This window comes from Nesoenas mayeri, assembly GCF_963082525.1.
Source record: "Nesoenas mayeri genome assembly, chromosome: 15".
NCBI lineage: Eukaryota > Metazoa > Chordata > Aves > Columbiformes > Columbidae > Nesoenas > Nesoenas mayeri.
This window is the reverse complement of record NC_137559.1, coordinates 6,584,575-6,800,601: the sequence shown is the minus strand read 5'-3', so window position 1 is coordinate 6,800,601 and position 216,027 is coordinate 6,584,575. Positions and strand designations below refer to the sequence as shown.

General features: G+C 50.8%; 3 protein-coding genes across 11 annotated transcripts; all 3 read right to left on the bottom strand.

Moving 5' to 3' along the window:
* Nucleotides 1–30,946: 30,946 nt before the first annotated feature.
* On the bottom strand, nt 30,947–59,318 carry RBBP6 (RB binding protein 6, ubiquitin ligase). Of its 8 annotated transcripts, none has more exons than XM_080354199.1 (18): nt 58,699–59,318; nt 52,732–52,831; nt 50,806–50,844; nt 50,109–50,145; nt 45,535–45,579; nt 43,165–43,253; nt 42,949–43,045; nt 42,426–42,565; nt 42,108–42,280; nt 41,249–41,352; nt 40,469–40,827; nt 39,424–39,520; nt 39,265–39,343; nt 39,112–39,169; nt 37,739–38,101; nt 37,282–37,383; nt 34,148–35,893; nt 30,947–33,018 (listed from the first exon to the last, which is right to left on the bottom strand). In XM_080354199.1, exons 1-18 carry the CDS (start codon nt 58,862–58,864, stop codon nt 31,371–31,373), a joined length of 5,442 nt encoding a protein of 1,813 aa, XP_080210325.1. In that variant the 5' UTR covers nt 58,865–59,318; the 3' UTR covers nt 30,947–31,370. The 8 variants fall into 8 exon arrangements, with proteins under 8 accessions (XP_080210325.1, XP_080210328.1, XP_080210329.1 ...); XM_080354202.1 differs by having other exon boundaries at nt 39,424–39,442; XM_080354203.1 differs by having other exon boundaries at nt 39,424–39,439.
* Nucleotides 59,319–76,715: 17,397 nt separating this feature from the next.
* CACNG3 (calcium voltage-gated channel auxiliary subunit gamma 3) lies at nt 76,716–101,298 on the bottom strand (the record flags this gene model as incomplete). Its single annotated transcript, XM_080354276.1, has 4 exons — nt 76,716–77,227; nt 78,417–78,557; nt 79,713–79,796; nt 101,088–101,298. The coding sequence occupies 4 exons, from the start codon at nt 101,296–101,298 to the stop codon at nt 76,716–76,718; spliced, it is 948 nt and encodes a 315-aa protein (XP_080210402.1).
* An 8,740-nt stretch (nt 101,299–110,038) lies between these two features.
* PRKCB (protein kinase C beta) lies at nt 110,039–213,717 on the bottom strand (the record flags this gene model as incomplete). 2 transcript variants are annotated; one of them, XM_080354082.1, is made up of 17 exons in its annotated part: nt 110,039–110,191; nt 122,276–122,416; nt 126,240–126,347; nt 126,613–126,693; nt 129,811–129,949; nt 131,710–131,772; nt 132,388–132,479; nt 136,171–136,344; nt 140,661–140,807; nt 145,262–145,358; nt 146,861–146,995; nt 147,380–147,536; nt 158,297–158,425; nt 159,538–159,649; nt 169,251–169,333; nt 213,283–213,314; nt 213,548–213,717. In XM_080354082.1, 17 exons carry the CDS (start codon nt 213,715–213,717, stop codon nt 110,039–110,041), a joined length of 2,013 nt encoding a protein of 670 aa, XP_080210208.1. The 2 variants fall into 2 exon arrangements, with proteins under 2 accessions (XP_080210208.1, XP_080210207.1); XM_080354081.1 differs by lacking the exon at nt 110,039–110,191 and adding an exon at nt 115,024–115,182.
* Between the last annotated feature and the right edge of the window lie 2,310 nt (nt 213,718–216,027).

The following is a 216,027-nucleotide window of genomic DNA, read 5'->3' as shown; positions in this document are numbered from 1 at the left end:
ACATCTCCACCGTCCCTGGCTGCAGGTGTGCAGTGCGTGAATCTCATTCATTGCAAATCTGTGTTGAGCTGACAAAAATTGCAGGGTATATCCCAAGTGTTGAATTAATTTTTGTCTATTTTTAGTTATATCTCTTGCAAAAGGTACTTTTTTTTTCTTTTTTTGCTTGGGCTTTTTTTTATAATCACTGGCTGGGTGCTCCTGGTTGCTCCTCTGGATCCTCCCAGGGCTGGAAACCTTCCTGCTCCTGCTGCCAGATAAATTCCCCACAGCCGCCGTCAGGACTGCCCAGCTCCTGCTGTCCAAGGACACCTTTATCAGAGGATGGGCTGCTCCTGGAGATACCTTAGTTCTGGACAAAGCTGAGACACAGAGCTTCTGCTTCTACCCTTAACAAAGTCTTCACCCCTCTCCACACCCTTTCCTTTCTCATCCTGCCTCACCTTATGCTCTGGGGAGCGCCAGGACTTCAGCAGGGACACACCACTGCCCTCCTTTGTGTCCCCTTTGGTGTCCCCACTCCGGGGAAGGACCTCTGAGGAACCTGAGCTGAGGAACACAGCACCTGGGAGCCAGGGTCTCCACTAAACCTGCATCAATGCACCTACACCCCCACACTGGTGTTTATCTGTGCACACTGGGCAGATGTGTAATATCAACCCATCTTCTCAGCCCTGATCTCTCCTGGCAACAAAGCTGGAAACTGCAACCACCACTCAGCCCCTGCAGCAGGGACAGAGCTGCCGGCAGGATACTGCCCTTGAGCTCATCCTGTGCTCCAAGCAGCTTTCTCCCCTGCCCAGGGACTGGGGTCTCAGCCACTGAGCTTTGCAGTTCAGGAAATCCACCCTGGGGACAGGGTTGCTCTGAAAATGACACATCTGACTGCGAAAGAAAATTTCAGATCTGCCCAGGTAGTGGGAGAGAGAAAGAAAATGTCTCCCCCTGCTTGCTCCTGCCCGTCTGACACAGCACAGCGTGCGCAGCCCCGTGTCTGCCCGCTCTTGGCAAGGGGATGTGCTGCCTGCAGGGTGCAGGTTACAGCTCTGCCCAGCGATGGCATCTTGGCTGGGGGGAAGAAGAAAAGCAAAGAAATGCTGTTCTCTCCCTGCTTAAACCCCGTGTATTTCTGACCAGCTATTTCACCAATAAAACAAAGGCTGCTTTGAAATGGATGCCTGGCCTGGCCGGCTGCCAGCTCCGAGCAGGAGACAAAGGCTGGGAATACAAATGCGGTGCTGGAAGTGGCAGCCGAGGATGCTGCAGCAGGGCAAGCGCGTTGCCATGGAGACACGGCAGCCAAACTGGGGGACGAAAGGACCCACACTGGGAGCCACTGGAGCCATGAAGCAGGGTCAGTGGTCCCTTGGGTGCCCAGCTGAGGGGCTGTACCTGGCAGGCAGGACGAGATGCAGCTCCTTGTCATGCTGGTGCCTCAGACCTGGGCTGTCCTGGGGGGCGAGGACAGGGAAGGGGTTTCTCGGGAAGCACATGTGCTTTAAACAGACAAGTGGAGACTTGGGTGTTCTTGTACCCAAGCACTGGGTTGGCTCCGTGAGACTCCCCACCACAGCCCTCATCAGTGCTCCCTGGACCAGGGACGGGCATGAGAACAGGGTGGCTGGTCTATGAATGGGTCAGTTATACAAGGTTGACAGCAGCTCTCACCCGGGCAGGACAAAGCCAGATCTCAACTCAGAGGAAAAGTGCTTCCTCCAAACTCTCCGCAGCTCTTGGGGCTGTGATGAGCTCTGAGTTTTATACAGTTAGATCATTAGCAAGGCAGGTTTAGTCTCCATTGTAGTGTGGGTCAGGTTGTTATTCGCTTCCCCCACTGCCCACCACTGTACAAACACACCCTGTGGCTGGGCACGTGGGTACCACGGGCAGGAGGACAAGGGCAGCATCCTCATGGACTCATGGAGGGAGAGCTGCCCAAGGATAACGGTTCAAGTAGCAGAAAGTCTTTAAAGTGAGACAGATACGCTATGGAGGACTTCCTAGAGTTGAGAAATGAACTTTTCCAAAAACTCCTTGAGCTCCCTGACCAGGTCTGCCGGGGATGGAGGAGGATGCTGTGACAGGCGCTGCTGGGCGTCCTGCGAAGGAGCCTCAGTGGCAAAATCTGTGTCTCACTCGGACGTGGCAGAATTTGTCAGTGCTGCCTTCATCTACCAAGGAGAGCTTTCTGCTGCCTCAGCAGATGGTAACCAGGCTGTGCGGGTGGATGTGTGCGCACCTGCAGCTCCCACAGCTCCGGGGGATTGCTGGCCCGAGGAGAGGACAAGCAAAATGAACGGCATCCCCCAAGCAGACAGTGAACATGAGGGGGGGATCCAAGGAGGAAAACTCTTCTCTGCTCACTTCATCACTGCAAAAGCTGTCTGTAGGAGGGAGGAATTGCCCTAATGGGTTAGTGTGGCTGGCACAAACCCAGGCAGAGGTACAGCCTGAGCTCGGCACATCCAGCCCCTGCAGAGCGCTCAAATTCCCTGAAAAAGGCATTCCAGTCACTGCTCAGAATTATTTCAACAAACTTTGACGGGATGCCGGGGCCAACTGAGGTCTCCGCTCCGCAGCAGCACCCCAGCCTGCAACAGCAGTGTCCCAGCTAGGGGAGCTCCTGGGGTTCCCCCTCTGCTGCGGGGACCGGTGGGTGGACCCTGCACCGCTGGTGACTCAGAAGTGAATGGGAAAATAAATCCCATGCACTTTTCATAAATCCTGAAGCCCTCACCGGCTTCGCAGAGCAGGGAAGGGAGTGGGAAGCAAAACATCATTTTTTAAGCCCTGGGAAGCTCTCAGGTGATGCGGTGATGAGGGCTGGAAAGACAGATTAGACAGAACAGAGGACACTGTCAGCACACGACAAATAATAAACGAAGGATAAGAATCCCCGGGGATGCACTTTTCTAATAAATGACATTTTGATCTATAGCTTTAACAACTCGTCCCAAGCCATCATGTACTGAATTAGGAAACGCAAAGCCGTAACCTGCCCTGTCAGTCCTGAAGAGGGTCAGAGAGGCATAAATATAGCTGTGGGGAAGGTAATGAGGACATTTACTGCACTCGCAGAGTGCCCATTCCGCCAGAATTCCTTGTCAGCTTTACCACTTATAAAAATAACCAGCTAGTTTTCTATTTTCAATATTGTTCTGCAGATGCTCCTGAGCCGGGCCTGTGGAGGAGCCTCCTCAGCCCTGCAGTCCCTGCGACACGTGGCAGAACTGGAGCAAGAGCACCCAGAGCATCCTCACAGTTCAGGTGCCATTACCCCCTCCTGGCAGGCTCAAATCTCGGGGTGCGTATCTCTCCATTTAAGTCAAGTCTGTGCTATCTCTGCAAATGTGCTGGAAGTTGTCAGGGTTTGCAGGGGGGTGATAAACCAGGCTGGGATTGTGATGGCTCTGAGGGCCAAAGAGCCCTGTCCTCGCTAAATCAATTAGCAAACACCTTCTCCCGGGCTTCTCAATGGCAGCCTGTGATTGGCCATCTCTGGGACTCATTTATTCTCTTGTAGCAACAAAAACTTAATTTATCTTATTTTAATTAAAGCTAAAAAATTCAGTAGCCTTCGATTTCTCTCATTGCTTTGCAGCAGGAAAAAAAAAGCCAGGAGAATAAAGTGGCAGGATGGAAAGAAAGACCTCTGAAATAAACACGTGCGGGTTCTGTTGGCTTTTGTTTAATGTGTAGCCCTTTTCTTAAAAGAAATAATTATGTTTCAATACCTCCTTTCCCTGTTCAGAGAGCTGCCTCTTTCCACATTAATGCTATTTGCATGCGCCATCTCCTCCTACCCTTCAATAATTTAAAGCTTCATTTTTTATTCACTCAGTTGTCAGATTCATTTACATATCATATATCTATATTTAACTCTGAGTTCACTCGCCTTCTTTTTTTTTCCTCTTTAAACAGGAAATAGATTTCACTTCTAATTTAACAACATCTCGGGGCATGGCTGGCTGCGCAGGGATCTTCACTTACATTGGTGCCCGTTAGCAGAGATGCCAAGTGCCCGTTTGCTGGGCGCAGAAGCGCTGACGGGGGCTCGGCAGCCTTCTCCTTCTCCTTGCAGCTCTGCCCAAACCACGGCCCCTCTCTGAGATAGATGACAAGCCAAAATCCCCATCTCCACCCTCCCCAGCCTTGCTCTGGCCTGACCAGGAGAACATTGTGGCCCCTTGGGCAGCATCCCTGTGGTACAGGACACAAAACGTGCAGCAGTGGCGCGGCTGTCCCGTGGGTACCACGGAGCAAAGGGTTGTGTTCCACATGGACAGGCTTAAGACCTAGGGAAAATAAACAATATTAAAGGCAATTTGAAAGAGAGGACATGAATAAGAAAGGGGTAAATCAAAGAGTCGGTCACAGAGGAGAGGCTCAGATCCCCCTCTCTCATTTTCCACATTACTAGAAAAAACAGTGAACTGGTATCAGACAAATGAGCCCTCTGGACCCAATTTTTCAAGTTAATGAGCTCCCCTCGCAGCTCTTCCACAGCACAGAGACTCCCAGCACCTACCCTTTGCCACAGCCTCTAATGAGCAAAGCCACCATCATCTGTCTCAATATCTGCAGAGGAGATGGCTCCCGGCTGGCGCAGGATTTACACCCACCTCACCACAGCAGGACGCACAGGGGAGAGATGCCCTGGCCCCGTCCCAGGACAGGCAGGGCAGGCAGGGCAGGCAGGCACAGCCGGGCTCTGCAGCCTTATAGAATCATAGAATCATAGAGAGACCCGCAGCATCTCCCGCTGGGATGCGCAGTGACATCTCTCCCAGCACATCCCTGCCTCTCCCTGGCTTCCAGCATCAACCTTCAGCTGCATCGCTGTGTTTGCCCAGTTCAAAATAACCTCTTGTTTCAGGAGGAAATTGCTTTTCATGCCCCCAGGAACCTCTTTGCAGAATTGGTTGGGAGATTTCAAATGGACTTCAGTGTATTATTAAAATTCTCCCTCGTAATTGCCCTTTGCAAGGCTGTGAAGAGGGAGGAGCAGGAGCTGCAGGACAGGGATCCCACACTCGCATCGCTCTCCTACTATTATGCTTAAATTAACAGGGATTTTTTTGTAAATTGAAGACTAATTTTCTTCTGGGAATAGATCATTAAATTACAGAATACTAATGAAAATTTACAGCATCTGGAGAGAGGGCAGGGGAGGGGCAGAGGGAGCATTTTGCATGTTGTTGTGGTTTTTCTCCTTTTTTTCCTGGCTCCACTGGCCACGGCCGCAGCCGGGGAGCTGCCGCGTCCGAGCCCTGGAGCAGAGGAGCCGGGAGAGGAGACGGACACGTCCAGGGGGGTTGGAGCATGGGACCAACAACCCCCCGGAGAAACATGGGGGGACATGTGAAGGGGCTGGGGTTGCCGTTCTGCAGAACCTGAGAAAGGCGGCGGTGGGGGATGAGACCCCTCCATCCCTCAGTGCCGCAGTCGCAGCTCAGTGGGCTCCTGCCACCCTCCAGAGCTTTGCTGCTGGTGCAGGCAGCATGCAGGCAACATGCAGGCAGCATGCAGGCAGCACAGGGGGCTCCTGCGCCCTGCACTGTGCCCATCACCCTCCCCAGGCCTGCCCTGCGGCCGCCATGGCCATGGCCCTGGCAACAGCGCTGCCGGAGCCGCGATGCATCGCCAAGTTATTAAGGAATAGTGACTGCGCTTGGCGGCCGTATTTTTCCAGTCGAACTCAATTTCTTTGGAGCAACGAGGCTCCATAGATCTTGGAGCGTGGAAGTGAGGAGCTGCCTTTTGGGGAGGGGACGCTTAGGAGCATAATGTCTGGGGGGGTCCGAGTGAGGAAATGCAGATTTTTTTATTGCTTTGATCATATATAATTTAAATATTCAAACTACTCTGGAATTCTTGAATTATACATGAATTGCACAGGCAGCATTTTTGTAACTCCTGAAAGGCTTGAAATATTTTTTCCTCTCCCTTCAAAACCTTGTCTAACCTTAGAATTTTTTTTAAAAATTTGTTAGAATTCCAATCAGCTGCATCCCAAATCACCTTGAGAATGGTGCCCATGCCAGCCAGTAATTCCACTAAATTAGTGAGTGATTTGGTGATCATGGTTTGCCATTGGCTGTAGGTGAATGCATCTCACAGAACCCGCCCAGCGTCCCCTCTGGCAGGTGCTCCAGCCCTGCTGATCCCCCAGCCACACCAACAGAAAAAACATGGCTGTCTGGCAGTAACGGAGGCCAGAAGCATTGGGGATGGGCTCACAGAGGTGCTGTGGCTCTGGCAGGTTCTTCACAGTGCAAAGAGAGCCAGGAATGGACCCAGAATGTTGCGGCTGCCCCAGCTCGCTGCTGCTGCCCGGGCGGGAGGGGAAGGTGCAGCCCCGCTGCTGCGAGCTGGGGGAACCGAGAGACTGGGACAGCAGAGTGGCAGAGCCACCCTGCTCCTCCCTGCACACACCAGCCCTGTCGCCTGCTCCCATTTGCCATGGTGCTGTAAACCAGGAATGCATGTCTACCCTTGGCTGGCAGCTCCTATCTGCCAGCTGGCCAAGCAGCCAGATGTTTCGGGGCGGGAAGAAACCCCACCAGATGTTGCTCTGCAGATTGCTGTGAATGCTCCACATGGCGATGGCAGGGGCACGGCTAAGTGCTGCTGGCAGGCAGCCCTGACCGTGAGCAGGCAGGGAGGATGTAGGGCTGGGGGAGCCTCGGGGTCCCGCCAGCCCCTGGTCCTGTCCTGCTGCTTCTCCTCCAGCCAGTGCCGGATCCACTCACGTGAAAGCAGCAATGCTGCTCTGGAAACCAGGACTGCAGAGACTCCCAGGGGGTGCTGACCCATGAATGCTGGACCAGACATCACTTCTCTTCTGCACCTTCTTCTTCTTTCACAGGTCCCACCTGGACCATCGTGTCACTGTGCAGCTGCGTCCCGGGAGAGTCTCATGGGACGTGGCCACAGGTCCTGTTCAGCTGGGACTGAACTGGGATGTGTGTTCACTGGCCAGGAAAACACAAGGTTTATGGTACAACCAGCTAAACCTACCCTGTCTCTACTGGTTTAAGATGTGTTGATTAAAGCCTGAATGAGAAATGCTTTCCCTCCCGGGCTGCACTGTGAGCATAACCTCTTTTTTCCATCAGACCCAGCAAAGAACCTCCCAGGTGGGGGTGAAGCCAGGTGGTGCTTCTGTGGCCGCAGCATCACCATTTCCAGCGAGAACACCTTCCAGCCTGCCAAAGCTTTCTGGGGAGCAGGCGAGAGCCTGGAAGAGCAGCAGGGATAAGCACAGCCCTGTTCGCATCTCTCCCTAGTTAGCTCACTCTTCATTATCCTCCTCTACCCTTTTAATTTCTCTCTAAACTCAACCAGCTATTGCTGTTCAAACTGAAATAATTAATTGGAACAAAATTGCCACTGTAGGAGAAAAGAATGATTAAACCCATCCAGCGGACAATGGGGCAATCATAGTCTAAGCATCTAATTACAGGGTTAGAGAGTGTGGATGCGGGGATAATAACAGAGCCTTTTGTAAACTGGGGCTGGATGAGCTGGGAGGAGGGTCTGTGCTTGACTTCACTCCAGGTTTAGTGCATGATTCCTGGAGTAAAGATACAAATGCAAGGATAAAAGATCATTTGGGAGTGAATACCCACAAAGGTCTGCTGGAGAAAAAAGAGCAGCAGGAAGCACAACCATCGCCCTGCGCAGCTCCACCTCTGCCGTATGCTGTTTGCTGCTCAAGGTGTGAACCATTGCGGGATGCCTGCAGAGATCGCTCACCAAGACTCATATTTGTAGGAACACAAATAACAGAATGTTTAACCGAGTGAATTGTCAAAGCACATTGCACACGTGTGCTCACAGGTACCTGGTTTGGGAGCAGTACCAGCACGGCAGGTCCCAGCCAGAGGCGAGGTACAGTGGCACCTGGGGATGCTCTGACACGTAAAGACAGTGAAAAACAACCGAGTGCTCTGGGTGTTCTCTGCTGTCCTGCAGCAAAGGTGCCACTTGGTCAGGGACACCCCTGCAGAGCAGCTGGTTGTGTACCGGGGCAGGGGACAGGAGCGAGTGTTACAGTGGGACTAAGGTGGATTTATGGACAAGGAACAAACAGCCACAAAAGAAGGAGACGGGAAAAGCTGTGATATTGCATGGGTGGTGAGATGCACACCTAAGTACTGGCCTGTGGGACAGCTGAGCCCTGCACTGTCCCCAGCACCCCCATGTGTCACAACTCTGCACTGTCCCCAGCATCCCCATGTCACAGCTCTGCGCTGAACCCCGTGGGGGTCACGTCCCCCGACTCCTACAGAACTGCGGGGCCATGGAGGCTTCACAGCCCACCTGGCTGGCCCAAAGTAAATGCCACCAACCACCTCGAGCTGCTCCAAGCAGCAGGAAAACCAAAGATAAACCCTTTGTGTGGAGTTGCTGTGCTCTGCCAGCTCCCCTGGGAGCTCGGTGACCCCCGTGTCCCCCCGCACCCTTCCTGCCCTCCACACTCACGTTAGAACACACTCAGCAGCCAATCAGGGACCTGTGACTTCCTTTAATAAAGACATTTTTCATCTCCCCAATCTCAATGAGAGTGAGTTTAAAGTGGTGTGAAATTGCAAACGGTCACGGTGTGCTAGTGGCGGCAGCTTCCCCAGGTATCCCAGCAAATGGAGCTCCAGCTGCCCAAAGCATATAAATCTTGAGCAACTCCCAGTCACTTTGAGTAATAGTTCATTTTCTGATTAATTTTGACTGTGACCAGAGCTTCTAAAAGGCATTTTCAGCAATGGGCTTGTCCCAGGGAGGAGTCAATCCCAAGAACTAAATGTAGAATAAAGGAGGCTCCTCCCTGGTTTATGGGTGAATCCCTGGGCAGGACCAGAAGGTTTCACTTCATGCTGAGCTCCCCGGTGCTTTCCAGGCAGAGCTGGAGAGAAGGTCGGGGGGATGATCTTCACCCTGACCTGAGCACCGTGCTCTGACACAGCGCAGGGCGCACCCGTCCATCCAGACTCAGCTGGCAGAGCCTCTGCCCGCCTCCCAGCGCGATCAGTGATCCCAGCCAATGCACAGTTTTACCGGTACAGCACCCTGCACCAGCGGAGGTGATGAGCTGCCTCTGCACACTGGGCAGAGCTGATTGCACGGCCTGAATGAGGGCTGCAGACAGACAGACAGCGCTTCTGGACATCCCTGGTAGTGACCTGGCAGTGATTGCACGCGTCAGGCTGGGTGCCAAGTGCAACCATGAGCATAATTCAGTGAAGGTCCCGCACAGCCAAACAGCCACAGCTGACCTGCTGTCTGTGCCGCTCTCTGCCTTTGGATGGACCCGTCCAGCAAATCGTTTCCTTGCTGCCACTCCAGTGTTGAGCCAGCCCTGCACAGGGCCAGGGGGCTCTGCCTCCCCCAGCCCCACCAGAGCACCGCAAAAGCTTTGGCTCTCAAGCAAAGGAGTAAGAAGAGTGCTCTGAAAATGTCAGAGACTTGAACAGAGTCACAGAGCTGCTTCTCTCTGCAGGCAGAGATGGCAAAGGAGCGCCTGGAGCAGCTCCTGCCCACCTTAGTGACATGGGGTTTGACCCTGTGCCCTGCCAGCTCGCTGTCCTCTGTCCCCCGAGGGGCACAAGTCACCCCCCTCCAGTGAGACAGTAAAGCCACCCAGAAATGGGGTCCCCCCCGGCTGCTGGCTGACACCACCCTGACCTCCAGATGGGTGCTACAGGACTCTATGGAGCTGCGGTTCAGAGACAGCTCCAGGTGCCACCAGAGGGGTCCCAGAGGCTCCAGAGAAGCCAGGACTATCCCCGCTCCCCGGTCCCTGCCATCCCCACTGAATGAATAATATGATGGAAAAACTGCAACTCAAGCATCACTGGGAAAACAGGACAACATCCCGTCACCGACATGACTGTTTATGTTAGACTGCTAGGGATAAATTACATGAAAAAGCAAAGAAACAAACCCTTGCAATCGAACTCTTGACAAGAAGGAAAAAAAACCAGCCAGAGTAAAATCAGTGTACATGCAATCATGCAGCAACCGTTTGGGAAGAAAAAGCAGCTGCCTTACTGTTCAAAGTCTTCTTGCACGGGAGGGTGGAAGGCCTCTTCTTGGCATTTAAAAGATGGTGACTCTTCTTTGACCTTTATGGGAACAAAAAGCAGAAGAGGGTTCAGCTCCGCTGTGGTGCTGGGAGCGGAGGTCTGGGTGCAAGAGCAGGACACCAGGCACAGTTCCCCCAGCCCGGGGAGCCTGGCACAGCCCTGCACTTTGCCGAGGTTTGGTGATGCTGAGCAGGGCGACCACAGACTTGCCAGGTCCCAGTCCTGGCTGTGACACAGCAAGGGACACAGGCCACAGACTGCCAGGGAGGCTGAAGCCCTGACACCATGCAAATGCACCCGGGAAGCTGGGAAGAATGCTGCTTTTGTCAAAAATCTTCTTTTCTGTGAATATTTTCACACTGCAAAAAAAGCTGCAGACTCTTTGTCCCGTCTTTGCACTGTGCAGACTGACAACAGCTTATCAGGCTCTCGCCTGTGACAGGTTAAAACCACCTTGTGAACCCAAACCCCGCAGGTGTCGTAAGCCAGTGGCACAGAACCACACTGAGCACAGCTTGGATCCAGCACTTTGAGCTTGTAAAGGGAAAATAAAAATGAGTTACAGGAACGACTTCACTGACACACTTTTTAAGAAGTTCAGTGAGAGCAGATGAGTCTCTGATTTATTTTAAATGCCGTTCATTCTCACAGTGCTACAAGCGAGGCCCGTGCTGTGCTCTGGCTTGTGGCAGGAGCCACCCCAGGTGGCAGGACCCCGGCTGCCCCGGGCAGGATTCCCCCTCCTGCCAGTTCAGTATCTCCCTGCTCATTCTGCTGCCACCAAGTGTCCTTCAGGTCCCCGGGAGCTGACACCCAGTCTGGCAGTGGCTCCGGGCAGTGTCTGGGGTGCAGGAGCAGGCAGAGGAGCCCTGGCAGCCCCAACCCTCCTGGCACCTGCTGCCCTGCTGCCCCTGTCCCGCTGCCCCTGCCCCATCACCTCCCTGGCACCACAAATGCAGCCCATGGAGTTGTATTTTCCCCTGAACACTCTGAAAGAGAAGGAACGAGATCGAGTCCAAGGTACAGATTTTGCTGCCTGTTCTCTGCGCCAACCACCTCCATCCAAGAACAAACACAGCAACAGAACAGGCCTGCAACTGTAATATATACAGCCTAATTAATCACATTACTCATGAAAATATATTGGTATAATTAATAACACAAGGCATCTATATTGGCCTCTGTGGCGCAGCAAATTATGAGGCAGTAATACTTGGACGTGTTGACCTGTATTTCATACATAATCCATCAAGCCATTCCCGCCAGATCGGGTCTCCAGAGATGTGAACAACATGAAAACGATAGTTAAACAAACACAAGATGGACAGCAATACTGTCACATTAATCACTGCCAACACTGTGGGGAAGGGATGAGACACCCTGATTTTGTCCCATGTATTCTTCCACTTTTCTCTGTGCATGTTTTCCTGTTTCGTAGGCCTAGAAGGGGACCTCTTGCTGTTCACAGTGCGTAAGGACAGATGACAGTTTGGTGAGTGACAGCACATGGCAGTGGTGTTAAACAGGAGCAGCTGGGAGAGGCTGCAGCTTCCACAGGGATTCAGGGAACCGGCAACATGTTCCCGAGGTCCCCAGGGGAGCCAGGACAGGAGTGAGCTGCTGCCAGCTGACTATGCAGAGAACGCAAGAGAACACCCGAGCGGGGAGGTGATGGGGACAGGCCAGGGCAAAGACACCCAGTCAAGCACTTAGATCCAGCTTTTTACAAGTATCTCATAAACTGTAGCTATTTTGCCCCTCCAGACCTGGCGCAATAAGCAGCACGGTGAGCTGGAGCATGGGAAAGCTCCACAGCTGCCCCTGGCCACAACCGGAGGAAATCTCAGAGTCGATCGAGTGGAACCTGAATTCAAACCCCATCATCGTCTTGGTCTGTCAGACGTGTCTTCCCTTCCCTCACATCAGCTTTGCAAGACTTTTGCTCTGCCAGGAAATTACCTGAGGGGGAGGAAGAGCTTGTACCCCAAAACTGCATCACAGTGGTAAGTGCTACAGAACAGACCTGGTGCCACGGAACAGAGCCAAGATGCACCTGGTACCACAGCTTTACTGCTGAATGCATCCTCTTTGGAGAGTTCCTCAGACACATTTCACTGACTTCATACTTCATTACTGTTATCAGTTCTTGAAAGACAAATGTATGTGCAGAGGGAACCCTTTGATGAGAGGTATTGGATAAGATATGAGGGATGTAGCTGGCTATTAAGTGAATCTGGATTTAGTAACCCATTAGTGAGATTATATTTGGCAGTGCTAAGTAAAAGGTTTGCAGAAAATAGACAAAAATGTTTTCAATGAAAAAAGGGAATCCTCTGGTAAAAACAAAACAGAAATTAACCAGTTTGCTTAATTCAAGCACTGCAGCAAGAAGGTCTGCATGTGCAGCATGAGTGCATGGTCCCCCAGGGCTACACCTGGGCTTGGGAGGGCTCCCATCAAAGCTTCACCTATGAAATTAGTTTAACCATGTCTGTCATTAGTCATCCTTGTTCGAGCCCTCATTTGGAGGCCATTTAAAGGGGATTAAAGAAAATCTCCTCTCTATTCCCATACAATAGTGATTAATTCTCAGGACTCACAAGACATTTTCATATTGATGGAAAGAAGCAAAATGAACTCACAACCACAAAAGCTGTCGCCCTCCACCATGAACTAGGACTCAAAGCCAGCACGAGAAGAGGAATGACTGGGATGATGCCTGGGGTGCTGATTTATGCAGTGGGGGCTGCCAACACAGGGTACAGATCAGCGGTCTCGGGGAGGTGCCGGGGCAGTTCACGAGGTTGTGACGCTGGGCATTAGGTACTCCAAAATCCATCAAACACTTTGAATTACACAGATTAAAGCCTTTCACTGGAGATGCAATTTTTGGTTTGCCAACAAGTGGGAAGTTCTGCAGAGGAATCCTTTCCCCAAGGAGTGACTCGGCTCACCAGAGGCTTCCGTGGGCACACAGAGCACTGAGTAAATATTTTCTATGAAAAACCAATTCAAAACAACAAGTAATTCAAAATGTTCAGAAGCAAATCAAGTACTCGGATAGTCAGCAGGCCATCAGGACAGGGACACTATGAGCAAGAGGCATTTTTATCAGGCTGGTTCTTTTTCTCGCCCTTGGGTTCTGCTCAGTTGAGCCGTGCCAGCTGGCAGCTGCCCCCGAGTGACCCGCGCCTGGCCGGCATCCCCTTAACCACGGAAACATCGCTGACGCAAACAGCCTTTTAACATTGTTTACAGAACCACTATCATAAAGTGTATTTGCCCCTTTGCCCCCCTCCCTGGGGCTCTCAGGACCCCCCCGGCCCCGCTGAACTCGTGCCAGCATCACCAGCATGGCAGAGCCCCGCTGCGGCACGGCAACCCCATCCTCCGGCACAGAGGGATGTACAGCGCTGCAAACAGCCCAGCGCACAGAAGGCACCCTTGTTTAGGAAGCTCATTAATCTTTAACAGAGCGTTTGGGTTAATTTGAAAGGTCACTCACCCGTTAGCGTGAAGGGATCCCAACGGGCACGCTCCTTCCGCAAGCGCCGCAGCCTCAGTGGGACAGAGACATGGCCGAGTGAAACCTCCACTGTGCCACTTGCATCCTGTGCCCCAAGATGGGGAGTGGCCGTGGCACTCCCAGCACACCAGGCAGGGAACATCCTGCCATCCTGCAGCCAGACCCTGACCAACCCCCCCCGGCTTTGTTACCCCCTCCGGGGCACAATACCCACCTTGCTGTGGGTGCAGCGCAGGGCTTCAGGTGCATGGCGGGGGCTCAGGGGCGACGAGTGCTCGCTCAGCGATGTTGCTGTGGGCGATTCCCCACCAACACGCAGCCAGCGGTGACGGGGCTCCCCGGTAGTGCCGCGGCATCCTGGGCTGCTGGTGGCAGCTCTGCCGGCTCCCTGCCTGCCCCAGCCCTCGCCATCGCACAGCCCAGTCAGCCACGATCAACCCATCTTAAATAAAAGCCACCACCCGTGCCTGCATTGGAGCCGCTTTTCTGACTTCAGTGACTGCTCCGGTTTTGGATTTAGCATCTAGTGAGACAAGTCCTCGGTGCATTCTGTGTTAAATAACTAAGGTTAATTTGATTTGATGCACCACTTCATTATCATAAACAGCTCACAGTATGTCAGTCCTCTGTAATTACAGCTTCCTACAGCCAGCATCTTGTTCATTTTCTGTCACTGATCGTGCTTCCCTATGATCACCTCACAGCCAAGCACCTCTGCGTGAACTTCCCCCAATGGTTAATTAGGTATCATTTATTCTGTAGCTGACGGTTACACTAATTTACAAAAATAGGGGCAAGGATATTAAATTTACTTTTCATTACAGCCACATTTGCCTCTGATGATTGGGATGAGGCTGCGTGTGCAGGAGGGCAGGCGAGGAGGAGGAGGGATGTTGGGAAGGATGGTTCTGGTGAGGGGACACGGGTGCCCAGCAGCCCCAGTGCTGGTAGCTGGGCTCAGCAGCCCCTGCAGAGCAGCAGAGGACAAAGCACAGTCCAGTCACCACACTGATCCCTTTTCCAAAACAGGGCTGTTTCCTCACTGTCTCAGATTTAATTATGCCCTCGTACTGGAGGAGCAGCACTGGAGATGTTTGCCATTGATTTTACTTGACAAATTACTCTGGTGTTCAGTATCTTCCATATTTGCAGCTACAGAAACACAACCACGTTGGGCTATCCCACAGACACCGCAAAGTGGTTGATGGGACAAATCCCGCAGCACCACGCAATTAAAACAACATTGACCTGCTGAGATGCAGCCGAGTTTTGTTAAGTTTGAATTAACAGCACAAAAAATTTTAAAAGAAACACACTATGGCTATGGGTAGTGTTGCAGATGCCATGAACTGCCTGGCCCCCATGATGGCAAAGGTTAGAAAACCTCATAAGGAAGTAGCTGCCCACCCCAGGCTGAGCAGAGTTGCTCCGGTGCTGGCCCTGGGATGCACTGCACGGTGTGCAAGGGGAACCCCCAGCACAGGGCAGGGGTGCCCAGTGCACATGAGGAACACCCTGTAAACAACTGGAACAGCCCGTACACACACAAGAGACCAGATGGACGGAACTCCGTCCCCATCCCCGGGCTGGGCCCCATCCGGGTGTGTTCACGAAGCCACCCCAGCCCGCTGCACCGGGACACTCCGCATGCAGGTCCCCATCCCCAGACAGGAAACATAGCGCTCACCTGCAAAAGTCTCCCTGGGTTATCGTTTCTGGGGTTTCTTAACTGAAATAGCCACAGAGCTGAACTGAGGGTGTTTGCACTGGCTGCTGAATTAGCAGGGCACTAGACTGTAACAATATAAAATAGATATTGTTAAAAGCCACTTAAGACTTTCTCTGGCAGCGTTTGCTGAACCTTTGAACAAGAACCCAGGGGACAACCCTTTATTACCACTGTGACCAGGTCAATTACTCTAGAACTGAGCAAATTATTTATGAGGTGGTCAGCCTATTAAAACATTAACACATCCATCACTTAGCTGCTGATCTGGCTCCTGTCTTTATTGCACTGGTGTTGGGCTTGGGAATTTACTGGCATTTTATTTGGTTCAAAGCTATATTCATAAGGAAAAAAAACCCAACCACCCACAGCTTACTTCACAGAGCCTGAGTTACAGAGGGACCCTCTGCCACCTCCACACTCATGTGAGTTATATTTCATTTTGCTTTTTGTCTTTGTTCCTGTTGTCTTGTTGCATGGTCTAAACAAAGGCACAAATTGCAGGTCTTTAATTTGCAGAGATACTTCAGACTGTCAAAAATCAAATTTAGTTATTACCATCAGAATCTTTATCTGCCCTTTAAGTGCAAGTGCTTGCAGTGGGAATGCATGATGAGCTGGCCGAGTCGCCCCTTTGAAAGTGATAAAGCATCAAATCTTGAGAATAAATGGGCTGTGGGCACCCTGTGGTTCCAGTACAGCAAGAAGAGGCCGATAGTGCTTCACAGGAAGAGGGAGCATTTATTTCTGTCTGTCAAGACATGGGAAGATGGAGGACATACAAGGGATGGGAATTAGTGTCCTAATCTCCTGCGTCTACACTCTTCCCTTTTTCAAATGCCTTTTGGTTAGTCATTTTCCTGCATCTGATATTTTATTATCACATATATATATGTGATATATCACATATCACGTAATCTTTTATGACATTTCCAGATACTTATTAAATCAAGACAGAGAGCACTGCTTCATGTGCCAGCTGTTGGATGGGAACCCAGAGAGCAGGCAGACAGGGACACCTGCAGATGAGTGTCGGGGGGACAGGGACCCTCCTCTAATGGGACCAGGGATGGGCTTTGCCCACCTGGGTTTAAATCCATTCCTACACTATGTGGCACTGCATCTTGGAAAGAAATGGATTCCCAGGCTTTAGTCTATCACAGGAGAAGCTGAACATCAACATGACCAAGCAGAAGCAAACAGCCCACAGAGACAATCCCGTGTAGTGTGCCCAGCCTGGGCTCTACAAGGCCCAGCTTAGCAGGGCTGGGGCTGGAGCAGATGCCCCACAGAGCCCTGTCCAGGCTCCCTGGCCCCTCCACCAGCTTCCCGGGGGGCCACACACAGCAAACCCTCCGTTTGCTGGCAGCCTTCTTAATTACCAACCATTTGTTAACAGCCTTTGATGAATTCATTCTGAATTCCTCTGCTCTCGGGTGGTTCCTGCCACTCCAGGCACTGCACAGCATCACTCAGGGTTTGCGAGGGCTGGGACACTGCGGGGACATGTACATGTTGTGACCCCACCATGGGGCTGCAGTCATCCCAGCCCTGGCATAGGGCTCCCCGTGGCTGGAGCCCAGGGACAAACCCACTCTCAGACCCCTTGTAGATTAAAATCCAGCAGAACACAACTTCCCAGGTCCTGTCCCTCTGTGGGGCTGGTGGCAGCACCCTCCTGGTCCTCGCAGCCCGGGCTGTTTCCCTGAGGACGTGAGTGTGCACAGCTGATTGCAGCCCAGGTGCTGGCACCTCCAGCCCGGCCGTGCCACGCTCACCTGTGCCCATGCAGCCGACAGGGATCAATTGTCCTCATTACTTGTCTCCTTCATACCACAGAGGAACATTCACATGGGCGGGTTTTGATGGGAGCAGAATTGCTTGCCACAAAACTATTACAAAGCCAATTAAACTGAATAAAAATACAGGGTGTGAGCAAAGGGCTCCGGGGAGAGCTGCAGCAATGAGCCGGGGACGGCGCGGCAGGGCCTGGGTCACTTGTTTGTTCAAGGGCTCGTTCGCAGGGAGAGCCAGCTACAACTCAAAAAAATCTGTACAAGCAGCAGAGAAAAATTATTCACGAGCAGCGACACCATGGAAGTTGCTTCATTGCAATCAAATTAAAAAAGAGTTAGACTTGGGAGAGCCAGCAAACGTGCGAAAGGGGCAGGGCAGACATTTGTGCCAATTAAATCTTGCCCAGCTCATTCCCCTAGACGGCAAATCCTGACTACAAACATGAGCTCGTATTTACTGAAGCTGCCGCCGCCGCCTCGCGTTCCAGGCAAGCACAAGGGAGCCGGTGCGGGATGCCGGGTGATTGGCAGCCTCATTCAGCAACACACAGAAATCCCTTTTTTTGTTGTTTCTGCAAGCATCTTTAAAGATGTTTCTGAAACATATGGCTTCCTTCAGCGGCACAAAGGGGCTAATGATCGCCCGGGAATGCCCGGAGTATTAAATATGGAATCGCTACAGTTACAATGCCACACCAGAACAGCAATTCACATTCAGTGTCAGCTCAAAAGAGCTTTTGTGGATAATTAGTTCAAGGACAAAAAAAAAAATTGTTACCGATACTTAAAACTGTGTTGGCTGCGTTGGCGTGGTGGGATCTGCGAGCGGGCCAGGCCCATTGTCTGCCCTGCACCGCGGCTGCGCCCGAGCCGCTTCGCTTTTCTCTCCTGTTTCCTTCTGACAATGTGCGGGGAACAAAGGCCGGTGCTGGAACAGGGCGGTAATTCATCTGCAGCTGCCCCTTCCCAGCGCGGCCGCCAGCCCCACCAGACAGCGGGTCCCCAGTGCTCGTTTCCCAGGGTCTCCAGGGAGATGGCCGTGGACCTGCATCCTAATGACGGGCATCGCTGCGCCGGCTCCTGCGGCCCCGCGGCTGGGCTGCGCCGGCACCCACCCCGCCGGCATTATGGATTCAACCCTCGTTCCCCTCGCAGGGGAGAGTGAGCGGCCCCACCATGGTGAGGACATGGCTGGGGAGCACCGAGGCACCGGCCGAGCGCCAAAATAAACCCCACGTTGTCTGAGAGCCGCCACTTGGGGATTGGCAACCCAGCGTCACAGGTGGGCACGGATCTCCAGGACTACGAGCACCCGGCACCAGCTGCCAATTGGAAGGGAACCAGCCCCCCTAAAGCCACCCCACTGGGGACATGTTCCTGTTCCCATCCTGGCATGGAGGCAGCAGCACCAGCAGCTGCCCAGACCCCACCCGCGGGAGCCCTTGTGCAGCATCGCGATGTCCGCACAGCAGGGACACAGCAGCACTGACACGCACTGGAGACCCCTGCGCACCCCAATGTGACCCCTCGAGGACAGTGCCCTGCTCCCCAGGGCCGGCTGGTGGCTCCTGCAGCGCGAGGCTGCACGCAGCGGAGCGCCCGCCCGCGCCCGGCATGCTAATGAGCAGAGCCGTGCCAATTAATTGCTGGAAGGATCTGTTAACTCACCAAATGGGGAGCCGTGGTGCCAACGGGAGGGCAGGGCTTGGCGGCGGCACGGAGCTCCCCGCGCCCGCCAGTCCCCGGGCATCAGGTACGGCTCAACCACCACCGGGCAGGTGACGGCAGGAGACAGACCTGCTTGTATTTTTGTATTTAAATTTCTTTTCTTTTTTTTTCTTTGAGCTCACGTAGCATTTAGAGTCACATGCTGCCGTGAGCATCGGTCGGCACCGTCACGTGCCCGGGGTCAGGGCTCACGTGACGAGCAAACCTGATGAAGTGCCACTACGACCCATTTTGTGTCAACCCTAAAAAACTTACTTGTAAAAATCTAATTTATAACGGGTTAATGAATTAATTAATTTTTGAAGTAGGCTTCTAACCTTTAGAACCAAATAATTTCGGGGCGGGGGGGGGGTGGGGAGGGGGCAGGAGAGTGAGAGACGGGAACGAAATGCCAAGATTTCGATGAATATTTAATACACCCTCCGCGCTCCTCATAAGCTCCTGCGCCTTGGAGCCGTGCCAGCGCCATTTGAATCCCATCCTTTGTTAATAACTAAATTGACGCCTCTGTCGCTATTCGGCGTTTGTGGCTCCATCAAGCTGTGATCTGTCACAGCAGATCCAGGGGGAAGCACAACTCAATGAGGCCCGGCTCCCCGCCTCACAAAGCCAGGGCTGGTCCCGCAGCGGCACCGCGGGGCACTCCCCACCCTACAGAAACCCTCAGCTATGTATATATATAGGTATATATAAAAATACACAGATATATTTATTTTTTGGCCAGACTTAGGAGCAGAACCCTTCAGAAAGGTTGTTCCTGCTGTATTAAGTGCAGAATTTTGCAGTATTTGAAATATTCATAATTTTAAGCAGAAAGTAATAGCACGCGTACGTTTCCGTGATTCCACAAATAAACCTCTCTTCCCCCTCTGCCTGACAAGACCTCCCCGTGTCGCCTATGGAACCAGAGGGGCTGATCCTGCTGCTGGCAATGACAGTGACAGGACATGGGGACCACGACCCCTTGGGGGTCAGACCCACTGAGGGGGGATGTGATATTGGGGAAAAGGACTCAGTTACAAACCAGCCACAGCTCTGCTGGGCATCGACAGCTTGAAATTAAAAATCTAGTTCTGTGTGCACACAGACGTACAAATCAGATAAACAAATAACAAAATTTTCCCTATGAAAGTCAAGCGGTACAGCTCGGTGCCTTTCCTGCAGCGGGGCTGGGGTTGAGTGGTGACGGGGACACCACGGCTGCTGTGGGACGCCGTGTCCCTGGTAGCCCTCCTTACTTTGCAATTAGTTTAACTAATTGGGCAACAGCTTCAGCATAATTCACTTGATTCCTCTAAACCATTAATTATTCTGCATTCAGGACAAACACGCTCTGCAGTTCGCTGCGTGCCGGCAGCTTCATTGGCATTCCCGGCACACGGCGGCCGCTGGAAGCGAGTGTCTGCTGCTGTGCCGGCTCTAACGAAGCGCGGCGAGGGAACACTCCATTGGCCACACGCCGCAGGAATGGGGGAAAAAAAAAGGAGAAAAACAAACCCAATTTTCATTTTGTATTAAATCAGCTGCGTGCATGGCAGGGAAACGGCGGCTCCTGCACGGGGTGCCGGTGGCTGCAGCTCCTGGTCCCGGCACCGGGGTGAGGGCAGAGCACCCGCCGTGCCAGCCCCTCGCTGGGCACGGGGAACAAGGGGCTGGGGTCTTGTTCCCATCAGCGGGACATGCCCCGTGCTCTTGGTGAATTTGGCGAGAGCTGGTGCTGTAACAGGCGCTCCCTGAGCTTCCCAGAGCACCAGGAGAGCTCAAGGCTGGTGCAAGAGGTAGCGGCTCAGCGGATGGAGAGGGGGATCAATGCCAGCACTGTCCCGCTCTGGAGAGCCAAAACAGGTGGAAAATCACTGGGATCAGGCAACTTGCAGCTCTTGGCACCTGCAGACCAGCCCTGTGGTGCCAGCCTGGCACATTGTCTGATGGTGGGTCCCTCCCCAAGACACTTATGTCACTGTGGCCACAGCTCCCACCTGCAAGCAGCTCATGCCCTCCTGTTCCCATCCCCATGTCCTCATCTCCCCGCTGGTTCCAGTGGCCAATACACGGAGAAAACTCATCTGAGCAACGACATCACAGGCACCAGGCCATGTGTCAAACAGCCGGTGTCACGGCCACCCCACTCTCCTGGGTGGGAAGGACGTTCACCACAGCTCCCTCCAGTGCCCCAAGAACCCCCGGCATCCGGACCTGAGCGCAGCACAAGCGCAGCAAAGTGCTTCTCTGGTCACCCCCAAAACCACTAACTGTGCCTCATGCTGCCATCCGTCGGGGTCACCATGAGTGTCCCCTTGGTGCCTGAAGGCCCAGGAGAGCAGGATTTAACACCACTGGCGCTGTCAGCGTGGGTGTCAGTCAGTATGGGGTTCAGAGCCCATGGCACAGGGTCCCCAGGTGCTGCCACCTCCCTGCACAGCTGCGGATCACAGAATCACAGAACATCCTGAGTCAGAAGGACCCACAAAGATCATCAAGTCCAGCTGCCATCCCTGCATGTGACAGCCCCAAAATTCACACCACATGGCTGGAGCGGGGGCTCCTGCGCCGGGCAGGTTGCAGTCCCTCTCCCCGTGTGGCTGCTGGGATGCCCAGGATGGGGCAGACACCACAGGAAACAAACCCATGGGCTCTGCGCAGCCCCCGCCTTGGTCCAGGGCAGCCCTGCCAGCCCCCCCTGCCCAGCACTGGCACCACCAAACACAGGCCAGGGCGGGAGGATGTGGGATGGGCTGGGCACGCAGTGACATGGTGGGGACACGTCACCTACCTGCTCTGCCGGCGGGAGGGGACGTTGTGGAGTGTGGGGACCCCGCGTGCTCGGCCGGCGCTGCCCCGCACGACGCAAGCCGGGCGGCCGCCGGGTCCCAGCTCATTCGCGGAGGCGAAAGGGAGCGGCCGGCGGGAGACCCGGCATTTTCAGGAGCTTTTTTTCCCTCTTGGCAGAGATGACGGAGCGCCCCGGCTTCATCTGTCACTCCAGCGCTGCCGCACCGAGCCGTAGGCGCCGTGTTATGTCCTTCAGACACAGCTCGATGCCATCTGGGCAAAATGCCATGAGGTCCCTGGAGAGCGGGGAGGATCGCGCTGCCTCCGAGAGCCGCGCCGAGTGCCGAGTACGCCGCGATCAACAGCGATTAACCGCTTTGTGGCTGGGGCGCAGCGCAGAGCGGGGCGCGAAGGGGACGCTCGGCAGGGACACGTGGGGCTGGCACAACGTTAACCCCGTGTCAGACGTCCCGTAGTGAGGGCAGGGCCATGGGCAGGTCACGGTGGGGCTGGCAGGACATGGAGCACCGATGCACCTGGAGGCTACGGGACACGGGTGCTCAGAGGCCCCTGTTGCTGCCTCGGTGCCAGCAGCACAGTGGGTGCTGTGTCCTGGGGGGTCCAGCTGCCCCCCCTCCCCACAGCCACGGGACCACCAGGCGGGGATGTCACCCAAGGGATTTGTGCACCTGTCATGTTGTCACAAGGGGAATCAAACACCCCGACCTGCCCAGGTGAGAGCAGGAGCAAAGGGGCACCCAGAGGTTTGTCCCCACGGGGGGTTGTCCCCGGGCCTTGGGGAGCAGTCGAAGGGCCGGTTCCCACCCCTGCTCCCCCTCGCCTTCGCCTGGTGAAGCTTTTAGAGGCTGCACAGCACTTACTCTCAAGAACAGCTCTGGAGCTGGGAGTTTCCTTTCCCTAGATCAGCACAGTAAATCCCAACATTATGTGCTAAAACAGAAAAAATGAAACATTAAGAACAGCTCAAAGGACAGGGACACGGACCTGGGAGCTGCCAGGGGATGGGGCAGCACCAACGCAGGGGGGATGGGCACAGGGTCCCCTCTCTTGTCCTCACAGCCAGGCTGCACGGAGATGTCCGTCTGTCTGGCCAGAGACCCGCTGTCCTGCTCCCCCAGCCCTGCCGGCGCTGTGAGTCGGACACAGGGGGGATTTGCTGCAGCCCGGGAAAGCACCACTGCATGTAATTAAATTGTACATCCAGTTAATTACTGATAATAATGTATTTCCTTCTCCAACACAGGCTTCTAGTAAAGCTTTTGCTGACGACAGCAAAGCAAAACGTGTTGTTTCCGTTAGTTTTTTAAAATGAAAAAGCCTAATTTGTCTTAACATGACACCAAAATGTTCTCTGGCTCCAGCCTGCACTCACTAACAATCTTCGCAGTCACATACCAAGGAGATTCAATTATCTGGCAGAACATGTCCCAAAGGCATTCGGATAATTACAAACATGAGTGCAAAATCTGCCACTAATTATTAAAGAAATACCAAATAAGGAGACCAAATGATAGGAAAGTAGCGTTACAGGGTGCAAAAATCCTTCCCACGTGCAGGATGGGACGGTGTTTTCAGCGGGACAGTCACTGCGATGCTGGAGCCCCTGCAGGGGGAGGCACCGCTGCAGCCCCCCCAGAGCGGGACAACACTCACCGCAGGGAGCAGGTCCGGCCGCCCTCGTCCCGCACAAACCACCTGAGCTGGGCAAATCAGGACACAATGGGCCAAGGGACAATGTGAGGGGTGGGGGAGGAGGCTCCCAGCACCACAGTGAAATGCACCTTTGGGTGACCCCCATCCCCTGGCACAGGGCTCCTCCACGTGCCGAGCATCGTGGTGGGATTTATCTCACCTGACACTATCAGATTTGCTTTGTATTTTCTTTAGACCTACACAGTCTTTGCATCAAGGTTTGGGGCAGCGGGAGCTCCTGGGGGAAGCTCGGGAGCAGGGAGACGCTGGCGAAGCGGCTGGAGGTGACATCGGTGCTGCCGAACCCCCTCCCCAATTCCCTCCAGCACAACCAGTGCAGAGAGAACCGCGTCCTGTGGTATTCACACTGACATTGCCGCTGCCAGCCCTGCAATAACAGCAATTACGCTGAATATAGGTCACAAATTATTTCTGTTGAATATTCAGCAGCTTGGATCAGAGAACGGTCCCGTACAAATGGATGTTTTTTCCTGTCTCCTGCGTGTGGCAGCTACAGATCTCTGGGCAGCCAGAGCAGCTCGCGAGATGCTCGTGACACCATCACACTCAGCAGAGCCGCAGTGCGATCGGAGCGGGAGGGAAGTGCTGCTGGCTGCCCGCGCACCCACACCAGGCTCCAGTTTGCCTTGCAGCTTCTCAATGAATGGCTGTTTCAGTGGCCAACGTAGGGCTGCTGGGCTCAGCCCTTTGGGATTCCTGGTCCCTTCCCACCGGACCCTTCCTCCCAGCCTCCCCGGGACAGCCCAGGGCCCGGGGACATGAGCCGACCCATGGAAAGGGCCCCATTGCCAAGGCGGGATCCCAAATGTAACCCTGGCCCCCTGACCTCAGGAATGGAGCAGCAGCAGATTTCCACACTCTCCGTCCGTCTGTCCGTCCGTCCTGCCTGCAGCACAGGGGGAGTCCCCGGAGCCCAGCAGAGTCTCTGCTCGCCCAGCCCGGGGCTGGGGACACTGGATCCGGGTCTCTGTGGAATGTCACCTGCCTGGCTCTGTCCCCAGATGTGAGATGGCAAGATGGTGGTAGATAAAAAGTCGCAGCAGTCCAGAGCTGGTATTTCAAACTCCAAGGACAATGTGGAAGCTGTTTAACTGTAGTTTACCAAAACAAAACAAAAACAACCCACGAAAAACCCACCCACAAAAACAAACACCTTACCCCCCCCCCCCCCCCCCCCCGCAAATAAAAAGAGAAACAAGAAAAAAATAAAGGAATGAAAACCAACCCCACACTGTGATTTGAAATGAGAAGGTGTCTGCTTGTAACTCAGTTCACCTGCTGGTTCTTGTTGCCGTCTGTAGTTACAGGTGGCTTTTCATCCCGGGAGGTTCATGTCCTGTCCGATGCCCCGTGGTCTGTTCTCCCGGGGCTCTGAGCAGGACAGCGCAGCCCAGAGCTCCAGCCCTGCTGGCTCCAACCAGACACGCTCAAGGCGCATTTGGAAACAGCACAAAGCTCCCGGCCGGGGCAGCGGCAGCACCAGCCGTGATGCTCCTGCCCGCCAAGCCCGGGGCTTGGAAGGGAGCCCGTGTTTGAGGGCTCCCAAGGGGAAAGCGGCTTCTCCGTGACAGCGTTTTGGCAAAACCAGAGTTATTTAAATACAACAGCTTCTTCAGTCAAAGTAAATAATAATTAAGTAAACTCAATTAAAATCAGGAATGCTCCAAAATAGTCTCAGAAGTGTCTGAGCGTTTGACTCAGTTCCTCATGGGAGGAGAGCGGGCTCGTTCCAGAGCTGGAGACTCACTGTGCAGGGGACGTGGCCGGTGACAGCTGAGCACTGGGACACGGGGACCAGCGGCTGAGGCTGCAAGCGGGAGGGGAGTGATGTGAGGGACGGGACAGGGGTGTCTCTGCCTCCTCCCCACCTCGGGGCTGCCACGTGTCCCCATCTCAGCCCCAGCGGGGTTTGCTCGGGGCCCTCAGGGTCAGAGACACAAACTCTCATCACGGGCAGCCTGGACGTACCCAGCAGACGAGCAGCTCTGGGGTGCAGCCCAGCTCAGCGCCTGTGTTCAGGGCACCCCGTCCATGGGGCAGAGCGGGAGCTGCCCTGGGCATCCCCCCGGGGCCGGAGGGGTCCCCCCACTGCCCTGTGCCCAGGGCACCCCGTCCATGGGGCAGAGCGGGAGCTGCCCTGGGCATCCCCCTGGGGCTGGAGGGGTCCCCCCACTGCCCTGTGCCCTGGATGCTGGGAGACACTCACAGGAATCCCCCAGACACCCCAGGAGGAACCCCCAGCGTGGCTGAAAACAACCTGCACACGTCCCCTCCGCCGGGCTCGGGCAGGGGAAGAGCCACACGGCCACGGGGCACGTATGGCCGAGCAGAATGTATGTCAAACAGAACATAATTATATCTCTGCAGTGACTATTTTTTCCACCACGTCCTCATTTCCATGCTGTCCTTAAAACAATGCAGAGTGTTTTCATCTGCGACACAGAGTACATCATTTGCTCAGGCATCCTTTTGTCAAAAAGGCTCTGTCCTTTCATCAGCCTAATAATAATTAAAAAATAATGAAATCAAGCTCTTTTTGAGGATGTCCTTAGAAAGCCCAGGCATTCTGGAGAGATGCCAAGGTGCCTCCTAAGCTGCAGCGGGGAAGGATGGTTTAGTCTGTGCTTTGGTTCTCAGCTTGCAGAAAATTGATGAAGGCTGCTGATTTGGAACTGCAAACGTCAGATACGTATGCAGGCATCTATCTTGGTTTTCCTGTGAAAACATCACGATCTGTCTGCACCGATGGCAACGCCGAAAACAAACCAGGAGGAGTCCCAGCTCCAGCAGAGCCCAGCGCCGGGACCACCGAGGGCACGGGCTGAGCCCCGGCCAACACAGATTGGGTTCAACCCTCGCCTGGCCTCGTCTTACCAATCAACAGTCAGCGAGCATGACAAATTATTGTTTGCAGATGTCATTAGCTGAAAACAAGGCAAATCTGCATATGCTTAATCTTAATTAGGGAGACTTGGCAAGGAGCCCTTGCTCGTTGCTACCAAACAACCATTTTGCTCACAAAAAGGCGACAGAAGCCCAGGCGTGTGCTAACACGCACGAGATGTGGATGAAAAAACCGCCTGCAAAAGCCTCATCCTGCCCCATTTGCAGGGGGTGAGGGGCGGGAGGGGACCCGGCCAGGGCTGCCGGGGGGGTCACACCAGAGCAGAGCTGGTATAAGCTAAAGCTGAGGAATTTCACCACCAAATGCATGGTTGCTAATTATTCAACTAGCGTTTACCTCTCGAGGGAGCGGGTGTTGATGGACCTGGCGGAGGCGTCTCCACTGGAGCAGGAGGGGATGTGTGGACAGGTCGGGCTCTGCCACGGCCGATCAGGGTGTGACCGCAATTGGAGCCCCCGCCACCCACAGAGGGCAACCTGGGTCACAGACTTGGCTGTGACCGTGTCGGCCCCAGAGACATCAGCTGGGCAGGGGCAGCACCGGCACCCACACCCCCTGCAGTCCACCAGCCAAAGTCCTGGAATCCTCCTGGCAACCTGTCCTCCACACAGCATCTTCCTCATCACCACCCTCCTCCTCCAAAACCCTCCCGCCGTCTCCCCTGCCTAGAGCAGCCTGGTACAACCCAATGGGGCATTATCTGCTGTTGCACAGACGACGAACATGGTGCAGTGGGTCTGGAAAGGTGCCGTCACCCCACACATGCTGCGGAGCTGGGACCATTTCCAAGGGCACCGCGGTTCCCCGGGCATCCACGCTGCCGGCACCGCATGTCCATGGCCGGGTGCTGCCAGCTTGCCCACGGCACACATGGAGCCGGGAGCAAGAAACCCACTGACATTCCAGTTCACCTTTCCTGAGCGGGAAGCGGGTGCCCACATCATGGAGCCACCGCCTTGTTCACTGTGTGTCTGGGTTTGGTTTGTACCCAGAAAAGCCAACGGGGCCGCACGTTGCCAGAGACACGGTGCAACGCCAGGATGGGCTGCAGGTAAACGCTTTGAGAACCACCAGATATTTAGCAAAAATAGGCCAACAAGGTGGATTTTGGACAAAAGCAAGCCTGTCATTTTATAAGCTGGTGCCCCCCTGGCCAAGGCAGCGAGAAGCGCCTGCGCTGACTTTCCAATACTTAATTTTATGCTTTATCAAATTTACAGCATATTTTACACTAAGGGGAATTAAAAGAAGGCTGGGAATCATCCAAACATTTCACTTGCAATTGAAATTGACTCCAAGATGATACGCTAGGGGGGCCAAATGAAAGACATTCCACCCAAGCAAACTGCTCTACCTGCTGTCTTTAGAAACGCCAGTGCCCGCTCTGGGCAGAGCGCTCAGACCCCCCAAAAGCCTCGCAAACAGATTTAGCTCAGCAAAAAGCACAGAGGTTGGAATGTTTGAAGCAGCAACATCCCAGTGTAACTGTAATTAACGGATTCAACACCAGCGGTGGCAGAAACTAAGAAGCGACAGATAAAGAGGAGCCCATGGCTTCCTGTTTGGCATCCAGAGAGCGCAAAATCCATCTGCAGACATTTAAAACATTAAATGTGTTTTGGAAGAGACGACTGCTGTATTATTTGATTCTGCCCTCATATGTGGTGTGTTTTTCAGCTAGAGATGAACAGATGAAGATAACTACAGGTTTCAGGGGTAAGAGCACACTGAACCCCGAGCAGGACCCAGCCCCGCTCCCCGTCCCGGTGAGACCCCCGCAGCTCCGGGGGACCCTCATCCCAGAGCCAGCAGAGCCCTGACAGTGTCACCAGCGCCGACAGTGTCACCACCGCCCCGATTCCAGAGCCTCCTTCCCCAGAATGGCGCGCTCCCCCCAGCTCACCCGGCATCCCCCAGCCCAGTGGGACTCCTGAGAGCTTCAGGCCTTGATTAGCTCTTCCTTTTAATTAGTCTCATTTAGAAGTGTTGCCTCCTTCAACCTTGGGCTGCCTTTGCCTTCTCCGCCTGACCTGTTAATGGCTGCCCCATGAGGAGGGGATATTCCTACCAGGTTCCCTCCCCACCAGCCCCCCCAGGTGACACCACAGCCCAGAGCCGGCTGGTTCCCCATGCTGTGACACCCCGAGCTGCCCCTCACCAGCGCCACGTCCCCTCGGCTGCAGACAGGGCAGCTCTGTGGCTGCTGTGGTCACGCAGGATCCATCCGCATGGAGAGCTGAGCTTGCCACACCATTAACTTATATTAAAAACCTTCCTGTGGAACCCAGTTCCAGGGCAACAACGCGAAACACAAATCTCAGTTTACCCGGTTTCAGTACAAAACCCAGCCTCTAAAGAACGAGCACCTCAGCTTGCGAGGCAAGAATACAGAAAACAGCTTGGCCCCAGCCGTTTCTTTCCAAGCTGCACTTCTGCCTGGCATTGCAGTTCGGAACTTCAGAACGTTCAGTAACGAACACTGCAGCTTTGGGACAGCGAGCTGCATACAGAAGCGAGATCATCTCTGTTTCCCTCCTTCCACAAACCCCAACATCTGGTGGAAGGGGATGAGCAGGGTGAGGGGCTGGGGTGACGGCAGACAGGACACTACAGAATGCACAATGGTGCCTTTACCCATGGGGACCTACCTGTGGGTGACATGTCCCAGGGGACTGAGGGACATCAAATCCCAGAGAGCAGATGCCCCAGGCACGTGTCTCCATCCTCTGTGCTCCCACAGCATCTCCCCAGCCCGCCAGCACCGGTTCCCATCAGACAGCACAACCCTCGCCAACAACCCACAAACCCACCACCCGCTCACCATCACACCCACAAACCTCTTTAGAACCAGGAAAGGCAGCTGGCAGAAGCTGTCAGAAATTGAGCTCACACGTTGTTCAACGTACTCTTTTTTCCTTAGCCTGGGAGCCTTGTATTTTACTAAACTAAATCTCCCCAAAGCTGGGGGAGATGAGGCAAATGCATTTCCTGCTGCGTGGAGTTCAAAAACTGCCCTGGAAAACTTCTCAACACAACTGTAAGTCAGAGTTACCTGCGTGGGCCAGAGAATCACTGCATTCTGGGTGTCTATTGCTCAAACAACTTGGAGAAAAGTAATCCTAGGAAACTCCACGTACAGAGTAAATTAAATTCATAGGAGACGGAGAAATCAGTAATGCCGCTCAGTGCTCCAAGAACAGGGGATTTAACTGAGCGCCAAGGCAAGCATGGACAGTAGCATTCGACAAGCTTTCAGCACAAACTTATGTAAAATACACAATTTTACCTGGTTTTATGGAGCTATTCCATAAAGAAACGTCCAAAATCTCACTTCCACGCAAGTTTACTAATTATTCTGAACCTTGGTAATAAAGCATAATTAACGCACCCCAGCTCCAGGAAGAATCCCATGTCACCCAGTCCTGCATTGTCTGTGTCATGAGGCCAATGAACCAGAGCCCGGTGCAAAAGGCACCATCCCTGCTCCCCAGGAGGGGACAGTCCCATCTGCCCGTGGCCACCTTGGGGACACGAGTCCCTGGACGAGCACACGGAACGACCACGACAGACCTGGGCTTGCTGGTGCTGGGAAATAAAAATCTGAGTGGCTTATTGGCAAGTCTGCGTCACCTTGTGCAGAAACACTGGGAATCCACCCAGAATGCCTTGGCACAAAAACGTACAAACCCCTGGCAGGGGAATCCGGTACTAATTCTGGTTTGTTCCTATTTTCACCATTGGAAACACGGGATGCTCAGTTCCTAACCCAATATTTCAATGTGACAGCCGCCCCACTGCAAAGCAAGATGAGTTATTATTTTACTATTTCTGTACTGCTCAATACCCCAGTACCGGTACCTACAAACAGTGACACTTGTTGAACAAAATAGTCTTCGCAAGCAGGAAGCCCTGAAATGCTGCTTTAATTAACAGAACTTTCCAACAGAACTCTTGGGGCAAATCCCAAACAGCTGAGGGCTTTCGCTACTGAATTCAATTGTTACCGGGACATTTTGCCCTTAATGCATAACAAGAGATTTTTAGCACGCTGCCTTTCTGAGTGGAGCAACACCCACCGCTGCCTTTTTAAAAATTATGTCTGTCTTGAAATTCTCAAGCTAATTAAATGACATTTACTCACAGCAGAAACCTGCTGGGCTGGGGGGCTTGCTGCTGCCAAACCCCACTGAACAGGAGGGGTAGTTGGTACCAAGTGGCACCACCGTATGAAAAGACTAATAATAAAGCTTCTGTTTAAAAACACTAACATCCTGCTGATCAGCACTGTCAAGAGAAAACACAGATTACAGGGCATCTTAAAAATCCGTGTCAGTGTTTGCTGGCGAATGCCAACAGCTTTCTGAACGAGCTGGAACGACGTTGACGTGTGACAGCTTCACATTTAAGGTTATTTTGAGACAGTCCGTACCAGCCATTACTAGTGGCTGTATTTTGGGGCCATACACTGCCTTTTACAATATCAAACCAAGTCTACTTGGCACATGAAGAAGTGGTGCACTAGGCAGTACCTCCCCACATGGCATCACTTCAGATTTACGGTCTGGCCAGGCTTTTGCAGATTAAACCCACTGTGAAGTTCTTTAAAGGTACTTTTTTTTGTCACTCCTCTCTCTGCTAACGTTCAGCTATCACTGGAAACCTCATCACATTGGATAGTTTACTGAAAACTTTTTATTGTAATCAAAAAGTGACATAACAGGGCTGTAATGTATTCTGCAAATCATTCTGCTGGTATTTTATAACTGATACCAGCTTCTTCTGCCAGGCAATTAAAAAAAAAACTCAAATGTGAAAATCTTCACAGTACAGTAAACTCCACCCAAACTAATTAACGGTGGTTAAAAAGAAGATGCCCCAGCAAAACCTTTCATGTTACATGGTCACAACTCACAATTCTGTACAAAATGTTCACTTTTATAAAGCTCTGATGTAAAAATCAAATAATCAAGCAGCAATATTTTAAGTGCAGCACAGGGTCTTTCATGTCATTATTTACAACGCTTGAATTCGTTTACATTTTAACAAAATTTAATACAGATGACTTAGGAATTAAGTCATTTTGTTATTATCTGTCGTTCTATGTAGGGACAGATTTCACTTTTTGGTCATCTTTCTCTTTATCTTTGCTCTTCTTCGACTTTTTCTTCTTGTGTTTGTGTTTTTGGCTCTTTTCCAATTCCGTTTCATTTCCAAGGTGTTTCTTATGCTTCTTGTGTTTCTTATGCTTCTTGTGCTTCTTCTTCTCTTTTTTCTTCTTCTTCTTCTTGCTGTCCTGGCTGTCCCCGGAGCTGGCGCTGCTGCTGTGGCTGCGGGTCTGGCTCTCGGACGGGCTGTGGCTGCGGCTGCGACTCACGCTGGGGCTGCTCTGGCTCTGACTCACCTCGGGCTGCTCGGCGGCCGCAGCCGCTACCGGCTCCTCCTTCGCCTTTTCAACCACCTTTTCTTTCGGCTCTTTAGGATTTTTCCCCGGAGCTTCTTCCTCTTTTGCAGATACGTTGCTCTCACTGTCACTCTCGTTGTAGTCGGGCACAAAGGCAGCCTCGTCGGTCTCTCGCGTCAGGTCGGAAGAGAGGCGTGAGGAGCTGCTTACCTGAGGCTTGGGCTTGATCACGCTCTTATCGTTCTGTGCACTCACGTTCTCTTTCTCAGATTTTACATCTGGGGATTCTTGTTTCAAAGGTGGTTTAGTAGCAGCTGGCTCTTTCTCTTTTTCTTTTTCTTTCTCTTTCTCTTTTTCTTTCTCTTTTTCTTTTTCTTTATTGCTCTTCATTTCTGGTACGTGCTTCTCTTTCTCCTTCTCCTTTTCTTTCTCCTTCTCCTTCTCTTTGTCTTTTCCTGAATTTTTATCCGCAGGTTTGTGTTCCTCCACTGGACGCTTGGACTCGTGAGCAGCTTTGTGCTCAGCCTGTTTCCGCTCGCGCGGGGGGCTGTAGCTGCTCCGCTTGGCTTCTCCAGGGCCCTTTTTGGACGGCTCCGCTCGCTCCTCTCTGGGTTTACTTTTCTGGACTGACGCAGATTCCCTGGTTCGAGAGGGGGAGTCTTTCCTCCTTGCAAATTCACCCTTCTCATCTCTGCGCTTGGAACTAGAATGATCTCTGCTGCCATCATGATCAGACTTCTTGTCTCGGTTAGGAGTGAAGTCTTTAGCAGTGGATCCACGGCCAGTGTCGTGTTTCTCTGAAGATCGGCTGTCTTTGGAAGATTGAGAAATATTTTTGCCATTTCCTTGCTCAGCTGCACGTTCCGAGTGGTCTTTCTCGGGCTGAACAGTGCTCTTTCTCTTCTCAGAAGTGTCCTTATCTGACAACGAATGATCCCGGTCTTTGGTTTTTCCTTTTTCATTCGAGACAGAACTTTTTGAACTTTTTGCGTCGTGCTGGGAGCTTTCATAACTTGCCTCTTTTGTAGTTTTCTGTGTTTTCTCCAAAGGCTCCGTCTCTTTTTCGTTGTGTTTTACAGGGTTTGGTGGCTTAGCGCTCACATTTTTTATAACACTAGCAGGTTTGCTGATGTTTGTGGGCACCTGGGTGGATTTAACGTCTTCCTCCTCAGACTCAAAGTCATCTTTATCCCACTTGGACTGTGGGACCTGGATCATAATGATGACATCTTCAGCAGGGGCAGTTATATCATTATTATACTCCTCCATGGTCTTAATGACAGTTCGTTTTGTATCTGTCTTTTCTTCTGTCTTTCTAACGGGGCTTCCTCCAGTAGAACTAGTGCTAAGAGGAAAAAAAAAGGTACGTTAATAATGATACACACACTGTCATCTCTTGTAACATTTTATAAAATGGCTTTTGCTTCAATCCTAAATTTTCAGTATTTTTTTCAAAAGATGTTCAATTAAGGGAACAGACAAGAGAAAGGATGAGTCCACCAGCTGAGATTATGAGCAAGCAATTCATTCAGTATCTTCCTACTATACATTTAATTAACAAAGACACAAGATTATCAGATTGGGGACTGTCTGATCTGCTAATTCCTTCATGTCCTATTTCTACCAATGGCACATAAACTAGATATACATTCTTGTTTCAACATGTAAGCAAGCAGTTATGGAGAGGTATACACAACCAAAGTTTTACTCTCATGTCTCAGCATTTGTTAGAAAAATGTACATTTAAAAGCTTTTCAGAATATCAGGACACTATCTTAAGTCTCCAGTGATGTCCTAAATGTTTTGACTTTGCTTTGTCCTGTTTCTTTAGATGCTGAAATGTAATAACAGCTCCACAACAGATCACTGTGTCTGGTTGTTTCTTTATCCCCACACGTCACACGATGGGCTGTAGCAGAGCCAGTGCCAAGGGAAGAGCCCAAGCAGCTGTGCTGAGCTGGGAGCAGCGCAGCTGTGTCAGTGTGAGCGGCGCCACAGCCGCCAGCACGGCGGCAGATTGGGAGCCAGGCTGCCATTTCTCAAGGTACAATTTCATGCCATCCTGACAAAAGCACATCATTACAGTACCCTGCAACTTTTAAAACACTTCAAATATTTTAAAATATTGGATGGTATAGACCTGTCAGTTATCCTTGCCTCTAGCTGTAAGCTGGACTTGAAGGAAGACATACAGGGACACCTCAAAGAGTCAACATGTAATGAGCGAGGAGAAAATAGTCACACAAGTAAAGGTCAAACACGTCACCAACAAAATTAACCTTATCAGCTTTCTGTGCAGCACAGACTGCTCGTTTTGTTCAATGCAATTTGATTTTGACACAAGTACAGTTTAGCAGCAAAGATCACAGGTTATTCACTCGTTTGGCATGGAGCTGTTCAGCAGTCACCATAAAGAATTGTACATTGTGGCAGGGGTCGGGGGAGAAAGACTAAGAAAAGAAACAAAGAGGTACCTGGTGTAATCTACCAGAGTTGAACTAGACCCATCAGCTGCTGCTACTTTTCTTCTCACTTTTCCCTTCACTTTTTCTTGTTTCACTTTGCTGCTGCTCGGCTCAGGTTTCTCAACAGGCTCTTTACCGGGTGGCACATTTTCTCCACTCACAATCTTTTTGCCAGTTTCTCGGTTCAGTTTAATCTTCTTTGCAGGGTTGTTAAAAGCAGATTTATCCTTTTCTGGAGTTCGCTCTCCTTTTTCACCATCAGGCTCAGTCTTCCCCTTTGGTGATGTTTTCGATTCAGCAGTTTCTGGCTTAGAGGCCTTTGTGGAAGTGGCTTCGTGGTCTTTATCAGCCTTTTCATCTACTTTTCTTTTTCTTTTTTCAGGTTTTGCATCGGAAGGTTTGCTTTTTTCAGCAGGCTTTTTTGACTTGTCCTCTTTGTTAGAGGGCTTCTCTGACTTGGTTTCTTTTGGATGGTCTTTCTTTGCCTTTTCCTCCTTGGCTGGTCTGGTTTCTGGATGATCTTTTGTTGCTTTTGGGTGAACTTTCCGTGGGGTACCAAGAGCCTTCTCATCCTTTTGAGAGGAAGACGCTTTAACACTGTCTGTCTTTGGCAACTCCTCCTTCGCTTTTTTCACGGGAGGTTCTGTTCGAGGAGATTTTTCCCGGTCGGTGTCTGCCTTCTCTTGGGAAGCTTTAGCTGGTTTTACCACGTTGTCTTTCTTTGGAGCAGCAGTCACTTCCACCTTCCGCTTTGTTTTGTCAACTTTTGCTTTTGGCTTGTCCTTTTCTTTTTTCTCCTTTTCAGACACGGGTTTGAAAGCAATCGAATCCGCTTCCATGGGCTCATCTCTCACAGGGGTGGCATCATCTCTGCTCGGGACCATGAACAGAGAGTCCGTTTTAACGTCTTCTGCTGTAACTGGCTCTCTTGGTTTTCTTGCACCTTCTAACAACTCAGCATTGGGAAATCCTTCATTCTCATCCCCTTTTCTTCTCTTCCGGTGTTTTTTATGTTTATTTCCTTTGCCATCTCCCAGGGGATTTTCCACTTCCTTCTCTTTTGATTTTGTGGGATCCTTGATGCTGTGGCTCTCCCTGCCAGAAGGTTTTTCAGGGTAATTTCCAGCTATATTACGATTCCTGTGGCTCTGCCCACCAGGATACTCCTCCCTACGTCCCCGCGCATACGGTGAATTCTCTCGCCTGGTCCCAGGAGGACCAAACCTCTCTGGAGAAAAGTTCTCTCTGTTGACTGGAGGCCGAGGCTGAGCGCCAACGGCATAGCCCTTGTAAAACTTTTCGTACCATTCTCTATAGTTCCTTTCCCACTCTCTGTATCTTTCCTTTTCGAAGGGATCTCTGAAGTCCACAGATCTGCCATAGTACGCTTTCATGTCGTAGGGGGGGACTTCCCTGTATCTGTTAAAATACTCCCTCTCTCCTTCCCCTTGAGGGATTGTCCGTTTAGTGGGAGACTGGCCTCTAAACACTGGAGACCTTGACCGCGAATGGTATCTTCTGTACGGGGGTGACCTTGACCTTGAGCGGTGATACCCATGTGACCTTGACCTAGAACGATAGTTACGACTCTTCCCTTTGCCTCGTCTTGGATACGGCGGCGATCGCGAGTAGGAACGCGAATGGGAACGACTAAACGATCGAGAGTAGGAGCGAGAGCGAGAGGAACCCGACCGTGACTTGGAGTAGGTATACGAGCTTCTAGAGTAAGATGAAGCACTATAGGGAGACTTGGACCTTAAAAAGAACACAGCACAAAAAAAAATAGATGAAGTTAATTCAAAACAGTCACTCTCCCCAGTTTTTTCCTCCTATTTTTTTTTCTCTCCATATGCTTATGTCAAAGCTGCTTTCAGCTGCTGACATAACACTACTGCAAACTGAAAAACTTGATAACATGTAAAAGTTTCTGCTTACAAGACAGACCAGCTGCTGCTTTGTTAGTGTAAAAACATACAGAAGGGTAAGTCTATTTCCACTCACTCCTATTACACAAACTACCACAGCTAGTGATTGATTTAAGGCAGTGCACACTGGCCTCTACTGGTACACGAACGTGCATGTTTTTCACTACTCGGCAACTACATGCAGTGCAAATCATTTTTTGTTGCAGTAAGATGCAAAAAGAGCCAGTTTTAACAGCTACAGTGCAGTATCAAACATCAAGAAAACGTAATTTAGCCTGAAGACAGTAAAGTTCAATTTTAAAATGCCAGCTTAGTCTATTTAACTTCACTCCTTATTCGGCAATTCATGCATGATGCAAATTACTTGTACTGCAATAAAGTGGTATTTAACTCAACGCTTCTAGCCAGATGTCCTAGCAAAAATCTGCGCATTCCTCTAGCTCAAACCAAGGCTAGTGACCACAATTCCAAAAAAATCATATCTAAAAGCTTCTAAACTCAGCCGCTAGTAACAGGACTCAATGGCATCACTCCAGGGAAGATCCTGACAGCGTTACTGCCAGAGCTATCCAGACTCCTGCCCAAGGGAGTTTTTGGGATAGGAAGGATCAGCTACCCTCACTTTTTTTCTTCACAATTTTTTTATTATGTTTTAAAGAACTAATTCACATTATTCTGCTTATGTTCATTAGCATCGTTCCTTCTCTCAAAGTCTTTCACCAATTTAAGATTTCTTTAAAAACAAGTCTGATACTGTAATTCCTAAAAAAAATGTAACAATGTTAACAAAACACTAGCAAAAGCTACCAGTCTGCAGTCCAGGTGAAAATCTCTCCACATATCTGTATGAGGCAACCAGAAGAGGAGAGGAAGCCAATTTCTCACACATCTCCTCTGGAGCGCTCTGAGGTAATGGGTACAATCACAAGGGAGATGCAAAACTCCAGAACTCCCCCTGTGCAGCTTTTCGCCTGCTCCGGGCTGTGGGGATGTGAAGGGTGTTACTGCAGAGCAGCTTGAATAAAAACCACCTGTTCTTTAATACTGCTGCCCAACTGGAGCTCTCAGTCCCCTGCACTCTCTGCCATGTTTGAGCCAGTACCCTACATACAGAACTCCCTCGAATCATCCGATCCAGCTAACGACAGAGGCGGAGTGAACTCCTCCTGATTCTTCTAGACAATCTGCTTCTCCATTACGGACATGTAAAGCAGTTACCTGGAAAACGAACGCCTACGCTCCTTTTGAATCTTTTTATATTCCATCAATTCCTTAGCAAAATCATTTGTAAACTCATCAAGTTTGGACTTTTTCTTTTCCCTGTTAAAATAAGTTTGACCTTTATTACAATTATAGTTCGACCTTTATTACAAAAAGACATCAAGAAACAAAACATGGCCAATATGAGAAAATGTATATTGCATGCAAATGCAAAAGGTGAACATCCTATTTAAGCAAAAACAAATAGAATTCCTACAAGTTTTAGGGGAAGTTTTAGAATTACATTTGTTTTGGTTTAAGTTTTGCATGTTTACCATCTGCAATGAAAAAGTATATTGGCAAAAAAACTGTCATTTTTGCTTATGTCAGATGAACTTCAGTGTAACTGCAGTCTGATATGCTATCAAAATACAAACATGAAAAACAACACAACGCCACTGAGCCAAATACTTACTCCTCCTTCAGTCTCCGTTGCTCTCTGTAAAACTCCTCCCTAGACAAAGGAGGCGCCTGCGTGGTCGGGATGGCGTTGGAATGCGCCGCTGGCACTGCGGTGGGTACCCAGGCCGATGACAGGTTGGCAGGAGCTGGGGGGTATCCCGGTGGGGGGACCCCGTACCCTGCGGACGGGGGCTGCCCCGGTGGGAACTGCGGCGGGAACTGCGGTGGCGGCACCCCCGGCGGCAGCGGCAGCGCGTGGGGTGGCGGGGGGTACAGCGGCGGCGGGGGCACGGGCACGAATACAGGCGCGGATGCTGGGAGCGACGGGGTCTGAGTCCTCTGGGCACGGTCACTGTGTGGGCGGCCTCGGTTTGCACTAAAGAAACCCAAAACCACGTGTCACTGTTTGTCACGCTCTGCCCTGATTTTAAAGAGGAAAGCGGATGAAGCGGAAGCGCATTGGCAAGAGCTTCTTCTCAACTTCAGCACTTCCCTCCCTGCTTTCTTGTTCATTCCAGCCCAAGCTCAGCGCTGCATCCTCCTCCTTGCCCTCCCCAGCCAGCGCAGCAGCCGCTCTGCGCCCTGAGCCGTGCTCAGCACCCTCTGTTGCATCCCCACTGTTCAGCCCCAAAGCACCGCACAGGATTAGCTCAGCTCTCCACTGCTTTTTGCTTCTCCCACATACACTTCCTGTGCTGCTGACTCCTGGTCTTGTTCCTGAATTGTTAATCTCTTGCTTACTGAATTTGAGATTTTAGATAATCTGTGAGATGGTTCCTGGTTTTTGTTTCAATAAACACACCCTTGCAATCTAATGTAACAAATACATAGCAAGATGAAAGGCAAATTTGACACTGCAGTAACAGATAAAGCAGATTTCTCTCTCTCCAAGAGAAAGCAGCTTGACTGGTTGAGATGACTAAATTGAAGACACTGTTGTAAAATAACAGTGTTGACTTTTCCAACAATTTGCTCAATCAGTATGAACTGAGTTGTTAAAGAATGTTGGAGGCTGATTTCTATTGGGAAATCAATTCTTTCAGCCTCGTTCCGCCAGTAATCAAAAGGGTAGCTTCCCGTCTGATCTTTTAATTATGTTTAGGTTTTATATGTAATTATGGTTTCCTCAAAAATTGTTCGTTTTTCAGAGTCCTCTTTTCAATTATGTGCTGAAGTTTTATTTTAAATAATCTGACTGCAAGCGCAGATCCCCTTTGCTAAAGCTAATTCAAATTGAGCCATTTAAAAATTAATTATCACTTGTACTCTCCACAACTATCTGTGTATAATTACTTCAATACAAATCAGCTGTTGTATAAGTTATTGTTATAGCATAATTTAACTGGTTACAAGTAGTAATACACTGAATTTCTGTAGAATACTTACAGTTCCCAGCCTGGTCTGCCACCTGCTGAGCGAATGGCACCGGCTCTCAATGGGTGACCTTTGGAGTGGGGAGAGGAAAAAGGAAAAACAAAGAACATTCAGTTTATCTGAAGATGATTTTTCAAAGGAAATTCTAAAGTTACAGTTACTTACCAGTTGTGGGTATTGATTGTCCTTGGGGGCCCAGAAGACTCGGCAATGCCGGTTGTCTTAGTACAGGAACCTGATAGCCCTTGTGAATAAATACAATCAGTTAGAAACTAATCTCTACTAAAATACCAGAAGCATCGTATATGTTGAAATAAAATTTACCTTCTCTTCCAACAAACTGCTGATGGCCAGAGAGGAAGATTTAGAAAGTTCAGCGGCAGTCACCAGAGCAGCGGGAGGTAAAACAGAATCAGGGTCACTACAAAAAAATCCAAATTCCTATTATTCAAAGTCTTCTGAAGCGCTACTTGAAACGTAAAGCTCAAGGTGAGAAAAGACTGACTGCTGTAAATGGAAGTGAAAAATAAAACTAGCTGCACATGAAAGGATTAGAGAACCTATCACCCACACACGGAATCTCAGCTTTGGAAGAGGCAAGAAAATCTCTTAGGAAATGTTTGTGCTAATTCAGAGGCTGCCTCAGAATTGTGCTCCTTTGTATCCAAGGGTACCTCTCAGCCTGACAGTCCTCTGGACAGAGCTGCTATCGGCCTTCAAGGCATAAAGCTGAGAGGATATAAGCCCTAAACAGCAGCACAGATTTTAAATGTATTTTCATATGACTTCACTGAGTTGCAAACTTATGGCTCTCATGTTTGTAAGTACTTCAAATTTACAGTGTTTCAATGTTTATTATGCACCACTGACGACACTGTGTTACTGAGGATGACTCTGACTTATCATAATATTGATTATAGAAACACTGTTGAAAAAAGTACCGTGAAAACACAAAACACCTGGTCAATTTTACCTATAATTGTGCTTTTACGCTTCTCATGGAAATATTCCCACAGTGCTAGAGAAATTAAGGCACTCAAGAAGGTCTGACCTCACTAAATGGTCACTTCAGGAACTGCAGCCACTTAAATCAAAGGGTCCTGGGGACAAAAAGTTCCTCTTTAGCGTAAACCTGTGTGGAGTGACTGAAAGGGAACCCAACAGGGAATGCTGCTGAGAAAAGTCTTGCATGGGGCACACTTCCAGCTTAAAGCGTCCTCATTCAAAGGGAAAACAAACCCCACAACTTCCACCATTATCTGCAACTGTCACTAACAATATATAAATCGCTAGCTGAGAAGCTCAGGAAGAATCTAACTTACGCATTTTGACATCTTGTATATTCATGCTGATCCACAGACTGACTTACCGAAAAGGCCCATCTGGCTTTTCCCCGCGGAGAGACAGTGACACGGCTGGGGGCAGATCAGAGACAACCAGTGATGGGTTGACCGGCAGCCCAGCTGCCTGCCCGGGCACCAGCGACGGCAGCGCGGCCGAACGCGAGGCCAGCGACGCCAGCGGGATCATGAGCGGGTCCTGCTGCCGGGCCAGTGCCGGCCGGAGCAGCGGCTGCAGCGGCCGCGTGATGGTCTGTCTCATCAGTGGTGGGGGATGTGGTGCTGGCGGCGGCGGTGGCGGCGGCTGCTGCTGTTGTTGCTGCTGCTGCTGAACCTGCTTACGGAGCCTTTTTGTGTAACCCGTCTCATTCTTGAAGTTGTTCACAGCCTGGAGGCAGAAAAACATTCACAAGAAGGTAACATGAAATTTCAGTAGATAAATGAACAAAAGCCTCCACGGAGTAAAATCACTTGTGTATTCCTCTAAGTGCTAATAATCCTAAAATAAATCAACATATAGCTGTATGAACACATCACATCAAACACTTACGTTAATGATTAGTAACTCAGTATCTGTATTTGAAGTCCTTCGGTGCTAACACTGGATTTGAAAGTGAGGCAATCATGCTAAACAAAAGTGTGAATCTGCCAGACTGTCTACAGTTGTAAGAGAATGCATTTGAAAACTAAATTTAGCCTTAGTCAATTTTGCCTTGCTTAAGGAGAGGTAAATTATTAATTTCTTCCCATTCAGCTTTTTACAAATAGACTTTTCTTACAAATGGTTTACGTAAAAGTCATAATGTTACCTGGCGCAGGAACTTGTTGGCAATTAAAGCATCAGGAGAAACATCTGTCTGATGACATGTTGGGCACGTATGCTCCTCAGATTCCAGTAACGCTGTCCTAATACCTGTGAGTAATGACAACCATCCAAACAGATTTTAGCCAAACTAAGGAATGGTTTGGCGTTCTAACGAATTATAAAAACGTGTATATGATTAATGGGCGGATATGCTCTTGAAACAGAGCATGAAGCTATAAATGCTTAAGAGTGTAAAAAATTTCTAGGATGTAGCAAATAACCCTACAGTTGATACTTCACTCCTGTAACACTGACGGTGCAGAGTGGGCTGTGTCTGGATGTCTCCCCTGGACTTTTTTTCCCACTACCCAGTACAGTGAGAAATCCAGAATCTCAAGGTTTACGAATAAAACACATTTCAAAAACCCATGAGCAGGTTTGAGTCCTGAAGGTTTTAACCAACTCTCCTGTGGAGAAGAATGTGGAATAAATGCCCAGTTATCTGCTTGTTGCAGACCTCAGTAAGTCACCAGAGCTGCTGGTAATTTTGTGTGGGAGAAAAGGCTGCGGACAAACTAAATTCATTCGATATCTAATACTGCAATCACCTGCACGATTATGCTCTTTTCTCATACTCATTCCACTGCATGCAAAGAGGATTTAAGTAGATACATATGGAGTGAAAAAAGCTTTCTGCCCCCCCTGCCCTTTTTTTTTTTCTTTCTATAAGAAGAGTCCTTTCCCATTCTAAGTAAACTTAAATATTAAATAGAACTGGTAACAAAGTAATTTCATTATCCATTTCTGCTTTCAGAAGATCAGATGTGATGATTTGAATTAACAAACATGGCGGTAACACTTACATTCATCACAATAACTGTTTCCACAGCAGGGAATAACAACTGCATCAGTCATTATATCTTTGCAAATGAGACATAACAACTCATCTGGAATAGGATCATCTTCTTCTGAGGAGGAGGACGGCTCTTCTGGTAAAAAGGGAGGTTTTTCCTTCTTTCCTATAGCATAAGCTTCCCTGGAGGCAGGGCAGGAAGGAAAAGGGAAAGAAGTTAAAGATGGGTAAAGGAAAACTTTTCCAAGCATTGGCTAAATCACCACTCAGGCACTGACATGATTTCTCTCATTGATTTTTTGGTCGGTCCAATTAATTCCATACTTACGCATCAATAGTTGGTATTGCATATTTTCCAGTGTTTGTCAGCATAGCACCCTTTGTATTGGGATCTTTCACCTCCATCATGAAACTCCTTGGAATTCCTGTGCTCTTTTTAATTCTGGGAACAGACTCAAAGTTTTTGTCCTGTTAAGAAAAGAAATGCAGACATATCTCATGGTAAGACCAGTACTCAACCAGACACTCATGGAATTAAAACATGCAAATATTCAATAGGTGGGGTGAGCTCAACAGAAATATAACCTTTCTATACAAGATACTAAAACTGAGCTGTCACAGAAAAGCTTAAAAAAGAGAAACATTTCCAATAATACTGAAATATATGAAAATATCAATTAATTTGAAGGTCTTTGCAACACCACGATACAGTCGTTGTATTTCACCCCAAGAGGAACAATTTTTAATATGAGTATTCATGTATTTGTTAAGTTACTGCCAGGGTAAAAAACACGCAAAACAAACGAATACAACTGAAAACTAAGTGACACCAAAAGTCTCCCCGATCTTACCCCATTTGTTGGGCAGTTCTTTATGTAGTGGCCGGGCTTCCCGCACCGAAAGCAGGTGTATGACGGTGGGGGTGGGCCCAAAGGCTTCTTCATGTAACTACAAGTTTTTGGAAAAAAAGAAAAAGAAGGTATGCATGTATGTCTCTTGCTAAAACAAACATCTCTACAATCTTTTCAGAATCTTCAAAGAACAGATTTGACATTATCAACACTTACTTGATTGGATCATATTCATGGCCAGATTGTGTCATCATAGCTTTTATTTTATCCTCCTCGGAAGCATTGGCTTCAGCCAGATTGGCGGTCTGTTCAACAGGTAATTGTTTGACACACGCATTAGAAACACGTTTAAGCCCACACAGCCCAAGACAACAGCACTCATCCAATCCTGTAAAGAGCAGCACAGCACCAGCTGAGGCTGCATGAAAACAGCTGCTTAGATAAACCACATTTGTCCTGAAGATGTTCTGGGGAGTCCTTACGCCATGACATGATGTTTCTGTGCCTGGTAACCCACTCGAAAGGAGCATCTTGGGCACTCAAAACCTTAGGCTCTGTTTGTACCTTACATACAGACTTGTGTAACCAATCCAATTTTCTTCAAAGTGGACTGAAGCTATGTGTAGAAAAAAATACACTATCCAGGATTTTTAAATTGTATTTTTAAGCTCCAGACTATTCAAAAGAGAAGATATCCACTGCACATTTAATTGAGAAAGATGTATGCAAGTATCAGTATTTACATTTTGCAGTGTTAAAAGGACACACAACTTAAGAGCTGGGGAAGTTGGTTTTGCTTGCTGAAATTCAGCTTCTGACACAGAAGCATTACAAGGAATCAAGCTATTTATAATCCCTCTTTTCAGCAGAAATGTGGCCATGGTGCTGCAGGCAAGTCCAGACTGCAGGGCCCTCCCCTACTAATTGCTACAGATTGATTCACCACAGTGAGCAACACCTGCAGGGGTTTTTTTCCTGTTGACTGCGTCCTTTTAACACACAAACTGTAATATATACCTTATGCAGAACTAGATCTTCAAATTACTGAAGCCAGCTGATTTTTTTTAAAGTAGCATTTGTTCCAATGTTTTTATTGCATACTAGTCCAGATACAAGCAGGGTCTAAGGCAGTGACTGGCAGTGGTCTGGACCTCAAGCACCTACCACTCCGATCAACCACTCGTTCCTGCTTTTAGATGCATTCATTCACAAAAGCAACCAACTAGTTTCAACGTTTTATTAAACGGTTGTTTCATATACACAGTTTTTTCTCAACAGTAATAAAATCCAGATCGACAGCTATGAAGTCATTTGCATTAACATTTACAGAAAACTTTACAGATAGGTGACTAATTTGTTTGAACCCAAACGGTTTACAAAACACAGCCGAAAACCACAAAAACATTAGTAGGAATAGACCAAAATTCCAATATGGCATTTAATACATAGTAATAATAAAGCAGAAAACGGTTAACACAATTGTCTCCGTGCTGAGCCAGGCTGCACTAAAGAGCTTAGAGCAAGTACCAGGTTTGAGCTGCGTTATGGCACATTCCTGCATTTGTCCGAAATACCACTTGGACAGTTTTTCACATTTTGGAGTAAAACTTCACAAGTTTACAGAACCAAGGACACGTTTAGGGATGGCATTAATGGAGCCCAATTTCTCTTGGTGCCTACCTTCCAAACTTTTCTTTTTTTTTTTTCTTTTTTTGCCAAATGTACATGATTTAATTTGTGCAGTGAGAGGAGAAGAAGTTACCAGGGGGAGGAGATTTGTGTTTCCTGGCCATGAAGCCCAGCCCGTACGACCAGGAGACCTGGCGGGGGTGCAGGGGCCCTGCCCTCGCCACACCGAGCACTCACTAGTGCTTCCCAGACAGTTACACATCGTGCAGCAAGAAATGCAAGTTCCAGAGCAAAACATGGCATTACAACAGTTCCAGAAGGTCACATCTGCTAATATGCCACACATACACATTGGTATATTCCTATAAACAATTAGGTACATTTACACAATTTACACAGTCTGCGTTCAAACAAATTAGATTGTGTTGTCCACTGTATATATACTACAATTTGTGAAATTGTGCAGCATTCAAATAATGCATCTGTCACTAGAATGACTAGAAATTCAAAAATAGCCATGCAATTGTCCATGTTACAGAAATGCTTCTACTTTGGCTGTTGCAACCCCCCCCGGAATGTCCATAACTTACAGCCAATTAAATTCTTCTGTAAAAATTGTGTTAGTTTCCAACGCAAAATTAACGAAACGTATGAAAAACGGTAAACAGCTTCTGAAGTGCTTCTTCTTTGTGTCTTGAAGATGAGTAACACTGCAACATTATGTTGAGGCTGATAAGGTACTCCCCTTCCATCTTCCCAAACTGGGAACTACTCTTTACAGGATAGTGTCAAAATATACACGGGTTTTAAAGTTAAAATAAATACTTTAAATTATTAAAAATTAAATTGAAGTTTTGTTCAAATTACAACAATTATCCAGCTATAGATCACAGTATAAATTTAAAAATACGAAGCAAACACTTTAAGTACTGGACAAGAATATATATATATATATACCTTAGTAAGCTGGGCCAGAGAAATAGATGCAGAAGAGTCATCAATCTGTTCACAAAAAATTAAACACATATTCAAGTTCTACAGTCAAAACATGGCAACAGTTAACCTCTACTGTACTCTGCAAGTCTGCGCTACATCCTCTGAGTGGCACTGACAGAGGCATTTCTGTAGTTATTCAAAACAAGATTCAAACCTCTGACAGCTCAAGAGTGCCTCCGTGTTACTGAGAAACTGAAATATCCAAACTCACTAAAGATCAACTTATTGCTCCTGAATATCTCCGAGAACTCCTGTCAAATGCTCCCAACTGCTTACAAGTCAAAGGCGGAAGGAAGCTGTCAACTGTCAGCTACAAAGGATTTTTAAAAATTTGAGAAGTAAGCATTACTACAGGAAACTTATTTTCACTGTATTTTGTAAATTAATCTGTTGATATCTCACCATTTATACATGTTAATGGTTATGCCTTTGTGAACACACTATGTGCCTGTCCGAATAAAGCACAGGCGTTATCAGCCCTGAGACATGAACTCTGCCCCTCCTGCCAATGAGTTTAAAAATGCCAAACTCACCATACCCCATAAAACACCAGTCTAAGCCAGCCATAAAAGTAACCCATCATTTTGTGTAGAATTGAGAAAACTGATTTATTGTATTTTATTAGATCCCAGGCCACACTATCCAATTAGTTTGGGAAACATAAGAATTTAATATTTTGCTATCAGACCAAAATCAGTTTTTGACAGCAGCCCTGTCCTAAATGAACAAAAGCAAGAAAGTGTAAAGCACGCTCCTGATGATGAAAACCTGGCTTCAGAAGACAGCCCTGCCGTTTTTTCCCCATCATGAGCACACTCTCCCACCAGCTGCCTCGCGACAGCGCGGGGAACCAGCCCCAGGCAGCCCAGGAACCGGCTGCAGTACCAGGAACTGCCCCAAGGAAATGGGTAACTTAGCTTGTTCCTTTTCCAGTACACTGAATTATATTCTGCCACAAGCAGCAGTTAGGTTTACACAAGCAAAACATTACCAGAAAGACATCTGAATCATGCCGCTTATGCCTGAAGTTGCTCAAAAATGTAGAACCAAATTTCCCCCTGTAAACTGAACAGCTCTCCTCAAGAGGTCACTGAGTTGATGAGAAGAGATTAAAACCCTTCAGTGGAAAAAGTTGTTGTCCTTTCTTATCTAATGCAGGGAACAAACTCAAGGGAGTAGTTTTAGCAGACTCTGGGGAAAAACTATGTACACATGGAAGATGATTCTTCACTCCAATTAATCATTCCTTCTCTATGTCTGGGAAAGCACATCCAATCATACTGCATTACTAACTAAAAACTTCTAGAAAATGTGTCTTTGGAGAGGAACAGCCAGGTCTGGAAAGACAGACAGTCCAGTTGCAGGTCTTACCAGCAGATTCAACTTCTGTTCTTTTCAGATTTTGTTCCTAGCTCTGTTCAAAAGGAAGCCAGATAGGTATTTTGAAGATTCCTGCTCCATATGCTACTCTGTTTCACATGGGGAAACACAGGCCCATGTTCTCTCATGGCAAGCACAACCACTCTCATTTTACATTTTATTTATGTTTTTCAGAAGCAAACAAGAAATTAGGAAAGCTCCCTACTGGAGTCTAGTACTGACCAGTAAGAGAAACATAACAGCTAATAAACTAGTAATTAGCTCTTGTATTTTTCTAGGAAGCAGCTATTTTATAGCCTCCAGGCAAGTCTAATTTCTTCAAGGAGGTGATAGCACTCCTTTCTAAATTTATCAAAAACAGCAAATAGATAATTAATGACCTATTTAGTACGTTTGCCCAACGGCAATCTTCCAATGATCCTGCATGCTTGTGTCTTTTCTTTCATTTAAATTTCTTCTGAAGTATTTCCTTGCCAGTCTCTCCCATCAGTTAAGTAGAAACAACATCTCCATGAAACTTGTACACAACCCTCAGAACATACTACAGAACTGAAAAAACCAAACGCTTCCCACCCCAAAGCAGAATGGAGAATCCATCTATTAACTCCAATTTTATGCAAAAAAAACCCAAATAGAAATGGACATAAAGCAAGTGGGAAAGAGGACAGAAAATAGGAGGAAAAGACTCATGTCACTGCTGGAATGCTACGATTAAATACCAGTGGTTTCCCAAAACCCACTAGCCTGGCTAAACTACAATTTCAGCCTGGAAGGATCATGGTTGTGCTTGACACTGCTACAACAATGGGCACAACTGTGTTTGTGCAGCCTCTACAGACAAATCCCAACTCGAGACCCTGCAGGTACCAAACCACCACACAAGACAAGACCCTCTCCCTTGACTTGGCTGTAGTGACAGCAGCACACATTTCCAAGCGTAGGAGGACAGCTAACATAAGAGCAAGACAATGGAGAAATATTCCAAGTGTAAGATTTTGTGTATGCTTAAAAACATGTTAACTAATTTTAATTCTTCTGCTTGACTGCTCAACAACTGGCAAGCTTTCCTGTGATTTGTTCCTACCACGCTAAGATGCAGGCCCTGCTTTGAAATACATACAGAAATGTGCGTATTTAAAATACAACAAAACCCCCACACTTCAGCCCAGGCCCTGAGTTAGTTTCAAACAAAGCTCACGGTGTCTCCAGAACCAGGAGGCACTGCCACCCGCTGTGGTGCCACAGGCAGAGCAACCAGGGAATGCTCCTCTACTTTAACTAGTCCTAACTAACACTAAGCCTTCCCTCCCACACCAGGATTTTCCTTTTTTTTCTACTTTTTTTGAGCCATCTATGTTATCTCATGGTCAGATGCTACTTAGAAATGTAATACAGACATGCCAGGGAACACACAAGGCTAAAAGAATGTTAACTTTATTTATGAACATGTGATTTGTGTTGATACACATGCTAGTAAACAAAAAGAAAAATAACTGTTTTCAAGAAATAAAAACCCATCTGAATTAGATCAAATACTGTAAACGTGGTTTACATAAATGCATTACATTAACTACTAGGGTCACTGGGCCAGTTAAACTAACTCAAACTCACAATGAGAGGCATTCACGTCCAAAAAGGAATTTGAATCAATCAGCGATAGAATTACTGATGTAGATTTAGACTTAGTGTTTTTAGACCTACACACGAAAGGTTTTCAATTTTAAGTTGATTGTACAGCATTTCATGAGAACCAGAGGCTGCATTCTTCACAGAACACAGCCCAGAGTTCAGGAATTTCTAGATTAGTTATCCTAACAGCTTATAAAGTGATCAGATCCAATGATCCAGGGTTAGTGTAATGCCTCACACCATTCTAGTGAAGAAAAAGCCATTAAAATAAAGATGAAAAATAAAAACCACCAAATAGTAATTTTTATACTATAAGGACTATTTTGAAACGCATCATTACACATATTATTCAACCCAAGTGGCAAATCAAGATCTAGACCATTACCAGCCAAGTATATCCGTGTTACTTATTTATGTTCTACCAGCAGAACGACAGTGTTTTCAAACCTGAAGAAAAATGCTGCCCCTTTTCCAAATGTAAAAGGCAAGTGGTGGTATACTAAAGAAAGGCTCAGCCTTTGGGGAATGAAAGCAGCAGCCAACTCTGACAACACCCACATCCAAAAATGTACTGTGGCAGAAGTTCAGAAAAACGGCAGGGATTTTACTCACAAGCGCACCAGGCTCTAACCTTGTGCCAAAATACGTACACTGGGTTTTAGATATTTTCATTTGCAGACAAACTATTAAACTAAACTGCTTCATTAGATAAAGTGGAAAGATCAAATGCAGAACTTTAGAATACCACTTTGTGTAGCAACAATATTGAAATTCACGGCAATCTATTAAAGACATTGATGTACTCGGAGGGGCCCAAACAATATCACTTCAATTATACAGTTTTAGGAACAGATACCCAAGTATTTAAGGACATGAAAAGGAATCATGTAGCTGCATAGAACTGTCCTCAAAACATGTGGGATATGTTGGTTTGGTATTTGTTTGAACCCCGAAGTCAAAGGTAAGAAACAGCACCAAGTTTAACACTAATGGTTTCTCAGTGGTTTTTGATTACATTTTCAAAAACCATTAGGCAAAAAAAGTATTTAAAACCAAAAGCTAAGTGATACAATGTGAAAATGGCAAAAAATACACTCCAAACAATTTTTATTGCAAGAAACAAAAAGCACACAACAACCTATACAAACATACATGTTACTAGCTATAGACAGACAGATGCAGAACATGGCACCATGTTCAACTGTGCAAACCTCAAACCTACATGATCTCAAAACGATCGTACATTATCTGTACAACACAGAGTCATACAGGAAATACTCTGGGATATCAATATGAAATACAATGCATTACTAGGCACAAATACCAATATTCACATTAGAACTCTGCGAACAATGGCATTACTCAGATTTTTACTATGTTGAATCAAATACATTGTATTCACAACATTGACTATGTTTTACTGGAAATATATATTAAGTTAATGTTTGAAAAATTAATAAAAGGCTACATTGTTTAGAATTAAGTGCAGTGTGTAGAAAAAAGTGTGAGATTGTGTTTTTACATACTGCTTTTGATGTCCCACTCACTGGCTCAGTTCGACTTCTAGAAGAAGAAATAAAAATGGTAAGAATTTTTAAAAAAAGCACTTGTACCCAACATAAAGCAGTGATAACATTATAAAACCCAAACATCACAACATTATGCTCTCATAGTTTAGTGAATATGGAAATGTATTTGTCTACATAAACATTTGTGTATGTATATACATAAACAGTGCAACTAAAACAACCCCAAAACCACAGTTCTACTCTGTCACAAATTACTCCAAGACTGACAGATCTAGAACACACCAGTGCCAGAGGAAGCTGTCAGGTATTTTGTCTCTGCTATGTAAGCATCAAAACTATTAAGTCTGTACTACAGTTTTGTGTTCTTAAATAATCAGTCACCTGAATATGAAGGCAGCTTTAGCCAACTGTGTATCCCTAGGATTGCAAACAGTACCAGATACAGTACTTGTATTTCCAAGAAAGAACAGAGATGGTCCAGACACTCTGAGGTGCACTTTTACTAAGTGTAGAAACATCAGTCAACTGACAAAGGAATAATAAAAGTGTCAGCAGCACAGCCTTGAGAACAGTGTTTTTCTGTGGAAGCCCAAGCACCGTGTTCAGGTATCTACTATAGTGAGCCATCAAAGTGCCAAAATACTGAATGTGTTACATACGCTATATTGACTAAAAATAGGAGTAGAAATGTCACCTGAAAGCAGTTTCTAGGATTTTGTGCGATTTAGGAGTCCTGTGACAAAAGAAAAGGTCTTAATTGCCAGAATTTGCTTCAAGATAATCTTGAAAATGCTACAGTATTTTAGGAAATATTTATTACATTTGAAAACTTGCTGAGGTTCCACATACTCATCAGTCTGTATCTGCATGCTACTCATCATGAATCAGACATGCAACCATCGGTACAGTCAACAAACAATGCACACATCATCCAAAGCTCCCATGAGCAGAGGCAAGTCAAAGGCTGCTGAGGAATTTCTCTAGGACAGAAAGGCTCAGGATTCCAGAACACCCCGGGCTGCAGTGACAGCCACGGACCTTCTCAGCTACAGGGAGATACTTTAAATTGGCTCACAACGGTTTCTTCAGCCATCTACTAGGGAGAACATGCTGCAAGGTGAGTAACAAGTTTTTGAAGCACACGTTCATAATCCTCAAACATGAACCACTCTACCAGTTGCTTCTGCAATATTTCCAGATGAAGGAACAGGGAGCTCATCTGCCTGGGTAATTTGTAATGCTAGAACAGCAGTGCCATTCTTTCCTTATCCCCACATGCAGGTATTTATCTGATCTTTGATGCCAGCAGCATCTATGCTCATTTTAGGGCAGCATCACACCACCAGGAGAGGGTGCCATCCAACCAGGAACGGAGGATGCATGATAAGACAGCACTAAGCATATAAACTTAAATTAACCCCCAAACAAGGCCATGTTTACAGGCACAACACTGGGCATCCACATTCATGAGGCAGTGCCTGAAAGCACTGCAACCACTACTGCAGTAACATGCTCTAAGTGTACATGCAGAACCACAGAAATTCAGGTTTTTCCTGCTTGCAAATGCCTCATGGGTACCAGGATGCTGCTGTACTGTTTGTTTGAGACACACATTAACTTGGTCTACTTTATTGAGAACCAACAAAAGAAAGACATGGCAAAACCACAGGCTAATAATATCTACTAATTGTGGTGGAGAGGCATAGCTAAGAAGGCTGGAAAACATGACCATTCAAACAAGGCCAGTGTAGCTGATACAGAAATGAACTGCATTAATACACAACTAACAGCAATAATCCCATAGCTGGGACTGCATTTGAATATCTGTAATTTTAATCAATACAGCTGATTCTCTGTCCTCCATAAATCTTAGGAATACAGAATTAAAACCCAGAGAACAGATAATAGCTTAGGGTAAAACCAAAGATTACTAGTAACATTTGGTAATGTGATTACTTAAGTTTCGAGTTCAGAAAGGATTAATTATTCCTTCATCTTAATTGCACAAAAGGCAAGGATACTTAAGGATATTGTTCTTTTTCTCTTGTCTGAAAAGGATATTGTCTTTAGGAAACGAAAGGAATTACTTAAGAATGGAATTTCTTTGCACGGCTTGCCAACTGGCAACCCTTGGTCTTTCCTCCACAACTTGTATGCAAAACCCCGGGATTTGGGGCATAAGAATATCTGCCATATCCTGCCTCCCCACCTCCAAACACAAGGAATGGTTAAACACTGAGAATTTGACTCTTCTGAGATGGGAACAAATTATAAGATTACACTACAATGCATAGCTGTCTCTACTATACAATGAGGAATCCCTCCATCTAGAGGAAACTGGATCTACAGATTTGGTGTCAGAAAAATCAACCCCAAGAACAAACTCAAAAGAATCACCTAAAAAGTTACCACTGTGGGAATTGGAAGCCCATGTCCCAGCAGGCCTCAAATGTGAGTCTGCTTTGGAACAGACACATTAAAATCTACCCCATTACAACAAAACCTGACAGCAGCTTTAACAAGAAAGATACAATCTGAAGGCCTCTGTAAAGTAGTATCGAGAAAAAAGTGAACACACTGCAACCCCTCACAAAGAATGCAAAGCTTTATGGGTACTTACATAACGTATGTTTTGCTCGTAGCTTTAACTCCTCCGATAGGGATTCTTCTAACAATTACTGAGGAGTTCTTAGGAATCAGGGCACTATCATCTGTGTATTCTGAAAACAACATAAATATAGAAAAAAACCCAGTCAATTCATAAGAATATATATTTACATGTAATTAGATAGCACTTCAGAGAGCCCCTTTGCAGATATAAAAGCATAATGTTATATGTAACATCACGCTTTTATAGTCTGAACACACCAGTAGTACGTTCCAAGAAATCTTCAGGTTTGATAATCAAATGCAAGCAGCATTTTTTTTCTTTCTAATACCATGAATACCAATAGCAAAGTGGTCCCAAAGGTCACTAAAGGAGAGTCTGCTAATGCACAAGGTTTGTTCCTGATCTAGCTTAAGATGCTTGTGCTTCTCTTAGGCTGCAAACCTTTTGAAGAAAAACACCGCACAGCGAAGTCTCACCTGCATAAACCAGCTCCTAAAGTCCGACTGGCTTGTCCTGCAACACAATAGGCACTTGGCTAAAGCACCAGAACTGCACCACAGCTTTCAAAGCTGTTACCCCCAAAATGCTCCAGCTGTGCTGCTGGTGCTCAGGAGTGACCAAACACGGAGACCCAGCCACCTCCCTCACATGGAGGTCCATCCACCAGCAACCACGCTGCAGCTGCTCAGTGCTTAAGACTTAAATGGGAACGAAACCGGCAGTGCTAGAATTTGGATGACATGTTTGGGGATTTTGAGCTTGCTTTCACAAGTATGGCAGAACTGGCTCAAACTGGAATGGTATCTCCCCTCTTAAGCTAATCACCTAGTTCAAATTAACCAAAGCGACATGAATTCTTTTGATTCACTTTTCGCAGAGCAGAGAGACTCCAGCAAAACTAATTCTGAAGACAGCCTTGAAAAGCCTTTGGACACTAGTGTGTGCCTAAAGCTCCCCACGCTTTGCTTTGGCTTACCCCATGTTTTTGAAGAGGAAAAAACTCAGAACTCTTTCATGAGGCCCCAGCAAAAAACTACCTGGGACACGTGGACTGAGTAAGCTTAAAATGCAAAGATCACTCCACAAGAATCGTTTTTATTTTGTACTTACACAAGCTGGATATGACTCAATGTTTTAAATCAGTAGCAGCAGCCAGTCCCTGTAATCTGCCTATAGCTTTAAATATTAAAAGCCCTTAACCTGCAGACCAAATCAGAACAATGGTCTGAAAACCAAAGACACTCTATATCTAGTTAAGCTCTGTCAGGGTGGTTTTGCCCCATGATCAGAGACAAAATAGAAATATTTCACTGTTTATGCTCCACGTTTCAGGATATTATTTCTATGGGCAAGAACCTCAGTACAGCTGCACATCTGCAGGGAGCGGTGACATTCTGCTCCACACTGGCCAAGCAGAGCTTCAAGAGAAATGTTCAACAGAGCTGGAGGTAACAATACCCTTGATTCCTACTCCCTTACAGCACAAAACTTGTTTTGCTGCCAGTGATGGCCAGTAAGTGGCTACTGGGCTTCTGCCAATCTGGCCTGTGATTAAAAATGAGGATTCAATTAACACAGAAAACTTGCAAAAGCAAAGGAAGATTTGGATGTTTTATTAAAGACAAGAGCAAAAGAGATACAATAGTCTAAAACTTGCTAGCTATTCTACAAGAAATCACATGCTTGAAAGAGTCGAAGGAAAGAATTTCAAGCAATGCATGGAGGCAGACAAGTTAAATAGCTATTTTGCCTGCTGCCTCATACTGACTCAAATCTCAAATCAACAATTGCACTACTGTCCACAACCTTCTTCCTGCAAAACAGTGTAAACAGCTCAAGTTGTGCCCTGAAGTTTATACTGCTTTGCACTTCATGCACAAGTTAAAAATCCCATTTTGAAATTAATCTGTAATTCTGAAACTCTGCTAGTTTTAATAATTTGAGTCACACGGATGCTATAATCGAGTTACTGAAAAAAGTTCCTACTTTACTTGATAGCCTACTTTAACCCACCACTTTGAGTCTGACAGCACTGCAAAAGCATCTGAGCATCTAGAGAAGTATTTTCACCCAGGTAACACAAAAAGCTCATCAGAAGGCAAGCTTGTATGTGAAACTGCAAAGAAAAGCCTTTCTTAGGCTTAGATGCCTTGCTAGCCAGCTATTATGCTACTGGGGGAAGCTTTGCAGAGTAGATGGAGAAGACAACTAACATGCCAGGCTGCCTCTCCCAGAAAACAGGGAACTCCCAAAAACACATTTTCTCCCTAGTGCTTTAAAAGATGCTCTCCTCATTATGTGATGTAACGCTGTTCTAATCAACAGCACCTGCACACTGTGACAACCCATCTCTGCAGCTGGCACTGAAAGCATTGCCTCAAAACCCCTTCGTGGACTGGGCTATTTCTGCATTTTCAGCTTACACCAAAATAGGTATCAATGATCTCACCTCCGACTAGCACGTCATCGTTTCTTGAATTAGCTAGTTCAGTAGGCCAAATGGTTCACAGAACTTTCATTTGCATTATTATTACATAGTACTGTGCTCCAAAAGAGCACCTATACTGCTTTGAAAGTATGAGTCAATAAAATCTAACATACTTTCAATGATTAATCGGATTACACAGACCACCTGATGTCTTAATGTCTTACTGGCACTGCTTGCCACTTCAGCATGACTGGGACCGCAACAGCAATGCTGGAGATAACGCAGTAACAAACCAAACGGAGTCTGCCCCGAGCACCTGGCCAATGGCCACCAACCCAGCTGGCAGCACCATGAGAGGTCCCCAGCCTGCTGGGGACAGCCGGTGCATGGGATCCACATCATGGGTTTTAACGGGTACATGGATTACCCTCTACTCTACCAAGGAAACATGAACCCCGTGCCCTTTCTGAAAGCTCTACAGAACAATGCTGCACAGCAGCTCAGGAATTAATTACGCTCTTAGGTGTAACCAAAGTAACCCCCCAGACTGGCACTGAGTACAACATGGCACAGTGACGGGCAAGCTTTAAAACTTGCTTAAATGCCTTCTCTAGAAGGTTAAGTTTGCAGAGTCTTGAAGACATTCCAGTAGACAGACATCAGCCGGGAAGCCAAATGATTTCAGTCCGAGTTCTCATGAGTTTGAAGATACCACATCATGGCACTACTGACACTGACAAGCACATGCTGCCAAACTGAACTCAAACAAGTTCTAAGTTCAAGAGACAGTCTTAGAAGAGCAATATTCTTCCTCTCAGCTCAGAGTCCCATTCTTGGTTTAATATTTTTCTTTTTTATTTTGCCTGAGAAGCAGAATAGCACATTCTCCAAGTATTTTGAGTCAGAATGTTACAGGGCAGGAAAGAGAGCTCAAGAAACCTGAGTTCTGGAGTCTGCAGTTCTTCCACAATATTGTCAGAACATCTATTATAAAAGACAGGTAAGAAATTCAGATCGAATTAAAAAGGAGGCAAGTGTAAATGCTTCATTCTTGAGTTCAGGCTTTTTGAAGGGAATTCTGCCTTTACAGGACATGCCTCTACAGTAAGCATTGAAGAGGACACCCCCCACTTTTTAGCTCAGGTCCCAACCATCCATTTTGCCTTCCCAGCATTTTAAGAAGAGTCCATCATGTTACAATGATACTTAAAATCCTGCTTATTTGAATTTATATTAGCATTGCTTCTATTACCAGATTTCCATTAGGAGAAGCACCAGTACTCAGAAAGCTCTGAACAAGAAGGCCACCCAAGCTTCACTTTGCTCTTTTCCAAGTTCATTTTCACATTCAGTCAGGATTCCTGCACAGGCTAAGTTATAAAAAACTAAAACTTTATGGCCATGTGTAAGAACTCCAAACATCCCACTCAGGCAGAATATCCTGGTCTAGTTTTTTTCCTTTATCTTTTGAAGATGAGTTTTAGGATCTACATCTGATTAATAAAAAGTGAAATTTATGGTTATGTGCATAAACCAAAAATTTGGCATATTATGTATTGCACTGAAACATCTTCTCTAGCTTTGCTCTGAACACCACTGGGGGATTTTCACATTTCCACATGAAAAACACTCCTGTTAAAACTTCAGTAAGCACCTGTGTCGCTAATACATAATTTGAAATTTTCTACTCATTTTACAAAGGTCCAAGTGCAACACAACCCACCTACCAGTAGGTAGGTCACCGTCAAACAAGTGTGATGCTCTTTAAAGCATGAAAGACATTTCTTTACCTTCACCTTTAGCTAACACCACATTTAACATGACCTAGAGAAGCAGATACTTTTTCTTCACTGGATTATGATTAGGTAGAAAAACAATGCAACACACTCTGTAGAGCTTGTATTGTGTGTATTACAGTAACACTTTATGGGGTAACATATTTATAATCAGAATTTTTTCTAAACACTTCACTTTTTGTTCCTCATCTGCTCCAACAGAATCCTGAAGTTTGGCCTATTTGAAAACATTTTCCTTTGAGTGATACTAATTGGGCTCCACTGGTTTCTGAACCCACTCAACACTCTGGTTCTCAGCCAGTTTGACACAGACCCCGCAATCCCAGCAGGGCCATCAGCCCCAGCCACCCAGCCCGCTGCCATTTGGGAACCTGAACTTAAACAAGCAACTGAAGACAAAACTCAGAGATGCTTCTGCAGCAAAACCCTCGCAGCAAATTAAACATTTTCCAGAAGTTTTTGATCATTTTAGCCACTACTACTAGAAAAATTCAAGACTTCTGAAATGTACCTACGAATGTTGTGCAATCTAATGGCATCCCCAAGACTCCCATCATAGTGCTGGTAAGTTTTTTTGACAAATATTCTGCAGAACATTGGTTAAATATCTGAACATAAACAGCAAGCTTTCAGTCCAACCACTTTAAAGGCCAGGGCTGAAGTTACAGTTACTACAGAGTACTTACTATTGTGTTTAATATATGAAACAGGAAAAGGAAAAAACCCACTAGCACAGACTTTGAAGAAAAGGCTATTGTAAGAGCATCACAGAATCACAGGAAAAATGTTTAAAGAATGAAGACACTTTATAATTCTTTTTATTTCTGGAAAGTCACATCGCAAAGTCTTTAATCGCATTCAAACCTATCAAGATGACAGATGACCAAACCAAAATACCAAGTAATATTGAACCATTATAATCTCTGAGAATCAAACACCATTTATAGATTTATAATAATTTATTACTTCTCTAAGAACATTTCTTACATAAATTCACCATAAACGTTCTGCCGCAAAACCTCAGTATTGCCTTGATACGGTTAACACAAACCACCAAGAACAAAAAAAAAAGGTTGGAAATTAATGATGAAATGATGCTCAACAGCATCTAAATGACAATGGCTTTTGTGTAGAAAAGAAATTATATTAACAAGAAACTCCAAAGTATAATTTCAAAACAGAGAATGCTCAAGGGTGAGATGGCTTTAAAGGGTCTGTATAAATTCGAACTCTCAGATACACTCTTGATCCAAACCGCTGCTAGTGAGTGATTCTGCAATAGGCACAAAAACAGTTTTCCAATGAAGTGGAGTAAAAGAAGTTGAAAACAAAAAAAAGTCACAAAAAACCCACTTTCTTCAAATGAGCCACTGTTTTTATTTCTATCACTTCCAGCCACCAGATTTCAAAGAAATCTGACAAATTTCTTGTCGTTGCGATAACCTCTCATATTTCTTCATCATTTCACACAGAATTATTCCAGGAACACCACACTTTTGCAAGCACATGTCGCATATCAACCACGTATTCTTCTCCGCGTCCAACACACCGATCCGGAAGGAGCCGACTGAACAGCAGCTATAGAAGAACTGCTCTGGGGGGCCCCAGCACCGATCATGCCCCAATCGCGCCCCCGCTCCCCCCCGCTCCCCGCCGGGCCGGTCCCCGGGCTGACTCACGCTCCGCGGGGCCGGCCCCAGCGCACAGGCCGCCCGGAGCGGCCCCGGGCCCCGCGCCCGCCGCCCCACGCACCTTCTTTGGTCTGGGCGTTGGTGATCTGCAGGTCGCAGTCAGCCGCCTTCAGCTTCTCGCGGCCCATGATCTGGCGCTTGAGGTCGCACAGGGAGATGTGCAGCCCGTCGAAGGTGACCGTATCATAGTTCAGCTTGGACGAGAACTTGTAATGGACGCACGACATGGTCGGGGCCGGGCCTGCTCCGCGCCGGCGGCACCGCGGGCTCCGCGCCGGTCAGGGCCCGCGGAGGCGCGGGAAGGGCCCACCGAGAGGACGGGGTAAGCGGCGCGGGCTGAGCTCGGGTGAGCCGGCGGCGCTCAGAGGCCGCGGCCCTCCGCCATGGCCAGGCCCCGCGGCCTCAGGCAGACTCGGCTGGCGGAGGCCTCAGGACTCCATCGCGGCGGCGCTGCGAGGCCCCGGCCTCCGCAACGGCTCCGGCCCTCAACGATCGAGCTGGGCCGCGGCTGCGCCCTCCTGGCTCCCCCTCGCAGCCCGGGCGGACGACGGGGAGAGGCCCCCGCGGCCCCGGCTCGGCCTCCGCGCCCTCTCCCGCCCGCAGCGCTACCAGGCCCGAGCGCTCGCTATGGCGGCTGGGCCGGCCCTGCCCCTGCGCTGCGCCGAGGGGTTTCCCGGCCGCCAACCGCACGGGCCGCCGCCAGTGCCTCCCGCGCAGGCGCACCGGCAAGCCACGCCCCCCCGCGTGACCCACCACATCATGACAAAAGGCTCGCGTCACGTGGGTGCGGCGGCCCCGCCCTCTGGGTCCGAGCGCCCCCTAGAGGAGAGCCGGGACCTGCGGCGTCACCGCACGGGCCCGTCACCCCCCAGGCTGCTGCGGTCCCCGCTGTCCCCTCCAGGCTGTCACCTGCAGCAGCGCAGGACAGACACTGGGAGCTTGTTGGAACTCACGATGACAAAAATGCCAGGAAAAAATACTGTGATATATATCGTGGTGTCTGCATCTCAAGATACCCCACGAGAGCATAACTGATGGGATTCTCAGGCAGGGGTGCTGCTGACACAGCTGAACGTCCCCCCTAATCCACCCATGTCCAACGGGCAGGGCGGCTCTCAGGGGCCAGACACGTTCTCTTCGCCAAGGGAAGGACGGTTAGTCTGGACTAGAAATGAGAAAAAATTAATTAGAACAGGGAACAGAACTTGAACAGGAATGAGGGCATTAAATGCTGTGTGTAAACAGCAAAATAAACCACATGAGGACAGAAAAATCATTATCATTTTATAGTTTTAATTAAGCAGTCAATGACTGCAACTTATCTATTAATGTTTTATTATGCAGATTATTGCTTTTTGGTAAAGGAGCTGTTTGTTATTTCCACAAATCTATGATGCACACTTTACTTTCCAGGCACCTACGTTTTTTACAAGATCAAGTAATTTACACATGACATGTTTCTGTATGAATCCTTATTTTCTGTTTACCAGTTATTTGCCCTCTAACATACTGCAGAAAAATTAATTATACAATTAATATTAGTCACTTTCTTGTGGATTTAATATTTTTATTAATGTCGTGATTAAACCCCTGAGTCTTTAAATTTATGTACTGAATGCATGTCCAACCCATTTGTTCGAACTTACAAAGTACAATCTTTCACTATAAAAACATGTATTTTCTAATCCTCTGGCTGTAGGTCTTTGCAGAGAAAACCTTTCAAACATCAGCTGGTGCAATTCTGTCTCGAACAAATCAATTCAAAGACAAGTAAAAATAGCAAAGACTACCAGGCTTCAAAAACACACTTCTTGTCTAAAAATTTAGGCTAGGAAACTTCTGATATCTGAACCCTACAGGAAACTTTTAGGGGCTTCATCCACCCCAGGGGAAAAAGGAACTGCATGAACAAGGGGACTGTCAGGCACACGGAATCTCCAAATGACGCAGATTCTGGGGGGAGCAGATTGTCTTTGGTTTAGTTCTCAATAATTAGAGCACATCAGCATCCCCAGATTCCCTTGTTTTACACCAAGTGGTAGCGTATGGGAGGTTGCTGATGGCTTGATGCCTCCCGCCCATTCCCGCCCTGCCCAGGCTTAATCCTGCTCCTGAGCCCAGCCCAACCTGCTGGGCTGCTTCTCCAGCATTTCAGCCCAAACGGCCTGACCTGGTGATGTCCCTGCCCATGGTGGGGCTTGGACGAGACGACCCAAACCATCCTGTGATTCATCTTATGTAATAAAGAAGGTTTGACACAGCTGTTAAGTGATGTTTACTACACTCAACAGAAATGCTCACGTCATAGCAATGAACTTGCTGTTGCAGCACTGTACTCTCAATAACCCACATTTATAACTTCAAAAAACAAATTTGGACCCTCCTAGGGAGGCAAGGAAACACCCTGTGGCTTTCAGAGGGACCTGGGTTATGTTCTGAAAGTCATTCAGGAGACCATCATCCATGCTTCGTGTTCTCTGCACACCTGTTGACATCAAGACTATTTTTGCAGCTTTAAGTTAGTTCTGTAATTTTAGCTCTTTCACTTTCAAATACATTCAACAGTAAATTGTTCTCTAAGTTCTGAAAAACAACCTAAAATGTAAGTTACCCAAGTTTTGTTGTCACTATTTTAGGTCATACACACACATTAGTTTAAAAAGAGTAACTATTTAAATGCAGTTCCAGTGTTTTACCATCATGGATTATTAGGAGCTGTATAGGGAACTTCATCTCATTTAGCACTTGAGTGATTTAGAAGCAGCTCATCTAGTACAGTTCTGCCGTGCTGTACTGAGCACCGTTTGCTGAGCACAGCTGTGTGTGCTGCTTTGATTCTGAAATACGGCAGGGCTTGGACCGGTGGCCAAGACAGGATCAGTCCTGCGTGTCTGCACAGCACCTGCTGTGCAACTGAACCATACAAAAGAAACAAACATAAAACCCCCTCAAAACTAGGACGAACAAATGATTTCTGATAGCTTCCACGCCACACAAGCAAGTCTCTTGGAACAGGACATGCAAATAAGCAGGTTGGCATGGGAGAAGGTTTGTATTTGCATTTCCTGCTTAATTTTGTTTTGTCAGGAGCAAAGACTCTGCTGCTGGAGTGACCGGAGAGCCTGGCTCCAGTTCTGCTGGAATATTCACATTGCTCCTCAGGTCACATTGCTGAAGCTTGGTGTCATCCGCCCAGCTCCCCAGGTAGCACGGCTGCTGTGGGCACGCACTGGTTAGAGCTAAGCTTTAATTAACAATGACAGTGTCATTAATACACTTTAAAAAACCCCAGACCAACCCCACACCCCAAGCTCTGCCTCTTGCCTGCTCCTGCTCTCTCAGCTGCTCCACGCTCCATGTGTGTGCACCACAGACACGTCCAAACGTGTCTCACCACCACAGCACATCAACTTATTACCACTGATAAGTTATTACATTTTGAGCACAACTCTCAAAACTTGGAGCCTAGAGGGTGGTAAAAGAAGGCATCTAATTAGACAAGAGGAATGTCATGCAAATGATTTCTTTCCTAAGACAATAGTATCAGTCGAGAAAGAAATCCAGGCTCTTCCTTATCTTTGCCACTGTAACTAGAAGGAACTTTGGCAGAAACAGACCAAAGCTAATCAGAACATATCCTCTTGTTTTTAATAAACATCCTGTGCCATTGTTCTGATTCAAGACTGAAAAATGGTGGTCTGGGCTCTGCCTGGCGAATACATGTGGAATGTGCTGGCCTGATAGCCCAGCTGAGGACCTGTGAATCCTCCAGTTATTCTCAGAACAATACAGAATAACTATGGGATGAAGAAGCAGAATTATCTTATTTTGTGCCCTGCCAACACCCCTAATTGAATCACTGACGCTTCTGCTGGGAGAGTGAAGAAGGAGCTTGGCTATGACATTTGTACCCATGCCTGGGAACTGGAGAAAGACTGCAAACTCCTTTTCCCCCACATCTGCCCAGTGGATTTTCCACCTTGGCCATTAGCTGCTTGTCTGAGTTCAAACTGGTTACCCAGATGTGGGAACGGGTTTTGTTAAAGCTCCTTGGAGCTTTCTCACCCACCAGTATCCACCTGCCCTCCCATAAACTGTCCAACCCACTTTTTCATTAAAAAATCCATCACAGTTCCAGGACAACCTGTTAAAGATTAGGATCCACCTGAAGGGTTCGGAATGGTCAGGGCTGCCCCACCAGCCCCATTTGTAAGGGGAGTGATGGTCCTGCATGGAGCATGGTGTCGGGCTGCCAGCGTTCGGGGGTGTCTCAGCATCCCCCAGCATCACCTCCCTGTGCTCTGCTGACATGCGGCATCTGGGCTGGCACTGCCTGGGACAAATGGGCCCAGGGGCTCAACTAAGGTTCTATTTATTCTTTTAAATGCTAATAAATATTATGGATATCTGTGAAGAACTGTTCTGCAGTTTGTAAAGTGAAAGGGAGATTAAATAATTAACAGGCAAAGGAGAAGGACCTAGAGATCCCAAGACACTAAACAGCAGATTGATTTCACAGGACCATTTCTGGTCTTTTTCACGATGCCACGTTATTTCCCAAGATTAACGAGGGACTTAACTCTCCCCACAGATGTGGTGCTGCCCCCCAGCACAGGGACCAGCTCACCGCGGGCCGCCCGGTCCTCGCTGCCGCTAGAGGTCCCTTGAGCACCGGGATGGGGACGGGCGGCAGCGCCGGGGCTGGGACCGCCGGGCTCGGGGTGCCGGGATTGAGGGTATGGGGGTGCTGGGGCTCGGGGTTCGTGGATTGAGGGCTCGAGGTGCCGGGGGCCCGGGGACTAAGCACCCACGAAGCTGCCGAACCCCCCGGCTCCGGACGGGAGTTCGCTCCGAGGTGACCCGCGGGATTTCTGTCTGCGTGTCCCGCCCCAAACTGCGATCGCACCGAGCGCAGGTCCCGGGGCGGCGGGGCTGCAAGTGCCCCGGGGGGAAATCTTGCAGCCCCCGTCCCCCGCTGTAGCCATTGCTGCTGAGAAAAGTGCTGGTGCCTGTTATGGGTGGTTAGTCCCTTCAGGAAGGGCAGGAACACCCCCTTGTGAACACACAGTCACATCAGGTAGCAAAATCAATAGCGGTTTGTGCACAGTGCAGCCCCACACACGTGCCCCGTTCAGGGGAGCGCAGAGTCCTGTCGATGTGAAGCATCCGTGGCGGTGCTGCAGTAACCGAACAAACACCGTGGGCCACGCCGGCAAACTCGGCAGCTGCCACTGTGCTCCCCCATGCCACCTGCACTCTCCCCGGGCTCTGCAGCGGAAGCCCCCACAGGTCTGTCCCCATAGGTGCTGATGAGCCCCTTCTGCTCCCCAGGCCTTGCCTCAAGCCTTTCCTGCCTCCCCTCATCTCTGCTCTGTGCAGCCTCTTGACCACATCCACCCACGCACATCAAAGCAGCCTCAGCTTCCCTTCTAATTCTTAGCTTTGTAATACATTTGAATCAGAGTTAATTAGAAGGATCAAAGGCTCCTGCTCTGTATCCTCCCAAGTGCTCGTTCCCCAGCCCCGGCCATGCCCGGCTGGCTCTGCACGGCAGCTATCGCAAGATACAGATGCCTAGTTTCAGAAGATGGAGAGCCAAAATGGAGCGCTTTTCCTCTGCAAACTCCCTGCGCAGTTGTGCTAATCACTCAGGAGACGCTGCTGAGTTTGTGGAATTGGCTGATGATGGGACCGTGGTGGTTGACTTTATGCCTTAGATGCTGCCTGTCTTTGAGTCATCGTTGTTCTGAGTCACCAGCAGCCGTTAATCCCTTCAAGATAACGGCTTCATCCAGCTCTTTCTATGCAGGTACTCTTCCCTCTGTGCTTACATTACAAAAAAGGGAATAAATACATGTGAGGTGAGGTCCAGGACATGCTGCAGGGTTGCTTGTCACACCAGCACTTGTGTCACCTTGTGGAGCCAATGCTGCCGGAACCAGGGCTCTCTGTGGGCTTGGGGGCTACTGGCACCCCTGAGCTGCTGCTGGTGTGACATGACCCTGCAGGTAAACCCACCTGTCCCTGCGTGGGTCTCCTCTCTGCCCCGCTGGGCTGTGCACCGCCAGGAGCAGCACTGCACCGCACCGAACCACCAGCCTCCCTGGCAATTGCTGCACCCCCGCCCAGGAAAGACGAGCTGAAATCAAGCATTATTTGTAGCCTTCATTCTAAAACCTCTCCACATACTTTGGTAAATTGTTCCCACATTAATTTCACTCTTTCTTACAAAACACTTCCACACGCAGGTACATGGGGACCACAAACAAGTGATTGTTCGAACCCCTTTTTGAAAAGATTCACAGGGTCACCTCTTTAATCTCTCTCTGCGGCAGATTTTCAGACCTTGAGCAGCTCCCGTAGCTCCTGCCAGGACCCTGCAGCTTCTTAACACCTTGCTGGAGTGCAGACACCAGCACTGGCCACGGGACGTTACTGGTCACACTGATGCTGTACAGACATAACATCCTCTCTGTGGATATTGCTTTGGGATTTCCCCGTTGATCCCCAGGAATCCTGTTTCCTGCAGCACCAGGGATGGTTGGGATCACATGCAGCTGGTCCCTGCCCTGGGCCCAGAGCCACTGCTCAGCAGGACCAGCCCCTCTGCCCGTGTCCCCTCACCCCGCCACTGCACCAACCATTTCCCTCTTTATTTTTGTCTTTTGGTACCCTGGAGCTCAGCTGGGCTGTGTTGGCCTCACCCATTTCTCAGGGATGGATTTCTCCTCCTGTGGTGTTCCCTGTAATCCAGGGAACAGCAGCCACATTTGTATTCAGAGTTTAAGAGCTACTGGGCAATTAAATTGAATTCTAATTATTGTATAGCACATATTAGCAATTTCTACCATGATAATATTAATTGCTAACAAGACGATAAGACATACCAGGCAGTCATGATAGAGCATGAGTTTGCTTGCTTGGGAGCTACATGTGGAAGTGGAACATCTGGAGTAAGATTCAGCAATCGCTGCAGACACAGAGAACTGACAGCTGGAAGCCATTGCCTGGCCTGGCAGTGCCAGAGTTTGGCATAAACCTTCAGCCTACCCAGGGCTGGAGTTCAAAGGAGGCCAAAATTTCCAGTTCTTGGGGCAGTCTCCGTAGTGACCTTCACCTCTGCCAGCCTGGTACCACCATTAAAATGCCACTGGTGGCCATGGGGATAGACACAGATGTTCAGCTTCAGCTGAGCAGTGGGGCTGCTGCTCTGGTTGAGCAGGACCTGTTCTGAGATTGCCGTGGGCACTCTGGCAGGTGCTGGGCTGCCGGAAAGTCCTTGCCCTGTCACAGCCAACATGTTAAACAACCATATATCACAGAGGGAAAACCGAGGAGATCAAAGCTGAGGCAGCTGGAACGGACTCTGTGGCTGAGCGCATCCCCTTGGAGAGTTATTCAAGGACACAACGAGCCCCAGCAGCTGTAAAATTAACCCAAACACAAGTCTTGAAAGGTCCCACAGGAACAGCGAGCGGTTGGCTTGCAAGAAAACGCTTCTCGAGGAGACGGGCTGGGCTTGGGGCTTTCAGTGAGAGATGCAGCCACCCAGGGATGTGACACAATTCTCCGCGTGTTTCTGTGCAGGAGGAGCAGTGGCGCTGGGGGCAGGTGGAGAGGGCTGTGCCGGGGGCGCTGCAGCACACATGCGGAGCTGGGGCACAGGGGAAGGGTGGGGGCCCCAAGTGTCCCCTCCACGTCACCCAGCCTGGGACCCTCCTGCCTCAGGCTAGGGGCGGCTGTCCAGAGCAGGCTCTGCTCACCTGCAGCAATAATGATTTAATATCAGTTTCCTTTCAATGAGGTAATTTTGTCCCAAGGGTTATTTATTTGTCTATTGAAAAACTGAGAAATAAAACCTCTGTGTGAGTCAGACAGTCTGCACTACAAACCCATGATAAATTACATTTGGACATATGCTAAGTGACATTTACCAATAAATTTATGCAGATTTCTCCTGTAATCCTTCTCCTCCATTAAAAGTAATAATACTTTCTGTAACACAAATGCACTGCTAGAGCCTTGCCACATCAAACAGGATCTGTGCTGAATTGTGAAGAATTCTAAATGATGATTTTCATTGTGCTCATGAATAATCATTTCCTCCAGATGATTATTTAACAATGCCAGAGGAGGCTGCATGGCTCATGCCTGAGCCTCCTTCAGGTACGGCTGCTCCAGCTACCCAGGTCCGGCAGCTCTGACCAACCTTGCAATCAGATTTTATGCTCATCTTCCCTCTTGCTTCATGCATTACTTGTGTAGCGTGAGATGTAATGGGCTCTGCAGCCCCCACTGCACCTCCCCAGCACAAACTTGCCCACGGGAACAGCTTGTGAGGCTCCGCCACGGGATCACACTAGAAGTAGGACTGGCAGGGTTCAACACACAGCTCAAACCATAACCTTCCATGTTCTTGACCAAAGCTTTGAACTTCTTCTGAAGATGCTGCAGAAATGCAGCAGCTGCTGCTTCTTCAGCTTCTAATTCAATCATGTGCTTGTTGGTGGGGTTACAAGGAAAAGCTCCCTCTCCCCACTCCTCTCTCAGAGCTGCTATTCTGGAGAGGGCAGGAGAAAGGTCGAGGCACTGGACAAGGCCCAGGGGCTCGGTGACATACCAGGCACCCGGGGCTGAAAGCAATCACCCCATAAAGCTACAGGCTGTCTGCAGGTCGGACTGACCAGAGATCACAGCGAAAACCACAGAGCACCAGTGGGCAGCACGCTGAAGTGCAAAGCCCTTTGCCACTTCTTGTCAGTGAGGTTTATATTTTTAATCATTTTTAAAGATGATTACATTTTGAGCAGCAATGATCTAAGCTAATGAGCAGCCTGCCACTTTGTGGCTCAGCAGGAAGAGTCATATTGCTGGAGTTGTGGGTTTTTTTTTCCTTCAATCCAAAACAGAGACACTATGGAAATAAATGATTTCTTTTCACAGTTGTTTAATATAATTTTCTCCGTACTGGGTTTTATGAGATGCTGCAGCTCATTAAAATAACGATCAGACCCAGGGATGGGACACAGGCGCTGAGCAGCAGCTGCAGCAGGTCCTGTGTCCATCAGGTTGGTTTTCTAGCAGGGTTTTGGCTCTCTGGGTGCTCAGTGTCCCTGTGTCAGCAGTGACAGGGACACGGGGACCCACTGCGGGGGCTGCGTCGGACCAGCCCCCTCACCTGCACTGGCATCTATCCAGTGACAGCTTAACCTGGGCTGCTGGTGCCTTCAAAAATGAAGTTTTTAAAGATGTGAACTTTGAAATTCTGGCCTTTGTATAAATGTTTTAATTACAAGTTTCCGGAACTTTTTTCCTAAGACAAACACATTTTAATTGTAAATTGCTTCTGCCGTCTTTAAGCATCCCCTAACACTGCTAGCAGCTGTTGCTTTTAATGTTTAATGACATTGTCTTTGGGCTGGGATGCAGCAGCCACCCTGCTCTGCAGGCACAGCGGGGTGACACCAGAGAGGTCTGAGATGGCACTGGCTGAACCCCAGCATCAGTTTGGGACACAGGAGAAGGACAGAGCCACCCAGACCTGGGAACTGAGGTGCCCGGTTCTCAGTGCACGGCGCTGTGACATGTGTCCCTGCTAAAAGGGACAGGGTCACCTGCAGTGAGCCATATCCCACCCTGCTGGGGACTCCACTGCTTGCAAAACCCACTGGTAGCATTTCTTTTCCCACAACGAGGACAGGGGACATCACTGTGGTCAGAGCTACGGACAGTGAAGGACAGGAGGAAGGTGCTGCCTTTGCAGTGCCACCCAGGCAGTGAGGACTCTGACAGCAATAAAAGGTAATTAGCTGGCTGCATATTGCTGACAAGGGCCAGGACACACAGGCTAATTAGAACTGAGAAGCTAAAGGAAATCGCCTACCTGCTTTGAGCTTCAGGCTGCACAAGAAAAAAAGCCCTCCATTAAAAAAGAAAGAAAAGAAAAAAGAGCATGCAGTTTTAAATATTTGCTATTTACTTGGAGGTTAGAGAGTGCTCGTTAGCCTTTTAAATTATTTTTGCCTGTTTGCTGCTAGGTTAACTGGCTTGAAATTCTCTGTGAACAGATACGATGTGTTTAAAGAGCGTCTGAAAAGCTCGTCTCAGCTCCCCGGGGTGCTGGGGAGAGCGAGCTCCTCATTCATCCCGGCTGGCAATAGTCCTGCTCCTTGTGCTCACGTGTTTTCGCTGGTTTTAAAGGTTTAAATAGCAACCCCTTACCTGCTGCTGATTTCTTGCTTTTCTGTTTGCTGTAAACCTGAGTGAGTCAACCCCACACTTTCTGCTCAGCCACATCCCCAATACCAACAATTCTTGCAGAGCTCACAGTGTAGTGGGGGGTGACGTGGGACCAGGGGCTTGGGAGACACCAGAGGGGCCAGTCCCAAGGGATGCAGTGAGCTCAGCTCCATCCCACTGTGGGGCACGAGCAGGTCCTGCAGCCCCAGCTGTGCCCCCCCGGGTCCAGCCCCCAGCTGCCCACACCCCGGCTGCAGCTGTGGACAATGCTGCCCTGATTGCCCTCTGTGCTCTTTGGAGAGCCCCTCGTGGTGCCCGGGGTGGTGGTGCAGGGATGAGGTACACCCATAGTGACCCATATGGTGACCTTGGGACAGGCTCCTGCTGTGCTTTAGACATCCATCCACAGGCTGTCCCCGGTGTCTGGGACAGCCCTGTCCCACAGACCATCATTAATGTCACCTGCATCTGTCCAGCTACTTCCATCTCCCCAGCTGCAGTCAGGTGTTGTCACCACACCATCGCGTCCCGGTGCTGGCTGCCCATGCCTGGGGCTCTCCCAGGCTGCAGAATCGCTGCTCAGCTCCCATTCAGCTGCAGAATTTACACTCCAGTGTTGGGATTTCCTGCCAAATTTCATTACTACATATGCTGTTTTTTAAGGCTGGTAATAAAGCACAGCGGACATGGTCTCCATCGCTATGCAGGGGACATCCCCGTCTCGTAGAACGGGGCTCCTGGGAGGCTCCTCAGCTGTTTTATCTGTTTCTCTGTGCTCTTAATGAGTCGCTGCAGCTGGAGCTGTAGGATTGCTCCGTCCCACAGGCTGCCAGGACGTGCAGAGGGATGGGCAGAGGCATTCACGGCGTTCACACCCGCGGCATTCACACATGCACCATTCACACACTCAGCATTCACACCCACAGCATTCACACCTGCAGCATTCACACACACACACTGCTCACATCCACAGCATTCACACACACACTGTTCACACACACACTGTGCCTGGCAGTCACCGCAGCCCTGTGCTCCTGCAAGGAATGGGCCACGGGCACCCACCGCCCTCCAGGCCTTGGAGAGGAGTAGATGAGGCTTTAGAACCTGCTTGGAATATTTACTATTGTTTTTAATCTGTGAGAATGGATGAACCTAAACACAGAGCTCAAATAGCATTTGGAGCCAGGGATCATTAGGAGTCACTGGGACAGAGCCAGTGATTAAAAGATAATAACCACTTATACGCTTATTAATTATGCCCTTGCTATGGAAGAGGACTATTTTTAGGCTGGAAGTTTGTGTGGAAAGGGCTCTGCTCCTCCCAAGGGAGCATCCTGCAGCCATCACCCCTGTGCCAGCACACTGGGGGGCTCAGAGTGAGGACCCCCCGGTAGCAGCTCCACAGGGTGCTGGGGGTACCGGGTGCCCGGGGTGCCAGGGGTGCCCGGAGTTCCCAGCTGCGCAGGTTCCTGCACTGGCTTGTGATTGAAACCCACCCTGCCCAGCCCCGCAGCTGTGAATCCTCTCAGCACTCCCACTGCTCCGCTCACAAGGTGCTGGCAGCATGTTGCCTTTTATTCCTTTGCCTTTTTTATTAATTTTTTTCCCTTTCTCTCTCTAAATCTTCCTTTGAAACCAAAACTTCCTGTAGTTTGAAATGGACAATCAGGCCACCTCGGCAGCTGCAGCCCGAGAGTTTCAGCTCTTGGCAGGAGGATCAGAACTACAAAACTATTTCTTTGAGGCAAATTATGCATTCATCTAGTTCATTTGAAACAAAATATGATTTGCAATTTAACTTTCCATAATGAGCTCCTGCTATTATACCGTTTCCATAATGGCTGGTTTCATTGGAACAGATTGTTGGTGCACATGGTTTACAAAACATTTTCAATGCAAGCCCCGTTTTTTCTTATTTTAAATAGCAACAGCTGCTAAGCATGATAATTATTGTATTTCATCAAAATAAACTTACCAAGTTGCTTCTTAATGCTATTCATTGCAGTTTTCCAATGGACTTATGGGTTATTAAAGAAGCTGAAACTTCAGTTCTGCAAAGAGAGAGCAGCACCGCAGACACGAGCTCAGCACCCGAAGGGCTGGGTGGCAGGAGCCAAGTCCTCCCCAGGAATGTGGGGTCCCCCTTCACCACCCCGTCCCTGGCATGTCCCCGCTGTGTCCCTGCTGTCCCTGCAGCATCACATGCAGTGTCCAGCTCCAGGACCTGCCGTCCCTGCTGGGGTTTTCCAGCACCGCCAGCCAGGGCTGTGACAGCCACGTGAACGCTAATGAGGCTGGAAGGAGAGGGAGTCACTAAGGAAACCAAAGAGGATGGAAAGAAAGTTGCTTGATAAGAGAGCTAAACCCATTGCAAATGGAGAAAAAGAGAGCAGAAGGTGCAGCCCCTTGGCCGTAGGGAGCAGATTCATGCAAGCGAGGACATGGAGCCTTCTGCTCACCTCAGTTTCTGGTACATTAGATCCTCCCTTCATTTAGACACAAACTTTGCAAATTAGATTGTCTGTGTTATATATAACACAAATTCTTGCCCTTCCTGGCACCTCTGCCTCAGTCCATGGCTGCTTCAGGTCAATGCCCCTGGCTATGCAAGAATTGTAGTGCCAAACCCCAAGAAGATGGAAAGGGAGGACAGTTTGTGCAATCCTGACACTATTTGTTGTCACCCTTGTTGTCAGCAAGCCTGCAATAATTTATATCCTTGGCAGGCTCCTTTTGACCAGAGATAGAAACCAGGTTATCAAGAAAAAGGGAAAATACTGCTTGTTTTGGCTAGAGGGAGGTTAATGACAGAGGGACAAGAGTTTATTGGCAAAGAGACTTTACTGTGCAAGCAGGTGAAAGTCTTATTTGTTCAACATTTTCTGGGGAACTTTTAAGAGCTGGGTTTAGTGGCCATGGTCAGCTGAAGATTTATGCGTGCAGAGGCACCCACAGTAGATGATAACGATGCTAGAGAAGCTGTTCCAGCCCTCAGCTGAAAGGCTGCCCTTTAAAGCATCTCAGCATTTGGATTTAGATGACATATAGTAATGGCACCACAGAAGCCATTACTGTCCATCAAGTAAATAATAAACATGTGATATAAATTTCTTGGACTTACCTAGGCTTTCATGAGCTATTGCAAATATTGAAAAAAACCCCAACAAATCAAAGCAAGAAAGGGCAAAGGTCAATGTCGAGAAGGGAGCAGCTGCTCTGCAGGAACAGGGTCTGAGGGAGCTTCCCTTGCAGCAAACCACGGTGAAGTCTGGGTGTTTATCCTGGCACAGATTTGGACTTGAGAAAAAGGGTGAAAAGCAAAGCTGCGTGCTGCAGGCAGGGCCCAGCCAGCATCTCCCTCCCTTTGTGCTGGCAGCAGGCGGGTGGCCGCTGAGTTTCCATCCATTACAGCACCAATACAGTGACTAGAAACCTCTCAGGAGGTAGGAGGAACGTCAGCTCATGGTGACCAGTGAGGGAAAGCCCCAGCAATGACTGGGGCCATCTCCAGCTCCCATAGCCACAGCTGGATCCCTCCGCACCCCTTGGGGCTGCACCCCCCATGCTGCGTTCCCTGCAATGCAGAGTCAGTCCCCTTTGCTCCCGGAGAGCTGCGAGTGACCCATGGTGACAGTCACCATTGTATGTGACACCGAAACACAGGTGCTGACCTCAGCAGTCACATTTGCTGTCCTACCATCACTGGGTCTTTGCTTTGTCCATCCAGTGGGATCGCTCCAAGGGCAATGCCCGAATTACCTGAAGTCTTTTGCTCCGGCCAGATAAGCCTACAAGGTAGTGATGATTTTGTGCTATTTACAGTGATCACATGATAATCTAAAGCCACATACAACCATTGCAGGATAAATATAGAGCCGTTCCTGTGCACAGCAGCACCCTTGATCAGGCTGCTCAGAAACAAGTGGGGGATTGGGTTCGTTTGTGTGATGTGGGTCCGCTGGGACTTGGCAAACAGGGAGCGGGTGCATCCACACGTGGCCTCCGTCACCACCTGGGATGTCCTGCCTGCAATGGAGGTGATGATGGGTGCTGGCACAGGGACAGCACGGCTGGTGTTGGGAGCGGCACTTGGCAAGGTGCTGTGAGCCACGCAAGGATGAGGGGCTGTCATTCTGTTTATCAAAGCCTGGCGGAAAGAAAACAAGGTAATGGGACATTTGCTGGTTTAATTCCTTGAATTTGAACAAATCTTTTTAATCTTCCTCCCTGAAGGACTGGAAAGGTCAGGAAATAGGCAGAATGTGCACTTTCAGGTATTGAAATTAAACTTGTTAAGAAATCCATATTGATTTGCACTTCTTTGAAAAATATTGAAGCCTCCAGATTTAGCCCGGGTATTGATTTTCTCTTCCAGGGGAAAGACGTCGGCACGAAAGAAAGATATTACACGTGGCAGTAAACACATTCAATCACCGCCTGCCCGCTCTACTGCCATAAACAACCTGCCCCGTGTTGCCTGGGAGGCTGCAGACCGGTCCCAGCACTGCGGCACGGGGACACTCGGGCAGTACTACAGCCACCCAGGGACACAGAGCTGCCAGCCCTGGTGACAGTGAACCCTGTCGCTCTCTCCATCTCCCCAAACTGGCATTTGATGCTTTTCCCAGCTCAGCCACATGCAATTGTGGAACAATTTGATGGCGAGCACCACGGTCCCAGCCATGTGTTGCCCAGTCCCTGGTGGCCTCCATGTGGGACTGGTGCTCTCTGTGGCTTCCTGAGGAGGGGACATGGAGAGGGACGGACCCAGACAAGCTGGATGGGTTGGAACCCAAGGGCAAGAGCAAGGGCGGTGGCTGGAGTTACGGTGCCTGGGAAACAAACAGCTTTAGGTCAGAAACAGAGCCTCAAGTCAGAGCAAACTGCTGACTTGGCACTCTGTGCCTGGTGGCACTTGTGGGGCGCAGGGAGGTGACAGCCAGCACGGCACAGGGAGGTGACTGCCAGCACACATCCTGGGGCACCACCGGCTGCTTTCCAGTCACTTAGCGGGTAACTTGGTCAACTTTAGAAAATCAATCTTCTCTGTGAAACCAAACAAACCCTTCCCCAGCCTCTTTTCTCACTGGCTCTCAGGCAACACTCCAACACCACAAATTGCGCTGAATGTGGCTTTAACGTCACCTGAAGGCACCGAGTGTCCCGTATGTGCACAGGACACAGCAGCATCGCAGCCCCTGACAAACGATTAATGCGATTTGTTGCCACTATGGCAATAAATAGCTAGTGTCGGCAATATTGATAACAATAACAATGCTTTCAGTCATACTATCAACACTCACCATGCTGCGGGAATTGTGGGGTTTGGTTTTAATTCAGAAATGACCCTGTTCAAGTGCTTTGCCTCATCAAGACAAACAGCATTTCTTACCTGTGGCAGTCAGTGACTCAGCCGCAGCCTGCTTTCTGGAGACTTAATTCTGAAAAAAAATACATCTTTCCTTTAAGGCACGAAGTACACGTGTATCACATCTAGAGGGTGGCAATGCCTCTGCAGCTGGGCAGGGCGGTGATGCCCTGGCAAGACCAGCAGCCACACGTCAGGTAAGTTAAAATGCAGTTTATTCTGTATTTTACATTGCCAGTCCTTTCACTACTTTGTTTTGAAATATTTGCCTAAGATCAGAGTGCTACACGTCCTTGACTGTTTTTAATACATGCAATCAGCAACTATGGCAATTAAGAGGCCTAATTAGCATATGAATCGGTCTTCTCACAAAAACTCCCTTTGCAATAGTAGCAAATAAATGATAATGAACACAAAGACCGTGCACTGGTCTGCAGCCCCATGCAGTCGGGATGTGCCCAGGGGCCAACAGCCTTCCCTGGGGCTGGTTGAGGGGCTCTGGGGGGCATTTCACTCTGGCAGAGCTCCCACAGGGACCTGTCTGTTAATCCCAGGAATTAGGACATGCCCCACGACTGGCCATGCACAGCTTTTGGAAAGAGACCCAGGGCAAGGCTGCTCAGAGCAGTGCACACCAGGTGTTCCCCTTCCAGCAAATGAGAGCTCCACTGGTCCTCGATCACCTGTGTCCCCTAATGACCCCATCTAGATGGGACTCCATGGGCATCCACCTCTTCTGTTAGAAGGTTTAATACCATTTCCATTAAGTGGCACACCAAATGGTAAGACAGCAGCTTTGAAACCAGCTCCATTGAAACGAGCTCTGCTTGGAAGAGGACAGCTCAGCATTCAAAGCCAAACCTCCAGCTGCACACAAACACCTTGGCATGGAAAGACCGACCTTCTACCCGCCGTTCCATGCCATCCCCTGGCTGTGGCACTGCACAGGCAGCCGGCATGTCCCCATCAGGCAGCTCAGAGGGGATGGACACACGGGCACCTGGCAGGCAAACGCATGGCCGGGAAAGACGCACCCCAGGGGTTCCTGCAGCTGCACCCGAGCTCAGTGTTTCCCTGAGAGGGGTCTCGCTGTGGCTGCCCCGGGATGTCCGGCTGCCCTGCAGAGGGGATGTCACCCCTCCATGGCACCTTTTGGGGGAAATGTCTTTCTGAGCCACTCTCCCTGGCAGTGCCTGGGGTCAGGGGGCTGCAGGTGCACCCACAACTCACCCCCAGCTTGTGGCACCCCACAGACCCTGCACCCTGTGTACCCTGTACTCCATGCATCCTTTACACCCCAAGCACCCTCCAGCTGCTGCTGCCCAGCCAAGCCCCCCACAGGAGAGCAGGGCAGCGGCTGGGGGGGCTGCTCCCCCTGACCCCTGCAGCTGGGGAGCCCCAATCCTGGGCACCCCACACAGCCGCAGAGAGGCTGAGGCTGCCGTGAATCACCCCTGGGACACGCAGCTCTGCTGCTGCCCGCAGCGGGGTCAGCGCGACCCATTCAGCCGAGTAACTTGCTTGCCAAATTGGATGATTTTATTGTTATTTTTCTCATCGATCTCCCAGCCATTATAGAATCATACACCATCTGCACGCAGCCCGCGGCCCAGCCACCAACCCAGCTCCTCCTGCAGTACCACCAGGTCAAGCGTCGCCTCCTTGGTTGTGCCCAGACAGCAATTTGTGACTGTGTGTATATTAATTTTAGGGAATTAATTCATTTTCTTGCAATATTAGAGGTTAATTAAACGCTGGCTAATTGCTACCAGTCATTAGAGGAATTTTGCTCCTGAGTCCTTTCATGGCCTGAATGCACCAAAAGGAAGAAAAAAGGAAAGAAAGAAGGAAAGAAAGAAGCCCTTTCAAGACCACAGAAAATTGCGAAAGGATGTTTCTTCCAACCTGACATGACAAAATTGAATTCCAAGCTATTTAATGCATGCACGAAACGCCATAGAGAAACCCAGCCCGAGCACTCCATCCAGCATGACAGGGAAAGAGGTTTCGTAACATGAACACTCACTATGGCACCGACTCAGTGCTTCAAACTCCGGACTCCCAGGCAATTTCGCTTAAATGTAACTACCAGGTTAAGAGTTCTCACAGACAGGGCTATCGCCAGCATTTCCATGGGACATACAGCTAAGGTAACACTGCGATTATGAGCAACATTAACGATGGAGACCCCAGGAAGGACTGTCCCGGGTGGTGACAGGGCCCCGGTCAGCCTGCAGGGGCATACGGCCAGGGTGACAGCGCAGCCCCTGTCCCCTCCCCGCTGGGGACAGAGAGGGTCCTGGTCCCACCATGGGCGCAGCGGCCCAGCCAGTGGCATTTTGGGAGTGAAAAACCAGCCCCACAGGTAGGGGCACGGGGAGCCATCTGGGTTCGTCCTTAAAAACGGGGTTTCACGGGTGACAGCGTCACGAGGATGATGCCATGCAGCCTGACGAGACGCCCTGCCCGCCTCAGACCGGCGTGGTTCGTCTGTTGGCCGGGTTGTTGTGCAAAGACTCCTTGAACTCTTTGGGGATGGAGTTATGGACCTGTAAAAAACCGTGGTCCCGCTCCGAGTTGAGCAGCGTCCCCATGGTGACCTTGGAGGGATCCCTGGAGAGGGTGAACATGGAGATGTCGGTGGAGGGGATGGCACTGAAGGCCTTGCTGACGGGTGACATGTCCCGGGAGCGGGGCTCGGTGGAGCGGGAGCTGGACCGCCGGCGGAAGCGGTACCGGTACGGGGGCAGGCGGGTGAAGGCTGACTTCTTCAGCAGCTCCGAGTGGGATTTGGCGCGGATCTGGCGGTGCTTCTCGATGTACATGTGCACGGCGATCACCCCCACCATCTCAGCGATGATGAAGGACAGGGCTCCAAAGTAGAAGGACCAGCCATAGGAGTAGCTCTTCTTGGAGTCGCTCTGCCCTGGGTCCCCCGCATTGGCCGAGATGTAGACGATGATCCCAATGATGTTGCTGAGACCTTTGGGAGAGGATGAGAGGGAGAGGCACTCGCTGGAGCAGTGGGAGAGGGACGGGGGCAGCAGCATCCCCAGCCCTTCTCCTGCCCACCATGACCCACGGGGCGCCTGGCAGGCGGGAAGGGTGCCGGGGGTCTTGGCTGCATCCCCAGGTCCCAGCGGGCACCAGCCCCCATACCAAAACCCCTCACAGGCCTCTGCTGCTGTCCCCAGTACACAGCTATACTCACACACACCCAGTATACAGGTACAGTCAGGCGTGTTGGAGCAGCGGGAGAAACAGCTGCTATTTTGTTTAGAAAACAGACATTAAAGAGCTGGTTTTGCTTTGCAGAGCTGGTCACTGGGCAATGGGCAGGAGGAGCTCAGCTGGCGCTGGGGCTGTGGCCAGAGCAGATCCCACCCGCGGGGTACAGCGGGATCGTCAGCATGAACCCTGGGTTACTGCAGCCCAGCAGCTCAGGGAAGCGGGGAACGGCTCCATCTCTTTTCACCTCTGTTTGAGCCTGGAGGCTTTACTAGGGATTTGGGCAGTTTTTGCTCCGCTAGCAGTGCTGTGAGGCTGGGGAGCGGCTGATGTATTCTTGGATTTACTTAATGAATCAATTATGTTCTTTCTGTTGTTTTCTCATCTGCATCAGCAGCTCCTGCCAGCTGAAGGAGGGAGAGTAATTTGTCTCTTTGTGGGGAGAAGAAAAACACAAAATAGAGCAGTTCCTTAAGACAAAGACATTGTCATACGATAATCAGTGGAACTGCTGGGGAACAGCGCACAGAGGAGTGGGTGATCCAGAGGAATGGCAGCTCAAGAGTGGTTCTCTTTTTCGGGCTGTGGCAGCCCCTCTGCCCAGTGCTGCCAGCCCAATGCCTGCCCTTGCCCGGGGGTGATGGAGGGCAGAGCCCCCCAGAAGCCGCCCTGGGGATGGCTGATCTACGTCCTGGGTTGTGGCACCACACAGAGACTCTCGGGGCAGAGCTGGACGGGCACCTCAAGTGCACAGTCGCTACTCGCCAGAAACCTCTGCTGTTTTTTTCCATGCCATGAGGATTTTTCCCCCAGGATGCGACAGCTCATGAACCCCAGAAATCGAGAGCCCTGCATGACCTACAACCCAGCTCTGTCTCCTCGTGTCCTCCCGTAGTTCCATCCCCTGAGAGCCACCCCTCTCCCACCCGCAGGGCAGCTCCTACCTGCAGAGACGAAGAAGATGCCGGCGCTGAGGATGACGTTGTGTTTGCTCTTGTAGAACTCGCTGGCCGCCACGCACAGGCCTCCAAAGAACAGCAGACCTACGCTGAGGATGGGGAAGATGCTGGACGCTCTCACTGCACCTGCGGGACAGGGAACAGGACAGGGTCGGTCCTCAGCATCGCTCCTGCAGCGGGGGCTGCCGGCACCTCCCGCAGCAGCACCCAGAAAGAATTCCTGCAATGCCACGAGGGATGGGGACACCCAGCACCAGCTCTGGAGTCACTGACCGAGAGCTACACAAAGAAGGGTCTTTTCTACTTGGCCTGCCAGAAGTTCAGCTTCCCAAATGACAGTAGAGTAATTAATGCAGCAAATCACTGCCTGCTGCACTGAAAATACACTGTGCCTTGGTTTGGGCTCTCATCCCTCTATCAGGGCCTTTATTAGAATCACAGAAATACAGAGAAGCCCCATTAAAATGCCATTCTGGGGGCTTTAAAATAGACTTTTTATTTTAAATGTGGGAGGGGGTGGGAGAAGAACTTAAACGCTCATCTACTAAAACTGCAAACCAACTCCATTAAACACGTTCCCCTCGTAGATGGGTGAGCGGAGCTGATGGCTCCCTGCGGGGTTAGAAAACATCTGGCTGAGCAGCAGCTGCATCCTGCAGGAGCTGCCACCCGGGTCAGGGCTCAGCACAGGGTGATGGGTGCCAGGGGGTCACTTCACTCCTGGGAATTCCTCCCAGCCCCAGCAGCTCAGAGCCAGAGGTGCCAATGCCTCCGAGGTTGCTGCTGCCTTACGTTCTGACTTGTCTGGGAATCTGGGTGTTCAGACAAACCTTTAGCTGTGCACCTGTCACACATGTGCTGCTCTGCATGTCGGGGGAGCAACATTTGTGTCCAGCTTCTGTTATGCACGTGTCTGCAGAACCTCGGGGAACAGGGAGCCCAGCACAGACACGGCATCCCTGCAGCGACACACCAGGGGCCCGCGGGGTCCCTGTCCCTAGCAGCCCTTGCACCCCAACAAGCTCTGGCTGCACAGCAGCTGCTGGGACTGGCCACGGGGATGAGTGCCAGACAAATGTGCCATTAGCACTGCCACTGCAGCGTGACATAGCCACGCTCAGCTAACCCAGAGGGTCACCGCTGCTGTGCACCAGCCTTCCACCAGCAGTGGGGGACCTGCTGGGTGAAGCTCCAGGTGCTGAGGGATGGAGGGGGTGCTAGAGCAGTGTGGGGTCCCCGGGGAGCACGTGTGGCTGTGACGCACACAGAAAGCAGACTCACGGAGCAGGTATTCAGCCGTGTCTTGCTCATAATCCGCATCCTCGGGGAAGTGGTCGATTTTCTTGCACACCCCTCGGAAGGTTCCTGCGGACACACAAGCCAAGAAACCCTCATACCCCTCTGCACTGCTGGACGTGCCACACGGGGCCAGCAAGGCAGCAGCCCTGGAGCCACTGGGGCAGTGCTCAGCACTGGGCTGCCAGTGACCCCAAACACTGCCCTTGGGCCCCAGGGACACTTTGGTCCCCAGCTGCTCCTGCAGCAGCAGAGACCAGAGGAGCCCCACTGCGGTGGCACCAGCACTGCCGCCTGGCAGCACTGGGGAAGGAGGCAGATGCTTTGGCATCTGCTGGCCTCCCACTTTGCATTTGGGGGAAAAAAAAAGGCTTTTTCTGTGGCTTTTTTTCCTTCCTGCCTCTGAAGCCAAACAAACGCATTTTGCCTTTAAACGCCTGCCTGTTTGCTTCAGCTTTCTCCTCACTGCACTATCGGTCTCAGATCTCTCCTGTGCCAGAGCCCTGTAATTGAGCACGAGGAGAAAAAGCCAAGGCCAGATCAGGCTCGGGCAGGAGAGCCCTGTGGCTCAGAGGTGTTTGTGGGACAGCCTGGGAAGGGACTGGCTGTGAATGGGCTCTTGCCTCTTCTGCTCATCCATCCACCAGCCCCAGCAGTCTGGTGCACGTGCTACTGATGGGCAGACAGAGAGAAATTAAAGGCATTAAATAATAATAAAAATATCTCGGCTGTGCCCAGCGATTTGTTGTGATGGATGCAGCCCATCGCCTCCTGCGGACACTGTGAGCCGGCTCCTCGAGCAGCTCACTTGGACACCGAGCACGGCACTTGAGACCTGCTGGGGCCTCAGAGCCCAGCTTGTGTCATGGTGCTGGAGGGAACACGGCTCCTCAGGGCCGAGGCAGCAGCAGCCACTTCCATCCACAGCAGGGGTGTATGAGTGGTTACATTTATACAGTTCACATTCAGGCCTTTGAAGGCAACCGTGAGGCTGATGGTGAAAATGAGTTTGACACCCATCATCTACAGGATCCACAGAACCGTCTTCTCCAGAGCAAGCAACAAAAGCTGATGCTCAAGTGTGCATGATGCTTCCCCTGTGGTGCCAACAAACGCTTGATGTTATAAATGGGGAAACTGAGGCACAGAGCGTGACTTCTGTGGAGTGGCAAGGGGCAGGGAGAGGTGGGAGAAATTCCTGCAGCCTCCACACAACACCAGTGCTGGAGCACATGGTCAGGTCACACCGGCTCTGTCCCGTCTCCCATGGGACCAGAAAGGACATGCCAGCAGAGGACAGGGCCCCAGGAGAATCCAGCCCATCCGGCGGCACGCTGCCAGGCTCTGCTCTGCGATGGGCTGCGGGGGGCTGAGCATCATGACAGGCATCAATTAGACCCTGGAGATGAAGCTCTGGAGGTGGGGAGCTGTCATCCAAGCAGGAGACATGGCATCTGAGGGGGAACCACTTGCTCCCGTTGCTTTGGGAACTGTGGGCAAAGGGGAAGCTAGAAACCGGTGCCATGAATGGGGCTGGGGAGGCACCGGGCATGAGGAGCGTGGCAGCTGTACAGCACAGCTCCACCCTCCTTCTCCTCTCAGCCTTCCACCCATCTTCTCTGACCTCCTCCCTGTACCCGCCAGCAGGGCTCAGCCTCACAACCCCCAGAGCTGTCCCCCACATTTGTCCCTTTAGCTCTCCAGCCATCAGGCACAACGTGCGAGAGTGGGATCGTGCCAACCCACAGCACCCTAAAACAGCCCAAAACACCCTGCCAGAGCCAGACGGACACGCAGAGCCGGTGTGCGCCTGGACACACCTGGTTCCCCACCCCATGACAGCCCTGAGGTTTCTGGTTCCAGCTGGTCTCTAAACACCTCAGTCCTTGCTCTGCCTCAGAGCCCCAAACCCCAACCTGCTCTGCTGGGACAGATTCGCCCCCTTCGAGTGGCTGCAAAGCTCCTGCCGGCCAGGGATGCCTGCGCAGTGCGAGGGACTTTGCAAGAGCTTCTCCAGAGGCTCCAGCGCTGGAACATCTCCCTCCGCAGCAGCCGCCTGGGTAGGGTTGCGGGGCCAGTGTTCATCGCTGATTAACGAGAGGAAACTTCTCCTTGGTGCCACGTGGGAAAGGAGTTTAGAGACAGTCAGCCCATCAGCACAGAGTGCAAATGAGAATATTAATTTCCTTGGGCTCGATCTCTTTGAAGTTCTCAGAGGCTCCTTGTGCTGCTGAGCCCCCACCAAACCCCACAGCTGGCACCTCCCTGCCCTGAGCAGGGCCCGGAGGCCTCGCTTCTGGTGCACACAATGTCTAAGGTAAATCTGTGAACACGAGGGATGAGGGAGAGCCTTAGAGAATGAAATACATGCAAGTGCAGGAGATGATGGAAGGTCAGATGCAAACACCTCCTGATTGCAGGCTGGCAAGGGTGCAGGGCTCACCCGGGGTGCAAAGATGATACACCTGTCCATCCATCCATCCATCCATCCCACTGCAGCAGCCAGGACCTGCACCTTGCAGGTGTGGTTTAGCAAAATCTACCCCCCCAGCAAGGCGAAGGGACCCCCAGCCCGAGGGGAACAGGCAGCAGCGTGGGTACGGGGTTTGCAGGAGGAAGCAGCCCTGCCGCCTGCCTGTGCTGTCCGGCTCCACAGCATCTATTTCACACTCTGACATTTATTTTGGTTCCTTTACTCCCTCTGTTCATTAACCGATGCTCGTCACCATGGCAACACCCGAGTCATCTGACACACAACTTCCCAGCTCCAAACAAACATCACAACAAGGCTGAAATCGCAGAAAGCCCTCCCTGACCCCCAAAGTGTTCCCCGAGGATGGAGCCCTGCCCCAGGCGGTGCAGGTGCAGAGCGCTTGGGGCAGGAGGGGGATGCTCCTGGCCCTAGCTGGGGCTCATCTGCCCCTGGGCTGCCGGGCACATCCTGAGCCCCTGAGTCCTTGACCCCTGGGGTGACAGATGCAGCTCCAGGCTTTCCTCTTGGGGTGTTTCAGCTGGGCCCTGGTAAAGGCAGCATTACAGCATCATGGGCACCAAAAGCAGCATGTTTTGTCCAAGTCCTTAACCTCTGAGCCTCCTTCCCCTGCCCGCAGTTTCACAGGGAGGACTCAAGGCAGAGGCTACGATTCCTAGCTCTGTGCCAATTCTGACCCCTGCCAGAACCAAGGCCGTGGCCGCACAAGATGCTCCCAGGGCTTGATCCCTGCCTAGCACTGGGGTGGCCACACACAGAAATCACCAGGGGAGCATTGGCCAGTGTGGGATTCCCTGGGACCCCATCCTGGCTTGGGCACAGGCTCAGCCCTGCCAGCACCTCCAGGCAGCACCGCGTCCCTGGCAGCATCCAGCCGCGAGCCCTCTGCCGGGGCCTGGCTCCCCAGCAGCTCCTGCTGTTCAGAGGGCTGGATGGGGGGCTGCTGCCGCCCCCACAGTCCCCCATCCCTTCATGCTGGGGTTGTGCTCCTCTCCCATCGCAGGAGGAAGAGGAGAGCTCCTGCTGCTGGGGGCTGCTGGTTTTGGCACATCCCAGTCTGCTCGCGAGTGATTTCCCAGCTGCTGTCCCTGCCTGCGACCCGGCTTCGCGCTGCAGGCGTGAGTCACCCACCGCGGGCTTAATTCAGCTGCTGCCGGGAGAGTGCCAGCAAAGGCAGCGTGCCGCTGCCGTTATTCATTCCCTGCTCATCTGCCTCAGTGGTAGATCTGGGTAATTTTCTCTCCCTATTAGTGTGAATCCCGATTAGCCAACTTAGCTCATGGCTGTGCTCCCCTGCCCAGAGCCTGCCGCGGTACAGGCAGCTCTGCACACAGCAGCTCTGCTCTGGGGCTCCTGGCTGGGGAGCGGGGCCATCCCTTCACCTTCCTCTGTAACAAGGAACCAGACCTGCCCATCCCCTTGTCCTGCCAGGTCCTGCTCAAGAACATGGCGGCACATCCAGCTCAACCTCCCCGACAAGCACACACTGGGGTCCCCAGAAGCACGAACAGGCAGGGACAGTGCCTGCCCAACGGGCACTGGCAAGCAGACATGGAAACAACAGCTTGAAGCAGATGGACAAGTGCCAGCCACAAAGCCTGCAAGATAATACTCCATCACATTACACAGCCCCCCCATTTCAGTTTCCTCCCCTCTTCCCATGGGGGAGCATCCTTGGTGCCCCCCTGCCTAGGGGTGCCAGGGGCACCCTGCCCAAGGTGCCATCAGTCAGGTGCCACCTCCCTCCTCATCCTTTGCAGCCAACGCAAACCCTTGGCTGGCAGCGAGCAGCGTCCATCTCCGCTCTGCGCCAGCCTCGCCAGCTCCGCTTCCAGCTCTTCATCTAATGGTCCTGCTTTGATCCAGGGGCCACCCCTGGCAAGCAGCCAGCCCAGGGACAGCCGGAGCTTCCTCTCTCCGGTTGGCAAATCTTCCAGGGCATTTCCCACCTGTAAGCACCATACATGGCAATGGGAGTGCTGGCTGTGCAGGGTGTCCCTGCCCGGTAGCTCCAGACTCTGCCCTCCAGCGAGCCCTGCTTTTTAGGTAACATCGGATTTAATTTGGAAGAGATGAACTCATATAACACATTTTGTATTTGCTGGTTTTGTAAAGGCATCCCTTCCTGCAGGGCTGTTTTCCTTCCCATGCTCTGAGTGATTCTTCGATCCCTCTGGTCCCCACCAGATCAGAGCGTCCTGGAGCCGCACGTTAACTACGGTGAGCATCGCCTGCCTCCCGCCCCGCTCCCCGAGCAGGGCTGCCTTGCACAGTAATGCTTTGTTTGGGAGAGGTCTCCTCGCTGCTGCGCTACTTTGTTTGTAGTTGGATGTACATACCCTCTGCACTGCACTTACTGGAGAATGCAAAGGCAATTAATTGATTTGATCTCAGGTCTTTTTCCTCTCAAAGCCTTTTTCCCCAGGGAGGGGGTTGTGAGGGAAGTGCGATTCTCATGATGGTGGAAATATGGCTAAGAATATTGATCCTAACTCAGAGAGCCAGAAGACTAGAGAGGTCTAGTTATGGTTTTAAAATCTCATTACTCTTAATTCAGTGGAACAGTTTTCCAAGGACTATTCTGGTTGTTACTGATCAGTGTGTAAACTAAGACTCAGCCTTGGGAAGAAGAGCTAACATTATTCTTCAATGAGAACGAAATTCCTCTCTCCCCTCGTGTTGGTTGGCTCAGCCAGAAGCCCTGGGGCAAGCTCACGTTCCAGTCCTCAGCAACTCCTGGTGACTTCCAGTGAGTGATCTCCCAAGTTTCGGTTTACAGTAATGGCCTTCCTAAAGATACTTCGTCATGCCAAATCCATTCAGAGGAAGTGATGGGGTCATTATGGTTTAAGTTCTCTGAAAATTAATATTTGCTAGAGAATCAGAGGTCCAAACTGAGCTGGCAAGTGCTGATGTACGAGCCTGCAGCACATCCTCAGAGATGCTCAGGCTCTGCACTCCCTTGAGTAACAAGAGCAAGACACGTAAATATCTCCAAGAAATTAAAACTTCAGGGCTCATCTTTTTTTACCTCCCACCCACCTCCCAGATGCTTGGAGAGATGGAAAGAAATTCATCCTCCCTCTTTCCCCAGCTCCATGAGATCCTGAGGCTCTTTGCACGAGGTCTCTGGTGTCAGACTGTAAAGCTCTGGGCTGTCAGGTCTGTGTTAGACCCAACCACTGCCCAGGGACACGCAGCCACCACCGAGAGCACAGGTCCTGCGAGCAGCAGCTCTGTCCCACGTCCCCAGGAAGGGCTGCTGGGTCCCAGCCACTCCCCAGCATCTTGTTCACCTCCCACATCACAGACTCTTTGATACAGCCCGGTTCCAAAGACACCACAAGCACCTTGGAAGAGCTGCTCGAGCCAAGGATGCTGCTCAGCTCAGGAAAGGGTCTGCTCTCCTCCCACAGCAGGGAAACCTCGGGTACTCAGGAGAGTGACCTGTCCTCACCGTCAAATTGGTTTGTGACTCCTCAGACCATAAGCTGTCATCAGTTTACAAATCCATTTGCTTAAACCCCACTGGAGAACAACTAAATCAAGGCAAAAACCTACATGTTAGTTTGAAAGTCCCCCCAGCTCTGTGTTGCTCCCCAGCCAGCAGCTCTCTCCAGGCTCGGATGGATGCTCAGCTCCCCACCACTGGCCAGAGGGATGAATCCTCCTCCCCAGGAGCAAATCCTCCCCCGGCACATCCCCATTGCCCCAGCAGCCCCACGCCAGCTTCCCACCTGGGTACTGCTGGCATCTGGCTCTGTCTCTACTTCACACTCTCTCCCCCTCTCTGCGGTGGTGGTTTGTGTCTGAGCAGAATCACCTACACAGATATGCCTTTTCTGAAAGATTTTTTTCCTGTGGAAAAAACCCAAGTCAAATGGAAGGAGTGCAACAGCAAGGAGGCAGCAGAGGTGGCTCTGCGGTACCTGCTGGGTGCCGAGGCCACCACAGACACACATTTGCACCATGCACAGTGCAGACACACATTTGCACTGTGCACAGACACACATTTGCACCGTGCACAGCTGTGCAAGAATGGAGCCCTGTGTGTCCCCAGAAGCCCAGTGTGTTTGGGGAGCAGTGCCCAGCTCGGCGCTGCCGTGACGGGCATCCCCACGGGGACACGGCGGGGTGGCCGTGGGCACAGCCCAGGCACTCGCACCCAGGGGTGGGCTGGGAGCTTCTGCCAGTTTTAGCTGCGAGGTGCCAGCGATCAGCATGTGTCACAGAGACTTTACTCCCTCAGCATTGCTACAAGGAAAAAAAAAAAGAAGAATCTACATTTTGACAGTGACTCATCATCTCCCATTCTAGAATCTGTGGGGTTGTTGCAACCTACACAAGGCAGTTCAGAAAAGCAAAACAATTCTGAATAATAGAGAAGGAAAAAAAGTTTGGAAATGATGGGTAATTTCTAGCACTCTGCTTCAAGGGTTTAGCTTTGTTTTTCTCATTATAAAAGTAATCAGGTAATGCTCTGGAGCTGCCTCCCAGGGTGTCCCCCTGCACTCCTCTGGGTGTCCCCCATCCCTCCCTCCCTCCCTCCCTCCCTCCCTCCCTCCCTCCCTCCCTCCATCCTTCCACATGGCTGCAGCTCATGGCTGGGAAATGCCCCACCACAATCCCAGGGATCCTGCTCTCATCCCTTTAATGAACGTTTTAGATTCACTTTGGTTCACTGATGAGTGTCTGGGAAGGGTTTGCCTCCCAGCCTGGTCCTCTTGATCGGTCACAGGGGCACCAGCTCAGCCCTGGGAGGATCCTGGATCACAAAGCCTTTGACCAGCAGGACGCGGGGAGAGCGGGTCTGTCCCCCCTGCCAGACACCCCTGCAGCAGCCAGGGACGTGTTTGAGAGCCAAGATTTTGTTATTGCTTTTTCTGCCTTCAGCAAGTTGTCCTTTATGATCATTTCTGCCTACCTTAAAACAACTCCTCATTTAACTTGTTGAAATTCATGCCCTTCTTTTTTTTCTCTTATTTGGACACAACTTCCACACATCAAGTAATGTATTTTGCTCTCCTTTTCTCTTTCACTATAATGTCTTTTTGGCCTTCCCTGACACTGTGCCCCTAGGCTGGCTCCGGTGTGTCTGCAGCCACCGTGGCCCATCAGCCCACTTTGGTCACTGAACAACCTCACCGGATTAAACCAAGACCTGTGTCCCTGGCTGATCAGTGCCCAGAAGGGACCAGGTGGGAAAAACAAGGGTCGAGAGTGTAAAAACCTGGGATCCTCTGGTTTAAACAAGTCGCCAGTAATTCAGACAGAGGTAATGCAGCAATCCGGGGTGCTCTGGTGTCTGCTCCAACCCCAGCTGTGCAGAGCCCAGATTGCCCAGGGACTGCTTAAGCACCTCTCTGTAATGAGGAAGAGAGAAAGCTGCATTATGATGGGAAGCTGGAGGTTTCACTTCACCAGTATTAAAATGTCCTCCGAATTTCTAAAAACCTATAAATGACAATTTCATAGTTCTGAAGCGTGGCATCTAGCACAGGGGAGTGCTATTTTAGACTCTGTGTTGACAGCTGAAGGGGAATGGATCACAGAATTAAAAACTAGTTGCTGCTCAAGTCCAAGCAATCATGACTTGATTACACTCCTTATGGGCAAACAGAGTAAGTCCGAGGCACTCCTATATATTCCTGATGATTTGAAATGTCAATTCACAGAGCAAAAAACAATTATAAGCCAAATCAGTTAGGAAAATGGATTTAAACATAAAAGCATGACTATGAATAGCAAATGATTCAAGAGTGTTTTACCCCAAAACTCATAACCGAGACTGGAGTTCGCATCAGTTTAAAAACTGCCTGGCTAATATGTAAACTGCTATAAAAATAAAAAGATGCCCAACAAAAAGAAGAAAGGAGATATTCATAACTCTGAATATAAATCAGCAGCTAGAAATTGTAGAGCACTGATAAAGGACTCAAACAAACAGTAGAAAAACCATCAAAACACCTTTCTCGATGCATTAGGATGAACAATAACAACAGAAAGGAGCAATGCGATCGCCCGTTCCCAAACACAAGTGGCAGAAGCGTGAGTCACAGGCCTGAGAAATGTTAAATAACTGTTATTACAACCGCGACATTTCCTATTCAGCAGATTCACATCCCAGAGCTGAAAGAGACGCTCAAGGAGCCGACTGAGCAATTAACAGTGATGCCTAATGCCTGGCTGGGATGCTCCCGAGAAGGGAGGATGGAAATGCTCTGTGTGGCTGCCCACGTCTACACCAGTGGGACTGGGAACAAGGGGACAGACTGCGGACACGGAGCAATAAGGTCACCGGTCACCATATCAGCTCTAGTGCAGCTGGCAGGAGCGTTGGTGATGGGGACTCGGGGGTGATGATGAGTGTGGTGGCCAGATGAGCCCACCCAGTGCTCGGATGCGCAGCAGCCTGGGTAACAGCCTCCGAGTTTTATTCCCTATTTCAAGGTGAAGCAACTGCTCAAATTTGTGACTAATAGCACGGTCTGTTTTTCAGCGAGGATTTTAATAAAAGCAGGGAGGGTTCGCAGAGGCTGAAGGTGGGAAGGGGTGCAAGCAAACCCCTCCTTGCTCTCCGCACAGCCCCGTCTCAGCCCAGCACTGCAGATGTCGAATTGCATTCAGGGCTGTGAAAAGCAAAGCATTTTCCAAAGGAGCCCCACAGTGCAGAATATCAAGGCTAAAAATATGCAAATCACCATGGAAAGCACTGTCAGAGCTTCAGCAAGACTAGCAAGTTGCCAAAAGGCAATTTCGAATATCCAAGCTCGCTGTACGAGGCATTAAAAAGGTCACTATTTCTGAAATAAGGATCTTTACAAATAAACACATTTGCTGAGGACTCAGTGAGTCATGCTGGAGCGGAGCACAGAGCATTTCCAACCTAATGCTTTTGACAGGCCACGAGCAGGGCGATCTTTTCATGTTTACAGTTCATCAATACTTTTTACAGCTGCACAGTCAATCTTTAAAGCACATTTAGCCTGGGAGGAGGCTCAGCAGGTTGTTTTCCTTGCAAAACTGATATTAAATTTAATTTTTTCTTTCTATTTTATAGCACTGATTTGAAGGTGTTGAACTTCAAAAACGAGACTGCCACTCAAACACCTGCCTTTTAAAAATATATATATATATATATATACACTTCTGTCACATTTCCCTAACGATATAAATATTTGAAGTTTTCAGCTGCTGCACTAAAAGGGACTCAATCCATCAAAGTGTATTTATTTCAGGGGATTCAGTGGGCATCGTGCTGCCTGTTCTCTGGTGCGGGAGTGGGGGTGCTGCAGCCACTGGCTCCTGTGTCCCTCTCCCGGCTGGACCAACCCTGCTGGGCTCAGCTAAGCCAGGGTCGAGGTCAGGTCTGCACTAGCCCTGCTGGGCTCAGCTAAGCCAGGGTCGAGGTCAGGTCTGCACTAGCCCTGCTGGGCTCAGCTAAGCCAGGGTCAAGGTCAGGTTTGCACTGGCCATGCTGGGCTAAGCCAGAGTCAAGGTCAGGTTTGCACCGGCCCTGCTGGGCTCAGCTAAGCCAGGTTCACGGCCAGGGCTGGGGCAGGTCCTGCCCGTGGGGTGAGCTCGCTGCCCGCTGCAGGCAGAGCCGCCCCCGCACCATCTGCAGAAGGGAACAGAGCCCCAGTGAGCTGCTTCCAACGGCCCAGATGGGGAGAAGTGATATTCAGGAGTAGCACCATAGTCTCACTCCCGGCTTTTTTTGGAGAACAAGAAGGGACAATCCCACAGACTGAGCGTTAAGAGAAGATTTTGCCAGTGAATGAGTGAGTGACACCAACCTCGCCTTCCCCCTCCAAGAAATACAAGCTGCCTGCCTGTGCCCCGGCGAGCTTTACAGAAATTCAGAGTGATTTCCATGGCCCAGCACTCACCCTGCTCTGCTCCTGTCCGGGGCTTTGCCGTGGGGGGGCTTTGCCCTCAGAGCTCCCTGAGGAGCAGGCAGCGTGTCCCTGCCCGCGGCAGCAGTGAGGGCAGAGACAGGAGGATGGTGTGTCCTGCCCATCATCCATCGCTTGGGGATTCCACAGCACCAACACATTGCAACCGGCTTCCCTGCCCCTGGGAACTCTCTGCTTAAGGCTGTCCCTTCTCTGCACTGGGACACCTCGGGGCAGGAACAGGACACGCTGCTGTGATGAACCCGCTTCCCATAGCTCAGAGCAGGGTGATCTCCCTGAGCTGCTCACACTATTGCATCGGCCATAAACCAGCAACACCTTCCCCCAGCTGCCCAAATCTGACTCAAAGCATAAGACACTTTGCATAGAATAACTCCAAGGCTTCGAAAAACCCCAGCTCTGTCCTTCCAGGAGGCAGCAGCAGCCAAATAGAGATTTGAAGGGCAAGAGAATTAAAACATAAACTATTCTAAGATAGATGGGAATGCAAAGAGCTTCACATCTCATGCCAGTGCTTTCCATCTCCTTCGTATTCTGCATTAAATCACACAGAAGGGCCCATCCTGCAGCTGCTGAAGCAAAGTGACATTTTGCCATTGGCTTCAAGGTCAGCTGGGCTGTGCCCCGTGTCACAGCACAGATGGGTTGTGCCAACCAGAGGCACAGGAACCCCCTGGCATGGGGGAGCCCCCAAGATGTGCACTGCTCCACCAGCACAGCTTCACCAGCACCACAAGAGCTGCCCCCCGTGCCTCGGCACTGCCCTGGCTCTGCCGGCACTTACCTGGGGCTGCTCCCAGGAGTAATTACCCCATTTTCAGGCAGGCTCATCCCTCAGCACTGCTCAGACCCCGCCACACGTCCCTGTGGGGAGTGCAGTGCCCTGGCAGCCCATTCACTGGCTCTGTCCCAGCTGCACCCATAGCTGCTGCCAAATTAATGCTCACGGCACACACCTGCTGGCTCCTGGCCATGGGTTTGGCCAGCGGCACCGAGAGCAGGGCTGTGGGGACGGGCAGTCTGTGCAGCTGGGGACCAGCCCCCACGAGTGTTGGGTGACTGCTATCGCTCCCCATCCCTCACCCACTCCCACCTTCAGCAGCTCTCTGGGGCCAGGGGGCTTTCTGTGGGTCTTGTGCTCGTTATCTGCCCTTGGTGCTCAGTGTGTGGTCCCTGGCCTCACCCTGCTTCACCAACTGCCAGGACGGAGATTTCACCCTCCGAGGGCTCTCTGCTCAGCCCCGGCAGCACGGGAGCAGCTCAGACACTCCTCTGGCTCCCACACTGAGCCAGGGCAGGTGATGCTGTCCCCATTTCACAGATGGGTAGCGGAGGACTGGAGAGATGCAGATCACAAGCATCTGTTCATTTTGGGTGCTCAGCTGGAGCTGTGCAGAGCCGGGGATTTCACAGCCCTGGAACAGGCTCTGCGCGGGAGGTGCTGGCACTGCCGGAGGGGCTCATCACAGCGAAACGCAGAGCCCCAGGAACAAAGCTCCTGGATGCCAATGGGACATTCTGCTTCTCCTGTTTTCTGGAAGACTTCTCCTCATCCTGAGGGAGAGATCTGTCCAAATTGACAATGCAAATAATTTCTAAATGAGCGATTGAACTTGCACATCCTGAAAAGCCCTTGCATAAGACACCAGGCTGCTTCGGAGATCCACGGTGAGCAGCACAGACACAATACCCGACATATGCGCGGAAAAACTGCAGTTTTATATAGGCTGCACCTGTACTGAACTGCAGGTGATGGAGACCAGCTTACAGGCACCAAATGCATGTGACAGCCATAGCCACCACCTGTTTGAATGGGCAGAGAGGGACACTCTGTTGCAGCAGTCCCGCACCCCAGCACACCGTACCGCATTGTACTGTACTGTACCACACCGTACCATACCACACCGTACCACACCATGCTGTACTGTACTACACTGTACCATACCACACCATACCACACTGCACCGCTTGCTCCCGGGCCGAGTGCTCGCTGCTGCGCGGAGCTCCAGCATGGAGATGCTGACACGTCTGTCTCTGTCTTTCACTTCAGCCCCAGCGAGGCAGAACAAACGGGAAAGCCATAAACCCATACGGCACCGTCTGTAGGGATGCACAGATGCTCAGCCAAGGGCGGGGACCTGCCCTTCTCCTGCGGCTGGCTGGGGCAGTAGCAGTGGGATTTGGGGCAGGTTGGGGTAATGTGCAGAGTAGATATTGTTTTAAACTGTTATTATTATTATTTAAAATTATTGAAAACATGCATCCCACCTCCCCTGGGCCTCACTGGAGCACATTTTCATTGCTTGGTGACAGCAGCAGGAGACCCAGTTCTGGCACCTCTCCTAGCTGAGAGGTCTCACAGCCCAGGCTGCAGCTTTCCTGCTTCCTACCAAAGGTGTAATCACTCCTGTCCTTCTTTAGCTTTTCAGTTGGAGGAAAGGCCAAAGACTAATGTACAGAAAACACTTTCATCCTTGGCTGACGCGTGCTGAGGAATGACAAGAGATTCTCCTGGTGCGGAGAGAAGGAGCCTCAGGGCTGCGAGAGGCTCCCAGACCTGGCAGGGGGAGTGGGGGGTCCCGTCGGGGGGAACCCTGCTTCGCTGCCCTGCAGGGTCCCCGTGTCCCAGCTTGCTCTGCGGCAGCATCACACTGCTCAGTGGCACCACCTGGCACAGCTGCTGCGCTGCGATAAGGTTTGCTCGGCTGAGCGAGGCTGTTGGGCTAATGGAGGGTTTGGCAGGGACGCTGTGCAGCCTGGCAGGAGCCATGGCCCTGGGACAGCAACGCCTGAGCTGCTGCAGGCGCCAGGGCAGGGAACGTCGCCGTGAGATTGCAGTCTGTCTCACCAAGTGTCAGTGACCCTTCCCGGCTGGGCATGCAGCCCCAGGGACAGGGTCAGGCAGGAGCCAGCCCAGAGGGAAGGCAGCCAGTGACTGTCACAGCCCCTTGCAATTGCTCATGCAACGATGTGGTGTGATGCAATGGATGATGCTGATGCATCAAAGCACTCCGACAGCTGCAAAAAAATAACGGTAATTGGTGTTTAACAGCCAGGCAAGCATCAGCCAGCCTGTCCCAAGGGGCTTCTGCTCCCTTGCCGGGAGGGAACCCAGCTCAGGCTCTCTAGGGGGGATAGAGGTGCCATCCCAGAGTTTCCATCTCTAACAGAATCACTCCAAAGGACATGGGATGGTTTAAAGCACAGAGCATAACTGTGGCCTGAACTTTTCATTTAGAAGATGCTGTTAAACACCTGCTGCAAGGAGATGGTTAAAAGGTAATGCAAAATAAGGAAATTTTGGAAAGCATCCCCAGCTCCTCAGGGCTGAGCCACCAGCCCGTGACACATGTGGTGTTTTATGCCATGGGGTGTGTGGAGCTCTGCCGGGGATGCAGCAGCCGGCTGCTCCTCCTAGAGCCACCACAGAGCTGTCACCATGCACCAGCCACTGAGGAGACACCAGTTGTCACCCCAGCACTGTCATTCTTATCACAGCAGGTGTCTTCTTAATCAAAGACATATCTCGAGATCCCCGCTGCTGCAGTTCCCCGAGCGACCACGGCTGATTGCAGCCCAAGCGGTGGGAGCGCAGAGCGAGCGGCAATGGACGCGTTCCCAGGGTGCCTCACCCAGAGAAAAGCTACAGAAAGCCTCTGGTGCTGAGCCTGAAGTGTCGGCCAAAGCAAACCCACCAGGAACCCTTAGGAAGGCACATAAAACCACCCTCTCCACACCCAGTACTCACCTCAAACAGAGTCAAACAATGGCTTCAGGGAGTCTGTTTCCAAATGCCATTTTAAAAATTCACGGGAGTTGTAGATGTTGTAGCACAGCTGCAGCTCTTTCCAACGGGTGAGCGAGGCAGCGGGCAGGCAGGAGCCCCCCTGGTTTCTCCAGCATGGGAGAAACTCCCCATGAGCGCAGCCCAGCTCGCTCGTCTGCCTGTGGGTGCCTCGGGTGACTCAGTGACCGGGTGGGCACCTTTCCCTTCAGAGCTCTTTGACTAACTCGCCCTCAGCACCCAGCAGCACCGATGTGTGTTAACAACAGTGGATCTATCGCATCTGCTGGTGCGTGGCCGTGAGTCAGCCAGAGACACTCATGGACAAGGGGAGACAGAGATTTAAACCCCCATCAAGACGAACCCCTCGAGCAGGCACTGAGCAACTCCCCTGTACATACGGGTTAGCACATTTATATAATTTTAAGAGTAATTTTGCTTTTCCTGAAAAAGGAGGTTAATGTTTATTTATGAAGAGCACATCGTGTTCATTAAAAATCTATGTGAAATCCACACGAAAAGTAACCAACGAGATGGCAGAAGCACTGAGCAAGGTTAACACCATGGCTGTTTCGCCTCATCTCATCCCAGATACCACAGGCAACTGCAGAGCACCCCTGGTCTCCACACCTGGACCATTACACTGAGCCACGAAAGGTGACCAGTAGTGCTAAAGAGCCATGTGGCCCAGGGGGTCTGCTGGGGGCAAGGAAGGGTCTGTACCGCATAGACCAGCAGAAGTGGTGCTGTGTGCCCTGCCAGGAGCCATACAAGAGGCAAACACTAATGAATCCACTGGGACACACACTGCAAAGGGCAAAACTTCTGCAGAGAGAAGGGCAGTGATTTACCAGAGGCCACGTAACTCTTGGTAGAGGAGCCAAGCACCCCTCCCCACTCTCTGGCTGCTCCCCACAAACATCATCTGCTGTGACCTCCCAGCCAGCACCCACCGTCCCAGGGACCGGGAGAGGAGAATCTGGGACCAATCTGTGGGATATCCTCCCCCAAATCACCGCCACGCTCCAGCCCCAGCGCCGGGGCTTGCAGCCTTCATTAGCCAGCCCTAATTATTTACAGCCGTAATGGAGATAGTGACCTTGCATGGGAAAAAAACCCACTTGAGCCTCATTCAAATTCAGACTTCCACCTCTATTAAACAGTAGCAGCTCTGGAGATGACAGACTCTGAGCCACGCCTATGCAGCAATAAACCGCCTGTTTCTGAGCTGTTCACAGCATACATTCCACTCATCATGTGCTGCTCACAGGCAACATGGGAACCAGCTCTCCACACCACCTCAAAAGGTGGGATTTTTGTCCAGAAAAATGCTGCAGCAGCCCAGGAGGGCAAACCTGGCAGCCCCTGTTCGAAGTGGTGGTTCTTCAAAGCAGAGCCAGTGGCCGGGAGCTGGAGCTCAGTTCCTCTCTGCCCAGGATTTTCATGGCTCTCGGCCATGTGTCACAAGAACACGGGTCTGGAGCAGACCAGGGTCCAGCCAGCCTGATTTCCATCTCTATCAGAGGTTGGTAATTAACGCTTATTCAATGTGTCCCCCGCCAAGCCAAGGTTCAGAGATTTCCTAAGTCAGAGGTTGTGCCTGGGGCATCGCCAGTGACAGCCGACAGGACACTGCAGGCGTTTGTTCCATCCTCTTGTGGCCCTGTTGACACCACTGACCCCCGTGCCGGGCACGTGGCCTGTCCTGGTGGAGAAGCTCAGTGGGGAAGGGCCGTTAAACCTTTGGTGTGCTAATTGCATCAGGTATTCTCAAATGAGGAATGGGTCCCTCTTTGACTTCACTCATCGCTATCGTCCTCGATGCCTGCAGTCTCTGCTTTCCATCACACACGTTAACTTGACACCGCCCAGCTCTCGCGTGATAAAGAGCAAATAACATTTCTCCCTCATCTTCCCAAAGCTCCCAGGCTGTCACATCCCAGTCCTGTCCCGCCCATCACCTCCAGCCCACGGCCCTGGTCCCCATGCATGGTCACTCCCCTTGCACGTGATGCCAGAGCTGGAGAGCATCCGCAGGACAAAGCCACATGTGGTGGCATTGGATGGGGACCGTGCTGGAGCAGCTGGCTGCAGGGAGGCTGGTCAGGCTGTGGACGGGGAGCCTGGAGCCACAGCAGAGACACTGTCACTGTCACCAGTACTGGCAGCACTGCGGAGCCAGACCAGGAGTGCCAGGGAGAAACGTTCAATTGCAAGATGCGTTGTTGATGAGAATCTATTACAGACACCAACCAGACAGAGGAACAGGATGAGCAGCTCCTTAAACACCCACCTAAAATGAGTGGTGAGAAAAAGTGCTCGATCATGGATGATTGCAATCTCAGGGACATTTGCTTCGCGCTTTTAAAAATTAAAGATAATAACTTTCTAACAGAAACAATATTGCTGTCACCTTGGGGAAATTCTCTGCGTGGCCTCACTCAGGACTGAGAGGAGCTGGAAGCAGAAGAGCTGGTAGCTGCCCAGGGGCAGCTGCTTCCAGCCCAATTTAACACCTTCGGCACAAATCAGCTCAGCAGAGCAAAAAAGCACCATGGCCACAAACAGCTGGGGAAATGTGGGTGCAGAAGCCCGATTATTACTCAGGAGTAAGGGCAGAGAGCTGCCCTGGGACCCCAAAGCCCACTGAGAGGGGAACTGGAAACTGCAGTTAAAACAATTACAAATTAGGACTTTTGGTATTGCATGTGGCTGATACGACAAGTTAATGGGATTAGTTAAAATAAATCTGTAACCAAAAGGCTTAAGCAAAACCAGGAGGAATTCTTTAGTCACATCAGAAGAAAGAACTTTACCACTGATGTAAATCACTATCAGATCATGACAGTGCAACTGTCAGTCATAAAGCAGAAGTGACACGCAATTATTTATTCATCGGATACTTCTGTTCTGTGCGTGATGAATAGGTTCCCGTATTCCGGGAGGAGTTGGGGAGGATGCTGAACAGCGACTATCCAGTGTAAACATGAAACCGATTGGACTAGAGAACTTTCTCCCAAGAGCGTTCAGAGAATAGGCTGAGAAGTTTTCCGAAGATCTAAAATGGATTTTAATAAAACTTGACATTCTGTTGAATTGCTGGAAGACAGGAAAAACTGGTTTAATGTTTAATCAGTCTGTGCCAGGAGGATGGCAATGGACAGCGGTGGGAGCTGCGTCCCAGCATCGCCTGTGGGTTGCTGGGGTGGGGAGTGGCTGGAGGAACCAGGGGATGAAATAAACGTCAAACAGCCTTGCGGAAAATAGATTTATCAAACTTCATAAATTTTTCTTGATATGGTTACAAATTCAGTTGATAAAGGAAATCAGTAACAAAATACATTTAGAGTTCCACGGAGTATTTGATTTAGCTCTCCTGAAGAAGTAAAAGACCAGTATTATGCAGAATCAACAGTGCTTTATTAAAGGGGCTGGGAGGTGGATTGCAGAGATTGTACATTATCTTCCAACGGGATATTTCTACATGAGGTTGCCTGTTACCAGAATAGTGTTCAGCTATAATAATGTCTTTATCAAGACTACTGAAGAAAACATGAAATAATTGCAGGTAAAGGAGGCAAACAGCAGAGATTATCCTGATGGGCTCATTTCTCTTCCCTGTGCACCAGGGACTGGCAGCTTCTTCGTCAGCCAAAGCCTCCCGCACTGACCATCGACCTCAGCCGCAGCAGGGTTGCAGGTCAGGTGTAGAAACAGCAATATTAGGGTTTAATCTAGACAGGATCCCCTCAAAAAAGAGCAAAACCCAAGCAGAGCTCTCTGGGTTGGGCAGGGATCAATTATCAGCCTGGCAAAGGCCATGTTGATGCTGCTGGGGGGACGCTGGAGCGGGGCTGGAACAGGCCCAAGCAGGACAGCTCAGCTGAGGAAGGGCTCTGGTCCCCGTGTCCTTTCACAGCCACAGGCAGACGTGTCCCCTGCAAACCCCCCATGCCTTCTACAAACCACCCCATGTCTTCTGCAAACAGTCCATGAGGCGGGCAGAGCAACACTCATGGTCCTCCAGAAATGACAGAGCATTTTATTCCAATGAGGGAAATGAAGGAGGAAAGGAAAAGTACCACATTGCCTTAAAATATGGTATTTCAAGCAGTCTTGGCCAAATCCTCCTGCTCCTTCTGCCTGTTTCAGATCTGCATGATGCCATGGAGCTGGTCCCAATCTGTACCACGCAGCAGGGAGGACAAGGAGGCTCCCTGCGTTTAACGATGCTCAATTCAATTAAATTTGATGAAAAACAAAGTTCTTCTACTTTCCTAAAATGAACACAAGCCTAAGCAGCTATTTCTCAACTTCAGCTTTCTCCCTGAAGTGCCGTTCATTTCCCTGCCTTTTATATTTACAAGGAAGTCACAGAGGAAAACAACTGATCATAAACAGCCACAGGGGAACACACTGGTCACGTTTGAGCGGGAAGTACAAGACAACACCTACTAAATAGTCACGTATTGTAAAAGTGATAATTAGAATTCAAATGCTGCAATTTAAAGCAGAGGCTACCCTGGCACAGCAGTCTGGGAACGCCTGCCTGGGCTCCAGATATTGAGCCAACGACTAATTTGTATTTTCCAGCGTGGGTGTCTCTACATAGGTCTGCAGCGGCTTCATTCAAGATTTATCCGCTCTCGCCTATGGGCTTTTGATGCTCACGTGGTGCAAGCGGCTCCCACGCAGGCGCTGAGCGTGTGTGACTGACATGGATTTAAAGAGCATCTGCGACGGAGCATGCACCCAGCACTCACGTCGGGCATTTCAATAATCTGCCACGCACGCTCAGCCAGACAAGCAACTGGAGCTTCCCACTTAATTCCTCTGTCGTTACACACATTAGACCCCTGTTATCAGAAAGCTCAAGGCCGAGGCGCTTCCCGATGGGCAGAGAGCACTACTTGGTGCTAAAAGCATCTTCTGCACCACAGGAGAACCGGCCCTTTCAACTGACCACATTCATTCCTAGCACAGGATGACAGAGTGCAACCTCTCTGTTTTTCAAGCCAGATACAATGAGTGCACAGAAATGAGAGGCACAGCGGGGCCCTGCCAACAGAAATTAGACAGGACCTGCTGCACATCAAAGTCGGGGGTCTGGGGGCTCTGCACCCAGTGCTCCCCGGTGCAGGACGTGCTGGCAGAGACACCAGCTGCAGCAGCGACCCACGATGCTCAGCTTGGGAGGCTCAGCCCCTGCTGCAGCACCGTCCTCCCTCTGTGCAGAACATGCATGAGCTCTGCACGCTGCACAGCTCGGCTGGAGTACGTTTTCCTTTCCCAGCATTGCATCAGTTAACAGCCTGTGAGACACCAATGCAGTTCTCCAGCAGAATTCAGGAGGGTGATGAGCAGCCCTGCTGCACCACCAGCACCATGGCAGTCCCACGTGCCCACCCTGAGCCCTGGATGGGACCCTCCCCGCCTGGTGCTGTGTGTTCCCTGCAGTTCCCATTGCCCACCCGTGCTCTCTCCCGCACGCAAGGGATGATGGAGCCCATGTCCAGCATAAGGCCTCGACTGCCACAGGTACAGCTGAGCAGCACCAGCACAGCACTGTGCGGAGCTATGAGAGCACCAGCCAGGGGGACAACGTGCAGTGGGGAGTGATGAGCCCCACAGCAAGCACATGCCCCACTGCTCCCAGCTCCGGGTTTGGGGTGAAGGGCTGTGATTCAGCTCTGAGCTCTGGCATGGCACTGTTAAACCCGTTCCCGATTGTGCTGTGCCCAGGAGACCGAGGCCTCACCAGCTCCTTCCAAAGCAGTGATTTATCACAGTGAGGGGAAACATAAAACATTTGCTGGAAAAAAAAATACAGCCAACAAAACCAAGAATTTTGGAAATTACTCATGCCTCCAGCGATCCCATCTTTCACAGCCCTGGCTCCTGCCTCTTTGGCTCCCTCAGCCCAAGAGGGGAGACAGATTATCTCAAATTATTTATTATGGAATTAGAGCATGATCCAAACCTTCTTTGAATCAATAAGAAAGCTCTGACCAACTTCACTGGGTTTAGGACCGAGCACCAGGAACAGACCGGGTATTTTTGCATCCGTGGCCATGACTCACCGAGAACTTTCCAATGTGGAGGGAGCAGCTTGGCCACCACAGCTTGCTTGCCCCCACCAGAGGCATTGCTCCCAGGCTGAGGGGAGCCTGACACCCCTGGGGCCCTGCAGGACGAGGGGGCAGGTTCCCCCAAGTACACAGGACACCAACTACTACCACTAATTATGAAAGTTACAGCACAGTGTGATTCCATCAGCCATTTTTTGCTGCACAGGTCCCAGCACCTGGCTCCATTCAGGCTCACATTTAAGCACAGCTTGTTGTTGCTCATCTAAATCTCAACCAGTAGCTTTTGGTCAAAATTGCCCCCAAAGCACAGCCTGCACTGCAGGAGGGCAGCGGCTGCAGTGGGCTCTCCAGCCAGGGACTGCTCTCCATTGCTGTAGGAGCAAAGCAATGGAGAGAAGCAGTGAGGCCGGGCAGGCAGGAGCCCGGCATGGGCTGCAGCCCCCAAAGGAGGGAGGGACAAGCTGCGGTGTGGCAGCAGCAGCACACCTTGCCCTGCTCTGCTCTTCAGAGAGGGTGGGCTGGCAATGGTGGTGGAGATCCGCTATAAAAATGCCAGGTGAGATGGGTTCCCCCCTGACAGGGACACAGTGCCTGCAGAGCCTGGGAGAGGGGGAGAGGCTGAGGGGTCTTGCTCGCTGAGCGATTCACATGGAAACAGTCCCTGGGGCCGGGAGAGGGACCTGTGGCCTCCCAGCCTGAACTGCCGGCGGCAGACACGCACCGCGCTGCCGGGGCTGCACAGCTGGGCCAGGGCACGGGGGGACCCCAGCGCCCGCTTCCCGGCTCCTCCCGCCCCGCGCAGGGTCCTACCTGCAGGAGCCACCCGCCAAGTTTCCCCTCGGCCGCGGCGGTACCGCCGCCAGCGCCGGCTCTGTTCCCGGGGAGCGGGGGCGGCAGCCGGGGCCCGGCCGGGAGGGATGCTCCGCTCGCCGGCCGCGGGGGCCGGGGCTCGCCGGGGGCCCGGCTGTGGGGTGGGGGGTCCCGGGATGCCCCTGCTCTCCCCCGAACTTTTGGGCAGGGCCCCCCGCGGGGCCGGGGTGAGGGGGGGACGGCGGGGCTGTCCGGCGGGGCGGTCGGTACCTTCCAGGCAGCACGTCCTCCACAGCCCCGAGTGGGTCATCACCTCCTCGTTCTTGCGGCTCGTGTCGTTGTCGCTCGTGGACTTAGTCCTGCACACGCCGCGCGAGTAGAGCCAGTAGTCGGTGCCCACGGCGATGGTCATCAGGCTGAAGGCTGCGAAGGCTCCCACCGTGGTGATGAGCATCTGGACGCCTCTGTCACACATCCTCATGCTGCTTCATCCTACGGCGGCGGCTCGCAGGGGAAGGGCCGGCGCCGCCGCCCGCCGCCGCTTTCCGCGCTCGGCGCCTCATGCCCCCGCGGCCCGCGGCGAGCTGGGCCCCCGCGGTGGCGCCCGCCGAGCCCCCGGGCTCCCGGCCGGCATGGCCCGAGCGGCGGCACGGAGCGCGGAGCGGCTCCGCCGTGCGCCCGCGGCGGGAGCGCGGCGCCTCTCCCGGCGCCTCCCCCGCGCCGCCCGGCCAAGGCATCCGCGGGGGGCGGCGGGGGCGGGGGGCAGCGGAGGGCGGGCCGCGCGGGGCCGCGCCGCCGGGAAACCGCCCCCCGGCCGGCCGGCGGCGGGGACACCGCCCGGGGATGGGGACCGCGAAGGAGAGCCCACCCCGGGATGCCGGGACCGGGCGCGGAATGACCCGGGGGGAACCGGGTGAGGACGGGGACCGGGCGGGCGAGCCCACCCCCGGGTGCCGGCATCACCTCGGTGGTGCCGGGCAGACACCCGCCCCCAGCTCCCCGGTACGGAGCAGCTCGGCTCCCCGGCTCCTCCCGGCCTCGACCGGGAGCCCTGGAGCGCGGTCTGACCCGGTGCCCCGGTGCCGGAGCTGTTGCCCCGACACTGCGCTCCCAGCACCGACACCGCCCCGGGCACCCGCAGCCCCCGGGGTGGGGGCACAGCACCTTCCGCCCCCCGACACGGAGCCCACCCGTGCCCAGCCCCCGGCACTGCCTGCCCCGAAAAGGGCAGTTCTGATCACCTGCCCGAGCGCCGTGACCGACCGAAGCACACGCAGGTGCGAACAGACGCTGTACCTCGGGGTGTTTTCCACATCACGCTCCTTAATTGTTTGCCACCAGTTAAAACCCTCACACTCTCCTTCTGCGCCTCTTTGCTGGCTCCTCATCTCTCTCAAACATCTTTGCAGACAGTTGGATGAGCTTATGACTCATGCGACCTTTCAAATAAGCCCCATAATATACTCACCTCTTAAATTAATAGTCTTTTAAGGGCTACGGGTGAGACGGGAAAGCATATGATTTACTCGATAGTGTGTACTTTCACAGCTCTCATTTGCATGCACTCACATGTAAATACTAGTTATTTACTCCCAAAATGCAACCAGAAAATGATGAAGGTTACAAAAAAACAGGTACTGAGAAATTAGGAAGTGTAGAAATTAAGTATCCTCCTCAAGCTTAAATCACCTTCTCTGTGTGTGCTCATCAGGGAGGGCATGCTCATTGCAATGTTTGTCCTGCAGCACCCTGCCCCTCGCAGGGCACCTGCTGTGCTGGCTGCCCAGCTGTTGGGTCACCCTGCTTTGGTCCCCTGCGATGGCACACGATGGTCACAGGTCACACCTTGGTGTCACAGGCTGGACACAAAGGTGAGTCCCATGCATGGCTGCACCTGGGTGTTTTTCCTGAGTGATCTGACGGGTACCATGAGGTGGGGGGAGACCTGGGTGCTGTGCCAGGACAGCTGGCTCAGCCGTGGCATTTTGGTCCCCTGTCCTGCCACCTCCAGCGCTCCCACTGCCTGTCACCCCGCTCCTGCACGCGTGGGGCTGATACCCTGCCCGGCCCCCACCCTGTGCAGAGGCAGGCATCCCGGGGAGGAGGCAGCAAAGATATCTCACACCTACAGCGAAGGGGCTGCAAATTGCATTCAGAGTGGGGGATTTTGCAGCCTTAATTGTGTTATTTTAACATAGTGTGTGTAGGTGTGTGCAGAGTGCACATGTACCGTTTCCTAGGCTTTTAACAAAGCAAGCACAGAATCAGAGTCCGTATTGGATCATGTTGGCCCTTGTAGGGGTTGGTGGTGGGAACATCCCTCACCAAGCCCTGTACCCCTCTTACTGCTAGTGGCATGGAGTAGCCAGGCCCAGGAGTGAGCCCAGAGCTTTGGCTTGAGCAGCCACGCTAGAGGACACACAGAGGGTCACTAGGATTTGAAGCCATCACAAATCTGGGGACCTTGCCACCCCACTTTGCAGCTCAGAGCCTGGAGGGCAGTGTGCTCCACTAGTCACAGCCCAGCAGCCTGTGCAGCCAACACCAGCTCCTACCCTGTCACCCCACGCTGTTCATGGCCTTATCTGTCACCACCCACCCGCTCACCAACCTGAACCCTTCTGAGTTGGGCAAAGTAGAAACAAACAATGAAATCCAGCCCATATTGCAAAGATTTCACAACTTGTGCAAGAAAAAAGCTGTCCTTGCAGGCAAAACTGTCCTAAACCAAGATCTGTTAGGCTTTGTCCTTCCAAATCCAGCGATGAAAGCTCTGCTGCATTTAAATTGGCAAAGTGACAGAAAGCAAGTAGTCAGAAATAATCCCTAGCTGGATTAGGTTTTTTCCTTGAAGGAAGAGAGACTCCGCTACAAGGCGAGTTTGGGCCATTAGTAATGCAGTGAGATGCTGAGCTCCAGCCTCGCCTGGTCTTCATTTCCCTGCTCCTGGGGGCTGCCAGGGAATAAGGACGCCAGAGCTTTGGCACATACGTTTATCCCTCCCCACTCCTACAAGGGGGTTATTTATATCTGCACATGCTTCAGAAACGCTGGTTGCAATCTCCTAGCTCTAACAGGACTCCAGCGGTGGGGCTGGTGGGTCCCTATGTGATGTGCGTGAGCTCGGGCAGGGTGTCCCAGATGTGCCACCAGGCAGCAATAGCACACAAACCCCAGCTTCTACTGGAGTGTGTCTGCATGGGCTGGGTGAAGGAGAGAGATTATCGCTGGGATCCTGTGAGGCACTGGGACCACAGAAGTAATAAAAGAACAAATAGCAGGAGATTAAAAGGTATTTTGTAGTCTGAGTCCAGCCGGACCATGCTGAACCACCATAAAAGGTTTGCCGCTGCTCTGATCCACCACAATTTAATTGATTTGATTTAAATTCTTTGAAGAAGAAGTGGATAACAAATAATGAGGCAAACAGGATTGTAATGCAAATGAAAGAGATGAAAGATGGCTTCAGGGAGACGGCTCTTGAAGGTCAGAGCTGAACGCAAAGCTGCTTCTGGTCACTCATTCCAACATTAATGAGGCTGTGTTCTTCCTGAAGCCTTTGATGGATGGAGGGACAGCTCTTGCAGCAAACGCGGTGCTGATGTCTGGCCTTTATTCTCCTCGATCCAAGAGAATCCTCCCCTTGCAGCGGTGAGGAGGATTTTACCTGGTGTGTTGTAGGGACTTGGGGTTTTGCTGCCCGTGTTACTCTGGGTAAACAGACTTCTTAATTGGGTTTTTCCAGATACTCTGATGAAGACTCTAACTTCAGAATTAATTAACTTCACCATCAAAAGCTGAGTCATTTGTCACAATGGTTTTGTCATTAGCTCCCATAATTAAGGAAAGTGTCACAAAACCAAATGTTTCACTTACACAAGCCAGGATAACTGGCATTCAGAAGTGTTTCCAACACACCAGGAATGGGCACGTCAGTGAAGCTGGGGAGGGCACGACCATCCACCCCGAACCCTGTGCCGGGGCCACCAGAGACCTTACCAGCACACTGTGCAGAGCAGCCCGTCCACAGCCCGGGGAACAGCAGGGGATGCACCGGGACAGTCCAGCCAGGAGATGCTGGCGACACACAGTCTGTGCTGGGGCTGCTGAGCCCTGCACCTCTCCCACCCCCACACAAAGTGGCGCAGTCTCTGGTCACCCACAGCCATGCCAGCTGGGAAGATGGGAATATCTTCTTGCTGAAAGCCGTAGTCCTCAAAGGGAGGAGGAAATACCCTTCCTAACATGCTCACTGGCTTTCACAAGGACACTTCCTAAAAAAAGCAGATTTCCTCGATTGAGAAAAGTAGGTTTGCTCCGTGCAGCTCTCCATGCAAGTGAGCACAAAGCTGCGTAACAGTGTGCTCAGCAAGGAGAGCCTTGGGAGCATGGGCAGACGCTGGGGATTTCACACAGTCCTCTGGGGCTGCTGCTCCCCTGCCCTCACTGTCATAGTGGCATGAGGCCATGCAAAGCACCTGCAGAGCATCTGCTCAGCGCCCAAAACCCCAGCACACACCTCCTCGGTGCCCAGCTCACCCCCTGCAGCCCTCTGTGAGCTCGGAGGAACAGAGAACCAGTGCTCAAGGGGTGGTGGGAAGAACAGCTGCAATAGTGTTATTAATAATTAATTCACCTTAATTAGCAATTAACTGAAGATGCAAACAGCCAACACCTTCCCTCCCCCTTGGTCTATGAAGTCTCTTCAGGCACAGCCGCAGGTCTCCAGTCCCAGCCTGTGCTCAGGCAGGCTCGTTTGCTGCTGTTCTCCAGCTATGCAGATGTGCTTCTCTCACAGAAAAGCAGTGACATGTCAGTGTTTGCTGCTGCAGCAGGGCTTGGCAGGGCCCCTTGGTGACCAACAGCCAGAACCAGCCCCCCGGCACAGCCACCCCCAGCTCTCCCCCTACACCACCGGGGTCCCGCAGCAAAGGAAGTCAAGCTCTTGGGTTTTCTTTAAAATTATAGATTTTATTTTTTCATACATGCAGCAAATAGAATAAAGAGTATATGCCCATCTAAAAGGAGGTCTTTATGAGAATCCTTTGACAACACACAGCAGGTAGTCTAGGATGTAGAAAAGTCATCAAATACTTGCAGGTGAAATCAAATTCACAAACACAAACTGTTCAACAATAAACTTTTTTTTTTCTTTTTTCTTGTTTTAATGCAACTTTGAAGGTGATCAGAAATAAACAGCTTGGATGACACTTCCATGCATGGAGCAAGATGCTTGTTGCTTCTTGTGCTGTTGCAGGCTCAGTGGCTCACCTGCGTCTGCAAAGGCAGAGAAGCTGCAGCACTTGTTAGTATGAGTTAGTTCCACCCTCCAGCTGTAAGCCCCACCTGAACAGCTGCATCCTTGCACTCTGCACTAGAATCCACCACAGTTCTTCATTTGTATTAGAGCTCCTGGGGTGAACAACCATCAGAGCCCAGCTGCTGCCCAGAGCCCTCGCTCGTTTTCCCATCTTTCAGACTACCTATGTGGGTTGGCCACTGTGCAGACTTGCATTTATTCATTAAAAGGATGAATAACTCCTTTGGTGATGGCTCTCTTGTCAAGAGAAGGCTGCTCGGATGTCCAGCTGGGGGACATGAGCGCTGCAGCAGCAAGTCCCCCTTGCCATGGGGCTGTCCCCTGGCCTGTGGTGGCTGGGGACAGCGGCTTGGGCTGTGCAGCAGCACTGACAGTCCTGGCACAGACACTGTGTGATGGCTGCATCCCAAAGAGCCACCTGCAGCTGCAGGACAGCAGAGCGGGAGCAGATGGGGGTTCCCAGTGTTTCCCACCTGCCCACCACCCCCCTAGCCCACAGCATAGCCTTGCAGATCACAGGACCAGGCAACTCCCCAGGCTGAGCCTAAGCAGCCAGCCCAGCTCTGGCCTGCTGTCCCGCAGGTCCCTGCTCAGCCCCTGCTCTCCTCTGCTGTCCCGGTTCCATCCAAGCTCTCCGCAGCTCCCTCTCGCTCTCTGCCTCCAGCTGGGCTGCGCTTTACACCAGAAACACAGAAAGCCTGGACAAACAGGCGCGATCCTTTCCTCTTTGGCAAAATGTCCAAGTGAAAGCCCAGGGCATAATCGGAGAGCACCGGCACTTGCAGCCCCAACATCCTCACAGACAGGAGTGGGAATCTGCTCCTGCATCAAGACACCCTGCCCTATTTCCAAATGGCAGTGATGAGAAAGCCATCCTCAGCCAGTGGGCCAACACAAGCAGTTATTGCTTTGCCCCCAGGAGCCCCAGCCCTCCTGCCCTGTGTCTCCTTCACACCGTACCCAATGTCCCCTGCACATGGCATTGCCGCACAGCCCCGCTGGCTGCAAGAGCCAGTCAGGTTCTGCTGCCCAGAGCAGCCACTGAGCAGCAGCAAAGGGGCCACCACAGCCCCTGGGGGCGTGTCTGATCCATCCTGCCCATGGGGACACCACCTGAGGAGCCTGAACCCCACTTACCTGCAGCACTCAGGTGTAATCCAGCCTGGGAGAGAGTCGGGATTTGCCATCCTTGGTGGGTGGGTGACTGCATGTCCTGCCTCCTCCTCCTCCTCAGTCCCTCCTCCTGCCTCATCTGGGCAGGTGCAGGGCTTGGGGTCCCATCCTGACCTCACCACTGCCCCCCACAGCCAGGCTACTCATTGTGGACACCAGCGTGGGGCAGCTAAACCCCCCAGGCCCCAGCGAGCACCCCGCACACCCCAAGGGATGCTTCTCTCCTCTGTACCTGCAGGCTGAGCTGCCTCCTGTCCCCCAGGCACCTTTCTCCTGTGTCAACAGCTGCTCCTCACACTGTCCCCTTGTCCCCTGGGCACAGCAGTGGGTGCACTGCATGCTGGGAACACCCTTGGATTGTTTTACTGGGCTTTATCCACACATCAGAGCACCTGGGACTGACTAATGGGGCTCTCCTGGAACCTCCCAGCATCCTCCTGAAGCACTGCGCTTCCCCATCCTAGAGTGAAGATTAAATCATCAAATTACAGCAAACCATGAGTCAACCACTGTCACCCTGCCCTTACTTGGAAGAGTTCATTCAAATCACAACATCTGTGCAGGGCCAGGCATGTCCCGTTTTACATTTCTCCATGGAAGAAACAGGTCAACTGGAAATAAACCTTGAAATAAGAGTTTTGCAAGCAGCAGAATGGACAACGTCAGAAACGCTCAAGGTTTAAGTTCTGCAAGCAGGACCCAGGCTTTGCTAAGCTCTCCTTGGAGCACGGATCTGCACCCTGCCCACCTCACGGATGCCACCGGAGCTGCCTGGTGCCACCAGCCACAGGCTGGCCTGGCTCTCCATGGCTCAGCACCACCTGCTCCATGCACAAGTATCACCCAACACACACACAAGTCCCAAATGGAAAAGACGTGACTCCCCTCGTTAGCCCCCGCGTGTCTCCACAGCCCCAGGGTCCCTCGGCATGGGCGACCTCCCAACAGCGCCTGGGACAGCCCTGGGGAGCGGCTTCAGAGCTGAGATATGGAAATTACAAACATTCACTGCTGAATTAACGCTAATTCTGCAGCAGCAGGTTGGGAAGCTGCGGAACGCGCATGCTCTGAGCACCAGCTGCGGCTGCAGAGGACGGCGAGACGTCTTCCCACCACGTGCTGGGGTCACGAGAGCCCTCGGACACCAGCCCACGCTCCAGGCCCCAGCTGATGCAGAGCGTCTCATAAACCCTCTCGGCAATCTGGCACAATTTGCAGTTTTCTGGGGTTTGGTTTTGTTTTGTCCAGCCCAGGGCAGCACCCCAGAGCACAGGCTCAGCTCACAGGGCACTGCCTGCGGTTGGGAACGGGGAGGGGACATCAGCTGCAGCTTCTAGCAGCCTTTTTTCCTCACTGGATCGTTAAAAGAATAAAACAATTTCAAAAGGTAGAGTTTGATGTCTATAAAAGGTCTACAAACCAGAATTTCCTTTATAGGATTCCTCATGATTCATAAAATTCCACCCCCATTTCCCCCATAGGCATGGTGGAATGTGTATTTACATTAGAACCGGTAGCATTTCAGATAATGTACTAATGTTATGGGCTTTTTTGCAAACCAACTAAACTGGTGTGTGATAAGAGAGGGGTAACAGCCAGCGACCCAGAGGATGCTCATGCTCAGGGCTCATCCCATTGCCTGCCCTGCTCTCCCGCACGGCACTGCTGCTGCTCGGCCTTACAAACAGCTGCTGGAATTGTCTCTTCCGATTCAGAGTTTTTGAAATGATGCAGAAGGTCCTGGATTGCTGAATAAACCCCCCAGGAATTTTGGCTGAAATCAGGTAGATCAAGCTGCCTGTAAAATTCATGGGTTTTGAGCCTTTAAGATAATAGCAGAGGGTGTAAAGTAGAAAAGTTACCATTATAAATAGCCCTCAGTACAGCCCTTTTGCAGCGGGCATATTTTCAGTTGGTAAACTGTAAACTGAGAATATCTACGTGTTTTGTTTTGGTAGAATATTAATATCCTTTACAGAGCTGTTAAATTTTGACAGTGTCTGTGAAAAAATAGGAGAAAGATTTATGAGAGCGCTGACAGAGTATACCAAAACTGCAAACTGTTCCAGATGTTAAAAAAACATCAAATCCCATCTTTCGCTTAGAAAAAGATTTGCTCTGATTTACAAGAACTGGCATGGAATTAGTTTGGAGTCGTAATGCTGAGTGTGGGAGAGGACGTGCGGGGGGCGCGGGCTGGCGGGAGGAGGCGGCTCAGCGAGCCGGGCTGACCGTATGTACAATGCATTAAAAATATATGTCTATAAGCAGACTTCTCCACACTGATCAAATGTACCCATGTCTTGAACAAAAGGCTCCTCTAAGACAAGCTCACAGTCATCGCAAGCTTCAGCACAACGGTTTAAAATATCAACCATGCGTAGCATTCAACAGAAACGGTTTGTGAGTAGCTAGGGTCACTGGAATCTCAGCATCTCATTTCAAAAATTACAAAGACTGTAGCAATTTGGTATATTTCTGTTTAAAAACTCTATTAGTCACCACCAACTATAGTTCCTAGAAGTATTACTGTTAACTCGAACCCCAGACATCTCCAGCTAGGGAAACCAAGCTAGCGAGTGACACGGACATGGAAAGGCCTCCTAAAACGAGCGGTCGGCGCGGATTGCGTGAGGGTGTGTGTCTGCATGGCGGGCCCCGGAAGACTGGTGTGTATGTACACGGCGAGCTGGAGAGGGGCTGCGAGGACGGGCGGCCCGCGCCGCCACTACACGTTAATGACAAACTCGGGGTTAGTGTAGGAGAATCCAGCAAACTCATTCTGGTCCAAGTTCATGATGAAGAGTTTGTCCGTGGGCGTGAGCTCCACCGGCTGCCGGGTGAACTCTTTGTCGAAGTTGGAAGTGTCTCGTTTGTCTTTCTGTTAAACGGAAAGCACAAGAGTTAAACACAGTCAAGGGGAGAGTGCAAGTGAGTGAGTGAGTGGTGGCAGCACCCAAAGGTGCATGGCCAGGAGAGCTGTGCTGTCCCCAGGGAGCTCTGCTGTCCCCAGGCTCCATGCCCAGCACTCAGTATCTCCGCACCAGTCTCTAAAGCTGCTGCCAATGAGGAACACGCGCCCAGACAGGCAGCGGCAGCCCCTGTGCAACAGAAGCAACCCCATGCTATGGGCAGGAACAGAGAAATGCCAGTTTAACATGCTTGGAACACACAACCAGATGGTAAAGGGACGTGATGAGAACACGGGTCGTTGGAGACAGCTGTAGGGCTCCCGGGCCGAGCATCCCTCCTGTCCTGGCTGCTGCAGGAGAGACAGAGCAGCTCCTCGACACACAGAACCGGCACTGCAAACAGAGATCCACAACAGGCAGCAGCAAGGAACCTGGAGGAAGCAACATGCCTCAAAACGTAAGTAAACATTCCATATGATTTCAAAATTTGCACAAAATAATCAGCTCTAAAAGCTCTTCTTGTTTTAAGCTTGATTTGTTAAAATTATGCTACAATGTGGTATTGACCGATGCAGTGGTTTATTGATTGGAGGATGTGATTTGCTCCAGGGTTGTATATAGAAAATATATAGTAACTCGAAAACCTCGAAGAATGAAAATGCCACATACACAACCTGTTATTTTAATTTCATAAGAAGAATAACTTTGCGGATACATCCAACCCTCCAAAAAAAAGAAAAAAAAAAAAGAAAATATACTTATTGTCTCGATGAGCACTGGTAACTGGCTATTGGCATTGTAGAGCCCATCAGGCGGTAACACTCGGGCTGCTTTTATAAATGCGTGTGTATCAGAGATTGCCCAATTAAGGTATATTCTGGCATGGGGGTGCTCGGGTGGACGGCTGGGAGACCTGCAGCACCACCCGGGTCTGGACAAGCCTGACCCAAAGCACTGCACTCTCCACTGAGTTTCCTGGTGTTACTGCAGGCGCAGCCACCGACCTGCCCTGACCCTGTGCTGAAGGTGACTTCCACCTGCTGTGACACTGGTGGCACCCTGTCACAGTTCTGGTACTTTGTAGAAACCCACAAAACGGTCTTTTTTTTAGACTCTGCCTTTGAACCGAGCCTCCTGCAATGCTGGGATCGTGCCTGTGCTCTGCTACAATGGGAGATTCTTGCTCTGGTTCATTTTGTCAGCTTGTGCATGTAGCCCCCCGAGGGGTGACTGCAGGGGTGCCACCATGCCCACCCCTGCCGCTCCATCACTGCTCAGACACGTGTCACAGGAGGGACCACGCGGGCCTGGTCTGTGCCCTGATGAAGCACCCAGTGGGTGATTTGTTGTGTCCTCACTGCATCACCGGGTCCCGTGAGCTGTTACCATCCTCAGACACTGCAGCAGAGCCATTGGCACTGTCACACCTCGAGCAGGTGCACAGCCAGTGTATGGCCAAGGTGCTCCCCGTCCTCATCCTGCCGGGCCAGCAGCACATCACACCCGCAGCAGGACCCTGCGGCCACTCCGAGACCCCCTCGCTGCAGGTGCCTTCTCCTTGGGACGGCTTCAGCCTTCAGGGAAGAGCAGAGGGGACAGAGAGCCAAGGGTGCCCGAGAGGAGATGAAGGTGGGAAGGAAAACGGAGCTCAAGGAACGAAGAGAGAAAGGCCAGGAGAAGAGCAAGGATGTGTCTGTGCTGTCAAGCTGGCTTTGGGCATAGAACTCAGGGCACCGGAGCCCCAACCTGCAGGTCCCAGCCTCTCCTGAGCAGGACCTGGGGCTCTGCTTTCAGACAAGGGACACTCAGGAGGTGGCCGAGTCCCTGCAGGGCTCCTGTCCCCAGCACAGTGAAGGAAGAAGAGGTGGATTTAGGGGCACAGAGAAGGAGTGGGAAGGGCAGACAAGGTGAAAGAGCCAACTTCAGCTGCAGGATTCCACCAGGCAAAGGGTGAAGCAGTTGAAATGCAAGTGCAAGCCCATCCAGATGGAAGGCAGCGTTCCCCCAGGAGAGAGGGGCTGGCGTGGAGCAGATGCGCTGCCCTTCGCTGTGAAGAGGCTGTTTTGAGGTGGTTGCACGGTGGCTCTCTTGTGCGGCCCCAGCATGTGCAGAAGGAAGGAGCTGATGGTGGCACCACCCAAACCAATATGTGCCAAGACAACAACCATCCTACCCAGCCAGGAGCTGCTCCTTCGCAGGAATGCTGTGGGATGCTGCAAAGAGGAAGGAAAGGTCCACATGTGCCACTGGTGCAAGTTGCCCCGATGGTCCCCAGCCCTTTAGAGCAGTTTCTGCTGATGGCACCAGAGAGAGTGACCGCTCAGCCTGGGAGCCCTTGGGTGAACAAAACCTCCTGCTGCTTCTCAGCAGCAGAAAGCTCTGGCAAAGGCTGGGATGTGCCTGGGAGGTGGCTCTGGGCAGCCCACCCCCCCTGCACTGCAACCTCCAGCAGCTTCACCCCCCAGGACGCAGCAGCAGGAGGGCCCAGCCCTGGGCACAGCAAAGTGGGGTTTGCTGATTTCTTACCTTGAATTTTGTTTGAAATTGGTGGCAATTTGGCCTCTGTCAAAGATGATGAATAGCCTGGGAACAGGCAGGGAACAGCTACATGAATCTGGTAAACAGAGAGAGGGGAAGGTGGGGGAAATTCAAGGTTGAAAATGCCTCCAACAAAAAGCTGATTGACAAGGAGCATGGGAGGGACAGTGCGGCAAAGGCACCCTGGGCTCCCGCATGTCCTGGGCAGTGTGTCCATGGGGCGTTTGTGCTGGACCCAGCGACGGGAACCCCCCGAGTGCCGCCACCTTCGAGCCCCTTCCCATGGCGAGTCCAGGGCTGCCCGGGCGGGGATGCCGGGAGCAGCCGCTGCTGGTGCTGCCGTGCGGTGCCTTCCAGCAGGATCCTGCAGCGTTCAGAACCGCAGCCATTCAGCAAACTGGATTTCCAAAGACATTCTGCATGTGCTCAGGAGCAGGGCAGCTGACAGGAACCTGTAATCCCTCTTTAGCTGAAACTGCCAAGTGCTTTTAACAACAGCTCCACAGAGAGCGCCCGGGCAGCGCGATGAGTCACCGACACACGGCGCTGCCTCCCGAGAGCTTCCCCTGCAGAGCCAGCGCGCCGAGGCGCATCCCGCAGTCCTCTCTGTTCACGGCAGTTCCAGAGATCCCCAAGCAGCAGCGCTTGGCTCGCCGCAGCAGAGGCATCCCCGGCGTCCTTCCTCCGAGGAACATCGCGGAGCAGCTTTCCCTGCCCATGACTGAGTGGCAGGAGCAAGCAGGGACACGAGCTGAGCAGCACGAGCTGGTGCAAAGGACACGCAGGTAATTTCTCTCCACTTGGAAGATGCTTCCAGTGCGTCAAGGTGCTTCCTGTGTGTCGTACCTCGGTTTGAGGACAAATGCTGCAGAGGACAAATTGGCCACAGCTCTGCTGGTGGTGCAGGAGGCTGCACTGTGATGTGGGCTGCTGCCTGCACTGCTGCCTGCGCTGCTGCCTGCACTGCTGCCTGCACTGCACTCCTGGGGACCCGCTGTGTCCCCGAGCCGGCATCCCCAAGCGGCCAGGGCACCTTCCAGTGGCATCTCTCAGCCCAGAACTGCAGAAACTCATTACTGCCAAACACATGTGGGTTTCTTTGACGTTATTTCTCACTTTTTTATTTTATAATCAGTATTGGGGAAAAAAAAAATGGCACATTACAACTTAAAGCAGATTGATACAGTGACAGCCCACGAACATCTGCAGAATAGTATAAAAGGAAGCTGCATGATATTGTTTCAAAAGAAATTAATCCTTCCTGAAACTTACTCTTTGATACCAGAAACAGAACTTAGGCCGTTTAAATATCTAGTGGCATTTTTTAAAAGTAGGACTATTAGTTGAAACACATTTCTTCACAAGCTTCATATCAGAATTCACAATACTGTTCACAGTTAAATAGCATCCTGTCTGTGTTAATACCATTTTTTGACACATTTAAAGCACAGGTAACAAACTCAATCAATTGCTTTGGCATTTGAAAAAAAGAAAAAGTTTTGCTATGAGAACTGATGTTCTGGGGTATTTACTAGGGTGACCATGGATTCAAAAGCATCTGCATCAGCCCCTTCAAATTTCCCGTTTATGCTTCTTTTGATTTAAAAAGTGCTACTGAAAAACTGCACAATGAGGAGAAATCTCTGCAAAGGGCAGCCCTGGCTCCCCGCAGTTTCTCACTGCAGACCCAGCACAGAGACCCGTTCCTGCCCAAGGCCACGGGCGTCCCGGGGGGCTGTGGGGGCTCCCGCCAGTAGGACGGGGCTACAAAAGGGGCCAGAACCGGCATCTCAGTCCCCTGGAGCCGCTGCTCCGTTTGGGAGGAGCCGAGCGGCTTAGCCGGCAGCACTGCACGCCGGGTACGGGTTTGGTTAAAAACACTTACCACTGAGGCTGAGAAGGCTAAATATTAAAATTTCATTATTATATTAAAAGCCTACAAAAAGGGAAGAGAATAAAAGCACATGCTGAAGAGATTTATCCTAATTGTCATGGCCTCTCCACTTCACCTTTGTTAGCCAATGAAGTTTTCATTTTTTACAAGCAAAATGTCATAAAAGCACATTTGCAGCGCTCATTGCACACCCCCGACCATTCAGGTACACCCTGAGTCATGTGAAGACACTTCTGGCTTTGAAATATGGTCACTCTAGTAGCAGTACTAAAGAAAAACCATGAATGCAAGGTTTGCAATGGAAAATGTCACCACAACAGCAGCTGGGACTGGATGATAGAGATGCAGGAATGAGATCGACACAGCGACTTAGCTCTTGGCTTCACGTTTAAAAAACTCAGAGTTAAGAAAGGAAAATCCTTCAAATTCTGACTGGTCAATGTTCCTGATGACTTCCTGGTCGGGAGGTGTTAAGACGGGTGGATGGCGAGTGAAAAACCGGTCGAAGTTTTCAGCATTGCGTCCACACTATGAGAGGGGAAGAAAAGAACGTACATGGTGGGTGGAGAAAGCAGCAGGGGCTGCGGCTGCAGCCATGGCAGAAAAGAAAAAGGTGCAAAATACACATGAGGTTTGTCAGTTGCATGGCAATGTTATCTCACGGCACAACCGGAGAATGCAAAACCCTTTGGCTGCGCCATGGTGAGGAATTGCAGAGGGATGAGATGGGAGTGCATTCCTTGCCGTGAATCCCTGCCTACTCACGGCGCTGGACGTTCTCTTGGGCTAAACCAGCACACGGCAGCTGCTTCTGAACACCCCTGCAGCTTCCCCGGCTCAGCACCCCCCTTCGTGACAACCCCTGCTTCAGGTGGGGCAGGATGCCGAGAGCACTGGCCAGCTCTCCGCAGCCAGCAAAGCCAGACGAGAGAAGGAATCAAAAGCCCTGGAGCCTTGGCAACCACTGCCCTGGGCTGGCACAGCACCGCAGGGCCGGGAAACACGGGGCCTGGGGAGCACCCGAGGGTGCCAGAGCCGCACTGGGGCTTGGGCAGCACCCACTGCTCCGGGTGCCGTGGGCAGGATCGTGCTGGATGCGCTGACGGCTGCAGCAAGGAGGCTGGGACCGGGGAGACATGCCAAACGCCTAATTTAATTTTCTTAGCAATCAAAACAAGGGTCTTGTAACTTCCCGTGCTGCAAGTCATGATTTAATACAATAATAATACCAATAGCTAATAACAGGTGGATACTGGGTCACTGCAACAGCTACAAATTGTGCTCAATTACTGCCTATCACGCGCACATCATGTCCCTGTGAGCTGCCTGGAATGACTTTTCTCTAACGCCGGTAATCCCCCAGCAGAGCCCCACACAGCGATGCCCCCCCGGCTCTCCAGGGCGCAGTACCCAGCACCTCTCGCTCCCTCCGTTCTCTCCTTCCACCCCCGCACGGAGAACAGTGCTCCAAGTGCCGGGACAGTTTTTCCTGGCATTTAACTTCCATTTGTTAAGGAAACAGATTTACATTTTTAATAAACGGCAAACTAAATATAATAAAATATTAAAGACAATTGCATGTCAACTTCAACATTTCCCAGTTCCTTCTGCCACACAGGGTTGAGGGAAGACAACATGAACATCTGTCAGTCTCCAACGGCACGCTCCTTTTTCAGATCTTATATGTTCTTACAGCACCAAGTCAATCACACTTACTATCCCCAAGCCTCTAAACAAAGTTCAATGGGTAATGCTGGAGTCGATTTAACTGGAACTGCAGCCACACTGCCCGCCTGCCTCTCCAGTCTCCGAGCCCATCCTTCCACACCACTGTGCCTCTCCATTTTGTAAGGCCATGTCTAAACGTACCGCACACTTCTAGTCTGGATTTGTCAAGCTCCTGCTCCCAAATGCATCTCCTGGCCATGACCACGAGCTCAGCACCATTTCTAACTCCAGACCACACAATCAAGCGCAGCTTTAGAGTCTTGTAAAAGTATGTTTTAGATGTTTGACAAGTCAGCATCAACCAAATGACTTCCCAAAAGCCATCATATTAACATCAAAATAGAAAATAAATTCCCCAAACTGGAAGCTGCCAGTTCCACGAAGCCTGGAAGTCAGGAAACAAAGAGCCAGGGGCTTTTGAGGCCACGTTGTCACCAGTCTCCCCCTCAGTGCTGAGATAAAACAAATCATGAGCAAGATTACTGGGAAAGTCTGCGGTGCTCAGGGTTATCAGTGCAGGAACACAGAGCAGAGCAGGGTTTACCTGCTAATAAGCCGCTCACTTGCAGATTCTATCAACTCCCAACACACAGTGAAAGCCTTACAGTGCTTTGAAAATATAGCTGTCACTGCCTATTAGCTTCACGAGATCTTGGTGGAGACAGGCAAGGCAGTTCTTGCAAAACATCTGACAGCACCAACCTTTTTTGCTATAAAGAAATGTGCTGGCTTAAAAAAAAGAAAAAGAAAAAAAATCAAATGAGCAACGCCATCATAAAGATTTAAAAACTAATCCTTATGAAATGCTTCTGGTTATTGAAATAGAAAGCACAAACACATTTTAATATGCATATTGGCGAGCAATAATTCTCACTATAATGTAATAAGGCAAGAATATGTGGATGTAAAATTTTAAAAGTTGCATCTATCCATAGTATTTCTTGCCCAGTTTTGTGAACTTTGCAGAGTTTCTGTTCAGGTCCCTAAGAACTTGGCCTGGCCAGCAAACCAAACAGCATGTCCTGCTCTTTGCGAGCTTTCCCACAGATGAAATAAATACTTTCAGGCTGGAAATCGTCTCTGGGTTTACAAAAGCTGCATCCAAGGCCATAGCCACGGTCTGAAGCTGTGACCGTGGACATGGGCTGTCCTGCACAGGTTTAATTCCAGTGGCCAAGCCCCAACACTGCTGGAGTTTTGGACACAGGCTCTGGCAAAGTGTACGATAAGAGAGAGAAGAAGGACCCACCACAGTCCCGACTGCAAACACTTGTTATCTGCAGCTCCATCTTTAAAGCTTCTGAAATTAAGCTCCTCGTTAAAGGACGGGAAACATGCACTATGAATTTTACATTTATCAAAAGCTACGTTGTGAAAAATACGCCTTATTTCAGTGCTATATTTATGTACAGGCATCACTCCATCCTGAATGGAGAAAGGGGGAGGGTTGGAATTTATCTTACATAAATCCCCAATGTGTCCCGTCTAATATTTATAGCCAACGCAGAATGACTTTTCTTCTGGCTGCAGAAATAAAACTGTCAGCTGAGAAGATAGCCTTCTTATTTTATCAGTTTCTAGCTTGATTTCAAATAGAGACAAAAGGCACAATAAAATATTTTCCATTGATCCCCGAGATGCAATCAAAGCCTGTAAAAGCCGAGGGTGGCTGTTCTGCCGATGGAGCCCTCGCCCCCATCGCTGAGGAGAAGCAGTGGGCTGAACACACACTCCATTTCCCTGGTTTTCAGCCCAAAGCAGTGGCACAGCCACAATTCCAGCAGCCTTGCAGCATCCCTGGGGCAAGTGTGACCTTTCCAGGGCTGCTCCGGCTCAGAAACCGGGGTCCTCATCACCCCAGGGAGCATCTGGGCTCCCACACACTCCTGGGAACAGATGCTGTGTGTTTGGGAGAGTTTGGGTCACATCACGAACCTGGGGCTGCCCTAAGGGCCCTTTTGCGCTGGTTGGGGGAATGATGGTGCTTCATCAGTGTCTGGTTAATGAGCCAGCCCCAGCGCAGGATGCTCCCCAGTGTTTGTTCACCCTTGCTCCAGGCAAAGGGTTTGCTGGTGTAGGACCCTGGTGTCCACCTCTCCCACAAAGCCAAGTTTCTTCCCAATATACTGAAAATATTGGCTGAATAATCAGAGGGGAATCCCAGAGAAAGTCTTTACAGGACCCTGAGGCTCCCAGAGCACATCTTGTCTCCATCACCAGAGGAGATGTTTAACCTTAATGCACTCGGCTGCCTCCCCACGGCTCCTGGCAACTGTTGGCCCCTCAATCCTCACAGCTTTTCTAATTAGAAAATTACTTACGCAAACATCTGAACTCACCTCATAAAGACTGAAACTAAGGCTACAAAAACACGTGTGCAGGGAAATCAGAGTTTTTACAAATCCAGGTCTAAAAATGGCATTTCTATATTAATTAATTCAAAGCAGTTAGAGGAAAATTAATTTATGCAATTAAAAATGATTAGATTAAAAGCAATTCTTTTTAAACCACTGTCCTGTTGTGAATAATCCTGTGCTCTGCTGTGTGATTTCAAAGCTTTCAAAATGAGGAGACTTTTCAAATCACTAGGCTTTATGTAAAGTAAAGGAGTAATTAGATACTAAAAACAATAATTATCTCGACGAGAGACAGAGAAAGCAGGCAAGTGTAAATACACTTCCCAGGGTAAATGCAGCCTCACGAAAGGAATTGTTATGCACAAGCCAAGGCGCGGAGCAGCCGAGCACAGCCCGTGTCAAACCCGCCGCGTGTCTGCACACCAGAGACAGCCCAGACCCTCATCTGTCTCATTACCGTCTCTGTGATAAAGGTTAATCAAGCACAAAGCAGGAAGCAACACAGGCGCTCTCGGGAATTGCTGTTCAGCTCTGGGTACGAAGCACTCGGGCAGGCAGAGGCTGAAGTGTCCGCCTGCCCGCTGGTGTCAAGTCACGTCGGTTTCTGGGAAGGGATGCGAAATACGGCAAAAAAAAGTGCGGGTGCTACAGAGGAGAGAAGAAGCAAAGATGCTGCTGGGCACAGACACTGAGTCCACAGCTGCGTATTACTGCGTATTTTGAAACTTTGGCTTGCAGACAATCTCTGCAACCTTATCTCTATAGAAGTTATTTTTTTTAAAGGGGAAAAAAAGAAGACTTAAGCCAAGGTAAAAGCCAGGCTTGCACAAAACCCCCGCCCCAGGAGCGTGGGAGCCCTGCACGCCCGGCTGAAGGTCAGAAGCAATGACAGTGTCTTTCCTCAGGAGCCACTGTGAAGGCACCCAAACCCCATTTCCATTTCTCTGCCGCTCTGATCTGCGCTCACAGCTGGCATGAAAGGAGCAGCATTTCCCAGAGCAGATGCACCGCTGTTGAAATATCAGCTATCAGCAGGTACCTGAGTTGCCTTAATCCTACCTAAATCCTAAATCTATTGCGCCTACCTTTCTGTTAATCTTCTGTCCTATCAAATGGTGAATTTTCCCCAGCACCAGCCGTTAGGTGAGACACGACAGACGGCAGCTTACCGTCCCCCTTCCAAGATCCGCCATCAAAAGGATTTTTAAGAAAATAAGACATTCAAAGCAAGACAAAAATTGCACATTTTAAAACACAAAACTGGTAAGAAAGCACTTTTGACTGAATTCAATTGTTTTTCACTGTAAAAGAACCAAACACCAAGTAATGCTGTGCCACAAGCCAAGGCACAGAGCATCGCTGGGGATCTGCTCATGAAGGAACGGCAGACACAGAGCGGGGACACAGCAGCAGCTTCATCAGCAAATGAACAGAGGTGGGAAACAGCAGGAGTTATGGATTTCAGGAGAAATGGGGTTTTCCAGAGCAAGCCCCCGGAGCCCCAGTGCTGCTCAGCCCCGCGGAGCCACATCCTGCAGACCCACCTGCTCCTCAGCACCCTCTGCACAGAGGTCGGATCCCACCCTAAGCCAACAAATAACTGCACGTAAAAACAGCACCAAATACTTTTGCACTACCATACTTCAATATCAAAGTTAACACCTCCCTGGCAGCTCCTTTCCTACACAGTCTCGTAGCCTGGAGATCCCATTCCTCCGAGGGAAGGGAAAGCAGACAGAAATTCCAACCCCGTGTCAGCACCACTCGCTGCTTCCCGGCCACCCGGGTCCCCACATTTCTGAGACTAACCTGGAGAACGGGATGTTTTTCTCTCTGCTCATGCAGAGAGCAGCCCAAGACCACCCTGCAGCACAACCAGGGCTGAGGACAGAGTCACATCCAGTGTCCTGCAGAGGCACCGGAGTGACGTTTGTGAAAATACCTGTCTGAAATTCAAATACACAGCATGGAAGGCAGGCAGAGCATCTCTGCGGAGCCAAGCCGAGGAGCAGCACCCCCGGCAACTGCCCCCCCATCGGTGCTGTGTACAGGTAGGAGACGTGGCTGCCCAGTCCTGCTTGGCCCAGCTAATGGGTGGTAATTCATACTGGATCAGTCAAGCATGGAGCTGCAGGAGGGAAAAGGCTGCTGGAACAGAGAGGCTTTTAGAGGGAGGAGAGCTAAAGGAGCCGAGCGCCCTGCACCAGACTCCCACACCACACTTCCCTGAAAGCAGACTTATTCCAAGCACTGAAGAGGTCCCCTCAGAAGAACAGATTTACTGTAAAGCAGAGAAAAAGCAGACGTGTCCGAAGTGGTGAAGGACAGCAGGGTGGGAGAAGGCTCAGTTAAATACATGGAGCATCTCTGGACTCTGGGTTCCATTCCGGGATGATGGATGAAGAGCGCGTGCAATGTCCCCACCTTGATCATCACTGGGCATGAATATCAGCCCATATCAGCTAAGTAAATCAGATTTAACTTTGGATTCACAGTTTTCTGTAAAATGCCAGTGCCCAACTAGGGCACAGCAGCTAACAGGCATGTAGGAGGTGGAAACATATGAATAAACTCCTGCCTGAAGGACCTGGACCACAGCGGAGAGACTCAGACATGGCTGAGACCCTGCCAGTCCCAACATGGACAAGAGAGATACAGAAACCCAGGGAGAGATGTCCCTGTCCCCGAGTCTGCGTGGGCACATCTGCCTGCACATCCTCTCTGGGGAAGGGCAGAGACCCCACAGACAGAGGGATGCAGCAAACCGATGTGCCTGGGGGTGCAGAGGGGCCCAGCACCCCAGCTGCACCGGGACCCCAGTGACGAACCGCATATTGCAGCTCAGGCTGCACCCTGGACAATGTCACTGCATAGGCAGATGTCACCACAAAGGTGGCTGGACCAATGAGCAGCCAAGTAGTCTCACCTTTTTTGACAACCAGCTTTCAGATGACTCACAGCCCCCCCAGGTTTGCTGCTGGCAGCTCGCCCCCCCGGCCTGGTGCCCCCAGCACACAGCAGCTCTTGCCAGAAACCCCCATCCCACAGCAAGAGCAGCAGGCTGTCCCACAGCAGAGTCCTCTGTGCCCATGAGCCAGGCTCCAGCTTTCCACTGCTTCACCTTGGAGAGAAACTGCTGAGCAAAACAGCTTCACAGCCAATTCACACAGACCATGGTGCTGGGCTAGAGGTTGAAATAACGTTTAGATTGAAAAAAAGAAAAGAGACCTGTTCAGCTTAAGAAAAAGGGAGGAAAGAACCAGACAGAGAGACTGACCACTGTGATAACAGACAATATTGCAACACATATCTGTGAGCTAAGCGCACGCTGTTTCTGTCCCTGCAAGTCAGAGTGAGATGAGGCATCCGAGAGTGACCCTCTGACAGCAGCGGTTGGACATGGGCCAGGTCGGAGGAGCCACGATCCCCGAGCAGCTGCACCCATGGGCACTCATCCCTGCATGGGGACACCCGCAGCACGGGGGGACAGGCGGTGCAGGACAGACCCGGCGCGAGGGGAGCGCGGCCACACTTACAGCCTTGGGCTTGAAGGGCGGCTGGATCTCCTTGCGCTCCAGCTTGTCCCAGTCGATGTAGCGGAAGAATGCGTGCTCCTTGATGTCCCGCTCCCCCTCGGGGCCACAGCCCAGGCGCTTGGCAGGGTGCTTGGTCATCAGCTGGGTGGGGATGAAGAGAAGAAACTGTCACAGACTGGCCAACTGCGTCCCAAAACATCTACTGTGCCCAACAGTGCCCAGACACCCCCCAAGGGCTCCCACCTTGAGAAGCAGGAGCAGCTCTGGGACAGAGAGGTTGGCAGTGCCTTACAATAGCAGAGTAAGCAGATCGCAGGTACATGAGCACTGGGAGGGACGAGCACATCCCCTTTTCCTCTGGGAACGAAATTGGTTCACCAAGAAATAATTGCAGTGTCCCCAGGTGCATGGGGGAGCGGGGTGTGTGCAAAGCTCCTGAGCAGCCTCTCTGCTGCAGAGCAAACTGCTCAGCATCTGCACAGCTCATTTCAAAGGCCGCTGCCCGTTTGGGATGAACGACCTGTCCTCAGAAACTTTCATCAGCCCTAGAAGCACAAGCTCCAATTCTCCAGAGCCACAGCAGCACAGATGAGAAGCGTATTTCTAATGAAAGAGTCAATTTGGAGGAAAAAAGCACAAACAGTCCACTAATGTTGTTTATCAGCTACACTTCTCCTTTTCACTGGCTCAATAAGAAATGTGAAATGGGCCATGGGAATTGGGGGCGGCTGTACAAACATTAATATCCTGGGGTCATTGTTCGAGCTGTGTTCGGAGATCAGGTGGAGATTCCAGAGATTTGTAAGATGTCGATCAGCAAAGAGAATATGAGCCATGCAGCTGCAACAAAAGAACTACTTTATTAAAAGCAGGGCAGTTAAACTGATCCCAGAAGTGCTGGGAACTGTTCCACAAACACCTGCCCCCCAAACTGGAGTGTGGTGGTTAAACACCCGGCTTTCTCAGCACAACACAAATGAACAGCAAGTTCAGAGCAGCTCAGCTGGCTAATGAATTGTAATAGATTTTCTACTTCATGTACCTGCCTGTAAAGCTGAACAGAGCTGTACTACACTGCAGTTGTTCAATATTTTCAATATATGCATCCAGAAATTAAATTTTCTTGGGTTTTTTTTGCTTTTTAATGCATGTGAGCATGAAAGTGCCATCTGTTATTGATGTATAGGACTCCACAAATACGAGATTGATTCTCCCAGCTTACACAGGATAATCACTTAGCTTTGTTTGTATTAAACAGGAACAAGTTGATTTAATCCTCATACTAACACAGTGAAAACCCTTCAGGCTTCTGCAGATAAGGAAGGATGCTTTAGACCAAATCACCTGTAACAGCACATCTGACATTTGGAGCTCAGACAGAGGAAAGTCCAAGTCTGGACTCAACTGTTTTGCTAAACTGCAGCTTTATTATTTTATCTCTGGCAGGCAAGTGGACGCTGTGTGTTCACAGGCGCTAAGCAGCTATTACGTGTTTTTCACGCCAGTGGGAATACCACTCAAAATACCTGTGAACTTTACTGTGGAAAACATGCCATTTTACGCCTTTGCCATCAGGCAGAGATGAAAGAGGGAGTTGATCTTCGCAGGCAATCTGTTCACCTGGAAAGGGCTGCCCAGGCACAGTCACACCCGCCGTATGGGACAGAAAAAAGCTGGTTTGTGACGTTGGGCTGGACCGGGAGCCTCAAGAACGCAACCAAGAGAGCAAAGCCAAGGCACCTGCACCGTGGAAACATCAGCCTGTGGAATAAACCCGCAGTGACGGCGGAGGAGGGAAACGCTCCGTTTGATCTGCTAATTGATGCCACTTGGCGAGTCACGGTGCTGTGTTCTGGGTCACTCGCCAGTTTGCTTCCCAGCCAAGTCTCTCTGATTAATGCCTGTTTCTTGGCTCAAGCCGATCTGTGGCTTTCAGGAGCAAACGCTTTTCATCTCAGAGCTGAGCAACAGGACGTGATGACTGGGGAGTGAAACTACGTTGGAACAACAAAATGGTTTTTGAGAGTGTGGCAGTGAAATACCAAACCCTGTGCATTGGGAGCAGAAGCACCTGTGATTGCTGGTTCTCTGGACTGACCCATGGCTGGGCTTATGCCCTCCTGGGAGACAGACCACGTACCAGCACTAACAGCACTAATTCCAGTGCCCATGTGCTTAACTGAGACATACTGCACTGTATTCCAGGGGAAAATGTGCATACTGTGTTTCTAGCTAACTAACAGCTCGTAAATACCACACATATTTTTAATTAAACTTTGTGGTGTAGCAGTTTGGTGGTGGCAAAGTGTGTCAGGACTTATTGTGCACTTCCCTGAAACAAGGGTTGTACAAAGGGAACCGCTACTTTGCTGCAGAAAAAAGTACAAGAATTCATGGAGAGCCAAGCTAAATGTCCTCCCATGCAGCCTCACATTTCCAAAAGTGAGAAAAGCCACCACAGCTACACCCAGCAGATGTTCCAGTCATGGTCTCTTCTTGTCTATTTGCAGCATTCACATTTTGACTGATGCAACAGCAAAGCTGACGGTAAGATTTGTCCCCGTTCGGGGACCGTGGGACAGCGATGTGCAGCAGCACCAAGCATCTTCCCTCCCTCCTGCCTGGCCAGGAACCCTCCGGACTGTCCCCTTATGCCCCGACTGAAACAGCACGAGGAATGAGAGAGGGTGAGGAAGCTTGTGGAAACTGCCACTTCCATCACCAGCATGATTTCTGAATTAAGGACTGAAGGCGAGTGCCAGGTGGGACAGACAGTGTCCCCTCCCAGTGCCTGTCCCACAGGACACGCGAATCCTCCTCTGTGCCACCAGCTTCCAATTCTGGCAACACCGTAAGAGGCTTTGAAATGCCGCAGTGGGAGCGCTGAGCGCAAGATGTGTCATTTGTAGATAGAAACACTATTTTGAGATTTAGAACATTCAGATATTTTAAATATTAACTATTAAAAGCAAACATTTTTTATATTCCTACACAAACACATATTTATAGTCCTGTTTGACACCAGCTAGCTGAGCCGAGGCTCAGTCTCAAGCAATAACCATGTGCACAATAACATCAGGACCCAGCCTGCCTTTATTCACCTCAACCCAAATTAATTCAGACTGCATCTAAGTCTTGCCTAGGCCCAGTCCACAGGGGGCTCAGGACACTGGGCAATGCAGAGCTTCCCTGCAAATTAAGAGATATGATAATGAAAACACTGCTCTAACTAACAGAGACGCCATCGGCACTGAACTTCAGGTGCCCCTGAAGGGCCACTCATCACAGCTCAATGGAAACCTCTGCAGGATGAAGGCTTTGGATCTCATCTTAGGAAAACCATTTAGAAATCACACTCATTTTCTCTAAGTATATTTTTCTTTTCAGGTACAGACACACAAAGCTCCCCTGTTGTCACTGAGGGGCAAATGGGCTGTCCAGGTAGACACCCTCAACTCCCACATTCCACCCAACGCTCCAGTCTTCTCCTGACCTTCACCTGAGAGGGGCCAGGTCAGCCCTTGCGTCCTCCCTCTCCTGCTCAGCGTGGTGCAACCTTGCAGAAAGGATCTAGGTGTTGGTTTTAATTGGGTTTTGTACATATACACAGTGTAGCACAAGTTGTGGGTCTGGGAGCAGAGAGCATGGGCACCAGAACATGAGCAGGTTTTGCTGGATGCCCCTTGCGCTGGAGCCCGCAGCCGGGACCAAGGCGAGGAATCATGGAATCAAGGAATAACAGGCTGGAAGGGACCATGAGGAGCAGCTGGTCCAACCCTTCTTGGCAAAGCATGGTCTAGACGAGCTGGCCCAGCACCCTGTCCAGCTGCATCTTAAAAGTGTCTGATGTTGTGGAATCCACTGCTTCCCTGGGGAGATCATTGCGATGGCCAGGAGCAGCTGGGACCCCCATGCCCACTGCCTGCCCCTCTCCCTCCTTCCAGACCTGCAGAGCAGCCCTTACCCCTTTGCAGATTGCCACAGCCTCCTTGGACATGGACTTGGGGTAGGCTACGTTGTGCTCCATGATGGACTGGAACAGCTCGTCTTCGTCTTCTCCCTCAAAGGGAGCCTGGAGCAAAGCAAACAGAGATTCAGGATGTTCATAGCATTTCTGGAGCTTTGAGCTTCCTTTGCTACTGTAAATCACCCCCAGCCATGGAACCACCCCCCAGCAGTGACCTGTGTCTCAGCATCGCAGTCCCGGGGCTGCATCCAAGGTGGTATCTCAGCCACAAAGACATAAGCCCCACCATCAACAAAACAAATCATATGGCAGCACATGCTCACTGGGGAACTCAACACAATCCCACAGGAGTCAATTAAAATTCAATTACCTGTCCAGCTAACATTTCATAGAGAAGGACTCCAAACGCCCACCAATCCACAGACTTCCCGTAGGGCTGATAAGCAATTATCTGAAAGCAACACAAACAGCAGGATTACACTCCTGTTTTGAACCTGTTGGCACAATGCAAACTAATTTCAAGCTGTAATCCAGGCCAAAAGGACAAGGTTATTTACTGAAACACCAGTCCCTGAATAGTGAGAAATAGTAATTATAAACAGAACACACAACAGGCGAAGGATTCAGTAACTTTAAAAAATCATCAGTCCCCAAATGTGCACTAAATATTGGAAAAAAAACCCCAAATATTCACTGTGATTTGAGACAGACTCATTTTGATTCAGATGAAACTTCAGCGTATTTGTCGGGCTCTTTCTGACTCGTCAGAGCCATCCCTGCTCATCCCCGATGTACTTCAGGAATATTCTTCCACTGACTTCAGTGCAGTTGGTTTGAAACAGCAACACAGAACTAGTCTCTCTGTGGATGATACATGGTCCTTCAAAACAGACTTACAGCACATGGGTAGTCAAAACCCTCTGCCTTTCAGGCTGCCAGTTTGCTTTCCATTATTTATTGCAGAACATCCCTCACAAAATATCCTAATAACCAATGGCCCTACCCTTACATGAGCAATGTGGAGGTTTTGGAGTTGAAATGAATATTGATATAACTTCAGCATTTGGCTGTTGATTTGTTTGTTTAATTTAAAAATATAAAAATTTACTTTGGATAAGACATCAAACTGTGGTTTTTTTTGTATTTACTTTGCAAAATATGAAATATCCTAAATTTCATGATGTACAGCCCTGCAGCAAAGCCAGCCTCGCCGTGTGTGCTGGTGCTTTTGGGTGCCCACAGCCGAGCCCGGTGAGGAGGTTGGTCCCCATGAGCCAGACCCCGAAGGACAAGAGCAGCACCTGGGCTGGTGGGAGCGGAGACAGTCCCATCCAGGACCTGTCCTGCTCCAAGGGTCTCTCGAGCCCCTGCTGACTCGCTGCGTTGCTGCTGCCGGGCAACATTTCAGTGCTGGGGAATTGACAGGATTTGCCATCTGTTACTTAACGCAAAACAATCACACAATTTATTCACCCTAATTACAGAATTCTATTCTGCAAAGATTCCTACACTCAAGTGCGGATGCAAATCGTATGCTAATCACAGAACATCCACAGCAACCAGCAGCCCAGCCTCTGGGGTCTCATCCATGCCCTGCTCCAGCACGGCTCTGCGCTGCGGCAGCACCTGCAGCCCCAGGACTCCCCATGTTCAGCCACCCTGGCCCCTGCAGATGACACTGTGGTATCCAGCGAGATCCCACCAGGAGGTACGTCAAGGTGCGGGTCAGGTGCTGCCACTCCGCCTGAGAAGAGATGAGTTCCATCCTGCGAAAGCATTGTCACCGAGGCACGGTTAGAGGACAAGCCTAACGCCGATCTCCTCTTCTATCCTGGTCTGGCACAGCCACATGGCCCAACGCAGTGACAGGACCTGGGAGCCTTTGCACCCTGGGGTCAGGCCTGAGATCAAATGTTGAGCTTCAGCTCTGAAATTCCTCAGCCAAGTGCACCTGAGGTTCCTCCCACTTGTTTTTCAGATGACTTACAAGTGCTCTGGGCAATGGAGGTGTGAACAGTTCACACTGCAAAGGCTTTTAAAAGAAAACAGTACTCAGAAGAGATCCTCACAGAAGAGCTGTCTGTAAATGGAAGTCCCTGACTGCACGTTGGGGAAGGTCAAAGCCCAACAACTGAAGAGCACGTTTTGTTCAGAGATTAAACACGTGGGGTCATTAGTGCTCCGTACCTGTCGCCTTGGCACTCAGAGCCATATCTTAGATTAGAAAACGTCCTAAAAATGGGTTGAGCAAATCATAGGACATTTTTACCCTGAAGACATGTTGGCTTGAGAACACTGCAGCTTGCACGGGGAGGAGGCCTGATCCAGCTTTGTGCAGGGACCTGGCTCCGCTGTGGGCTTGGCCACCCAGCAGGAGCCCTTGCTGGGACTGTACACCCCCTTGTGCTATTTGCAAAGTAGAGGATGTGTATATTCAGTCTTCTGAGACGCCCTGGTAACAAGCTTTAACACTGCTCTAGGGTACCATAGTGATTTGCACCCTAATTTCCCATCTTCTGTTTTTCTTTTAGAAAAAAAAAATAAAGCAAGCAGAAGACAATAAGAGTTTGAGTGATAATGCTCAGGCAAATACCAAGAGAACTGGTCATTCATCCTTCTTTGAAAGAGTATTAATCACACACAGCAACTGAGCTCTGTACCAACAGGACACCAGTAGTAATCTCGGTATGTTGAGGATAAGTAATATGCATTTGAACAAGTAATTAAAAAACCTCTCTGGCTGCAGCAAAACACAATGTAGTTTAGCATATTAGCACATCTAACTATGTCCTAGCAAAAGAATCTGTTTCTCTAAAATATTTAAAGGAATAAATGTTAATCTCATCACTGAAAATTCAGCAGTGAGAAGAGGGGTACTCTTATGTTAAGGGAACAGGCATTTGGGAATAACTACCTACCTGAATTTCACAAGTCTGACATTAAATTGCACCCATACAGCACTGCATTTAAGTATCATAGTGACTCTATCACATAAGTAATAACCAAATGCAAAGTAATTTTGGAGTGATCTAGGGCTGCAAACAGGGAGCTTCTCCTCAGCAGACATACAGCCCTTTGCTGCAGGTAGCAAGCTGGCAAGATCTAAAGATTTCTCCTTCACATGGAAATATTACCCACTAATAATTCCATTTTTCCCCAGTGGTCACGCTGTGCTGGAAGCAGCTCAGCCATGGTGAGGGGCAAAGCCAGGCTCCTGGGCTCAGCTTTTCCAGGAGGAAGAATGCGTGCGAGGTCTGAGCACGCTGAGGATCAGACAGGGATGGGAATGCCAGAGGCACAGCAGTGGGAAATACCCAGAGAGGGAAAACACACTGCAGGGAGAGCAGCCGGAGGGGTTTCTGTGCGGGGAGGCAGCAGCAGGATGTGCAGCAGCAGATCCAGCACCGATGGGATGGACAGTGCCAAAGGGATGAGCCTTCCAGTCCAACAGTGAATTCATTGACATCCTCATTTCTCTCAGGAAGCCGCCCAAAGCCATCCCACAGAAAAGAGCACCAGATGGGCTGAAACCCGTATGGAGCATCTCCTGCCGCCCTCCAGCTCCTACCTCGGGGGCGATGTAGTCCGGGGTGCCGCAGAAGGTCTTGGTGGTCACCCCGTCCCAGATGTTCTCCTTGCACATGCCAAAGTCTGCGATCTTTATGTGCCCCTCGCTGTCCAGCATCACATTGTCCAGCTTTAGGTCTCTACAAAGAGACAAAAAAACAATGACACAAAAGACCACAGGCAAGGCCACCCAGCAAAGACACAACTTTCCTGACTCCAGGTGCTCTCCAGTGAGTGAGCTCTGGATTCGTCTCACACCCAGACCCTTTGTTGGATGTTTGGGGAAATGAACAAAAATAAGTCAGAGATCTGTTGGGATGAAGCGTTCAGTTCACTTTCAGCCCACAGGAACACCATGCTGGGCAAATCGCTTTTAAGTGTGTGATGGAAAACACTCTCCTCTAGCAGGGAGATAGATTTAATAGATTTTTGGTTTTGTACCTATGAAAATCAAAGTGTACTTAAAGCTCAGCAGCAATGAAGAAGTACCTACTCAGCAGAAGTCCCTGCACCACGTATGCTATGCTCCCCCGAAAATACAAATCAGCGCGTTCCTCTCTGATCCTCGTGGGCAGAACGTGTTAGCTGTGCCCACCCTGCAGGAGCTTTGCTCTTTGGCACAAACTGCAGAGGCAGTTTCAGCTGCCGAGCTCCCGTTCTGGCCCCCAGCCTCGACAGCCTCTCCAGAGGTGGATGCTCCAGCCTGCAGGGCAATTTTGCAGCAAACGCTCAGTATTTCAGGTGCAATTTATACATTCCCAGCCACCTAATTACCAACACAGTTCTATCATCTGTGCCACTCCTGGCTTATTTATATTTTACGCGCTAAAGCCCTACTCAGAGGCCTCCATTGCAATATTGGAGCATGTCTGCAAGATTTCCCTTGCCCAGAGTGCCAATAAGGGACAAGGGAGGTGACAGAGTGGCACAGTGGTGCACATTGTGTCCAGTGGAGACTGTTCTCAGGGACCTCCAAGAGGCTGCACGAGGCTTCACTTTGTTTAAGCAAGAGCCCCATAAAAACAACAGCACAATTTACAACTTCTGGCTGTTCTTTAAGACTGTTTTTCCCAATTATTGTGTCAGTGCTTAGAATCCTGACAGGACAAAGGCAGATGGACATGAGCCTGGGTTCGGATGCGGAGGAAGGAAGGAAGAAGGGGCATTGGGGACCAGCAGCCCTAGAATGTCTCTGTAGTGGCTGATAGCAAAACACATCCCTCATGTCAGGTTTGCTCCACTTCTTTCATCTTCAGAACACTCTTCAGCATCTCATAACTTCAGTAGCACAGCTGGCATTTCTTTTCGCAGAGCAGTTAATGGTATCTGACACTCATTAGGATGCTCTGCTCTACCCTGGGAATGCTCCTGAGCAGGGAACTGCAGCAGTGCACGAGTTTCAGTGCTTGATCCGCAGCCTCAGAGCGTGATCTGGCACCTGAAGCTCACTCTGGATGTTAAAATCGTATTGGGAATGGAAGATAAGTTTTAGTGGCTGAACCAGAAGGGACAGGCTTGCACTGCAGATCTCAGAATAAGCCATTCATAAGCACTTATGCTGGTGTCAATGGTAAGAAAATAGTGCCCTGCAGCAAAATACATGGCTCAGAATTGGTCCATGCTGCCAAGTGAGCATCTGTCGTATGGAGAGAAACATGTGAAAGAGAGGCAAGACAGGAACCAAAGCTGCCTTCCTATAAAACAGGGACAAAGACAAGAACCTCCTCAAAACCCAGCAACACCACGAGGGTCCCAGCCCCGTTTCACACGCGGCGGCAGCTGCCAGAGCCCATCATGGCACCAGCAGTGCCCGGTGGTGGCACCGCAGGGATGCAGGAGTCCCCCCATCACCCGGGCTGGGTGCTCGGGGAAGAGAGGAAGGAGGAACTTGCTCACCTACCGATAAATGATGCCTTTGCTCTGCAGGAAGAAGAGGCCGATGGCTATTTCTGCTGCATAGAATCTGAAATGAAAGATTTAAGAGGAAGACTGATAATTAAAGGAGATGAATCAAAATGAAAACCTTTCAAATCTAATCGCACCAGATGTAACACGCTGGGTGTACATGACCAAGGGATAAAGACAGCTGCAATATAAAAATACCAGACAAGCATCACAGGAGAATGACACAACCCGCCCTGTGCTCGTATTGGGCAGGGATGCGATCAGGGTGCTGTGGGCTAGCAGGGGCTGTCACTTCTGCTTACACAAATTCTCATTAAGTGAGCACCAGGATCTATGGCTGTTCGTTACTGTGTGCTGGCAACACGGCTGGAAAGTTATCTGTCATCTCGGGGAGGCTGAGGAGATAACATGCACTGCCACAGCTTTCTTTAAAGAATATTCTGGGACTGTGCCAGAATGCAAAACACCGATTCAAACCCACCCAGGCTCTCCTCACTGTTTGTGATTTTTATTTAAGCATATGAAGGCCGTTCTTGCTGTCCCTCCTTTTCTCTCCATTCCTGCCCAGGATTGCACCACAAAAGCCTGTGCCTTGTACCGTATTTCCAGCTACATGACACAGGTACATCAAATACCTATCCTGAAGGAGCCAAACTGGGGCTACGGAACTTACACAGCATGCGGCTCTTTAAACCTCCCAACTTGCTGGATCTGGTACATTAAGTCTCCACCATTCACATATTCCATCACAAAATACAAGCGATCCTACAGGGAGAAAAAAGCAAACAATTAGCAGCAGAATTATCAGAGCAGAGAATCTGCAGGGGTCAGAAATAAGGGACAAGGCAACTCACAGCTGCAGTCTGGATTTTTCATGGCAATACAACTATCACCACCGCCCTCCCCATGGGGTGCAGGTAGAGCTTGTGTTCATTTGGAACCCATACCACAGATCTACTCATTACTTTCCAACACTCGAGCTCTGGGTTTACAATCTGCACCTTAGCAGATGGATCTGATGGAAAAGGTAAGTCAAGGAAGTCCTACAAGAGAAGTTCTCCACTTCCCCCTAATAAATTTGCTCTCCTCCTCCACCAACACCACTCTGCAGGGTGTTGATCAGACAGATCCGTCCTGGCTTTGAATCAATCAAAATACCTGCTAGTACATGTGATCACAGCCACCTATAAGAACACACTGACTTGGCTGCTAACGTGTAATACGCACTTTGTTTCCATTAATTAAGACTCCCCAGGTTAACGCACCCCTACTCTCCCACGGCACGGCAGCCACACAGGTGCAGATCTGCAAGATGCCCCAGGAAGGTTCCAGAGTCACAAGCATCGTCCCCAGGGAAGCCCAGCCATGCGTAGGGCTCGCACTGTGCTGCAGCACCCACGGAGAGCTGGACACAGCACCTGCATTCACTGCTTCTGAGAGTCCTGCTGGATGTAATCCCAGTCCTCTAAACATTGCTAGAAATTTGAGAAAGTGTGGGCCACGATCAGCCCCAAGGAGAGCAACACCATGAGAAACAGGACTTGAGCATTCCTACAAAGCTCAGCGCCAGGGATCAATAAAACCAAAGCAGCTGGATCTCATAATGCCCAGCACAGCTGGAGCTCCAGCATGAGCCCTGCGGGGCCAGGGAGGCAGAGGGGACCTGGGCAAGTGGGAGCTCCACACCAGCAACACCACCCTCCTGAGAACCCAGGAAATGCCACTTCCCTCCCATGTTTCACAGCTCTGCTTTTTAAAGGGAAATGGCTGTGAGGAACATCTTGAAGACTGCCAAAACCACCTGCCTAAACGCTGGTGGGATGTTTCTCGGGGAGGAAAAGCTGTGGATGCAGGTGTGTGGGATGTGACCCAGGCTGTCTGCGGGTGGATCGGCATTGCCAGCAGCTATCGTGCTCCAACTTGCACATGTGCCAGCAATGGATGAGAACAGCAAAGTGCTGTGTGACATCAGACCCGAGTCACCCTGCTTACAACGAGCAGCTTTGTGTAGCCCCACAAACCAGCTGTGGGGCTGGAGCCCACAGACCCCATCAGCCCCAAACCACAGAGGGGAAGACGAAGGCTGGAGCACTGCCAGAGCTTCAGGTGTGCTGTATTACATAATAATTCATAATATCTCCCATTTTTCATTTCTTCCTTAAATAAACCTTGCCCTGTTTTGAAGACAGTAAGGACAAGGTGCCCAGATGATACGCAAATGTAAACATTATCATAATAAGGGCTATAGAGTGACCAGGTATCAGCTCCTCCATCCCGGTGATACACAGCCCAGCCCCATAGTGGGGCAGCCCCAAAGGTGATTAAACCTGGTGTCCAACGGGCAATCAGGCTGTGCTAAAACATGTCGCACTGATGGGGCCGAAAACAGACGTTGCCTTATCAGATGATGGAGAATTTCAGAGTGTTCCCTCTGTACACATGGCCTCTGCCAAGCCGTCACTCCCATTTGGCAGCAAGGGACAGGCCACCAAAGTCACCTTCACTCAGCCTATGACAGTCACTGGAAAGCAAAGCGGGATTATGCTCGTTTGCAGCTGCTTCCTAAATATATCAAGCAACTTCAAGAAGGAAGAATATTGAAGAGATAGTCTCTTGAAACAGGCAGCTGAGCTCTAAAAGCAGGATCTGAGCTTTCCTCAGCTGGGCGGAGGAGAGAATATACTGGTTCTTCAGAGGGAAAAACAAACCATCATGAATAAAGCAGCCAGATGGCTGGAAGAGAGGGATGGGTATGGAAAGCTGTCCTGGATCTTGTCTATGGCAGAGAAGGACAGGGGCTGGCCAGGTCTGGAGCACCTGAACTCCCTGAGCAGCAGCAAGTGTCAGACAGGTAAATCCCCACTGGCACAGTGTGCAAGGGCTGCTGATCCCCCGTCCTTTGGCAGCCAGGACCAGCTCCCAGGGTTCCCCAGTCCTGTTGCCTTCTAATTACCTGCTCGTTTGGCCCATCCCTTGCCTGGCTCCGGGCTGTGAACAATAGTCAGAGCCAGGACAAACAGTCAAGTCCCCATCTGCCCGTTATTTGTCATTTCCCAGTGTCACCAATGCTGCTGAGCCCTTTGCTGTGGATCCTTGGAGGGGAGGGGGGTCAGCAGCGAAGGCATAGCTCATCCAGGGACACTGGGGGACAGCCAGGGACCCATCGAGGACACCCAGCTCACCTGCAGACACCCAGCTCACCCCTGTGTTCCTGGATTCAGAGCCAGGACCTTTTCACAGCTGAGCATTCTGAGATCCCTCAAGGTCCAGCATGGGGCTTCTCTCACCCTTCAGACCCACGCAGGAGCTCTCTTGTTGCTTGTCTTCACTTTTTCTTTAAAATGCAGATTTCCAGCTTTTCTCTCTCCCGCCAGTCGCTGCACTAACAGCCCTGACTGAGATGCGGTCTGGACTGTGCTCCCAGAAATCAAAGTGCTTTGTGCCAGCATTTGATAATACACCCTGCTATACATTTTGATTACATTACAAATACGATTACTATTAAGCTACTATAGGTCTGCCAGGAATAATCCTGCGCTGACTCACTTCAGATGCCGGAGAGATGCTGTGGGAAATAGCTTCTCCTGCCACATTTTGATTACTGTGCTGCAAAGCCAGTCCACAGGCTTTGAATACACTGAATGTGTTTGGTAAATGAAATTTCTGGGATAATATGAAAATGTAATCCTCCTGGATAGCATTGTCATTGTTCCAAAGGACTCGGCTGATTCCCGCTCCCCGTTCCTGCTGACACGTACCTGGACACTGTCACTCACAGGCTGCTCGGTGGTGGGACAGAGATCGCTTTCCAGTCCCCCTGTCACCTTCCCCACTGCCCCTCTCTGCTTCTGATTTGTACAAACTCAATCACACACCCACTTCAATCTGAATTTCCTGCAGTCTGTATTAGGTTTCACTCTCTTCTCTGGTTTTTGATCACAAAAATGAATCCTGAGACAAAGCACAACACTTTGCTATCAGATCACAACAGACATCGCGGGCTAGGGTCACCTGAGGGGCTGGGAAGTCACATCTAATGCCACCAACATCTGCCTGATGACAAAATCTCAGGGGTGAAGATATTGTACGTGACTATCTCCAGTTTAACACACACGCTTTGTTCATGGCGGCACTTTTGTGAGCAAATTGGACAAGGTGCGAGGTTGCCAAGGAAGAAAATACACACCTGCTTTTGCAAGTGTAGCGACGCACATCGAGAAAAGAAACACAAATAAAAGCAAAGGTGTGTTTTGGAAAAGCTAAAATATGTGACCAGGATGGAATTCCCTACAGCTCTGCCCACACAGGAGCTCTGCAGCCACCCAAACAGACACTGGTCCCAGATAACTGGTGACACTGGGACTCACCAGTGAAGCCAAGTGACTCAGACCTGGTCAGATGCCCCGGCTTGGTGTCGAGGGCTCTGTGCAGGTCCGGCTGCAGCACCGGCACTCACCATGGTCTGGAAGCAGGAGTGGAGCTGAGTCAGGAACGGTGGCTTCCCAGAGAGAGCCAGCACACGTTTTTCCACCATCGTGCACTCTACGTCATCGTCCTGGATAACGACGTCCTTCTTCAAGATCTTAACGGCGTAGAGCTCGTCCGTGCCCTTCCTCTCCGCCAGCATCACCTGCACCAGGGAAGGGACACACGTGGGATAAGGAAAAGGCAGATCTGTGATGCTTCTAGCTTGTCATGACAAAACAAATTTAGAAGTTAAAAATAATGGCTTGCTTATTATCCTGTGGCTCCTACTAGATGCAGGTGTCAAACGATGAAGCAAGCTACCAGTGTTTTTTCCAAAAGTGTTTAGGAATTTGAAGTCTAACAAGTAATACAACTGCCTCCTTGCCACCGCGTCACCTCAAGGAGGCCAGTCCAAGGGGTTTGCTGATCTGTGAGCCACAGCTCACCCTTCATCACCCTTCATACCCAGATGGGCCACGGTTCAGCACCCTCAGGGTTCAACCAGCATCAGGGGAAGGAGCTTGAACACACGAGTCCATCAGATTATGAAGTCGTAAAAGCTTCAAGTGGAAAAGAGTTAGTATATAGCCAAGAGCAAGGAAAAGCCAGCAAGATTTTCCCTGCCTCGCAGACCTTCCACAACACACACAGTGACCAAAACCCAGTTACGTGCTGGGCCGTCACCCAACCAAAGCACCTCTCCTCCAGAAGAATCCAGCCAGCCTCTCATTTCAAACAAGTTTTACCCATCTGCAGGTTTATTTATTTCAATAAATGGGATGCACTGCTTCTGCTGGTGCAAATTGCCCTCATTAATCACATTAGCCCCAGTGAGGATTCCCAAACCACTCCACCACGCTCCATCAGCGTAAGCTGCTCCTCGGTCTGCCAGCACATAAACCGGCTCTGAAAGCACACTCTGCTCCCCATGCTCCCTCCTCGCACTCTCTCATCACTTTAGATGCAAGTACTCGGTGGAAATGAATTGCTTTCCATTTGAAAGCATCTGCAGAAATCCTCCAGCCACATCATGAACCGGAGTTCGGATGTGTTGAAAATAAATTATGAAAAGTCAACATAAATTGGGTGGAACTGAAACGCATTTCAGGCTGTGGCAGATGGGCAGAGGGATGCAGATGACTCCGGAGACACGAAGGACAGTGGGACTGACCCTCTTGTCAGCTCCAGGCAGATGACACAGGGCTGGAGCCCCACGCTCCCTGCTGTAACATGCCCAGCTGCCCCATGGAGCCTTGGACTGGGGACAAGGCAGGGGACAAAACCCAGGGACTGGGGACAAGGCAGGAGACACAGCCCAGGGACTGAGACAAGGCAGGGGACACAGCCCAGGGACCTGGACAAGGCAGGGGACACAGCCAAGGACTAGGGACAAGGCAGGGGACACAGGACTGAGGTCTTGAGTGCCCACCCGCTTGTTAGAGTAAAAATAACTGTCTAACGGGCAGAGCGCTCTGTGCCAGCACATGGCTCTGGCTTGCTCCAGCATGTGGCCGAGGCCCCGCAGAGCCTGGCTGTCCTTGTCACAGTCAGGATGAGCTGGGATTTGTGCCGGGGCTCCTCAGCGCCAAGTGCTTTGGCAACACAGTGACAGTGACATTTCCATCCGCGGGGTCAGGGCTGCAGCGGCCACACACTGCACTCAGCTTGCTGGCAGGGCTACCAAGCAGACTGACAGCGTGGCAGTGACTTCAGGTACTGATTTATTTACTCACTGATGCTGGAAGAAAGTTGAAACTCGGCACCCGGAGCAGCCCGATGTGCTGCTGCGATGCAGCCCAGCAAGGCACAGGCAGTGAGAGCTTGGCTGGTGCACCATGTTAAATGCAAAAAATTGCTCTAGGGCTTACAAGGACTCTAAATATTTCATGTGGGAGCTTCCCAAGGACATGGCAATCCCCAGCCACAGCTGAGCCAACCAGCCCTGCTCTATTGAAACATAAAAGGCAAAAGGACTTTGCAGCTACTTAAAACTCAGCTGTGCGGCACCAACAGTGGGGAGGCCAAGTGTGAGAGGGTGTCTGGGCGAGCACATGGGATGTTGAAAACCCCTGTTACCATATTTCCCTCACATCTGGGCTGGCATAGTGAGCAACTCCAGAAGTGCACGTCGAGACTAACGCTGTAATCACGCTGAATTTGCATATGCAGAAGAGATTGCAGGCTCTGGGCTACGGCCAACCCAGAAGATACCTCTGCACTCCGAGGGATGGGCACAAAGTCTGCACGAGCACCAGCAGACAGGCTGTTCTCCAGGCAGGAGATGGGGCTGCTCGCAGGTCGCGGGGTGGATGTGACCGTCCCCAGTGCTGTCCCTGCCCTGGCAGTGTGGTGCCATCATGGCAGCTCAAGCACGGAGCCACAGCCTGTCCTGTGGCACAGAGCAGCTCAGCACTCCCGGTGTGCGAGCAGCTGGCTCGGCACTGGCAGGATGGCATCGCCACTTCTATGGTGACTGGGGCACAGCCCTGGGAGAAGGACACAGCCACCAACGAGCCAGCTCCAGCGACGGCTGACAGTGACACAGCGAGTAAATAACATGATCAGGGGCCAGTGCACCGTAAATACAAAAAGATTGAAAGACACGGAGGTGTCACGGTTTGGTAATGCCCTGAGCAAGCTGTGCACAAGGCGTGGGGTGGGACGTGGGAGTGTGTGCCCAAGCCCCAGCACGTGCCCGGGCTGCAGCACAGCCCTGCCAGTCGGGGACCACATCTCTGCCCACATGCCAAACGCCACCAGCACTGCTGCCACAGCTCCTGCCAGGAGATTATCACAGGACGGGAAAACACTCTCTCATTGCACTCTAATCCATAACTGCAGAGGCAAAAGAATCAGCTCCACTCAGAAAAACACCACAAAACCCCCAGAAAACACTGACAGCCCGATAGCATGACAGATTGATTAGCTGCAAAAATATGAGCAAGCCACATAATTTCACTTTCCTCTATTTATATTACAGCAAAGCAAACCCCGGGCAGGCTGTGCCAAGTGCTGCCGCCTTCAGTCGGGAACACGTCCCCTGCCCGTGCCAGCCCAGCCCAGGATTGTCACTGGTTCCAGCTTTCAGAGATCCACGTGGGGATCTGTGGGGGGATCTGCACACCCTGCCTGGCTTCTGCTGAAACCCCTCGGTGCCGATGCAAACCGAGCAGGCAGCACAGCATCCCCTGCCCTGTGGCCAGGCACCCTTGGCTGTGCCACCCCGCTGTCCCCACGCTGGGGGACGACAGCGATGCCAGGGACAGGGGGGGATGCTTCCCCGGCGAGGTGCAGGCACACGTGAGGCTGATTCTGCATCCAACCGTAGAAACCAATGTGCTGTTTTAATAAGCGCTAATTAGCATATTTATAACATTCTGTTCCAGGGAACAGTTTCTGTCACACATTCTCTTATATAAGCCATGAAGCTGACTGAAGAGTTTGCTAATGTTTCTCAAATTAAAAGAAAAGAGGGGTGGGTAGGGAAATACAACTACAGAGTTTCCAGATGCCAGGCACAGACTTCAGAAGGGATTAAGTGTTGGGAGGGAGAGAAAAGGGGGCAAAAGCGACATGGAGACTGGGAAATCTCTACATTTCTGCAAGCAGCACGGGCACAGTGCACGGGGCTCCCCCGGCTGCCGAGCCACAGCAGTGGCGTAAAAAACATGGAGTAACAGCAGCATCACTGGCAAGGGACCGCAGGCTGGTGCTCTGGGTGCTGGGGACCCGCAAGACCTGCCCATCCTCCTCCTGGCACAGGTGTTTCAGCAGGTCTGTAAGCTCTTCACATCCAGGCAGGGAGGCTGGGACATCCCAGAGCTCAAACGCCAGCGGCAAAAGGCTGGGGGGACACAGGTGGCAGCTGGAAAAGGTGGGTTCACCCCTCGCACTCAGCAGGTGATGGGTGAGCACCACTCCCCAGCCTCCCCTCCTCGCCTCCACTACCCACCCAAGGGATGTGCCCAGAGGCAGAGCAATATTCCCTGTAATGAAGGGAATTCGCTAATCAGAGCAGCATCGGCCCCCCATCACACACGACAGCAGCCACCTGTCTGTGCCACCCGAGGAGTGCGATTTCTAATGGAAATCATGACAAACTTGGCAAGACCCCATGAAAATTGAAGGCTCCAAGTCAAATAATTACTAGAAGAATGAAATTCTGTTACCACTCATAACCGGTCTGGAAATTTAATTAAAATGTTCATGTATACTTGTAATTATTAGAGAATAAAATGGCCAAATAAGAAAGAGTTTTAAAGACACTGAGTACCTGATTTCTGTGATCTGATCAGATATTTTGGTTCTTTGCCACTGTGACCCAGCAGTCCCACAGTCCAGATGGGCTCCCATTACCCCGACACCAGTGCTCCCAGCAGAGCAAGGACAGACCACAGCAGAGCAGCCACACGGCTGCAGCACAGAAACGCTACTAACGTGTTAAACACAGCAAGCGCGAAGGCGCATGTTGTACCACACCTTCCCAAAGCTTCCTTTTCCCAGCACCATCAGGAAATTGAAATCCGAAAGTTTCATCCGATCTCTGCTCCCGTTGTTGTCGAATTTAGAAATGGCATTTGTCGTCTTCTCATCCGCAGCCTTGGACCCTGCTCCAATCTTGGCTCTCTGCAAAGGTGGAGATGGGACGGGGAGAAAGATAAAATTACTGAAAGCAGTGTGGAGAAAGGTCACTGCAAAACAAACCCCTGCTCCTGAAATCCCACCTTAACCAGTTCTTTCCCAGGTCAAAGCTTACCCTGAGCTATGGGAACCTTTTCTGTAAGGGTGACAGGGATGGTCCCAAGAAAGGCACTGGAGATGTCACCAGCCCCAACACATTGCACTGTTTGGCTGGTTCCCAGTTAACCTCTGCAACAGCAACTGGGAACCACCTCTGCCCATCACCCGTGACCGCAGTCCCCAGGTGCCTGGGGAGAGACCCCGGCCCATGCTCCAGCTCATCCGAACTATCAAATAGAGGCTAAATGAGGCTCGTCTTCTCAAAGCTGAGCTCTGCCTCTCACCTCACCAGGAAAGGACAGGTGAATATAAATACATTCAGGTAAAATAGTGGACTTTTTATCCAGCTCCACCTCTGTTATTATCTGATATCGAAGAGAACTGCACTCCCGTGCCAGTTCAGGCTGAATGTAGGAAGCTACAAACACATTTTGAACAAACCAGAATAGCAAGCACTCCTCCCGCATCCCCAAGCAACCGCGCAAGCTGCTGCAATCACAACTGCTTATTAAGGAGCCTCACAAAACCCCCCATTTTTAACTACCAAATCTCATCGGTGGCTCAGCACCCCCTCATTGGGCCGGGGCTATCTAATTTGCCGAACCACAGTTTGTAAAAGCTATCTCACAATTTATTTGGTTTTAATTTTTAGAAGTATGAGACAGTGTAAGGCTTGCACTGAGCTCAGTCTAGCATGAAATTCCATTAACCCGATTCCAGCAGTTCAATTTGGCTGCTGCTCGCCGCTCCTCCAGATAGGAGCTCACAAGTAATCTCCAGCCTTTGCTGCTGCTAATTGGTTCTTGCAAGGCTCTCCGTGCTGCAGAATTCTCCATTCAAGGTCACTTGCAGCACCTCCAAACATCTGAAAAACTCCTGCACTGCAAACTGTAGGGGTGGTCCCCTGGATTTGCAAACGCCGTTGTTGCTACCGCGGCTCTGCACCACGGCGGAGGCTGAAACCATCCAACAGCTCCCGGTGGCCGCCGGCAGAGCCGCGCACAGCACGGCTGTTTGCGATGGGGAAACGTGCACATGCCGGAAACCAAAGAAAGTCACCTTTCCCCAGATACAAGTGGTTTTCCTCATTGTAATCTTCAGCCTTTTGCAACGTCCCCAAAAGAAGGGGATACCCAGCCAGAGTGCTTAACTTCAAATGGGCTCATGGGAAAAACAGCAGCTCTGGCACCAAGAGCTGCTCATCAACCCTGGTCAAGGAGGGACCAGCTGTGGGGACCCAACCAGAGCGGGCTCTGCGCCCCACAAGCCAGCCCTGCACCGTGGAACTGCCTTCAGCAGTCCTCACCCCCTTGTGTTTCAGAGCTGCCTCCAAAAGAAACGTGTACTTATCAGCAGGCAAAACAGTCATATTCTGTGAAAGCTTCCTAAGGACTCTATTGCAGCTGAAAAATAATCTTGTCAGATCAGATTTGACACTAAATTAACCTCTGTGAAAACAAGCTGTAATAAAATCCAAGGGCAATATTATGCTTCCATTAAACAACGTCGAAAGCACAGTTCTACTGAGCCCATAGTCCCACATGCCTGCAGCCCCGGGCTCGGCTGTGGGTCCCCGGGAAACACTGACCAACATTAGGGAAGGCTTCCAGCCCCAAGCACAGTGGAAAAGAGCAACACAAAGCAGGGGAAAGGATTTTAATTTGCTTCATCCCAGCAAAAGGGCCAGCTCCTGGCACAGCGTTTCCAGCAGCACCTGGGTGTGAGAGCAACCTCGGGTCCCTCCAGTCACAGCCTTGCACTTGACATGAACATGCAGCATCCTGGTGTGTTCATAGGAGATAGGATGAGGATGCAAACACAATATGACTTCCCGGATAGAGTAGGTTCAGCATGTTGATTGGCCAGGAGAGGGAAAGGTCTTTCCACAAAAGAGTCCAAAATAAGGGTCAAGGAGACGTAAAGATTGTCATCCCCAAGTGAAGCATCTTAATTTGCTATCAAGTGTCTCTAATATCTATCTCTGAGTACAAATGTCCTCTAACTTGTTTTTAATATGCTCCTAATGCTCACACAATCTCAAGACCTCTTTAAGGTTTACAACTGAAGTGTGCCAAGTATTGCTCACTAAATTTTTTCTAAAAAGCACTTGACCTTTGTTATCCAACTCCATTTGTCACAGTTAATTTACTACATCTGAATTTATGCAATAGCAGCTGACATTCCCATCTATCAAACTGTTCCAGCGAGCAGCTGATAAAGACGGAGCAGAGTTGGGGGGGATGTAGCTCTGGGCTTTTTTCTTGTACTCTCCTGTCCAGCCATGGCTGTTGTGGGCAGGGGCTGCAGGAACAGCAGCAGCAGGACCCGGCCAAGCACGGGGACCTGCTCCCGTCCCAGCCTGTGAGCATCCGCACAGCTCCTGACACTTCGTGCCTTCCAGCTGGGTGTCTGTGCAACGTTAAGTCCGCTCAAAATATCAACCTGTCATGTGCATCTCTATTGTCCTATTGATTTGCGCTGCCCAGGAACAGGCGGGATCAAGCAGCACTAATGCAGATCGATTGAAGGATTCTTTTCAGTCCTCATTGTCTGAAACGCTGTGACAGCACCTGGCTGCTCCATTACAACCAGGGCCCAGCGCTCTGCTGCCCCTGGGGACAGCGGCACAGCCACCGCTCCGCCGGGCAGGGATTCTGCTCCTCGTGGCACTGACTTGCTCACGAAGGAGGGTGTGATGGGGAAGACACGCTGTCTGGACTGGGTGAGGGAGGATGGATTACCCACGTCATTGGAAACCATGTTCCTGCTCCTCCGAGTTGCCCCCAGGCTCACAGCCCAGCAGCATTTCTGCCAGTGACACCTCGGTGCAAAGCGCTGTCGGGGACGGGGACACCCCGTGCCAGACCACCCAGCCATCCCCTTCCTAAACCCCAGCCCAGACCCCATGCAAGAGGCAGGGCACAGAGGCTGCCACGACTTTTCACCGCTAAGAAAGGGCTTCTTTCTGAGATTAGCTACAAATCCAATTATAATAATATCTTCATTTATCTTGGTTAATTATATTAATTCATAATCAGCAGCATGACATAAAAACCAGACAAACAAATCCTATTATATGGCACCTCAGAAAAAGACTGGAACTGCTGTACCAACAACACATGCACATGCTGACATCAGGAGCACGGTGATATCAGGTCACCTTGGGACATCCAGGATATTCATCCCACTTCAATTGGAATACAGTGTTTGAAAGACATTAAATGAAGTATCTCCTTATTTAGCTACGCTATACTCACTCTGGCAAACACAAATTGTGAATTATGTAACCCTAACAGGAAGAGAGACATTGTCTGAAGCAATGCAAATGAGAGGGGAACGTTTGCTATGCTGCTTGTTTGCAATAAGAACAAACAACATCATAGAAATGATAGGATTTCAGACTCTTCTTACCCGCAGGAGCAGTGACATGGGATCAATCACACTCTTAGTGGAGCACAAGACGCCAAGCAAACATTACACTAAACTGCATCGTGCAACATTCTCTGCTGTATTTTCAACCTAAGTGCCAAAGAATCACTTCCATATCTCTCATCTCCTCATCCACCAGAAACGATTGCTCCCTTTCCCTGGTAACCTACTGACTGCTTCTGCCCCGAAGTCAGACACACACTGCACTTTCAAACCAGAACGGAGCACTTCAGAATGGCAACATGGATGGCTTATTCCATGTGCTACAATTAAAAATCATACTCATAATCCCACCAGAAAACTGCATGTGAATGAGCCCCACACTGCAGCTCCTGGTACAGCTGAATTCTTTTGCCTTATCTTGCTCTTCTGCAAACCCCCACAAAGTGAAGCCCTTGGCTCATCTCGCAGCTCCCCATCATTTCGCTGGGCAGCTGCGCCTGGTCCCTGTATCCCCTGTGCTGGAGGAGCCACATGGATCCCCGGTGTGACCAGATTCCTGCTCGAAGCACCTGTGGTTGCTCCAGTGTCCCCTGTCCTGGGAGCACCATCCTGGTGTGACACAACCCAGCGAGGCAGGAGCTGCTGCAGGTGCATCACAAACTTCCCACTCCCACACGGGCCTTGTTAATTATTTAACATAACCAAAACATTGCTGGAAAGCTTCACATCTTCAAGGTGACTTTTTTATGTTAAATGCACCTGAACGACTTACATTCTGCACACGCTGCTCACAGTTCGTGCCCTGGAGCCAGGTATGCTGCAGAAAGGACTGGGAGGGGGTGCAGTATGGGGAGAAGGAGGACTGATGGGCTGTACCCTCGCTCCCTATGCTGCTGGAAAAAGCCCTTTGATGAAGGCATGGCAGGTAATGAGGAAAAACCCCGTGTTCCCAAGAAAAATCAATTCACCTCAAATTTCTGCCTCAGTTCCTCGTTTCCTTCTTCTCCTTCAGGAGGCACCGGGACGTTGAAATACTCTCCCTCCTCCTGGCTCAGCAGCTTAAACCTGGAGGGAGAGAGCGAGATCCTCAAGTCAGGACGGCAGGCAGGACCGTGGGCAGGACCACACCTCCTGCTCCGAAGCACAGCTCTGCCTCCGCTGTACCTGCCTCACGTGGCCCTTACCCAGGCTTAGAAGAACTCCCCAAACCCCACATCCCCAAACACCCCAACTCAGCCAGTTCCCAGACACACCCCCAGTGCAGGGATGTTCCCAGGATCCCATGCTGGAGCGAGACCAGCCCAGAAAGCGCATCCACCACCTGCTGCCCTGACACCACAGAGCACTGACGCCTCTTCCAAAACACAAGCCTGACCCAAAACGCCCCAGACAAAGCACACGTCTCTCGTGATGGCCACAGGCACACGCCTGGGTGAGCTCCATCCCACCAGGTGCCAAGGGACTCTATGGGGGCAGCACACAGAGCCTGTCAGTGCCAGAAACCCTGACCACAAACTCAAGATGCTCACCAGAACAAAAAGGAAAAAAGTTTAAGCAGCAATTATCAGAAATCATGGGAACATCATTCTGATCTGAGGTATTTCACATAGCCACAGGCAAAGCCCATCAAGCCCCTCCTAGCTGTGCAGGTTGGTATCAGCTGTATGTTATCTACAGGGGCTGTGACAAACAGCAACACACTGTTTGCATTATATAAGGATAGACTCTTCCTTTGAGATTGTTTTCTCCATTAACTGCAGCTGTTTCAATATGAAATACAGATCAGAACTCCTTCCAGAGCTTATTCTAAATGCTATAACAAGGAAAACTATTTAGATTTCCACTGACATGAGTTTTAAAAGGCTGGGAAAAGGCTCAGCCTTCGGGCTGTGTCAGAACCAGCAGCACATCAACCCCGGTGACACAAACAGATCCTCGGGGTGATGGGGAATTTGGGGGCAGTGCCAGCCCTGCCTGGATGGGGGTTTCCCAGGGAGCAGCATCCAGCGCTGTGCAGACAGCCCCTCTGTCATTCCTCCTCCTCCTCTCCATCCCCTGCTTTACGTGACACACGTATGGCCTCCACAGGGCCACAGACACAGTCTGGGGTGTTTGATCAATTCGTGGAATGTAAAATTAAGACCAGGCAGGTTTTGCTTTCCAAAAGACGTATAACGTGTATTTTCAATTATGCCATGGAAAGGTAACAGAGCTCTCAGGCATCACTGGCTGGGGAAGAAAAAAAGGGAAATAACGTGGCATGTGTCCTGCTGGGGGAGATAAAATGGAAATGAAGAGACCCATTCAGTGTGGTGTTACAGACCCACTGCGTTCATCTTCCGCATGGTAACGAGCAGTGGCAATTACACACTTGGGTAGCATCCCTCCTTTTATTGAGCAGGGCCAGTCCGTGTGCTCCACAGCGCTGCTCCCGTCACAGATCACAACTGGAAGCGTGTCCCCCTCCCTCACAGCCTTGTTCTCTGCACGCCTCAGGAAACCACGTTGCCAAAGAGATAAGGACTGCTTTTTGCCCATAGTATTTTTAAAACAATTACAACTCTTACCATCCATCAACTCCCATCTTCTGCAGCTCAGAGATCCCGAAGGACAAGGAGCCCATGAAATCGTTCCTGCTGGTCAGGTCCCAGTCCCAGATCTCCACAGACAACCGCCTGTCCTTGTCTGTCTCCTTCAGCTGGCTGGAGCGGGGGAAGGAGAAAGGGACAGGTTGATTGTGGAAGCCATTGATGTCCCACTCTGCCCCTCCACGGCCATGAGAACACGGGTGCACAATGAAGGGACGGCCTTCACCGACTGCTCAGCTCTACAATATTTAATCTCCCCAACTGCATCCATTTCAAATGGACAATGTAGAGGCCCTGCCCTGAAACACTCAGCTTTGATCAGGGTCAGGGCAGAGGTCTGAGCATTTCTGAGTCACACTGATGGGACTGAAAATAACCATTTCTCAGCTGAAGCAGCTTAATGTCTCTGAATAATTAAATCAGAGCAAATACAATCACATGAGTTCTTAGGGGTGAGAAAAATTAGTTTACAAGTTTAAACATTTTTCTTGTACTTACAATTTAAATGTCTCATTCCATTCAGGATTCAGGGAGCACTTGATAGTTTTGGTCTTCTGTTTGCTTTCATTTTTGGGGTCAGGGATTAGTTTAAGCTTCACGTAGGGATCTGACAAGCCGTTAGGATCCATAGGAACTAGGTTTTTAGCATCTCTTACTGGAGAGGAGAAAAAGGATTAAATTCAGTATTCAAACTACAAAAATACCCAACAATTGACAACTTCCCTGTGTGCCAAGGGTAAGTGTGAAAACAGTGATTAAACACAGAATTAAAACCGAATTTGTGCAGACACGGATGTTCCATGAGAAACGACATACAGTTATCAACGCAAAGCAAATCCAGCTCTAACGGACATGGAGGCTGACGGATCAACACAAGAGATTACTCTCACTTTCTGGTAGGATAATTTGTTGTTTGCTCTCAGCTTTAAGCAGTTTAGAGCTGCGATCCAGCAGCATCAGAGATTCCCCAGCCTGCAGAGACGAGGCGGGAGCCAGAGCTGCCTCCTGCCCCTTGGAAAAGGGCAGGAACAACTTCATGGCCGACAGCCTCTGAGGCAGCGATGCCAGAGACCTCACCGCGATGGCTCGTGACCCAGACAGGCTGCATCGCTCTGCTGTGAGGTCGCCACAGTCAGGGATGCAGATGCAGCAGCTGCTTAGCATCAGCTTTTACAAAGAGCTTTCCCTGCTCCTGTGAGAGCAGCAGCTTTGCTGTCTGGAAGAGGGGTAGGATTGCAAAGGTCCCATTCCTGGGACAGCCCCTCCCGCAGGTTGTTTAGACAGCAGTGGTCTCATTTCCCAGCAGGGATGAATGCCAGGACCCACGGACCCTCCACTCCAAAATCTGCCATCGTCCCCAGAGAGAGTAATGAGGTGGGTTGGGGACACCGGAGCAACCTAAAAGTACTTGTGAGAAGATAGCCAAGGAGGATTCGCCCTTCCTGTACCAGACAGGACCAAGGCTGAAAATTTGTTTAAACAGAAAACAGACATCTCAGGAGGACAACAAAATATCAGACCCGAGCAGCTTTCAAACTTCGCCGGTTATTACTGATTTCTTACATATCACACAGGCTGCTCCCCGAGCCACCTGAGCCATCCTCTGGGGACCCTGCATGGGTACAAACCACGACGGTGCCAGCAGCACCTGATGGGTGTTACCTGCTTCATATAACCCCATCAGACAATGAACGTGTAGAACCCCATGAGATACTGAACCTGCACAGCCCCGCGTCTCCCTCCACCCATGCTGTGACACAAACAGCATGGCTTGATTTCCATGATGTTCTGACAATTATCTTCACATGCCATTTAATAAGTGATATTTTTTTTTAAGTTTGGACAGAAATACCAGCTCTGCACTTCAGAGGATGCACAGAGTTTTCTGTGGCTTAATTTGGACTCTCCGTCAAAATCTTCTGTGGAGAGCTTTGTACCATCCAAGCAGAAAGGCTTGCAATCTGTTGTGTGAAATCTTTAACTAATGAGTTTAATTTCCAAGGGCCCCACCATGGCTCTGCACTGACACAGCCAGAAGGGCTTCCTCTGCCTTGCCCCTTATCAGAGGGGAAGAACACGTATTTTCTCATCATCGTTATAAGCCTTTATCTGTGACTTTTTGATAGGACAAAAAGCAATCTTTAGAACCATGTTCTTGAATTATAAAACACAAAAGCCTATTAGAAAAAAGTCCCACAATAGGTCCTGCCAAGGCACCACCTGACTGGCAATAAGCCTGCAGGGGACACGTCTTCATCGGGTTTGTACAAGAACAGCAGGCATTGCTTTTGCTGTTCACAGAGGTGGGAAGTGTCCCTGTCCAGCAGTCCCCAGCCCAGAGCCCCCCCAGGGACCCCCGAACCCTTGCACAGCTCCATCCTTAACTCCCAGTTGGTTCAACGTCATCATCACAACTGCAGAGATCTGTCCCCTTCCACAGGCTCCTGCTGCCACCCAAGCAGGGGACAGGGACTGCCTGCCCACACCCCAGGGAATGATACTCTCAAGTGTCCAGCTGAGCCTCTTCACAGCCCCTGCACCTCTGCTGGGCTTTTACCACCTTCCCTTCCTGGCTCTGAAATCATTATGCAAAGGTATTTTCAATAGCCCTGGCCACTTGCAGCACAGGGGATGTCGGTACCTTGGTGGATGATCTCATCTCCACACCAAAAGCCAGTCGCTGTGGTGCAGAACCAGCTAAACTGGTGTGTCATGGTACTGGGGTGCGAACAGTGCCTGTCCCAGCCCCAGTCCCACTCCCAGCACTTGGGCAGTCCCCGCTAGTCACCATCATTCTTCACCCACCAGGGGGTCAGCACAAATCCCCGGGGGCTCCTCACCCCCCAGAGAGATGGTACCCGTCATGCTGTGAGCAGCAGAGTCAGCCCCAGAGCTGGAAGGAGCTGCTGGCACTCAGGACGCAAACCGGACAATGTCCCCTTACAGAGAGGGGACGTGAAATTGTGTCACACTGAACGAGCGCTCTGGCTTTGATTCACATTGCACCGTCCAAATGGGCAGCGTAATATCCTCTGGAGACAAATGAATAAGGCTTCATCATTTATCAGGCCATTGTTCACTTCTTTAAGGAACAGCAAAAATAATTCCTGACCCTCACAGTCAATCAGTTTATGCCCTGAAGCATAAGATTTTATTACCTCATGTTATTATCTCAGCATGCAGACCTAGAAATTTCATTAATGGGAATAATTTTATCTATTCATTTTAAAAAAGAGAATGCTTCCTCTTGACCTTAAGTAACTTTCTGACTTTTCAAGCAGAAATCAACAATTCAGTGAAAGAAAAATAAAATCCTCAGGAAGTGTAGCAGTGATGTCTCATGTCGGGAGAAATGTTCTCCTCTCCAACTGTTTATGACATTTCTTTGACAGTTAAATTTCATGTAAAATAGTTTTACATCTATTCCAATGGTTTTGTGCATCATTAAGAAGTAGTAACATCATTATTAATAGTGATGGGTAAGAATATTATGATCCCATTTAAAGCAGCTGGTCTTTAAATCACTTTGGGTACCAAGCCCAGCTATGGCTGAGGAGAAGCCGCCCTGGTTCAGGCTACGGTCAGGATGAGGCATCAGTAAGTTCTGGACATCCCGAGATCTGGGGGGGATTTGGGGTGGGCACAGCCCCCATATCCCCTCCACACACCATGGTGCCTGCACATACTGAGGGGACCTGTGTGCGACCACAAGGACATGCAAGCGAGCACTTGGCATAGGCTGTGTCTCAGCAGCACCTGGCGGGTCCCTCCCCACACACCCACAGCACCATGGCAGCATCCCCACATCACCCACGGCTGCAGAAGCATCCCTGCATTGCCCACAGCAGCATCTCTGCAACCCCACGGCTGCAAGAGCATTGCTGCATCCCCCACAGCTGCAGGAGCATTGCCCACGGCTGTGGGAGAATCCCCACATCACCCATGGCCGCAGGAGCAACTTCACATCCCCTGTGGCTATGGGCACGTCACTGCATCCCCCACGGCTGCAGGAGCATCCCCACAACCCTCATGGCTGGGATGCCATCACTGCCGTGCACTGGGGCTTGCCCAAGCACCCTGGCCAAATAACTCTAATTTTACACCAGTTCCTTCCCCATCTCCCCTCTGAATGTGTTTGCAGAACATGCTGACCATGACCCAGCGCCCTGGTAAAACCTCAGCAGCCCAAGACGGGCAGGCAGAGGTGCACGGCTGAGGGTCTGCAGGGGCAGCAATGCTGTGTGGGGAGGGTTCTGTGCAGAAGAGCCTCTCCCCTACCTGGGGAGCACGGCAGGGAGGTGCAGTGCTGGCCTGGGGACACTGCACCATTGCCATGGGAATAAGATGTCACCCGTATCGCCTTGTAGGGCCAGGGCAGGTAGAGCTGGTTGAATGTTATTTGAATAATTTATTCTGCAAAATTTACAATAGTTTCCAAATAAATTATTCAGACAACATTTTTTTAACTACTCAGACAGCTATTACTGCAGAAACAAGCTTGGGAAGAGATACTTATTTCAGACACCCACATCTCCAAAGGCAAACATAGGGAAAAATATCAGTATAACAAATGGCCAAAGCAGGGGAGATCACAGTCTTTCCGGCCTCAGTCCTGGGCACACGGGAGATGCTGCAGTGGCCCCATCACCTGCGGGGATTTTGGGGCTGTTCTCGGCTGGTACCTGGGTTTCCATGGGAAGGCACGATTAATATACCGGATAAACAAACACCAGAAAGTTCTTTGCTAAATATGCAGTGACATATGGGGGTTCACGTTTATGTTAAAAAAAGCCTACAAGAAAACCCACTCCTACCCAGCTCTTAAACACAGCTTACACCGGCTGCCAACCCTTCACCTCCAGCTCCGAGGCAAAAGGCCATGACGACACACTCGGTGCAGATCATTGCGCTCCAATTGCCCACCACGGGGAAAAACCCCTCTGCAAGCGCTGTGCATTGCGAGGGACGGGCAGAGCTGAGCTCAGCCTCGCAACCCGGCTCAAGCAGCTCACCATAGCCTTGGCCAGCAATACACCAGCCGTGCCAGCGGCACCCCTGTTTCACAGCGCTTGGACGGGGTTTTGGGGAAGGGAAGGCTCTGGAGTGCCTTGCAGCAGCACATGCCATCCCCTCTGGGAGCAGCCACGTTCCAGCAGGAACCCGCACTCGGATTAACACCCTCGTGCATTAAAACAGTTAATTAATACTCTGCAGAAGAATATATTTGCACATACTTATACAATAGAAAACGCACAGGACTCATTATGGCTGCATCTTCCTGGGCCGGTGATTAATAATTAACACACTTCCAGCTCATTTATCTAATCACAGTATAATTGGTTTCAGTTTTGGTCAATGTTTTACTTCATCAGCTCAGTAAATGGCAAGGCTCCGGTCCCGGCAGCCACTGCCGATGTCACAGGCGCAACAGGGGGATCAGCCATAACCCCGAGCTGGCACCACGCTCCCAAAGTCCTAATGAGGGTCCTAACGAGGGTTCCAGCCCCACAGGAGCCACCAGTGACCTCAGCACATTGCTGGGACTGCCAAGAGAGACGAGGGAACCCGACATGGTCCCCACACTCCAGCAGACCTTGCATGGGGACAAGGCAACCCCCGCTGTCACACGCACATGGGTCAAAATCACCAAAATGTGCTGAGCAGTCGCCACCTCCTGTGGCTGGCACAGAACTCGCATCATAGCCCTAACATGGGGTTTTCTGCATTTTAGTCCCTGTAGAACACTGCTGCTCCGAGATACATGATGAACTCCCTGCCAGAACACACCGGGATGCAACAGGACACGTGATGCGACGCACTGGACTGCACCAGCACACACGATGGGACACACTGGGCTGCAGCTCCCGCTGAGCAGAGCAGCAGGACAAGCAGCTCTGGGTGCAGGAGAGCAGCAATGCACAAGCAGAGTCCTCCCTGCAACTTACTGTCTCACGATCTTGGGGAAGCAACAGATTTAATGGGCTTCAAGCCCAGCCGTCACATTCTCTCGCTCCTCTGGTTCCCAAACTCAAATATTCATGGCTCTTAACATGACAGGCTCAGAATAATCTGCATTGGGAAGCTTTTCTATTATGGAAGCAAAAATGTGCAACGCCTTGATGACATTTTAATTTGCTACAATTTCCCACTTTATTCAGCAGTCTTTTTCCACTAATAAGATACTTGATCAAAGCCCAGAGCAGAGCACAGGCTGTGAATATGCATTTGCTCTTGTCCACCATGAGCCAGACAATGCCCTGCCATGCTCCATCACATTGGTCCTGCTCCACAGCATCCTCACGCCTCATCCCACACACACCTCGCACACTGGTGGGTGCAATACCCCATCCCATGTGCTGAGATTGTTGCTCTGTTCACAAATCTTTTTTCTTGTGTCCTTCAGAAGAAATAGTGTGTTACTGTTGACTCCGGGGTCATGGGACAGCGGGACCATCCTCACTGCATTGCTGCCCTTGGAGCTGGAAGGTTCTGACTTGTGGACACAGACAGACTGACACCGAGCAGCCCCAAGGATCCATGGGATCCACAGGAGTGGGCCAGGGACATCACCTGCAGCTGGCTCCCTCTCACACAAAGCAAAAAACCTTGAGCATCCCAACACAGAGAGCAGGTCCCAGCGAGGGGTCGAGGCTGTCCCAGTGGCTCCATGGCAGGGGCCCTGCTCACCCCCTGGGACGTTGATCCCATCATCCCCGCTCAGCTCGTGTTGGTGCTTCAGAAGAGAAGCGCTTGCCAAGAGCACATATCCAAGAGCTTTGCTGGATGAGATGCACATTGTTTTGTAGCCTAATTAACAAGGCCCTCAGAAACCTCCTGGATTTTGGAACCCACCTTTGGCTGGTGGAGCTGCAAGCCCTGTCTCCAGCGCAGAGCAGGGACATGCTGCACAGTCTGAGTCTGCCCTTGCCAGCCAAGGGTGCAAAGCCACCGGCATGGGGAAGGTGCCATTTATTTGTCCAGGTGCCCCATTATTAGACAAAGGCATGCATTTTTAATCACTGGGAACACCAATAAACCCCAGCGCTCAGCAGCAGCAAACAATAGTGATGTAGGGCTGTGATTGGAGCACACGAGGCTGTGCTCCCGTGTGCGCCCATTATACAATTACATCCAACGTACAGCGTGAAAAGAGCTGTAACAGAGCTGCTCTCCCAGCATCAACGAGTGATTAACACCACAGACCCGGGAGCTGGGAAGCTAATTAGGAGGAGTTGCTGCCTTATCAACTCACACGCAGAGGATGGGAGTCAAGCACAGTGAGAGCCAGCCAGGGCTGTCCTGCGCACACTGTGTGGATTTTGAGAAATCTGGGGGTTTGGGTACTGATTTTCAATCCCCTGCCCTGTCCAAAGCCTCACCAACTGCTGCAGGACCCAGTACAGATGCTCTCCCCAGTCTCCCACCATACAGCTTTGAGGTTCATCCTGGTTCTTCAGAGCTAAGAATGAGTTAAAAATATTGAAATTTGGATCTTTCTCATAATATTATTATAATTTTTACAATCTTAGTATCTGGCAGACTGTGCCGTAGGCAGGTCTGTGCTGTGTCAAGTGCTGTACAAAAGCAAAGCACCAGCACAGCCCTTGCTGAAGGGCAGCAGAGCCCCACAGGGGCTGCTCTGTCCCCGTGAACACCCGCTCCATACCTCGCAGTATGGCTTTGGGTTAAACCTTGCAGCAGTGCAGTCCACAGTGCCAGCTTGGGTACGATTAAGCATGGCTCCTTTATTGACCTTCATTTTGTGAGTCGAAGATGGAGCATTCACTGCAGGGGCAGCAGCAGCATCTCCTGCTGCCATCTGCCAGGGGAGGTCTCAGGTAACAGAGTGTGAGGGGCAGAAATGCTGCTGGGACAAGTCTCCGTCAGCTGCAAAAATGGGGATGCCAAGAGATGTAATTTTTCAGGTTGCTAACTAACCCAACAAGTCATTCTAAGTCAAATAACATACCTTGTTTAACCAAAAAGCTGTGTTTTCCATTAGGAGAAAAAGGTTAGCTTTACAAATTAAAAAAAATTAAGTCAAAGAAAGAGAGAGAAAAGAAAAATACACTGCCAAAAAGCATATAGCAAATTTCTGTCAAATAGATGAAAAAATAAAAGCAGGTGGTTGTTCTCGGTCTCCATCGGCCATGGTTGTGCTGCCACCTGCGGGCACTCCTGCCCAGGCACCGCGCCTGCTACGTTTGTACTAGAGCTGTGATGCTCTTCTGCCATGGGAAAGCTTATTAGATTTCTGAGCAAGGGTCTCCACACCTGGTGGGATGAAGAGCTGGTTTCTGATCCCGCTGCTCAGACCTGATCTTGCTTTGTAGAAACCTCCTCCTCCCCTGTCCTGCCAACCTCTGCTCATTTGTATTTTGACAATTAGTTGTTATATGTGCTCTCCATCCCAAGGTGCTTCCAGCCCCACGGCACCCACGGCGGGGGTGGGTGAGCAGCCAGATTTCCACCTGCAGCCCCAAACTCACCAGCCCGAGCACCACAATGATGGGGCTCATCATCCCCCCCACGCTGGGGTGCTCTGCCACCCACCCACCCACCGCTCTCGTCCGTGATAGAATCCACCCCTTGCCCGCCCCAAACTGAGATTTCCGCAGAAAACGAGTAAAAGGCATTTTCCACCAGAAATCTGTTCCAGCAGATGTCTGCCCGCCAGCTCAGCCCTCTGAGTCCCTGCAGGAGCTGCTCTGTGACCGTGTCCCCATGGGCCACCCCAGGGTGGGCAACCAGGAGCTGCGAGAAGGGACACAGGTGGTTTTTGGTGCACAAAGTCAGCAGCACAGACCTCTCTGAGCAGCTCGATGTCCCAGCTATGGCCACACCAGCACAGCATTGTGTTCCGCTGCGGCTTCTCCATCCTCGTGCCGTGGAGTCCCCAGTGCCCAAATCCAGCACAGCCCTTCACCCTGCGCTCTGTTGCCTCTGCCACCAGCCCTGGCCACAGCTCCAGGGCCAACTTTTCAGCATCTAGCCTCTCCCTGCCAAAACCCTGGCAATACAAACCGAGTCGTCACTTTAGGGCTTTGTGTTTTTGAAGCAAACAGTCACTGGAGGGATGGAAATCTCTGTTGTTCAGCAAGGAGCTAAAGCCACCATGGCAGCACCCACCGCATGTCCCGAGGGCTGGGTGCTCACCTCTGCTTTGGGTCACAACAGACCTTCCCACCTCCCCTGGAGCAAAAATCCTGGTTTTCTGGGGTGAAAACCTCAAGCCCCTGCCCTGCCAGGGGCAGGAGGGAAGGCAGAGCCCCCACCTGAGTCTCTCATCTCCCAAGGTGCTCCCACCCCCTTGGCAGCCCCGCAGAGGAGCTGGAGCGCACAGTGTGTTTCCCTGCCTCTCTGGAAAAGCCAACAGATTACATGCTTTCACCAACACCTCCACATAACGGGCTAGAAATAACACAAGTGTTTCAAACCCAGCTTAAGAAAAGAAAATCCAGCTGCACAGCAAGGGGCCGGAGCAGCGGGAACGCGGCTGCGGTGCCAGTGGGAGGACAAGATCTGTGCACCATTGGCACTGCGAGGGCTGGGGACCAGTGTCCCCTGCAGGGAAGGTACCTGGGCAGCAGCACTTCTGTGAAAGTTCTGTGTCATTCGTTGAAGCTCTTCTTTAAGGACAAATGAAAACAAAATTTAAAAACCAACCAACACCACTAACAACCAGAACACAATATTTTTCAATTTTTCATTAATATTTTAGTAACTTGGTATTTTATTTGAACTCTAGAACTACTCTATGTCCCTGAGAACCTCATCTCCACATCTGTTCGACCCCTCCAGGGATGGTGACTCCACCACTGCCCTGGGCAGCCTGTTCCAGTGCCCGACAGCCCTTTCCGGGAAGAAATTGTTCCCAAGATCCAATCTGAAACTATCCTGGCACAACTGTAGCCATTTCCTCTTGTTCTAAAATCAATGAGCACAGCGGGACGCCTCAGAGCTGACCCCATCCCGCTGAAGCAAACCCCATGGATGTCGCAGCAACTCCTGCTGCCAGCCCGGCAGGATGCTGGTCCCAGCACTATCCAGGAGGGGCCAGGGCTGGTGGGATGATGGAGACAGGTCCAGTCCCTGTTATCAGTGTCACCAGCCTGGTACCCCCAGGCCCACCCAGGGGGGTTTCTGCTGCGTGGGCAGGTGGGTGGGTTTAACTCATCCTGTGAATAACTGTGACCAGCTTGGGAGCCCCTAGAGGGACTGTAACCCAGCGTGGGCAGAAACCTTCTTCCTCGGCTCAGCCCTGGGCTCAGCCTTGGTGAGACAAAGCTCGGCTCTGCCACAAGCTGCCTGCGGGCTCTCCCTGCCTCCCACCGCCACACGCTGTCACTGGCACCCGGATATGCTGTCACTGGCACCCGACAGAGAGAGCCACAGCTTGGGGCTGATCTCTCCACGCAGGGGAGAAGAGGCTTCACAAGATACAGCTTGTGTTTCCTGAGATGCTTACAGGTCACACAGTGGGAAGCGACGTCTTCTGGAAACTCAAAATCCGGGTGGCAAAAGCATTTAGAGATGGTATAATCATGTTTTGTGACAAAAACCGAGAACAGAGGAGTTCCAGGACAGAAAACTGGGATGGGGGACAACAGGTTTCCCCATGGGTGGCTGTCGGGTCCCTGTGATGCTCAGGGCAGGAGCCTCTGCTGAGCCTGGCACTGCCCAGCTGCCTGCAGCCTTTGCCAGCCCCATGTCCCACCCCTGGCACATCCCCAAGGGACTCTGTGAGCCAGCACTGTCATGCTGTGCCTGCTCTGGGGACACAGGGACAGCTCCTGCCTGCACCCCACTGCTGGGCACCAGGATCAGTGCAGTCCCCAACCTCCTGTGAGCACAGCACCCTGCTCCAGCTCTGCATCCATCAGGGCTGGGGAGCAGCACGGAATCGGGAAGAACAAGGGTTGTCATCACCGGGGCAGCATGGAACCCCATGCCCAGCCACACCGCAGGGCTGGCGTCACCCGTGGTGGACAGAGGCCGAGGCTCGGTGGAAGAAGGTTGCAAAGTTCTAGTCACGTAAAAGCACCACCCAAGATTTGCACCAAGGCCTGTATGGGCCCAGGTACCATTAAGGGCATGGAAAGAAGACCAGGAAATGGATGTTCATCATCACACAGCACAAAAACAAACAACAGGCTTTTCCACTTGGCATAGCTAAACTGAACTGCCACTCCTTCCCAGGATGCTGCAGATGCTGAAATTTTACGTGATTCCAAAAGCAGTTTTAGAAGACTCTAACTGGAAGAGCTATTTAGCACAGCTATACAGTGCAGGTATTTAGCTGGCACCACACTCCCAGAGTTGCCATGGCCAGCACGGCTGCGGGCACAGCACACACCAGCAGCGGGGGAACCAGGGACCCCGCCTGCAGGGGCTGTACCCGGGGCGCACACCTACCTACAACGGTGAGCACGTCCTTCTCGATGTCTGCCCGGATGTATATCCGTCCCCGGCGCTCAGTGTGGTCCGTCCCGCACAGGCTGGGGACGTTCATCACGCAGCGCTTGTGCACATTCATCATACAGGCTGTGAGCAGAGAGAAAGGGACACTCAGCACCCCTGTCACCACTGCTGAGGGTCACGGGGTGTTCAGAGGGGATGGAGTGGGGAAGAACTTGTCCTCCTTTCAAATGGGGATGTTTGTGAGGGATTCTGAGATAAACATGCAGTAAATGGACCTTTAAACACAGCCAGAGACACCAGCAGAGCCCTGCAGGGACACCAGTCCTGCCTACAGATACTACAGAGCTTTTGGCCCTTATTCTGATTACTTGAGTTTTGCCAATTTGTCAAACTTCTCTTCCACCACACCCATGGTGCAATGCTGGACATTCACCCAGATTCACCAGAAGCTGATAAGGGGCACTAAAAATTACCTGCAGATGCGTCTGCATATATACATGTATAAAACCTTGTATACACAAAATATATAAATATACATAATTTTATATTTTAATTTCATTTCCACTTGGTAACATTTTAAAGATGATAATGAATACACTGTTCCCACAACAGTCAGCAAGCTTCTATATTTATGAGAAAACCAGCACATGGTGAGCAGCAGAGTCTGCTGTTCCCTGCAGATGGCGTAAGCGTGTCAGCAGACGCTGTATATTCACAGTCCTTCGGAACAGGAATGTACAAGATTAACTTGGAAGAGAACTGATCTCCCTCTCCATCCTCTCCCTCTTCTTTCACCCCCCACTTTCTCCTCTCTGTACAATAACTCCCCAGCCTGGCACCCGCAGCGCTCCAGAGAGGCTGTGTCACCGCAGCAGCCACCGCCACGGCCACAGGGTGTCAGTCGGAGTCAGCGCTTCAAGAGCTGGAGATGATGCTGCCGGGGGGGATGTGGGTGATGCTACAAGGGCGGATTTACAGGCAGGATCCCCCTGAGATGGACAACGTTCCCTCCCCACTCCCTGCAGCGGCCACATGGACTCCCCATGAGGGGTGCCCAGCCACCCTGGCACCAGCAGCCCTGCAGTGTGCTCCACACGATGGCACAAGGGATAGGCTCTTGGCCACAGCTCAGGTGGGCTGGGAGCCCCTGTGCAGGACCTCAGGGTGCCAGAGACCCTCAAGGGGTTCCAGAGCCCCCCACTGCTGCAAGCACGGCCACCGGTTACATCACTTACTGTCACATTTCATCCCCTGGTGAATGAGCCCATACAGCAAAGACCCGCAGTGGTCACAGAAGGTGGGGCTGGAGTACGTGTGGATTTTAAATTTGTGTTTGCTCCGGGGATCCTAGGAGGAAAATAAAAGATAAAGATTATAAACTTGCATCAAATATTGGCAAGGCATGGCCCCTCTGTGTTCCACATGCCAGCTGGCTTCGGAGGTGCCGTTAATGGACCTCAGTCAACTGCCACCAACTGATGTGGACCTTTTCCAACAGTCACCAACATCCAGCTTTCTTACTCTTTATATGTGTTGCCATAACAATGAAAAAGCAATGCACTGGCTTGTCTAGAGATTTATTGTTTAAAAATTACTTGGTCTTAATACAAAAAACACCAGGTGAAATTGGTACATAAGAACCAACATAAGGGCTGGACACTACTCAACTTCCACATCAACCCAGTGGGGTAACGCAGAAAAAAAACACCCATGATTTCCAGTTATATTAAGACTGCCCAATAAACACGTTTGTGCTCTGGTGCCAACCCCTCCCCAGCGCACTCCTAGGGAATCAAGATGCTCAGGGTACACTTGAGTATTTTGAGCTTTCTTCAAACCAACTGCAGACTTCTCTGCACCGGCAGAGTACGCAAAACCAGCAGATCCCCATTTATCCCGGACACGGTTTGCAGTCTTGCACAGACACCTTGCAACCAGGACTCCTGGACTCCAACGAGGGTCTGCAGAAGGTGAAGTCAAACAAATTCAGATGAGAAACATCTTCTCCACACCCATGGAGATAAGAAGCAGGCAGCTTAATTTCATCTCAGGTTAATTGTTTAAGGGTTAGGGATGAGGCACAGCTCCTGGCTCGGTCATTTGAGCTGACCGGCTCTTTAATGGCCTGGAAAGGTGCCCAGGCATTAGGAAAGACACCTTTTCAGGCCACTGTAAGCTAACTAAATAAATAAAGAGTGGAGTCGGAACAGAGCTATAACATAACTGCCAATCCATTACCTTCCCCTGAAATCAATTTTCCTACCGCTATCACATTGAAGCTTTCAGCTGCATTAATCACTAATATTGTGCATTCTTTCACAGCATCCCACATAACTTTAGTGATACCAGAAATGCAGACAAGTAATGGAGCTTCATTTAATTCAATCTGTTAAGCAGAAGGGATTTGCTTCATCAAATGTAGTGTACTCGAAACAGAAAGCATCTCACATTTAACCCTAAAAAATGCCCTTCTAGATACAGAGCGCAACAAGCCCTAAGTAGCTCGCGTGTCAGCTGTGTCAGTTCACGGTTAACCTGCCTCCTGCTCCCACACACACAGGTCATCCAGCAGCCCTGAGCATTTGAAACCCTTTTGCATTCATTCCCTGAGAGCACAGAAAACTTCAACTAGAGCTGAGGCACCCAAGAAAATGAAAACCTTTCTCTTGCCACCGTCCCAGGAGAAAGGAGGTCCCTGGGCAGGCAGTGGGACACTGACCCAGGCACCCCCTGCCCCACAGCCCCAGGGGGCTCAGGCACCGGCCCCACCGCTGACCCTCTGCCACAGCAGGATGATGTGGGGGACACGGGGCTCGAGCAGAAGCCACGTGCCAGTCAAACCCCAGCGTGTGACATGGGGAGGAATCGCCCCCGAGTGCTCCACTTTCTGTGCTCCCTTCTAGAAACAGATATTCCTGTTTAGGCAAATGAAAGCTTTAGTCATTCATAAAAAAAAACCCCACAAGCTTAATGCAAAATGAGACAATTTCCACTTCATGTGGAAGATTTTAAATTGCCAGTGGAACTGGGAGTTCAAAAAAAGCCAGAGCTGGAAAAGCAAAGCGTGCACCGAACAGCACTGGCACAGGACCGGCCATGGGTCCCCAAACTGCTGCCCAGCACCCCAGCCCAGCAGGGACATGTTGGGCTTCACCTTCTGTTCCCCCGCCAGGGGCTGCTCTGGAGAGATCCCGAGCCTGGGGTGTGAGGCTGATGGAGGCAGAACTGCTCCTCTGGCTGCCAGGGCTCGGGGGGAGGACGTTTCACCTTGACTTGTGCCTTCAGAAGGTGCCAGAAACTGGAAGTTCTGGATATCATTTTCGAATAAGGCTGAAGTCGTTTCACAAAGAGGCTATTTTTGTACCACAGAGAAAGGGATGACGAGATCACTGTGTATGCAGATGCTGAGAGACTTAAAAGAAGAATGGTTAAAAAGAAATTTGCCAAGAAAAGCAAAGGAGAAAGGCGCTCCTCCTCCGTCCTCGCAGCGCAGAGCCGCCGAGGAACAGGGCAGAAAACGCTTGGGAGCTGAAACAAAAAATGCCACTGAGGGCGTTCTACTGCACTGAGAGGCTCTGACCTTTCTCATCAGCGCTGCCGCAGATCTGTCCCCCCCGGGATGCGTGGGTGTCCTGAGGATGCGAGGGAGCGGGGACGGGAGCCGGGGAAGGAGCGGAGCAGCTGCTGGCTGTGACCCAGGGCCCTGCGAGCACCAGCCCAGCAGAGGCGGCCGGTTCTGCTGCTCAACGTGACAGCAGGTGCCTGGTCTGAAACCAGCCAGTGCAGTATCGCATCCCTGACTCACTGCATCCCTGACTAGCAGAGCAAACCTTGGCTTCTCCCAGCACCGCACGCACCGCTCACTGCTCCCGCCTGCGGCTCCGCGGGCCTGGCTGACACAGCCTGAGCTCTCCCAGGAACACAAGACGTGATGCACAAGCGAGTAATCAACTCGTGGCCTTCAAGACACTCTGAGCGCAGCCCAGCCAGACCCTGATCCAGGCTCAGCAATTACCTGTGCCCTTCTTCAGGGTCATACCCACCACCGAGCTCATATCGATGTAACATGCACTTCCCTGCTGAACGCTGATGGGGACGCTGATGCAGGAGCCGTCGCTCAGCACTTATGCGCAGGCAGCTGGCGGCATTGATCAGAGTGACAATTTATGCGCTGCTCAAGGTAGGCAGAGCCCGTTTGCTCGTTCGCAGCCTGTCGGGATGGCAGAGGGAGCAAATGGGGAGAGCAGAGCAGGGTAGCGCCAACCGCAAGCAAGGGCGTTCTGCTCCAGCTGTTCCTCATGCAAAGTCCGTGTCCCAGCAAGGGCAGCAGTTCTCTGTCACAGGGCTGCAAACACCACGCTGGATGCTGCCTGGGCTTTTATTTACTTCTGCACTAAATTCAGCTTTGCCCAGCTCTGAGGGAGGGCAGGGGGCAGGTGGAGGGACCAGACCCTCAGGCCCAGCAGTCTGAGCCGCAAAATGTTTTTAAAACAGCTCTCTTGAGTTCATCTCTAAAATAAGTCATCTATGAAAGGCACTCGGGTTTCTCCACGGCCCAGAGCCCCACACCACGTGTCCTTCAGCCGAGCCCGGCCGCCCCACGCTCCCCGGGGAAGAGGCCAGACCAACACCGATGGCTGATGCTATTTTAATCCTCTGTGCTGCCAAAATTTCCTGGACTCTACAGAACAGTCACAGAGGTTTGATTCAAGATTATGCATCCCTGCTTTTCCCACCTTATTGCAGAAAAAGCTTTAAATTATCTCTTCTGAAGAAGAATTAACACAGTTCATGTGAAGAGACTATTTTGAAGTGAATTTCATAGCAATTTAAGCAGCTTATAGCAGAGCAAATACAACACAGTAACAACTCACTGTGTGCACCTCACAGAAACCAGGCAGTGGACATAAAACCAAAAGCCTCACACTTTGCTCCCACATTTCCCTGGGGGAAATTTCCCCCCTGTACACAGGGAACAACTCACAGCAGAGACAGAATTGGCCTAACAGTGACTGTAAAGGTGGTGCTGGAGAGAAAATCCCATTGTTCCCTCCAGGAAAATACCAGTTTGTAAGAGGCTGGATGAGACTTCTCTGGACAGCATCCTCTGACCATGCAAGTTCTGCTTATGAAGCCAGGAGGTGCTAGGGGAACAGGAACCAAAGACAACTGCAGCCACCAGAGTCAGGGACCCCTGCTCTTGGCCAGGACAGGCTTTTGGCCGCGCTCGCCTGCTCTGTGCTGTTCAGTACCTGCAGTCAGAGCTGCTGCCCTGGGGATGCTCCTCCTGCATCTTCCCACCTGCTCGCAAAGGGCTGGAAAAATGCCTTTGGTGATAAATAGCCCCAAATCCCAGATAAAATCAAGCAAGGAAGTTAAGGAATAAGTGAACAAAAGTGATGAGGTTTTGTTTGAAAGAAAAGAGCAACAATAAACCATACAGACTTCCCTGAAAGAAGGTTACACACACAAGGCAAATAGGTCCTGTTCAAGGCAAGACAGGAAAAGTTTGGGGCATCTTTTTCCTCAATATTGTGACTCTGCAGAAACCATGCTTTAAAGCGGATTTGACACTGCTGCAACAGTGACACCAAAGCTGTTTTTCTGTTGTTGACGGTATTACAGCCACAGGAAACCTTGCACAGCGCAGGGCGTGGGGGCACAACAACACAGGCAGCGGGATGCAGGCAGCGGGATGCAGGCAGCGGGATGCAGGCAGCTCCTCTGCCCACACTGTGGCTGGGGGGAGCAGCAGCCCCGGAGCATGGGCAGCAATGCACCGGCAGCCAAGGTGGCTGCGGGCACCAGCATCGTGGCTTGGGCTGCTGCCATGTCAAGCAGGCGGTCACAGATGAACCCTGCCACTGACAGCTTCCCCTGACAGCCTCCAGCAAGTTAATACATTTTTATTGACAAAAGATCTCGTCTGCTAGTCAGACAACTGCAGAGGGATATGGATGACAGTTATTCTTCTCCTGCTGCAAACACTGAATAAAATATACTCTCTTACCGAGCAGCAAGAAAAAGCCAAACTCAGCTTTTCTCCCTGAGCAGTGTTAGCATCTCAAGAGCATTTAGAAATGTTTGTTATCTTTCACATGCCTTGAGAGTCATTTTATTATAGTGCAAGGAATGGAGCTCCCACAGCACTTTCCTGCACCCTGCAGCCTCTGGGTTGCCCAAAACAGAGACCCCAAAACACCTCCCGCCTGCAGGGCGCTTCATCTGCAGAATTCCCCACTGTGTCACCCGTGTGGCACAGCCTGCACTGTCACCTTGCTGCCCTCCTGCCAGCTCCGCTCCGCACAAACCCAGCTCAGCCCCAGCCCCAGGTCCCCAGGGCAGGACACAGACCCAGCTGCCCTCTCCAAGTCCCCTCTTCAGCCAGGGGCTGCCATCTGCACAGGTGTAACAAGACACACGCCAGGAAAACGAGAGAAGAGCCTTTCAATTCCAGAACTGCAGACATGTGCAAGCTGGCGGGAGGGAGAGCTGGGTGCCGGCAGAGCCAGGGAACACCAGAAGGTGCTGGGAGGGAGCACGGCAGAGACATCTTCATCTCACGGGAACTGTCACCATCACCGGCCGCCTGCGCTGGCAGGAGTGGCAACCGTGTGCCCTCGGTGAGGGGCAGATGGCACACCGTGAGAGCTGGAGAAGTTAATTAGCAAGGCAAAGGAAAGCAGCGAGCTGCAGCGAGGCTGCAAAGATCCACTCGTGCACCAGAGCCGGGGCAGCGTAGAGGTGTGTGAGTCGCAAGTAGAGATCGGGGTCCTGCTCTCCAAGGCAGGAGCTGGGCAAGAGGGTGCTCGCTGCCTTCAGGAGGGTCCTGGCTCAACTGGCACACCTGGACCCCACCTGCACCCTCGCCAGGCAGAGCTTGGTGACAACCCCATGATGATGCTGTGCAAAGGGATTGCCCAGCCACAGGGGTTCCTTCCCCCCAGAGAAGACCCCAGAAAGGAGGAACTTGAAGGAGCTGCGAACCATCAGGTAGCACAAATGGCATCTTCACTTGTTCTGCTGCTGAAATCTCATTGTCCCCAGCCCACGTTTGCCCAAACATTCTAGAGAAGAAACCAAACTTGGGGAAGCAGAGTGACCCTCTCTGCACCCTGCGACCAGTGTCAGCATGGGAGCTGGGGATGCTGTGCACCAAGGGACAACGGTCACGGACCAATGCTGCAGAGACAGCTCCTGACTCCAACAACACCTGCATAACCCATGCCCTGGGAAGTACCTCTTTTGTTCTAAAATAAAGCGGCAGCAATACTTTCACCGATGCAAACACTCAACTCTGGAGCTTTTCAAGAAAGGAGGATCCCAAGGCAAAGATTAAAAGATTCTGCCTCCAGCAACCAAAGCGTGGAAAGACCAAAGGTGCTGTGTCGATAGTATTACAGAAATCCTTCGCTAAAGCTGCAAACGGCAGACAAATTAAATGCAAAAGCAAAAAGGAGCTACACTGGCCTGTTACCTTCCTAGAGCACCTCTGATATTTATTAATGCATCCTGATTAGATGACCTTTAACAGGATAATGCAAAGAAGGTCATTTTAATGATTATTTTGTCTACAATTTAAATAATTATGCATTCTACTAATAGCTCCTACTATAATTAGGTTTGCCAACTGCATTACATTACACATGCCTGACTTCAGCTTCTGAAGACCTGGCCGTATTTCAGAAAACTTCAGCCCACAGGATAGCACAGGATTGCCAGAGCTCGTAACAGAACCTGCAGAGTTTAGCACTGGAACCGGTGGGTGCGCAGCGCACATCCAGACCAAGGCAGAGAAGTCAATGGTAAAATTGCTATGTCCTGCAGTGATCCAGACCCCCTGTCCAAAACATCCCCCTGCCACATCCCCAGCCATCAGCAATCAATCCTCCAGGACTTGAGCAATCCAGCATGAAAGCAGCCTTGGTGTTTTCGGTAGCAGCATTTATAGCTACAGCTTCATTCTCTATTGCAAGAAGCAATTCCCTCACACACACTTTTTTTTATTCAAAGGCTCTATCGTCACTGTACAATTAGTCCTCCTCTCCTAAATAGAAGATTCCTATTCAGTGGGCTTTGCAAGGTTAAACACACACACTCCCTCCCTCCCCAAGGAAGTTCAAACACAACCAGATCAAACACAAATCTGCTCCAAAGTAGGACCAGTCAACAGTGACGGAAAGAGACTTTGACATTCGCTGCTCTCCAGTTACTTTGTTATGCTCCGAGGAGTGTAAAACGTCAGCCTTCCCCCAGGGTTATCTGCTTCATACACGCAGAAGCCACCATCCCAGAAAGCACTTGAGCAAATACTTACCTTTAAGAAGAGCTTTATTTAGATAATTAGCATTGCTCAGGTGCTTAAAATTCACCATCCATATATACCCATATATATACCATATGCACTTTAGGGAATGCAAAATGTTTTTTTCCTTCATTCTGAAGTAACTGTGAAGTACTATAAGATACAGAGACAAAGGAGCAAAGCTAGAAAATGTTTTTCTTTTAATCTATTTTCCCCTGGGTTCCATGACCAGAGCAGCTCTGGGGATGAACACCAGCAGCAGCTGGGATGTGGCTGGAATTTCAGCATCTCTTGCTCGCAGCCTCTTCCAGCCCTGCAGATGCCACCGCACCCAACGGATCGGATCTTCCCTCCCTGGCTCAGCTACATCGTGTGGCTCACTCTAACAACAAACACGCTGCACAGTTTAAACAGATGCAATAAATTCAACCCATTTTTTTTTTTATGCAGGATTTCACTGGATATTAATATTTGTGAAAGGAAAGACTGTTACCAGATTGTGGCACCGACTGAAAAAAATGCACGGCTATAATTGCTACAGCCTAGGTGCTACCAGTGTTTGACGTGATTACAGCTCACTCGGGATTCATGCCGTGGTTATTGGCAACCATAGAGCAGAGCAAAGCCTGAGCTTTGCAGCAGCTCAGAATGAAGCCCCTATCCTTGGCTCCTGCCTGAAGTAGACAGGGCATTGCTGTTTGTTGAAGTCGTATTCCATCTCCTGATTGAAAGCTCACTAATGATTATATTGCTCTGAGAAGCTTGATTGCCAGTGCAGAAGGAACCAAGTTTGCCCCAGTGACACCCCAGCTGACAGCAGTCCAGGGGTACAAACCAGAGGGCTTTGCTAAATAGCAAAAAAAAACCCAAAACAGCTAAAAAATGTCCATTTTGCTCCCTGCTTCAAGTCCCAAGCATCTGCATTTCTCTCTTCATGTTCAGAAGTAATGTCTTTAAAAATTACTTGACACCAACTGGGTAGCTTTTACCTGTCTGCTGGAGGAGCCATGGTGGCAACTCTCACCCAGCAATACCTACGAGGAACAGAGAATCCCACCAAGGGCCTTGACGTGCACCCTGGCACCAAGTGGCAACTTACACGGTGAAAACTTAGATTTAATTTAGACCTTTCCAGCCCAGGCAGAGGCTGCTCAGTGACCCACAGCCGGCCAGAGACACGTGTGGGGAGCAGGACCGGGCTGTCCCAGGGCTCCTGACCACTGTCCCCAGCTCTGCCCCTTCCCCAAAACCTCCCGATTACCAGAACCCCGGCAGGCAGCCGGTTTTGGGCAGGACGCCTGGCAGTGTGTTTGGCCTCCCCCTCCTGCTGCGTGTTGCGCCGCCTGCTCCCACTGCTGCTATTTTTAAGGGTGAGAGTTGTGGTGCACTGTCGTTTCCCCGATTCCAGCTCTTTTCTCCTTGCAGTTCCCCAAATTAGCCAGTTTTCACGGTAAAACACAAAAACCGCCAGACAGACCCGAAAGGCGCTGGCAGATCCGTGCCAAGGAGCCTCCAGCAGTGTCACTGCCCCAGCGCTCCCGCTCGCCCGAAAGCCCGGGGATTTGCCAGGAAATTCAGTCCTTGTGATAATCAGGCATTTGGATGGGTTTATGTTTTTTAAAGAATGACAATACTGTTTTCCAGAGGTCAGACCTAGGCTGGCGTTTCCCAGCAGTTTTGTTCTGTGTGATGCTGCCCCGTCACTTCTGTGTTTTCTGAGAGGGTCAGAGCAAAGGCAGCGACACTGACCATGCAGATCACACGTGAGCGTGAAATGTGCCTGCGGGGTTTTTTTCCTTCACAAAGACTAAACATACTTATTGGTTTAATTAAGCCTGCAAGATGATACAAAGCAGACACAGGAGCAGGGATGCTGCAGGTGAGCGGCTGAGAGCCCCAGTGCCAGGTAACACTGAACAGCTGCAGAAACAGGAGCCTGGCACAGAAATAACAACATGGGGCAGTGATGGCTTTGAAAAACTGATGAGCTGAGGAGGAGCAAGGACAGGCGCGTTTCCTGGGGCTGACTATAGTCCAGCAACACAGAGGTACCTGTTAAATGACAGCTCATTCTTTCAGGTGAACCTGCTTTAGCAGGTGGGTTGGACTGGATGATCTCCAGAGATCCTTTCCAACTCAAACCATCCTGTGATTCTGAGTATTTCACTTGTGACAAAAGGACCTGATCAATACGTTGAACCAAACCCAGCCAGAGGAGAGTTGTCTTCAGCTCAGGACACAATGACCAGAGCCTTCAACTAGAAGTTTAAACCAGCTTTCCAGCATTTAGTGCCCCATGCATTTTAATTAACTCCAAACCTAAAACCTCAGTTGAGGTGGCGGAACCTGGAAACATCATTTTACTGATGGGGAAACTGAGGCTGCGACTCAAGGGACAAAAGGGAGACATGGAAACATCTCTGCATTCCCAAGCATTCTCCCGGCTCTGCCGACAGCAAGTTACTGGATGATTTGAAAGTGATTTAAGTGTATAGAAAGTATATGAGAGCCCATGTGACTAGGAATAACAATTAATTAGGTCCATGTGAAATAACGGCACAGAAGCGTCACCAGCCAGGAAAGCTGGAGAACGACACCTCCAAAGCTCTGTGGAACGGCGTGACCCAGCAGGCAGGTACTCACATCCGAGGCAGGGCCCTTGTCAGCGCCAGGGCAGGAGAAGGTGACGAACTCATGGCACCGCTTGTGCACGACGAAGCAGCAAACTGCGAAGAGAAGACAGAGACAGTGTCAGGGGACAACAAGGGACGGGCACCACGTGAACCCAGAGCTGCGAAAATAAACAGCTATTATGTCTAAATTATGAGAAGAAACATCCAGGACTCTAAAAAGGTTTCTTTAAGTAAAGCCTGTGGCAGATTTTTAAACCTTACTGAATATCGTCAACGGGACCAGGCGTTTCAGTAAACCTAAGCAGAAACAAAATGTTGAGTGAATGTCAGAGGAGGGCTGGGAACCTTATGTTCGCTTTGAGCTCATTGTCACTTGCGGCACACGCTCTGAGGTCACCGCCGCGTATAAAAAGAGGGAGAATCTGGCATTTGTGGGTATCTGAGCTGAAAGTGCATGTGTCCAAAAATGGAAGATTGTACCGATGAGAACAGGTGGGCAATTTTCCTCCCACGGCTCTGCTTTTCTTCAGCAACTCCCCAGCCTCCATTTGCCAGACCAGAAGACACAAATGTCTCCCTCTCCTCACGCACGTCGATGACAAAGTCACCCTTCTGAGAACCGTGCAGGAAAATTCATCCCAACATGCCGTTACCCAGACGTTCCAGTGTGAGTATCCAGGGCTAAATCCATACCCCTTAAACCACCAACCCCTTACAGCACATGTTAATTTGAAGCTGTCAGCAGTATTTTTGCAATCTGTGCAGCCAAAGCATTGTACTTAAAGGCTAATTTCTTCCCTGAATGCCAAATAAACACTTTCAGCCATAGACCTTAAAAAAGCCACTCAGCACTGCAGGTAACTACACCTGATGGCCCAGGTCCTTCTCCAGGGGGGTCTCAGCTGACTCTGTGAGCAAAGCAAAGCTGTGCAAGGCTGCCTTTGTCTGAGGAAACACAGGCACCAAACCAGCTCTGTCCCAGGGCTCTCGGATTCATCGCATCCTTTTCCCAAGAGCTGCAGTTACACCAAATGAAAGAGCAACTGGAAGATGAGATGCAGAGTCTACTGGGGTTCAGAGAAATTGAGCACGTAAAACAAATGAAGCAGTGCAAAAACAAAGCAGGTTTCAATCGCATCACTATCGGACTTTTCCTAAGGAACAAAAGTGATGTTTGCCATTAAATTCATAATCTCCTCATTGTGCCCTGCACACCCAGCTTTAAACTTTTTTCCCTTTTCACATTTTTCATTACAAAATAACCAAACAAATAAACCCAAAAGGTTCAAGAGGTACAGCAGCTGCCAAGAACTCTCTCCTCGTAGGACCTCTCACTTGCTTTTCTGAGTCTAAAAACCAAACATTTTCTTGAAAACATTGCTCACCATTTCTGTCATTTATATACAGAGACAGAGGCATCTGGGAGGCAGGCAGGAAGGAATTACAACTCCATTAGCAAAGATTTGTCCTGAAGTGTGTGCACAAATCCAATAAGGCTCTGCGACATGGGCGGCCGGGAGGGTCACGCTGGTGGCGACATCCAGGACAGGTTCCCAGTGGAGCTGGGATAATTCCAATCCAACACTAAACCAGATTGCTGCCGGGCTGAGCTTCCTAACGCCATTCCTAATGCTGTAGCTCAACAGGCTGTGGGACGCAAACCTGACTCTCAAAAGCAGGTAAAAGAAAGAGAAGCAAGGGATTAAAAAAGGCTCGTTCTTGTCCCTTGGAACCACCTTGGCTATTTCTACATGTGCTCGTGGCTTTACTGCCACACGCGCCTACCTGAACAGTGCAAGGGTGGCTGTCAGCCTGGCTTTACTTTGGGAAAAGTTGGAAATCTGACCTTTCCATTTTTTCTCCAGCAGGAAGCCGTGGTGCTTTGCTTTCAAAAGCAACCTCATGTCATTCCCCCTGCACCAGGTGGCCCCGAGCAGGGCTCTGCTGTGCCGGCACAGCACCGGGGACCCAGCGCAGCAGGGGGGCTCAAACACATTGCGTTTAAAGATTCAAAAGTCAGAGGCTTAAGTTCTGCTGCACACAAGAAGAATCTGGTGTGGCTTCCTTGTGCTTTGCTCATTGCACATTCAACTTGTCAGGCAGAAGTCAGGTGAGAAAGAGAAGAAAAGAGGGGATGTTGGAGGAGCGAGGGAAAAGAGAACACGGAGCCGAGTGATGGAGTTGCAGCCGTGCCAGGGACACACACGTGTGCACACACCAAGCCTGGCAAGCTGCTCGCTCCTGCTCTGCAAACACACTGCAAAAGCAGAACGCATTCATCTCACATTCACTTGCATAAGCAGAAGAGGTGAAATGCCCATTTCTAGTGGCAGAAACTAAAAAGACAATGTCTGAGAAGCTCAAAACCACCCCAGACTTTTATTGCAGCCTCTCCCCTATATTCTCTTAAGGTTTCATTGAAGAGTTTAATAATTAAAGATACCATTAAATATATTCACACATGGTGACACTGCCCACCCTTTGAGGGCAGATCTAAAGAACACACTAGAAATACAATATTTTCAAGTGGAAAAATAAGTGCCGTGTGTTCAAAACATTCATATTACAGTTCAATTAAGTTCACTAAACGATAGCCAAGTCACTATATGTCATCTTTGTGGTGACCAAATATTTAGCAAGAATAGCAGGTTCTCCAGCAATCAACATTCATATGGATTGTAAGGACAATCTGTTGGGAGACGCTGAACAGTAACACTTCCCTCTGCATCCACAGCAAGCCAGGGGCTCGCAGCAGTGTGGGCTTCTTAGCCAGTGCTCCCAAGGGAGCCCTGCGAGCCCTGGAGAGACCCAGGCAAATGTTTCCTGCATGCTCAGGAAACGCATGCAAAAAAAAAAAAGGCCGATAGAATTAATCAGGTATGGGAGTTTACTCCAGTCATCCTGCCTTAACTCCAAAACGTGCATCCTACCCAGCAGATGCAAGGAGATTTAACAGATCCTCCCTCCCGTGACTAACCCGGAGCATTTCTGTGCTCCCCCTCAAGCAGGAGCTCCGGCTCCGCCGGCTGTGGCACCAGGATGGGCAGTGCGGCAGCCCCGGAGCTCCTGCTCCCATCACACTGCAGCCTTTCCAGCCTGTATCTCTGTCAGTTTAGAAACTACAGTACAAGCAGCAGCTTTCCCAGGTTGCTAATTAGACAGTTAATTTGTAAATCTTATTATATGGATAATAAAGTTATCAAATCCCACTGGTGAGATACAAACATCCTGAGTCATTTATATACAACAAAAATGAAACATTTATCTTTGCCATTTGTTGTTGCAAAATGCAGGAATGTTTACTGGCCCTAAACTCTTCTTTAGCACCATCTCCATTGCAGGCATCTAGGGAGACATCTCTGTCCTGGGGGAAGCACCAGATACAAACCCTACAACAGCCAAGAGGCAGAGCCCTCCAGCTCAGCCACTCTCCGCAGCCTTACGAGACTTGCTGAAATGCACATTTTTAATAGGAGCCCCAGCACAGCTGCTCAGATCTGGGCAGAATTGCACCAAAGCAGCAGGGCAGGATCACGCACCTCCATTCCCTGTGATCCCCGTGTGCTTTCAGTAAGAAATGTCTCCTAGAAGGCTGGTTTTTCAGAGCTAAGGACCCACAATAGCAGCAGGGATCCAGCATATTTTCAAGCCCTCGGAACTAGCCTTATTTTGAAGAACAAAAAGAGAGAAAACAGTAATGTTGATGCTTTTATATATACACACACATATACTTAAAGGCTTCTTGGCCCAAATCACTGTTCAAAAATCCTCAAGAAAAACCACAAAGCAGCTTCCCAAGCTGATCACAGAACCTGCCAACCAGAAAAAGCTCATCCAAATGCATTCCAGGAGCAGGCACATTGCAGAGCACGTGTCCGGCTGCAGCTCCAGCACGGGCAGGGACCTCCTGGGGCCGCGAGCGCCGCTCGGCAGAGCATCCATCAGCTCCGGCTGCTGAGCGCAGGGACACAGGCCAGTACATTAAAGCTCTTTTCAACAGCGGGCAGTTGGGAGCAGTTGTATGCTTGTGTGCTTTGGAACAAAGCTGCAAATTATTGCAGCAGACAGAAGCCCCCCGTATGTCCTCCGCAATGGCAGGAGGGCCAAATCTGGCGCTTGATTGCACCGCGTGGAAATATTGCTGCAAAAAGATGGGTGGAGGGCTCCTAATTGGTGAGGACTTTTGTCATCCCAGCCCCACAGCCAGTGACCGAGACGAGCTGTGAGCTCAATGCTGACCTGGAGGTGAATCCCGTCCAGTATCACCTGCCCCACAGCTGCTGTGGGTGCCCCAGCGCAGGGTGTCACCTGGACCCCAAAATTGTCCTGCCAGTCAACAGCACAGAGCAACAACAAAACCTCCAGCAAAAGTAAAAAATAAGAGAGGACAGACCTCAACACTAGCAAAGTGCAACTGGAGAAGAGCAGGTGCTTTCAGCATTGCAAAGCAGCTCGGGGAGCAGAAGGAGGGTTTGAAGATTCATCACCTCGACAAGGGGAGAGCTGATGGGAACAGGCAGCTCCCAGCGCTCGGGGAGCTGCGCAGGGCTAGGGCACGACAAGGTGTCAGCACCAGGGCTGCTTTAATACACAGGGACCCGTCAAGAGCATTCGAGGTCATGAGGCACCAGGCACAGCCACTAATAAGGAATTTCCGTGCAGTTTGTCACTATGCTGTAGCTAGTCCTGCAGGAATGGACAGTTCCCTCATCCCTCTGATGCTCCAGGTAAAACTCTGTCAGAGGGGACGGAGAGAGATGTTGCAGCACACCAGGGACAGCTCTGATGGCACTCGAGGGTTGCCAGGACAGGCTGGGCAGCCCTGGCCAGGGCGATGCTCCTTCCAGCCCCAGCTCTGTGGGCTGCGGGAGGAGCATGGTCCCCCTGTTCCTGCCCCAGTCCCACCCATGAGGGGCTCCCCCAGCCTGGGGCTCCGCTCCTCTCTCCACAGCATCCCAGGGAGCAGCTCCAGCTGTGCCGACTGCCCCGGTGATGGGCAACACCATCATTGCTGCCTTTGTCTCTCCGGGTTTGTTCACAGCGAGCAGCGCGGCTGTATGCTGAGCGTCGCCTGCACACACACCTTCCTTCTTTAGAGTATTTTCTTTCTGTTTACAAAATGTAAACAAATGCAAAAGAGTTTCCCCACCATATGCACCATAGCTCACCTCGCACGCTCCATTCACATTATTTCCCAAAAGCAGACAGTTGGGCAGTTTGCCCAAAGATACAACAATGCTCAGATATTTACTCTTAGAATACAAAATCCTTCCCAGTCCAGTGGCTTCTACCCAGAAAAAGCCCTTTATCAAAGATTTAAGCTCCTTATACTGGCACCAGTCTACCCAGGGAGCCAGCCCAAGGTGAACATAGGTATTCCCAGGAATATGAAAGCCCAGAAGTCTCAGGGTTAGCATTTTATTTGCAAGCTCCAAGTATGTGAGGCTGCTGAGTCTGTCCTAGACAGCAGCACAAGTGCTGGGGCTGCATCTCTGCCCATGCTCTTACTGCCAGGCTGATGCAGTGGCCAGTCCTGTTCAGAGTGGGTCTCTTGGGGTCATTTTGGGGTCCCACTTCTCCAGTGTACTTTGACCTTGCTCTGGATCAGACTTTTTGGGTGCTCTAAGCACAATCCAGAGGGAAAACTGCCTTTCCCCATACCCTGGCCATGCTGCATGAACCCATTAGTGCGGGGAACTGGATGGCTGCGAAGGGTCACAGATAGCAGAGAACAAGCAGTGGTGTTGGGCCACCTGAAGCACCACGTCTCCACAGAGCCCTGGACAGCCAGGAGACCACCCACGCCGGCTCCAAGCCGCAGCATCCCCAACACAAGTCCTTGGCCACGGGGCCCTGACACCAGCCCATAGCACAGGGCTTCAATAGCCAGGAGAGTGCAAACCTGCAGTGTACCCAGCAGGCAGAGCTGGCCTGGCTTGGGATGAGAAATCACTTCCTGAGCCCTGCACACCATCGGCTCGGAGCCTGCCACATGAGATCTGATTAGCCTCATCTCCCAAACATCGTTAGCTGGCAGGAAGGTATGCAGCCCTCCTCAAAAACCCAGACGCTGTGACAAACGACTTCCTGCAGAACAAACCCTGCCCAGCAGCTCCATGAGGCACAAAGCCGCGCTGCCTTCCATTTGATCTCCATTTGTTGCTCTAATTTCATTGCGTGAACTCCTTTGTCCTGATGTTCTGAAGATGGGGCTAATCGATTTTCCCCGAGTCCTTCATGAAATGAATAATTCAGGGGAGTCATCTCTTCCCAGAACACGCGTTCCCGCGGCAGGGAAGCCCGTTGTCCACCTCCGCCAGGCAAGGAGAGCTCTGGAGGCACCAGGAACACTCTCAGATACGGTACGTCAAACAAGGCAGACAGATGGAGAGTTAACAGAGCCAGAATAAGGATCAAGCAAGATTCATTGAAAAATCAAACCCAGGGAGGAGTTAAAACCACCCCAGAGAGCTGATGGAGCCGTGATTTAGCAGATGGCTCTAATATCACGAAGCTCAAAGATTATTTCAAGCATCTCAGTGCATAGCTGCTCCCTTACAACCTGTGGAAATTATCACTTAGATAACTTTTCCATTTCCTAAATAACAAGAGGTTCAGGAAACAGCTTGGAATTCAGATTAGCAAAACTGGAGAAAATAATATAACCAAAAAAAGATTTTTAAAGGAGCTTTGTGTTGATCCACCTACGCTGGGCAAACCCATGGGGTCAGATGCATTAGCCTGGCTTTGCCCCGATGATGTACTGAAATGCACCACAGCCAGCAGTTGCCTACAATTTTCCATTCTCACGTTAAAGAATAAGACTCACTGCACCAAACAAAAAGTCAGTGAAGCATGGTAATCATAAAATAAGGGCAAAGAAAGTTTCCAGGAGGGGAAGTCCTGAATTTCTGACAGCATTTTACAGCTTTTAATCGCTTACAGCACACAGAGAGAAGCTGAGCTAAAATTTGTGCTATTTGGATTTAATCCCCGGCTTTGGTTAAAAGCTTTCTGGAGTTCTCACAACACAAAGAATATCTTCAGCTCCTCATCAGGCTTCAGCGGTTTTCCCGTTGTCGGCTCCACAATGGTGCTCTGGGATTTTTGGTGCCGATTTGCACTGTTGGACGTGCAGCCCCAGCACAGCGACCTGCACGGCAGCAGGTGACAGAGGGGACAGGGACTTGTAGAACAGGGGCAGATGCCGCTGACTCAAGCAAAACATAAAAAGGGATGTTGGAGGGCAGGGAGCAGCAGAAGGCACTTCTGTACAGTTTGGGTTTCTTACAGAAAAGGAGAACTGGTTTTCTTAAGGAAAAGGGGGAAGATAAAAAGAGCGAGGGAGACAGCAGGCTGCTCTTCTGCAAGGTCTCACCAGCCTCCTTTCTCTATAAAACTCTGATTGACTGAACAGCTACAAAGACTCTCAATCCAAGAAAGTGATTCTTATTCAGACCAGTTAATTCTGTGCTAACGGTACAAAGAAAGCTTCATTACAGATTTGAAGAGGCCCAGCCTTGCAAATTAGTGCTGAGAAAGCTGTCATTCAGTGCCAGGAAGATAAAACTGCATTTCCTGGTATTTCTAAAGAAAAATCAGCAGGATGTATTTTTTTAAAGCTATACAATCTTCCAGCCGTTATAAAAACAATTGGCACTGTCCGTTCTGCTCTCCGGCAGATCCTGAAGCATGTAGGACGCACCAGCACAGGCAGGACTTTGGCCCACGGCTCCTCACCCCGGGCTGGCTGCCGCCGAGGGACGGAGCGTGGACACGATGGCAGCACCAGGGCCTGCCCAGGCTCCACGACCCGTCACCAGCCCAGCAGCCCCGTGGCTGATGCCATTTCCCCTTTTCACAGGGAGGGGACGATGCTCCTGCTACTCCAGCCCCCAGGACCCTTCCCCAGCACCAGGGAAGGACTGAGCCCTCCAGACAAGGAGTCAGCAACAGGGATTCTGTGCCTGAAGAGCAGGAATCCTCTCTTCTGTGAAAATCCTTGTTAGTGAGAGGACAGACTGAAACATGCTTGTTTATTTAAGCTCCTCACCTGCCCATACACCCAGTACCTGCTCCACACTTTTTGCTCACATCTACCATTCACCCTAAAGGGAGAGCTCCAGGTTCTCCAGGAAAACCAACCCCTCGCTGCTCTGCTTGCTGTTTGGGAGCGGAAGAGGAGCAGCGTTGGCTCCCAAACAAGGCTGTGTCTGCAGAGACCCAGGATCCCGCAGAACAGCCCCCCTCTAGGGCCATCTCCCAAAGCCCGCAATGCTGACCAGCCGCTCTGCACCCACACCAGGGCTGGCAGCTATTTCCAGAGACACAAAGACATTAATTTTACATTAGAGCCTCAGCCTGGCTCAGACTTTAAATACTTCATCAGTGTTTCTCCCATACCAAGCTGTAACAGCGATTCACTTTCAGGCTGAATAATTTAGTCTTGCACAGACCCAGGCCAGCACAATGCATGAAGCGGTGGCCACGGCTCTGCCAGCTGTGCCATCAGAACCAGCTGTGCCAGCAGCAGCTCTGTGACCCTCGCCAAGCCCCCAGAGCCCGAGGCAGCTTGGGGACAAGGTGCTTCTCATCAGCCGAGCCCAGCACCCCCCAGGTTCTGGTACAGGGAGCAGGACTTGCTGCAACATTCAAAGCCAGACAAGAGCCCAGGATGTGCTATCCTGGCTTTACCTTGTCCCAGTTCCTCCATGAATTACAAGTTTGGGGTTGTCCTATGCAGGGACAAGGAGACAGACTTAATGATCCTTGTGGGTCCCTTCCAATTCAGGACATTCTGTGACTCTAAGTTTGAGGATTCCCAGGAATGTTCCTTTGTTACTGATGCTGCAGGAGAAAGAGGAAAATGCATTCAGGTGTTGAGGGTTTTCAAGAGCAGGATCTGGGTATTTTGGAAGGCTCTTGCAGACACCGTCATCTCCTCCTCCCCTCTCTCCTCCCGCGGTTCACGGATGACTGAGCCTTCCAGCCTGTGCTGTCTCCATGCTCTGGTGCTCACTGCATCTCCCACCCATGGCGCAGCACAGCAGCACCCGCCTGATTCCCAAGTCCAGGCTGGCTCAGATACAGCTGCTGAGTCCTTCCCCAGAGCCCAAGCTCTCCGCTGCCCATGGCCCTCACCAAACCACTGCCCACGCTGTCACGATGTGGGCAGGACACTCCAGAGAGCTCTCAACATCCTGAGCAGTACAACTCCCGCCATCCCTCCCACACAGCCCGTACTGGCTGCCTGGCTATCACTGATCTTGTTCCTTGTAAGCCAGTTATGACTCAGCCGCCCTTTGAGCTCCTCCAGAGGGCCAAATGAACTCAGCAGGTCCCAACACAAGTTCTGCCTCAACCCTCAGCGGTGGCCCCATCCTTGGTCCCCAGGAGGGAGACGACGTGGTGGGCGCAGTGGGAGTTTCAAAGCGCGCTCAGCTGTCCTCAGTGCCCCCCCGCAGCTCTGAGCCCAGCGCGGTCCCTGGGTGGTGGCACCAGCACACATCGCTCCCCCAGGGAACGGCACAGGTGTCCCTGGAGAGATGACTTCCCCTCACACTCCAGTCCCACCCCTGAAAGGCGCTTGCAGTTCAGATCTTCCAAGCACACAGCTGGAGAGCAGGAGCCCGTCACTCCATTCAGTGCAAGCAATGCCTCTGGGCACTTGTTTCCCCATGTAATTTAGGGACTCAAGAAAATACGAAAAGTACAAAAAGACAAAGGAAGGACAGCCTTGCAGAACTGTAAGGGGAAGCCTTGCTCCTCTCTTTGCATCAGGACAGCAGAGAGACCCTATAGCAGATGTAGGATCGGCTGCTCCAGGCATGGATTCCAGCCCAGCGACTGGGAACTGCACCCACCAACTAGGGGTACAACTGGTGTCTGTGGTTTCTTGGGGTAAGACCTTGTCAACAACAATCAAGCGGATCCAGTGCCTGCAGCGCCCATCACGCAGCAGCAGCTGCGATGAAGAGGAGGGGGAGGAAGGCTACTCTGTTGTTCACTTCTGAAAGAGACATCTTTAATATTCCTTTTTTTTTTTTTTTTAAAGGGGTTAAATATTTTGAGCCCAGCCATGCACTTTTAGAAGGATTTGAGTACATATGAACAAAACATTCAAAAAACGTCTGCAGCTTTTATATGAAATACCAGTAATGAATTGACAACATCCTCTGCATGACAATGAATGTATTGAAGCCAGGCGGGATAAGGAACATCAATCATCCACGGCAATATAATAGGTGTGGGTGGGGAAGGGGACAATGACAGCATTAGAGCTTGGATCGGGGAAAGATCTTCATTGCTCCCACTACATGTGCCAGAGGAACACTGAAAGGCACATCCAGGCTGCGAGGGAAGGGGCTGCTCAGGCAGTGGCACCAGTAATGCCGCTGGCACAGGGTTCACCGGCTGTGGCAGAGAACGGGTCCCTCCACCCAGGACACAGCAAAAGTCCCACTCCTGCTTCCTCTCCAAATTGCTTGGGCCAACAAAGCCCAGCAGCCTCATCCCCAGCACCCAAATCCACCCCACGGGAGCTGCTCCTTTCTCCCCCTACATGTGCCTGTCCCCTGACCACGCAAGGATGGTCGCACAGGTACGTGGCCAAGTCTCACCACAAATCACACTATTAAGAGACCAATAAAAGCTGCCAGCAGAACAGCTTGCCTGCAGAACCCGTTGCAGAGTGGCTGTTTGCAGCAAGTGGAGCTGCATGCCCTGGAGTGGCCAAACGGACCCTGTGGCTGCAGGGCCCCCTGCACTGCTCCCCAGAACCAGCCACCTCCCGGGATGCGAGCAGGGCCAGCGGAGAAGCTCAAAGCAACAAGAACAAAGCTGCCAATATGTTTCCCTGCACGAAGTGCACAGGGATTGCAGACAACTTTCTTCTCTGCTCCTTTTCCCTGTGCCAGGTGCTGTTGCACAGACCCACGCACAGAACCGGGGGGAATCGCACCAGCCGTGAACCTGCCCACACGCCGGCCCCGACAGATGCCGTGAATGAACGTGCTATTCCCTAATCTTTAATTATAGCCAGGTGACATGGTGCAGCAACACCAACAGGTAATTTTTCACGTTGGAGTTGGTTTCTTTCCCTGTTAACATCCCCTCTAACCTGTTTCTTAAAATCCAAAATTATGAGCCTCACGATATCACACACAGAGAAGTTGGTCATGGCCTCTGGTGGCAAGCAGGATGGTGCTGGGCTGGAGCAGGACGACCCAGCTCCTGGAGCCATCCGGTGATGGTGGAGGCGAGCGGGGATACAGAGGAGTTGGTGGCTCCTTGGGGATCACTGGTGGCGGAGAAAAGCCCCTGGGTGCTGGCCAAGGCTTCCCCAGATGTAGGACTGATGGACAAACTCCATTTCTACCTTACACAAACAGGGACAGGCAGCATCGAGGAGATTGCTGCAGCCCCCTCTGAGCCTGGTCCCTTTGCAAGGGGACAGCTCTGGGTCCCTGGGGACACCCCAGTGCCCACGTCCAGCTCTGCTCACACACCCCCACGCAACAGTTTCGAGACCCATCGCAGCCCCCAACAACACCTTCAGCATCTCCACCAGCCAGAGCCGAACAATAAGTACCCTGTGATTAATCGGGGCCCCAAGGGACCAGATGAAACACGCTTGGCAATTAGTTCTGGATTTCTTCCGAACGTGCTGGAAGACAGTGGGAAGCTGCGGCAGCCCCTGGGAGACGAGTCTTCTTAAAACCTGCACCAGTTACACAACTCACTGCTCCTCAGGCTCACTGGTGTGATGTGTTAAATTACAGATGGTGTCAATTAAATGTGCATAGAAAGCAGGCTTGGGAAAAAAAAACAAAAACAAAATACACACAACTAAACTTGCCTATGACAAGAAGATCATTAAAAACTTGCCAGCCTACTTTAACTCCAATGACCTGGTAATTTAATATTGTAATTGAAACTCTGCGTCAGGCTCTTGAGAGGAGGCAGCAACATGGTGAAATGTCCCGCAGGATCCATCCTGCCCAGAGAACCAGTCCGACACGGAGAACAGGTCCCAGGGGTGGATCACCCACCGTCAGCCCGGTTATCACACTTGCCTCTCGGAGCCCTAGAACATGGCTGCTAGCTCGCTTTGCAGACATTACTTTCTGTAACAGCATATTAATCCTATTCAAGGAAGATAAAAACCCGGTCCCCAAAGTGCTAATAATGTAATTCAGTTAAAGCTGAATTTTGTCACTTATCTCCAAGACAGAGAGGAACTTCACTCCTCTTTCCTTCCTCTCATCCCTCCCCCCCATATTTTAATATTCTCAACATTCTCTTATTTCCAAAAGCAGAGACCAGGGTAATTATTAAATAGCAATGCTCAGATAACACTGGTTTCACGTCCTCTCCAGCTTCTGTACCCGCTGACTGCCCCCCATTTCCACCATCCATCTGCCCCACCTCAATGCAACTTTTATTTTCCAATCCCTGCATAGGAGCACAATGCTGGTTTTGTCTCTGCCTCACCAGCATTTGAACACACTCACACGTGGCTCCAGCCTGGGACAAGGGACACCTCGCTGCAGCAGGGGGATTAAGGAGCCTTTTCTACAGGTGGCAAGCATGAAAATAGTTCTCCTGTGTAAATCACAGACTTTGCATTGATTCAGTGTCACAGGTCGACGGGGACAGGTGTCAGCCCCATGCCCGTGATGAAGAAGTTTCAGTAGGTGACCCATAACCATCCCCTCTCCTCAGCATCCCCCCCATGGCATCCTGGTGTCTGGGGTGCAGATGTGCCCCAAACAGACCGTGTCTGCCTCCTGAAACCTAGGGAAGTCAGAGCAGAGCAAGAGCGTCGCGGGGCTCATAAGCCTCTGGCCAAGAGGTTTCTTAATTCTGGTATCAAAATTAATTTTCCATGGCACTGGAGATCCAGAGAGAGACTGAGCTGCTTTTTGTTCCTGGAGAAGAATTTATGCTGAGCACACACTGAAGATAAAGCACTCATTTCCTTTACATGGTCTATTTAGGGTACAGAGCTAAGCCCAGACACGGGTGAGAAATTTCTCAAGCACACTTGGCCAGAAGTGTCATTTCTGCTTTCCTGGTTACCCTCCAGGATCACTCGTGTTGCCTCCAGAAACTCATAACCAGGCAGGTCAAGGGCTGGAGCTCAACACTGGCCCTACAAATGGGAAGGATTTAAGGTCTTTGACCTAGACAACCTCAAGAGCAGACCATGAACACAGAGATACTACGGGGCAACATTTGGAAGGTATTTATATCCTGCTAAAAGGACAGTGTGGCCTGTAATCTTGTCCCCCTCTGCCAACAAGTATTTCTAAAAAACAGGCTTTACATAAATCAGACTAATCCAAATTTGGGGAGATTGTTAAAATAAATGTATTCAGAATTATAGAAGGGTGCAGGTGTTTATTTCTCACCTCATTTGAGGAGCTAATTTCCTGTGTGTTAATCACATAGACCACCCAGCATCAAGACCCAGGATCCCCTCCTGTCCAGCCATGTACTGGTCACATCACCCATTGGTGGCTGCACGGCTGTGGTTTGGGGAGATGTGTTGGGGTGGGATGTTTCACACCCACACGGGGCTCGATGCTGTGTGGACGTCACGTGTGGTGCCACCATGCCCGTGAGCTCCTGCTGCCACCACCAGCCCTGCCATTCGGTAACTGTGCAGAGGCACCGCATGAGCCCTGTGACGTGCCAGAGCTGCGGCGCAGCCCCTCTGCTTTTCAGGAAGCACAAGGAAAAAATAAAACAACAACATGAATACAACAGCAACTTTTTTTGCTGATATGAAGAGTAATGACTTCCCTGCCACTGCCTCTGGCTTATTTTGAGCATGCTGCATCTTGGGACATTCATTCTCTATATGCAAAGTGATGTTTGAAGGGTTTCTTGAACACCCAGGAATGGCAACAGATCAATTTAAGTACAACCAAAAGCAGTAGTTAGTCAGGGTCCTCTTAACATGAAGCTTCCTACATAAGATTTAATAGATGTTGTAACCATGCCACGTAATTGTGCCACAGTCCCAGGTTTCCTACAGCAATATGCTGACCATTTCTCTGCTCCACTGCTCCCCAAACAACTGAGTGCTCCCCAAAACCAGCCTGAGGGCAGAGCACAAGGCATGAGTCTGCCCCAACACAGGCACAAACAGCTCTGACATTTCAGGTTGGATCTGGGGAACAATTTCTTCCCCAAAGGGCTGTCGGGCATTGGAACAGGCTGCCCAGGGCAGTGGTGGAGTCACCATCCCTGGAGGGGTTGGACAGACGCGGAGATGAGGTTCTCAGTGACGTGGGGCAGTGCCAGAGGTGGGGTAACGGTTGGATTCCATGACCTTGAGGGTCTCTTCCAAACAAAATGATTCCATGATTCTACGATTACCATACCTACCATGCATGTGACCTATCAAAAAGCTAGCAGGAACATTCCAGACAATTCCAAGACACTTCTCAGTTTCTCTCTGGCCCTTCTCTCCGGCAGACCATCACACACTGCACTCCGCTCAGCTGTGCAACCACCAGCATGCTCTAGGCATGGGACACCAGCCAGAGGGCTGGACCGCAGCATGGTGTGTCCCTCGGCACTGCTACCTCACCAGCACTCCAGGGTCCCAACCAGCTCAGCCAGTGTGTTCCAGAGCTTGCAAGCCCACGAGACAGCCGCAGGACCTGCCACATGGCAGGACATGAAGCTCCATCCCCGTTCCCAGGTGGTGGGAAGCCAGAAACCACTGCTGGGAGCCCAGTCTGCTCCCCCGGCATGGGTGGCCATGGCCAGGCAGGGTCCCAGAGCCCCGGGGACTGTGCTGCTCCCCCCGTGTGCTCCAGGCAGAGGGGAGCCGTCGGCTGGACCTTATCTTGTTATTTCAACCACTTCCTCCTGCAGTGCTGTCAGAAATAGGTTCATCTCACCAGCTCCGCAGCTGAGCATGGGCTGCCTTTAGGGTTTGACTCTCCCATCAGGGGGGTGCACATCCCAAGCCTTCCCAGGTGACAGCAAGAAGGGGGGTCACAGGAAGGACTGGGGGGTCTGAGCGCACCAGTCCCTGTGCCACCGAGCCCCAGCGCGATATCGTGGTGGCAGCTCCATCTGCACGGGCAGCTGCTGACTGACGTCTCCCCCACACACCAAACCACCAGCACCCGGCCAGGGAGGAGGGTCTGAGCACCCTCCGCCAGCCACAGACTCGTTGAGAAGTTCTACGTTCATTAAATCTATTTTAAAAATAGGGAGAAAAAATAAAAATAAAAGAAAAATAAAATATCAAGCATTATTTGGTTCTCACCATCTCTCTGCTTTAAAAAGATCACTGCTACCATGGGTAGGTGCACCCAATACCCCAGGCAGGGTCAGGGCAACCCACTGTATCAGGGATGCTCTCCTGCAGCAGCTCCCACTGAAGGGCCTCCCTAAACACCCAACAAGCAGCTATTACCCCCTCTGCAGCGTCCTCAAACGGGAGACACCTGCCCACGGTCAGGTACTCGGTCCCCAGGCAGCAAACAGCGGTGTGTGCTCTGCCCCACACAGAGGGGAAGGACACCAGGCAGCCCTCGGTGGGAGGACTCTGCAACGCTGGCTGCGGGGACACGTGGGGTGTCCCCACCCAGGCGACTCTGCAGATGCACCAGACCGATGCAAGGTTGCAGACTGCCGGCCTCAGTCTGGAGGACGTGTGTCCCCACCGTAAGTCAGCAAACAGGTTTTAGGCTCCCAAAGGAGAGCACACTAAGTGCAGTGCAGCAGCTGGCAGCTCCCATCACTGGTCAACTAGCAATCACCTCATCAAGGCTAACAAGCAGGCTCTCTGTGGCTACCTCACCTGCAGCAAGTGAAAGCCACACAGAGCACTGAGGGGACATAGCAAGGAAAGAGCAAAACCTGAGTTCGCAGCTTCATTTCGCACACTCACCTAATCCACATTTCCCTAATTCACCCATAGAAAAGGGAAAGACCATCCCAACCCCTGGCTGAAGTCACAGCCTCTCCCCACCACTCTTCCCTCTCCCTGCAGCACTTTGAGCCCCATTTCGTATTGTGATATGAAGAAACTCCCGGAGGGTTTGTGCTGGGACAGCTGATTTCCTCGGAAAGCCTCAGTGCTGCTGACATTAAACCCTCTCCTCTCACCAGGAGGCAAGAGGAAAGCTGGTGAGGAGGGCAGGCAGACACAAAAAACCCCTGATAATTTGGAAAACTTCCAATAAAGGAAAAAAAGCTCTTTATCAAACATGGGGACATGCTGATAAGAAATCCAGACATTTCCTCCAGAGAAAACAACAGCCTTAGTAAATGAAGGGTGAGAGCACAGCAGCTTGGGCAGCACGTAGTGCCAGGGGCTGAAAGCCTTTCACAACCAGGGGGATGCTCAGCCCCGAGTCCTGCCGAGGCTTTGGCTCCCCTGGCTACTGCTCGTGCTCACCCTGCCAGTGAGGCAGGACCAGCGGGCTGGGACAGCAGGGACTAGCATGGGACACAGGGCTGACACCGACTGCCGGGACAGCTGGGACACAGGTTTGCCCAGCATTGGACCTTGTGGTGCTTGGGGACCTCACGCAGGGCATGAACGGAGGACGCTGGAGGGAGGACGCTCACCGCGGTACTACGTCCTTCTCCCAGCCTTGCCGTGGCTGCAGCCGGGAGCTGGATGCTCACTTGGCAGGGGAGGCTTTGCCAGCAGCGCTGCAAACAGCACAGCCCCTCAGCGCTGACCCTCGCAAGACAAGCGCTACCACATTCAGCCCCCACATGCTGCAGGAGAGGATGCATATTACACCGTTTTCTTGTTGTTTTTCTTCCCTTGAAAACAGGCCATTATCTCATGACAGTTTGGAGCACTATGTGTTATTACACAACAACATTACTGCCTTTAAGACATTCAAAGGGCTGCAGCTGGCAAGATCTCTCATGTACTTGGCACTCCTTTTGATGCTATACGGATACGATATTAAAATAACATTTCCAACATGCAGATTTACTGTGTCTGCTCGCTCCTCTCTCTCCAGCCAAAGCCGTTTAGAACAAGATTTTTATTGTTGCTGCGCGGCAGGCGGTGACAGCACGGGGAGGCTGCAGGAGTCACCTTGCTGCGGCAGCTCTGTCCGGGATCCGTCTGTCCCTGCCCCAGGTTCTCCTGAGGGAAGGTCTGGGATTCAGCACCAGGTCAGATTCACACAGAAACCCATTCAAGTCGATGGCCATGGGGAGCCGGGGGTGCAGGGGGCACCAGCACCGGGGCAAAGCCAGCGCAGACATTGGCAATCAGACACCACCTGCAGTATCACATTAGGAGAAGCGTCTTAAAACACACTGGGTGGGAGGAAGAAATCAGACCTGCTCAGTATTCTGATTTTTTTAAAAGCAATTACTGTTTAGGTGAATTTTCCTTTAGCTCTACGTGGCCGGTCTGCTTGGCTTCTGCTTCACTAAGAAACCTTCATCGAGCCACAAATTAAATTTGCTCTTCTTGGGCAACAGTCCTGTACAATTACATGCCACTGTGCCCAATTAAAACATTATCTAGGCTGCCAGCTTTCAGAGGAGGAGAAGAGAAAAACAGAAGTGTCGTTTTATTTACATGGAGCTCTGCAAAGAGCTTTCTTGGCTCATTTTCCACATCCACGTCCCTGCTGGCCAATATGACTTTATTAATGTTTACGATATGGCCTACTTTCTAATGCAGCTCTGTCCCAGTGAAAGAATCCATTTGCATTTTTAATGAAATTTGGATAAGCAATTTAGCCTGTCCCCCAGCAGAGCAGCCTCCACAACCCTCGCACGAGCCCGAGCACCCTCGGAGCAGACGGCCGGGGCTTGGCTGCTGCAAATCCAGGGGTTCTACAGAGCAGCCTCTTCACTGAGAAGTGGCATTTTATATGGAGTTTGTGCTGCTGCAGCTGGCGCAGCATCCGCACCGTCCTCAGCACAATAAGTGCAGCCATCACCGCCTAGCCCAGAGGCAGCTTTACACCCAGTTTATTTTAATGAAGCAATAACGGGATAAAAACCATGCAAAAGATACTAAATGGAACAATAAAAATCTTTACGCTCGCCTGAAATTTCTCCCAGCTGTTATGCAGTACTTTATATAAATGAAATAGGGCAAATTTCAGAAATACTGGGCTGAGTTTTGCTTGTGTATCCCCACCAAGTCTCTCCAGCTCACACTGGCCTCTTCTCCTGTTTTCCCTTCGCTATGCAGGATATAAAGAGAACAACCTCTGCTGAGCCGCGAGCAGCTGTCTGCAGAGCTGGGAAGAACCAACAGAAGCTTCCAGTAACTCCATGGGAAGTGGCAGCACCAGCTCGCACAGCCCCAGCCTGTACGGCCGCCTTCAACGGCTCCTCCACCACACCGAGATCTGCTGTGCAGATTTTTAGAGCAAAAACTCCATCTTCAGCAGAAGATGTGATGCTCAGCCTTTACCTGTGCCATGCCAATGTGCTATGGGGCCAGGCCATCCCACCAGGGCGGGAAAATGAGCTGCAGCCGCTGGATCAACAATCCCAGCACGGCTCCAGGCAACCTCCCCTGAGCCACCCGCGGTGTCCCCTGCTCCTCACAGCAGAGCTCACTGCAGATCCACCCCCCCCGGAGCCATCTCGACAGCCTGCAATGCCACCTGCACAGCCCAGGAAAGTCACAGAAATGTCCCCAAAATTGCTTTGTATAGCAGACTCGTGCAGGAAGAAGAACGTTCCTGTGAGCTGAGAGGCTGTGCAGAACTGTTGGTGCCCAAGGAGAAGGTGCATACCCAAAGCACCGTCGCTGATCTGGCTAGATGCTGGTGGACAGTGACCCACCTCAGGGTGGCCAAGCAGAGGGAGCTACAAGGGATGCTCTCCACCATGCAAAGCCACCCAAATGCTACTGCCAACACAAACCTGTGTCTGATTGAAGCATTTGGAGGGAGAAGGATGTCTTCCCAACCACATCTCATTTTACAGCATCCCCATCACACTGCCACTCAGCCTCCCCCTTGCACCTGCGCCATCCTTGCCCATCCCCAGGGTCCTCCCCAGCCCCCCCCATTCCCCAGTACCCGTGGGACTGGGTTGGGGGGGCACCCCCAGCCCCACTGCTCCCTGGGGCTGTCCCCTGTCCTGCCACATCAACTGCATCTCAGATTCACCCTCATCAGAGACTGGCAGCTGCCTGGGGGCGGCTTTCCATTTCTAAATGCACGGCACCCGCTCTTCAGCACATGATAGAGTAATAAATATTTGGAAAGATTTGTTATTTTTATATAAACAGCAACAACATGTTGCAAGGGCTTGATTAAAGAGCCTACTCCTTGCTGCCATGCTCTCCAGGAGCCACAGTGCTGTTCTGACCCCAAACCCCTGGAGCACCCAGAGCAGGGATGTGGGCACAGGACTCGCTCATCCCACCCTGCAGAGCCTCCTGGTTCCCCACTCTGGATCTCACCAGCCTCTCTGCAGCCTCCCCAAAGTTTTGCCAGAGCACAGCCTCAGAGCACATCTCCCCATCATGATTTTCCCAGCTCTCCCCTTTTCACAGGGGTGAAACCTCAGGCTCATCGCACCTTCCTCCTACATCTCCTGGCTGCTCCCATCTCCTAACACCAGCCAGACCGTCAAACTTGGAAAAGGCCCCCAAGGTCCCCACACACAGCTCTTCAAGCATAAATGCGGTCTCTCTAAAACACCGCATAATGCCCAGGCTGTTTATCCTGGGATTGGAGCCTGGAGCTGCAGAAGCAGGTTCAGCCCGGGACAGCAAACTCTTCCCCAGCCACCCCCAGGGAAGCCCTTCTCTGCCCTTCAGATTCCAGGAACATCAAACGCACACCCACAGAAAGGTGCTTCCCGAAAAAATTCATCAGTTTTACACCCTGCCAGGATTCTAATTCTCAAATAGAGCATATTTAGCTGGTTGAATCCCCTTCTACACTACATGTTTTTCTGCGTTACATCATCCTTCCTCCTTTAGCACCTCCAGGATCTTCCTCCCCTTCCACCACCACCAGGGTACTGCTGCTCAGCCATCACCCAACACGATGCTTGCCTCCAACTTCAGTGCCATTAATAATAACTACATCATAATTCTATTTTATTATAATATTATTTTTGATAGCAAAGGCTGAGCCCATCATATTCATATTGCTAATGTAATTACCTCTCCCGCTGCAGCCCTGAGTGCCCTGGGAGCGAGTCACCATCCCTGGAGGGGTTGAACCGACATGAAGATGAGGTTCTTGGGGACATGGCCTAGAGGTGACTTGGCAGTGCTGGGTTAACAGTTGGAGTCGATGATCTTAAAGGTCTTTTCCAACTCTATTCTATGATTCTGTATTTAACCACCCACCGATCCTCCAGTAGACAGGCTACAGCTTTAGAGAGCTCCAGGCTTATGGGGCCACCCAGTAGCAACCGAAAGCAAAAAGGAGGCCACTAAAACAAGGCTGATGCTGCCTGTGCAGCTTTTTCTCCAGGGCTGGGGTTTGCACACCCACAGCCCCCAGCCCTGCAGCCCCACGCGCTCCCTCCCTGCTGGCCCAGTTCCCATCCCGGGATGCTCTGCAAAGAAAACATCAACACGCAGGGACTGTCTATTCAGAGAGGCTCTTGGCTAGGAAGTTCTAACTCAAAAATGCTTTTTGCTGCTGTTTTCAGTGCTGCGAGTTCCCAAAGCAGCCAGTGTGAGTGGCTGAGTCCTTGAGTTCAAGTGCAGCAGCACTCAGGGCTGTGGCCGCATCACACACACAATTTCCATCACCACCTCAAGCTGCTGCTACTAACGGGCTTTCAGAAAGCAAGAACGGGTAAGAAAGCTCCCAGGAGCGGAACAAAACAGCTTCTGAGCACTGCGGGTTAACTCCTCTTACAGTCCTGTTCTTCTCAAGCCGCGGTGCCCGCTCACGTGTGCCAAGTTCAAGAAGAGGCCAGACTATTTTCAGTTGGATTGATGAACTGAGGAACAATTCCTCTGAAGTGGCTAGCTCCATTATAAGACCAGGATTTGGCCTACATAAAATGCCATTACTCCTTGAGCAGGCTGCTGAAGTCTTTTAGTGAGAAAGGAACATTCTGGACAATTTTTGTTAAAAACTGCAAAGGTAAAAGAATAGCTAGAGCTTTGATCATCACCTCCATCCTGCAAATTACAGGGCTTGCTAAAGCCCTCCCTTTCTGTACCTGCCACCAGCACACCTGACAAAGCAGCATTCCCACTCTTGCAGTTTTAAAGAAAAATATCCCAAATATCAATTGATGCAATATTGGAAGCCACAATACTCTCTATGGCAACCTGAAAGGTCTTAATTATCCATGCAGGTGGCATAGCGAGCAGCCCCAAGGCACACAGAGCTTGTAAACTTTGCTTTTGATAGTAGGTGTCAAGATAAAAAAAAACCTCTCATTCAATCCCTTGAGAGTTCAGGCAGCTCCTTCATTAGCAAAAGATATTCTTGAACTCCCTGCGCAACCTGGAAGACTATTATATTCGCAGCTTAAAATCCATCTGAGTGCTTTAACTAGCAGGGAGCAGAGAAGAACGAATTAAAGCAGGTTTCTAACCCAAGAACGCCCGTTCCCGTGGCAACGCAGCATGCCGGAGCATGGGTGGATGGGAATGCCGCATGCAGATTTTTGCTAATAACCCGTCACCCAGAGGAGCAGAGAAACCTGCACCCCAGGGCTATGGGGGCCGGGCATTCACAGAATTCTCTGAGAAAAAGCACAGCAGCCCAGTCTTGCAGGAATTTCAATGCACAAACGAGTCCTCTGATGTCTCAGAATCAACAGAGGGGCTGGTGCCATCTGCAAAGAGGGGAAAGTGTTTAATCACCACTGAATCGCTCATTTTCTCTAGGGGAAAAAAAACATCCAGGTGGGCACAAAAGAATCAAGAGTTACCAGCGCACGAACGTTCCCTTTGGGGAATTATCAACTCTCCACTGAATTCCTGACCAGCCAGTAAGACAGTGCTTGGGCATCATTATTTCTACAAAGACCAGAAAAACAGCAATCCTAATCTTCAGCAGAATCAGCCTGAAGTCAACTTTCAGGTGAAATTTTCCAGGTGACTCTGGAGCAGAAAAAGCTCATTTTAGAAGCCACAAGTAATCATGAGAATGAAATGCAGCTCTTCAGTCTCACCACTCCTCCCAGATTTAGGTATTCATTTTACACCCAGCTCAGTAACAAGAGTGACCCAACATCATCACACAGCAACACCGAGAAAAACAAACACGCTCCCACCACACTCACTCTTTCAAAGCCTGACACACAAGCAAGCGATTCTGGCTAATTTCCCTCTCAGTCACGTGGAGCACATCTAATAAAACCCCCAAAAAGCTGCTAACGGAGTTAAGAACTAAGAGCTTGGTTGTTCCCATCTAATAAGGGCTGAGGGCTGTAAGGGTTTCCAGCAGCATCCCTACGGCACAGGGGAGTCCCGAGCATCCAGACAGGCTGCTGGACGTGCAACCAGGGCAGGAGCTTGCCAGGATTTTAGCACACACTTCTCCACCGTGGTCACGGGAGCTCCAGCGCCACATGGCTGCACAGCAAGAGCCACACCGGTGACATCGGAGTGGTGGGAGCACCAGCACCAAGCGGGAGCCTGGCCACACCAAACTGCACATGTCAGCATCCCGCTGGAGCTGCCCATGTGGGAAACACCAAGTGCCACTGGCAATCTGCCCTCTAAGGACTCAGTATCTTCCATTCCTCCTGCAAATGCTTTCCATGCGATTGTGCACAGAGCTTGTCAAAAAAGATTCAAAGTTTGTGCCGTAAAGGTTTGGGTTTGGGCACGTCTGACTGCAAAGAGCAGCTCAGTTCTGCTGCACTACCTACAGCTCTGCAGAGCCAACACTTCACCATCCACCGCCAGCTGCCACCGAGACCTCACTGCGAGTATCAGCTTCTGCAGAGTCGGGACTCCAGGTTCATGCAAAAGTGAGTGCCAGTCAGCCCAGCGCACCGGACAGGGAAGATGCAGCAGATTTTAAGAGCTACAGGCAGGCAAGATGATGCTGGTACAGAAAGGACTGACCCAGCTCCTGCATGCAACGGCATCACATTAATATGGGCACAGACTCCAGCTCCCTTGATTCAAGCACTCTTTGTACTGGGGGGGTGTGCACAATGAGAGCTGAGCCCATGGCAAGTGCTCATTCCATTGCACCCATCTCTGGACCTGACAACCTCAGCACCAGCAGACTGCGACGGGTCTGTGCGCTGCTTCGTTACAGGGCAGCCCAAAGCCTCGCCTAGTGAAACCCGGGTTTCACCTCAAACCCGGCCTCAGGACTGCAGCCAAAGAGGTTTCGTGCCACCCCAGACCACACACAGCCGCCCACACAGCCCGAGGGAGCTCCTCCTGCGCAGCCCCACACCTTCCACCACATAGACCTACTGCAAATTTTATTACCAGTTTCTAGTAGCAAGTCTGGAGCAAGGATTTCTTTAGGTCAAAAAAGAAAAAAAAAATACTCCAAAGAGCAAACAGTAGTCAAAACTGTCATCTTCATAGGGCTGCAGCAGAAACTTCCTCTCAAGGGCAGAATTTTGATCTTTCTTACCTAAAAAGAGCTCATACAAACCAGTGCTGCTCAGCTGACATGCATAGGCTCTAGAAAATGAACTTCTCTTGCCAAGCATGGACAGTCATCTTCAGCACTTGAAACAGCCGCTACATCAAGATTTTAATTTGAAAAGAACAGGCTCATGGAGCAAACACAGCAGTTCCTGCCCCCACCCCACGTGCGGACCCCCATCTGCAGGGGGGCCGGGCTGGGCAGAGGAACCCCACACCTGGGACCAGGTCCTGCTCCTGCCCTGTCCTGCTGCTCATCACCGCGATGGGAACAGTCTGCAGAAGGCAGATGGATCGCTCTCACAGCAAAGATGGACCAAGTCAAATAAAGCAAGGTGGCTTTTTAATGGACCGATCGTGGGAAGGGTCCCGGAGCAGCTGCCGGGGAGGCCAGAACCAGGCAGCGTCCCCAGGGACGCAGCTCAAGACAGCTCTTCGCTCATGCGAGTACAGAAGTGGGAGAGCAATTAGGAGGAACAGCAACAAGCTTCTCCCCCTTCAGCCTTCCCACTTGAACACCTTCCATTGTGCCGCAGTGCTGGAGAAGGGCCCCCCCCAACACCTCCCCACCACACAGCCCCGGCCCTCCCAGCGCCAGCCTGGGGGGACCTAATCCTTCGAGCATCACAACAGAGACGACAGGCAAAGACTTGGTGAGGCTGCAGAAGGGCTGGGGATGGAGCTGCTGCTTGGTCTTGCTGGTGGCCAGAGACAGGCCACTGGAAAGCTCTTGCTGCTGACAGAAAAGTGTCACAGTGACACCAGCAAAGCAGCTCTCCAGCCCTAGCTGCAAGCTGGGCATCAGCACTGCAATGAAAATCTTGTTTTTAAACTCACCAAGTATAGAGAAAAGAGGGAAGGCTGTGATGAGATGGCAGAAGAGCACAGGAGGGGGAAGGCATGAGGCCTTTTCAGAGATGTTACAGTCTTGGCTTACAAATCCCAAACCACTCTCACAGGAAGTTTTATCGCAACAGGGAAAGTCTAATTTGGCCCCAGTGCCCCAGTTCAGAAAGCAAAGGCGGAAAAGAACCCCATGGTACCGATGGGGAGGATCCAGGAGAATGGTGCTCCTGCACGGAAGGAAGACAACAGACAACTCAGAGCCAGAAACTGCGCATGGCAGGAAGGAGATGCTGAGCATGGCACAGAGGTTCTCTGCAAAGGGTGGGATCCTGACTCCTTGCCAGCGGAATAACCAGAGGCTTCAGACCTCATAGGGTCACCAAAGAGCGAGTGTGTGCCGGCCACTTCCCTTTTGCTGTGGGATTCCAGAAGCAAAACCAGAGAGCAGCTCGGTGAGGGGTGTCCAGGATCCACCACACTTGCTTGACACCTTTTGCCTGTGACTGCCAGCACAGCCACTGCTCCCACCATGAAAACTCCTCCTGGGAGCAAGGACAAGCAGGACCCTGCAAAGGATGCACTGTGACACCTGGCATTACTGCTTGAGCTGTGCCAGATGCAGAGCAAGGCTACGAAGTTCTAGCTGGTTAGTGAGAACCTCCAGGCTTCAGAAATAGCTTTTGGGAAGTGATACTACAGGTGACGCTTCAGGGCACCCACGGGGACTTCTCGGGGTGCAGTGCCCAGCCCTGCTCTGCCGCGGTGGCTTCCTGCTCTCCCACGGGCACCAGAGCCCTCACCGAGCGTTGCATAGGACAATGGAGCTGGGGCACAAGTGTGATGGGAGCGGCTGAGGGACCTGGGGGGTTCAGCTGGAGAACAGGAGCTGAGGGGAGACCTTCTGATCTCTGAACTGCCTGAAAGGAGCTGCCAAGGAACAAGCGCCAGGACCAGAGGAAACAGCCTCAAGTTGCACCAGGGGAGGCTGAGGTTGGATCTTGGGAACGATTTCTTCCCCAAAGGGCTGTGGGGCATTGGAACAGGCTGCCCAGGGCAGTGGTGGAGTCACCATCCCTGGAGGGGTTGAACAGATGTGGAGATGAGGTTCTCAGGGACATGGGGCAGTGTCAGGGATGGGTTATGGTTGGACATGATGATCCTAAAGAGACCCTTATCATTCTATCTGCCCAGGGACTGGGTGACACTGGGAGCAAACTGAACACGGTGCTGCTGGGCTGGGTGGAGACTGGAGAACTTTTCTCCACTGCTTTGCTGGGTCTGCTTCACCTCCAGCCCAGTCCCACCTGCCCTCAGCCCCAGGCACAGCCCAATCTCGGCTTCCCAAACTCAGCCTGCAGGACCAGCCTGTCCCAGCCTGCGTGCTGCCATCTTCCCTTGTTTCCAGTTCTGTTCTTCTGCCTTGATATGAAGTCATGCGTTGAAGTTATCAGAGAGCTGGAAGTGAGTCAGCACAGTAAACCACAGCCTAAGAATGTAACTAATTAAAACTATTCACTCAAGCCAGCATGTTCCAACATACTCAAGACCCTAAACAGAGCCAATTGCATCAGTGGGATGCAGCACACAACCCCAGTACGTTGGCTCCCGTCTTCTGCAGCAGATTGTACAGGGAATGAGTCGTGTATTAACACAAAACAGTCAGGGCTTCACTACCAGGGACCACGTTCCTCAACAGAGATGAAGAGCTGAGTTTTGAGAGCTGTACTTCAGCCTCAGAGACTGCACAAGTCATGCTTCAGTTGAGGGAACATCTGAAGCCACCACCAGGGGCTGATGGGCACAGAGCAGCATTTGTACAAGACCAAACAAATGGTGACCTGAACAGAGCAAGTCAAACCAGCAACAGAAATGAAGTGTAACCCATCCCCAGTCCGTGCAGGATGAGCAAGGATTAGGTCAGCCCGATACCCTGCTATCTTTAAGATATTTATTCTCCCACTCTCTTTTGCAGAGGTGGGAGTGTCATTTGCTCACCACAGAGACCCCCGAGGTGACACCAGCAGATGACGGCAGAACAGGGACCTGAGCCAGGTCCAGAGCAATGGCTCAGCCAGCTCCGAGCCTCCGGGGGAGACCAAAATGCTTCGCTGTCACTGAGCAGCACTGCTGGGGTTATGGAAATGCTACGCAAACAACTGCTGGGACGCCCATTTGCAGAGCAGTACCCACAAGGATGGGGCTCACAGGCCAGGAAGAAAAGTGGGGTGTTGTGGGTGCTCATAGGCATCCTACATGCATGGGAGCTGCCTCGGTCCTCCCCCCGCGGACATGTAACCTCAGGAGTCCATTGCCTCCTAATAGACCAAACACACCCATTACGGAGCTCAGGAGCAAGGCAAAGCAAGAGCATTTTAATCACTAGCTTATGTGAATAAAAAGCATTTAGTTAGAGACCTCTCTGCTGCAGACAATGTTTCTTTTATGCAATTGAGATGGAGTATCAGAGCATGAAACCAAATCCTGTAAGCGCAGCAGAGATGTGGCAGAGCCGGCCCGCAGGAACCAGCAGCACCAGGTCCCAGCACAGCGATACTGTCTGAGCCCGGCAGAGCACACAGGAATGGGGGAAGAAGTACAGAATCGCAGAATGATGGAATCATTTTGGTTGGAAAAGACCTTTACGATCATGGAGTCCAACCATAACCCAACCGCGTCACTGCCCCATGTCCCTGAGAACCTCATCTCTGTGTATTTTCAACCCCTCCAGGGATGGTGACTCCACCACTGCCCTGGGCAGCCTGTTCCAGTGCCCGACAGCCCTTTCCAGGAAGAAATTGTTCCCCAGATCCAACCTCAACCTCCCCTGGCGCAACTTGAGAAGACTGATTTATGAGAACTCCCTAGCATTTCTTTGGCATTAAAATACAGAGATGCTGAGTGCTTCATCACACCACTTGCCTCTCTCCCAACCAAGTAAAAAAAAACATAAAAACCCAATACCCTATAATGGATCTTTTTTTAATAAATACAAGTATGCAGTAAGACCTGGCTAATGCTAACATACTTTGACAGACGATAACTAACCATCCAGCTATGAGTGCTGCAAGAATAACATCAGATAATTAAATGGCACTTCTAAAAATAGACTACCTGACCTGCTACCGCTTCTGACTATCAATCCAGCTCTCCCTGCAGAGAAACTGCTAAAGTTGAGTCAAACCTCAAAATACTACCTCAAAATATAGTTGTGCTCACATCTGAGGCAGTGCTGTGTCTGTAAGTGATCCACCCCTTCCTCAATTTAGATCACTCAGAAACCTTCACAGAAAGAAAAATCACTACGTGTCAAGGCAGAAGCAGAGACAGATATTGATGGCAGCAACAGCAAAACCGTGGGAAAGGTTGGAGAAAATGGGGCTGCAGCCAGCTGGGACTTCCCAGGCAGAAGCACCCACGTCCCACAGCACCAGGCATGGGGAAGGAGGAACGGGCAGCAGCACGTGGGCACTGAGGGCAAAAGCTGCTCTGCAGGAGGTTGCTTGTTAAGAAATGGGGATTTTGGAGCCTTCAAAGTTCATCTGTCAGCACTTTCCATGACATCTAGTCAGCTCACCAGCAGCAACGCACGTGAACGCGGCAGAGCCCCAGCCACGCGGCCGCGCTGCCCGCGCCGGCACACGGAGCTCTGCCGCACACACGTACACGTGTCCGCTGGATTTTCTGGAAAGGGGGGTGAAGGCTGTGCCTGAAGCAGCACGTGTGCTCCTGGTTTCAGAAGGACTGATGGCAGCACTGCGGGAAGGTCGGTGCAAGATCATATATGGGCAGTCCCGCAGGATGGCAGGGTAGTCCCTGGAAATGAGCTAAACCGCACAGGAAAAGTTGTTATCTGGGTATGGCGACACCAGACAGGCTGGATGTCACCTCCCCCAGACACACAGATGAGTTACCCCATGTCCCAACCAGTCACCCAACAGCGCAGGCTCCTGAATCAGTCACATACATGCAAATAAACTTAAAAAAAAAATGACTGGTTTACACACCTAACACACAAACACCTGACATGCACAGTTTGATCCTTCGTTTAAGTCTTCAGGTTTTTTTTCAAAGACTGCTCTAAAACCTAAAGGGTGAAGAATGAAAATGAAAACTCAGGTTCTGACCCAATTCTGAGCTCACTGTCACAGGGAGCAGGGGCTGCATGGCCAGCGTGCAGCCACCGCAGCCCAGGGACAGGGTCCCCGAGCTCCCAGGATGCAGGGGACATACTGAGCACAGAGGATGCTCTCGGTCTGGCTGCTGCAGCTCAGGGCTCTGCTCAGTGCTCCAGTGCACCAGGACCACCTGGACAGAGGGACACAGTCCCAGTCGCACCCAGCAGCACAGAGCACTGGTGACAAGGGAACATTCACTGGAGCATCCCACAGTCAAAGTGCTCACACCATCCTCCCACCAGCAACCCAGGAGCTGGCAGGAGCAAAAACACTGCTTTTCGGGGTGCCTGTGGCTCTGAAGGCCCATCTAAAGCACGTGAATGCTGCTCATGGGGGTGACCCCTAGTCCATGAACACCTCAGTTCTGCAAAAAGACTTCTAGGCAGCTCCTCCCACATTACTCCAACACTCCCAAACCTGAAAGCTCTCCCAGGTCTAGTTCTTTAACTTTCCAGCTAATAATTTTCCTTCCTCTGCCAGTGAGAGAAAGTAATTTACAGGAAATCACCCTATGGTTTCCGTGTTACTTCAGCATAGCCTGACTTACAAAACCTCTGGCAGGGCCAGGGAGCTCTAAGATGCACCCAAGGAAGGGGGGACAGATGCCACTAAAATTGTCCTGCCAGCATCTGCCATCTCTTGTCCAGTTCACCGGTGCCCCCACAAGCCCTGTATTGCAACTCGTAGTCCCAGTCCCAATTGTGGCTGAACAGTGGAGCCCCTGGACTGGTGCTGCCACCAGGCTGCCCTACACACAGGACCTGCTGGCGGTAATGACACGGACCAGAAAAATAAAAAGTAATGATCCCCATTTGGGGGGTTCCCCATCGGTACCCCCATTTGGGGAGGGGCTGCAGGCTGGGCCAGACATTTCAAAGGGACAGGCAGCATCACAGCAGCACTGGAGCTTCGTGGGAGAAACAAGCAGCATCCTGAACTGCTCCCCGAGCTCATCCACATGAAGCAGGGTAATAATCACATCCTTCCTTCCCGCTCTGCAAACAGCTGTAAGGCAGCAGTGGGACGTTGTGTGACCACACAGCTGAGCCCTGCTCCTCAGGAGGGGACACATGTGGGACCTGCACCACGGAGTGCATCAGCGAGGAGCCAGAGGTTCCAGCCAGGCTGCACTGCCACTGAACACGAAGCCAACGCTGGATCAGAGCCGTTTATGCAGACTGCACCATTGCATCCAGCTGTCCTTGCAGAGCATCAGCCCCACACAGGCTGCTGCTCGCACCCAGAGCTCATCCCCTGCAGCTCCCGCTTCCCTGCGCTGCTGCCAGGAGGGGGCTGCACACCCCAAACATTAACAGCTTCAATAACAAAGGAAAAGCTTTTTTTTATTTTCTGGACAAACTGCCACCTTCCTCAGCTGTTTCAGCACAGGTTTGTTAGTGTCTTGCTGGCCACAAGCACCAGCAGCAACACTGACACTCCCGGCCAGCTCTGCCGGGGATGCGCACGGCTCCCGCTGCCGCCGATGCGAACAGTGATGCTGAGCCAGAAGCCTTCGCAATTAAGCTGTTCATTTTGGTGTAATGGCTTGGCAGGCAGGGCCTGGACAGCAAATAAAACCTGAACAGGACAAGACCTGAATGTACAATAACCCCATCAAAGGAGAACAGCTGTCCTGACCGGCAGCCACCTCCTGAAGGCCACTGCAAGGCAATTAGGAGTCCAATGGCCTCCACAGCAGTGGAAAGATGAGATAAGAGTTCTTTATTAGACATCCATTGGCCCTCGCTCGTTAGAGGAAAAGCACATCAAAACCAATAGCCAATAAACACAAATTTAAATGCGAGCAGCGTGGATCCATTTACAGACACCACCGTTACTAAAAAAACAGGCAATTACGCAGCAACTGCCCCAGCATTTCTAGCACACAGGCACACACTCCTGAGCACTTCCACGTTTCAGGGTCACATACCTGCCCCAGAAATTTTACGACTATGTTAAAATAAACTGTTTGACCCTAGCTCTCCTGAAAGGTCAGTTCTGGTCTTGTGATAAATGGATGGGTAATAACAGCTCCTCAAAAATCATGGGATATTCTAACAGCTGGCAGTTCGTGGTCCTGAGAGCAACCACCCCAAAGCAAATGCCCTGTGGGGCCAAGATGCACACACCTCAGGTCTGGCTAGAACCCACCAGCATTTTTGGTTGCGAACTGTCATTCCTAAAGCCAGAAGCTTTAGCACCCCATACAAGTCAGCAGTGAGCTAACAGCTATTATTTTAGGAGTCTCCATCTGGACCCATTGCAGCATCTTGCAGCTCTAATTTAGGGCACAGGCTGACTCGGAGCCGGCGGCTGTTCCCACTGTAGCACAGCGCGGCGTTTCCCGGTCGGTTCCGGTGCTGCCGCAGCTCCCGACCCCACTCATCCCATTCGGTACATCCAAGTGGCTGCAGAAAAGATGAAAAACACCGCCCAAGAACATATGCCCCCAAAACATATTAAAGGCATGAGTTTCTTTAAAGGGGGGGAAATCAGCTTCCCCATTGCAGGGCAAGGATGGCAGCACCACCCAACACACTTGGCAGCCCTTTGCTTCCCCCTTTCTTTGGAAGAGACCAGACCAGCCATGTTTATTCTGAACCCTGAGTGCTGACATACCACTTGCTTGCTCACATTATTTTCCTCTTGCTTTTTAAAGAAGTGTTCTTGTTTCACTCTGACATGGTGGAAGAAAAATTACAGGCAGCGATAAGGGAGGAACTTGCAGCAGAGCTGCAGAGTCTGAAGCACCCAGCTGCACCCGATTCAGGAATAAGATAAGTTGTGGTGCCCCACAGCTCGGAAGGTGTCCCCCCGGCTGCCAGACGGGTCCTGGGGCTACCAGGGCTGAGAGGACAGGGCAGCCTCTCTCCTGGCATCAGAAAAGGTTTGCTGCCTTCAAATCCCCACAGGCTGGGAAAAGGGCTAGAAAAGGGCAAGATGATCAAAATGACAAAGTCAGTTGTGCATGGGGAGCGGTGGAGGGGGCTGCAACTCCTCAGCCTGGAGGTGGGACAGATGATGGAGGGCGCCGCAAAGCCACAAAAGCGTGGCTGGCGTTGTAGGGGAGACGGGCTGTTCACCCCTCCCAGGACCAGAGCTGGAGCTACCAATCGAAGCAACAGCAAAGGCCAAAGCAAACGAGAGAGGGGTGCTCAGGCCATGGGACACCCCCACGCACTTGCTTGCGCAGGTCACCCTGCAGCCCTGGGGCAGCGGCAGAGCCACCAAAGCACAACCCATAAGGTGCGGAGCTCATTTTGGTGGCTCTGGAGCAGAGCATCTGAAAGGCAGTTTACAGGTAACCGCTGGATTCGGTATTCCTTTACAATAATCACAGCCTTATAATTTCTGCAATTAGGAAGGGAGTTCTTCTACCGTGATCTAAAATAGAAGTTTTTGTCACAAATTACTAGCTTTCACTCCCCTCATACCTGAGCTTAAACCGAAACTTAAATGGAAATTTACAGGAGAATGAGAAAGTGAGTCAGTCTGCCCTTCCCAACAGGCGTTTATTTTCATCCTCTCGGACTCAGTTAATAGTAACACTAGAGAAATTAAGTTTCTTCCAAATGTATAAAACTTGGAACGAGGAGGGCGGTTTTGGAAAGGAACCCCGCCAGGCCACGGGCCATCGCAGCGCTGGGACCTGCCTGGGCTCCTGTCCCCATCCAGACCAGTGCCCCGAGGCAGGAGGGGCTCACACTCTGTCCCCACCCCAGGGCAGGAGGGACAGGCAGCACATTACATCCCAGCACTACTGTACCATTTTTCCTACCCACACACGAGCAACTCTCACGCCAGCTGGGGGAGATGGAAATCTAAAAGATAAAACCAATCTAAAAGATAAGCCTCTTGCCAAGTAATTTGCTGTTTGGCCAAACTGCAGCCAGCTGAAGGCAGAAGGAACTGCGTCTTCCGAAGCATGGCACACTGAGGCCAAAACAGCTGGAGATTTCCAAACTGCATCTCAGAAAGGAACAGCAACCGCTTGCAGCCAAGTCTTAGATCAAAGACAAACAATCCTCCAGCATGCAGAGCAGAGTGATCTGGGCAGGAATGCCCAGCAAACTGAGGAGCTGCTCTCCAGCAAAAACAGCCTCAGGTTCTTGGCAGCTCAGCTGAGCAGGGGGTCCCGGGGACCCACAGCCGTGCCACTCTCCTGAGGACAAACAGCACATCGCTGGAGAGACAGACACTTCTGCCCCACAGACACCCCAGTGCCGGAGCCTTCAGACACCCACCCTGGGAAAGCCAGTGCCGGCATCTGCTGGACAGCACAGAGCCTGGAGCCACAGCCAGGCCAAGGCTGCAGAGGCTGGTTTTCTTTTCATACCAGCGATGCTGAACATCACCTTGTGCAAGCTGGCAACACAGGCAGAAACAAAAAAAAAGTTCCCAGAATGTATTTCAAAGTGCTTTATTTTCAAGTAGCAGCAGAGCTGAGATTCAGAAGACATGGTGCAAAGCTGCCTACCCCAGTACATGTCACCTGAGCATTCAGGTCAACGGAGGGACTGTTGTTAGAGGGGAAAAAAAAGCCTTTTAGGTATATAATAAAGGAGAATTTAATTCTGCTTCAAGGTTGAGAGAAGCAAGCCATTTGTCATGCAGTATTTGATGACATTGCTTGTCCACAGCCCAGACAAGCATTCGCTTCCCTTACAGCAGAGCGAGAGAAGCGAACAAAGGAATTCAAACTCCAATCTGCTTGGCACCAAGACAGATACTCATTCAGTTTCAGGGAAGGAAGAAATTTGAACTACAGTTTGAAGTTATTTTAGAAAAATTCTCTACAAGAGTTTAGTCCTCAACCAAAATGCAAATTGCTATCACGGCTTCCTAAGCAAATGAGCTATTGTTACATTTTTTCCAGTCCAGCAGCATCTTGCTCTGAAGATCTAATAGCAGCCCTACTGAGCAGCGGCTAATTAAAGCCTTTCCTCCTGCCAAAACCCCAGATTCAGATCCTCTAAATGACCCAGTAAGTGAGACTTTTTCCACCTCAGAAGCCCTGGGAGACTCTAGGTCAGGAGCTCTGCTCTCGCCACCACCGCGGCTGCTGTATCCTTCCCACTGATGGTGTCCAGGGTAGAGGGGACAGGGATGGTACCAGCTCCTTTCCCACTGCTCCTGGCCACGCAGTGCAAGAGCATCTATCTCCCCAGCCAGCATCCCACCTTCTGCACAAGGTCTGGCTTCCAGCAACAGGTGACACGATGGCAGAAGGCTTCTGGGACAGACCTGCCCGCCTCCCAAGAGGACAAGCCCCCAGGACAGAAGTGTGTAGATACGGATGGCTGGGGCAGGGAGAACCCTCAGAAGCCAACCCCAAAATCAGCTTCTTGGCTGCCACCAAGGTCACTTTGTTTCACCCAGGAGAATAACTCGCTGTTACAGACCTAAAAGCCTCATTTCCAGAAGACTGCAGCCCTAAGGCATCTCTCTGTCAAAGACAAACGAATCAGACAAATTTGGAAGTTAATGGACTGAGCCATTGGAGACAGTCCTGAGACGCAGGATGTGAATTAGTGCGGTTTTACAGCCATTTCTGGAGCAGAAAGCAGCAGAATCTCCTGTGATATGCTGGGGGGACAGGTGGGCAGCAGAAATGTCCACTTGGCCCTGCTGTCCCTTTGCTCGCAGGGATGTCCCCTCTTAGCAGCTCTGCCACCCTCAGGAGTGCTCTCCATGGCAGTTATAGCTGTTCCATGAGAGGCACTTCACTCTGATCAGACCCCCAAAAAGCAAGTAATAAAACTCTTCCAAAACCGAGTGAATCCTGGGATGTTGATAACCCCTGCTGTAAAGGCTGTTTTCCTAAAGAAGCCCATACGAAGGCTGAAGCAGGCAACAAAAAACAAAGCCTGTACCAAAGCTAATCTCCATCCTGACAACATTGCAAAGGCTGCTCCACAGCAAAGATGGTGTCAGGCTCTGGGGAGCCTATAAATACCCATTTGGGGGATTACTTCAAGCTGTGCGTAAGTCTTCTGCTCCTTCATGGGGAAGATGCATCTGTCTCACAGCCCAGGACACAGGTTGCACCGTTTTTCTCACCCAGGCAATCTTTCTCCTATTGGCTACTGTAGGTTAATGGCAAGTTAGGGAGCATTTCCAAATATTTTTCCTAAGCCAAGCTAAAGTTGAAGTATTTAGTGTAATGAATGCAAAGAAAGAAAAAACCTAAAAACAAATTACTCAGCTTCTTAGGGTAGGCACAGCATTAACAATCTTGACAAGCACCATCATTTTGCTTACAAGGCAAGTGTTAATGGTCCTCGCCAAGTAAAACAGGGATGTAATGATCTCTGAATCAGTCTCTCTCCAAACCATTGCACTGATGAAGGCAACAGATCTGGAGACATGGTAAATAATGACTTTGCACTGCGTCAGGAGCTAATCCACTCAGTGATGCAAATTAAATTCGTGGGCCACTTCCCCCTCACTCCAGCTTCTTACTGATATTATAAAAGAATCTTCGTACTGACAACTCCTGACTTCATAGCTACGTCACTGAGCAAAGGTGCATCAAGCCATTCAGGAGAGCCAAGACGACTCTCACTCCTCTTCGCAACCTCACTTTCTCATTCTTCTGCTATAATTGGAAATCATGAAAATGCATTTGTTCATGTGCTAAGAGTGTCAACTATTAAATGTGCTTGCTGTTCAGACCATCAGAATAAAGGTATTTAACTGTTCTCTCCAAAGGTGAAGCTATTACTGTTGCATCCTTTCACATGGCAACAGGAGACGGGGAGGAATCTACTGGCACAACCAGCTAAAACACACCCGCGTCACAGCGGGAGGAAGAAGAGGAGCGGCTGAAGGCTGAGACTGAGGCATCAGCATCTTTTTTAGCTTCCCCGCTGCTGACTAAATATCAAATGTAGGAAGATCAGAACTACAGGAGACTGAAGTTTTTACATGATACCCAAGCGACAGCAGAGGCAGAAATGCCCCAAGCAGCCACAGCTCTGAGACCGGTGCTGTCCCCACCCCCTCAGCCACCCAATGGCTATGGCCCCGAGAGCTGGCGTTGTCCCCAGCCCCCCGGCCACCCCACACATCCCCACTGCAGCCATGGGCCCTGCTCCAGCCCAACCACTCCCAGGAACTCTCTGCAGAGCCACTAATTTCCCCAACCATCCCCCCAAAAATATTCACCTGTTCCTTCTGCTTGGAGCTGGGAGGATTTCCTTGCTCAGAAGATTGCTCTGGGGAGTGAGCACTCCCACCCAACAGGGAAAGTCTGCTGTACACCGACCCTCTGGAAGAAACACAGATGTAACCAGGTGCAAAAGAGCCAATTTAAGGTGAATCTACCATAACGAGTCTCAGGTTTGCAAGCCCAGTAACTTGCACATACTAGAGTCTACTGATACTAGGTCTTTCAGCAGGCATTGCCTGTCCAGCCAGGATTAGCAGTCAGTATATTCTGCTTGTCATATTCAACAAGATGTATAAATCTGGCACAAAATCAAGACCAAATATGGAAGCAAATAATTTAAACCAATAAGATGCAACTCAAATGCACTAGATATTCAGCTATTAATGCACATCAGCTGGGGCAGGAAGACTTGTGCTCCTGTGCTAAACAAGTTGAATTCTGAAAGCAGGAGGTTGATGAGGTTACAGGTGTTCACCCCAAACACCTGCTGATTCAAGTATCACACTAGAACTGCCTTTTTTGGTATTATTATTCACATGATGGGAAGAACAAGACAGCTATAAACAGCCAGGGAAGTCAACCCAAATCCCTCAGCAGAGACAGCTTGAGCAGAGCCGCCGTTCTGCCCCAGGTCGGCTCAGAGCCGCAGGGCTGGGCAGCCAGCACGCCTGGGCCCCTCACCCAGCGAGCATCCCCGCTCCCCAACACAGCGCAGAGACCCCGAGCGTGCCGAAGAAGCAGCAAGGGAAGAAATCACATCTTCATCTAACCAGCATTTATCAGCAGGTCCCAGCACAGCAGCGAGCGCCACAGCCCGCACTGCCCGGCCTTGGCCGGCTTCCAGAACCAGAGGCGCGTGGTAAACAAGAAGAGAAAGCCATGGCTTCCGGGAACCTCTTCTGAGGAAGATGGTGAGGAGTCCTATTCCAGTTTGCAAGGAGCATTAAGCTGCTGATCCCACGGCCACAGGGAGCCATCCTGAAGCGATTCCCAGGCTGCAGACCAGCAGACAGAGCCCATGGCCGCCAGCAGATGCTTAGCAGCAGGGGCAGCAGCAGCTTCATCTGGACGGCGATGCTGCGGGAGCAGAGCTGTCGCGTTCCATGAAATGCATTTCCCTTAACAGGGAACCAGGATCAGCTATTGGAAGTTATGGTGAGGACCAAATCACTGTGTGAAGTGGGACCCTGTAAAGACTCATCATGCTTTGCATATTAAATAATCCTGAACAGGAAAAAAAGGACTGCTGCTTGCAAGATGTTTTAATTTTACAGAATTCAGGTGGCCTACTCATAAGGATGACATTTTAATTTGTTTTATTCTTCCAATGGAGGCTGGTCTAGGAACAGGACAGATAAATCACTCACAGCTTAAGGTGATCACAACAGAGAGCACGGTGGTGCTGACACAAAACAGCCGTGAATGGCAGAGACCCTCTGTCCTTGCAGCACAGCCCACACCACCCCCAGCAGCACCGTGGGGCCGCGCACCCCCAGTTCCTGCTGTGCCCCCAGGAAGCGAAGGGTTTTGCTCCCCCCCTTCTCCTCAGCAGCTGCAAACCCACAGGAGTGTTTCTCATGGAGCGGGAGCTGTTTTCAAGGCAACACCTTCCAGCCACCGCTCTGAGCACAGCACTGGGGACAACTGGGACTGAACACAGAAAAGCCAGACCAGAGACCTCGGAACAGACCTTCCCATCCTGGTGACGCCAGCTGAGCACTCAGCCGCCTCTGCCCTCGCACAGCATCGGTGCAGTCCTGCTGGGAGCGCTGCCTTCCAGAGGAGCCACAGCACAGCTCCTGCTGGGAATCGCTGCTGCTTCCTACCGCACATTTGGCTGCTACAGAGCACCACACAACCAGAGCTTTCTTCTTGTGTCCCCCACCCCTCCTGTGGCTTTTGTGGAAAAACTGACTTCCCCATAACGGCTGCTCCAGGCTGGCAGGACAGGGCCAGCCAGGGTCAGGTCTCTCCTGGTGAGAGCCCCTTCTGTGCTGGGACAATGGTCCCTGTTCTTGGGAGCACCCCCTAACACTCACCGCCATGGGGCTGAAAATCTTGGGGGAGATTTTCACCTTCATCCCTTGGGTCACTGTCTGGAGGACGACAGCAATTACTGTGTCCATTTTACATCCCAGCTGGTACTATCGCCTCTCTGCGCCAAGGGACTCCTGGCCAAGGCACAGAAGCCACCAGCCCAGCCCAGCCCTGGCTGCAGGGATGGTGGTGTTGGCTGGGAGCGGGGAAGCAGCAGCCCATGGCAAAACCCAAGGGACAGCTCTTGCTTCCTATTGCACTCATGTCTCTGTTGAGACACAAGATCTGATCCAGGAGTCCTTCCAGGGGACCTGATCGAGCAGCATGGCGGCTCTGGTTCCACCAAGAGTTTCTGCTAAAACTCGAGGTATGGGACAACACCAGTGCAAGGGTTGAACAAGTCCTTGGTCACACTTTGCTTCCTACAGCATCATTTGAAAAGCCTGGAGGGTCTCTGAGGCACTAGGCACTCTCTCCTCCCTGTTCCCCAGCTCTCAGGGACAGCGTGCACACCCCGCACATCACTCACCGGCACACTGACCAGTATTTGTGCTGGCAACACATAAGGCAACACCACAACATGGCAACAGAAACCCAAGGATGCATCCCAGATCACTGCACAAGGACTCCTGCTTTTCTGTGTTTCTACTGCCTTTTTCAATGGGCTTGTTCCCAGCAACCTGTCATGGATTGCAGCTCTCGCACAAGACAAGGAACACGCTGCCCAAAAGACCTACAGTTACCCCACTCTCCTGCAGGGAGCTTCTTACTCACCTTTTCTAAATGGCTCTAATTTGTGGACTTTCAGAATAATGATTCATGAAGCTGCACTAGAGGAATTAACGGCACAGCGTTGCAAACGCCCTCCGCCACCGCTCCGCGCTGTCCTTCATACCGGAGCCTCCTCACACATGCACAGAGGCGAGCAGCCCATGGGCAGAGCCTGGCAGCCCCGCAGCTCCGTTTGTGTTAACGTGCAGCACTAATCCTCTGCACAGCTGGCTTCTGCAGGAAAAATCCACCCAAACATTTCTCTTGGGCAAAATCCCATCCCACCCACTGCTACAAGCATCCCTTCTCCTTCGAGTCAGAGCAGGGGATGGCACTTTAACACTGCCCTTCTGACTGCACACTTTTTAATGACGCATTCCAAGCAGTTCTGCCCTGAACCTACATTATGGGCACAGCTAGAAGTTAATTTCTTAGTCACTGTGATCATGCAACTTATTTGCTGATAAATCAGAAGGGGGACCGGGTGGCACCGACAAGAGTCTCAAGCATGTTTAGATTCTTGCCTTTCCAAATGTGGTCAGAAGAACGAAGAGCCGTGCTTGCTGCTTGAGAGGGCAGAGCCCACCAGAGGCGCTTGTGCAGCTCCTCGAGCTTGAGTTTCTAGAGAAAACCCCATCAGTTAACAGAATTTGCACCAAGTTTTGAGTGCAGATTCAACCCCACCTCCTGTTTGGTACCAGATATCAAACCTTCAAAGTCTTGCTCTGTTTTGCAGCCCCAGCATGTGCTGCTGCGTCCACCCACGACTGGCTGGTTGTGCAAGGATGCTCCACACACCTTCCAGGAGCCCATGTGCTGCAGGAATGTGCAGGATTACAAGCGCGTGAGCTAACAGACACACAGGAATGCCTGTGCTGTTTGCTGAGGAGTCTCCTTAGAGACAGCCCAGGCATTAAATTCCCCTGGAAGACTCAATACCCTCAGAATAATCACAGCAGGGTGGTTTAAACTCCGCAGTGGAGTCACAGATAACAGGGACCAGTTAGATGTGAACGTTCCTGTCACCCCCAAAGCAGGTGGACCCCCCTGGCCCAGCCCCAAAACTGTCTGCCCAGCTTCCTGTTGCTGACATTGGCTGGTTACAGACACCCTGGGAGGGAGGCAGACCACCTCGGTACCCAAGTCTGAGGTTATTTCAGGATGACAGCTATCTCAGGAGATAAAGAAAAATCTACCATGCTAACTGCAAAGGGGGAGGGAAAAGAGAAACCACTTCCACTGAGAAGCTCAAGCGAACCCTTCTGCTCTGTAAGGAGACACTAATGGGGCTTCACGTATCGCGTGATCCCTGCTGAACCTGACAGCCACGGACCCTGTGCTGCAAGAGCTTCTGCAGGTCCAGGTTTCCTTCCACACCAGATCTCCTGCCCCGGCTGCTCTTCTGAACCGCAGGGATCTGGTGCAGGGAGGAGCGGGATCAGGGAAACCAGCTCAGGCTTAAGTCTAGTCTTTGAAGGAGACTTGATCTTTCCACTAAAACACGAAGGGGCACATCCTCCCATTTTCCCCGTCGGCTCTGTTTTTATTCACAGTTCTGCAGAACCACAGAGCACCTGGACCAGCCCGAGTTCCCCTTTCTGCCTGTCCCCGCTCCAGGCGCTGCCCCGGTGGCAACGTTGAGAATTGTATCACCACTACAAGGCGCACAAAAACCCTCCAAAATTATGTTTCCAATTTCTGCAGCATTATATAATTAGCATCATTTGTGTCGCAAATGTAATTGCAGTAACATTTTTAATTAGTCTATTTGAACACTAACATTTCTCCAGTGTGCATAATATGTTGACACGAAATTACTGGGTTTGAGGCAACTCTGAATGATTAGAGTTTGTTTTGCTTTTGTTTCTCACTTGCTTAACACAGTCAGCAAGAGCACTCGCGGGATGAAGTTAATGGCAATGACCCAGCGGCCATCGCTGCAGCTCAGCCCCAGCTGACGGGTTTCGCTTCCGTCTGGAGGGCATGGGGGGAAGGAAGGGTGGGTTTGGAGGCAGATAGCAAGAGAGAAATAGTTGCTTGAAAGGTAAGGCCCGCCTGATATTTTCCAGCTGCTTAGTTTGGCTATCAAAGGTTGAACTGTGAAAATATACAACAAAACGAGAGAACTGGATTTGGAGGATGGGGAGAAGAAAACCTGGAAGAAGGAATTGTGTTTAGTATGAAGTTTGGAAAGAGAATAAATCTGAAGAGTATCTTTCCTTACTGAGTCATAACCATGGATAAGAACTAAACATTTTGCCCAGAAAAGTTACTGCCTGAGATCTAAGCATCCGTTACTAAATGATGCTTTCATTTTTTTTTCCCTTCTTAAGACATCAAGATTCTTCTTTCCAAGATCTTTTTTGCTCACTCTATACACGTGAATGCAGTAACAGCTGCAGGTTATTTTTTGCTCCGAAGTGAGAATCACGTTCCATGGCTCTTCACCTCTATGTGAGCGCCTCCTCCCCAGCCCGAGCACACTCAGCCACTGCCACGCGGCTCCAGGTGAAACAAATCCAGGTCCCAGCGAGGTCCCTCCTCCCAAAACATCCAACACAACTGGCGCCCTGATCTGCAGAGGGACCGACAGCTGCTTGGGCAATAGCAGAAAGATGCCCCATGGATGGCAAGGAGGGAACATGAACAGAAAACACAAAGAGAAAGCCGCCAGTTCCCAGAAGTGGCACATTCTGAGAATAAGAGCAAGAGTTTCTCTCTCAACAGCTTTCAAACCAGTTCCCTTTCCTTTACCCACCCTCAAAGCACTCAAGTTAGGAGAACCAAGAGCACTCTATCCCAGCCGCATGTTGTTCCTACCAAGAGAGCCTGCAGACAGAGATGCTGCTCTCTCCCTCCTCACATATTCCCCGCTAATGGTATCGGAGAGATGGATCTTGAAACCCAGTAAGGGAGAACAGGTACATCCCTTGCTCTTTGTTATTCATGAGTTCACATGAGAGTTCACAGCCTCCCAGCTACACCAGACCATTAAAACAGGGCCAGAAAGCCCCTCTGTGCCATCTCCTGCTGCCCACACAGAAACCATTCTGGCTCTGGAGAAAGACCCAGGAAGCCTTCAGATGTACACAAGGATAAGGAGGAGATTGTATACAAGGATAAGAAGCAGATTAGCAAGCAATTAAGTGGCATTTGCGGTATCCATTAGTATTTCAAGCTATAAAGAGTTGGTTTCTGCTAGCTTCCTGCCAAAAGTCACAAGTAATGAGCTAATTAACAATCTAATTATTGCAAATGCCCTAGAAAGAAATCAGGGCACAGGTGAAAACCTACTTAAAGCAAGCACAGCAGTAGGAAACAGCTCAGGAACAAGCCAGGCCTGTGCCTTCACTACATTTCCAGCCATTCCCACTGAACAACAGGATCAAATAGTTGGGGAAGTTGTTGAATTAAAGCCACATTCAGTAAACGAAGCGCTAAACACTACAATAAAACCTTCCTGCAAGCCCTGCAGAGCTGAAGAAAAAGAAGCCCTAAACAAAAGCCAACCCTGAAGTTTTTCCCTTCCAGTAAATAAAATTTACCAAGTCCAACAGCACCCGCAGCACAATGTGTGGGGCACAAACCACACCAGTGGTTTTTCCTGCAAAAATCCACAGAAGATCACTGATATTTAGGAAGGTATCCAAGGTAAAAATTGGTCTGTTCTACACACCACCATCTGCAAAATTTCCTGTTGCAATACAGTAATGTGGTTTTCATGTCTGTAATACCAGAATAACCTGGAAAGTGGTTTCTTAAGGCAGAAAGATGTGTTACAAAGCAGTGAGGCACCTCTGGAGATCTCACTGAGCACAGCGTGCTACTGGGAAGCTACTGGTGTCACTGCAGCCTCACAAGGGCTCCAGGACAGGACTGCTCTGTTTAACAGCTGCTCTCCCCATCTGGAGGCCAATTGCTGTGCATTAGCAAGTCTGAGACCACCTTCATGGGCCCCATTTACTGACCTCCCACTGAAGGCTGATTTAATACTGATTTAAAACCTTTAAGGATAAAGCCCGAAGCAAGTGCACAATTACAGTTTCGGACAATGGCTCCTAATGGCTGGAAGAGGGACTCGAAAAGGCTCAAATTATCTGTTACTGAATGCTATAGGTAGAACCGATCAAAGCTCTAGAAATGACACAGAAGACCCTGCCCCACCAGCAGATGATCCCCACCAGCTTTTCTGGCACACTTCAAATTTCAGGGGCGTTGTGTTTGCACAAATACGCCCAGCATGACCGTAAGTGAAGCCAGAGAAATAACAGGTGGGTAAACCTGGGAAAACGCACAATATGAGAGACGAGCTGCACAAAACTCTGAGTAACACGGCTTAACTGCCCATGTATGAAACCTCAGGTACCAGGGGAAGCTGTGACCTTGAGTAACACCACTAGCACATGTTTTTGTCTCCACAGCTGCTTTCCTCTGCTTGCCAACACCAGCCCAGGCCTTTAGGTGGGGGTTTGGAAGGCAGATGCTTTTGGTATTTTGCAGTTATACTCCTAAGGCAAGTGTTAAGGATGAACAGCAGTGACATTCAGATTGGGCTACACTTAACACTGCTTGTACAAGTGTCTGCCGAGATGCTCCTGAGAGAATCCAAGACAAAGCCGTCCCACCTGCACCCACTGTGGCACCTCCGGGTTGGATCCAGTGCCACGCGGTCAGCTGGGGGGCTGCTCTCTGCTTCAGATACACAGGCTGCCAAGCCGAGCTGTCCTTGAGATATTAGAGCTATGCAGATGTTTAATTTGCAGGCAAAATACCTCAACTTGGGATTCAGCCACTCGCCAAGATAAAACTCTGCCCAAATATACCTAAGAGCAAAATTTCACTGCCAACACAGCCCTGTTTGAATCTCAAGCCCAGCTTTAGCCTCTTACAGGTGTGACCCACACCATCACGGCCAGAATTAGCAGGCTAGCTGCAAGCAACCTGCAGCTAGCTAAAAGACCACCGAGCAACCCAATAAAACCTGGCTAATTTATCTTCATTTCCTGGGGGAATATCATAAGTCACTGAAGAGCCCCTCCCGAAACGAGGCATTATCAGAACAAAGAATTCTGGTTGTAGTAACGCAGAAGATATTGCAGCGTATTTTGTTATAAAGCCTCATTTTTCCCCAGCAACACAACTAAGCCATTCAAGTTCCTCCAGGCTGCACAGTTACAGCACTGGACTGCCACCAAGCCAGCACGCAGCCTGTTTGCCATTAAAACACACGTTTTCATGTAAAGCATGTTAGAAACAATAAACTTCCCTCTGCCTTTTCCGGGGGGATTTATCTGAAGTCTTGGGCGCTTATCTATGGTAAGGAAACCCCACCGGCTTAAAAGCACCATGCACTTGCTCGGTAGCTGAAAAAAATGACTAAGCTGCTTCCCCGGCCTGGGCACGGCGGTTCCCGCGGGGATGCTGCGCCGGTACCTGCCTCCCCCTCCGGACGCCCCGGCAGCGCGACACTCACCTTGACACTGGAAGCCCTGCTTGCCGAAGCCCCTGCGGAAAGAGAGGCGGCGTGAGACACCGGCCTCGGAACGATCCTGCCGGGCACTGCCGGCGCGAAAGGGAGAGGGGGCACCGGGGGGGAAGAGGGCAGGCGGGCCGGGAGGGGGTGCCCGGGGACGCAGACCCGCCGGACTGGGGTGCCGCCGGGCCGGGTCGTGTGTCCCGGAGCGGGTGAAAGGGGATGCCGGGGGTGGCGGTGCCGGGGACTCGGGGGGGCCGCTCACCAGATGAAGTCGGTGCAGTGGCTGCAGAAGGTGGGCTGCTTGAAGAACCGCGCCGTGAACTTGTGGTTCTTCACCTCGTGCACGTTCTTCTGCCGCAGGGCGCCCTTACGGGCGAAGCGCACCGGGCCCTCCTCGCCCTCGGGGCCCGGAGCCGCCGGCGGCTCGGCCATGCTGTGCGCGGGCTGCCGGCCGCCGGCTTGGCCCGGTCCGCTGTGGCTCGGCCCGGTTCGGCGCGGTCCGTCCGCTGCAGCTGCGGCCGGGGCTCGGCTGCGCGCGGAACCTCTGGCCGCAGCTGGCGGGAGGAACCGACACACGCCCGGCACCGCCCCGCCCCCTCATCTACATAAGGATTCCGCCCCGCCCCCTCATCTGCATAGAGCGCCCCGCCCCTCCGCTCGCGCCGCTCGGCAACAGCCCCGCCCATCTGCCTTCGCATGCTGATTTGCATAGAGCCGGGTGGGGGGCGGGACCGAGAGATGCCCCACCCACGCGTCTCATTTGCATACAGCATCTGCATCCCCGCGCCGAGGCTGCCCCGGCGGGGAGGAGCGAGGGGACCAGCGACAGTGCGGGCAGGAGTGCGGGCAGGAGTGCGGGCAGCGGTCCCCACGCCAGCACCACCGTTAGCCCCGATCGCCCCAGGCCGACGCTAGGGCAGCGACACCGTCCTCTCCTCTTGTCACTCCTGTCCGGGCAGGCGGGGTGGGGGGATGAGGAGTCAGTGGGAGGTGAGTAACTGATAATAATGGTGGTAATAATAGCAGTTAAAAAAAAAAAAAAAAAGAAAAAAAAAAAGAAAAAAAAGAAAAAGGAATACAGGAAAAAAACCCCACAAACAAACAAAAAAACCTGCCAGGGCAATCCTGTCTTCAGGTCAGTCAGGAGGGCACCTGCACTGAACAGAAAATGCCCACTGTAGGGCTGGCACTGGGAATGATGTTTTTTCCCAAACTACCTGAGGCTTCCCAATGTTAAGGCCAAAATTATTTTGCTCCACCCCAGTTTTCTGCACAGCACAGGTCAGTAGCAGCAGTAACTCAGAGGGATCCAGGCTGGAATGCCAGCTAGGGCAGGGGGTGACAGGACTCAGGGCAGCGGGAGCATGACCACCAGCAGCCCGGGCAGGGCCACCGTCCTGGGGCAGGACAGGGCTCACACACCGGCACAGGGGATGCAAAGCCAACCAGCTCAGAGGTCCTCTCAGAATGTTGGGCTTTTTTTAACTTACAGTTCCAATAATGACCTTTTTTTTACCCAGTTCACTGGAAACACCTCAGCTGACAAGCACGGAGGAGTTTTCAAACCACATTTGCCATTCAGCTTTCTTGCTGCCTGCTGGCATTCATGGACACTGAAAATCGGATCTGTCAGCCTCCTTCTCCAACATCCAGGTCTCCCTTTGCCAGCCCAGTGCTGCATCGTGCCTGGCCTGGGAGCTGTGGAGATGAAAATGCAAAGCAAAACAGGAGACGACTTTAATTGAAACACTATCATGAAAATATTCCTGTGAACAACAAGTCTTTCTAAAATCTCAACTGTAGGATTTAATTCTGGCTCTGCAGCCACGTGATCATTTTCCTTCTGTGTCCCGAGACCATCCTGGCTCCACTGTGATCCAGCCCTCCATCCTACGAGCTCTTTCTCTGAAGAATGCCCCTCCAGCTCTATGGAATTAAACACCCAGGAGACTTACCAGAAATAGGCCCAGAGCTGTTATTATACAGCTGCTTTAGAAGGTTCATTACAATAATAAAGCATAGCTGACCTGTCCTGCTGCTGTCGGCTTTCCATAAACAGACAGGCTTGTTACTAACACCCCGCACCATGGGATTTTAATGCTAAGAAGGAGAAATAAATTGCAGGCATCCCTCCTCGTGCTGTGCTTGTATGGTGAGGAAATGAAGGGGAACCTTCCCGAGACCCCCACTGCGTGCGGGGAGAGCGGGGGCCGGGGTGCGTGTTCCCCCGTCACCGTCCCCATCCCTGTGCCAGCCCATGCTGCGGGGTGGCTTCTGCCCGGGGGTGAGCCCCTATTCACTGCTGCTTTGCCCATAGAAATCTGCGCAATGGAAATAACTCCTTCTGCATGCGAAGGAATGAGAGTAATAATGGTAATAATAACGGGTCATTTTGATTCCTTTCCTGTGTACTTTCGCGAAGGAAAGTGGTGTATTACCCTAAGTGCATGCTGCACTTTACATGTAGCCATGCTAGGCTGAATTCTTCTCATTTTAATTGTAAACTCTGGGCTTTGCCTGTTTCTTCTTTGTTATTCTTTTACTGTATGTACTCATTTTCCAAATGCAGCCCGCATAGCTTCTGCATATGAAACCCAGCAGCAGCAGAAGCCACTGAGAATATGTCTTTAATTTCCCCCTGTAAATATTAAGAATCATACTGCTATTCATGCACAAGCTTTCTTCACTCTGCTTGACCAAAAAGTACAAAAGCCAGGTACAGTTCCTGCTCTCAGGAGGTTG

What these genes read in the sequence shown, in the direction of transcription:
- RBBP6 (XM_080354199.1), bottom strand. Translation starts at nt 58,864, where the DNA reads ATGTCGTGCGTCCATTACAAGTTCTCGTCCAAGCTGAACTATGATACG. An exon ending in AAACAGTTATTGTGATGAAT is followed by an intron (nt 41,353 to 42,107) that starts GTAAGTGTTACC and finishes CATTACTCACAG; the next exon opens with GTATTAGGACAGCGTTACTG. An exon ending in ACAATCAATACCCACAACTG is followed by an intron (nt 39,170 to 39,264) that starts GTAAGTAACTGT and finishes CCCACTCCAAAG; the next exon opens with GTCACCCATTGAGAGCCGGT.